Source organism: Dermochelys coriacea, chromosome 7, assembly GCF_009764565.3.
Source record: "Dermochelys coriacea isolate rDerCor1 chromosome 7, rDerCor1.pri.v4, whole genome shotgun sequence".
Classification (NCBI taxonomy): Eukaryota; Metazoa; Chordata; order Testudines; family Dermochelyidae; genus Dermochelys; species Dermochelys coriacea.
In genome coordinates, this window is record NC_050074.1 from 85,696,254 (window position 1) to 85,982,585 (window position 286,332).

General features: G+C 43.2%; 8 protein-coding genes and 1 long non-coding RNA gene across 29 annotated transcripts; 6 read left to right on the forward strand and 3 right to left on the reverse strand.

Annotated features, from left to right (window-relative positions):
* Positions 1–2,055: 2,055 nt before the first annotated feature.
* Positions 2,056–9,635, forward strand: NPFFR1 (neuropeptide FF receptor 1). Its single transcript, XM_038410616.1, is given in 5 exon segments — positions 2,056–2,189; positions 7,415–7,596; positions 7,599–7,667; positions 7,670–7,938; positions 9,585–9,635. Coding segments are annotated over 5 exon segments (705 nt in total).
* Positions 9,636–9,740: 105 nt separating this feature from the next.
* On the forward strand, positions 9,741–32,745 carry PPA1 (inorganic pyrophosphatase 1). Its single transcript, XM_038408444.2, has 11 exons — positions 9,741–10,011; positions 13,602–13,666; positions 18,343–18,396; positions 19,541–19,660; positions 21,081–21,167; positions 21,530–21,656; positions 22,713–22,840; positions 25,084–25,169; positions 26,861–26,930; positions 28,277–28,316; positions 32,363–32,745. The coding sequence occupies exons 1-11, from the start codon at positions 9,948–9,950 to the stop codon at positions 32,392–32,394; spliced, it is 873 nt and encodes a 290-aa protein (XP_038264372.1). The 5' UTR covers positions 9,741–9,947; the 3' UTR covers positions 32,395–32,745.
* LOC122460929 lies at positions 32,327–35,329 on the reverse strand. The gene is made up of 2 exons (XR_006282559.1): positions 34,861–35,329; positions 32,327–33,622 (listed from the first exon to the last, which is right to left on the reverse strand). It is a non-coding gene; the product is annotated as an uncharacterized LOC122460929 (long non-coding RNA).
* A 3,732-nt stretch (positions 35,330–39,061) lies between these two features.
* SAR1A (secretion associated Ras related GTPase 1A) lies at positions 39,062–50,319 on the forward strand. Of its 4 annotated transcripts, none has more exons than XM_038408445.2 (7): positions 39,062–39,174; positions 41,349–41,423; positions 44,908–45,027; positions 46,189–46,254; positions 47,410–47,513; positions 48,147–48,278; positions 49,125–50,319. In XM_038408445.2, exons 2-7 carry the CDS (start codon positions 41,366–41,368, stop codon positions 49,239–49,241), a joined length of 597 nt encoding a protein of 198 aa, XP_038264373.1. In that variant the 5' UTR covers positions 39,062–39,174; positions 41,349–41,365; the 3' UTR covers positions 49,242–50,319. The 4 variants fall into 4 exon arrangements, with proteins under 4 accessions (XP_038264373.1, XP_038264374.1, XP_038264377.1 ...); XM_038408446.2 differs by having other exon boundaries at positions 39,147–39,222; XM_038408449.2 differs by having other exon boundaries at positions 39,162–39,282.
* Positions 50,320–58,517: 8,198 nt separating this feature from the next.
* Positions 58,518–91,689, forward strand: TYSND1 (trypsin like peroxisomal matrix peptidase 1). Its single transcript, XM_038408787.2, has 5 exons — positions 58,518–60,639; positions 62,923–63,053; positions 64,231–64,416; positions 66,941–67,182; positions 90,876–91,689. Exons 1-4 carry the CDS (start codon positions 59,474–59,476, stop codon positions 67,156–67,158), a joined length of 1,701 nt encoding a protein of 566 aa, XP_038264715.1. The 5' UTR covers positions 58,518–59,473; the 3' UTR covers positions 67,159–67,182; positions 90,876–91,689.
* SPOCK2 (SPARC (osteonectin), cwcv and kazal like domains proteoglycan 2) lies at positions 87,783–143,481 on the reverse strand. Of its 2 annotated transcripts, XM_038408789.2 has the most exons (11): positions 143,102–143,473; positions 116,987–116,995; positions 113,654–113,699; positions 108,457–108,571; positions 103,712–103,826; positions 102,496–102,610; positions 101,082–101,201; positions 95,913–96,131; positions 94,847–94,909; positions 94,114–94,251; positions 87,783–92,719 (listed from the first exon to the last, which is right to left on the reverse strand). In XM_038408789.2, exons 1-11 carry the CDS (start codon positions 143,279–143,281, stop codon positions 92,583–92,585), a joined length of 1,257 nt encoding a protein of 418 aa, XP_038264717.1. In that variant the 5' UTR covers positions 143,282–143,473; the 3' UTR covers positions 87,783–92,582. The 2 variants fall into 2 exon arrangements, with proteins under 2 accessions (XP_038264717.1, XP_038264718.1); XM_038408790.2 differs by lacking the exon at positions 116,987–116,995 and having other exon boundaries at positions 143,102–143,481.
* Positions 143,482–147,321: 3,840 nt separating this feature from the next.
* ASCC1 (activating signal cointegrator 1 complex subunit 1) lies at positions 147,322–193,630 on the reverse strand. 11 transcript variants are annotated; one of them, XM_043519420.1, is made up of 12 exons: positions 193,153–193,200; positions 192,418–192,421; positions 190,349–190,351; positions 189,850–189,988; positions 188,570–188,669; positions 187,498–187,595; positions 185,339–185,517; positions 173,875–174,011; positions 171,841–171,960; positions 169,450–169,574; positions 167,680–167,759; positions 147,322–148,341 (listed from the first exon to the last, which is right to left on the reverse strand). In XM_043519420.1, exons 4-12 carry the CDS (start codon positions 189,956–189,958, stop codon positions 148,225–148,227), a joined length of 1,065 nt encoding a protein of 354 aa, XP_043375355.1. In that variant the 5' UTR covers positions 189,959–189,988; positions 190,349–190,351; positions 192,418–192,421; positions 193,153–193,200; the 3' UTR covers positions 147,322–148,224. The 11 variants fall into 11 exon arrangements, with proteins under 11 accessions (XP_043375355.1, XP_038264347.1, XP_038264345.1 ...); XM_038408419.2 differs by lacking the exons at positions 190,349–190,351; positions 192,418–192,421 and adding an exon at positions 191,877–192,003 and having other exon boundaries at positions 189,850–189,985; positions 193,059–193,198; XM_038408417.2 differs by lacking the exons at positions 190,349–190,351; positions 192,418–192,421 and adding an exon at positions 191,877–192,003 and having other exon boundaries at positions 193,059–193,198.
* ANAPC16 (anaphase promoting complex subunit 16) lies at positions 193,228–207,636 on the forward strand. Of its 7 annotated transcripts, none has more exons than XM_038408430.2 (4): positions 193,228–193,354; positions 195,276–195,423; positions 205,258–205,332; positions 206,830–207,636. In XM_038408430.2, exons 2-4 carry the CDS (start codon positions 195,282–195,284, stop codon positions 206,943–206,945), a joined length of 333 nt encoding a protein of 110 aa, XP_038264358.1. In that variant the 5' UTR covers positions 193,228–193,354; positions 195,276–195,281; the 3' UTR covers positions 206,946–207,636. The 7 variants fall into 7 exon arrangements, with proteins under 7 accessions (XP_038264358.1, XP_043375363.1, XP_038264356.1 ...); XM_043519428.1 differs by having other exon boundaries at positions 193,244–193,355; positions 195,270–195,423; XM_038408428.2 differs by lacking the exon at positions 193,228–193,354 and adding an exon at positions 193,584–193,606.
* A 19,515-nt stretch (positions 207,637–227,151) lies between these two features.
* Positions 227,152–230,051, forward strand: DDIT4 (DNA damage inducible transcript 4). The gene is made up of 3 exons (XM_038411763.2): positions 227,152–227,546; positions 227,836–228,080; positions 228,654–230,051. The coding sequence occupies exons 2-3, from the start codon at positions 227,900–227,902 to the stop codon at positions 229,142–229,144; spliced, it is 672 nt and encodes a 223-aa protein (XP_038267691.1). The 5' UTR covers positions 227,152–227,546; positions 227,836–227,899; the 3' UTR covers positions 229,145–230,051.
* The last annotated feature ends 56,281 nt before the right edge of the window (positions 230,052–286,332 follow it).

The window sequence follows — 286,332 nt, forward strand, 5'->3', positions numbered from 1 at the left end:
ACCGCTGCATGGGAGTGTAACTCTAGGGGCGCCACAGCCAGCACTATGGATACTGCTAAGGTAGAAATTTCCTACAACTGTGCAAGTGGGCATGCGCACACCTAAAATGGAATGGACATGAGCAACACATCTCGAAGAACAACAGTTACAAAAGGTAGGTAACCATTTTTTCTACTTTGAAAAGCGATTCTGTAAAAATGCCATTGTGGGGTTCCTTCCTTATTGTGTCTCAGTGATTATCAAATGTGCTCAATTAACAAGTAAAAAGATGTTTTTCTATCTGCCAGTCCTGAAAACTCAATCTGGGTCTGATATTTAGACTGGGTTCTTTCTATCTGAAGAGTAATAACCTTAAGGTTCTTGCTGGCCAAATTAGGTCCTATGCTACTCTAGTATCTTCAGATTATACTCTTATTTACCTCTGTACAACCCTTTTGCCTTGCAAACAAATCTGCTGAGGTTACACAAGATGGAATAGAATCAGATTCACTCCAACTTAGCTGTGTTATATCTGCAATGCTAACAGGAGGAAAAAGCAACACATTTATTTTTGTCATTGAGGTAAGCAGATCTGACTCTGAATACACAAAGGACCCAAAGTGATTCATCAGAAGATGTCATTTTTATACAGCCACTTCTCAGGAGTAAAAAACAAACCTTTAATTTTTGCACTTCTTTGCATATTTTGATACACAAAAAATAACCTTAACATTGCATTTATATAGTTATTTTGTACTTAAAGTGCAAACTTACTCTGGCAAGGGACAACGCAAAAAAATCACCCTTCTTACTCAGCCAATCTGCTCCCTGCATTTATTCAGTCATAGCTGCTGACTTTGGTAACTAAAATTTTATTTTTCTCCTTTTTACTCCTGAGCACCCTGCAGATTCACCACAGGTTTAGGGAACTGGATAATCATGTGAATCATCACCAGAACTGTTAATTAAGTTCTGATTGCAGGCCCTTTATTGTTTATCATGTACAAGCCAAAAAAGTCCAGCTTGGCTTTTATACCCCATGTTCCATTTACAGAGCTGGCAGTTAGAAAAAATATCTTTTTTTATTTGTACACTGAGCACATTTGACTTGGAAATAGTGAGCGAGACTAAGAGAGCCCTACAACACGTCATGTTTCATAGAAGAACCACACTGTAATAAATATTGAGTTAGACTATTAGCTGAGTGCCTGTGCAGATGTTTTACAAAAATGGAAATCTGGTTATTAGTGTTAGAAATATTCAATAAAACTCTAAAAGAGGATGACCAGGGATGATATTTATGTCTGGCTATTCACTAGGTCTTGGAAGAATGTGGTACACTTCAAAGAATATATAATTATGCAGAATGTCATGGACTGGAGTATGGCTTAGTATCATCCTCACCTCATGCTAGCCCACAGTTATCCACACCTTTTTAAAAAGTCACTACATTGCTAAAGGACATGTTAGTGTGATAGCAAACCGGATGTACCGCAAGCCTAGTACCAATTCAGAAATTGATTTGTAATCACATGACCAATGGGTACATCTAGAGGAAATTGCTGAATGCATGCAAAAATCAAGCTAAAACTGGTACATTTACAGGCTTTGGAATATAGGGGATTGCTGAAATTTGGAATATAGGGGAATGCAGGGGATTGCTGAACATCTGTAAAAATGTTAATCGCTGTGAAAACTGCACAGTTCTCTGGCTGCATTTAGTGGCAGCATTGATGGTTTACAGGGTTTCGTCCAGACTTCAGTCAGAAAGACTGCGACCAAAATGCAAGGTAGAAACTGAGGGTTAAATGGGGTATCCTCAGGCTTGTCAATTAGGCACCACCCACATTGTATGGAAGAAAATCTGATTTACTCTTTTTTTTTTCTTTTACAAAAGAAAATTACTCAACTGCCAAGTGCCAGCTCAGTTTAATTTAGATCGGACAGATCACAAATCCTTGAAAGTCATGTTTTATGACAGGCAGTTTATCAGCCTGTTCACAAGGCTTAGGTTTGGCAGTTCTGCACAACCCTAGGTGAATGCAGCTTATTCTGCATAGTGGGTTTCTGGTATGAATGTGTCCCCATGATGCTATCTATGTAATTCCAGGTTGGCCATTTGACAACATCATGTGTAAAATGAGTGGACTGGTGCAGGGGATGTCTGTCTCATCTTCAGTTTTCATTCTGGTGGCCATTGCAGTGGAAAGGTACATGTCCACAGTACTCTCGTTCTAGCCATTTGCCTGCAGAAAACAGAGCAAGGTTTGTGGTCATTTCAGTCCTGTTTCTCTGGGGAGCCCCATCTGGTGGCAGGATACTGCATCTTGATGGTACCTGTTTTCCTCCCTTAGAACATACAGGCTGAGTGCTGTTTGTGTTCCATCAGTTTCTCACCCCATTCTCTTGGGATCCAGTAGATATAATAGAAAATGTGTGTGATGGTGGAGAGAGAAACAAAGTTGAAGAGGAAGACAAAAAGGAAAGAAGAGATTCAGGTCTACCATATATTGGCATAAAGAAAAGGAGTACTTGTGGCACCTTAGAGACTAACAAATTTATTAGAGCATAAGCTTTCGTGAGCTACAGCTCACTTCATCGGATGCATCCGATGAAGTGAGCTGTAGCTCACGAAAGCTTATGCTCTAATAAATTTGTTAGTCTCTAAGGTGCCACAAGTACTCCTTTTCTTTTTGCGAATACAGACTAACACGGCTGCTACTCTGAAACATATATTGGCATGTGAGTCCAAGATGTGTGCAATGGGCAGCCAAGAAGCTAGAAAGGTAACTGTCATGGATCCACAGGATTGGTGCTATGGCTCCAGCTTTGGAAGGAACAGTCTCTGGAAGGACCCGTTCAGTGTGCCAGCCCTCCTAAATGCCTCACTCTTCCTCCAAGGTGAACCACACAGCTTCACTACTTCATTAGGTGGGACCTCTGGTCTTTCAGCACCCCCGCTTCACACTGTGAGCTCCACTCAGCAAGTCCAACAAGGAAAGACCCATGAGGGAGACTTGCACAATCCTTAGGGAGCACCTCCTCCATCAGCATTTGCAGTAATACTCAGCCAGCATTATAAAACGGAATAGTTTATTAGTCAACTGGAAGTCCTTGGAGAAAAGAAAATTACAGCAGAGTCCATCCTGGGCAGCACAGAATCCAAAGTCCTGTCCTTCTGACCTCCATTCGTCCTAGTTCACACGTGTCCTTGACTCCTCCAGCAGCCAACCCTTAATCGCTCTCCTGATACCTCCCCAGTCCTTTGTTCTCCAGCAGGACAAACACTGCTTGGCTTCCTGCAGAGAGATGTGCCATCCATGATCGTTGGTTGCTAGATATCAAAGTCCCAGTGATTGGATTTGCCATTGTCTTCTCAAAACCTCCATTGATATGGAGCCTAAACCCCAGACAGCTGGGAACCATTCATATCTGAGTCTTTGCAGAGAGAAAACCACTCTTTCTATCCCCTAGACAGCACTACAGCACATGGGGAAACTGAGGCACACATAGGATTCCTTTAAAAATGGCAAAAACTCATATTTCATCAGAGTAGCCATGTAAATATAGTGTGGTAACATGTTATGACAGAAGAGGTCCATGCCTACATAATGGTTGTAGTTCATCATAAAAAGTGAACTGCCTTTCTTCTACTATAGGTATGGAATTCAGTTCTCAATGGTATTGGTAGAAAGCATATGGATTGTCCTCCTACTTTCTCTGAAATTGTATAAATAGCTCCCAGTGAGTAACTCAGAGCTCTGTGGGAGAGAGTTTGAGATACAGTTCTGACATAGCTCATTACTCAGACTAACATTTCCCAGTGAGCGGCTGACAAAAGGCATAATAATACTCACCCCTAAAATAAAATGGATTCTCTCATCTGTATTTTTTAAATGCAGCAAAATCTGTGACTCAGCAACTGAAAACTGATGTTGTGACTCAAAAAACATCCTTCTATCTGTGGGCAGATGTTTTATTGTTAGAGCTCAGATGGAGGGCAAATAGCATCCCAACAGAATGTTACCCATTAAAGCAAACCAGCTGTTTAAACATGTTCAAAATTAAGTAAGACAAAATATGTTAATTGCCTTTGATCGTTAAGTGGGTGAGTGGGTGCATGAAAGAGGTTGTGGGAAATGCATAAAAGACGTGATCTATCAATAGCGTTAGTTTAGCTGAAGAGACAAAGAACACTTGCCTGACAAACAGAGCCAGCAAGGAGTTTCAGTTAGATATGTTCAACTCCCTTCCTTTAGAAAATACAAGTGTGGAGGTCATCTAGGTGCTTCCCTGTAGTTACAATTTTTGGCCTCAGCTACACTCCAGTTACAGTTGTTTTAAGATACCCCGTTACAGCACAGCTGTGTCCTGAACTTTTAGCTAACTGTGTTCTAAAGACCATTTATGTTCCCTTAATGTGACTATAAGACTGTTAGGTCTGATCCACACTAACAAAAGCATGCCACATTACAAAACGCTTGTGACCCACAGCTGTGTGGGTAAATGGTTTCCCCAACACAGCTGTGATTGTTTCACAATCCAGGCCTTGGTGTCTGAGATACAGCATTTTTCAGATTGTAACATCGCTTTTTTTGGACAATAGATTACATTGTGTTAATAAACCAAGTCCTTCCTCTTTGTGCCAGTAACCATTGGAAAGGCAATATTTAAAATGCCCCAATACCAGTTGTAGGAAATACTGAGGATGCGTTCCTTGTGCCACAGCTGACTGCTCTCTGCAAATGAATCCATTAGTGGGCATGTCCTGCCTTTAGTGCAGGGGACTGGACCACATGACCTCTTGAGATCCCTTCCAGTCCAGCACTTCTATGATTTTTTGTAGCCTTCCTGTGTCATACAGGGTATAGTATCCTCTGCTGGTCAATGTGTGCAGAGTAGGGGCTCGTCTATGCTAAAAAAAAAATTTGTGCAAACAGTTGTCTGCCATGGGTAAGGGAGTCTGTTATGGCACTTTATTTCACATGTGGGCAGAAAAAACATTTATAATCACTTTTAGGAACCATGTTATCACATTGGCCATTCAGTTGAGGAAAGAATGTGTTATAACATAGATACCCCCAAGCATAGCAGACAAATGAATGCTCACAAGATTATATAATGTTGGTAGGCTGAAAAAATCAGTTTATATTTTTTTTGCCCATCCCTTCTTGTTTTGTTCAATATCTTCATAAATGATCTGGAGGATGGTGTGGATTGCACTCTCAGCAAATTTGCGGATGATACTAAACTGGGAGGAATGGTAGATACGCTGGAGGGGAGGGATAGGATACAGAAGGACCTAGACAAATTGGAAGATTGGGCCAAAAGAAATCTAATGAGGTTCAATAAGGATAAGTGCAGGGTCCTGCACTTAGGATGGAAGAATCCAATGCACCGCTACAGACTAGGGACCGAATGGCTCGGCAGCAGTTCTGCGGAAAAGGACCTAGGGGTGACAGTGGACGAGAAGCTGGATATGAGTCAGCAGTGTGCCCTTGTTGCCAAGAAGGCCAATGGCATTTTGGGATGTATAAGTAGGGGCATAGCGAGCAGATCGAGGGACGTGATCGTTCCCCTCTATTCGACACTGGTGAGGCCTCATCTGGAGTACTGTGTCCAGTTTTGGGCCCCACACTACAAGAAGGATGTGGATAAATTGGAAAGAGTACAGCGAAGGGCAACAAAAATGATTAGGGGTCTAGAGCACATGACTTATGAGGAGAGGCTGAGGGAGCTGGGATTGTTTAGTCTGCAGAAGAGAAGAATGAGGGGGGATTTGATAGCTGCTTTCAACTACCTGAAAGGGGGTTTCAAAGAGGATGGCTCTAGACTGTTCTCAATGGTAGCAGATGACAGAACGAGGAGTAATGGTCTCAAGTTGCAATGGGGGAGGTTTAGATTGGATATTAGGAAAAACTTTTTCACTAAGAGGGTGGTGAAACACTGGAATGCGTTACCTAGGGAGGTGGTAGAATCTCCTTCCTTAGAGGTTTTTAAGGTCAGGCTTGACAAAGCCCTGGCTAGGATGATTTAACTGGGACTTGGTCCTGCTTTGAGCAGGGGGTTGGACTAGATGACCTTCTGGGGTCCCTTCCAACCCTGATATTCTATGATTCTATGATTCTATGATTCTTCATTATTCTGGGTAAGCGAAGACAATGCATCTGCCAACATTCTTATTTAGATAGGCGTGACCTAGATCATCTTTCCTTTTTCCAGCCAGTTTCCTGATTGAGAGATCTATCTTTACAGAACATGGGAAAACCCAAATGCTCATCACTGAGTTTTTTGCTTTTTTCCTCCAAATTGCCATCATCACATTATGTCACATGGTAATGTTAGAATGCACATTGATGTCACCTTGTAGTGTCACCACACTTTGTCAGCTAGGATTCCGAGAACCAAAAATTAGAAGAATCTTCCAGTTCTCCTCTTTTAAGTTGGCACCTATATGAAAAAGCAGACGTAGGAATACCATGAGATCGTCCCTTACAGCAACTGATCGCTACAGCATCTTTCTGCCCAGACCAGTGTGAGTGGAAAATTGACTTGGCAGTGTTCATTATTCACTTTACACAATCATAAATGACTGTGCAATGTGCAAGGTAAGGAAGAATCAGGTCCAGACTGCTTAAAATATTTCAGAAAATCATGCATATAATAGAAAATGTACCGCTGGTTCTAGGCGAGGCACAGGGAACTTCAGCACCTTGTTTAATATTCAGTGTGCTGATTCCTAAAACATCAATGCCCATTTAAAATATTTCATTGCATGATGTTTTAGGCCATGTAAAGGAATAAAACATCAAACTTTTTGTTTAAAAAAATCACTTTTTTTTAACATGAGTCATATTACATCATCTTTGTTTTCGTTACATTCCATAAGCAATTTGCACTTGTAAATGTTAAAGGGAGAGATTGAACCATGAATTGCTGGGGATGGGGGTTCCACTAAAGCAACTTGACTGTAATTTCTTTGTTTTTTTCTTGGGTTTATATTTCTTCCCGGTGACATGTGAATATAGCCCTACTCTTTAATACTCAGTAGAAGTTTATTTGTGGTCCAGGTCAGTACATTCACATACACTATGACATCAGCCTGTGTTGTAGGACCTAATCACTACAGCATCCTTCTGCTAAACTTCTCACTCTTCTGTATTGTGCAATGACTTAGCCCACAATGCAGGTTGATGTCTGATGATGAGAAAAATGACTCATCAAGTAAACTGCATTTTGTACAATTATTGGTTTGAAATCATTTTTGCTCCAGTATGAATGTACCTCTTTACAGGCACAGAAGTCAGGATGGGAGGACTCAAACCTCGATCTTCTGCATGAAAAGTCAGAAAAGGCCTCTATAAATGTCCCTTGGTACATAGAGTAAGCACCTCAGCAGAATTTAAAAGCAATACTCTTTTATTTCCTCTCATAGGTTTCATTGCATTGTTTACCCTTTCAGACAGAAACTAACCCTGAGGAAAGCCCTAATCACCATAGTTATCATTTGGGTCTTGGCTTTGATAATCATGTGCCCCTCTGCAGTCACCTTGACAGTCACCAGGGATCAATATCATTTCATGGTGGATACGTACAATAATTCCTACCCGCTGTACTCCTGTGGAAGGCATGGCCTGACAAGCGCATAAGAAAGATCTACACAACTGTACTCTTTTCTCACATTTACGTGGGCCCCTTACCTTAATTGTGATCATGTACACATGGATCGCTTTCAAACTTTTCAAGTCCTCTGCGCCCATAAGAGGTTCCCAGTCAGAGGAGAATGAGGGGAGGAGGGTCTCCAAGAAGAAAGTCAAGGTTATCAACATGTTGATCAGAGAGGCATTGTTCTTCACTCTCTCCTGGTTGCCCCTGTGGACTTTAATGCTGTTGACAGATTATGGAAACCTAACTGAGTACCAGCTCAACATGATCACAATTTATACCCGCAGCTGTAACGTGGGTAGTGTAGACATACCCCAAGACTTTCACTTTTCTCACTACAAATCTTTTTCTAATGGTTCCCAACCTGTTTGGTTACCTGTAATAGTTTATCAGATTAAGGGTGGGATTTTCAGAAGCATTTAGCATTGGCCTACGGTGGCTCCCATAGAAGTCAATGGTGAAACTTCATTAGGAGCAGAATTAGGCCAATGCTAGCAATTGCCACCTAAGATCTGAGCTGTACTTAACAGCCTTGGCTGCCTCCTATTTAGTTGAGCTATGTGTTCAACCCAGGATGGAGCTTCCAAGACAAGGGTGTATTTGGAAAAGTCACATGACTGGAGTTTAGTGCAGCAGAAGCTCTCCCATTACCTAGATCATGCTCATAGTTTAGAAGCAGGCAGAACATACACCAGCGCCTAGTAGTGCAAATGAAGCATCAAAATAAAAAGTTGCACCTAAGAGAAAACTGTTCCCTGGAATGTACAACTGTATCAATCAATTGCACATGTTTTTTTGCTATCTTTAATACATCAGGTTTCAGAATGGTAGCTGTGTTAGTCTGGATCAGCAATAACAACGAGGAGTACTTGCAGCACCTTAGAGACTAATGAATGTATTTGGGCATAAGCTTTTGTGGGCTAAAACCCACTCCATCAGATGCACGGAGTGGAAAATACAGTATAAAAATATATATACAGAGTACATGAAAAGATGGGGGTTGCCTTATTAATTCTAATGAGATAATTGAATTAGTAAGGCAACCCCACCTTTTCATGTACTCTCTCTCTATATCTTCCTACTGTATTTTCCACTCCATGCATCTGATGAAGTGGGTTTTAGCCCATGAAAGCTTACGCCCAAATAAATTTGTTAGTCTCTAAGATGCCACAAGTACTTCTCGTTGTTTAATATATCAGTATTCACTACCTCTTGCCTCTAGTAACTGTGAATGGAGCCCTCCTGTATCAGAATTGTTATTTGGTGTTTAGTATACACTCTCTCCGTGCTGTACAAAACGGTATTAATGACATTATTGTATCAGTGGCCACGAGTAACAGAAATAAAACACTGCTCTTCTGGCTTTTGTTAACTTGTATTGTGAGAATGCCTGGGCCATAAGGGGCTGCAGGGCCCTGTGCGAATCCTTTGGCCCTGATGTGGAGAGGGCAGAGTTAGAAGAGGGTTGAGCCGGATCCCCTAGAACCCAATTGCGCTGACTTCTGGGGGCAGGGCCGGGCCGCACATCCACGTTAATTAAAGAAAAGGAGTACTTGCGGCACCTTAGAGACTAACAAATTTCGATGAAGTGAGCTGTAGCTCACGAAAGCTTATGCTCAAATAAATTTGTTCGTCTCTAAGGTGCCACAAGTCCTCCTTTTCTTTTTACAGACCAAAAGGCAGCCCTAGACTAGTCAATACGCAGCGGGCTTTGGGATGCAGCGGCACGCGCCACCTGGACCCCGGAGGGGGAAATCACCTTTTCGGGGTGCCAAATATTCCTGCCCCTCCTCCAGAGCGGGGCCTGCCCACAGCGATGAAAGGAGACAGACGCGGCGCTCTCACCGCACCAGCAGGGGGCGCAGGGGGTGCGGGAAAGGCCCAGGGCAGGGACGGAGGGGAGCTGTCGCTACGTTTAGGGGTTTACTCTCGGCCCGCAGCCAGCCTCGGTGACCGCGCCGCCGGGCGGGGAAAGCCACGTGCGTTCTTGACAGCCCGTTCGAGCGAGGCCGAGAAGAGCGCGCAGGCGCACAACGCGTGCGCTAATGGGCCACTATGTCGAAGTAGGCGAGGCGTGAGAATGCGCTTGCGCAGCGTTGGTCTCCGCCCTGAGGCCGCCGGAGGGCCACATGGCCGAGCGCCTGCGCAATACTGTTCCAGCTGGCTGGGCGGGGCGCAAGAGGGGGGGGTGAGGCCCGGCGCCTGCGCAGTGCTGTGCCCGGCAGTGGTAGAGTCCCTGGTGAAGGGGCCGGCGCGGCGCGGCGCGTGTGTGTCAGTTTGTCTCGTTCGCTGCCGGTGGCACCATGGCCAGCTACAGCATGGAGGAGCGCGCCACCCCCAACAGCCTGGAGTACCGGCTCTTCTTCAGTGAGTGCGCGGCGGCCCTCCCGCTCCGCGCGGCGTGCCCGGGCGATGGGGTCCCGCCCCGGGGGACGCCAGGCGGCCCAGCGCCCGGCTTGGGGGCAGCCTCCAGCCTGTGGCCGCCCCCTCACCTCCGGGGGGCTGGGCCCGGCCCCGCTGACCAGATCCCTGCGGGGGTGCCGCGGCAGCCTTGGCACCCCCGCCCCTAGCCGGCCCGGCTGCCGCGCGGGTTAAAGTCTGAGCGTGGCGCGGGTGGGGCCGGCCAAGGTGCCTGCTGCTGCCAGATAATCCTGTAAACGGCTTTTCTCTGCTTCCTGCTCCATCCAGCCCTGTCCCCGGGGGAACGACCTTTAGCCTGGCCGGGCTGTTCAGGGTGGTAACCTGGGGCGCTGGCCTAGGCGGCACCCTGCCCCCAGGGCTCAGCCTGGCACTGGCCGGGTGCAGGGGCTGGTGGGAATGGGGTCACCCATCGTGCAGGGAAGCAACGAAAGCGCTGCTACGTGTCTCGAGCTGCAGCCCTGCCAAAGTCAACTCCCCTGGGGCAAATCTTCCACTCGTATGCTTTTTTTTGTTTTGTTTTGTTTTTTAACATAAAAGGGGTGAAAATGTGGAAGGAGGGAGGTATCGTCCACATTTAAATGGATGGGAGAGCAGAAAGATCATGGGGGAAACTAGCTGCTTGTAGGACCACGTCCTTGAGCCTGTTCATCATGCACCTATGCGCTCTTCAAAATCCTTCTTTGAATCCCACAAGACCTAGTTGTTCCCTCAGTGAAGTGGCGACTTAACTCTTCCTCTTATTCTCGACTAGACGTGTCAGACTGACACCTCTGATAATGCAATCAATTTGCTCTGCCTGCATCTCCCTAAATCTTCTGCCTGATTACAGAGAGAGAAGTAGTTCCCAACTGTACCCACTCCTAACTTGTGATAGCTCTCAAGTAAGAACTTGTGCTGGGGGTGAAGGAGAGAACAAAATTGGCTCTCTGAGTATTGCATCATCTATTTGGCTTCCTTAGTAGCTCGCTTTCCATGGCTAGGAGTAAAAGGGCATGATACTGAACTGGCCACAAATAATAGACCTGCTCCGTTGCACCTCAGCAGAAGAAAATGCTTGACTTAGTACAATGTTCCCAACTCAATTTTCTGAAGGGAGATAGAGATGCCGGCTAGGATTCTTAGGCTAACTTAGCCATTTAAGTGACTTATCTCCTAATGGCTGTTTTAACTGAGATTATGGAACATTTTGTATCCAATACAATCTTTCTAGGAAAGTGATAATTTAGTACTGTATTATTTAGTAGGAAGAGTTAATATCTAATATTGACCTGCTAGGATTTGAAATTTATTCCACAGAGAAAAAGCAGACACTGTCCATTACACTATAAAATCTCTGGGTGATACTAATTGGCAATACACAGATATAAATAACAGAATCTTTCCATGCTTTCCAACTCATGCAATAGGAACATGAGAGAAAATGGGGTGGGGAGTTAAAATAAGTATTGCTCAGTCAACAGGAGAAATAGCTGTTTCACATTGTCTGCATGGGAATGATCAGATTTCCAAAGTCTTGCTTTATTGAGGGGGAACCAAACAACTCTCTTAATCTTGAGCGCAACTAGCAAAGTAACTCACTTATGCTGAAGTAGGTCTGTAGAAAATACCAGAAAACCTACAAACTGAAACTGTTAATTCTCAGATCCCTCAGAGTTCTGTTCTATGCAGGCTGTAACAGCAGCACTCTTGCTGTCGTGGCTTTAAATATCAGCTGCAATTCTAAATCTGAACTGTACCAAAATGTGAAAGAAAGCAGAATGTCTGCACCAGGGTACAGTGAACTTTCCAATCCTGGTCTTCACTACTACTTTATTTTTGTAGTTTTGCGGACCATTTTGTTTCAACTTATCGAACATCAAAGATAATAACAGGTTTCGGAGTAGCAGCCGTGTTAGTCTGTATTCACAAAAAGAAAAGGAGTACTTGTGGCACCTTAGAGACTAACAAATTTATTTGAGCATAAGTTTTTGTGAGCTACAGCTCACTTCATCGGATGCATAGCCACTTTCACTGAGCACTCTGACTGAGCTCTAAATTAGTTACTAGTAGTCCTGGGCAGGATAGTCTTGCAAAGATCCTGCAAGGGTGCTGGGCTTGCTGAGCATAGGATTCTGGCTTCATTAGGACTCGTACTCTGTCCAGTTATCTGCCAGCTGGGGCAGGAAACAGCTTTAGACTCATTCCTGGTAAGCAGGTGTGAGGTGAGGATGTTTTCCCTTCCCCCGCCGCCCTCCCCTGGAAAATGGGTGCAGCAGTGCTAGAAGGGGGTGGAAATGTCTGATGATTGTAACTCATGAATGAGCTTAGCCAACCTTAACTAGCTGGTAGCCTTCAACAAATAGTCCTAAAATATGCTGTGGAAAGGCCCTTTGCATGTGCCATACATATTGAAACCACTTTGATTTACTGGGTGATCTATAGCACTTGGGAGGGGTATAAGTATTGCTTATTAACAAGGCTTCTGTATGTAGTTATTAGGGGATACAGCTCCAAAACAAATTATATCTGGAAGCTAATTAAACCTTGTGGTGGTCTTAAAGTGAATCTAGACCACTTCCTATAAGATCTGGATGTAATTTGCTGCCCTTCTTTCAGCCAGTGTTTGACAATTATCGATATTTTTATAATCTTGACAGTCACCTCCATAGGTGTCCTTTGAGGCTGTCCCGTGCCATTTCCCCCATAGATTCTCCAATGTGTCACATTCTACTTCCATTATTCAAAGGGATCTTTGTCCAACTACTTGACGGTATTATACACCTGTGATAATTCCTCCTTATACACCTAACTCCTCCTTAGAGTTTGAAATAGAATGTTTCTTTTAAACTGCGCTGAGATTAGGGAGATAGAAACAGCAGCATAATCATGCCTTACTTGGAGAAGGTATGTCTTGTTACTTCCTTCATGTATTCACTAACCCTCTATTTAAAAAAAAAAAATCCTTTACAATATTATTTGTGAAAATATTAAGGTGAGCTCTGCAAATAAGTGATGGCTGTTTTTTAATAAGTCTTCTCTTGTGCTGTATTTCTGGAGGAAACATGGGGAGTTTTATAAGACCTATGTTGCGGCAATGGAACTGTAATTAAGTCGACCTATGCTACACAACTCTAGCTATGTGAATAATGTAGTTGGAGTCAGTGTACCTTAGGTCGAGTTACCATGGGGTCTACGCCGCGGGGGGTCCGATGGAAGAAACTCTCCTGTCGACTTACCTTACTCTTCTTGTCAGAGGTAGAGTACAGGGGTTGATTGGAGGATGATCTGCTGTCGATTTGGCGGGTCTTCATTAGACCCGCTAAATCGACCGCCGGTGGATCGATCTGAGAGCGTCAATCCTGGATGTAGTGTAGACCTGCCCGTAGTAACACTACATCTCTGACACTAGTTTCCCTGTTACTATTTCAGGACATGGTCAACATCTTCTAAGCTAGGCATTTGAATAAATACAACTTTATAGCCATAATAGTTAAATTGTTTTCATTAGTGTTAATTAATGCATCTTTATTTACTAGCTTAATATGTTGTTCTTTCAGAAAATGATAAAGGACACTACATTTCACCATTCCATGATATTCCAATATATCCAGTTGCTGGCAAGGTAATGTATATGGCTATATTAAGCAGGTTCTTAGCGGCCCACTATGAGAACTTTCCTATTAGAAATCTCTTCCCTCCAGATACTATTGGTTTCTCCTTTCAGTGCATCTGTGTGGTAAGTAACTGCAACGTAAACTATGACAGTAGTTGGCCGTTGGCCAAACAGTGCAACTGCACTTTCTCTAACTGAGCAAACTGGGTTAGGTGGAATCTTACATCATGCACTTTCTCTGCTGATAAGGAAATTCAGTACAAACTTAGCCATAAAATGAATGGTAAGGTCTTCTGTACTTTGGAACTAGTAAATAACTTCTGATGCCAAGCCATTGAGGGAACTAACTTTATTAACTTAGACGTGAAATAACATTACTTGTCTTATTAACTGGAAATGGTTGGTTTCATGGATGAGAGCTATAAAAAATGTAAACTTTTCTAAGAATGCTAATGCAGAAGAATTGGAAAAGTGATGACTTAGGCCCTAATATCATGAACAGCTCCCCATGAGCAGAATCCTTATGTAAAGCTCCACTGAAATTGTCTGTCTTCATTGCATCGTCCTGAAGTGCTTCTTAGTTCTGGGGCTAAATTCTTAGCTGCATTAGGGCTGCTTTATGTCACTTTCCAAGTGAAGAGCTGTCGTAATTCCAGTTTAACCAGCTCCTGAAGTAACATCCCAGTGTATGGCGAGATCATCAGGTTGCACAGAACTATTCCAGTAGCTCCTATAAAACTATCCTGCTCTGAGAGGAGTGTGGCTGGGGAATCCCTGCATTCTCCATGATCCATGGGTGCCATAACAAGTCCTTAAGGTTGTTGGCAGCTCCTGCAGCTTAAAATGGTGGTTCCAACTTGCTCTCAAGGTCTGGCCCAACTGCACCCTTTTTAAATAGCAGCTCAGGATCTTGGGAATGATATGCTGTGTGGAAGGAATTTTTCACTGTGTGTACTTCTCTCTCCTCCCGCTTCCTCCCCCAGGGTTTTTACCACCTCTTCTGGTACTTTTGTCCAAACATAGTGCTAGTTCAGAATTGGCAAAGCTTGTGCTGTGGTGATGGGAGTAGTGTAAGACTCCCTTCCTTTACATCTGGAGAACTGCTTCCTTTTTTAAAATCTCTAAAGCCCTTGAGCTGCTTTGGTACTTCCACTGACATCCATAGGAGTGCTAAATTTGGGTCAAACTCTGTAGCAGAGTTGAAGGTTTTTCTGGACTCAGCATTTCAAAATGATTTCTGACAAATTGTGAAATAGTATCAAGTTACGCAGTGTCAATATTTGATCAAGATGTTGGCTCCAAATACAAATCTGTGTCACAAGGATGTCTCTTCCCCCTCCCTCTTTTTTTAAAACTCATTTCCCCCCCCCCCCCCCCGTACTATTTCTAATCTCCTATTATGCAAAGTAATTTGTGGAGCTCAATCTTACAAAGAGGACCTATAGATGGGAGCAGGGTTGTCTGTGCTGCCTTAATAACTACTTTTTGTAGAGAGCTGGATGGTCATATGCCATTTTCATTTCCACTTGCTACTAGTATTAAAATGTAGAGTTTGAAAAAATAGATGAATTATCTGTTAAGATGTTGCACACGCTAAAATAAAAAGCTGTAATCTATGCACTAGTCTTTGGCACCCTCTGCATTCCTTCTTCCTTAGTCTAGGAAAGGCAGTTCTCCTGTTATTTCAGTGGACCACAGCATATGCACATCAAAACCTCAAGTTTAATAAAGGGAAGCTGGGAAACTGCCACCCTGTGTGTGAATACAGCAAGTGAAAACTACACAACCTCTCCTTGGACTGTTTTGTTCTGCCCATGGGTTTCCTCTCCATGAAAATTTTCCTCTGATGCATGGTTTGAGGAAGTAGTGCACATTTGCAGGGAAAGGGTTAGCATGACTGCACTCTGAGGGTGGTAAGAGAAGAGGCAAGAGCCCAGAAGATCAGGCAGGTGTACGGTCCACTAGCTAGCTCTTGCTTTTTACAGTAAACCCTCCTGGTAAAAATATATTTTCTGACTTATTAGAATTATACCACTAAAGTAGATACAGACAAACATTTTGGAAGCATTTCATGTATTGACCGGGGTGTTATGGATATAAAGGAAAGATGGGCTGAAACAAAAACTTCTAATTTTCAAGTAGTGTGTGCAAGACCTCGTATGAGCAGAACCAAGATACTTTCAAGACCAACTCCTATGTGGTGTGTAAGTTTATGTATAACTTGGGGAGGGTGTTAAGGGCAACAGTTAGCTGGGTGGTAGGGAGAAGACACTTCCAAGTAAGGCCACTCACAAAGCACCATATGCCAAATGTGGTGGAGAGCAGTGTCTTGTGAAAAAGCAACTTCCAAAAGCACGTTTCTGGAATGTAACTTAGACTAATAAAATACAACAAAAGTTATACTCTCATTCTCCTCAGTCTTTCTTGAACTGGGTAAAAACAAAAATTGGAGCGGAGGGGATGGGAAGGTGTCTGGAGCAGTGCCTATCAGCTTCAGGATTTGGAGTATTACTGGTTAACTGCTAATCTCAGATTGGTAAACAAGCAGCACACTACATCAGTGTCTGGGGTGAGCGTACAAAAGCATTGGAGAGAAACAAGTGCGATTAATATTGTATACAACTAGACAATGCAGTGTTGACTGTTACTTTTCTTTGCATTGCATGGCTATCTCAGGAACTTTCCTGGTTATTCTGCTAGTCCAGTAGCTGTTTTGTTAGGGAGTCCAGCTTAGGGCAAAAGGTTACGTTACTCTGTCTGGAAACTGTCTCTAGCTCTTAATTCTGGTATTTTTAAGATCTTAGAGGATTGTAAAGTATTTTTCAGTCTAAGATTTGAGATGTGCTAAACCTATATGTACATGGGCTCTTGTCCTCCTAGTATTCAAATGTGAAGTCACACTATCTTAATGTATTAATCATGCCTTCTAAACCATGTCAAACTCACCCACTTAATTTCCCAAATATGAACTAGCTTCTACATATACACAAGTTTCCAGAAGTTGCCTTATCTTGAATTTAGCTAATACCCTTCAACCTCCTCTCCCTCCCTTCAAAAGTTGTTTATTTCCATACACTTAAGCACTGATTGAACAATCACACCTTACCTACTCTGTTCTGATCCACTGCATTTTCCACACTAATGGATCTTTCTCTCTCCCTCCTTAGTAGAGCAATGCACAAACACTAATGGAGCTGTGAACCACAGAGAAGAGCCCCTAACACTGAAAGAGTAGATGTAGTAAACTGAAACTGGAGAACATGTAACATTGATTGCAAACCATCAGTCATCCAATTATGGTGAAATGCAGGTGCAAGAGTTATATCTCTGATATAACTGTTCTGAAACACTAATGCTGCTTAACCTGAGGATTAGATGAACCAGTGGTTATTAGCCAGAAGCTGCAGGTACTCAGCACTTTGAGAAAAAATAAGCCAATCTTATTTGTGGGGGAGGCCTTTTTGATAAATAAATAAAAAAAAAATACAAAAAAGCTCTGAGCTCTGGAGGAAGAAATGACTCTAGTATGGGATTTTCAGAAAAAGTACTGTGTTGATCTAACTTTCATCTCTGTGGAAGTTTCGTGCCAAGTCGCACCCATAGTCTCAGTACTAAAAGAGACAGTTCTATACAGTAGAACCTCAGAGTTACAAACAGAATGGTCAACCACACACCTCATTTGGAACCAGAAGTACGTAATCAGGCAGCAAGAAAGACCCTCCCCCGCCTACCCCCCCACAAAAGCAAATACAATACTGTTTAAATTTTTTTTTAAAGGAAAAGTTTAAAAAAAATTTGACAAGGTAAGGAAACTGTTTCTGTGCTTGTTTCATTTAAATTAAGATGGCAAAGTCAGAATTTTCTTCTGCATAAAAAAGTTTCAAAGCTATATTAAGTCAACATTCAGTTGTAAACTTTTGAAAGAATAACCATAACATTTTGTTCAGAGTTATGAACAACGTCCATTTCCAAGGTGTTCATAACTCAGATTCTACTGTCTTCCTGACAATCCTTGCACCTACTCCATTAAATGTGCTGAACTATAGATGGGCCACCTTTACACAGGGAGGGACAATTTTTAGAACATCTTGGAGATCTCTGGTTGTTTTTTTTTAGTCAGGGTGGAGTTTGTATTATGGCAATGTAGAACGCCTATCAGAAGCATTTTTTTCTTAGAACTGTCTCAATTATATTCACCCCGCAAATGAAAAATGAAACCTTTTAGTGTCATGGATCTGCTTATGCTTTCTTTGGCCTCCATTTTGTTTCTCACTAGAAACTCACATGAGATGCTTCTTATATGTTTGTTAAACTTAATTTAAAACTGGTATTTAAGAATCTACTAGAGTCATGAGGTTATGTCGCTGAAAAGATGCGTGTTGCACCAACTGTAAAAAAAAAAAAAAAAAAAAAACCCACTGTCAGAATATAAAATAGCCTTAATACTGGGCTTGCATGGAGGAGTAACTTTCATCTGAATATTGAACACTTTACTGTTGACACTTAACTGACTGAGCAGCCGGATTTTATCAAGATATAACACAATTATCTCACTTGGACACAGCAAAATGTGTTAGAACTTTAAATAACTTGCTGCTTTTGATTAGTTTGTGCTTCCTTTAGAATATGGGGATGTAATTCTCATTTCAGAGAGATTTTGCTGATCTGCTTCTTGCTTGTTTCAGAATGTGTTCAACATGGTTGTGGAAGTACCTCGATGGACAAATGCAAAGATGGAGGTAAGTGGAAGATAAAATCCATAACTGAAGGTCTGGCTGCTTCTAGTTCTTAGGTCTCTGGCACTGCTGAATCTGAGTGGCTGTTTTGAAAGGAAAAAAGTAGTCTAATGTAGTACAACACTTTGCTCTGGAACAAGCAGAAGAAAGCCAAGTTAACAGACCTAAATGTAAAACTTTGGTAACTAGCTTTATTATATATTAATACTAAAGTAAGCAAAATATCATGAAACTTAAAAGCTCTGACCAGTGTTGATATCTCAGTTCAGGTATAACAATTGCAAAGCAATTGGCTGTATAAAAAGAAATTGCAGAGTATGGGCAGTTTTATGAAAACTTATTAAATCAAAGTTCTACTGTAGTTAACTGATAAATGAACTAGAAACAATGTAATAGTAGACCAGGATCACTCCTATGTGAGGTGTAGCCTTCTTCAGTCCAAGATCAAGGTGTTGGTGGAGCTTTAAAACTCTCTTGCTTGAAGCCACAGATGCCTAGTGGAAGAGATTTTCTCCAGGAAAGGGATTAGTTTGACCCGTACTACTTGGGCACTGGAATGGCTGCAGGCTATATAAGCATAATTTAAGAAGGATGGGTTTGGGTATTGGGAGTAATTTTGTATATTTTGGAGGGCTTCCACATTCCAGCTTATCTGAATATCTTCCTTGGGAGTAGCCTTTCCTTTACCTCTGGCCCCTGACTAGTTGGATAACTGAGGGAGAGCCTGTATCCTAATAGCTACAATCTGTAATGTATCTTAATCGCTAAGTAAGGGGCTCATTCCACCTAGGACTGATTTGGATACCATTTTAAGCAACTCTTCCAGAGGCAAAATTTACCCATGATGTCAATAGTATTTATTTTTACTGGAGAACTCAGGCCAAGACTTTCTATGAAAAAGGGGAAAAAAAGCCTCTGGGCATATTTTGGCATTTGCCTGTGTGGCCAGACTTTCAAAGGTACTGAATCTGACAGCTTTTGTTGACTTTGAAGGGAGGTGATGGGTTCTCAGCACCCCTACATAAGCAGTTAGGTTTTCAGATTAGATTCAGATTCCTAATTTTGAACATCGGGGGTCAGGGTAATTAAATGGTGGTTGTTTTAGTTAAGTAAAAAATGTGCAGGTAACTGCATTTGTCTGTTTCAGATTGCAACAAAGGATCCTCTAAACCCAATTAAACAAGATGTGAAGAAAGGACAGCTGCGTTACGTTGCTAATGTATTTCCCCACAAGGGCTATATCTGGAATTACGGTGCTATCCCACAGGTATTACTTTGTACATATATCTTACCTTTTTCTTGCAGTGGAAACTTGATATTAGCCACACAAACACCATTTTGAACATATTTATATGTTTTTAAAAAAATGTGAATGCTACCCATGTTAACAAAACACCAGGCTGAATCTATTCAGACTGAAACTGAAATAGCAAATGCTAATGAGGGGAAATATGTAGTCAGTAGTGACAGTGACAGAAATCTCAAGAAGAAGGTAAGTATGCAAGTCATGTTGTAATCAAGCTAACAAAAATATAAACTTGCAATAAAATACCAATGTAGAATAAAACTGGCTTTATACCAGTAATAAAATGCCAGCTGTTAAGCTACAATGACCCCTACCACCTATCAATTCAGTTGAAAAACAGTCTTCAGAAATTAGTAATAGGTCGATACTCTTCACTGAACAATGATGCTATGTAAGAAGAATGTTTTAGGCATTTGGTAAGTACTCTCTGATAGGAGTGATTCCGTGCCCAGGTGTAAGTTTCAGACCCCTGGTGCTTCATGTAATGGTCTGACTTGGATTTCCCAGACAAATTCTTCTTAAAAGCAGCCTGTCAGGAGACCCTACATTCAGTTGTGCACAGACAGTGGAAAAATCACGGAGAGTCATTAATGTATACATAACTTGAAAATGCTTTCGGATCCTATGGCTAAATATACTAAAATCACCTGAGAAAAGATGCCGTATTAATACTTGCATTCTGCTGGGCTTCACATTTGTATTTTGAACAGTCCTGGCCTTTTCTAGAAATATACTTTCTATCTCGTATAAATAAAAGCTAGGTTTTTAGTTAATGTTGAAGCTAACAAAACACATTGTATGACAACCTGTACAGAATGGATCTCTTCCATACACTTCTCTGAACTTTGTCTATACACCGCCCTTAAATTCAGACAAACTTTCCACCACCAAAGAAATGGATAGGGATGGACAGATTTGGCTACTTGCCTGCCAACATAAAGATGTAAATAATGCTGCTACAAGTTCCGTATTGTAAAAGGGCTATCTTAACACTGATCTTGTTTTGTCTTTTAATTATCCTGCTAACTTTCCGTATCCTCTCCTCTGACTTGGGAGGAAGTCAGGTCAGTTCTGATAACGAGAAGTAGTTGAAAAGAACAGTTGGAGGAAGTGAGCATGCAGCTTATCCTGATCTAGAAATCCCAGATCCATGGACAAAATAAACAGGCTGTGTAAACAAATGTAAAAAGTGAAAACTTCCTAACCAGCAATCAAAACTGACTTTCTTCCTGCTGAAACCCAATGGAGAAACATTCCATCTTAATTAAGCTTCTTCACTAGAAAACTGCTGCCTGCATGAAAAACTCAGAGCCTTCCATTCATGTAAATTTTGAATCTCTGGGGCTCTCTTCTAGTTTAAAAATCTCTTTCTCATATGTAGACATGGGAGAATCCACAACATAAAGATGAAAATACTGGCTACTATGGAGATAATGATCCAATTGATGTGTGTGAAATTGGAAGCAAGGTAATATGCTATCTTACAAAGGGATGTTTATTTTTTTAGAACTGTAATCCGTTAATTAACTGACTTCAGAGACCACCTAACTTCTGGGTCTTTTATTAAGAACTTGGCTTCTCTTAATGCTGCCACAGAGACTTCTGGTGCTGAAATGTAATGAATCTTAATTCCCCATATTCATGTCAAAGTTCAAGCTAATGGCTACCCAGTGGTGTGATTTACATTAGTTTCCAGCCATTCAGTCTTTTGTATTGATCCTCTTACTGAACTTGTTTTGAATGTTACCTTTTTACTGAATTGTAATTTGTCTTATGTTGCACATCCTATAACACATTGGTAGAAATACCTAATACATTTTATTTAATTAGGTATGCTCAACAGGAGAAGTAATTAAAGTGAAAGTTCTGGGCACACTAGCACTGATTGATGAGGGGGAGACGGACTGGAAAGTAATAGCAATCAATATTGAAGACCCTGAAGCAGCCAACTATAACAGTAAGTAGCACAGGAAGAAGGCATTGTTTTTTGCCTTTTATTTACCCAACTGGAGGTTTTGAACAGAATGTTCCTTCATACTGGAAAAATCTGCATTTAAAATCCATAGAGCTAGATTTTAGCCAGCTTCTGCACAGGGCCTTGGCAGAGCAAGGTGAACACAACCCCCTTTTTCACTCCCATCCTGCTTCCTGTGCCAAGGGATCTACATATTCCTAGAAGTGGTGTTGGCCTAAGCAGCAGAAGGGTACACTAGTTCAGCACAATCCTTTAGCACCTCTGCTGGTAGAGATTGCTTGGAAGCTTCCAGTGGGAGCTGGTTACCTTTGTGCAGCCAAAACCCTGAAGGAAGGTGATAGTGGAAATTCCACTGAGGGTGAATTGCGTACACAGCACTTGTAAGGTTTTGCTGGAACAGGCACAAGGCACTATTTGCATCTCTGAGCAACAGCTGGCTTGATCGGGTCCATACAGCTAAATGAGCATGTGATGTCTGACAAAACACCCCTAAGTTCTCCACTCAAGTTTCTCCTGACTAAAGGTCAAAATTCCTTCTGCCCCTTCTCCCCTGAAAATCAGAAAAAAATTCCAGTAAAATAACTTGGGCTAATCTGACCTATTGAAGGTTCAGTAACCTATCTTTGAAAAATAACTCTTCTATGCTTTTGGACAGTTGGATATACTGTGAGGATCAACCAGCCTCAAAACTGACGACTTTTTGCCGTCTCAAATTAACTTGTTTCTTGTCTTTTTGACACAAACTTGGGCAGGGAGGTAAATCTTGTTCTTAGATATCTAAAATCCACCCTCTATCTTAAAAATTGACTTACAGTACATTAGTCAAACTTGTCCCTAACAAATGACTTCTCATGAGAGCTAGGCACACTCTCTTTAGGAAATGTTTCAGGTTTTGTACTGTAGCCAACAATCATAATGCTTATCTTCCTCAGTAGTGCTAGACTCGAAGGTGGTCTGGACAAAAGTATATTATATGTATTGCACAGACTAGTTTAAGACTGCACCTATTTGATGATTTCCCCCCCCCCCTGCTGTTAGATATTGATGATGTCAGAAAGATGAAACCTGGATACCTAGAAGCTACAGTGGACTGGTTTAGAAGGTACAAGGTACCTGATGGGAAGCCAGAAAACCAGTTTGCATTTAATGGAGAATTTAAAGACAAGGTAATGTAACCACCTCTTCATTATTGTAAATCTGTAAAACCAATCTGATTGTCCAAAAAGCACATTACAGTTGAGGAACAATAGTCTGTACATTAAGCATGAGGCACATAGTGCATACTTAAATGTTTTAAAATGTTAGTTTTCAGAGTAGCAGCCATGTTAGTCTGTATTCGCAAAAACAAAAAGGAGTACTTGTGGCACCTTAGAGACTAACAAATTTATTTGAGCATAAGCTTCCGTGAGCTACAGCTCACTTCGTCGGATGCATTCAATGCAATAAATTTGTTAGTCTCTAAGGTGCCACAAGTACTCCTTTTTGTTTTAAATGTTAGTGTGACTGCAAAACTGAAGTTTCACTTGAAAACCTAGGCCACTTGACTAAGCTTTATTTTATCTACTGTAATAGAAATCACTGATTTATTCCTCTTCTAGCTCTCCCCAACCCCATCTTTATTGTGCTTGCTAGCAGAAGCACTAAGGGTTACATCCTCTGGTGCAATGCAGCTATTGAACACCCCCCAGCTGGTGGAAACCACACATAAAATAGGTGTATCCCTCTACAGGAGGATCACTCCAGAACACAGGATCTTCTGGCATAGAATCAGTACAGTAACTCCCATGACTTTGTTAACATGTGGAGCTTAGCCAGAACAAAGGGGGCATGACTGGCACTTCCCTTTATCTCACTGATGTCCCTCTTTTTCCCCCGCCCCCGGTCTTGGCCTGTTAGAGCCTCCTAGCAGGTGACAAAAGCCCACAGGTAGCCCATGAAGACTGGGTGGTGCGCTTGTGTACGCACCCTTCTCCTTCAGATGTGTTGTCCTAATTTGCTGTAACCAAAGAGCTGATTTACCTCTAAGTTACTGTACATGTAATCTGAAATTCTCACTGATTTTCTCAGGGTGTAAGGGTTTTGTTTTGCTGGCATCCCTCTCCTTCCAATTTTTTATAACTAGTGCAACAAGAATTTTTTAAAAAATAATCTCAACCATATTCACTAAGCATTTCACTTGGCTGTGACTATAACCATTACATTACTAGTTTCACTTTCTGGATCATATGCTAGAAAAGGATTCTTGTGTGTATCAGGCTACACATGAGTCTAAAAAGTATTTTGAATTTAAATGTGTAAAGGAAATTAACACAATTTTTGCCTAAAAATTAATTGGAAATGTCTCCTTCCTTTAAATATTCTGAAAATAGTTCCAAAAACTGATCAGTGTCACGGCTACTCTACATATAGCTACTGTTCTTTTTTCCTGTCACACCTATTCTGTTAGGTGTTTCAGTACTTTGTCTCTAAAAGAGTTTGCTTAAACTAGGGAAGGAGGATAGAGCAGGGGTGGCCAACCTGTGGCTCTGGAGCCACATGCGGCTCTTTAGAAGTTAATATGCAGCTCCTTGTACAAACACCGACTCCAGGACTGGAGCTACAGGCACCAACTTTCCAGTGTGCCGGAGGGTTCTCACTGCTCAACCCCTGACTCTGCCACAGGCCCTGTCCGCACCCCCACCCCTGCCATGCCTTCACTCCTTCCCTTCCCACCCCCCCAGCCTCCTGCATGCCATGAAACAGCTGATCGGGAGGTGCGTGGAGGGAGGGGAAGGCGCTGATTGATGGGGCTGCTGGTGGGCAGGAGGCGCTGGGAGCGGGGGCAGAGCTGATGGGGGTCTGCTGATGTATTACTGTGGCTCTTTGGCAATGTACATTGGTAAATTCTGGCACGTTTTCAGGCTCAGGTTGGCCACCCCTGGGATAGAGGTTAGGTCAGGATCAGCCAACACATGTTAGCGAACATCAACCTCTTTCACTAATGTAGACACTCTGTTAGTGAGAGGGGAAAATCGTTTTATGGTAAAGGTACTGGACTGAGATTTAGGAGATCAGAGTTCAGTTCCTCCGTGTGCCACAAACTTATTATGTCTCCTTTGGCATCTTGATTCCATCTTAAAAGAGAAATTTTATAATCCCCCATTTTGTCTGTTAAGGTGTTTGGGGCAAGCACTGTGTCTTACTAGGAATCTGTAGAGTACCTAGCACAAAGGGGGTCTAATCTCACTTAGCAGCTCAAGCTGCTACTATAATACTAATAGTGACAGAGGGCAAAATAATAGTAGAGAGAATTGTTCTTCTAAAATATCTACCCTAAACATTAGGCTCTGTTGGTTCCTATCTAATTGAAAGAATGGGGGATCATTAGAGTATTTGCCAGTAATATGGAATTTATTCTTTTTAATTTTAGGACTTTGCAATTAACATAATCAAAAGCACTCATGAACACTGGACAGCTCTAGTATCTAAAAAAACAGATGGAGGAGAAATCAATTGGTAGGTTACAACTCTTCTGTTATACTGCTTTTTAGTTAAAAATTCTAAGCAAATGGGAATACATAATAGAAGTCTGTGTTAGCGGTTTAAAAAGGGCTCCAAAGGTGATCCCGGCAATTACAGGCCTGTAAGCCTGACTTCAGTACGGGCAAACTGATTGAAACTATAATAAAGAACAATATAGTCAGTCATATAGATGAATATAATTTGTTGAGAAGATTCAACGTGGTTTTAGTAAAGTGAAATCATGCCTCGCCAATCAACTAGAATTTTTTGAGGGGGTCAACAAGCATGTGGGGATCCAGTGGATATAGTGTACTTAGATTTTCAGAAAGCCTTTGACAAGGTCCCTCACCAAAGGCTCTTACGCAAAGTAAGCTGCCATGGGATAAGAGGGAATGTGCTCTTGTGGATTGGTAACTGGTTTAAAAGATAGGTATAAATGGTCAGTTTTCAGACTGGTAAATAGTGGTGTCCCCCAGGGGTCTGTTCTGTGACCAGTCTTAGTCAACATATTCATAAATGATTTGGAAAAAGGGGTAAACAGTGAGGTGGCAAAATTTGCAGATGATACAAAATTACTAAAGATAGTTAAGACCCAGGCAGACTGCAAAGAGCTACAAAAGGATCTCTCAACACTGGGTGATTGGGCAACAAAATGGCAGATGAAATTTAATGTTGATAAATGCAAAGTAATGCACATTGGAAAGCATAATTCCAACTATACATATAAAATGATGGGGTCTAAATTAGCTGTTACCACTCAAAAAAGATCTTGGAGTCATTATGGATAGTTCTTGGAAAACATCCATTCAATGTGCAGCAGCAGACAAAAAGCGAACAGAATGCTGGGAATAATTAAGAAAGGGATGGATAATAGGACAGAAAATATCATGTTGCCTCTATATACGCCCACATCTTGAATACTATGTGCAGAAGTGGTCGCCCCATCTCAAAAAAGATATATTGGAATTGGAAAAGGTTCAGAAAAGGGCAACAAAAATTATTAGGGGTATGGAACAGCTTCCATATGAGGAGAGATTAATAAGACTGGGACTTTTCAGCTTGGAAAAGAGACGGCTAAGGGGAGATATGATTGAGGTCTATAAAATCAAGACTGGTGCAGAGAAAGTAGATAAGGAAGTGTTTACTACTTCTCATAACACAAGAACTAGGGGTCACCAAATGAAATGAATAGCAGATTTAAAACAAACACAAGGAAGTATTTTTTCACACAACACACTGTCAACCTGTGGAACTCCTTGCCAGATGATGTTGTGAAGGCCAAGACCATAACAGGGATCAAAAAAGAAATTCATGGAGGATAAGTTCATCAATGGCTATTAGCCAGGAGGGCAAGAATGGTGTCCCTAGCCTCTGTTTGACAGAAGCCGGGTATGAGCGATGGGATAGATCACTTGATGATTACCTGTTCTGTTCATTCCCTCCGGGGCACCTGGCACTGGTCACTGTCAGGGGACAGGATACTGGGCTAAGTGGACCCTTGGTCTGACCCAGTAGGGCCATTCTTATGTTACTCCAGTATTAGCAACTTATCCTGTAGCTTGTTCAAAAACTGAGCTTTCAGCCTGTGTTTTTTTTAAAACTGGTAACCTTAACACCATTAATGCTGTTGTCTAATACTCTTGGGGAAAGAACTTGGCTCTCACAATTGACCTTTTCTCTTTTAGTGCAAATACAACTGTGTCAGACAGCACTTTTTGTATTAATCAAGAATCTGCTAAAGCTACTGTGGAAGCAGTAAGTACAAATAGATTTGGGTATCTTTATTTTTTTAATAGCACCGGGTGTCCGTGATTATAAAGAAAAGACAAAAGGAGTTTAGGTGGTGCACTTAAAAAAAAAAAAAAAACAACCCACTTTTTTCCCTGTAGGAACAGCTTGTTGTACTGGCTAAAAATCACTCTAGATGGCCAAACTTAGCATGAACTTTTAGTAAGCAGAAGTGCAGGGGTGTACAGAAACTCAAACATTTTTTTCAGTTTCTCTACTTGCCCAGCTCATCTGGGGGTGGAATCTCTTTTGAAACACTGTTTTAATTGGAGCAAAGTACTTGTTTTTGTATCATTAACTCATGTAAATGACTTGAAGTTAAAATGTTTAAAGAACTTTTTGAAAATTAATTAAGACATAACATGAGCTTCAGTTTTTAAAGTATAGGCTACCCTTTGCCCTCAGAATGCATGATATTTGTGACAGAACGAATCCCAAAGTACTCCCTTGTGATTCCTTGAGAATATTTCCTGTCAAATGCATCCTGTCTGACATCTAATGTATACTGCATTAATCAAAACTTCTAAATGGGTGAGGAATTCAAGCACTTCAGAATATTTGGCTATACCGGAAAGTCTGGAGTACCACAATATTAGGCAATTTCTAATAGAAGTGATGCAAAAAAGTGTGAATGGATAGGTAATGAACAAATCCTTTCAATATATTAAAATAATTATCAGAAGCAGAGGCCAGTGTATAAATAGACAAAGATATCAACCTGTTTCACTTACTCTGGTTTCTAAAAGTCTCATGTTACAGCTGTGTCAGAATTACCTGGTAAAATTCTGAGGATAGAACACTTCATTAGGTTGTGGACTGGAATTGTCACTAGCCACAATATATTTTCATCTTATCGCTAGAAAAGCAAATACTGCTTGGGAAATATTAAACCTGGAATCCAAAACTAGATCTAAATGTCCTTTGCTCTTGTTTTTTTGGAATTCAGTATTGGGACATTAAACAGCTATGGCTGCAGAAAAACAATAGAATATTATCTGCTTGCCTTTGTAGAGGTAGATATGCTAAGTGCAGAATGCCACCAAAAAATAGCTGGCTTGATTACTTCCATATTATCTAGAAGCTGTGCTGATTTACAGAATATTGACAATATATAGCTGTGTTCTTCATCACCCATAGTTCTTCAGTATTGGCTGGTATGAATCTCTCTCCATATTTGTATACCCTGGATTTTAAATCTAGTTTAGTAAAGAACGGGCTTTGGGAACACCAAAAAGCATAGTAGTCTCCAGATCTTAACAGTACCTCAATTGATTCCATAGTCATAAGCCATTAATGCACGTCTTATTTATCAGGTACCACCCACTGGAACTCCCAATACAATACCACCTGAAGGTAAGCCTTAACACCTACATCTCATTCCAAAAAGTGTCTTTAAGAAGCGTTAAGAGATATTCTATAGGAAAAATGTACTGCAAATATTTTAAGTATGGTAACATTTTTTAAAAGCATTGGAAATAAACAAAGTTTTTTATTTAGAACTCTAGATTTTGTAAGTAACTTTGTTTAAAAATGTCTGAATAACTTTTCCACTTTTAACTCCTAATTTTGTACATGTAAAAATGCTGCAGCATCAAGCATTCCAACTACTGTTTGAATAGCTTTAGCAAGAAGAGAGGAAGGAATACTGGGATTAGCAGGTTTCTTGAGCTTTAGGAAAAGCAATCCAGAGGACTGAAAGCATAGTGAATGCAGCAGAACACACACCTCTCTACTTTATGCCAAAAAAAGTGAAGGGGGAAAAAGTTTATAGTAGTAGGATAACATATCTATTAATAGTACAATGTATAAGTAAGCTGAAAAAAGAGAGGCTTGATTTCATACCCCCAGGAGCCAGAAGCAAGTAGCAAAAACCAGACAAGTTGCCAGAAAACCAATGCTCTCTCTAGTCAGTTTCTAAAGCATTTGTTACTGTCTGACAGGTTCATTAAAAATGCTTTTGCCTCATTGAATATGCTTGTATCTTTAAACTTGTAATTGGATATTCCTAGTAAGGTTAAATGGGTTCACTGATTAATGATGCCCTTACTGAAGCAGCTGTCACAACTATAAGCATTCTTTGGTCATCCATCCTTTTTTCTATATATGATGCTATAACATGCCTCTAACCTTAAAATCTTGATGCAGTCCTAGAGCAAGTCTGTTACTAAAACTTTTTCAGATTTCCTTACTTCAAGAGTTGTGGGATCATAACTGTGTAATAAAGAGAAATGCCTGAAATGAGCTGCCATCTTGAAGCCCCTCACCCCATAAAGGGATCAGTCGCCACAAAAAATTTTTTGGGGTGATGTTCCCAACTCCATGGCTCAGGATTCATTGAAATCTAAGAGCCCTTTTTGCACCATTGTCTAATCAGTGGGTAATCAAAATGGCTGCCTTGTTGCCAAGGAGAGTCTAGTGTAGTAATTAAGTTCTAAAGTAACAAGTTTGAAGTTTGCTTAAGAAGGGGAAACATAGATTAAACTTCCTTGTTAACTAAGTTTGGAGAGAGTGTTAGCATGATAAATGAAGTGTGTGTGGGAGGGAAGGTGGGGTAACTCCCTTTGATGGACACCCAGCCAGCCAGTTAGCTGTAAAATTCCTCTTGGTAGCTGTTGCTTTACCTGTAAACAGTTAAAAAGTCTCCCAGATAAAGGGGGGGGAAGTGGGTGTCATGGGTTGGATTACAGAAACCCCCTTGGGAGTGCTACCTGATGTGCCTAGACTACCTCCGAGCCTGTTTTCCCTGCTAGCTTGGTACTTCAGAGCCCTGCCTGTTTGTGCCAGGCATGCTAGCCTGCTACAACCACAGACCCTGGTCTGAACCACGTCCCCCACAAGCTACAGGCTTAACTGAAAACAGCTTAAGAAGTGCTCCTGTCTCTTGCACTTACATACCTAACTCCTAATGGGGTCCAAACCCCAAATAAATCCATTTTACCCTGTATAAATCTTACAATAATAAAGCTTATACACAGTAAACTCAAATTGTTCTCCCTCTATAACACAGAGATGCACAGCTGTTTCTCCCCCCCCAGGTATTATTACATATTCTGGGGTAATTAATAAGCAAAAAGTGATTTTATTAAATACAGAAAGTAGGATACAAGTGGTTCCAAGTAATAACAGACAGAACAAAGTGAATTAACAAGCAAAATAAAATAAAACACAAGTCTAAGCCTAATAAGGTAAGAAAGTGATTACAGATGAAATCTCACCCTTAGAGATGTTCCAGTAAGCTGCTTTTACAGACTAGCCTCCTTCTACTCTGGGTCCAGCAATCACTCAGACCCCTGTAATTATTATCCTTTGTTCCAGTTTTTGAGGTATCTTTTGGGGGTGGGGCAGCTACCTCCTGAGCCAGCTGAAGACAAAATGGAGGGGTTTCCCAGGGCTTTATATAGTTTCTCTCGTGTATGGACACCCCTCGCTCCCCCGGTATAGAATCCACTCTACAAGATGGAGTTTTGGAGTCACCTGGGCAAGTTGCATGTCTATGCATGACTTAGTTCTCTATAGGAATGCTCCCAGGAAAGCTCAGATGTGGATTGGCATCTCTCAGTTATTGTCAGCTTAAGTGTTTCTTGATTGGGCACTTAATTATTCTTCTCAAGAAGCTGACCAAATGCATCCCTGAGGCTATTTAAAATCAAACAAGTACACAGCCAATATTTATAACTTCAAATACAAATATGATACACGCATACATATAGGATGAATATATTCAGTAGATCAGGGATTGGCAACTTTTGGCACACGGCCTGCCAGGGAAAGCCACTGGTGGGCCAGGACGGTTTGTTTACCTGCAGCGTCCGCAGGTTCAGCTGATCACAGCTCCCACTGGCCATGGTTCGCTGCTCCAGGCCAATGGGGGCTGTGGGAAGCAGTGGCCAGCACATCCCTCAGCCATGCCACTTCCCGCAGCCCCCATTGGCCTGAAATGGTGAAGTGCGGCCAATGGGAGCTGCGATCGGCCGAACCTGTGGATGCTACAGGTAAACACTGTCCTGGCCCACTAGCGACTTTCCCTGATGGGCTGCATGCCAAAAGTTGCCAATCCCTGCAGTAGATCATAACCTTTGCAGAGATATTTACATAGCGCATGTAGCAAAACATATTCCAGTTATGCCATATTTACATTCATAAGCATATTTCTATAAAGCATTATGGGGTGCAATGTAACAGTGGGCACCTGACCAAAAGAGCCAATGGGAAGGCTAGGACTTTTTAAAATTGGGAAAGTAACTTTCCCTTTGTCCGTTGTTGTCTCTGGGCTGAAGAGATGGGGCAGCAGGAATGCTGTGTAAAGTTTGAATCAGATATTAATCATATCTAGAACTACTTTTAACAACCAAAATATGTAAGTAAATTAGAAATGTTTAGGAAGACGGCAATTAAGTTTTTCTGTTTAGTTCTTAAGGCTTGTGAACTTCTTGTACTAACCCCAGATGCTTTTGTTTGCTTGTAACCTTTAAGCTAACCCCCAAGAAAGCTATTTTGGGTGCTTTAATTTAAGCTTTTCCCAATTTTGAAAAGTTTTATCCTTCCCATTAGCTCTTTTGGTCCGGTGCCCACTTTTTTTTTCTTTTTGCTTTACCTGGGGGACTTTTTAATCCTTTACAGGTAAATCAAGTAAAGAACAGGTACCAGGAGGGATTTTACAGCAGGCTAGCTGGGTGTCCACCAAAGGGAGCCCATCCTCCCCCCCCCTTCCCCCCCCACACTTCATTTATCACAGCTAGTCAGGAACTCTTCTGGAATTTTAAAGTATTTAGTATGCCCTAGATCCTGTGCAGAATGCTTGAACTGCATTATTGTGTAAAAATAATTTCAGTGTAGTAGGAGGGCTGGAGGACTTCAGTCTCTGGGAACAGTTGCTCAACGCTCTTATGTCTCAGATGCTAGGGAATTATGGAACTAAAAAATAAAATCAGCATGGTTGTAGGCTACTGTAATCCCTGACTACAAAATTACTAATTATGTATTGCATCTGAGGTAGAAAAATATTAAAGTACAGGGACTGCAAACATCAGTGTGGCTTAGTTAATTTTAAGTCTGTATTGTTACTGTTCTAATTGCTTCTCTACTTAGCAATACTGATAAAATGCCAAAAAAGAGTCTTGCTCCCATTCTAGTTAATAGCAAAGCTTCCACTGACTGTAGTGGGAGCAGGAGCAGTTCCAAAATCACATTTGACAGTCCAGAGGTTGAGGAAATTAGTAAAGTTTGAAAGAGCTGAGTGGTAAGTAACTCCTAATAGCCACAGGCAGATAACATTGGGTCCACAAACTCTTCTGCAGAAATATTAATGGTCTCTGGGGTCCTGGAGAACTTGAACTAAATGTACAATGATGATTAGGTTTAAACCTTTTTTTTTTCCCCTTTTTCTTTTCTGACTACAGTGGACAAATGGTTCTATTACCAGAAAAACTAAGACCTAAAGGTGGATGTTGAAATGCCTACATTTCTCCTATCAGGAAGCCCTAAGTGGGGGAGGGGAGGGAATGAGAAATACTAGCTTACGGTTCCAGAGGAAAAAATAGTCTTGTCTTATAGATAACTTATTACAACAGGAATTGCATATCTACCAATGATGTGGCATATTCAGGAGGTACCAAAGTCATGTGGAGAACTAAAAGCAATCATTTTGTAAAAGAGCAGCTTCATGTGTCTTAATATGTATCTTTGTACATCACAACAGTAGTTGTTCAACTCAATTGTGTATAGAATACTTGGTGTGTTCACTGTATGTTAGTAAGAAATAAAATTATTTTGCTGAAATTCATTCTGTGGATTCCTGTCTCCTCCTCTTCTCTCCCAGTATTCTGTCTAAACACAAAGCTACTCTGCTGAATCAAATAAGCCTTTAAAAACAAATTTCTTTTATCAAGAGACAAAGGCTGCATATGCTCATCTTTTGCTTCACAGCTCAAGGATTCTATGGAGGAAGGACCATGACACTTAATTTCAGTGATTGTACAAATGTGGTGCCTTGGTTGAAAAATGCATATATCTAAACACTCAGGTTAGCAGTACTCAACTGTCATAGCAGTTCTTAATTACAAACCACTTACTCTTATGCATCAGTGAAACCTTAAAGCACAGAAACCTTTGCTTGAGTATATTAACTTACACAAATGTAATCAACTAAGTGCTGTTGCTGCAAGTAATTACTTCTAAAACTGACTAGTTAGCAGAAAATTCTTACTTCATACTAGGGTGGATACACACTGATTTAAAAAAAAAAACCAATCTGATGTAAATACATTTGGATATTTAAATACAGGTTTCTTTTTTTAAATCTATTTAACATTCTGAAACTGACAATCTGTTAAGGTTTAAACTATTAAAATATTTAAAGATACTTAGCAATACATTTTTGTGGCTAAGCTTTTTTAAAAAGGCCAAACCACTGAACTGGTAGCTAACTACCTGGAACCAGAGTTTGAAGTGCTAAATCAATGTTTGATGGCAGTAGCTTCTGCAGCTGCAGAGAGATTTTCTCTTTAGTTAATTCAACTAGGTCAGCTCAATGACTAGTTTATTGCCCCCTTAACTTTGAAGGAGGAGTTGAAAGTGCAGGAAACCTTGTTCTCCTATTCCTGTCTCTGAATAAAAACTAGTGCGAATGAGATTTACTAATTCTAAAATCTTGAAGAACACTGTGACCAGAAAAAGAAAAGGAGTACTTGTGGCACCTTAGAGACTAACAAATTTATTAGAGCATAAGCTTTCGTGAGCTACAGCTCACTTCATCGGATGCATTTGGTGGAAAAAACAGAGGAGAGATTTATATACACACACACACACACACACAGAGAACATGAAACAATGGGTTTATCATACACACTGTAAGGAGAGTGATCACTTAAGATAAGCCATCACCAACAGCAGGGGGGGGAAGGAGGAAAACCTTTCATGGTGACAAGCAGGTAGGCTAATTCCAGCAGTTAACAAGAATATCAGAGGAACAGTAGGGGGTGGGGTGGGAGGGAGAAATACCATGGGGAAATAGTTTTACTTTGTGTAATGACTCATCCATTCCCAGTCTCTATTCAAGCCTAAGTTAATTGTATCCAGTTTGCAAATTAATTCCAATTCAGCAGTCTCTCGTTGGAGTCTGTTTTTGAAGCTTTTTTGTTGAAGTATAGCCACTCTTAGGTCTGTGATCGAGTGACCAGAGAGATTGAAGTGTTCTCCAACTGGTTTTTGAATGTTATAATTCTTGACGTCTGATTTGTGTCCATTCATTCTTTTACGTAGAGACTGTCCAGTTTGGCCAATGTACATGGCAGAGGGGCATTGCTGGCACATGATGGCATATATCACATTGGTAGATGCGCAGGTGAACGAGCCTCTGATAGTGTGGCTGATGTGATTAGGCCCTATGATGGTATCCCCTGAATAGATATGTGGGCAGAGTTGGCAACGGGCTTTGTTGCAAGGATAGGTTCCTGGGTTAGTGGTTCTGTTGTGTGGTGTGTGGTTGCTGGTGAGTATTTGCTTCAGATTGGGGGGCTGTCTGTAAGCAAGGACTGGTCTGTCTCCCAAGATCTGAGAGAGCGATGGCTCGTCCTTCAGGATAGGTTGTAGATCCTTGATGATGCGTTGGAGAGGTAACCATGAAAGGTTTTCCTCCTTCCCCCCCCCCCGCTGTTGGTGATGGCTTATCTTAAGTGATCACTCTCCTTACAGTGTGTATGATAAACCCATTGTTTCATGTTCTCTGTGTGTGTGTGTATATAAATCTCTCCTCTGTTTTTTCCACCAAATGCATCCGATGAAGTGAGCTGTAGCTCACGAAAGCTTATGCTCTAATAAATTTGTTAGTCTCTAAGGTGCCACAAGTACTCCTTTTTCTTTTTGCGAATACAGACTAACACGGCTGCTACTCTGAAACCTGTGACCAGAAACAATCAGTTCAATTCACTAACTATAAATATTTCCTTTGTTTTTAATCAATTAGTTTAAATGCAAAGCCTATTTTGATTACTTTATGTATCAGCACATTTGAGCATTGTAACTAATAAATGGTTTTAAAATGCTGTTTTATGCATTTAATTGAATGAGTTTTCATCCAAATAAAGTTTCTCAAATCTTATAGTAAAAATGAATCAATCTTTTTCTAAAATAAAAATGTAAATTAAGAATCTGAATAAATTTTAAGCTATGTATCTGCTTAATACATGAATAAGTACACTGTATTCTCCAGGTTAGCAAAAGGAAGTAGCACATTTAGTGTAAAGACTAGATTTAGTTGTAAATCCAATACATTTTAATGGTTACCATTCTTTAAAAAAAAATTATGCAAAAATTAACACATTTAAATCACTTACAATCTGATTTATTTTGATTTAAATCAATCCACCCTGCTTAGATGGTTTTGCTGTTTTTTTCAAAAAGAAAAGGAGTACTTGTGGCACCTTAGAGACTAACATTTATTAGAGCATAAGCTTTCGTGAGCTACAGCTCACTTCGGATTTAAATCTCTCCTCTGTTTTTTCCACCAAATGCATCCGATGAAGTGAGCTGTAGCTCACGAAAGCTTATGCTCTAATAAATTTGTTAGTCTAAGGTGCCACAAGTACTCTTCTTTTTGCGAATACAGACCAACACGGCTGCTACTCTGAAACTTGCTGTTTTTTGTTGCTGACAATTGCTTTTGCTCCAAGCACTACTATAAGCACTGTTCTGAGGGAGTTTGAGCACACACTTCCTCCAACTCCACAAGAGGGTGTTTCAAGATTTTAAACCCAAGGAGATAGTCTCCATTTCCAGGGACTTCTGTTGAGAACAGCACCAGCTCCCATGCACCCTGGGTGTATGTAAAGGGTGACAAACAGGAAGTATTACAGTTAAGGCACTGGACTACAACTTCAGAAATCTGGGTTCAATTCCTTGCTCTACTTGATTCCCCATTTGACCATGGCCAAGTAATGCCTGCTCTGTCCCTCAGTTTTCCATTTTCAAATAGAGAAAATGCTTTAATTTTGCAGAACTATAAAGATACACTTGCTAATGTAAATCCATTATGTGCTGAATGAACAAATACTGTCTGGACAACTGTGCTTTTTATCAGTTAACACAATAAAAAGCTAATGGATGGATACAATCTGAGTCCAAAGAGATTTAAACAATCATAAATAAAGAGTGCCATCTGTGAAGGATTTCTCTAACTGCAGCTTTGAATTTTCAAAATGTCCACAGGACAAGCAAAAAAGTCTTTACATTCCCAAAATAATAGCGCTTCTGCTCTTTGACTACTGTTCTTTAAAGCACTTATTTATGGCTGTTTCTCATGAAGGTGTCTTAAAAAAAACACTAATTTAAGTAATGTGTACCATTTCCAAACTCTTACTTCTAATTGCCTTGCAGAGCAAATGCTATAGTGAGTAACCTGCAGATTCTATTCCATCTTCCATTATCATCATCTGCTACATTGCAACCAGTTACTTTGTGCACAGTATGTTTGTTACCCGATTGAATGAACACGATTCCTTAAAAAGAAAAAGGAGTACTTGTGGCACCTTAGAGACTAACAAATTTATTAGAGATATGTGCCAGCAATGCCCCTCTGCCATGTACATTGGCCAAACTGGACAGTCTCTACGTAAAAGAATGAATGGACACAAATCAGATGTCAAGAATTATAACATTCAAAAACCAGTGGGAGAACACTTCAATCTCTCTGGTCACTCGATCACAGACCTAAGAGTGGCTATCCTTCAACAAAAAAGCTTCAAAAACAGACTCCAACGAGAGACTGCTGAATTGGAATTAATTTGCAAACTGGATACAATTAACTTAGGCTTGAATAGAGACTGGGAATGGATGAGTCATTACACAAAGTAAAACTATTTCCCCTTGTTATTTCTCCCCACCGTTCCTCAGATATTCTTGTTAACTGCTGGAATTAGCCTACCTTGCTTGTCACCATGAAAGGTTTTCCTCCTTTCCCCTCCTCCCCCCCCCCCCCCGCTGCTGGTGATGGCTTATCTTAAGTGATCACTCTCCTTACAGTGTGTATGATAAACCCATTGTTTCATGTTCTCTGGGTGTGTATATAAATCTCCCCTCTGTTTTTTCCACCAAATGCATCCGATGAAGTGAGCTGTAGCTCACGAAAGCTTATGCTCTAATAAATTTGTTAGTCTCTAAGGTGCCACAAGTACCCCTTTTCTTTTTGCAAATACAGACTAACACGGCTGCTACTCTGAAACCTGTCACGATTCCTTAGAATCTGGCTTTCAGGGTGAATATATTCTTGTGAATTAAAAAGCAAATTTCACTGTAGTTGGTAATATGTGCTGTAACACATTCCTCCCAAAACACTTTGTTCACTAGAATGTGCACAGAAAGCACATTTTAGTGAAGTTACATGATACAACAGTTACAGCTAACTCACTTAAAAAACTGAACTAATGTTATCTTGACTATATCCCCCAAGAGCTCAATTTCCATTTAGCTGTGTGCATTGCCTAGAGAACAGGTGGCCGGGGGAGGGATCCTCCAAAGATTACAGTGGACGAGAAGCTGAGTCAGCAGTGTGCCCTTGTTGCCAAGAAGGCAAATGACATATTGAGCTGTATTAGTAGGAGCATTGCCAGCAGATCGAGGGAAGTGATTATTCCCTTCTATTAAGCACTGGTGAGGCCACACCTGGAGTACTATGTCCAGTTTTGGTCCCCCCACTACAGAAGGGATGTGGACAAACTGGAGCGTCCAGCAGAGGGCAAAAATGATTAGGGGGCTGGGGCACATGACTTATGAGGAAAGGCTGAGGGAACTGGGGTTATTTAGTCTGCAAAAGAAAAGAGTGAGAGGGGATTTGATAGCAGCCTTCAACTACCTGAAGCGGGGTTCCAAAGAGGATGGAGCTAGGCTGTTCTCAGTGGTGGCAGATGACAGAACAAGGAGCAATGGTCTCAAGTTGTAGTGGGGGAGGTCTAGGTTGGATATTAGGAAATACTATTTCACTAGGAGGGTGGTGAAGTACTGGAATGGGTTACATAGGGAGGTGGTGGAATCTCCATCCTTAGAGGTTTTTAAGGCTTGACAAAGCCAGGGTTTGGATGATTTAGTTGGGGTTAGTCCTGCTTTGAGCAGGGGGTTGGACTACATTACCTCCTTAGGTCTCTTCCAACCCTAATCTATGATTCTAAGAGGGCAGAAAGGGGAGTATTACCATTTACCTCCCTGCTCTATCAGCCAAACCTCCTGTAGTTCATCAAAGGGAGGTGCGTTCAAGGGCGAAAGCAGAGACGTGCTAGGGCTTGTCCTGCATCCAAGAGCATCTCTACGTAGAGCGAAGCAGGAGGGAATGAGTCTCTAAAGAGGGGTCAAAGAGTGGACAGTGGGCTCTATGGAGGAGCAGCTGTGTGGACTGGAGGCATGGTCAGATGCCACTAACGGGGGGGAGGGGGAAGAGGGTGCTGAGCACCTCAGGGCCGCTTCACAGGTCTCCCACTATTCTGGTCCTTTCACCACCTCCATGCTTCCCCCGCCAGAGCCCAGGCTGCCCATACAAGCTACGTAATGGCTGGGGGGGGGGGAAACGGGACTCGTGGGGTTTGCAAGGCCCCTCGCGTGGAGCCCCGCTCCGTGCGCGTTCCCAAAGCGCCTCTCCTGCAGCCCGCGAAGCGGCCGGGGTGACACCTCCCCGCCGCCCCATCACTCCCTGTCAGACACGGCAAGGAAAGCCCGGCCCGGCCCGGCGGGCACCTGACCCACCTCCTAGCGCCGGACCCGCGCGCTGCTCCGTGGAGACGGCAGGCAGGGCCTGAGGGGCGCGCCGGCCACACGCAAGCTCTGCCCGGCCGGGGCTAAAAGGAGCGGGGCTGGAACCGCTCCTGAGCGCGGCCCCCGCCCCTACCGCTGAGGCACAGAGCGGACGCCTGATTGGCCCCGGCTACACACTCTGTGACGTGGACGGTCGGGGGCCAGATCAGCGCCCGTGCATCCCCGCTGCGCGCCTGCGCCCGACTGGATGCAGCCCGAGCCTCCCGGCGCCGCGGAACTGACAGCCTAGAACGCACACCCAGAGGAAGGGCTCCAAGAGGCGGGGGCGACACTCGATCCCAGAGCCCGAACCGTGACACGTCACCACGCTGTGGCCGCACGCAGCGCGCGCTAGCCAGCGCGGCGGACCCATCCCCCGGAAGCAGCCGGCCCAAGAGGCGCTACGTATTTCCGGCGTGTAGCTGGCGGCTGCCGAGTAAGTGAGTGGGTGGGCGCCGACGCCTGTCGAGGGACCGCAGCCCGGGTCAGCTGCAGGGAGAGGAGCCGCGGGCGGCGGCGGCGGCGGCGGCGGCGGCGGGGGGAGGTGATGCGTGGCGCGGCGTCAGCGGTCCGGGGAGGGGGCGCTGGGCCGCGGTCGGGCCTGGCGGGGGGAGGGGAGCTGAGTGACACGCAGTCGGTTTGGGTGGGAGCCGCTACGCGCTTGGAGGGGGCCCAGCGCGGGTGAGGGAGCTGCTCAGCCGTGGGGGGCGGGGGTCTGGCTCCCTTCTCCGTGCGCTGCGGGCCCTCCTCACTCTCGCCTGGGCCTGTGGGTTTAGGGCAGCGGGGTTTCCGCTCCCGGGGGCTGTCACACGTCGGGCGGACCGAGATAGTCAGTCCAGAGCACGGGGGGCCTTTGAGCCCCGGCTTCAGCCGCAGGCACTTAAGTAGGGCGACCCGATTGTCAGGGAACTGGACGTGGGTGAGTACATGGCCAGGTGCCTTGTGGGAGCTCGGCCCCTGTGGCAGACACCTCACCCCGGCCTAATTACCGTATTCTCACGCTGGATTTCAGCATCCTCCTCGGCGCATGTGTCTGAGAGTTATGCTTAATATGTTAAATTTATTTACCCGAGGATCTCTTCCTCCCTCTGCGATTACTTTTTTTTTGGTCGCTGTAAATGAACCTTTAGCCACAATCGTACTTACGGCAATAGTAAAAAGAAAAGGAGGACTTGTGGCACCTTAGAGACTAAGAAATTTATTAGAGCATAAGTTTTCGTGAGCTACAGCTCACTTCATCGGATGTAGCTCACGAAAGCTTATGCTCTAATAAATTTGTTAGTCTCTAAGGTGCCACAAGTACTCCTTTTCTTTTTGCGAATACAGACTAACATGGCAATAGTAGGTTTCTTTGAAACGTTCCTCATTTGACTTGTACTTAAAAAATCACTGCTGACTTACAAGCACTAAAAGCATAATGACATACGACTAAACAAGACAAGTTGAAAGCATTAATTGTGGCTTGTTGCAGCCAATAAACCTGCAACTCCCCTTGTAATACTTGATCTTTTGCGAAGCTTTGGTTTTATTCAGTTGCATTGTAGTTTTTGAGAAGGAAAACTTTGACTGGGGATTTGACTTGTGTTTCATTTTCATTCTGACTACTACTGAAATGAGAGGGTGAACTCTCTATGTATTCCAGAGTCATCCAACACATAGTTTTACAAAGATTGGTCTAATGGACTTTTGAAACCATTTACATTGTGTATGACCAAAACAGAGACATGCAGTTTATAACTGCACCAGAGAAAGTGTGGTAATGAGCATGATAGTTAATAGAACGGCAGATACATAAGTGTAATTCAGGAAGCAGCTAGAAGTGATCAGTTATTGTTAATGTAGAAGTTAGTGGGATGTTCCATGCAATGGTGCATCCTAAAATGCCCCCAGACTAATTACGTCAGTATTGTTAGTACAGCAACTCCACTGTTACATATAGCTGCTGGTGTGCAAGCAGTTGATAATGCATGCAGTCTTAGAACCTGTTTGTGGAAGAGGACATGTTAACCTAAAATAAGGTTTTTTGAAATGCTGTTTGAAAATTTCCAGAGATCTTTAACATCCACTCAAAATAGGGACCAGGGATCAGACACACTCTTTCAACTCCAGTAATATTTGGGTAACGAATTTGAATTCAGCCTTCTGGTGCAGAGGCAAGTATGCTATCAACTAGGCTTAGCATGCCAGTCAAATAGTGTCAATAGACGGGTCAAATGACCAGTCAAATCATAGCAAGAATACCCTGATGATGGAGGCAGTCTAGCTTTCTGATTGCATCATGGTGTCATTCTTTTTTTTTAAGAACTTGATTTTCCCATTTTTCTGAGATAAAATAACTCAGTTAAGTAACTTGTTTGTTGTAATTAGTCATGAGTATCTATCTAAGGCTAAATCTTTTGGAGTCTATAAAGTCTTACTTTTTTGCTGCTGTTATGGTTCTGATAAATTAATGCTTTAAAAAATTTGATCATTCTTAGCATTATTTGACCAGTCCATTGACCACTTATTTTTGGACCTGTCAAATGCCTATCCCTACTACCAACTGAATCTTGCTGGCATATAGGGATTAAGGTGTTTACCCATAAATGTCTGATGTTTATTTTCTTGCAGGCAACAAATCTTCAACAATGTCTTTCATTTTTGAATGGATTTACAATGGCTTCAGCAGCGTGCTGCAATTTTTAGGTAATATTTCAAGTGTGTATTCACCATCAAACATAAGTTTATTTAACTAAATAGATTTTAAATCATTCTGATTAAACCAGTGCAAATGCTAAACAGACACACAAACAAGTGTAATTGTTGCTTCAATTAGTTTAATTTGGTAATTTACCAACACAAGATACACTCAAACCAACTTAATCCTTGTTAAAAATGGTTTATCTGCATTAAACCTTTTCACTGGTGTTAATTAGATCAATTTAAAATCTAGTTGAAAAAACAGTTTTAAACAGAAAAACAATGAGGAGTGCGGTGGCACCTTAAAGACTAACAGATTTATGTGGGCATAAGCTTTTGTGGGTAAAAAACCCACTTCAGTTTAAACAGATGCACCTTTTCTAGTATAGTTGACACACCCCTACTGAATTTATTAGTTCATTAGGATTTTCTCTCCTGGTATAACAGCAAACAGTACTGGTGAGATGATGGTGGTAAGAGTAGTTCAGTTGTACCTTCATTTATGAAGTACCTAAGTAATAAGAGTAGCTTGGTTCACAGTTGAATTTTAAAAAATGTAAGACCTATAACATTAAACATTCCTTCCCCTTTATTTGGTGAGCCCTGCCTTTTACTGTACCGTGCAGTAAAGTAATCTGATGCAGTTTATAATGAAGATACTCTCCTCTTCCATGATACTTTTGAGACAATTACCTAGTCCTCCTGATTGTATGAGTAGCTCTTTATCTGAGTTTTATGGACAAAATTGTAGGTACCAAGGTTAGTTGACCTGCCCATAGTGTTTCAGGGAAATCTGTGGCCTACTTTGTAAGAGAACCCATGTATAACTCCAGTCCTTCTAGTTTACAAGTTAGACATAGAATCATAGAAATGTAGGGCTTGAAGGGAACTTGAGAGTTCATCTGATCCAGCCTCCTGTGCTGGGGCAGGACCAACAATACCTAGACCATCCCTGAGAGGCATTTGTTTCCCCTGGTCTTAAAAACTTCCAATGACGGAAATTCCACAAACTCCCATGGCAGCCTATTCCATTGCCTAAGTATTAGAAAATTTTTCCTAATATCTAACCTAAATCTTCCTTGTGCAGACTAAGCTGATTACTACTTGTCTTACCTTCAGTGGACATGTATAATAATTGATCACTTTCCTCTGTATAATAACCCTTAATGTATTGGAAGGCTGTTATCAGGTTCACCCCCTTTAGTCTTCTTTTCTCAAAATATCCAGTTTTTTTATCCTCATAGGTCAGTATTTCAAAATATTTTATCATTTTGGTTGCTCTTCTCTGTCCTATCCTGTCATTTTTGTGGAGACTCTCCCATTTGTCTACATTTTTCTTAAAGCGTGGTGCCCAAAACTAGAAATAATACTCCAGTAAAGTCCTCACTGGTGTGGTGGAGTAGGACAATTACCTTGCTGTGTGTAAGACGTATGATACTCCTGTTATACACACCTCAGAATATTAGCCTTTTTTGCCATTTCATCACATTGTTCGCTCGCATTCAATTTGTGAGCCACTAAAACCGCTAGATCCTCTTGTGCACTATTATCACTGAGCCAGTTATTCCCCGTTTTGTATTTGTGTATTTGATTTGTCCTTCCTAAGTGTGGTACTTTGCACTTCTCTTTATTGAATTTCATTTTGTGGATTTCAGATCTATTTTCTAATTTATCAAGGTCATTTTGAATTCTAATCCTCTCCTCCAAAGTGCTTGCAACCCCTCCCAGTTTGCTATTATCCATAAATGTTATAAACATATTCTCTACCCCATTATGTAAGTCATTAATAAAAATGTTGACTAGTACCAGACAGACCCCTGCGACACCCACAGGGTACATCCTCCTAGTTTGATGTTGAACCATTGATAACTACTCTGAGCACATCTCCACAATTGTTTTCAAATTTATTTCCAGTCTTTTCAATTGATTTTCATGCTTTCCCTTGAACTGTATCTTTTCTATTTCCTATTATTTAGCTACTTAACTCTTATTAACAAGGCTTGGAAAATGTATCCAGTACCTGCTGGCCCAAGGACTAAGTCTTCAAATTGCCAGGCCAGCATACTCTAGCAACCCAATCCATGTTTTCTTCTGTCCAGTGTCCTGTTAATTGGATTCTCCCACCAAATACTGGGGCCCACGACATAAGACTATTGCTAGTTGAACTGAGCTCAACTCTATATCTACATACTAGACCCAGTACACCCCAAATTGATGCTGATTGAGTCCAGATAGAACAATGTTATTGCTACTGTCTCCAATAAATTAATAATGCACAACCATCTGGATAAATCAGTTTATGGTGGCCCTGTGCCAGGTGCTTTGCTGAAGTGGGAGGATAGCTCACCACAGACAGAACTACCCTCTGACCCTGACCTCAGCTGGCTCCAAATCAGGGAGCATTGTAGTGGCGGGCCCTTTGTCTACCATTCTAGAAGATGGCTGTTTCATTGGGGGTGCGGAGGCTTCTGTTAGAGTGGCCTTTCTTATGTCTCCACTCCAGCAATTTGCTGGATTGGCAACTGTGCCCATGCACAGAAACTTTCACTGAGGTGGCATGGTAGTATCAATGAGGTCCCACCTCTATGTAGAGACCTCTGCTAGATGGCTGCAGGGAAGCCCCCTTCAGTGGAGGTGGAGATGAATACTCCTGGGGGCTGCCTATTCCTAATGACGGCAACCAGGGCTTTCTGATCACCCCTATCATTGACAGTCGCATCCCCCTTTTCTTCTCTAACACTGGTGGCAATTCTGGGTCAGGGCAGATTTGAAAAGGTCTTATTGCATCTGTTCACATTTGGAAGGCTACCTTCACAAACAAGTTCCAGAAAACTTTTAAAAATAAAATCTTAGATGCTGCAGAAAATGACACTTTCCAGGAAAGATATCCACTTAAAAGTGGATTTTTCAAGCTCTGTTTATATTTACACAATCTAAATAGCATTCTCATTACTTCATTCTGTTTCATATTCTGCTCTTCTTGTCCTAGATGAGCCCATTTACAGTTTTACCTTCTTGTGAGTAAAATCTTAATTCTACTTTTAAATGTCTTGAATGGAAGATTAATTTTTAACCCATTACATCTAAGGATTGGTTTCTTCTGATCTATTTTATAACAGGGCCTAGTTATACATAGACTTGATGTAGCTTCGTTCTCTTCAGTTTTTCATGTATTCCATAGATGTGAAAATGGTTTTCAGGAAAAGCTTGAAGGTCCTTTCAGAAATGAGTTTTTGTTAGGGGGAGCCAAAACTAGTTTAGAAAACAGTGTCCAGTTTCATAATTAACACTTTGCTCTATCCTCCCAAAACCATAGGTTCATTTCCCAGAGTTGTGTTCCCTGTGCTGCGGGTTTGTGGGTACTGTTTTACACTGTTGGTTTTGCAAGGTGTGGATTATGTGATACCACTGCATTATTTAATATCTGTATTAGATCATATTTCTGCATGAGGGCAAATGTAAACTTGTTGAATTTTCTTTTCACTTCCAGGATTGTACAAGAAATCCGGAAAACTGGTGTTTTTGGGCTTGGACAATGCTGGTAAAACCACTCTTCTGCACATGCTCAAAGATGACAGATTGGGTCAACATGTCCCAACGCTACATCCAAGTAAGTTATCCAGTGATCTGATTTTATTGAGTCCATAGTTCATTGGATTTTCCTCATCCAAATCATTTCATGCAACTAGATATTGAGCTGTAATGATGAAAAATGCCTTAATATTAGTTTTCATCTTTAGAGATTGACTTCATTTTTTAAAACTGACCGTGAGGACTTTTGTGTGGTGTCTATCTTTTGAGGTGAAATTAAATTTAACTTGAGTAAGTCTTGTAATGAAACATCAGTAAAACTACATAAAGTGAATGACTTGTATCCACAGTGGCTTTATCCTTTATGAAATAGATCCCTCATACCATTCTGTGTATGGTTGAAACCACCAAACATCAGTTTAACCATAAATTCTTTATTAAGTCCAAAGGCCAAATGGTATTTAATACAGTTGCTCTAAACATGTCTAAAAGCCTAAAAATAAGCAATCACTACACCCAAACAGTTAAAATATATATTTTTAAGTATACTGAGTAATATACTTACAAATAGGTAAAACCTAGGGAAAACAGTGTCATCCTGCTGTGCTCCAGCATGATCAGGTGGGGTCTGACACAGAACCTCAAATTCATAACTTTTTATACTCTTCAGCAAACAAATGATGTCATAGCCAATTTAGCTAACAACTAGTTTGAGACAGTTCACCCTCATTTTTAATTTTAATCCAAATAGGATTTACAACGTCCTTCTTCCTGAGGTCTTTCCTCCTTATCTTTTCTCCTCCATCCTGCTAACAAACACCTTTTTCATTTCACCTAGGCCCACATAGAGGTAACACTGGTATGTGGGGTGGGAAGGTCCATGTTGATTCTTTTTAAGACAGGTTCTTTTTGTCTTATTGAAAACCACCTGCAGTCATCCCTATCAGTCAGAGGCCTTCTTTTTAGGAACTTCTTCTTTCATTAGTTATTCTTTGAACCAGAAATCTTCCCTACTTCATTCCTTTTGGCCTTATAACGCATTGTTTTCAAGGCCTTCCTTCTGCTTGCTAGTCAGGGCCTTTCTTTACAACACATGTATATTTCCTTAAACTTAACCTAACTCTAATTCTTCGATTTTTATATTTATCTTACAGTGGTGTTAATAGGTACAGTAAAATATGGTGGATGTGGTAATGGCTGCAATTCAGCTAACTCAAGACTTTATTCCTCCTTTTTTTAGCATCGGAAGAGCTGACTATTGCTGGAATGACTTTCACAACTTTTGATCTTGGTGGACATGAGCAAGGTAAGAACAGACTTTTTTTCAGAATTGGGGAATGGAAAAGAATATTAAGTGTTACAGTTCATGCTGACACTAATAATTATACAAAACTTTAGCTGCCTTAAGCAAAATATATGGGAGACGACGAACTATGGGCTTTCTTATTTTAACATTTAGAATTAGGTAATATTTATTTATATGTTAAGTTAATCATTCTGATTAACTTAGATTTCATTTACAGTAGCAGATAAATCTTGGTTCATCTCCTTCTGACAGTGTGTACAAAATCTTCCTTTCAGTACGCTTCTGCCCTAAATCTCTCTCACCGTAGAAGGCTTACATATGCATAGAACCACAATGAAGGTTCCTAAAGGTGGTTTGCAAGGGACTCTCTAAATAAAATTGACCTTTCTTTTTTTTTTTTTAGAATGTTAGAGGTTATAATGAAAGCTTTTTCTGATTGTTTTGCCTTAGAAATATCAGGAATGTCAAATCTAGATGTCCTTGTCTTTTGTGAAGGCTGTTCTGTGAAACTTATCTGTATCATGAGCACTTGCGTCTTAATTGAAGGGGATGGGACACTGAATTCTTAAGACTTCTCTTCTCCAAAATGATCATTAGTAATTGAAATCAAATAGGTTTCTAGTATTGTTTATTTTTAAACAACCTGACAAAAATCCCTTCCCCCTTGGTTTCTCAGACTTGCGTCTCAAGTCTGGGGTAGGTCACCATTTTACTAATTCTCCAGGTCAAGCAAGCCCTGGACTTTGAATGTTTAGAAAAACGTTCCAGACATCTTAGACCTCAAAGAAACAAAGCTCACAAACCCATTTTTCTTCTTGCATGTCACCTTTATCCCATGGTCTAAGCAGTCCTCTAAGGCTAATATGATACCATGGTGATGTGCTTGGTATAAGAAACTGAGCAGAACAAATTTTTAGCTTTTGAATACTACAAAAATAAGTTACACTACTGTTGCACAAATAGTGTGAGAAGCCTGCAAAAAGGTCTGGTTACTTTTGCTGGTAAACAAGGTAGAACTGACAGTTAATACAAGTCACTGGCTTCAATCCAACTGCTCATCTGAAGTATTTAAATTTTTAAACCATTCTTGCTGCTTTTCCTGAATGTTCCTCAAAGCGGGGTTTTCACAGGGATGTTTGTTCTTTTCTATTCTAGCTCGCCGGGTTTGGAAGAATTACCTGCCAGCAATTAATGGGATTGTATTTCTGGTGGATTGTGCTGATCATTCACGTCTCATGGAGTCTAAAGTTGAGCTTAATGTATGTTTCCAATTTTGTAGTTTTTTCCATGTAGGAACTATGTCCTGGCTTTACAAATGCAAATTTTCTACCCCTTCAAGTGGAGGATACAATAATATCTTGGCCCCTGAGAGAAATCTTCCAAGCATTATAATCTTCTTCCCTTCCCTTCCCTTCCCTTCCAAAAAAAGTTGACTTGGTTAAAGCCCTTTGCATTTAAAGAAGAAAAAAAAAAACCCACAAAAAAAACCCGCATTCTAAAAAAAAGCATGTTTGAGATGGAGAATTAAACTATTACGGCCATACTTAACTATTGTAGAGTCACAGGAACAACTTATACTTTTACTACGTATACTAACACCAATTTAAAAATTGGCTGAAACTTTGCATGCTCTCATAGGCTTAATTTGTATTTTAAAAGTCTTCCGATCATTTTAAATTGTAAGTGTACTTTACACAATTGCTGTCTTCAATAAACTCTTGTTATGAGATTTATACTTACTTCTGAGGAATTTTTTCCTCTTCAAAGTGCCATAACATCAAAAGATCATTTTAAATTGTTGCCAGTTCTGATTTGAAACAAAGAAATAAAAGGTCACTACAGATAATGAATTTTTATAGTGCATCTTGTTAACACTTACGTTTTGCCTGTAGGCACTAATGACAGATGAAACAATATCCAATGTGCCAATCCTTATCTTGGGTAACAAAATTGACAGACCAGAGGCCATCAGCGAGGAGAAACTGCGGGAGATTTTTGGGCTTTATGGACAGACCACAGGAAAGGTAAGAAGAAGAGTTTGAGCCTTTGGCTATTAATAAGGTCATAGGGAACTGAATGAAGAACAAAATATTTTTTTATAAATGATTTTATGTGTTACCAAAAATGCACGTCAGGATTTGTTAACCAGGTCATTCTGTCCAAACATTATTTGAAAAATATTAATACTGGAGTGTTAATGGGAACTGTCTGGATATTTAAGACTTAGTACAGGCATGGTATGTCTGAAAGAGATTGCAGTAGTTTTTGTTTGGAAGCTTTTTGTAGTGTTCACTTAACTCTTCCACCCCACCTTAGGCATCCTTGCTTTTTTGCTTTTCTAGAAATGACTGCGCTTTCTTTCACAGCTGTGTTAAAAAGATGATTAAATAAATACTAAAATGTATAGTGGAAAATGCAAGAATACACTTTGAGTGCACTATAGAGCTTTTGCATGCTATGCATCTTATATTTCAATTTTAAAATTCATTAATTTGTACAACTGCTATATCAAAATAGTTGCACCAGATGTTCTCACTTAAAAACAGACTTGGAGTTGTTTGCTTCCAATGTCCTATTGCTCAACTGCCTGTCTAAGTCTGTTGTTCACTGTAGTCTGGCTGTTGGGTCTGTAGGAGCAGCAGTTGAGATGCAGTTAAGGACAACTAACTTTAAAAGGCTATATAAAGAAGACTATAAAATACAACTAAAGAGATCTCTGGTAAGTGAAATTTCAGTAGGAAAATCTTGCTAGCCCAGCATTTGACTCCTGGGTTACCATTTTGTAAGGATAAAGAAACTGCTCCTCCTTGCACCTACATACTCGGTGCTTGTTGCAATTCTGACTTCTTCCTATTTTGTTGATTCTCCAGGGAAATGTGTCACTGAAGGACCTGAACACACGCCCCATGGAAGTGTTCATGTGCAGCGTGTTGAAGAGACAAGGCTATGGCGAAGGCTTTCGTTGGCTATCACAGTACATTGACTGATGTTTGGACAGACATAGAGTTTTACTTCTCTGGACTGATCCTGTTCACAGCTTCCTTATGGACTTTTCTATTAGAATGTGGAAGGCTCTCCTGCCACATATTGGCGTTGATCAAGAGACTCCTGGTTTTCAACTATCCTGTTGCACAGTGGTGACACAACTCTTTTCCACATGGCTGGGAGATAACTCAGTTCTGCACACTGGTGCAAGTTGTCCCTTTCAGTTGCCATTGTTTCCCACAGAACCCATGGCTTTCAGTTACAATGGGGCTGGTGTGATCTGGAATTCACAACTCTGCACGCTGTACTGCAACACCTGAAAAAGAGAATACGTCTCACCACTGTGGCTAATTGTCTTAAAGAAAGCAATTATATTTTTTAAAAAAAGTGTTAATGTAAGCAGTGTCCCTTCTAACTTTTTGGTTTAACATTTATCTTGTTTGGTCCAGAGTCTGTTAGGGGTTTTTTTAAATCTATTTAATGGTATTTAGATATTTCCCAAATTAATGAACCAAGTATCATGATATTAAAGTCCTAAATAAACATAGATTTGGGCTTAAATGTTCTATAGGATGGTTGTGCTGTGTCACATTGGGTGATCATGAAGAGGGTGCTGTTGGGACTGACTTGTGCAATGAAGCTTCTTTAACTTACAGGGATTTTAGTTGAAAAAAGGACACACACACAAGCACATCTGTTCTGTGGCTGCCTCATGCTTAGGTGTTTGAATGCAGTTTCCAGCCTCAGCCTCCTAAAGTGGCGATGCTATGAAAGGGACAGTGTAGCTGTCTTGTTCAGTTTGCCATCAGCAGTCTTTCTGCTGTGGTGGATTAGGTTTATTGGGTTCTCACTCTAGAATGTAGGATGTTCTTTGTTTCAGGGTTCCACTGTATTATAACAGTAAAAATCATGACATTGTTTTGTTGTTGTAGCATGAGTGTTCAGCATTTGCATCTGATAAGGTTGTTCATGTAGACTGCACCAGCTTCTTTTTTTACTTAACAGACTTTGTCTGAAGTTTCATTACTGTCTAGAGCTCCTCCTTTTCAGTTAAATAAAATAAAGACATATCTTCCTCCACAAGGGGTGGTGATACTTAGTTGAAACTTATTCAAGCTTTCATAACTGGAAAGTATCCTTCATTATTAGGGGGAAATGAAGAATCTTATTGTGACACTAGGCAATGTAATGCCTGAGAACAGCTTGTGCGTACTTGCCTGCCACAATCTCTTGCACACACCCAATAGGTCATGGAAAAATTGTATATGAATAGGAAGTAAAATAAATCTTAGCTCTTAAACCCTGTTTCTTCTTGTCCCATTGACATTATTCTGATTAATCCCCACATTAGATAGTGTTATACTCCTGTAAAGTGGAGAATAGATTCATCTCTAAGATGGCCTAACACTTAATTCCCTATACCAACATCTGTTATTCCTAATGAGGGAAAGAGGAACTTTGGGGATAAATTATTGAACTAGTACTCAGTCTTTCTTTTTGCCAGCTGATTGCCTTTCCCACAAGTTTTTAAGGTCAGGCTTGACAAAACCCTGGCTGGGATAATTTAGTTGAGGATTGGTCCTGCTTTGAGCAGGGGGTTGGACTAGATGACTGAGGTCCCTTCCACACTGATATTCTATGAAGTGGTAGTGAACGTTAAGATAAACAGTTTATACTTATGCTGAGTTTGTCAGTTTGAACCAGCTTCATCAACAATTCACTGGAGTGTCGGAAGCCATATATTTTTCTACGGTAAGTGTTGGAATCTCCTGCGTAAACGTCACTGTGGAGTACTCAACAGTAGCATGGGATTCTGCCATATGTCAGGTATGAATTTAGTTTTATAACCAGAAAAGGGCTAACTGTGCTGCAAAAATGGTACATATGTTCTTCTGATGCTGGCATAGAAACATACAACCCTTATATTTCAATAAGTGAGTGTTTTTGGTTTTAAGTTGAGCTGAGCCTTCTATGGGCAAAGATTCAAGGAATAGCAGATTTGCTGAAGAGGAGGGGAACTGATAGAAGGCTGACTCATCCTAGGGTATAGAGGACCTATCTGCCTGCCTTTAGACTATAGGATGATTAACATTCTAATTTGCTGTGATGTGTCCCCATTGGACTGGATATCGGTCACAGAAATGAGGTCTCTATGGGGTGTGCATATCACTTCAAACCTGTTAAAAGGGTTTGAATGAAGTGTCTTTCAATTTTGTTCAGATACTAATATCAAGGTGAGTGTTCATTAATTTGGTGTGAAGGCACTGTCATGAACCTGGCCTTCAATACAATGGTTCCACTAACCACCTGCTCATGAAAGCTTATGCTCAAATAAATTTGTTAGTCTCTAAGGTGCCACAAGTCCTCCTTTTCTTTTTGCAGATACAGACTAACATGGCTGCTACTCTGATACCTGAAGACTGCTGATTTTGTTGCTCAGTCAAAAACACTGCAGTGTTACCATTAGAATCTAGGGTTAACTTATAATTGGCTCATGAATAAGAATGGTTGGTTTGGGTCTAGCTCCTACTGATCAATGTAAGACTGGCAACTCTGATTATCTGTAACTGTGGGGCAGTTCTATTCTTAGTGTTTAGAAACTATTTAGAAAGTTAGCACCCTAACATAGCAAAGCCTTCTGTGAAAGTGGTGTGCTCACCACTGGAGAAAGGGAACAGTAAATAACACTCCTCTGTTCTGTGCACCTGTAGACAAATATTGTTCCCGGAAATATACTGCTGTAAAGTTTAATATATTTCAGAAATTTGGGTACCAATAGTGTTACTGTATCTAGATAATTCTTCAGTCTGTTTTTAGCAAAGCACTCTATTCCTGGAAAAAGTGAAATCATGCATATTTTTGCAAAGGAAGTTCATCTGTATCCAAAGCATTTTATTAGTTTTTTTTTTTTTTAATTTAAAAAAGTGCAGACTGGATGAATGGGTTCTGGCATTCTTTACATAAATGGTGAGGAAGACTGCATGTGGGATTATAAAACTGTTTGTGGGAATGTGGAGAATGAAAAATTGAAGACTTTGATGAACAGATCTGAAAGTCGCATTAGGAAATGGGAAGCCTAGTGCACAAGGCTGTTGCCAGTCCAAAGGTGAGAAAATCAGATGTGAATATCTAGACTCAAATCATTAAAGGATGTCAAATGTAAATAACGCTTTGCAGAAGGCAAATGAGGATTTTGGAGCTTACATTTTAACTCAAGACAAATTAGGTAATAGTTCAAACCTGCCTGGGAAAAGTGCTATTTGAGGTCAGTTATAATGGCTTTGTAAAGATCTTGTAGGAGAAGATGCATTCTCCACTGGAAGGATGCTTGAAGTGTGGCCATGGTTCGAAAAGGCACAAAGATGAGTGAGAGACAAAGGACCTCTTAAGAATGAAGTTGAGAAAGCGAAATGAAAACAAGATTGGGGAGAGGGTGGGTTGGAAAAAGCATAGGCCGGTGAAGTGATTCAAAGGTACATTGTACCTAGTGCAGAACAATTGCATAAATGGTCATGATTGGACTAACGGAAACACTTTGTGTGAGAATTATGGTGCAATACCAGATCTGTGTTGGTAGCTTATACAGTACCTGTCTGTATTGTACATGACCGTGGTATTAGTCCGTCACTCTCACGAGCAGTAAAATTCACCAGCTTTCTGGTCTTAAATATATTTAATAAAAGAATTCCCTGACTTAGTGGGACTTCACCAATGTAAAATGAAAGCAAGGTAAATAAGTGAATCAGATATGGAAAATATCTACTACTGCTCCTACTCCATCTTGCTAATACAGGTTGTTCAGTATTTATTTGGTCATCCACTTTTAAATGGGCCAGGCAGTGTGGCTTCTGCTTCCTTTGAGATTAATTGCAAGAGAGGTTTTCTTGACTTTATTTCTCCTGTTTCTGTTCCTCTTAAATTCTTTTCCTGAGAGGTTTACATCCCTCAAATGTATGTAGATTTATGTAAATACATTTGAATGTATTTTTTGTAAACAACAAACTCTATATATCTAGCTGAGCCTTCCATAGGCAGAATTTATGGTCTGGCCAATTATTGGTGAAGAGGAGGAAAATGAACTGGTTCTCACTTTTTACTGCTCTCTATCTTCTGGGTAGAGTACTCTGTGCATTCCTTCTAACTTGCTATCTGCCCTTAGAACTTTCAGTCTTGGTGTCTTCCACGTTTTTCCTCCCACTGAAGCATTAAAATATTCCAGATTTTTTATTAATTCCTGATCAAGTAATATGTTACAACTAAAGTTGTTCTCAAGGCATTTTAAAATGAAATAAACAGAAAATGCAGTTATCTAGTGACACATTCAAGAGATTTGGGTCTGATTTGTTCCCATCGATGTCAGGTTGCAAGCTTCCTAGCTAAGTAAGAGCTCTGTTACACTGTGGCTTCTCAAGGGAGGCTTCACAAAGTAGTGAATACAAAAGGAAGCTTGCAGATTGTTTGTACTAGGAAAAACTGGCAGCGTAGTAAGAACTTTGCCTCCATGTTTTGTACTGGATTGAAAATGTCTAGGTGGTCTTGCTCTGGAGATAGCAATAACAGTATACTTTAGTCTGTGCTGAGACTTTTAACAGTTTCACAGCTCAAGATCTTAGAAAAGGCTTCCCTACTACAAGTGTCATGTACTAACACTTCCGTAACATGTATTTTAACTTTTAGAAGAGGTAGCAGTGGATGAGAATCCCACAATAATATGATAACAAAAAGCAAGCTCTTCTGAGTTCGTGGGAATTTAATACTGAGGGCCTGTTTGTGCAATTTTTATCCGCATCACTAGTGAAAACCCCTAGCCTACACACACTGCATTGGTATAAAATTACTTGCTCTGGTGCAGATTACCTGGTTTGAAGGCTAGGCAAGTCATACTGGTTCTGTGTTTACACAGTCTTACACTGGTGTAGCTGCATGCGCACACACAAAAATCCAGTGCAGGGAAGCCTTTGTAATGGCAAACAATGTGAATGCATTAAATACATTCTCAACAGCAAGCATCTTAAAACCTTTTAAAATGCTGTAGTCTGGTATCTTTTTAGACTAGTGCTCTAATTTTAGCCCTTGAAATACTTCTCTAGTTATTCTTAGCATACTTCATATAGTATGTTCAGTGGGTTTCACACATCAAGGTAGAAGCAGAGCTCTGTATTGCAGGGGTTTGCACACTGGGCATCAGGACCCCTCAGGGGGTCGCAAGCTGTCAGCCTCCCCCCCGCCTGCTTTGCATCCAGCATTTATAATGGTGTTAAATATATTAAGTGTTTTTAAGTTAAAGAGGGGGTCAAACTCAGAGGCTTGCTATCTGAAAGGGGTCACCAGTACAAAAGTTTGCGAACCACTGCTTTATTGGAATAGAAGGGGATAGAAAAATGGGAAATAATATTACCTCCTGAAAGAGTCTGACCAATAAGTATTTATTCAATGCTCCTTCATGATTTTAGCAATATCAGCACTCTTCAGTAACTGAGACTGCGTTTATTTTTCCCTCCATCAATAATCATTGTTCAGCTACTGCTTGCTGTAGTTTTGCTGTAGGTCAGGGGCTTGTTACCTCTGGAGGAGGGACCCAACCGCTCATCAGTTTAATCTTCTGGTTACTAAGATGTTTAGTAATTTTTTCAAGATTGTGTGAGGAGGCGGATGGAATTGGGTGTACCTACTGAGTTCTGGGGGGCCTCTCCCCCAGCCTAAGGTTGGGGGCAACTAGTGACAAACTGGAGTAAGAGATAAGGATCAAAGGTTCAAAATAAGAGATCCAAAAAGGGACACCAGTAGAGAATCTCGGACAACACCCAGTGCTCCTCAAAGGTGCCTATGGAGCTAGTGGAGGCAGCCTAAAGGAACTCTGCCCAGACATGTGAACTAAGAGAGAAGCAGAAATGGGTCCCATAGTCACAGAGCACCTTGCTGTCCAGCATCCTCCTCCTGGTGGAATAGATGGCCACCTTGAGCGGTGCCAGCAGGAGGCTGGCAAGGAGATCTCATGAAGTCCCGGATGACTGGAAAAAGGCTAATGTAGTGCCCATCTTTAAAAAAGGGAAGAAGGAGGATCCTGGGAACTACAGGCCGGTCAGCCTCACCTCAGTCCCTGGAAAAATCATGGAGCAGGTCCTCAAAGAATCAATCCTGAAGCACTTAGAGGAGAGGAAAGTGATCAGGAACAGTCAGCATGGATTCACCAAGGGAAGGTCATGCCTGACTAATCTAATCGCCTTTTATGATGAGATTACTGGTTCTGTGGATGAAGGGAAAGCAGTGGATGTATTGTTTCTTGACTTTAGCAAAGCTTTTGACACGGTCTCCCACAGCATTCTTGTCAGCAAGTTAAGGAAGTATGGGCTGGATGAATGCACTATAAGGTGGGTAGAAAGCTGGCTAGATTGTCGGGCTCAACGGGTAGTGATCAATGGCTCCATGTCTAGTTGGCAGCCGGTGTCAAGTGGAGTGCCCCAGGGGTCGGTCCTGGGGCCCGTTTTGTTCAATATCTTCATAAATGATCTGGAGGATGGTGTGGATTGCACTCTCAGCAAATTTGCGGATGATACTAAACTGGGAGGAGTGGTAGATACGCTGGAGGGGAGGGATAGGATACAGAAGGACCTAGACAAATTGGAGGATTGGGCCAAAAGAAATCTAATGAGGTTCAATAAGGATAAATGCAGGGTCCTGCACTTAGGATGGAAGAATCCAATGCACCGCTACAGACTAGGGACCGAATGGCTCGGCAGCAGTTCTGCGGAAAAGGACCTAGGGGTGACAGTGGACGAGAAGCTGGATATGAGTCAGCAGTGTGCCCTTGTTGCCAAGAAGGCCAATGGCATTTTGGGTTGTATAAGTAGGGGCATAGCGAGCAGATCGAGGGACGTGATCGTTCCCCTCTATTCGACACTGGTGAGGCCTCATCTGGAGTACTGTGTCCAGTTTTGGGCCCCACACTACAGGAAGGATGTGGATAAATTGGAAAGAGTACAACGAAGGGCAACGAAAATGATTAGGGGTCTAGAGCACATGACTTATGAGGAGAGGCTGAGGGAGCTGGGATTGTTTAGTCTGCAGAAGAGAAGAATGAGGGGGGATTTGATAGCTGCTTTCAACTACCTGAAAGGGGGTTTCAAAGAGGATGGCTCTAGACTGTTCTCAATGGTAGCAGATGACAGAACGAGGAGTAATGGTCTCAAGTTGCAATGGGGGAGGTTTAGATTGGATATTAGGAAAAACTTTTTCACTAAGAGGGTGGTGAAACACTGGAATGCGTTACCTAGGGAGGTGGTAGAATCTCCTTCCTTAGAGGTTTTTAAGGTCAGGCTTGACAAAGCCCTAGCTGGGATGATTTAACTGGGACTTGGTCCTGCTTTGAGCAGGGGGTTGGACTAGATGACCTTCTGGGGTCCCTTCCAACCCTGATATTCTATGATTCTATGACTTTGTGGAGCCATGAAGGGGGTATGCATGAGGGAAAGTGCAGCAAGAACCTAATGAGAAGGTTCTGGAAAAAACAGAAAACGGGCTGCAACCTGGTTTACTCAAGGTAGATATGCATCATCTATGTCTCCCTCATGCTGGAGAAGGGACAGGTGACAAGGAGGGGGGTGAACTGTGCTAAGCAAGTACACACCTGTAGTCATGGCTCCATGAAGGAGCTGCCAACTAATATCCCTCGCAGGCCCTGAGACCAGGGTGGAATACTGTTGGATCATATTAAAGAAGTTTTGTATTAAAATCACAAATGAGTTTGATTCCCCATAGTTTAAATTCCAAGGTATTACTAATTAAGAGAAAAGGAGTACTTGTGGCACCTTAGAGACTAACATTTATTTGAGCATAAGCTTCATCGGATGCATCCGATGAAGTGAGTTGTAGCTCACGAAAGCTTATGCTCAAATAAATTTGTTGGTCTCTAAGGTGCCACAAGTACTCCTTTTCTTTTTGCGAATACAGACTAACACAGCTGCTACTCTGAAACTAATTAAGAGGTCTCTTGATTTTTGGTACTGTTTCTCTCCCTCTCTGTGTGAAACTTGCAAGCTGCTAATTGTGTTAGTACATCCTAAGACAGAGTCTGTTCTCAAAGCAATATTTTGTAACAACAGAAACAGCACACAGAGACTCCCCGCCCTTTTGTTGTATTTATCTCACTTTGTTAACAATTGTGATTAAAATAGAGAAAGAGGATGGGTGTGGATAATAACTGAATGATCAGGGAGGTGCCAGCCTAAGAATCCAGTGTAGATTGGCCAAAGAAGGCATCAAGTGGAAACAACCAGAGGACCCCGGGATGCCAGACTGGAATCTATCCAACAGCCTCAAGGATGGGAGAATAGAAGAACAAGATAACATCTGGCAGCACAGAGTGGTCAGGAATGTGCCATCTGCTGATTGATTCAGCAACAGCATGATGAAACAATTCCCATAGACTGGCATAGAATAAATTCCTATAAAAATGGGCTCTAGAAACCGAGAACTTTGGGGTCTGATTCTGCAAACCAACTTCCAGGAGCGTCAGAGGTGCACCTGACAAGGCCCTGCTCCCTCCTCATGTCCAGGCCACCTGGGCCAGTCATTTGGCATGAGCAACTCTAAGGCTTGTAACTATGACAACAACCTTGCAGAACCTGTGTGTGTGAATAAATATGAAATTGAATGGAATGTTATAGCTATAACTAACTACTTACTATGATTCTTTCTGTATTCACAGTAAATATGGCATTTTGCCTTTTCTCCTTTAATAAGATCCTGCTGGTTTTTATTTTATTGGTATAACAATACTCACTGGCCCCCTCAATATAACATACAAAACATTGACTACTTAAAGATCACAAAGTATCAGTCTGCTGACCTATGCAGTTAACTTCTTTTCCTTAAGTGTTTGCAGGATCAGGGTCTTTATCGTTTCTGCATGCGTTAGGTGACAGTCACTCCATGTGCTACACCTTCCACAGAAGGAAATATTTTGAGCAGCTTTTAAAAAGGGAAACGCTACCCTCAGGAATGCCTCTCAAGCAAAAACAAGGCAAGAACCTATAAAAACAAAAAGTGAGAAAAGTAAAGCTGACAAAAGGAACATGCAGTACGGGATTAGACTGCGGAACTCAATGCCACAGGATGTTATCGAGGTCAGAATCTTGCCAAGATTTTGGCATGGATGGGATGCGGACCGCAGGAACGGCCAGAGAGTCAAGAGGCCTGAGGCAGTATTTTATTGGACCGACTTCTGTGGATGGAAGACACACGCTTTCCACCTTCAAATGCTGTGAACGCAAAAGCTTGTCCCTGGCCCGCTGCACGGCAGGGGGAGCCAGGCCCCGAACCGCACCCCGCACTATCACGCGGTGTCTCGCCCCGCCCTGGCAACTCGCCCCCTCCAGCTGCCCGCGGCCTGAGGTCCGCACCGTGCGGCGCCGCCCCGCGCCAGGCTGAAGCCGGGATGGCGGCCGCTGGAGGCGGAGCACGGTGCCACGCGGGGACAGGCGCGGCCCTGAGCCGCCGGCGCGGGGCTGTGCCGGCTCCCAGCAGGCAGCGCGCCGCCAGGCGTGGGCTCCCGCGGACACCCGCCGCACGCAGAGCCCGCAATGAGCCCGTCCGGGCCCAGCGCCTCGTTAGAACCTGGGCAGCCACCCGCCGCCAAGGCGCCTGCGTCACGCCGACCAATCCCCGCTCGCTGGCGGACGGGGCGGCCAATGAAACGAACCCCTTGGGGCTCACGCGAGTAGAGGGCGGAGCTAATGAGGCTAGCTCGTGCCGCGGGCGGGCGTTCAGTGCTGGCTGCTGAGGCCGCGCGCATGGCGGGCGGCGGACGCTAACACCCCTTCCCCCCGCCCGGGAGGTGACTAGCCAGGGCGGCAGCTGCAGCGCTCCTGGCTCTCGTGCGCACGCATCGCAGCCAATCTGCGCTGCGGGAGCCCGGCGGGAGGCCCGGACAGTCCGTGCGCCTGGGGCTCTGGTGTCTGCCCCCGCTGTGGCGCGTCTCGTTCCTCTGCCCACGCAGGCCGGGCTGTCGCTTCCGTGGGGCCCCCGCGCCGCCTCTCCGGCGCTTCCCTCTCCGCTCGCTGCGGCTGCTCTTGCTGTCTGGCGCCCTCCCCAGCGCCCTGTCCTACTCACTCGCTACCCGCGCCTCTGCTGGGGTGGCTGCTGCTCCTTCCCTCTCTGGCGCGGGGGGGAGGGGGGGTGTCTAGTCCTTGCAGGCAAGGACCTTGCTGTGTCCAGGCCTGCGAGTGAGGAGGAGATGATGCTGCTGTCTGCGGAGAGGGCTTGCTGTGTCATTAGTGCTTCCAGTGCATGTGGGAATTCCGTGGGGACCCCAGCCCAGGGATCCTGGAGCTGCAGTGGGGTCCTCTTGAGCCAGAGTCCAGGGATTGTGCTCTGCCATGGAGCCATTTTCTCTCCTTTCCTCTTGGAGGAGGTGATAGCAGCAGAGCAAGGCAACTGGTCCCACTGCAGCGTCCTGCTGGCGAACAGCTTCTCCCCAGATATTCAGATCCAGGTTCTCTGGCCTGCAGAAAATAGAAGCAGAGGGAATGGTAAGAGTGTGTTGGGCAAAGATTTGAGGGCCTGCAGCCCAGCTCTGGGGTTCAATCCCCTTGCAAACCAACAGGGCTCCCCTGGCACCCTCAGGCAGCATGAGGCCAAGCTCCTTATGATGGTGCCCTGCCCAGAGTTCCAGGACACCTTCTCCAGAGTCTTCACCCGTGCTGAGCAGTGGCATTTCTGTAGGAGCGAAGATGAGCAGGAGCATGGGGCACTCTTGGATGATTTGCGCTATCTGCATTGGTTTGCCTTGCTGGAAATTCCAGACTTCAACTCACCTGGTATAGCTCAAGTGAGCTGTGTGCTGGCCGAGTCACTGAGGAAAGGTGACACACTGTTTGCCTGTGGCTCCCCTTTTGGTTCATTTTGCCCAGACATTTTCATTAACACCCTTAGTAGAGGGATAGTGAGTAACCTAGCTGGAGAAGGCAATGTCCTTATTCTGACTGATGCTCGTTGTTTGCCTGGCACCGAAGGAGGAGGGGTTTTTGTGTTCTCTGAAGATGGTTTTAATCTAGTTGGAATAATTGTGGCTCCACTTTGTTGGAAGGCCAATGAATGGATTGGATTGACGTTGGTTTGTTCAATTTGCCATATCCTGGAAAATGTCAAGAGTGTCTTGGCTGGGTCTGGAAGTTGTATGAAAACCTGGTGGCCTCATGTGCAGTTGGTTACTAAGCCTGTTGGGAAGATGGCAGTCAGTCCTGGCCCCGCACAGCATCTCTTGTCTGCAGTGGTGTTGGTGGAGTGTGGTCAAGTCTGGGGATCTGGAGTGCTAGTCAGTTCAAGGCTAGTGTTGACCTGTCGACATGTGGTGAATGAAGCCTCGAGTGTCTGGGTAAGGGTACAGCACAGTCCTGAAAAGTAAGTCTTGATTCTTGTTTTTCTTTGTTTAATAGTCAGTAAGTAGGACAATGCAATCCACGTGGCAATGCAATAATCTGCAAAGTCCCATACACTGTAGCCTATAGCCTCTTCCTTAAATGACCGCTTTGAAGTTTCTAATAAAACTCTTCTGCATCTCCTAACAAACACTGCCATCCAAATATTTGATCAACCTGTCAGTTCTGGATAATAGGTGTGAAATGGCCAGTGTGTTCCATATCAAACACTAACTGACCCAACCCCGCTTGTACCCAGCATTGATTTGCAATTCCATTCATGGCCCTTTCTGAACCAATACAATATGGGACAGGGTCAATGTACAGCCAGCCTTCAAACCTGGGGCCAACGAGAGGATCCCACATGTGGCTGTGCCAAAGAGAGACAGTATCATTCATCACTGACTACTGCCCTTTGACCACATGTGATGGTCGTCTGAGACCTCTGCACTTTGCTGATGAGGCTGCTGCAAATTAGCTTGGCAACCTCTGCATTTGATAAAGTATCAAACACTTGTATCACTATTCTCTGCATCTCTTTTATACATTCTTCCAGAGGTCAAATGTATTCTATGAATTAAACTTGCTGTCTGTCTGTCCCTGGTGTCTATCAATATGGTTCTCATCTGATCACATATTTCAGCCTAATGTGTGAGGGGATACTATATTCAGAAGTACACTTGGCTTTACGCTTAAAGAATTATGTTGTATAGGAAGCAGTGCAAATCACAAATTTCAGAGAAGCGTGCAAGACAAAACTTGCACATTATGCTATGAACTAACCAAGCAAGCCATGTATCAACCTGGATAAATTTCAGTATTCTGTAAACAACTTATTGTTGCCAAAGCTCTTTAACTAAAGGCACTTTTGATTAAGAGGAAGTTATCATTTATGTTATGAAGTGCACTTTGGGATTGCAGCAGTGGGAAGAGTCAAAATTGAAGGCTTACTGGCTTAATACCTTATTCATGGCCCCCAGGCAGAGTGCTACTGAAAAAGTGAGCATCTCTAGAATCTGATGCAGATACAAAACTTGTATCTGCATCTGATCTGTGGACCACGTTTGCGGATATCTGCAGATTTGCAGGGCTCTAAGCAGATCCTGTCCCTCTCTAGTACCTCCAACAACCAATTTGGGATTAGCATGGATTGTCTGTAGGGGGAACCACCTACATGTGCAACTGGAGGGTTGGAGGGGAATCAAACTCAGATGTAGGGAAGAACGAGGCTGCAATCCTCAAAACTACAAGAGAGGTTCTGCAAACCCCCTGTGGTAGAGAAGGTGAGTTATTTAGAATGTCTGTACAAAAGTGACTCTCCTGATAGGTTTGCATGCAACTTTTCAGACTTCGTTCTGAATCAAGCTCCTGTTGTAGTCAGTATGTCAGTAATAGTGATCGCTGCTTTGACTATTAACAGGTGTCTGGGAGTCAGTCCAAGATCAGCGGCTCACTCTAAAGAGTTTCCATTCTCTGATTAGGTCCTTATCTCATGGTCATACCTGTAGCAGATGGCGTTCTTAAAATCCCTTTTTTGTGTCTTATTTTTCTAATCCAAGAAAGCAGACTCTCTGCTTGTCTGACTCTTAAATTGAATTTTATGTCTTATCCCATTGAGTGATGCGTTCCTTCCCCTGCTTCCTGTTCTAAATGTTTTTTCGTGCATCTGGGGTGCAGCCTCAGGTAGGTGACATTCCAGGGTGCTGGATCTAAGGATGCTTTGTCAGGTGGTTTAAAACAATCCCTTCCCTGTTGCCTTCAAAAGAGCTTTACTATTTTCAGTGCAACCTAATGCCATTGCATCCCACCTGATGACCAGTGCAAGGGATACTGGGGACTGCCTCAGCACATCTAAAGAGGAGCTGAGGCAGGAGCAGTAAAAGAATCTGGAGCTCAGCTCAGAACTGAGGGCACTGGGCAGGAGACAGTCGGGCTCTGCAGTACTGGGACAAGTAGGGGACCAAGTGGATTGCTGAGGTGGTGGGATGTGTCACATATGGGGCATTGAACCTGCTTGGACCAGCTTTGTTTTACCTGCACCATATTGGCATATGATGATTTCTTGGGATTGTGTGACACCGATAGGTGTTGAAGAGTTAAATCCTGCTTTCTTGGGAGTGAACTTTGCCACAAAATGGATGAAGTCAGCTAACTTGGAGGCCTGAACCTGATGTACAACTTCTTATTAGATTTGGAGTCTGTATTCCTTTCTAAAACTATCGTTTTCAGACTTGTACTGAAAAACTCTGTTTGTATTTGCTCCTAGGGTCTGTGTCCTTAAAGGGAAAGCGGTGTTTACTACAAATGATGATTCTCCCTATGACATAGCGGTCGTAGAACTAGAAGAAAGCTTATTCTGTTTTGCAAAACCTGTTTTAGCAACTAAGTTTGGTGCAGGTAACTATTCTTCTATTTACTGTCCTGCTTGTAGCTTCACTGGTCATGGGTTGGATGTCTGACTGTTAACTTGATAAACTCCAAGGGCCTGAATCCTCAGCTGGAGAAGTGAAAGCTCAAAGAGCTGTGAGATTGATTGTCTGGTTACGCTTACCTTTAGAACAGGGGTTCGCACGATCAAGACTTGCAGTTGTACCCAAGGCCAAGACTTATACTACAGTACTAAGGGAAGTACTGCACTTGACACCTTCATTCAATGGTAGGAGGAGGTGATGCTTGCCATCTTGCAGGGTAAGATATTTAACAAATGTCCCTTATTTGGCTGTTCAAGCGACAGATCGAAAGACTGGGGTTATGTTTCAAAGTTAGTGGCCTGGCCAGCATTCCCTCCAAGTAAAACACTTCCCAGTGTCCAAAACTGAGTGCTTTCACTAAACTTAGTGTGCTGCATCCTCACATGCAGCCATTATGTTACTGGGTTCAAACCCTGTAAAGTGCAAAGCAGAGGAAGGGAACACAGACAGATGTGACATGTTTGATCTTCACTAAAAATTTGGTAAGGTACCTTATCAAATGTTTGCATCCATTTTTAGCTTGGATATGTATGCTGTCACATGTCCTTCAGTCAGTTTTCAGGTCAGTAAACAATAGAAGTTGGAGTGGACATGTCTTACAGTTTAGTGTAGGGATCAGTTTTACATCTTCAGGGCAGTGAAAATTTTCATGTCTTGCCAACAGCATTGTGATGCGCTGTATACTACTGGAAGCAATCGATAGTATAAACTGAAAACAAACACAAACAGGAGAATAATAAAATGGGATCTAGGACCGTTACAAATCTGGACAGAAAATAAGAACTACAGATGTCCTTACTGTGGCTGGTGGGGGAGATTTTTCAAAGGTACAAATGGCAGTTAAGAACCTAATTGCCGTTTGTGCTCTGGAAAATTTTCACTAGTGACTCTTCAAGTGTTGCTGATACCTCATTAGATAACAAACCTTCTCCTTCCAGATCATATTCTGCATTCTCTTTTTCCTGACTTCTTCCATTACAGGCAACATTTGTCTAAGAGCTCCTCCACTCCCGCTGCTTATTTACTACATGAATTCACCCTTTTATTTATCTCCCCTCCCCTGAACCACCTGATTCTTGCTGCTGTTTGTCTCCTCTATGCAGGAGAAGAAGTGAGTGTTGTTGGCTTTGGTGTGTTTGGCCAGAGCTGTGGCCCATCAGTGACATCAGGAATCTTGTCAGCTGTGATCACTGTGGATGACAAGCCAGTGATGCTTCAGACAACCTGTGCGATTCATGGTGGCTCAAGTGGGGGGGCCCTCTTCTCTACAAACAGCAGAAAGCTCCTTGGTAAATAATATGCTTTCTCCGTTTATCTCCCTTCCCCTCACCCCACCCCACCCCAAATGAGGAGAATGGCCAGTCATATAATGAATCATCACAGCTGGGTGCTGTTAGATGCTTTCTCTGTTCCCCTGTCCTCCCCATTCAGGAGAGAGTTTTTTCTTTTACAAAGATTATATACATTGTTAAATGGCCACCATCACACAAAAGGAAGGATGAGGGGATGATACTAGAAGCTTCTGTAATACTTTCCATTTTTGGATTTTGGAATGTGTCACAAAAATTAACCCTCAATGCACATTTAGTGTGAGATTTTCCTTCTTACCAATGGGAAGACTGAGATACAGATTGTCATGTAGGTCACACATTCACTCAACAGAAATATGTTGAAAACATAGTTGAAATCCTGTGTCTGATAAGACACCACCAAAAATCTTTTTCCTGGTTATCTCTTTGTGCATATCTGAAATTATACAGTTCAATACACTTGGTAGCTTTTAATGAAAGAGCTTGCACAGACATTTTCAGAGTAGCTGGGGGCAGGAGGCTGTCCGAGGCTGGAATAGCTACTAAAGTTCCAAGCCAGGACTGGTGAATGCTAGCAGAGTTATGCTGGAAGAACTGCATGGATCCTGCCTGCACTAAGCTGGACTACATAACCATTCCTCTCATTCTCCACATCCTGAGGTTGCAATCTAGCAAAGCACATGCTTAACTATAAGCATTTGAATACTTCTGTTGCGCAGGATTACTTACATCAAGTACTGAAGTGCTTTGCTGGAACGGGGTCTAAAATTGCCAGTCAGTCTACCCACAAGAGGGGGAGGGGGGAAATGTATAGTTTTTTTATATATAAAATTTAATCAGTGTGGAGTTCTTCAGAAAGGGTCTTGCAGGGCTGTCTGACATACTGATGGCATGTGTTGGCCAATGGGATGGAGCTAGGAGATCCTTCCCTGTATACTGTTAGAACCAGTGATGAGCTGCCAAAATCTTAACAACCGGTTCCCTCCTCACCTCACGAGGGAGTCGTGGCCTGCCCCCGCCCCTGGGGACTCGTGCCCCCTCCAACCCCCTTCGTTCCTTGATGCCCCTGGAACCCCTGCCCCATTCACACCCTCCTTGTCCCCTGACTGCCCCCAGAACCGGGCAGGAGGGTCTTGTGGGCCACTGTAGTGGGTGCCCACCCTGCCCCTAAGAGCCAGAAAGACCTGCTGGGGGCGAGGTGAAGAGTCCTGGCAGTGCTTACCTGGGGCAGGTCCCTCTTGCTCCTAGGGGCGGGGTAATGTAGCTGGGGGGGGAGCAGAGGGAGTGGCCGCTCCCCCCACTGATCACATCAAAAGTGGCACCTTAGGCACTGACTCCGTGGGTGCTCTGGGGCTGGAGCACCCTTGGGGAAAATTTGGTGGGTGCAGAGCACCCACCAGCAGCTCCACACCTGGCCTCAGCTCACCTCCACTGCACCTCCGCCTCTTCCCCTCCTCATGCTCCCTCTCCCCAGCTCACCTCCGCTCTGCCTCCTTGGGCCTGAGCGCGAAGCCACCGCCTGCTTCTCAGCCCTCCCAGGCTTCCTGTGTGAACAGCTGATTTGCGGGAAACTGGGAGGGGAGGAGAAGCAGAGCGAGGCAGAGTCAGAGTGGAGGTGAGCTGGGGCTGGGCGGGGAGAAGCCGGTGGGTGCTGTGCACCCACCAAATTTTCCCCATGGGTTCTCCAGCCCCGAAGCACCCAAGGAGTCGGTGCCTAAGGTGCCACTTTTGTCTGGTTGTTAAATTTAGAAGCCCTTTTAGAACCGGTTGTCCCACGAGGGACAACTGGTTCTAAAAGGGCTTCTAAATTTAACAACTGGTTCCAGCGAACTGGCTTCAGCTCACCACTGGTTACAACCACAAAAGTCAATAGCAAATTGTTGCTTCTGTGAGATACCTGATTCTTTAGTGTGACTATTTTATCAATAGAAAATGCGCATTATGTCAAGAGCATGGTTCAGTACGTGTATCCTTTTTGTGTTAGCAATTCCCTCTTTGAAGCTAGAAAACATAATACTGTTTTCCCTGTCAGTTATGTCCTCTTCAGAATAGCAAGCTTCTCTTATGGGGACACTTCTCTAAAAACTGGGCTCTATCCCCAGTTCTGATACTGATTTAAAATGTGTAGCATTTACACTAAGGAATTTAAATATCTGTGTCGCTGTTTCCCCATCTGAAAAAACAAAGTTAAAATACCTACCCACCTTTGAAAGTTCTTTCAGATGGTGCAGCTATTTAAATGCTAAGCATTATTATTAATCCTTCTTTGTATTTTGGAATTTGAAATCTTACTCTGGCCTTTCCTTTTTTTGCACTGATGAGCCAGATTTGGGGAATAATGTTGTCTGTTCTTGATACAAAGTAGCAAAGGACACATTATGCTTCTGTCTAGGTCCTGCAATCTATCCATTGTATGGAAGCATGTTTTTAATTCTTAACTTCTTAAGCTACCAGAAAGTTTACAAACTCTGCTTTGTCTCCTTTTATTCTTCCCCACATACAGGGATTGTTGCTAGCAACACAAAGGACAACAGTGTAGGAGCTACATACCCTCACCTGAACTACAGTGTTCCCATCACAGTTCTACAGCCAGCAGTCTTGGAGTACAGCCGTACTGGAGACCTGCATGGTTTCCAGGAGCTGAACAGGGCCAACGACAAAATCAGACTAGTGTGGCGACTCCAAAAAAAGACCACAGAGGTATCGCACAGCAAGTTATGAGGCTGGCCATCTCAGAGAAGAAAGGTAAAGCTCTCCTGTGAGCAGGATGTTCTAGGGGCATAGGGGGAGGGGGACTCCACACAATTCAATGTTACATTATCTGTAGCTATGTCGAATTTGTCATAAATTGTCCACAGTCTATATGAAGGTATGGTGTCTCTGGGGCTGACCAGCTCTCCTAAAATCAGTGATGTTAACATTGGTTCTGGCTGAACTGAGTGAAAGAAAAGATGATGAGCAGCTGTTATACTGGGCAGAGCCAATCGGAGTAGAACTATATAGAAATGAACTGTAATGATTCCATGGGTCCCTGACCAGGCTGCAGACTCTGCATTAGGTGAGTTCCCTGGATAATGGCATGCTCCTCTCCATCATTCCTGGAAGTGCTGTCCCCTGGAGTGCAGTTCCCTTCAGCTGCAGATACTGACTGGCTATTCTTCATTATTTGGAGGTGCTGATGAGACAAGAATAACTAATACGTATGGCCAGGCAATCACTAAAGGGTGGTGTGACTTTCTGGAAGTACTTAATGTCAGCAGGAAGGAGACGAATTGCTCATAATGCTGATGGTGCAAAGGACATAACTAGGAGTCGGGGTTTTTTTTGGTGTTTGTGTTGGTTTTGTTTTGTTTTTTTTTTTCCCCCATAACAAAATCGAAGCTGTGGGATTGTATTGTGTGAGATGTCTAAAGTCCTATCTGGATGTAGCACTAACACAGCTGGGAATAATCCTGTAGTGGCAGAGGATCATCTGATGAGACTCTTCCATGTTTAATGTCTCCTTCAGGAAAGGAGATTAAAGCATAGCTGTGGGTGTGAGAATTTGTAGTTCAGAGAACCTATGTGTATTAGAGGCCCATAGATGTTCTAAGGATTAGCTAATCCTACACCAGCTCTTATTGTTCAGCTCCTTCAGTGGTTTGGCAAAGAGTTATTTGGGGGTAGAGACGTTTTCTCTGTCCAAGTCCAGTTTTAACTGCAGACTATGGAGTACCGGAAGGGAAATCAAGACTATTGCCCGGAAGAAAAGGCAAAACATCAAGTCTAAATGTGAATGCATTTACGTTACACATTTCTACCATCTTCGTTTTCTCTTTTGCTACTTAATCTTTACCAACAGTTTATTTTTATGTTCAGACAAGAATTTTCAGTTTCTGGAAGCGTTCTTCAGTTATGCCATGACTTCCTATTACTGAAACTGACCTTACAAGTGGTGGTGTACCCCAAGGTGGACCAAAGCTACACATTTTGGGAGTGTCTGCATCTGGAGTTTTTAATCTGGTGGGGACAGCTACTGGCATAAGACTCCTTCTCCAGATACAGCACTGAGTCTTCCCGGTGGAAGGATGCAGAAGGAGAGTGTATGTTATAGAACACAGCTTTATTAATAGGGAGAGACTTCATGCTATTTGATCAAGTTTGCCTACTATGTAATACACAAAAAGGCCTGAACTAAACATGACTCCAAACACATTGGAAACTCCAGTTTGGAGGCTCACTTCTGCTATCCAAGCTCTTATTTCTAAGAAGAGCTAAATAATCTTACCCAGAGATTAAATGCCTCCTATGTCCACTGGGTGCCACTCATACTCCAGCACCTGCAGTGAGGACAAGACTTCTATTAGCAGCTTATCCTGATGCCAATATTACTCATGTTTCAGAGTAGCAGCCGTGTTAGTCTATTACTTATGTATCTTTTTATTTGTTTGTTGCAAGTGGGGGTGCCCGCACTCGCATTAGAAATCCTTCTTGGGGTTGCACTGATACAACTGTCTGACTTGTGCATGACAGCAGGACCCTATTTCCTGATTAAATACAAAAGAATGTGAACTTGTCCACTAGTGATCTATTAGAAACTGAGCAAATTCATCAAATATGATGACTTAGAGGAGAGAGCTTCCAGCTGGTCTGGTGAAGTGAAGTAGCAAAGCGTGCTCTTATCACCAACCCTCTCTTCAAAGGCACTGGAGTAAAACTGTTGAAGACTGTTGAGACTTTGAGATGGGCCTGAGGTTCTTAGTTTGAATCTGGTTACAAAGTTCATGACTGTTCAGATCCAGGGTTTATGCTTCTAATTAAAGCAGTGTGCACACTCATGGGAGGGAATGCGTTGACATGTCTGATAGGCTGGAAAGTCTGCACTGCAGAACTGTTGTCTCTAGTCATTGCTGTGTCTGAAGTATATTAGCGGGGTTCAGTTATTGGCTTATGATTGAGGCAGAACCTTTTCCAGTTGGGGATTGTTACTGTCATTGGATAGTATCTCTGATCTCATCTGATTTCCCCACCCCCTTCCCCTTCCAAACTCACCCTCCACTAGGCAGGTAGCAAGGGCTGTGCATACAACAAAGTTGTTTGGAAACAGATAGCTGCTTGTTAACTCATGATGAAATAAAGCTGGATCATGCCAGCTGTTCCCACTGACTTGATGTACTACACAGTGGTGCTCACTCTGCAGTTGATTGTCTATGCAACTCTAACTTTGGTTGCACAGATATAAAAGAGTAGACTTTAGCCTAAGATGGTAATGAATATATAGCTTGTTGTAGGATCCTTCCTCTGCTCTTCCAGATTGAGTATTGTAGATCCTCTGCCTGAAGGGAAAGACCCAGCTTCCTGTGATATCATTCATTGCTGGCACTCCACTCCACTCTGGATTATCTGCTTGTGGGGATGTAGACAAATGGGGGTAAAAGCAATACTGAATCTATTGCTGTGATGCAGTTGGAGTGAGTTGGCTGTTTTTGTGGCTAGGTCCTATGATAAGTTTGTGTGCTGCCCATTTATCTCTCTGCCTCCTGGAGTCACCTTGAGAAACATCCACTTGGGGCTTGAATAGCCCTTAAGAAATGAAGACCTTAGTGTACAGCTGCTTTTTTTGGCAGTTCACAAATCTGGTTTTTCTGTCACTTGAGCAATAAATATTTCTGACGTCAGCTCATTCTTACTCTGTCATGCAGAAGAGGAATGCGTTTGTTGAAACAACAAATGTTCCTGGAGGAAAAGGGAATGTTCCTCAGCAGCATAGATGGCCTAGCCCTAGACAGTCCTTTAAATCTTGCACAAGCAGAGAAGGGTGGATGCTCTCCAACCACAATACTGGAGAGAGCTTTGCATGCCTGAAAATAAAATCTGGACATTGCTCGCAATGCTCTTTTGATTTAATGAGCATTAACTTGCATTCATTCAGCAATCTCTGGTTGTACAGTGGTTTTTGGCTGGGACAATTATCATACGGTTACTGTACAGTTTTATGTAACCATGTCCCTGACTTAATTGCTTGGACAAATAGGTAGCTAATAGAATCATAGGACTGGAAGGGACATGAAGAGGTCTTCTAGTTCAGTCTCCTACACCCAAGGCAGGACTAATACAATTCCTGACACGTGTTTGTCTAGCCTACTCTTAAAAAATCTCCAATGATGGAGATTCCACAACATCCCTGGGTAAACCAGCGCTTAACTATTCTGACAGCTAAGAAGTTTTTAAGCACATTGCTTCTTGTGCTAAACTCAGAGGTTAAAGAGAACAATTTTTGTCCCTCCTCCTTGGAACAACCCTTTATTTACTTTGAAAACCATTATATTCTCTCCCCCCCCCCCCCGTTTTCTCCAGACTAAACAAACCAAATTTTTTTGTATTCCCTCATAGGTTTTCTAGACCTTTAATCTTTTTTTGTTGCTCTCCTCTGGACTTTTTCCCATTTGTCCACCTCTTTCCTGAAATGTGGTGCCCAGAATTGGACGCAATACTCCAGTTGAGGCCTAATAGCACAGAGTAGAGTGGAAGAATTACTTCTCATGTCTTGCTTGCAACACTCCTGATGATGCATCCCAGAATTATTTTTTGCAGTAGTGTTACGCTTCACACACATTTAGCTTGTGTTCCACTATGGCCCCCAGATCTTTCTGCAGTACTTCTTCGTAGGCAGTCATTTCCCATTTTGTATATGTGCAACTGATTATTCCTTCTTAAGTGGAGTATTTTGCATTTGTCCTTCTTGCATTTCATCCTGTTTTCTTCAGATCGTTTGTCCAGATCATTTTGAATTTTAATCCTATCCTCCAAAGCGCTTGCAACCCCTCCCAGTTTGGTATCGTCCACAGCCTTTATAAGTGTACTCTCTCTATGCCATTATCTAAATCATTGATGAAGATATTGAATAGAGCTGTACTCAAAACTGCTCCCTGAGGGACCCCACTTGATATGCCCTTTCTGCTTGATTGTGAACCACTGATAACTACTTTCAACCAGTTTTGCACCCACATTATAGTAGCTCCAAATTATTGTATTTCCCTACTTTATTTATGAGAAGGACACATGAGACAGTATCAAAAGCCTTACTAAAATCAAGGTAATAGTACATTCAAATTTATCTAGTCATTTGTGGTAATTGTGGGCCACTGCATGCCTCAAGCAAGAGATTCAACTGGGTTCCTATTGCTTCTTTGCACTGGATTTAATTTGTGTTCCTTGAGCCTATGGGAGCAGAGGCCTGGAATGGCAGATGCTTGGTTTTAGATTGATCAACTCTGGCACTTCTGGGTTCCAGAGGAGTTCTGCCCAGTCCCCTTCAGGCAGAATGATTGGTGGGGAGAGGGGGACTCAGGGAGGCTATTTGAGTATGAGGGTGTTTTGTGGCAGGAGGGGGAGGATGTTGGGCCATGGCTATTTCTGAGAAACAGAACTAGACAGTGGAAGACTCGTATCCTTGAAATCTGAAAAAGATTTGTAAAGTTTGTGGTGGCATCTTACACTGTAAAGTGTTTTTCCTCTCAGAAGCTGTAAAATAAAATTCTTTTCTAATCAATTTTTCTGTCTTGTATTTACCAAGCAATCTATAAACCTTCTCTTCCTTCACCCTGGATCCCTCTGCTCCCCAAAATCTTGAACTAAATACAGCTTCTTTTGCCTACTTCAATAGTGCAAAGCTTTTTCCTTAGTACTGCACAATTACTAAAATGTATAATAAGGCACTGAGTTGCTTCCAATCACAGTATAGTTTTAAGGTCTTATAGTTTGTTGCTTGTGTCTCTTTTTAAAGAGAGTATCTTATAGAGAGGAAGTCTTCTCTAGCCCCATCTCTCCCTTCCCCAAGAAGGGTAATTGGTTTTTGCATTCATATGGGTATGCATACATAGTCACCAATACCATTTGCTGCCTTTAATTCAGAGAAGAATCTAAATAGAAGCCAAAATTATTTTTTAACTAGGTTTCCTTTCAATAAGTGGAGATAGTAATGACAGGTGCACCCCTTTCAGCATGATTTATGAATTCAGTAGCTGATAATGTTACTCTTTGTCTTTTATAATCCTAGAAACTAACACCATCACTGTCTTGGTCCTGTACACTTGACTTTTTTTTTCCTCATACCTTTTGAATTTATACTTTTCAGTATCTGTCTCCTAGAAGGCGTCCACCTTCATGCAAGTAGGGGAGCTCTGGATTTTGTGAATCATTCCCAATCCCCTACTACTCAATTCCAATAACACTCCTTCTCCAGCCTGAAGAGGTCCACGTAGCCTATCACTTCTATCCAATAACATTTCCAGTGTGACCTTTGTGAAGCCAACAGACATATCGGAATACCTCAGATCCACACACTGAGGTGCAGGGAGGAACAGCTGGGCTGTGGCACTGTAGTGTTTCAAGCTTTCTGGTTCATGTAGCTCTTTTCATGCTGTTTGTTCTGGCTCTACCACACAAGCTGCATCCCTAGCATTCCATTCACTTGTGGGTTGGTGCTAAAGATGGTACCTAAATGGCTGGGCAAACACATCCCTGACCGAGAGCTCTGAAAAACCTCTCCCAGCCTTTACCTGGCTCTGCCCCCTTTGTACAATCTTTGCCAGTGGGACCCTATGCATGTGGCAGTGGCTATAGAGTTTGTAAACGCATATCTGCTCCAGGTGCAGGAGAACTTTTTGTTTAACTGAACTATGGTGAAGGCTTATCTTCTGTAGGGCAGATGGAACAGCCCTGACCTTCTCCCATGTTAGCTTTGCACCAGTCTCTGTGCTGACTGCATAGCAGCTACTTATGATTTACACAAGTGTAGCTAAGAATAAGGTCCATATGCTAATAAGTCCTGACATAACAGCCACTAGAGGGCAGCATATTACCCACATGCAGGGACATCATGGTTGGATTGCATCAACTTTACTGCAGCTCTGTTGGCACCAAGTGATTGCAAAGCAGCTATGATGCAAGGTTCGGGTAGGAAACCTATGGCACGCGTGCCAAAGGCGGCACGTGAGCTGATTTTCAGTGGCACTCATGCTGCCTGGGTCCTGGCCACCAATCCAGAGGGCTCTGCATTTTAATTTAATTTTAAATGAAGCTTCTTAAACATTTTAAAACCTTTATTTACTTTACATACAATAATAGTTTAGTTATATATTATAGACTTATAGAAAGAGACCTTCTAAAAACATTAAAATGTATTACTGTCACGCAAAACCTTAAAGTAGAGTGAATAAATGAAGACTTGGCACACCACTTCTGAAAGGTTGCTGACCCCTGGTGTAAGGAATCTCCCTGGCAGGTGCAGAGCTAGCATCCCTGGTGAATGATGGCCCTTGGACTGCTCTAACCTTCAATAGGTGCCAAAAAAACATGCCCTTGCTAGGCTGAGGTTTGGTACAGGATGAAATGCACACCCCCCCTCCTCTGATGCATACACATGTTGCACATTACGCTGTCCATATGCAGAGTTTGATATGACATGGTCTAAGCACTACTGACTTTAAGGTGCCTCTTGAAAGTGAATTGGCATGCTGATGGGCAAGCATCCGATCATAAAGTGCTGGCTGGAAGCGCAGGACTTGCATGGGTACAGAGACAGGGAGAATGACAATTTCCTGCAATATCCTGGATGAACCTTATTGAAATAAGTTATACCCTATTGAATTAGGTTTAATACCTTTTGCAGGCCATTGTATTCCGCATGAACTTGTGTATGTGTTGTTGTGGAATTGTGTGCATCTTCTCCATCAGGAGGGGGATGCTACTGTATTTTCTGTGTTACCAGCCCTTTGAAGCCACCTCTTGGAGAGGCTCATGTAGTCTACTTCACGCTGGATTTCCCAGGGACTAATGGACAAAGAAAAAAAATTTTTTTTTTTTAAACTGCCTCAGTGCCTTCTTCCTGATCCAGCAAGTGGACAGGATCAGTGAGCCACAGAGGGCTCCAATCCTTTGGGAACAGTTGGCAGGACTGGACCTACTGAAGACCCATAAGACTGGGTGCTTGTTCTGAGCTAAAGCTGCGATGAACTTGTAACTACAAGGAATCCCCTTGGGTGAGGATTCGAGGGAGTGTTTCTGCCAGAATCCAGGTAGGGTTTGGGGTGAACTCTCATAAGCTTATTCGCATGCATGTAGGTTGTTCTGTTGTTTTTAGTGTGTCTTTTCTCTGTAGTGCTTTTACTTTAAGAATACAGTAGGCTTTCATGGAAAGTGCTGTGTGGTATCTTGTAACTGTACCTGTTAATCGTCTCTGAAGAGAAATCAAGCCCATGTGCTTGGGCAGCCTGTCTCTGCTGGAAATAACACAGTGAAGGCAGGGAACTGGGCAGCCTGGAAATGCCCTGGTGAGAAGGGAGTGGCTGTGAAGGTGGAAGCTTGAGGGTGGTGCTCTTGCTGGCCCACTGAGGGGAACAAAGGTGCAGCTGCCCTGAACTGTAATAGCCTTTTTTTCCCCAAAGAGCTTAGTGCAGGAGTTCATCTATTGGATCAATCTTGGTGCAGTCCTTCAGAGCAGCAAGGGCAAGGTCTGCAAGAAAGGATCCACCGCTATCAGCCTACAGGAGAAGCTGTGTGATGGCTTTGCCAGCATGCAAGTGGCTGGGCACTGCACTGGTAAGAGAATTGTAACTAAAGACACTCCAGTAAGTGAGAGAGAGGAGTTAAAAACCAATCGTGTTGCCTTTTTCTATTCCTTTGCTCTCTCAGGTGCCCCTATGTTAATAATAGCACTTCTCAGCCCAGTGTTGTGCAAAGCCCTGTTCTAACAGACTAGTGTGTAAAGGGATGCAGTGGCTTGCCTGAGTTCTCACAGCAAGGCCAGGGCAGAGCCAGAACTCGGGTCTCCTTGCTCTGTTCATTATACTGCTTCCCTGTAGAGAAAAAGGGTCTGGGATTGGCCTTGAGGGCACCACTGGAGTGGCAGAGGGCATCTGACCAGGCCTAAGTGAGCTGGTACTGACAGAGATAAAAGGCTATATTTTTACAAACCCACATCAGCTTCCTCCTTGCATCTCTTTTGTTGCTGAAAATGCAAACAATTCATTAGTTCCTCTCAGTAGGGCTCTGTCAGGGCCAAAGGAAGCTGCACTCTGGCCGGTGTGACATGAACTCTGCCGAAGGAGAAACACTTAGCTAAATTCAACGCAACACAAGTTTGGGAAATCTCCATAATTACAGGAGAAGCCACGTAACATTTCCTCTGTTAATTATTTTGCAAGCCCTTGTTCTCCAAAGAAGATGAATAGCTTCACTCCTGGCAAAGAAACATCGGCACTTCATGCAGAACTTTGAACACTCTTTTGTTAAGAGACAATGACATTTTCTTAGTCTCTTTCCTTAGTTTTTAATTGCTAAGAATATTTGCATGAAAATAGGCTCTTTGTTTCTTGAATCCATCTGCTCCTGCTGTTTGTTCCCCACCTGAAATCGGAATCCATTCTTGTTGCATCACAAGCAATTTCTCCTACAGCTATTAGTAAAGCCAGGAGGAGGAATTAGAATAACTTCAGGAACAGATTAAGTATCAGTGCTACTGAATTTATTAATAAGCATTAATAAGCCACTTATGTAAACACAGGTCTATGTAAACGTGTTTGCTTCAGTTTTGGTCAAATTAGCGCATGTGCACACACCCACCCCTTGTATCATATACATAGTTTCATAAATACATTTTGGTGCACACATAACTGGTCATTATTTATTACTCAGTGTTCTAGTTGGACATGCTCTTTACAGACACCCAGGTAGCTGTGGTCCTTGCTCTGAAGTGCAATCATGGGGGCAGATGCGAACAAAGGAAGAGGCACATAAAATGGAGCAGGTGCAATCCTAATTGACCATGAGCCCTGTGTGTTTTAAGGAGTTACTGGAAGGATGAGACGAGGGCGATGAGTGTCAGAGGAAGAGTGGAAGTAAAGGCATAATGCTGGAGTGGAAGGAAGCATTCAGGAGAGGAGGGCATAGGATATATGCAGTAGGTGAAGATGAGGATTGATGAGAAGGCAGGTGGGAGCTTTAAACCAATGCAGTAAAGCCTTCCTCTACATTGCCTTGCATTGTGTGTGTGTGATTGTTTTCACCTGTGCACAGTGGGCATAAAATATGCAATCAGCCTGGTAGCGTTTTCACCCTGATGAGGGGTGGGACTGCATGGCGGGGCGAGCTAGTGGAGAATCAAGGTCATGAATATGAGGCTGAAGAGGTGAGGACACCACTGAAGGAGGCAAAGAGAAGCAGCTGATTTTTAGCTGTGGCATTTTGGGTAGACTGGAGATCAGAGAGGCAAGGGGGCCATGCACCAACCATCTCCACCCATAGAGATGGCCCCATGTTTCTGTTCAGAGAGCAGCATAAGAGCACACAGTGCTTTACAAACTCCTAGATGGACAAGGTTCCTATGCTTATTTACTCTAGGCCCAGATCCGCTAAAGGTACGTAGGTATCTAAACCCCATACTTTGGCTCGTCTGCAATCTGCAAAACTCCTGCTGATCCCTGTAGGTATTTAAACTCAGTCGGCACTTAAATTTTCAGGTAAAAGTTCCCCGGGTACCATGTTCCTGCCCTGGGCATGCACACTGCTGCCTGCTGCTTGATATCTGGATGCCTCTCTCCTTCATAAGTGGCAGAACAATTCACAAGCTGGAGGAAAATAGACATTCTGCCATGTGCATGCAGGGCCTGATGTGGTAGGAGTACTCAGAGGCTGCCTATCAGATCAGTCCCATTCAAACTCGAACCTGAGGAGGTGCTGGTGCTCAGCACTGCGTAACTCTTATTGTAATGGTTTTAGATCACTCATCTGGGATGTGGGAGACCCAGGTTAAATTCCCACCTCTCAGGAGAGTGCTCTAACAGCTGAGCTAATGGGATATTCTGATGTGAGGTTCTCTCCTGTTGAATCTGTTCCACTGTGAGTCAATAGTGATAGAATGTGATTGGAGCAAGGGGACTGGATGCAGGGTCCTCCCGCATGAGTGCTCTAACCACTGGACTACATCCATCTCTTTGGCTCAGTGACTTCCACTGTGGTGAAATATTTAAATAGTCATTGGGCCAGAGAGAGAGAGAGAGAGAGACTGAGAATGACTCTATACCCAGAGGTTAGGGTACCCTCTGAGGAGGTGGGAGACCCTGGGTCCAGTCCCCCTGTTCAAACGTTTTCACTGCTCAGAGTTGGATCCCACCCTTAGTGCCTCATTTTCCAGAGGTACTGAACACCTGCCGTATCCATTGAGCTCAGCTGGAACTACAGGCACTCAGCACTCCTGCAAATCTCCCTAGTCTAAATTGGATGTTTATGCTATACAGGACAGTGGTGTAGGTGAAGGAACCACTAGTAGGAGCACTCGAAAGGCGTACAAAAGTAGTGGTTTCTAGGGAGGGGTTGGATGACGAGGGCTTGTGCTGCTCTCTGCTTGAGCATGCTAGGAGTTTGGGAATAAAGAGGTTTATCCTTATCTCTGTCCCTACATAGCAGCACAGTGTATCTTAGCATCACATTTGGGAATCTTGTTTTCTCTTTTTAAAGAAACAGTCAAGATGTTCAAGGCCTAAGTTTGGCTTTCACTTAGCCATGAGCCACCAGTCTCTTAAAATCAGATGAGTATTTTTATTTCTAAAAAGTTAGAAGTTTTAGGGCTTATTCTTCATGGGGAAATAATCCAGAATAGCTATTGTGAAATAACTATTCCATTCTAGATCCACATGTAGCCACTCTTATTCTGCACTGAGTGCCTTTGAGGGGGTTTGCTTAAAAGTTTGAAGATAAACCATATAATCGCTCTACAGTGCCCCTTTAAATAAAATAAATGAGCAGTAATAATACTGCAAGTTCATGGCATTTAGCTCGTCTGCACCACTTTTCATTTCCAGCATTTTATATGAAACCCCTCAAACAGTACGGCCTCCTTTTTGAACTCACTGAGACCTGGAGATGGCATAAGGTTAGGCACCTGTGCCAAACTCACCCAGTAACCTTGGTTATGAGTTTAATAGCGTGAATCTGACATTCTTTATACTGGTTTGTGATGCTGGGAGCATGAAAGTAAATATCTAAGGTTTGAATATATAAAGGTCCAGCACGGACTAAGTGCTAATAAGTGAGACCTACCCATGTAAGCAAAGTATAAAGAGCATCAATTACTGTTGTTGCTGCCTAGGGACAGAGCTAGAAGGACTGATTAGTTCATTTCAGGAATGGGAAGCTCAGCTTAGTATTTGACCACTGCACTGAAATAAGAATGAGTTGCCAGGGAAACGAGCTGAACCTACCACTCTGAACAATCTGCAGTGACTGCATGAAATCACACCATGCCACTCAGAAAAATGAACAGTAGATTGTTATATGGGTCTGTGTGCAGTGTTAAGTTTGCGTTGCATTTCCACAGAGCTGTTTTCGGCCATTCTAGCCTGTCAGAACCAGTTTCCTGCTCCGGTCTCACCCCAAGGATCTGACACAGACTTTCCCTCTTGTTGCTATAAAATCCTGTATCCCTTCTCCTTGCACCTTCCCTGATTTATTTACTTGATGGGATTCACTGCGCTGCCAACTTTGCTTTGTGTTTTTCTTATATTCATGAGTTGTATTGCAGCTGTCGTATCCTTCTGCAGCAGGAGGAAGGAGATGGAATTAGATTCAGAACAGAGAGAGACTGTCAATAGTCTGTGCTTGTCAGGAGACTGTTTTAATTTTGAGTTAGTTTTTCTGCTCATTAGTGTGACTGTTATTTTACTTGATATTTGTATGGCCTCTTGTGATGGGCATCTAACCATCCTACAGCAAAACCCCTTGTGAAAGTGAAAGGCTGATAATATCAGCTCAAGTAGGTGTTGTGCAAGCTTGTATAGGAATTGCTAGACTGGCTCAGACTTAAGGTCCACATAGTCCAGTATCCTGTTTTTAATGGCAGCTAGTACCAGATGTTGAAGAGGGAGGTATAAGAAACCCTGTAATAGGTAGATGTGGACTAATCTGCCCCACATGAAAGTCTCATCCTAACACCTAATATTGTTTTCAGCCCTGAAGCGTAAGGTTTTATATTGCTTCCAAAACTCTCTTGTTAGCATCATTATAACTAGATGTTCCTGTTATCCATCTAAGCATCCACTTCCTTTTTGAATTTTGCTAAATTCTTAGTTTCAATGTCACTCTGTGGCACTAAATTCCACAGTCTAATTACATACAGGTGGAAAAAAATATTTCTTTTTATGAGTTTTGAATTTTCAGCCTTTTCAATTTCAGTGATTGTCCCCTTGGGCTTGTGTTGAGACTTTTTCCCATCTGTGCCAATGCATTTCTGTCATGGCCGGCTTGGACCTCTCCTGAGCAGAAGCTGCCAATTGTGTGTGATTTATGAAGGGCAGAAATGAAGAGTGGGATGCGAATCAAAACTGGATATTTTTTTTCAGTGGTGCCCAAATGTAGGATTTTTCTCCTGGGTCTCCGGTACTGAAACGCTAATATATTAAGTACGTAATACTTCACCATATGGGTCAATGGGACTTGTGCCATTGATTTAAATGGGAGTGGGAATAGGCCCTAAATCAGTGAATTTGAATGTTACTACCCAGTGGCAACAGCTCTGATGCAAAATGCACAAGTGTGATCCCAAATCACCATCCATGTGCTCAAGACAAATGTCTCAGTGCCAGGGACTGCCAACCCAGATGATCATATTTCATTTTTTGTGTTGTTTTTCAGTAGCTATAGGAAACTAGCCAGAAAAGTTCCAGTAAATCAGCTGCTAAGTCAGTAACAGGGACTGGGAAATAGGACCTGAGTCTCAGCTGTTACTGAGAAGAGCTATGTCTAGCTTCTCTGGCTTTCTCTTGACTGGTTTGGTGTGAGGCTGTCAAGCAGCACTGGAGAGCTTGGGTTCATGTCAGCTGGATAGACACAGTAGAATCTGACAGGCTGTCAGTGCTCCAGGGACAGAGAAGCTGTTACTAGCTAACTGTCCTATCTTGCTGCTGGTTTTCTGTTTTCTAGGGAGCATATTTATTAGTCTGTATGCAGCTGCAAGCTGGCAGGACATGGCTGCACTCTCACTAGCACATCATGCACCGATTACCACAAGCCTGGCTGATCTCATGTGGCATCATCCAGGTGCTGGCCGTATGACACCACACTATATTAGTGTGTCTAATTATACAGTACTTTTTAGGAGAGTTCTCCCTATGATTGTAAAACCACAGTATGTTTTTGTAGCTAACGATCCTTTTGGCAATGGAATAGCCTGAGAAAGCAGAATTGTTCCTCCCAGGCGGGCACGGCAATGCTTTTTGAGTGTGAGATTTTTGAAAAAAGGAAGTGCGGAGAGGTGGGATTTGTTGTCTTTATTTCATGCAGGCTGACGACTGCTGCCACAGGTAGGGTTGCGTCTTGCTAAAACAGGTTCATTTGTTTAGCTGCACTTTAAAGGGAATTTCTCCAAATAAGCTTCAATGTGTCTGTGTAAAAATGCCCTAACTTACCCTCCTGACACTTACTGGGAGCAAGGCTGGGAGAGGAACAAGCTCTTCCACTCAGAGGCTGCAACGCCTTGACTACACAAGGCTGCAGATGGGGAAAGAAGAGGTACTCACTTATTTAAAGGCATTTATTAACTTACAGGAATATGCCCTATACTCAAGATGGAGTGAGGCCTGACTGCTCAAAATGGGAGGCATTTGCATTACTTTGGCACATAAGAATTACTGTACCAGATCAGACCAGTAGTCCATCTAGCCAAGTGGCCAATTTTTTACAATGGCCAGCACCCGTGCTTCAGAGGAAGGTGGAATTCCCCATAGTAGAATTACCCACTGTCACGTTCTGGAGTGCAATCCAGACCAGTGAAAAGTTACGTCACCTCTTACCCGTAACTCTGAAATGCCTTAAAAGCTTTGCTACATTAGCTCTTTACCTGGACCACTCACAGTTAGCAACAAGCATGTACCGTCTATATATTGAGCAGCCCTGGGCCAATGCTTTGAATGTTGAAGCCTGCCTGCAATACCGCTCATCTCCACCAGCCTTGGCTAACAACTGGTAAGGTGACTCTAAACTCTCCACAGCCCTGAATTTCTCCCAAAATGTGAGTTCTGAAATGTCCAGCCCTGTCCTGGAACAATCAAAAGAACGTTAAGTGTCGTTGCTCCTTTAAAGAGACAAAAGTGCATTGCACCTTATTAAGTGGGGTAAATACACCCTTCCCTTCAAATGTAACTGAGTTTGTTTATAGTAAAAATTAAAACAAATGTATTAACAATAGGACATAGCTTAAGTGATGCCCTGTAAAAGGAATGTAAGCAGAGATAGTTACACACAAATAGAAGTGAAAAAGCACATCTAAAAATCTAAAACTTAACCTAGCAAGGTACAGGCTTTGTTCAAGATGGTTTCTCTCACCAATCATTCTTCTTCCCAGCCATGGCTGATTTTCCTTCAGTCAGAACCTTCCACAAAAGTACAATGGCTTCCCTTGTTTTCCAATGTGAAAGATGTTTCTCCTTGCCTAAGCAGGTTTCTTGCTTCTATTCAGTTCCCAGAGACTTCAATGCATCTGCTCCCCGCTTTGGTTGAAGAAACCATCTTTCTCAGCTTGCAAGAGCTCTGGCCCCTTATGTCTGTCTAGTGATGAATGCCGAACGTAATTCCAGCATATATCCATAACTCTTAATACACATCATATACATATCATGCAAGAATATTAATGATTGGTGAGTTATAGTTTCCAATGATAATTACATGCCGCCTATTAGATACAGATTGTGATATCAGTGAATTGGGGTACACCAAACTCGTCAGGCCAGCTGAAACGCATTATCTGATTACTAGTGAGCCCCTTGCTCTCTGGCACTGGGATGATCTTAGGGTCATACCTGGCCAAAGGGGAAATAACAAAGTACAAGTAAACCTTGTAGGTTAGTGAATGTTTTTGATTGGCTGCGCCTCTCTCAGCCTCTGTTTGCCACTCTTAAAACCATTGCAAAGGGTTCTCCATTGCTCTTGGACCCACAGTACAGTAACTCCTCACTTAACGTCGTCCCAGGTAACATTGGTTCGTTGTTACGTTGCTGAGCTATTAGAGAACATACTCATTTAAAGTTGCACAATGTTTGCTTATAATGTTGTTTGGCTGTAGAGACTTGGAACCAGCGTGGGCTGGCAGCTCCCCATCAGCTCTCCGCCCTGCTCCTGAGCACCTCCTCCCCACCGGCACCCCCGCAGATCAGCAACTCTCTCCCCTCCCTCCCTGTGCCTCCTGCCTGCAGCAATCAGCTCCCCTCCCATACCTGTTGTGTGCTGTTCAGGAGGCTGTGGGGGGGAGAGGGGAGGAGCAAGGATGTGGTGTGCTCGGGGGTGGGGAGGGAGTAGAGCAGGGGTGGGAAGTGGTGGGTGGGGGTGGGCCTGGGGCAGAGCACCCCCTGGCACTTTGGAAAGAACAGCAAGAGGAGCTGCCAGACAATCCACCCTCTGACTCCACCACCTCAACCAAGTTTCACAATCATCCTTGCTGAATACAGTATTACATTGTTTGTTTAAAATTGTTTAAAACTGATACCGTATATGTATATAATGTCTTTTGTCGGGTGAAAAAATTTCCCTGGAACCTGATCTCCCCCCCCCCCCCCAGCTTTACATTAATTCTTATGGGGAAAGTGGATTTGATTAACGTTGTTTAGCTTAGTCACTTTTTTAAGAATTCAAATTAAGTGAGGAGTTACTGTACCAACATTTTTGAAATTCTTCTCTTATTAGAAAGGATTGTGACAATTCTGTCCAGTGTAGATTCTTGCATACCATCACCATCGTATCTGCGTACCTTCTAGGGGTGCATTAAGCAATGCTGCCATGCACTAAACTTAGTAGCCCCCTTTTTTCCCCTAAACCTTATTATGTGGATCAAAGAGAGGTTAAGCTCGCTGCAAAAGGACTGAAGAAGTAGCATTTCTGTGGTACAACCAAGTAGGGTAAGGGAGCGAGAGCTCCTTTTGGTCCAGAATGCAGAGCTAAGCCTAGCCAAAAACTGGTAGACCTCACCGTCTCAGGTAAGACGTGTCTAGCGTCAGCCTATGGATGAAGGCTTAAACTGAGTCCAGATGAATTAAAACTAGCGTGCCTTAAAATTGCTTACTTTTGGGCTGGGCCTTTCAGAACAGGGGACTCAGTTCAGCTGATCCACTTGGCTTGATTTTGTCTTAATCTACCAATGCTCTTAGAATGCCTGTGACAGTAAATCCCAGCGTGGCTGGGCTTTCTGCTGTGGGGTATGTGGATTATAATGACTGCTTTGCTAGTGCCTTCCTCCTCATGCGTGCCTTTACTCTCTGTCAGGGCCAATCCATGAAGCATAGCCTTTCTCGTCGCTCTTACCCATGTTGGAGTAAGTTGTGTTCTCACTTACATCCATGCAGAAAGCAGGGGGGCAGCAGGGATTTAACAGCTCAGAATTTGACACACTGTGTTGTGCTCAGTTACACACAGTGTTTGGGCTCTTTGTACTGGTTTTATAAAGCTAGCACCTGGCTTTCAACAGGGTAGGTCATGACCAGACTAAAAATTAGCCAACCAGGACTCTTTCCAGGGAATCAGCGCTGTTCTGTATTGTACAAAAGCCTTTGAGCTGTGAACTGAACACAACAGCAGCTCAACAATACCAAAGCAGGTGACTGGACAACAGTTCCCACCTGCTGGGCGTGGATAGTGTTAAGCTTTTTTATGTCTATTGATACTCCATTGGAAAGAATTGTTAGACGCACTAGTCCACAGCGTCAGCTGAATCATTTGGATGTGTCGCAGATCTGACAGCTGTGCATGGTACTCAGAACAGGCCACAACGTACGGGAACCATTGGCAGCCCCTTTGGAGAAACTGAAGCAACTGTAATGAGAGAGGGTATCACAGAAGTAGGAGTGGGCATTAGTTCCCTACTTTAGTCATCCAACCTGACTACTGGTGCATGCAGAACAGGATGGGCTGCTCAGCCTAATAATTGCCTTATGCTTGCAGAAGGACAGGTTTATGAGTAAAGCATAGGCGTAGGAATGAAGACATCTGCGTTCTAGTCACCGCTCTGCTCCAGTTAAACTGGTGTGGCGTATGCCAAGTCACTTAACCTTCCTGTGCCTCTATGCCCCACCTCCCATGAAATAGGAACACTGATATTTCGTGCTGTGAAACTGTGTTCATTATAGCTTGTGAAACATTTTGCACTGCCAGGCCTGGAAAGTTAGCTGAGGCTCTAGCCAGTGCAATGGTGATTTCTATACAGAGATGTCATGGATTACTCTTCACTTCACAGCACAATACTCTGGAAACCACAGCTCAGGTCCAGTAATGGACGCTTTGGTTTCTACAGTGCCTTTTATATTGCAGGTATCCCACAGGGCAGGGATAATAACTATACCTAAACTGACTAGCCTTAATGGGCTCAGCAAAAGCTCACCCATGGCTGTGGATTGTCTCCACACATCCCTCCCCAGACACGCTTATTTAAAATTAAAGTGTGTTAGGGGGGAGAGTGCAATTGGATCTATATCAGCTCCCTGGACAGCCATCAGGGCCTGCTATTTAACAACTCAGCCGAAGAACAGTGCTGCATCGCTACTGGGCTCTCTTACACTCAGCCGGGACTTGCTGTAAGGAAGGCTGTGCTGGGTACAGGGTGAGGCAATAGAAGAAGGTGAAGGCATGTATGCCAAATAGTGTATGAGTTGCAGCCTCGTGGTAGTTGCTTTTTTTGTTTTACTTTCCTCTCTTTTGACCTCAGCCTCTGGTGCATGTTAAACTAATGTTCAGGATGTTACAGGGTCTATGTAACTCACGCTCCCTCTTATTACATGTAAGTGAATGTAAATCTCAGTAAGTGATGGGCATGCTACAGTTTACATTTTCTTATATTCACCTTTTGAATTTGGGTCACAGAGTGCAGTCTGAACCACACTCCCATCACATGCACATATTCCCTATGGTGCCAGACAACATGGGAATGTAATTTTTTGTGTCAGGGCCAGATCCTCCGCTGCTATAAATGGGCACAGATTCATTGACTTCAACAGTGCTAGCCCCAGCTAAGGATATGACCCTGTGTATGCCATGTTGTATTTTTACAGTGAAAGTGTTTTTTATATGTCAGCTTTACTGACCTACCACCTACTCACATTTACATACATGCTAGATACTAACTACTAGGCTAAATTCTGAGAGTCCAGTGACTTCAGGGGAATTACACCAGAGATAAATTCAGCCTAGTTAACAAAAGAGAAATTATTTTTTTCCTCTAAACTAACTGGCAGTTTAAGTTTTGTTGCACAAAGTTCAATAACTAGAAAAAACGAGGAGTACGTGTAGCACCTTAGAGACTAACATTTATTTGAGCATAAGCTTATGCTCAAATAAATTTGTTCATCTCTAAGGTGCCACAGAGTCTCCTCGTTCTTTTTGCTGATACAGACTAACACGGTGACCACTCTGAATCCAATAACTAGGTTATTTGTCTGCAAAGCTAGTTTAAGATCATGTAATTCCAAGGAATGGCCAAGTACAGCTTGTCTCACCCAAGTAAATAAAGCACTTACACAAGAATGCTCCATCTTACCACGTTGCACAAATGGTCTCTTCCTGTCTTCTTTTCCAAAGTTAACGTGCCAATATATGGGTGCAGTGGCCTTGCCTAGTGCATCTCTCCTGAAAGACAATGGACCCTGACGGGTTTTGATGTCTTCAGGGATGAGGCTGCAGAGAGCTTGAGCAAGGGATCGCAGAAGCCCCTGTAGCATTGGGCTCTGGGGAGGACTGCATCCGCTGTAGCACGTATGAGCCTTGTGTTGTCATGGGCTCCAGAACGATGAACGGCCACTGCCTGTTGGGGCAGGCTGCTGCCCAAAGTCTTTTCTCTGCTGCACTGTGCAGCTGTGCCTTTTGAAACGTTCACTTGCCCTGTGGCTTTGTACAGGGAGAGTTTTGAGCCCTAACCATAAGGGGACTTTGTACAATAGTTTGCATTGCCTCTTGTAATGGGGTGGTGGTCTTTTTTTTTTTTTTTTTTTTAAGTGGTGTCTGTACCTAGTTCAGCACGGCCACCTGACCAGGTTGATGTTTTAGGGTACACGATGATGTGCCCTGTGTGGCCCAGGTTAAGGAGTATAAATGAAGCCAGTGTTCATTCCATAACACTCCCTCTCAGCAGACGCCTTTTTGTCTCCCTTTTAGAAGCATATGGTGTATGGACAGAGGCCCTTTAGGGGCATGCAGCTTTCAGAAGATGCTTACCCTGTCTCTTGCCTGTGTGGGCCACATAGTTCACAGCTAAAGGGGAAAGAGAGTGAATAATCCCCATGATTGCAAAACAGTTTCAAGATGGCGCAAGAGCCAAGTCTTTGACAATGTATTACGCTGACAAGGTGTTACGCTAGATTTCTGTTGCACGCTGAAGGCTGAACTTGCAACTGAACTGGATAAATGGCTATTAAGCCTTAATGCAATCACTGGGTGAACAGGGACAAGACATTAGACCTGCTCATGGAAACTGGCTATGAGGAATGGTATGTCACTCAGTTGCTAGACAGTGTGATTGGGGGAGGAGGGGGTTGGAGAGAGGGAAGCATCAATCTGTAGTAGAGCTACTTTTTGAAAAATGGGCCAGTTTTTCCACTTATTGACAGCACAGCCATGAAACTGGAATGCAGAATATCAGAGGCAAGTTTCTCAGACATGCCAGCGCAGGTGTTTTATAGTATCTCAATAAACTAGCCTGTCCGTGTCAGTGTCTGGAAACAAGCCTAGAATGCATATTGAAGTTCAGAACATACAGGAAAGGAGGAAAAAATCCTCTCTATGTCTCCTCGGACCAACACCACCGTGAGTGGGACATTCTAGCTTCTTGCCGTGAAGCTTCCCCTGTGAGGTTCTCTAACGCTCCATCTATGCCATGTTCTTCAGGGTCTCCCCTTGGAGGTGATAGGAAAGCAACACAGAGGGCAGGGTAGGTGAAGGATTGGGATAACTTCTGCAAATTGGGGTAAGATGCTGATGAGAGAGAGCCCTAATGTAGCCATTTTTTAACCTGAAGGGTCCTTTCCCTTCTTTTTGGAAGCTCTACAGGATTGTCCCTAATTTTGTAGCATCTGCTTTCAGGACTTTGCACTCTGGCCAACACTTTCTTGGCTAAGAGGCATTGTCCCAATGCTTGCAAGAGCGGTCTGGCAACAGCCTGGCCAGGTGCGACTTAAGACGCTTCCCTTCCCTTCCCTCCCCTCCCCTGGAGCTCAGCATGCTACCTGTGCAGCAGATGGATAACTTGAATCTCCCCTGCTGGGTGTCAGCTGCCATTTTGAATTCACACTCCAGCCCAAGTCTTTTAAAATAGAGAAGATGACAGCACTGCAGGGGGAAAAAGGAGTGTTTATAAATTTTTATTAATTTTTTTAAAAATAACATATTTCATTTCTTGGTGTGTGTACTTGTTTCCTTAGGTTAAGTATTAGGCAGAGACAGACAATGTGAAACAGCTTTCCCTGGCGGCCTTGTGAAGCAGGACAGGAGTGTAGCAGCTGGGAAAAGGGAGGCCCTAAAGAACTGAAATGTTCGGTGCGCTAGTGCCCATCAAATGCACACATACATTCTAACACTTGGTTTGGATTAACATCTAAAATTACTGAGAGATACAATTTTAGCACTTAAGTATACAAACTGAAATCCAAGCACTTGAACACGATTCTTAACTCTAAGTTCAAAGTTATTGCACATAAGACATTTTAAAATGTTTCAGGCTACACGCTGTTGCTCCTCTCTGAACTTTGTTAGTCAGTTTCTTTCATTAAGCATATAATTAAAAAAAAAATGAACATGTTTTGAACACCTTCAAAATACTTATCTATTAGTGGTTTTAATATACATAGCTCTTGATCACCAGTGAGCTAATCGCCGGTTCGGAGGAGAAGAGAGAAAGAGGTGGATAAAAGGTTTAAAGCCATGGTGCTATATTTTGTAGAGCCAGGGTAGTTCCATAGTAAAAGAGAAGTGTATGGGAAAGAGCCACAGGAAGCTTGAATGCAAAAACACAGAGAATGATCAGCCACACTTGAAAAGCCTACAGCTGAGACAGTGCCCTCTATGTGCCTTAGGATTCCATCTGCCCACTTTGCATGTTCCCGGATCCCACTTTTCACCTTGACCAGAAGGCTAACACTCCTTTCCATGTCCAGCTGCCGCATTCCTACTTTTCCAGGGGAAGGGGGTGTGTGCTGCTGTGCAATGCATGGCCCTTCCTCTTTTGCTCAGAGTCTGAGCCTTGTGCTTCCAGTGCCCTCCTAGCTCCTGCCATCTCTGGGGCTGAGAACCAGGAATGGAAGCTAGGTCTTCTGCACAGCAGTGAAGATCACTAGCCCCTGGGTCAGAAGGCCAGTCATAGATATTGCAATGGCTTAGTTCATTCTTAAAAAACAAAACTTTTAACAAAACAAGTGTAGCTAGACATTTCCTCTCCTACCTCCCCTCCTGCCAATGACACATTGTGCTAGCACAACTGCTTACTATGTGGGCAGGTGTGATGGCCAAGCTGCTTGCTAAGGAGATGGTGGTGATATCGCAGCTGATTCCTATGGGAATGGTGGTGGTGTCAATTAAACAAACAAGAATCCCAACACACAGGTGTCATATTTACAACCAGGAAAAATTAGAGTAGGGAGGGTATTCCTGTTGTTAAAATACCGTGTGTGTGTGTTGGCAGAGGTAGAGCTCTGGAAAGCAAAAGGCTGCAAATGATTTGTGTGTTTGTTCCTTTGTTTATATTTTGGCTTCTGCAGCTAAAGGAGGAGCTGACCTCTGCAGCAATATAGGCCTTGTTAGCAGAGGCAAACACCTCCAGTGGAGTTTTTCACTGCTAAACTGAATCCTAGCACAATCAGTGCAGCCTTGAGCCTGGTTGAGACTGAAGGACTCCAATGCCTTAACAACTAGCCCAAAACTCAGCGGCAAGCCCCACTGTCTCAGGGGAAGAAGGGGGCTCTACATAGCTAGAGTGCTTTGGGATTAGAAAATTGCTTCTTTGATTCAAAAACATATTTACAGGTTATTAAACGTGCACAACTGGAAGCAACTCCAGTACCAGAGACAAGCAGGCATGAAGCAAACAAAAGAGACTGGAACTGCCCCAAAAGGCAATGACAACAGGTGGGATGTAAAAATGAACTTTTAGGAATGAAAAGTCAAGTGTGTGTTATAGTTTGTGAGGTGATGCTGATGGGGGAAAAAATCCGATATGAAACACAAACTCTTAAGAAAAACAGAACATTTCAAGTAGCGTACTGACTGAGAAGGTCATCCCCTTCGGGAGTGGCACATTCAACTACAGTGTCCCCTCATCAGTCCTGGTCAATTATTCTTTCCTCAGAAGATCAGGAGAAATAGCTGAATAAAGGGAGATAAGCTTTGTGGGTGTATTTATTAGAGAGAGATTGGGCGGAAAGGAATGTAAAGCGTTCCACACTGCAAGGTGCGTTTATTATCACAGTTGGCTACATAACAGTGTTCTCTAATGGGGTATCATTGCAAGCATATTATTTGGGTTTACTCGGATTGTAGCACATTGAGCTTCCTTTTAGACTTAATGTCACATAAGATCTGGAATGCCCAATGTAAGCCAAGCTGGCTATCACTATTTTACCACACACCCACACTCTCTCTCTCTGTACTGGGACATGTTTACACTGCGCACACATGCACAGACTTTCAAGTCACACACCCATACGCCGACAGGGCCACACTTGTAATATTAGCATCTGATTGCTGAGGGCCATTCCATCAAACTGAAATTAACATAGCTTGGTCAAATCCAGCTTCCAGTTAAGTCACTGGCAAATCTTACATTGACGTAATGGGAATAGGATCAAGCCCCTTCTTTGGTGTGTGCGCGCGTGCGCGCACGCACTCACTGTGAGTGTCTCCATCAAAAAAAGCAAATCAACCTTCTTAAGCCAAGAGCCGACACCCAGTTTACGATTATGGAGGCTGCAGTGAAGATAGGGGGTGGGTGACTGTTCCGCAAGTGGGGAGATGTCTTTTCTTTCACTGAAGGAATGTCATTTTCACATCTATCTTCATCTTCTGTTGCACTGTCCCCATGCTGCTCACCAAGTTGCTTCCTATGCCCCACTAACCTAGTCTTCCTGCCTTTAAATACGAGTTCTTGGGGAGCTGGTTCTTCTGTAGTAAAACCCAAAGCATTGACTTTTCTAGCTCATCAGAGCTTCTCAAGCATCCAGTGACTAACAGAACATTCAAAAGTACCTCAGCCCAACCCCGACAGACACATAAACTGAACAGAAGGAAACGGTAGGTGCTTTCCAGAGACAGCAATGACAAAAAACACTGGTACATGCATTGTTCATATTCAATAAATGCCTTGTCTCCTGGAGGGGTAGGAAAGTGCTCTACATCTTACAAAGAAACTGACCTTTCAGACTTTGTTTCTCCTTTTCTGACAGGGTGAAGGTGACAGAATATTCCCACGAACAGGGAAAGATGTGACCTGGAGCTATGTTGCCACTAGTCCCTCATCTCATCTTCTGTTACATGGAGGCTTTCTGGGACTGATAATGGAAATTGTGGCTGGAATTACACAATGGTTTCAAGAAGCTGAATGGGCAGCCTTATAGCCAGTTCTACTGGTCTGAGCAGCTCCCAGCTTTGCAAAGAGTAGAACACTGTAAGGAGTATTCTGAAACCCAGAAGACATCTTGCTTATGCACACACAAAATTCTAGTCAATGGACAAAACAAAGCTGCAGTCTGTGTGATCACCCATTGTCATTGAACCTTCCTCTTCCCCTCCCCCAAATCCTTAATAAATGGACAGACACCACCAATACATTTCAACTGGCCCCATTCATGGGTATCATATAGCGACAGCTTTTGGGCACTACCAATCTGAGTCAGGTTCCAGCCAAGCTTTTGGGTTTTCATAGGACAGCATTGCCTATCTGATCCTGTTAGTTCATGGCTTGTCCCGCCTGTGCCAGCTGCAAGATTCGCTTTCTCCCAAGACCATCGATGGCTCTTAGCCAAGATGGTCAGGGACACCCCGCCCCATGCTCTGAGTATCCCTAAACCTCTGACTGCCAGAAGCTGGCCCTGGACAACAGCGGATGGATGGGAAGGAAGTGGGTACAGAACAGGTTTTCTTGGGCTCTTATTGTAATGAGTCTGTCAATGCAGTTTGTTTTTTCATCATGCAAGGTCAAAAAGATTATTAAAATCATTGATCAAAACTTTGCCCCATGATTAAAATGGTCTGCAAAACTAAGTGCCTGATCCCCTTTTCTGTCCCACTAGAAGATGCAGAATTAATTCATGATCAATCTGTTTGGCAAAAAACTTCAATACCGCTTTTGGGTTTAATGCAGCTGAGCCAGCCACAGGTGCCTAAACAGTCACTGACCTACCACGAGAGTGTTGCTTTCAACAGCAAGATGCAATATCCTTATAGGTTAATTTCCCCCAAGAAACAGGAATCTCAAACAGGCCCAAGGACACTTCTGTCTCACCCACACAGGGTACAGCCCTGCATTTGGACCATGGCCGTACAATTCTTCACCTAAACTTTAGGCAAGTGAAGGACTGCACACTAGTACAGCCTGTCATTCATGGCAGTGCATGTGCTACAATGCAGACTGGGAAATGCTCCTGTGATTTTCTGAGGTGGTTGCAGTGTGCAACTGCTAAAGTCAGTGGTGAGCTAGCTCAGATTCATATACCAAGGTGTTAATTACTGGTGGGTTTTTTTACTCAGTGGTTAACATGGCTGTGAATATGCATGTGGGTATTGGTATGTGTGAGCATGTGCACACTGATGGGGGAGGGGGTGTGCCCATGAGCTGAAATATTTATCAATACAGACCTAAAAGTGGAACAAAAATCCCCAACTGAACCAACACTGCAGACTGCTTTTTACTTTTGCTTTGCTACAGTGGTGCTTTCAGCTATATTGGGAGAATGCAGGGTGTCCCAGGGGCATTGTAAATAGCACTCCAAGCATCCACACACACATACATGCGCGCACACACTTTTTCTACTATAGTAAGTTACATTCAACTGTGTTTCCTGATCATCTCATTAAGCTGCTCATTTCTTCGAGTTTGACTGCTGTCTCGCCTTGCTGCCAGCATCCCGACCAAATTGTGCTCTTCTCCGCTTCTACCATATGTAGCCTCCGTCGTCTGCCTCTCCCTCCTCTTCTTCAGCCTCTTCTCCAGCTTCCTCAGTGTCTTTCTCTTCCTCATCCTCCCATCCAACGCCACTCCCAAAATCCCCCGAGAACCCAACTATGTCATCTACAACAAGATGACAGCGCAAGTTAGGGAAATCACTTAGTTGGAAGCCCAGCGTACCTCACAACACTGCTGTAGGCTGAGAGAAGGAGCCAGCTAGATTAAAACTAGCTTGGAGATGTCTACTCAAGTTGCCTGCAATGACAGTGTAGACATACCCACAGAGGAGGGTGCGCAAACTCAGTCCTGCCCAGTTCTAACAATGCAACCGTTCTTCCCCAGCAGTGGCCCTTCTATCCCAGCCCCAGGCCTTGACACAGTTCTCCCAGTGTACCTCTGTCCTTACAAGCAACATCCCTGCTATCCCAATCTGAGGTTCTCCTCAAGCACCATCTTATGGTCAGGGCAAACTGTGCTGAAGTGGGTAATGGTTTTACAATGTAAATGAACATCCATTAGAGACTAGGACAGGGGTGGGCAAACTTTTTGGCCTGAGGGCCACATCGGGGTTCCAAAACTGTACAGAGGGCTGGGTAGGGAAGGCTGTGCCTTTCCAAACAGCCTAGACCCCACCCCTTATCTGCCCCTTCCCACTTCCTGCCCCGACTGCCCCCCTCAGAATCCCCCACCCTATCCAACCCCACGGCTCCCTGTCCCATGACTGCCCCGACCCCTATCCACACCCCCACCCCCTGACAGGCTCCCTGGGACTCCCACGCCTATCCAACCCCCCTTGTTCCCTGTCCCCTGACCAGCCCCCCCCGAACCTCCGTCCCATCCAACCATCCCCCTGCTCCCTGCCCCTTATCCAAGTCTCCCACCCCCTTACCATGCCACTCAGAGCAGCAGGACTGGCAGCCATGCTGCCCGTCTGGAGCCAGCTATGCTGCTGCACTGCTCGGCAGGAGCTCACAGACCCACCGCCCAAAGCGCTGGTAGCATGGCGAGCTGAGGCTGCAGGAGAGGGGGGGACAGCAAGGGAGGGGCCAGGGGCTCGCCTCCCTGGCCAGGAACTCAAGGGCCGGGCAGGATGGTCCCGCGGGCCGGATGTGGCCCCGGGCCGTAGGTTGCCCACCTCTGGACTAGGATTAGGTTTGTTTTCATTTGCTATGACCTAATCTCACATCTATTGGACTCAATGCAGGAATCATTGGAGGAGGCCCCATGGCCTGTGTTATGCAGGCCAGGCTAGGTGATCACAATGGGCCTTTGTGGCCTTAAAGATCTATGAATCCGAATCCAAATTTCCTGAGTCCTTAACATGCAGGGAAAGGCTTTGGTGACCCTTTGGGTGCAGGCTTTGGAGGCGTGCTTGCTTTACATGCCTCCCGTGATAGTCACTTGCCGCTTCCTGAATCAACAGCACATCCAGAGCTGCTCCTCTGTGATGCAATGCTCATTCATTGCCAAGTCAGGAGGACATGAATACTTCCCTCTCCTCCCTCCGGTATCCTTACCACAGTCCGGGTTTCCACGTATCCTTGTTCCTGTCAGCTCCAGGCCAAGCTGGTCAACACACCAGCACTCCCCACTGCTCTGGTCACACTGCATCTTCCTGTAGTACCCATCCTCATCACAGCTTGGAATGAAAACACCTGGGGGAAAATGATAAGAGTCTCCAAAACTGGGTCCAGTGTGAGAACAGGAAACGTACAGTATAACAGCTACTGCTGCATTTGAAACATGGAGATGCAATCAGCTGTTCTAAAAACAGTTGCTGAACAAACATCTCAGAAATCCAGCAACCTGCAGTGGATGCTGCCTCACAAGAAAGTGAAATACCAGGAGCATGCACGAAGGGGCAGGTCACACAGTGCATTTTTCAGAAGTTCAGGGGACGAGCTCACGAAGTAAGAATGTCACAGCTGCATACATCTTGTAACAAGGTCTCAGATGAGTCCAGCACTAACTCAGAGTAACACCTCATGCATCACAGTGAGAAATATCATACTGGTATTCTGAGGTGGGTCACAGCTCAACTATAGGGAGGTGAAGGGGCAGAGGCAGATATCAACTCTGCTCAGAAGGAATGTGAAGGGGGAGAGAACTTCACAACCATGATTAACCCAAGATTGTTAGCAACGTCAAGCCCAGAGGCCAGAAGCTGTGCCAGGACTAGATCCTGCTACAAGGGGAGAAAAGTCCATCCCATCCATCGTTACTGAGAAGTTCACATGGCTCATGACTCACCAGGTTTCTTTTTTGCTGCTTCTTGGATCTGGATCCTCTCCAGCTCCACAAGACAGGGGGGCTCTGTAATACCCAAAGCAAACACCTCTTAGAGCTAAGTGGGCATCTCAGCATCCATGCCTGTTTCTATTTAGGGAGGACTCCTCCTTCAGAGGTGGCCAGGGGATTGGTGGTGAACGGGGTGGGGGGGTGAGGATGGCCTTAAATTGGTCAGAAGAACCAGGTTTGCTCAATCTCTGTCCTCATCCAACCCCACTCCTCCCAGCTTCCTTTATATGCTGATCAGGGAGCCTTCCCACCCCGCCCGGGTAGTGGAAACTAGAGCCATGGACACAGTCAGGTTCTTAGTTAACTTCCTCTTGGTCTCACTCCCTGTTAGAATGACACAGTCTGAAACAGTGGCTCTTCTCTCAAGATCTTCCCATTCATCATCAGTGCCTCAACCAGTTCATTGTATAATGCAGGGTTGTCCTCATAGGGACTTCAATGGAAATGTTAGGTGGGGTGACTGTTTTCTAAGTGCATTCTGCTCTTTACTGCACTTTATATTTATTTATAGCAGTATATATTACTGTAGCCCCTCGTCTGGCATCTGGCTGCCTCGCTGCTTTTTGACCAGAAAGTGGTCAAAAGACAAATGCTAGAGCAATGGCTACCGTCACTGCCTGGGAATCACTGCATCCTGAAATTCAGTTAATAGCCTGTCTGAACAGATGTGTCTTACACTAGGCCCTGAACGTGACCAAAGCCTGGCTCTGGTGAACTGTCAGAGGAAGTGAGGAAGACAGTAAGAAAAGTAAGAGCCTTTTCTGAAAATACTCTAGAGATTTCTGTCCTGGGACCTGACAGCAGAGGCACCCCAGGTGACCTTATCTGCTGCAATGGGACACAATAGGAGGAGGTTTCTGTAATCTGATTTCTTAAGAAAACCAAACCAGCTGGGGCTTAATAGAAGCGGGCAGACATTTAGTGAGGTTACTGACTATTCGATAGCCATATAGAATTGCTGACTGAGGAGCCCATGCAAAACGGCGCTCTCTCTAAAGGAAATCTGGTGACGACGCACTTTCTCTCCAGAAGCAGAAGCACCATTCGGCGGTGGAGACGTGGCCATCCTTATAGGTGTCACAGGAGTTGAAGAAGGGCCGGATGCAAATCTCATACTTGTCTAGGTTGATCGCTGCAAGCTCTGTCTGGTCCAAGAAAAGGTCATTGTTTGTGTCTAGCTTGGAAAACATCCAGCCAATGGAATCCTTGCAACTGGCCACCAGGCTCTTGTCAAGTACTGTGAGCAAATCGAGAGAGTGCAGGAGAAAGACAGGGTACAGCAGAGAGAGAGAGGAATGAGTCAAATCAAAAGTGCCTTTATCCCCTCACCCACACCACCACCATACACACAGGTACTGTCAGATGGCAGTGTCTCCTGGAAGGGTGGGTTGTTAGCAATGGTCAAACTCACCGGCTGAATTGTGTGCATAACCATGGGATTCAGGACAGAAAATAAAAGGGAGAAAAATTAAGACTGTGGACTGTCCTGGGATAGTGGGTTTCCTTGTCAAAAAGTCTGCAAAATCATTTAGGCGTTATCAGCTGAAGTGCTTCTACTGCTTCTCACCCAAGAACAGCACCCCTTGCTGTGTCCTTTCTGTGTCAGAATGAATGGCGAGCTGGCATGAGGTGCCAGACTGGGGCAAATAGGCTGCTACGCACCCTATATTTTCAGAGGCCAGGCCAATTTTGTCATGAATGCTTTCTTTTGGGGGCTGGTGAAATGCCCTGACATTGTGACAGTGCCCTGACATGAGGCCATAATGCTGATGTGGCCTAAGGAACCATGACATTGGGATGGAATGGATCTCTGCTGCAGGACAAATTTATACAGGGTGAAGGAGGTCAGGAAGAACTACAGGGAGGATCACAGGGCATAAAAGTTTAGCAGTGGAGAGTCTGAACGCTTCACCTGATGAGTCCTGCCCTGTTGTGAACTGTAATCCCTGCCAGCTACACACAGATCTGCACAGCACAGAGGATTGTTAGGCTGAGTCTCTGGGCAACACTCTTCAAACCCCACTTCCCTTTCCCTATTCACAGAGGGTACAAAGCAGTTGCCAGTTTGGCTCTGGATGGACTTCCTAGCAGCTGGAGAAAACAAACATAGCCCATGGCTCCGATTATCAGAGCTGAGGGAGGAAAGCTCACGGGGGGGGGACGGGGGGTTGCAGAAAAGCGTCTGCCTCAAACCCAACTCCTACTGCTGATTTCATCAAACAAATTCCCCCCAGGGAGCAATCAGCTCAGAGATTTTTGTTCACTGACATTTAAACTAACCAGATTCCTCCTGACTGAGCTCACTTCATACTCCACATGTGCTTCGGGACAACCAGATCCCACTATGGGGATGGGGGGGACTCTGGTTTAATACGCACACTGAAGTGTTTGCCTTACTTGTGCTCACAGCAATTGACAGAGCTCATTGGCCATGCAAAGACCTTTCTCATGATTCTGCCTGACCAGTGCGTATTTAACACAACAGCTACAACCCCAACCAGCCAGGTTTCTGCACGACCAACCTTTATTCAATCCTAAAAGTTACACAGTGGACACTTTCAGCCACTCAGAAAAGCTCTGTATGCATTAAAAACCATCATCTTTTTACCTGCATAGTAGGCCCTCAGATTGGCCATAACCTACCATTGGGATAGTCTCGAAGCCAACCAGAATGTACCAGGTTAATAATGGCACATGCAGTAAGATTTACTCCACTGCACCAAAATCCATCAGATAAAATGGTCTGATTACCACGCATCACTGGAATCATAAAGACATTTCAACAGAACATTGTCACAGGAGATTTATATCATCATTTCATTCACTGCCAAGATGTGGCTGCCTCCAGAGTGGAATATGGGAGCTGTTGAGCAAAGCACAGCAGTACTACACAACCCAGTTCAGCCTAGGATTTCAGTTTCCCACTGTAACTAAAGGGAGTTCAGGTCGGCAGAATGAAATTGTCCAGGCTGGAATCTGACTGGGACTCCTGCACTGACATGGCCCTATTCTTACAAAAAGGATCTTTAATAACCACATGTGGTCAGGAACCTGCTTTGAGATCTTAAAAACAGCCGCACAAGGAACCAGATGTCCAACTAACCCCAGGCTAGGACATTGGTCCTGCACTGACTCAAAAGGAAGGATATCAGCTCCACTTGCTGTAGCACCTATATGTTCTATGGAGTTTTCCCTGCCAAATTTCTGTCCTGATCCAACCCTGCTTACAGCGGTAGGTCTTGTAAGGTCACAGCACAAGGTTGTCCAACAACAAGGTATGGGTCCTATCCAAAAATGCACTAGCTTCATCTTGGTATTTATATAACACATTGTCCTTATCCTGGGACAACGTTCCCTCCCCCTGAGATTATGAGCCGGATTCTCTGCCACCAAGTTCACTATGTGGTGAAAAGTGAATGTAAAACAGCTGGAGATTCCCCCGGATGTGTGTAGGGGGACTCTCCACCAGAATAAAGCTAGGGCAGTAAGCTCCACCGTGTCTCTTGCACTGGAAACCTCTGTCCCAGTGTAAGGGGAAAGAGAAGTGTGTCAGGTAGGGAAGGGGAGTAGAGGAGTTAGGATCCATTTTGTCTAGTTCTCCATAGGTGGAAGGTCCCTGAGGGATCCTACCCTCTGCAGGTTTAACTAATGCTGGTGCCAAGCAACTGAAAATTAGAGAGCTGCAATTGGCTTCCTGATAGACCCTCTCTCCACTGTACCTAAGCAGAGCATGGGCACAGTGGAGAATCAAGCTACACACACACACACACACCCCCTCTATGCATCTTGCACTGGAACTCATTCACCCAACCCTCCCTGATGGATACTGCAATCTCCCATCTTAGCGTGGCACATCTGTGGCCTCTGGGCTATCAGCTACAAGGCTGATGTCAGGGAAAGCAGCCCTGTGACTGCACCTTACTGTGCCTTGTTTCCCCACGTGCCCCCAGGACACTGACATCTACCACAAGCCCTGCCTGCCGCCTCTGTCACGGAGGCCCCTCACCAAAATGCACGTGACATCAATAGGTCTAATCTGGGCTCGGCTGATCTAGATTAAGAGGATAGGTTGTGAAAAAGGTACCCAGTATGTCAAATACGTCTCATGCTGAGGGACTTATGTGGCATGTCAGACAGCTGCCCTAAATGGAACGATCCACTAGAAACTCAGAACACTGTTGTCGGTGAATGCGTCTTGCAGCACAGGACTCCCACAGCCCACCCGAAAGCCTTTTAGATATGTCAGCCAGCACACATGGGCCAGGCCTGCCCCAGAACTCATCCTCCTCTCAGTGGCAGGCCAGTGGTAATTTTGCTCTTCCAGTCCAATAATCTGTGCTCCCTTTGGGGAGGAGACACCACATCATTTGCATTAGACCTGATTTAGGAATAGAGAAATGGAGATCCAAAACCCAAGTATTGGCCCAGCTCCTCAGCTGATGTAAATTGAAATAGCTCTGTTGAAGCCAATGGTACTACACTGATTTACACCAGCTAGGAATCTGGCCCCATGTCACCACTGGCAGCATCAGAGAATTCAACCACTGTGGCTGTAGCCCTGATGCAGCTCCACTGTTGTCAGCACTGGCATAGACAAATTGCTGGCAGACACAGACATCGAAGCACTGGGCCACGTAGATGTGTTAAAAGCAAGGTTAGACCATGGGATGCTTCAAACACTGGGGGCCACCTGGAGTCCCATTGTCACTAGCACTCCCGCTGTCACTATAACCAGGAGAGCTGGACTGGTGGAAGCAACGGTGGCAGATTTGGGGCAAAAAAGCCTAGTGCATGCATACCATGGAGTGACTGGGTTTTTGCCCCAAAGCAGGATGGTTAATGTCCCTTATATACTTTTATCCTGGCTAATCACAGAATCATAGAATATCAGGGTTGGAAGGGACCTCAGGAGGTCATCTAGTCCAACCCCCTGCTCAAAGCAGGACCAATCCCCAACTAAATCATCCCATGCAGGGCTTTGTCAAACCTGACCTTAAAAACCTCTACGGAAGGAGATTCCACAACCTCCCTAGGTAACCCATTCCAGTGCTTCACCACCCTTCTAGTTAAAAAGGTTTTCCTAATACCTAACCTAAACCTCCCTCACTGCAACTTAAGACCATTACTCCTTGTTCTGTCTGTAATGAAACCATGGAGGAAATTCTGATTACATAGCTCAATGTCTATTCTTTATTTGAGCCCTACTAAGTTCTTCTCTTCAAAATACATTGTGGCAGCGAGTTCCACAGATTAATTAGGTGTTGTGTAAAAAAGGATGTATTTTTATCAGTTTTAAATTTGCTGCCTTTTCATTTAATTGAAGGCCTCCTTGTTCTTGAATTATGAGAAAGGTCAAAAAGTGGAGGGGAATGGGTCTAGTCTGAGAGTGGGGTTCAACTCCCAGTTCTGTCACAGACTTTCTGTGTGACCATGGGCAAGTCATTTAGCCTTTCTGTGCCTCAATCGCCATCTGTAAAACAGGGTTAATAGCACTCACCTAGTTCATAAAGATGTTGCGAGGAGAAATATATCACAGACTGAGGTGCTCAGATAACGCATAAATGGGGGCCATATACGTAGCTAAACTCATGAATAAATAGTAGCACCTGATTCACCTTCTTTATACCATATTTACTGTTTATTATTATATACCTCTAACAACAGCCTCTTGATTTGCCTTCTCTAAAGGAAATCATCCCAATCTACGTATTTCCCTCCCCTTTATGGGGAGGAAAGTCTAATTATTTATATGGCCTTTCGCTGGACCTTCCTTTTTCTGCTGTGTTCTTTTTGAGATAGGGTGATACTGTATTAAAGATATGTCTGTGTCACCATTAAACTAGTGACAACAACAAGAGGCAAGAAGCAGGTGTCTGGAAGCTTAGCAGTTATATGGTAGGATAGTGGCTATCCATATTGGATAAGGGGCAACGGTTCAAGTGCAGTGCCCCAATATGAGAAATCCTAGACCATATTAATCATGGTCTGCATTTCAGCCCACTCTGCCACAGAGGCAGGAAGAATGGAACTAATGGACACTGAAGTTAGCAAACTGAAATGCATGCACCAGACCTGATTGCACTGAGCACAGTCTCCATCACTCTGCAGACCTTTGTTCCCGTTTCATCACAACCAGCATGAGGGAGGGGATTAGTGTGTCCACATGACAGATCTGCAGTTTCCGTACCATTCACTGGATTGGCCCCTAGGTTTCCAGAACTGTTCTGCTTGGAGTTCTCATGTAGGAGCTGGAACCAGTCCCGCAGACGGTCCCCCAGGTCTGCTAAGTCCTGCCCGGTACAAGTCTCTGAAAATTAAATGGCAAACTATTAAACAAACATCCCAGCTGCCAGCAAGGGCTGGGAGGATGGAAATGGATGCCATTATTGGATAGCTAGGGTAATTACCTAGCTTGGGGCACAAACATGGCTTTGGGAGCATGGAAACAGAGGTACCCACCATTTCTGGGGATGGTGATAGAGAAGGCCTGTTGTCATAGTCTCAAGGATGGAGAGAAGTAAAAGGAGAAAGATGGGTAGGCAGTCCCAAAAGGTCTCCCCTAATGAATGCACTCCTCCAGCTAGTGACCCCCACAACAACCAGCACTCTCCCAATCTTCGCTGGCACCACCACCCTCACACCTTCTGGGCTGGGCCCTCAGCCTGCCCTTAGATGACTTCTCTCTCTCTCTCGGCTCCTTTTCTCCACAGCTGTTCTATGCTTAGTTGTGCCAAGATCTTCTGCCATATAAGAGATCACTCTGACACAAGGTTAATGAACAAACTCTAGCTCTATTGGGGCTGCTTACAACTTGGCTTCTTTGACCTCCTGGCTTCTCAGACAGGTCCCCAGAAGGTGTCTCTTCCAAACAGTTTCCTCCAGGAAACAGTATGCTGCCTGAACGTGTCTGCTGGCACTTCCATATTGTTACAACATCATCCATCTCATTGGACTCCTGTCCGTACTGTCCCTCATGCGCTCATCTTTTCCTCCTCTCTCATTCTCTCTTGCAATCCCTTTGATTTCCATTCTTTTCTCTTTCCTGCTTTGTGCCTTCACCTTTTTCTCTCCCTTCTGTGTCTGTTAGACTCCCTCTCTCTACTACAGGTTCTGCCTTTAGAGCCAAGACAGCTCCCACTGTAGTCAAAGGAAGTTTTGCCATTCATTGGAGCTGACCTTCCATTTGCCTTCTCCTCTCTTATCACTATTGATTATTTATTTAGCGTCCAAGGTACTGACATGCAGAAGTAATATGGTACACAAAGCCCAGTGGCTGAGGGGTCTTAGTGGCTCCTGAACTGCCTTCTGCTTTGCAGAATTGTCCCTGGAAAACATTTCAAATTATGCCATCTACACACTGACTCTAGCAGAAGCAGCTAGGCTCCACTTCTCCAGCAGCAGGAGATGGGTGCTCTCATGTATTTTGTTTGGGAGATGGAGGGCAAGGAACTATCTCACTGACCTAGTCCATGAGCCCAAGACCAGCTGTGCTGGCACATTATTCTTTGTGTCCTGTCCTCCCCATCCCACGACATGCACTTTGCTTATTTATTTTATATCCATGGGGAATAAAACAAAATAGATAGAAGCCTCTCTCTTACCTTGTTTGACATCTGTGGTTGAGGTGGGGCCATGCTCGGTCGGGCAGGGGCACTGGCCCTCACACTTCACTGCCAGCTGCTTGCTGGTCAGGCAGGCTTGCTGCTCCAGTTTACACTGAGAGGAGCAGGAAGAGTCAGTGTAATAAGCATGATCCCGCTCTGAGTACTCTGCAGCTCACACCACCCAAACCATGTTTGATTCTTGGATGGCAAAGGAAATTCCAATCGATCCCCTGGTAACAAACATGATCCCACCTGAGTGCAAAGCCCCACCAGGTTTCAAGTGTGAGAGCAGGGAGCCGACCCACCACCTCCAGAATATGCATAATTAAGAAGGGGCCCTACAGAAATGTGGTTTTCTGAGTTTCATGTTTCCACGCTCCCTAGGGCTTGTTCCAAAAAGCATGGCCATTAACAGTCAGTCCATTCCACTGATCTTGCGTCGACTTTTGTGTAACCTTTTCAAGCAAGCCCAAGTCCAGGAGCAGAAGAGGTCTCTGCAGGGACCACCTTCTACCCAATCAGCAATATCGTCTATACAAAACCATACAGGCCAGAGCATTCCAATCAACCTTGCTTTCTGTTATTTCATCCCCACTCTAACTAGCAGGCTCTTGGTACTGAGCTCCCTGAGTAGGGTGGGTTTCTTGCAGCCCTGCTAAATCAGGGTGCAGGCTATACCCACTTAAAAATCTGTGAGGAAGCGCATGCACTTTTCTGGCAGCTCTGAAAGCTGAGAATAAAGGCTTAACTGCTCCCATCTTCTAGTTACCAGATCTACAGGCAACAAAATGAGGTCAGCACAGCTTTCCCAAATGAGCTGTGATTCACTACTGGGCCATGCTGCCCTGTAAAGCTTTGGTGTACTGTATACAATGCACAGTATATCCACTGCTGATGTTACCACCACACCACCATGCAGAATCCAGCACCGAGTGATCCCATGTCCCCCGCAGGAGCTCACGTCACCCTGCCTGGTACTCCCCTCATGGACAACTGAGCCAAACTCCTCAGTCGTTCCTGTGCCTCAGCACCACATCCGGGGAGCGTGGCTAGGGAACTGTCACAGATATAGTTGTGAACACCAATGCAGACCTGAGCTGCACTACTATAGCTGGCTCTTCACTGGAAGCCATGAAGCACAGCAGCTCCCCACAGCCAACCCTTTGACACTCACGCTCCTTATCAGTATATGAGCCTTTTCCACCCCACTCACCACAGAGCTGTACGTGTGTCCATCAGTGCCGCAGACAGATGCGAGCTGGGTCATGTAACATGGTTTGCAAAAGCTTTCTTTGTTTCCATGGTGTTTCAGCGCAGGCTGCTTGATTCTATCCATGGGGGGCAGGGAGAGAGAGAGACACACACAGAGAGATGGATAGGTGCTAGGTAGGTTCACCCACACCCCCTCGCTTCCTAACAGAACTTGCTCAAGGCTTCTGCTCTTTGGTTCCCCAAAGAAATCCGTTATTCTTATTGTTCTGTGGTCAATTGTTCTCACTTTGCAGGCCTGCAGGAGGCTCTTCACCCGCCTGTCAAACTGGGGAGAGAGGAGGGAGGAAGTGTGGGGGAGAAGTGATCTTTGGAGCAACAGATTTAGAACTGAAATCCAAGTGATACTGGAATTGATTGTCTTACCTGGGTCTCAAGACTGCAAGGGAAGGCAGGTGGGAGGTGGCTCTCCAGTCCCAAGGGAACAATTGGTACAAGAGCAGAGAGAACAAGGCAATTCTTAAAGGCCACAGAAAAACAAATGGGGGAGACACCAACATTATAGGGTGCGATGGCAATGGGCTCAGGCAGGGTCAGTCTGCCTGAGGGGCCTGGTGGAAATCACGGTCCCATTAATGTAGTTCTGACTGCTGGAACTGGAACAAACCACACCCCAAGGTACATGTGAGGCAGGGCTTTCTCCATTGAGAGCCACTGGGATAACTAGGCCCACAACTTTACCTAATTGGAAGCTCAATTGTAAAAAGTGAGTGCAAGTTCATAAATTGTCACAGTGACCAGTTATATAAAATTGTTGAAAAGATGTAAGAAGGAGCTGGAAAGACTGCATTAATTTAAACAGGAAAAGATTTACTGATACCACTTAAGGGCTGTGTTAAGATTATCACTGGTAAATAAGGAGAAGACGACCAGAAATCAGTGAACTAAAATTGGGGTAAGAAATTAGGCCTATTGGTGGACAAAATAATGAGGATGGACTATGCCACCCACCACTCCCCGTTTGGGGTCCTCAGAGAGAGACATGGTGGGGGGAGGTGTCAAACTGGCTACCATGATGCTGGATGACTGAAAGAAGAGAGAAGGGGAAGGAATGAGTTTCACCATCATGGCTGCCAGCTTCACTGTCTCCTGGGACCCCAGACCTTCTTCATCCTAATCCTGAAAATTGTCCTGACTAGAGGAACCCAGATGACATTGCCACTTCCACTGGCTTAAGCTAAACTCCAACCACCACCTGGGATGTGAGACTTTGTCACTCTCTACCCATGTGTGTTCTTTTCCTTCCCCACCATATTTCTTGTCTTCCCTATTCCTCTCCTTTTTTCTTCTGTCTATAAGAGTCTAATTTAGATGTCCAAGGGGGAACATTTTGCAACACTGCTGTCAACCTGTGACCAGAAACAGGCAGCTAAATGTAATGCCCTGAACGGTCAGATGCTGGTACAAATTTGCTAAGTCTCAGACTGGCTGATAAGACCATGTACTGGGCTTGTTTCTGCAGCAGAGACGTTGCAAGCAAGAGTCAACACCAGTGACAGAAACTGCATCCTTGCTATTCTTTTCTCACCTTTTTTGTGCGTGTTTGGTTTGGTTTGTCTTGCAGGAAACAGAATCAGACTGTAACAATAACAGAAACAACAGCTCCAGACCACCTTAACTAACTTCTCTTTTCCCCAAAAAGGACAGTTATTACCATCTTTCATACTATCTCAAAGACTGTCAAACAAGGTTTTTCCTTCTAAATATCTCTTCAGCTACAGAGAAAGGGAACAAGGAATGTTGCTAAAATGAAAGCCTTGATGTCTACATTCCAAAGGTTGTAACTGTTTCTCCTTCTTTTTTGTGTCTTTAATAAAGGGCTAACAGAATTTTTAATGGTTTGTTTGCCATGGAACCAATCAGGCTGAGGTCTTTGTGTACCAAACCCTGAACCTTGTTTAAAACTGTTTAATGTTGGGCAGTGACTGGGTTATGTTAACACCTTTGGGCCCATATATTCCAATTCAATTAATACAATAGGGCATGTGACTCTGGGAACTCTCTTGATCCCTGCTTGCCAGCCTATGCCTGAAGCTTTATTCCAGGCAAGGGCCAACAACTTTTTTTTTTCCTATTTAGTTTGGAGGAGTAGGTTTCTATTCCACTTCATTTGCTTTGCTGGCTATGGGGATCTTCCAGACATAGCACAAACATGCCAGGCTATGTCTACACATATTGCAGAGTACAGACACTGCATACCCCCTAGCACAGACATAAATAGCAGTGTAAATGGTAAGGCACTGCTTAGTGAGTAGAGTAAAAACACACAAAAACCATAAGGTACGTATCCTACGTGGCTCACAACATGCACAAGCGGTGCTCCTGTCTACACTGCTATGTTTAACAGCGTAGTGTCTCAATGACAGAGCCTTTCCCCACCACCGTGAGAAGCTCCAGCCGTGGGGAAAGGCTCTGGTAGGGGGAGGCATCAGGGAAAGACTCTGGCAGATCCCTGCTGCCAGAGCCTTTCTCCTCTGCCTCCCTCCTGCCAGAGCCTTTCACTGAGGCATGTAGCTCATATCACAGTGTGATCACAGCCTGCTTTTCGCTGTGGCATGTAGCCCTACATCAGGGGTCTCAAACTCAATGTACCTCAGGGCCAGTGCCAGTCCTCAAATCCTCCCAGCGGGCCAATTATGTTACTGAAGATGGTGTTCAGAAAAGAAAACGTTTATATTGTATTCTTTATTTCAAATTTCTTAGAAATAATAAAACTGTCATACAACTTTATACAATTCTTCGCCTGCCAGAGAGTTTTTAGTGTTTGCCAAACACCTGGCAATGTTTCAGTTCTGTCAGATTGTTGATGTTTGGCCTCAGTGACTGAGCAGTTGAAACCTTGAGGATTGCAGCGAGGTGTGCATCAGATATTTGTGTATCATCGGTATTTTGACTCATTTATATTCATTGTGGAAAAAAGTGATGCTGCCTCCATGGCTGACTCTGCCCGGCAACTAATGATGCTGCCTCCAAGACTGACTATGCCCGGCGACTAGTGATGGTATCTCCATCCCTCTCCCTCAGCCAATGGGAGCTGCGGGGGGGGGGGGGGCGGCTTCTGAAGCAGACATTGCCAGCAGCGTGTCTGCATGCGTCTCTCCTCCGCGGGCCACAGTGGGGAGGTTCTCGGTCCGCAGATGGCCCATTGGCTGGGACTTTGAGACCCCTGCCCTACATGCTGCGGCCAGTGTAGACAAGGCCTTTGAGTGCTGTTGGTAACTATTTCTGTTATGGCGCTCAGGGCCCTTCAGGCAAGCATTCATTGTTCTTAAGATCAAATCCTGGGGGAAGGGGAGATCACCTCTGAAGACACTAAGTGCCAAGATCACCTTTAATTATAACCTCCAGTCTGTGAAGCTGCCCAAACCAATCCATGGCATTGAAGAAAACAGGAGGGGTTCAGAGCAAATTACCTCCAAGTTCCATCGTCCTAGAAAGGGGGATGGCTGGTTCACCTATGTTCCCACACCCTAATAGCCTGCCTAGGTCCCTCCAACTGGCATTGATGTTTTGTCCCTTCTACTCCATGTTCCCATCCCTAGAGAGGGTTCTGTCTTTACCACCCAGAGCCCAAAACTGCAACAAGAACAGCATACCCAGAATACACTGCCAGCTGTAAAAGACTCAGCCAGGAACTTTAGAGTATGGGATACAGGGAGGTTCAGAAAAAAAATGATCCTCAGTCTTTGCTGTCCAATAAAGCCCAGTGCTCTTTAAGCATTCCTGCTCTGTCCCTGGTACTGCTACTTGAGGTAAGACTCTACCTGGCCTCAAGTGGATAGAAAAATCCAGGCCAAGTTTCACCTCTGTTGATTAAGAAAGTCTTTGCTAATGCCAGATTGTGCAGGCTCCCCGGGTCTGCCTGTCACACAGGAATAAAGATGAAAAGAATGTGACTTGGATTTCTGTGTCCACTAGGAGCTGACAATGTGGATTACAACAGCATCCAACCACCTGTCCATCAGTCCCATTTAAGGCCTGGCTTAGCAATAATGTGGCCTATCGGCATTTAGCACTGTTAAAAACACTGTCATGGTCAAGTGGGCCAAACTACTTTCTCTTTCCCTCTCAGTCAGTTTGCAAAATATCTTTGTTATAGAGTTACGGTTATTTGTTTTTTTTAAAAAGCTTTGATCCTGTTTTCTTACAAAACAAACAAAACAGATCAAAAAACATTCCCAGCTGCTCTGCATTTTACAGTCAACCCCAGAATAATAAAACAGTGTGTGTTGGTGCAGCAGAGTAAAAAAAACCACTGGTAAGAATTAGAAAACAAGAAAAAGTTCTCCCATAGGAGTCAAGAAGATTATTATAAAGAGCAGCGAATTCAAGAACTGATTTTAAATTAATGGATTAATACCATTTACAGCATCTGTCCAAGTCTGATCCAGCCAAAAATGATCACTAGAGTACATCTCTCTGCATGACCTATTAATTATGACCTTACCCCTTTATAGCATTGTTTGCCAAGTGAGATTGTTCATGTCACTATTTTTCCACAGCATAGGAATTGGCACAATATGCAAGCATATCACCTCTCCTAATGGACATTTCTGGAATCAGTGTATTAAAAGGAGAGACGGTGGGGGAGGTGGGGAGGAGAATGCCTCTGTATTCTCCAGTGCAATAAATCCTGACAGAGACAATCCCATTTCAGAAATCTTGTACAGACCCAAGACCCTCTCTTACCTGTGCTCTAACTTTTTGCGGCTAATACACATAGCCCTCTGGTAGCCCTGGGCAATGCAAACTTTGTGCCGGCTACACTTCACTTTCTGGCAGGGGTCCTTGGTTGTGTCCAAAGCTGAAGACAGAAAAAGAAAGTGAATAGCTAGTATCCCAAACAGCCCTTATCTCACTTACCAGCTCCGCTACGGTTACTATCCACCCTGAATGAGGCAGGAGAGTCTCAATGAGGACTGCCTCAACGTAGCTCTTGTGTCTTAATATTCATTTTAGGAGGGCACACAACACAAGAGATGAACATCTGTAATAGTCAGTTTAAATCTGGTACTTGCCATGGCTTAGAATATGGACATTATATGTTGCTGACTATTGGCAGTGGGAAAGGACTAGAGTACAGTGAAAAACACCATGAACATTTCTCAAAAAGTTCAGCCATTTTTTTCCCATCAGAATGTGGACTTTTTCTACCAGCTCTATACCTGGTCAAAAAGCAGAATGAAATTTTTGCAAAATAATGTGTCCAGTTTTATGCACTGAAATTTCAATGAAACCTTTTGTTGCAAAATCAAAATTTGTAAAATTTCAACCCAGTCTACACAGGATTTTGTGTTAAACAGATTTTATGGGATTCTGTAAAAAGCCAGTTTCCCCAGAACACAGAATGTTCTAGAGCATAGGGTTGTTCTGCATTCCTTTTTCTAAAGGGTAGCTCCTGCAACACTGTATTATCTGACAACAAGATGTTCTGCAGTTTAAGAAAAGTGTATTCAAGTGGTTTGAGCATAGGACTGGGAGCCACGAACGTCCATGTTTTAAACCTAGCAGACTCTCCAATTGATCCTTGTTAAGTCATTTCACATTTACTTTAGTGTCCTCCTTCAAATCCATCTTTAAAACTCTCCTTTGTTATGATGACAAAAACCTTGACAATAGTTAGGCAGCTGTTCTCAGACCTCTGCCTATCATGCTGACCAATACGGTCTCATTGTTTTCTTGCATTCCCCCACCTGTCTGTCTCTCTGTATCCATCTGTTCTTTCTTGTCTTGTACTTGGATTGTAAATACTTTGTGGCAGGGACCCTCTTTTTGTTCTGTGTTTGTACAGTGCCTAGGGTGAGTTAACATTTAGAAGGTGCTAAGTATAACTAACAACATAGAGAGATAGTGTCAACAAAAGGGCATGTATTTATTTGCTCACATTCTGAACTGTGAAAAATATTAGCTCGCTGGGGTCCTATCTATAGAATAGCAAGAAGTCAGCTTGTCAAGAACAGATATTAGTTACTGATGAGCTGCTTTATTGTTGGGACAGCACTCCGAGGGATTCAGCTTGAGTTACTGCAGCCCCATACTCAGGCAGATTAAAGACCAGGAGCCCGACCTTTCCAAATCAGGACGTGATGGATAACACAATAAAAGCTAACTAAGCACAAAACTACAAATTCGTTAATGTCTGTTACAGACCAAATAAATCGAGTAGGAACAGGATGACCAGCTCCTTATGCACCTAACTATAATGTGTAGGAAAAAGAGCTGCATGATTTCAACTGAGTGACATATGCTGGAGATCTTTTGCTGACAGTACCAAAATATCCTTGGTATTTTTAAAATATTACAGATGACAATTTCCCAATTCAAAAAGTGTTGCATCTAACACAGGGGAATTCTATATTAGATCTCATCTTCACAGATAAAGAGGACCTGATCACAGAACTAAAATTAATGGTAGCTTAGATACAAGTGATCACGACTTGATCACATTTATAATGTGCAAATAGAATAATGTCCAGACCAGAATTATATATACTTAGTGCTTTAAGGGGGCCAATTTTACAAAGCTGAAAATGATTATGCACCAAATCAGCCATGGGAAAGAATTTAATCAGACAATGTGAACGATCATTGGGAATTGTTTAAGGATACTTTACTAGATGCCCAAAAATCCACTATCAAGGAAGAAGGCCACATTGGTTCAAAAACCAACTTGGTTTAGAGGGGAAGAGAAGGCAGATATAACAAATGGAAGAAAGAGGAATTTGGTAGCAATAAATATAAATCAAAAGCTAGGATTTGTAGAACACTGATAAGGAAAGCAAAAGGACACAAAGAGAAATCTATGGCCAGCAGAGTTAAGGAGAATAAGGAGTTTATTTAAGCATACTAGGAACAAAAATGTTTTTAACAGTGGTCTATTACTAGATGGAAATGGTAGAATTATCCATAATAATGCAGAAAAGGCAGAAGTGTTCAATAAATATTACTGTTCTGTATTTGGGAAAAAACAGATGACTCAGTCATATCAGATGATGATAACTCCCTTTCTATTCCACTAGCATCTTAGGAGAATGTTAAATAGCAGCTACTAAAACTTAGACATTTTTAAATCAGCGGGTCCAGATAACTTGCATTCAAGAGTTTTAAAAGAGCTGGCTGAGGAGCTCACTGGATCATTAATGTTGATTTTCAATAAGGTTTGTAACACTGGGGAATTCCAGAAGACTGGAAGAAAGCTAAAGTTGTGTCAATATTTAAAAAAGGGTAAATGGGATGACCTGGGTAATTATAGACCTGTCAGTCTAACATCAATCCTGGGCAAGATAATGGAGTGGCTGATAGGGGACACAATTAGTAAAGAATTGAGGAAGGGTAATATAATTAATGCCCTTAACCTGGGTGTATGGAAAATAGATCCTGTCAAACTAACTAGATATCTTTTTTTGATTAGATTACAAGTTTTGTTGATAAAGATAATAGTGTTGATATAATATACTTGGACTTCTGTAAGGCATTTGACTTGATACTGCACAACATTTTGATTTTAGTTTTTTTAATCATATAAAATTAACACATTAAATAGATTAAAAGCTGGCTAACTGATAGGTATTAAAATGTAACTGTAAACAGAGAATCATCATCAAAGGGGGTTGTTTTTAGTGCAGTCCTCCCCCACCACCCCACCCCCCCAGATCTGTTCTTAGACCTATGCTATTTTACATTTTTATCAATGACCTAGGACATAACATCATCACTGATAAAGTTTGCAGATGACACAAAAATTGGGGGAGTGGTAAACAATGAAGAGGGTAGTTAACTGACAGAGCGATTGGAATTTCTTGGTAAACTGGGTGCAAATAATGTGTGTTTTAATACAGCTAAATGTAAATGTATACATCTAGCATCAAAGAACGTAGGCCATACTTACAGGATGGGGGACTCTAACTTGGGAAGCAGTGACTCTTAAAAAGACTGGGGGTTGTAGTGGATAATCAGCTCAACATGTGCTTTCAGTGTGACCCTGTGGCAAAAGGTACTAATGCGATCCTTGGATGCATAGACATCCAAACTGAGTAGGAGTAGAGAGGTTATTTTACCTCTGTATTTGGCACTCGTGCTAGCGCTGCTGGAATATTATATCTAGTTCTGGTGCCCCCAATTCCAGAAGGATGTTGATAAACTGGAGAGGGTTCAAAGAAGAGCCATGAGAATGATTAAAGGATTAGAACATGTGTCTTACAGTGACAGACTCTGGGAGCTCTATTTATTTTAACAAAGAGAAGGGTAAGGGGTGACTTGATGACAGTCTATAAGTACCTACATGGAGAACAAATATTTGATCATGGGCTCTTCAATCTAGCAGAGAAAGGAGTAACACAATCCAATGGCTGGAAGTTGAAGCTAGACAAATTCAGACTAGAAATAAGGTGTATATTTTTAACAGTGATGGTAATTAACCATTGGAACAATTTACCAAGGGTCATGGTGGATTCTCCATCACTTGCAATTTTTAAATCAACAATGCATGTTTTTCTAAAAGCTCTAGGAGTTCTTTTGGGGAAGTTCTGTGGCCTGTGTTATACAGGAAGTACGACTAGAGGATCACAGCAGTGGCCTTGGAATTTATGCATCTATAAATGAGGTAGAACTAATTTCTGCCATGCTTCTTCTGTCTCTCCAGTTTGGGGGCCAATTCAAGCACTGCAAAGAAACAAGCGTAAGATTTTTTTTAATGTGTCACATGCTCGGTCTCAGATGTTGTCCAACCCTCTGTGAAGACAATCTCCCACTGCCTAGAGAACTTCCTCATGGACAGATGACCAGCTGCAGCAGGCAGCACTGGCTGCTAGCTAGAGCTCCTATCAAACTGCTTCTGACACCAGCGGATGCCTTGTGTTTTACAGCCCTGGCTGAAGGGAAATCCAGCATTAGGCATAGCAACAGGGCAACAGTACACCTCAAGCAGGATGGGACAGTATCCTGAGCCAATGCAGGGATCATGCCCAAATGAGAATAACGTTCAGGAGTGCAGTAAAACCGTGCAGAGGGGTGGGGGACAGGAGGATCAACACTCAAAGAATATCATCTTTTATTTAAAGGGAAGTGGATGCCTCATAGCAAATCCTGAAATACAACCTATTCTGATTCAGTTTAGCCTACTTGTCATATTTCCGGAGTGGGTTTCTTCATTCATTTGTATGATTAGTGCTAGCTTCATAAAGATAGGTTCATTGTTTCTTCAAGTACATTCCCCCTGAAGCTGAAACAAGAATCATCCATGACTTCAAAACCCTAGCCTGTTTCCAGAGCAATTCATTGTGGAGTCAAAATAAGGATCCTGACTTCAGCTGGAGAATCAGCAACAGGAGCAGATGAAAACAAAATAACAACGCCTAGCATTTATATATTGTCTTTACAAAAGTTGCCAAGGGGGATCATTTAACTCTACACTGAAGTATAGTAAACACAGGCTGGATTACAGCTGCAGCAGCATCCCTACCCAAATCTTCAGCATCTAAGTGAAGAATACTGTACCATGCTGAATCTGCAGGGAAAATGCAGGCGGAATTTACTCAAGCTAGAATTTAGCCACGACACGGACTCTTACTAAAGTGGAATGAGATCTTTAATGACCACAGTGGTCAAGACCTCAGTTAAAATCTCTTCCAACAGAGGGCACCTCCATTGTACCTTCACTGGCTGGTGGGGCTCAGCGGGAAGAGCGACACCCACTGAATCGGCAGCCCCACTTGCTGGGTTTCCTTGGGGGTACAAAGATTCTGTTTCCACATAAGAATCAAGTAATTGGTGCAGATCACGTCTCAGAAAGGGCTTCAGTTCAGAGCCACAGGACTTTCTATTAGGACCTTTCCCGGAAAAGTCAGCAGCTCTTTAAAAAGTGAGCACAACCAAGAAATAAAATTACCTTCATCAACTGGTTGATTATCTTCCCAGCTCTTGATATAGTCATCCTAGTGAAGAAAGAGAGAACAGCTTAGTCAACAGCACATGCCAAATATCAAAATCCAAATGCTCAGAACTACGAGCCTGATCAATGTTTAAGGTAACACTGGCCTGGGGATGTAACAATAATGCCTTCCTCATGTCTGGGACTCTAGCAGAGGGCTACACATGTGGTTACAAAGGCAATGCAAAGATTCATATTGTGTTTGTTTATTCTCTGTGTTCTGCATTGCTGGTGAGGGGAATTTGGTCCTCTTGGAAACAGTAAGGCCTAGTTCTCTCTCTCTCTCACACACACACACATACAGCTCTGCTAACATTCCTGACCTGTAACACACAAACCTTGTGTGCCTCACACACACACACAGAGCTCTGTAGATCCACTGCTCAAGAGTGAGATTTTCATACATTCCAGTATCGAGCCTGCTCACACAACTGCGCAGATGGACAATGCAGAGGGATTGCAGGATGTGCATGTTTGTGCGCTCACACCAAAGTCCAGCTGCTAAATCTAATTCCAGGATTGTATTTGCCTTGGTCCTTGGTGTGTTCATTTAATGTCAAACCCCACAAATAGGAAAACTGAAGAACATAAATTCTTGCCTCATTGCAGAGAGGTGCAAATCTTGCTCCAGCACATGGGAGGCAGAGGCAGTCTGATGCCCTAACCTCAAACTGGGGTTAACAGTCTCTAAGGCACCTGTGAAGACTTGCAGAGTATCTGCATTTTCCCAATTCACCTGGTGCATTTACACAAACATATTCAACAGGGGGAGTCTACAGTTTAGAATGTCAGGGACTTACTGCCCTAACCTCCTTTGTGCAGGGACCTCCATACACTCATAGTAGTACATTGCTTGCTGCCCCAGCATCACTGCATTTTAAGGGGCCATCAGGTCATGGCTTGGAAGTGGCAGGAAAAGTTATGTCAGATGAAGCACCGCTGTTAGAATGTCAGCATGCTGCTTGGCTAGATTCTATCCCGTTTCTTAAGGTGCTGAATGAGTTACAATTCTTGGGAAGAAAAAACACACATCCTTTGTCTCTGACTCCCTCATCTTGAAAAGTGATTGATCATTTGTGATGGCTCAGCACTGAGGTCCCTCACTGCTTCTCCACGCTTCCCAGCCCATCCATGACAGCAGCCTCTGTCCACACCAAGCAAAAGTGCAGTAGAATCTTTCCACAGATTTCCAGGGAAAAGCAACACTACTATATTAAGGCAAGGAAATGGAGAATAAAGGATAAAAGTCAGATGTGCAATAAAAATAAGAAAATTAAAGGAATAATACCAGACCCAATGGGTCTAAAGTTCATGTTTTGTGGGGGGTGAAGCTGAGGTGCAGAGATTAAGCGACTTGCCTAGTGTCACACAGCAAGTCAGAAGATCTGGGAATAGAACCCAGGAGTCCTGACCAGGGGCACTGCCTGGGTCTCAAGAGGGAGGGTGGGAATGGGCCTTAGCAGATTTGATCCTGAGCCTCAAAGTTAAATTGCTGGGCAGGATGGATGCTTTTCTGTGCCAACCCCCTAATCAGCACCAGTGCCCTCTGGTGGCCTGACTTGGCCCTTCACTCTGGCCGGACACCCGGGACTGAGCCAGCCTGGCCCTGCCTTGCACCGCCTCAGGCATTACTAGGAAGTTCCGGCAGAGTTCAGGCTCCTAGTGGGGCCTGCACAGTAAAAAAGGCCTGGCAGTGGCAACACTTTGCCCAGGCCATCACCACCTCTCCCGGGACCACCACCCCTAGAGCCAGCTCCTTGGTATCCCCCTCCCACACAGACAGTGTGCAGGGAGCCCTGGAGAGGCAGTGCCATTCCTGACTGCTGGCAGCGGTTCCAGCCCAAACTCCTGCACCGCTGCTGTTCTCTGTGGGCAGGGGGGCAAAGACCTGCTGGCTCAGTACTGCACTGCCTCTGAGGCCCCAGCAGTACTACCAGCTGGGGGACAACATTTTACCTCACGTGTCGGGCAAAGCCTTCCCAGTCCTCTCTCTACCCCCACCTTCTGGTGCCCCTCGCCCTGACTTGCAGTCCCCTGCTCTAGCCACACGTCCTCCCCATGCTGTGCAACGGTTAAATCTCAATCCTTCCCTTGTGTCTTGAGAGTCTCCAGATTTGAAAAGTTACCAACAGTTAACAGCCCCATCACAATCACTGGAGCTGTTCTCCTTTAACGGGGGTAGTCAATAGGTGGACCGTGGGCCAAATCCAGACCCCCGGATGCTTTTGAACAGACTGCAAACATCTTTTTATTTATTTATTATCATTATTGTTATTATTTTCTCTGGAATCTGGACCTTGGCTATACCTTGATAAGAAATAATCGATTACCCCAGCCTTTAATATGTTATATGTACAGAATCAAATGCAGAGAATACAAAAACACAAGGGAAGGGAGGGGTTTAACAGTAAATGAATCCAGGCCCTGGAAGAGAATACTGATGTGCATCTCATTTGTAATGTCAGCACTAGAATGGGTTTCTCCTTGCAGGTCTCTTACCTTTGCCATCCATGAACAAACATTCTTGAAAGACTCTCTGTAGTTCCCTGATGGCCTATGTTAATTTACAGTAGATCATACACTCTACACCCTTTGAACAACTGTGTTGTTGACTGTCCCTTCCAGTAAGGAAATTCAGCCTCTGGTACTAGGAGTTCACTACCCTGTAGAATGCTCTTCCTTGAGAGGTCCGTCTTGAACAGTCTGGGCTTATTTAGACTATTAACTCTTTGAGGCAGGAACAGAGTCTTCCTAGACTTTTATACAGTGCTGAGCACTCTATATGCTTAATATTTAACAACAATCCTCTCTGATAGGCGCTGTTTCAATTCCATCAGTAGTGCCCTCTATCTTGTGGTGATGATTACATATACAGTTTCTCAGGATGAAATTCACCCCTGCGCAGAGGGCCAGCAGCAGGCTTGTGCATCATTTCATTCCCACTTAAGTGGCCCTCTGCATGGGGGCCAATATGAATATGCGCATATATATAGGCACTCACTCACATATACCCAGGCAACCACATACATAGAGCCTTGTGCAGATACAAAATTTGGATCCACATCCATCCATGATCCACAAAAATGGTCCACAGATATCCGCAGATCTGCAGGGCTCTACACAGACACATACTCATCCTGGCAATACTTCATGCAACTGTTCAAATCAACTCAAAATATTCTCCTGATAAATTAAAACTAGAGGGAGGGAGCTGGGGTGGAGAACACAGGGAACATGACACAGATGCCCTGTAAAGATTAAATGAAACCAGATTCAAAAATCGATACTAACCTCCACCTCCTGGGAATTCAGCCCACAGCAGAAGAGGAGGTGAAAAAACAAAAGGAGAGAGAGAGAGAAGAGAACACACATGAAATATACCAACACTGCCAGAGCTCAAGCTGCAAGAAAGGACTGAGTTTATGATCACACAGACAGTATTTCTTTGTTTAAATTCCCTGAAATGTCATAATTCATTTCCTCCAAGTGATGTTTTATAAAGACTCCCCCAATGCATCTTTTCTTGCTTTCCTACTTTGCATTTATTAAATCGTACTTCTGTCACAATGGCAACAATGGAATTTGATTGCAAGGAACAAAAATTAAGGCAAAGGCTGATAATTCAGGGCTTTGTGCAAGCTGCAGCACTGCTCCCAACACTTCACAGTTAGCCCTAGGACAAAAATAGTGATGTTTCAGCAGATGGATATAATGTTTCATATAGCAGAGTTCACAGTAATATAAGTGCCTTTCTATTGTTCTGCAGTCTCTCTGCAATAAAATAATGTTAAACAAAAAAACGATGGCATATTTGCAGACAATGAAATCCTGACTGCTCTCCTGTTTTGCCAACTCCCTTCTCATACACGCAGGAAGGGACATTTTAGAATATAGGGGAGGGGGATGGTATCATTAGGAGGCTTGCCAGTGACAAGTATTCTATTGCAAGAGACTTCTTTACTGATTTAAGCCAAATTACTGCTGTCACAGGATGATACTTGGCTCCTGGTAAAATGGATGTCCCTGCCCCTTTGGTCACAGCTGTTTTCTTTAGCGCACCATCCACAGCTCCAATGTTAATCTTCCATTCTGACATCCAAGAACCCTGGGGGCTGATATCAGCCATACCACATGTCATATCAGCAGCTGCAGCTCAGCTCAGGAGAAGAGCTGGCTCCTATGTAGGCTTCACATTTATCCCAAATGGGAAGAAAGCCAAGAGAAGTCCTATATTTCTACAAAATGGACTTGGGGGATGCCACCCTCTCGTAGAGCCTCCAAGCATGGGGCTGATTCTAGAGAAGCTCTTGCTAGTGCACTTGGACAGGGCTGAGCAAAGTAAGTCTGTGATAAGACATGACGTCCTACACAACTCCAGCCTTTGAAAGTCACAGATTGGTAACAACATATTCTCTAGATGCAACTATCTGTCAGCAATTTGTAAGGGAGAGATTAGGTATAGGTCTTTAGCTCAGCCCGTCTCTGGGACACCTACATCCCTAGTGAACCATGAACCCACCATACAGGACTTCCTGAGCTGCCTTCATGTTGTATGATGCAGTTGGGTCCTATAAGGATACTGCACCTGTCAGGAGCATGCTGTCACCTGGGGCTTCTCATTACTGCTTCAAAGCCCAGATGCAGGGATTCTGCCAGGCAAACATCTATCCCTGCCAACCCACAGTCATCTACACAGTCTCCAAGTGTTTCACTGCCCCATACATAGTGCTCCCTTAAATGACTAGCTGTCCGGTAGAGTCAGCCCTGATATTTCCTCTGCCCCTTGGCCGCTTGCAGAGACTAACATATTACAATAGAATCATAGAATATCAGGGATGGAAGGGACCTCAGGAGGTCATCTAGTCCAACCCCCTGCTCAAAGAGGACCAATCCCCAATTTTTGCCCCAGATCCCTAAATGGCCCCCTTAAGGATTGAACTCACCACCCTGGGTTTAGCAGGCCAATGCTCAAACCACTGACCTATGCCTCCCCTCCCTTGAAGTCAGACCTGGCAGAACCCAGTATCAAATTCAGGAGCTACACAAGTCAACTCCATGCAGTGCAAGGCCATCAAATACCTGCACTACATACCTTTAAAAAACTGTTTAAAAAAATTCCTCATTCCCTCCAGCCATTCTGCTAGTAGAATATTTGCATCTTAACACTGGCTTCATTTTCTCTCTCATGAGACTACTAGAGTGACCTCTGTGTCTCTAATAAACACACACACATTCACACACACACACGTACGTTGCTATACTTGAACATGCACAAACAGAGATGCAGACACTATCTGTCCCAGTTTCCTTTTCCTTGTCTTGCTAAAAAGACCCAGGCTGTTTGTTCTGATAGCTCAGACAATGCACAGTTTCTCAGTACAGAACCCCAACCTTTCTGGATAATAGAACTACTTTCTGAAAGGTTCAAAACTGAGCAAACAAAAAAGGACCCCTTTAAGGGAGATCAGCATGGGCAGTGGGGTCCCAGGTTGGGTCCTAAATCCATAAGGTTTTTAATAGTACTATATTTGTCTAGTGAGAATAGCAGCAGGCATACAATTATAGGACACCTCCTAACAGGAAACCTGCCCCTTTGTTCAGTTTCTAAAAGAACCATCCATCTCTACACTTTCCTGCTTGGGGGACTCTCTTCCAAGCCTGCAAGCACCTCTTTAATGACTCTTCTTCTTCCTTTCCCAGTGTTTTTTATCTCCCTCACCAAGCCTCAAACCACTTCCTCCTCCTCCTCCTCCTGATGCTGGCACGTTTCCACACAGCTGGAATCTTGGACTAAGAGAGCTGGATTGATGCAGCCATGCTGCGATAGGCTCAAAGGCACTGTATGTCCTATCTGCCAACGGCAGTCTTTGTGGGGATGGCAATACAGAGCAGAGGCAGGACAAAACCAATGTCTTTTCTACTGAACACACTAAGGACTTCCAACCCTTTCCACTTCGAGCATGTTCAATGACCCCAATCCGCTGAGCACACAAAGCATAACAAACAATGCCCCTCTCACCAAAGGAAACGGCACATCATCAGACGTGGCACACTGCCACCCTGCAGGAGCTCTGTCAAGTGAGCAAATGGACTTCTTTGAGAAGCCGGTGGCTTGCTGCATTGTGGAGCCAGCTGCCCTCTCAGGGTCACTCGCTGAGGTGGGACTGGAAATGGCTCTCGGAAAGGCTGAATCAGCAGGACCCTTTTTGGAAAGAGTGCGTCTCTGAGCCAGTATCGAGCAGTGCCTGGCACTGACAAAGGAAGGCAAAAGGATGCAATCAAGGGCAGGCTGAGCGCCATTTGCAGCACAGCGATGGCTGCAGTGTTGCCAGGATGATATGCTGCAGAGGCCAGCTTCGTGGCTGCTGTGACAGTGCAGCATGTTATCATGGGGGAGACATGGGATAAGCCCTCTCAAAGCACCCTCTGTATCACCACCAACTGTGGGAAGACACCACAGATGTAAGCTGAGCAGGGCAAGGGCCCAGAAAGAATCCAACTACTGCATGCAGCCTGACACAAACACTTTCCTATATTGGGGGAGGGAGCTTCACCGTCCTCTGAAGCATCAGGCATTGGTTTCTGCTAGAGAAAGGGGATGGGCCAGTAGTCTAAGCGGGTCTGTGTGCACATGTGTAATAAATTAATCAATGGTGGTTCATTAATACCCCAAGCACACCTTCTTGTAATTGTTCTGTACCACACTTATTAGTAAATTGTCAGAAAGAGAAAATGGACAACTCGTGATCTAATAGCAGAGAAGGGAAAAGAGCCCTCACCCAGGTAGATGGGGTGAGCTGGAGAAAGGGAAGGGAGCACTCACTGTCAGCTGGATGGGATGGGGAAGGAATGCTCACTTTCTAATGCCTGAACAGGGAAGGAAGGGAGAGTCCACACTTTCCTGAATTATCCCTGAGGCTGGCACTGTCAGGGGGACAAGAACTTTTCCCTGTGAACATTAAACAACAAACAACAAGTGTCCAGTGCATCACACAGCTCCCAGTACTTAAACCCATTTTTCACAGGTGTAATTTCACACATGGATTTCAGTGGAGTCAGTCCCAATTTATTCCAACATACAAGAGAAGAATCTGGGCTCTTGACCACTTTCCTCTCCTCTCCCTCCACCCGTATAGCCTCCACCTTCTTTGTCCCTCCATACAATCCGGACAGTGTTGGTGCCAGTGTCGTCTTCTCCTCTGCAGCTCCAGATGTTGGGAGTGGCCTCCTGCAATTCTATCTGTCCTTGACTCTCCTTCTTCATCTGGATGTGAAATCCTGCATCTAATGTCTCTCTCTCCTACCTCAGAATTTCTGTCTCCTTTTGCTATTGGCAATTACACCTCTCTGCAGTTTTGTTATTTAACTCTGCAGACAGCTTTAGGAAGCATTTTGCATGGAAGATGCTATACACAATAAAGCAGTAACGTACTATGTGCATGTTGGAAAGTCCCCAAAACCAAGTCTCTTTCAAATGCCATCACTAAGCTCATGCTGCAGGGGATTTAATCAGTCCCTACCTAGTTCTTGTGGAGGTTTATTTTCAGACTGTACAAGATTATTTAAATAAAATCTGTGAGCCAGCACTTTTGTTTGTGTCACATTCTATGGTTGGGAATGGGAGGGAGGGAGAAGGATTGTTGACAGTGTAGGTCACTTGAGACAGCAGCTCCCTCAGGAGCTGAAAACACAGAAAAGAGACTGTGCCTGATCTTGCTATGGAAGGGAAGTCTGGAACCAGAACAAAGGCCTTGGAGAGGATGCTGGGAATGCTCACTGCCTCCTCCAGTTCAGAAGCCTCACATTCAGGACCTCAGAAGAGTTAAAAAAAAATATTTCTCCACATGGTAAAGTGAAAAAGAAACCCCCTTGATTTGTTAGTACATAGCAAACATCAAATGCTTCTAATGCTCCCCTATTGTAAACAAAAAGAGTTTGAGAAAACAATGTCCCATTTCAGAGAATGGGGAGCAAAATACTCTATCACAATAAGAGCTAGAGGAGAAGAAAGGAAAGAAAAACAGGAAAGTAGAGAAGATAAATGGTGAATGGGAGATCAGAAGAGAGGAGAGAAATAAGCAGAATAAGCTATTCCCTCACTGGGTGTGGACTCTCTCTTGCCAATGGATCTATCACATCCTAAGTCATGCCCAGGGCAACGCAGATATTGTTCCAGATGTATCAGCAATGACATCACATCCAGCTGTGCACATTTGGCACACCGCAGCTGCCATTTATGTATGCTAGCTTCCAGAGGCAGACAGACTTTGTAGGGGCACAGGCCAATTATCTACAAGTGTTAGACACAGAAAGATGGAAAGGAGACAGAAATCCACTCATTACCCCTCACTGCCCCATTATTTATCCTCACTCCATGAGTCGCAGATTGAGGGGTATCCCTTCAGTAGCTGTTTTACTGGACATTTTCTTGGTGACACTGGTCAGAGTAGAAACAATAGTCACCCATCCAACCTGGGATCACTAATGAACTACAAGAGCCTGCTGAGCCTTTGAGAACATGGGGCAAGTAGCCATTCGCTTCCTCTACTTGAATTTCCCTTTACGGGGATGTCAGAGAGTGAGCTCAGACAAGAAGCTCTGACCTTGAGTTTCTTGAGAGTGGAAGGTAACGGCCACAGCACAGACACTGTTGGGGGACCCCTTTTCTTAGGAGTGCAGCAGGCTTTTTTTTTTTTTGGACAATCCCTACACCCCCTCGGGACAGAAAGGCTGACTAATGCCACTACATTGTCCAGCTAGGCACCTCCTGAAGAGGCACAGCATGGGGACAGAATGGGAAGAGATTCTGGAAGGGGAGTTTGAAGTCATTTTTCCCAGCTCAGAAAGGTGCAAGGTGGGCAGCAAAAAGAGGGAATGTTTTCCAGCAGATACCAATAGATGTGGTTAATTGAAACAGCCCATATACTCCCCAGGGATGTACTGTAGCATGCAGACCAGGTGACAGAGTGAGCCAGTGCTGCAGTATCACACTGAAGCAGCTATTTGCTTGCATCCATTCCATTTTGTATTATTGATCTGAGATCAGCTCTACCCCTGCTACTTCTCCCAGCAGCCGAGCTGTTTAGTGCCATTGGTAAAGTGCATTCAGTAGTTCAGAGCTCTGTGTGCATTTATCAGACCACAAGCCATCTTGTGCGGTGATGGATTCTGAATAGCATGATTCCACTTCCTAAGGAGATTCCTGCATTTGCTTTCAAATGGTCTTAAAAGTTCTGCCACTTTGGTGCTAAAACATGCGTTTATTATACACTGAGTAGAGTCCTCTTAACAACCAAACATGGCGCCACCACAGGAGGGAGCCAAGATCGATAATGGCATAGAGAGCCTTTCACCACCCAGTCACTGGTTCAAATCCACTCCAAGTCAGTAGTGACCAGCTGCCAGACTGTGTCCTTTGTGAAAAGACCATGTGGTTCCAGTGCAGTTCCTGATTCACAGTCCTCCATGTCTTAAAGTGGTAGCCTGAGCAGAGAGATGGAAACTGAACTATTCTCTCACGCTCAGCAGTGGTGCCTGCCGCTCAGGGCTGAGGCACATTAGCAAGGCAGCACGTGGAAGGTTGCTCTGCTGCTCTCCCTGTTCCATGGAGGAACAGAAGATTTCAGTCGCCTATGGCTGTCAAGCCAGCACCTTTCACCAGCATGTCTGTTCAACAGAGCCATGCTGGTTACAACACAGGGAAGGGACAGGGACCTGGGGCTTCCTTCCAGTCCCCGGTCTGCTGGATATTCCTTGACTGGGTGCAACGGAAATCACAGTGGGTTCTGCCACACACGCCTCACCAGATCAAATCGCAGTTTCCATTATTACCTTTTTAAATTAAGTAAATGCCATCTTCTTGGGTTTCTTTGCATTTCATAAGACACTTAACGGCAGCTTCCAAGAACAACGAAGACTGACAGTTAGAGAAGAGACACAGAAAAGAGGCTCCTTAGTACCGCATTTTTAATCCTGGAAAGATTTTTTTTTTTTTTTTTTTTTAGCAATTACTCAGACAGTAATTTAGCAATTACTCAGACAGTGATATCTATAGATGCAAAGGAGACTGGCTTGCTGGCCCATATTGATTGGTCTAGGTGTGGACAAGTATATTGTTTCCTCAGCCCTCTTCTGCTTTATCTACTCCCTTTTCAGCGGCTCTGACTATCAGGGGCACTACTTGGGGCTTCCAGGGGCCAGGGGTGGAGTGGGCTGCATCTAACTAAACAGCAATTCTGCAGCCAACAAAGAAGGGGGGCGGGGTGGGCCTTACCAGATCTGCCATGAAGTTGAATTGCTGGGTGGGGTTGGTGCTTTTCTGTGCCAACCCCCTGGTGGCCAGGCTGGGTCCTTCACTTCAGCCAGATGCCTGAGATTGAGCCTGCCTTGCCCATGAATTACTAGGAAGTGGTGGCGGAGTTTGGGCACCTGAGCAGGGCCTGCACAGCCTGTGCCATTTAAAAGGCCTAAGAGTGGCAATGCTGTTGCCAGGCTACCACCACCTCTCGCCAGAACCAGCACCCCCAGAGCCACTTCCTTGGTATCCCCCACTCATACACTGCCAGCTCCTCAGCACCCTCCTCCCCTGCAGGCAGCATGTGGGGAGCCCAGGAGAGGCAGCACTACCCCTGCCAGCCAGCAGCAGTTGCAGCCCCAGCTCCTCTTGCTGCTGCCATTCTCTATGGACACGGGGAGAAGACCCGCTGGCTTGGCACTAAGCTGTCTTTGAGGCTGCTGCAGCAGCACTACCAGACGAGGGACAAAATTTTACCAAATGTCTTGGGAGCTGGGGGGAGTGGGCAGGGGGCTTTGCCCCTTTCTGTTTCCATGTTGTGGCACTCCTGCTACTGCATTTCTGCTCTTCCTCTCACTAACATTGCAGCCCCTCATCCAGGACAATTACCCCTTGATGTAGCCCAATATAGACAGACAAGGACACCATGCCACATTATCGGCCTCCCTGGAGCATCATAGATACTAAGGTCAGAAGGGACCATTCTGATTATCTAGTCTGACGTCCTGCACAACGCAGGCCACAGAATCTCACCCACCCACTCCTATGAAAAACCTCACCTATGTCTGAGCTATTGAAGTCCTCAAATCGTGGCTTAAAGACTTCAAGGAGCAGAGAAGCCTCCCTCAAGTCACGCATGCTACAGAGGAAGGCGAAAAACCTCCAGGGCCTCTCCAATCTGCCCTGGAGGAAAATTCCTTCCCGACCCCAAATATGGCGATCAGCTAAACCCTGTGCTTATGGGCAAGACTCACCAGCCAGATACTACAGAAAATTCTTTCCTGGGTAACTCAGATCCCATCCATCTAATATCCCATCTCAGGGGATTAGTCCTATTTACCCTGAATATTTAAAAGATCAATTACTTACCAAAATCCCATTATCCCATCATACCATCTCCTCCATAAACTTATCGAGTAGAATCTTAAAACCAGATAGATCTTTTTCCCCCACTGCTTCCCTTGGAAGGCTATTCCAAAACTTCACTCCTCTGATGGTTAGAAACCTTCGTCTAATTTCAAGTCTAAACTTCCTGGTGGCCAGTTTATACCCATTTGTTCTTGTGTCCACATTGGTGCCGAGCTTAAATAATTCCTCTCCCTCTCCTGTATTTATCCCTCTGATATATTTATAGAGAGCAATCATATCTCCCCTCAACCTTCTTTTGGTTAGGCTAAACAAGCCAAGCTCCTTAAGTCTCCTTTCATAAGACAAGTTTTCCATTCCTCAGATCATCCTAGTAGCCCTTCTCTGTACCTGCTCCAGTTTGATTTCATCCTTTTCAGTAGCCTCCGGTTACATAACATTCTCAAGGGAGTGGGGGAGGCAGGCAATCCCAGGACTGCCAGAACTCACACATAGTTGCTGCTGCTACAGGCTTCCTTGCTGTCAAAATTCCCAAGATTGGTATGTTGCTGGCAGTTCAACCTTTTCCCCCATTGCAGCTCGCAAGCCAAAGTTGTGCCAGTGTAGATCACACCGAAATACACGCACTGTCGGTACCAAGCTCTCACGTACTACACCTGACATTTCTACAGCACCTTTCATCCCAAAGGACCTTGAAGTGCTTCACAGACTCCATACAAAGAGATCACTTTACCCACCACTTAAATGCAGCCTCCACTCAGGTGGAAATTTGTCAGGCAGACTGCATCAGCAGCAATGCACAAGTGTTTATGGTTTTGGCTGCTTCTCGTCTTATATCAGGAGATTGGAGGAGCAGTGTGAAAAGGAAATAACAAAACCCCATTCAGTCTAGGCACTCTGCCCTACTGAGGGAGTACCCTAAGAACAGGTTAGTGGAACCTACATTATAAAACCACCATTCCTCTTTTTGAAAGGAAGGTTGGGCTCTTTTTTTAAAAAAAAATCCCTTGTTTATTTGCAGTTCTAAGGAGGTGAAAAGCAATTATGCAACAGAGCAGGAACCTCAACCCCATCCTGTCGGGATAAACGGTCTAGATCTAGAATGCAACATTTATATTTAAGATGAAATCAAAGGTTTATTTATTGTGGTGCTGACTAGGACTGCAGAGAAATCAGCTGCTGCATTGTGCTGGTAAAGAATATCTCTGTATTGATAGACTGCTGTTCAGTCACAAGGAGAGACATGCCTTTGATGTACTCATTTATCAGGTTATCAACTCAAAACAAACATTTCAACATTCAACTATTGCTGGCGTCCACGAGATTAAGGAAAGGAAAATATCGCAGGGGAGACGAAGAAGGGTAGCTACAAAGCAAAATGTCATGGAGTTTGCTCAACTCCCTTCCCTCTCACCTTTGCAAGGGGAAAACTGCCCAGTTGTTGCTCTCAATTGTCAGCTAATTGCTGGACACTCAGAAATGCAATGAGAAATGTTTCACAAATAATTACGTAACTTACACAGATGAAGAGCCTATAAAGTCCAACCTGGTCTACAAAGTCTACACTTGGTCTGACAGGATGGGAGTCTTGGGGTACCCAAAAAGTCTTCAGTGGTGCTTAGCACTACAGTAAGTGATGGATTCTGCCACCTGGCTGCAGCAGGATGTGCACACACATCCCATATATCTCCTTTGCAGGTGTGCTTCCAGATGGACAGAGGGAGGCTGGCAGAGGAGGTGACTAAAAGATCTAGGGTGCTGTGTTATACCGGACACTCACTATCTCTACACTGGAACAGTTAGCTTGGAAATCAGCTCAGCTGCTGGTTAGTCAGAAGGAAAATAGAGTTTGGCAGCCAATTGCTATCAATTAGTTATTAATCCACAAGCCTCTCAGAAGCAACCTAAAACTGGGTGCACAGTTGCATACCATAGTGCTCGCTCATGCTGAGATCATAAGACTCCTGCACATCCTTTACTTTTCCCTCCTCCTCACTAAATATATTATTTTAAAATAACAGGTACAGAAGCTCCCCAGCAAAAAAAATAATGGAGCAGTTTGTAGACTGGATGGTTCAAGGATCAGTAATGAGAAACAGAGCCTTTCTCCTCTAGCTCAGCTGAATTTCCAATCATGACTAGATCAGTAATGACTGAAAGTCATTAACAATAGAGGTCTGTTAGTGGCCTATTTAAAACTAGCTGGTAGCTCTCTCCAATTTCTGATGGACAACCATAGTCATTAGACAGATGAGGTCACAACTAGTATCCCTGGGGCAGCCTTAACACAGATGCTATGGACTCAGTGGGCCTGAAGGCTGAAGTACTGTCTCACTTTACAAGCAATCTCTCTAACACAGGTCTGAAGCATACTAGGAAGAGAGAGGTGTAGGGGGAGCCTGCACTCGAACTGCCCCCTGCATTATCCACTGTATGGATGAACAGGCCAGGGCTCCCCAACATTTTCAGGCAACTGTCCCAATGTATGTTTTGGACTGGTATCAGGCAATCACTGCTGGTGCCTCTCACCACTTGTGCACACTATAACCCTTCCTGAATGTTTGGCTGCTCCAAACCACAGACTCATGGTGACAAGACAGGGGTTTGTACCAATCCATTATAGTACATGACTCAATGGGTAGGAGCCAGCAGCAATAACTCAGATCCCAGCAGAAGTTCATCACAGAAGTAGGGAGCATGGGGTACCATTCACAAAAGCCTGAATTACCAGCTCTGCTGGTACACACGCGACAGAGCATTCAGGTCACCACGGATATCAATCCAGCACCTTCAAACTAGCACCAGGGTCACTTTAACGCTGCCTCCCCCGCCACACACACACAGGGAACAAGCTATTGATTCTGTTGGTTGGCTGATCATCAGCATATGCTTTAAAATGAGAAGCAGATAAGCACAGGACAAAGTAGAGACTTTAATTTATTTCATTACAGTAGCTCAAAGGCTCTGCACTGCATTAGATAATGATGCTGACATATCATGCAGTCTCAGCAAGGCACTTATTAGTTCTGTTTTTCTTTTAAAATCAGGTTTGTTCGGTCTTACTCCAAGGTTCCACACTTCTCTAATCAGTACAACAGGGTATCTGCAACCTCTCTGAATGGAAAGAGTCAACACAGCAGTGTCTTGCTGGGGAAAAGCAGATCTTCTTTTTCTGTGCTTTCCTGCGCTCAATTACTACATGGCTGAGAAAGTGCTTGCTCATTCTGGCCCCCTGAAAGAACTATGGGTTAGGAGCCCTGGCAACACAAAGATGGAGCAAGATCTAAACCTCCAAAGAATCATGAAACAACATTAACAGTAACAAAAGAGGACAGTAATGGACATTAACACACAGCGTGGCATAGGAGGGGCTCCAAGCATCCAGAGGAGAAACCATTTTAAGTATTATTCATGCTGGCTTTTCAGGGAAAGATCTTTTAGAAGTTCTGTCAAGCTCTGTGTAAGAGGAAAGCCAACAGTTTATTAATTCTGACACACAGAGTGCCCTGAAACAGCACTCTCCACTTGAGTGAAAGGAGTATTTGGAAAGAGTGTGGGAAGGGGGAAAGAGAGAGAGAGTAAAGGAAAAGAGTAAATAAAGAAAAAGAAGAGGCACGAAAGAGGAAGAGAGAAAAAGAAATTAAGTGACAGAAAAAAAAGAAAGAAGAGTGATGAATAATACAAAGGACATGCTGGACAGAGAGAAGAGTAAAAAACGAAAGGCAATAAAAAACAAACACATAACCCCCAAATATCCTGGAAGCCAAGTGCAAAGAAAGTGCAAAACCCAGGGCAGCACTGACTCACTGCATTAGCTTTCATTGGCCAGATGCAGTTCAGTGAAAGCAATTAATGTTGCTTGGTATGTGCTCCGAGCCCATGTACTTGCTTGAGTGAGGTCACTCTGCTCTACATATCCATTACAGCAGCACTCAAGCACATCAGAGGAAACATGAAAAGACAGTGACTTTGAGAAGCAAGGTGCACTGCATATCTCAGTGAGCCCTAGACAGATACTGAAAACTTCCTCATCCCCCATTCATATGAATGAGGGGAGGCAAAAGAAAGGGAAACAGAAAAGATGAGCAGAAGTCTCAACCCAGCCACAGTGGTTGATAATCACTGTAACATACAACAAATGTCAGTGCACTGCCTAAAATAGGAGCTGTCTTCCCAAATGGAGAAGAGACGACAGCAATGGCTTTTAAAAAGAGATTCTCAGCAGCGCAGTGGGCTGCGTTGACAAGTCACGTGACTCCCGTTTCCTCTGGTGAAATACATTCACATTGGCAACAGTGGGCCCAATTTTCAGAGGTGCTGAGCAGCTGCAGTTCTCAGGAAGTAGCTGGTCCCTTGCATTTCTGGTCAGAAATAATTCTATAATACAAACCATGGTGACGAATGGATGGGATGGAGGGATGGCCAGATCTGTTTTTCTCATCCCTTTCAAGTTATTAACATGGACGTTTGCATGAAAACTGTCTGTTTCTAATATCACTGCAACCCTCACACAACAGCTCCCCTTAAGTCGCTCTGTGCCTCAGTTTACCCATCTTCCCTTATGTGCAGGAAGTTCTTAGGAGAGCTGTGCAGGAAATAGATTGTCTGTTCCATGAAAATTTAGAGATTTTGAAAAAGGTTTTATTCTGAACCAGAACAAAAACGACTCTAGACATTTTTATGGGAGGGAAAGGAAAGAAAATTTCCATTTTGTGAGACTCAAAATCGAATTTCTCTGCTTGCAGGCTCGTAGTCTGGACAGCAGGCGACCTGGCTCCCCAGCTGGCCAGCTTCCCAGGTTCCTGCTAGGGAGGCAGCTAGACAGGCTGGATGTTGGCATCCTGACAGCCCAACAGGTGGACTGCCAGGGATCCAGGGATCTTGAGAGCTGGCCTGCTGCACAGCCTGGTAGCCTAGAGAGCCCACTAGCTGGGCAGGCTCCCCACCCAGCCTGCCTGTCAGACATCCCACAGAGCAAGGCACTTGCCTAGTGGGCAGGCAGAGAACTGTGCAGCACAGGGAGCCTATCTGCCAGTCACTGGTTGGTGGGATGGCAGGAAACCAGGCAGGCAGGGAGATTTCATGAAAAGTTGACAAAACCATCAAGTTCCCTCGGAACATTTTGATTCCGTGGAATCAGCATTTTCGGATGGAAAATTGTTCCGTTCGAAAATTCTCGACCAGTTCTAGTTATTAGTAGAGCCCTGCAAATCTGCGGATATCCCCATCCACATGTGGATATCTGCAGACCACGTTTGCGGATTGTGGATCAGATGTGAATACAAATTTTGTATCCGCACAGGGTTCTAGTTATAGGTTTTATCATCATCTGTGAAGTGCTTTGTGAGCCTTGGATGAAAGATGCCATAACAGTGCAGAATATTATTTCTACAGTTTTGGTTTAGTACTTGTATAAGTTACTGTACTTGGTTCCCCTGCCCAGGTATGCAAGGCAGTCTGTACTTAACTGTACATTGTAGTTCAGAGAAACGGAAGCACATGAGCTTCTATTGCTACATATGGATCAGTTAGATCTATTACCTTTCCTATATTAACATACTACAAATTTAAGTTAAAAAACAACCTAATGCCCTTGTTTCCATGTCTTAAAAATACAAAGGGACTGAGAATGGATTTACTTCATCTCTTTGTGTCTCAGCTGTCCATATGTAAAATAGGGGCAAGAATATTCCCTTTCTCCCACTTTTTGTCTATTTTGTCTTTTTAGATTCAAACTCTTTGGAACAGGAATGACCTTGTATCTGTATGTACAGTGCCTGGCACAATTCCAAGCGTGGAAGGGACCTCTAGGTTCTACTGTAACACAAATAAATAACAAGAAATAAGAACTATTTATATGCAGAATGTTTATAATTTTGCCTGGGGGAGGGCACCTGCTTTTACTAGCCTAACATTGTGATGCTTTTTCACAGCCCTGGGCAACATCATGGTACAATGTCCCAAACTTGGGGATGTCCCATGAGCTGCACAAGACGACAGAAGAATGGAGCGAACCTGAACCCAACACAAGCAATATCTTGTGCAAAGGCAGATTCAGGACAGAAGTTACCAATTCTCTACTAGCCAGCACGCTAAATGAGTTACCAATAATCCCTTCATTTTTTCTTAATTAAGAGGTATTTTTAAAGACAATTCACTGATGGTTTAGTCTTTGTGGCTTCAAACTGTTGCTATGGAAATGAGTTAAGATGTCTCAAACAGAGAATTACGGCTTCTCTGTAATTATTAACAAAAAGAGGGAGTAGATGGAGGAACTAATGAGTCTGTCGTGAGCAAACCTTAATACCCAGTAATTAAAAAAAAAAAACTAGCTGAAAAGCTAAGGAACCAATAAACAGTTATAATTTGTGGGCTTTGTGTCTTAGTCCCCCATCTGTAAAATAGGGCTAACATTCCTTTGTCTGCCGTATCTAGTCTGTAAGCTTGTTAATGGAGGTGTGTCTGTACAGTGCCTAGCACAATGGGGCCCTGATCTTGGCTAAGACCTATAGATGTCATAATAAAAATTAATAAAATAATCACCACCACCAACAGAACTGATAGTGAGAGCCTGACCAGTCTCTAGAAGTTATCAATGGGCTCACTGCTGAATATATGGCTGGGCCCAGTGCTGTCTGAGTTACAGGTGTGCTGCTCCCATTCTCTCCCTTCCCTGGAATGGGAGACCAGTTCTACGTGTGCTGCGGACGTATCTAACTCAGTCTCTGAATGGAGGGAGCACCTCACATTGGCCAAGGCAACTTTGCACTAACTAGTTTAGTCAGTGATACCGACAGACTCAAGTAGAGTCCTGGATAGTCCTTGGTGAAAAATATGGCAGCTGTGACGCAAGATCGCCAGAGCCAGAGGGCCATAAAGCAGGGGAAAATAGGAGGTCAGAGAAGACACATTCCTTGTGGTGGGAGGGGTGTACATAAGGTAGTAATCTCAAATAGAATTCCCCAAACCAGGGGCCATTCCCAGGGGAAAGGAGTACAGTGAACACCACTGGGTACACCAGACACCACTGAATTACACCAGCCACAGGTTCTTATTAGAAACCCAGTCACATTAGCAGTATTTCCAAGCCATTCTGTGTTTCGCTACACAGAGGACTCGTTGTAGCTACAATTTACTAGGAAAGCACTTAAACCTCAGTGGAATGAATCCTGGTAAAAATATCTCCTTGAACTCTGGATCGCAGTGAAGTTCGAGGCAGGAGGGGCTAGAATGAGAGGTGGCAATGCTATGTATTAGTACGGCACCTTCGCAGCCAAACACTCCTTCTGCTCTGGTAGCTACCCCATTAGTAAAGCATCTGCTAATCCACCCCTTTCATACCCTCCGCATTGCTAAATCTGCAGGGGCCCAGTCGATTTTGGCTTGGAAATGAGCATGGGTACATGCCTGAAGGCTGCAAACAAAGGTTAATGATGACAAATGGCAATATATCAAGCTGTGGGAGGAATAGAGGGATGCCACAGGGGTCAGAGTTAGGTCTAATGATCTGGGAGAGGGGCGTGACAGAACGTTCATTACATGTGTAGGCAACACTAAACTGGGAGGGGTTGAGAACAACACGGAGGACAGAGAACAGATTATTGCGGCTTCTTGGCCAAGATCAAGTATAACGTCACATATATGGACTGTTCGGGGATGGACTCAATGATCTAATAGGTCTCAGGAGTCTTTGACAGCTATTACCTAATAGTTCATATCTCATGGATCTAAGCCCATGAACCATCCAATCTCTCAAATGTATCCTCATTAACATAAAGCTCAAGAGGCTATCTTTCTCACAGATAAATTCCAGCTCAGTGTCTGTATGGGATCCCCTTGCCCTCTCCATCACACCTAATTTTATACTCTTCCAGAAGCCCCCGAGAATCTGAACAGTAGAGTCAATGATGTATGAAATCCCTAAAATACCCCATGGGCACACTCCCCCCAATGTCCCTCCCAGCACATATAAGCCGTACAGATCCCAACGTACAAACAAAACACCCCAACACGCAGTGAACACACGAACACTGAAGCACATAATTCTTCAGGTGGATGCAGAAGGCGTAAGGTATTAACTCTGCATGCTACATCACGTAGTTGGGGAATCCTGCTCCACAATCCCAACAGGGATAGAGCTTGTGCATGGCAGTGACCTGTTTTGTCCCCACAGAGTTGGGACTGGAATTTACTGCATTCTCTTGCTCCCAGCATACCCCATCCTCTCTAACCCAGAGTCTCTGCAATGTCTACCTGTTCCTCAATAACTTGTAAAAGAAGGGACCATGACAATATGACACCATCAAGAGAGGAAGCTTTAAATGGAGGATGGCAAACCCAGAGTTAAAGGGGTGAGCTCCTCCCTCTAACTAGGTTTTCACTTTGGGAAGGAGAGTGCAGGAGAGTCCTCAATCAGTTAGTGCCAGTGAGATTCCCCCTGTGCAAACAGAATGGAGGAACAGAGGAAGACATAGCCCATGTGAGGCCAAAGGGCTTTAACTAAAAAAAAACCCCACAACCAAGCAAAAGCCTGGTTATTGACCAGGTCAAACCCGTCTTAGATCTTGTTTTGCTCACAAGAGGTGACCAGTTAACATCCAAATATGATATGGGTACAGATCGCTTTGGTCTCCTTGAACTTGACCATAGAATAGAATGTAACTTCTGCCTTTGCTGTTCTACTAGCCAGATTTGGAAACTAAGGTCTTTCTAGAGGGCAGTGTGTAGGGAGACTGGTGCCTCCCATCCCGTGCCTAATGGGGACACCAACAGGACTGGCAGTGCTGTCCTCAAGTAATGAAAAATAGTAGAATCTCTTTAAATATGTGATAGTTGATCAATCACAGTGTTTGGGATGGTCTCTGGATCTGCTATAGCATACACTAGTGTCACCTAACACACATAACTGGACACGTCTCTCCACAGCTCTGAGCTGAGGGACTCTGATCCTCCCTCTTTCTTGTTGCCCTTTCTTAACACAAAGCTCTCCACATGACTGACAGGCCTTTTGGGTTTGTTTCAGCAAATTATTAAATATTTAGTTACTTCTTAACTAGGGCACAGAATATGACTGGGAAACAATGATGTTGCTCTAGAGCAGAGTAAGGACACCGGGAGGAAAATGAAGAGAAAGGAAAAAAGAAAAATAACCTTTTCACTTCCCCAGAAAAATTTCACATTTTAGGCAGGAATGTGCTGATGAGGTGACTGACACCATCAGTGGGGTATTTGTTTGCTTTTGTAAATTACATAAAATGTTGCCTTATCAGTGTAATTGGCTTCAGTCCGAGCCCAAATGTCTACACTGCAATTTTATAGCCCCACAGTCTGACCCCCAAGAGCCCAAATCAGCTGCTACAGGCCAGCCAAGGGGGTTTATTGCAGTGTAGGCATACCCTGCCAGTTCTGATGGTATTTATTTATTACACCTTTCCCTGGGAACTAGACATAGGCCACCAGTTCATTTCACACAGCCTCCTAAACAGCTATCAACTGGTAACTTTCAGTCACTACGGACCTGGTGTGGATATTGGCCAGTGACCTAGATGGGAAGGGTTCTATATTTCACTGATATCTTGGGTACATCTACACGGGGGTTGGGGAGAAATAATTACATCTTGAGCAGACATACCCATGCTAGCTCTGAGCAAGATAGCATGCTAAAAACAGCACTGTAACCGTGGTGGCATGGGTGGTAAGACAGGCTACCCACTCCAAGTATGATACTGTCCGAGATCTTAGGTATGTACTCAAAACAGCTACCCCATTGCAGCTACACTGCTATTCCAGGTGAGATGTGTGGCTTAATACATTACTCTTTGTATCATGTAACAAATACCATAAAAACATACCAGATGCATAATGTAGCCAAGACAAAGCTGCTGTAGAAATCTTCATCTGCTGCTGAGCTGACTTTCTAAGATTGCTAGCTGTGCACCCTGTATGCAGCATTAATGTTATTATAGCGTGTTCATTATTAAGACTATCAGGATAATACATTGTATAATAAGTTATAAGAACTGGGCCATTTAGTCATTGAACATTTTGACGGGTTAAAAAACGGTCACGATAGATTGTGCCATTACCCTCCTACGAAGGTACAAGTGCAAACACAAAGAGCTATAGTCTGTGCCTGAGGTCTCCATTGACAACTGACAGCTTTCCCTCTGCTGGCTAACTTCATAATTTCACCAAAACTCCCTCAGGAAAAGTCAGTTGTCTTTCCCATTGTCTCCCACTGGGGACATGGTTTTATGGCCTGACAGGGGGCTCACTTGAGCTCCCTTTTATGTGCTGACATTTTTATACATACAAATTGTGAGTTGGCACAGCTCCTCCGGCTCCAACAGCACTGAGCAGGTTTACATGATATCAGCTGAGGATCTGGCCCAAAGACTTCCCTAGACAGTTTTCTATATAAAAGTCCATCTCATATACACTATAATTATAATAAAAGCAACATAACTAATGTTAATAGGATACTGTGACTGCAATGTCAGAAAATCCCACAAATTAAGGTTTCTCCTGTAAAATTATCCCAGACTGTGGATGGGATGATGTTGCAAGAGAGACCTTAACTTTTAGAATTTTCTGACTCTTAGAGGCTTAATTTTGAAAGTGTTAGGATGTTTTGCATTTAATATAACTTTCTTTTTAGTACTGGGGAGAGGCAAACCATGGCTGTTTAGCTTATTTTACAAGTTCCACAGGCTGCAACAGTGGAGACTTCAAAGCACAGTTATCTGGCTTGAGCAATTTACAGTCTCTGCAGACCTCACGTTTTTAATCGAGATTCACTGCAGTGGTTACAATATTCTGACATCCACTCAGAGAATCACAGAATCATAGACTTTAAGGTCAGAAGGGATCATCATGATCATCTAGTCTGACCTCCTGCACAACGCAGGCCACAGAATTTCACCCACCCACTCCTGTAACAAACCCCTAACCTATGTCTAAGCTACTGAAGTTCTCAGATCGTGGTTTAAAGACTTCAAGGTGCAGAGAACCTCCAGCAAATGACCTGTGCCCCATGCTGCAGAGGAAGACGAAAAACCCCCAGGGCCTCTGCCAATCTGCCGTGGAGGAAAATTCCTTCCCGACTCCAAATACGGCAATCAGCCAAACCCTGAGCATGTGTGCAAGACTCATCAGCCAAACATCCAGGAAAGAATTCTCTGTAGTAATTCAGATCCCACCCCATCTAACATCCCTTCACAGGCCATTGGGCATATCTACCACTAATAGTAGATATGTAGATAGTTGAAGATCAATTAATTGCCAAAATTAGGCTATCCCATCATATCATCCGTTCCATAAACTTATCAAGCTTAGTTTTGAAGCCAGATATGTCTTTTGCCCCCACTGCTTCCCTTGGAAGGCTGTTCCAGAACTTCACTCCTCTGATGGTTAGAAACCTTCATCTAATTTCAAGGCCAAACTTCCTGATGGCCAGTTTATATCCATTTGTTCTTGTGTCCACATTGGTACTGAGCTTAAATAATTCTTCTCCCTCCGTGGTATTTATCCCTCTGATATATTTATATTTATTCAATATACTTACACGCCCAGGTTTAAAGGGGAAGGGAAGTTAGATCATAAGCAGAGCTATACGTCTATGCTGGCCTTTGTGCTTACACACAAGTCTCTGTCCCTCTGTGTGCAGGCAGGAGTGTGACTTTCCAAGCTTAACTAAGGCAGACATAACTGATATGACCAATATAACATTAAGATGAGGTTAAAGAAGATTTTAATGAATGGGTGGAGTGTCTGTATGGACATTTAATTGCCAGGACTAAGGAGTCCACAGTCCTTTACACCGACATCCTGTCACAAGAGATAATAGGCTGGGAGTGCCTGGTAGAACTTCTGGGGCTCAGCCCCGGCATCATTGCAAAACTGCACTCGGGGTCACAGTTCAACAGTGATATGGGCATCACTTGGGTTTTAAATTCCAATAGGAACAAACACCATGAAATAGAGTTTTAGAATCAGAAAACCATGGCACAGTGATTTTTTTCTTCTCTAGCTGATATTTCCATGCAGAGAAAACGTGTCCTGGTGCAGTGAAAATCAACACTGGTGAAGTATTCTCCCTCTTTAAAATCCAGAAGTAGAAGAGAAATGAACAATGGTAAAGCAATGAGAATGCTGATCTTGGGCAGTGGAATGGAATTTATCTTGGTCTGACAAAGCAGTATTTTTATCTCAATCAATAGCTTTCATTCTCGTGTCATGATTAGTAATACTGCAGCATTTGGCAGCTCCATGCAGGTGTGGCTTTCTGATGATGCATAGCCTCCGAGAACCAGATCTGCACAGCCACCCCAGAGAGAGAGAGACTGCACAATAACAAATACAGCAAAACAATTTCCCAAACAACTGCAAGAACAATTGAGTTGTTCTAGCCATGCTGCAGGGAAAACAAGAGAAAGGATTTTTCACTGCCAGATAATTGTGTTTCCTTTCATTCTATATCTCATCTCCACTTTAGTTTGCATCCTACACTAGAGGACAAGAGCACAGTATACCAGCTAACTTAATTAGAATTTCTCTGCCATTTAAATAGCTAATTGTGATTCATTGGGTACAGTATTTCTCAGAAGAAATAAATTCCAAAGGGCTTTCTTATTAATCCAGGCTACCTCTCAGGATTATTGAAAATTGTTTCAGAGCTTCATTTAGGCCTTGGGCATAGCACAGTGTGATTTCAACTGCTGCCTAAGCAACTTTAAAAAGCAAAAATAGACATGTATGCACAGACACACAAAAACAAACACCTGTCCTCCAAGTATGCAGACACACATATTTAATACATAGGCATCTACTCCTGCACAGCCATGTTTGCCAGTGCATACAAATGTCACCAGTTTAGCTTGCTTTCCCTATACACGTAAAAGCCCAAAAATATTATGCTGGTGACAGGAGACTGCAACCACTGCTCTCAAAATGCGTCCTCCTCCTCCCCAACAACCCTAAATTAGCCCTACTGCCCAGACTCTTGTTGGACAAATTAATATATTTTGCAAAGAAAAGGATGCTAAGGATGTGCTCAGACTTCATCTCAGTGTATCCAAGCCCTAATGCAGCAAGGGCTGTGAAGTGACTCCAGACTGCCCTTCTGATTTCCCTTGAGGACCCCAAAGATATCAAATTGAATTGGGCACCTCTTCCCACATGCTACTTTCTCTGACAATACATGATAGATTATACTTCTGTCAACCAGATTCTGTAAATATATAAAACCTTACACAAGTTAACGAGTTATTGCAAGTGGGATTTACCAGTCCTGCATTGGACAGTATTCATATCAGGTCTCCACTGGGAAGCATTTAACAGGGAAACACCCCTTTCCTTTTATCCTCTCCCTTTATCTATTAAACTAATTGGTTTATTTAAGAGGGAGTTACAACTCACCCCCAGCAGCTCTCTTAGAGTTCTGAGTCATACATATTCATGATCACATACAGGGCTGCAGCTTGAAAGGGATGCTCTATGCACTGCTCTGCTGGCTTTTCTCATGGGCGCAGAGCAGTGCTTAATTTGCGCCAGGTCTTGCCAGGCTGAGCCCTGAAATCTCTAGCATTGTCAGTCCATAGCCCAGCACCTCTGGGCTTGCCGCATCAGTTATGAAAGTTAAAAAATTGATTGAGCCCCAGCACCTCTTTCATTACCAATTAAGGACTCGCTCAGAGTCCTCTTTTTGGTAAGGAGAATTTCTGGATTAATTTAGGTGCTCATGTTTAAATGAAAGACTAACAGCACTTATAGATCCAAACACAGCAAGGGCAAACACTGTTCAAGCTTCCTTTGCACACCTCTGATCTGCAATCGCTCAGCTGTTGCAGTCCTGTATGTCTCCTGAATACAGCCTCACCACCGCAGTGAGTTATGACATCCTGTATTGTAGCTTTGTGATATAGATAAACATCCATAGGGTACTAGGATAATTCACCCCGCCTGCTTTTACTTGTAACCTCTCTGGGATTTGAATCAAGATATCAAGAGGGGAAGGCTAGTCCATTAACTCATAAATTATTCCACAAACATCCACACAAGTAATAGTGCAATTTTCTTCTAAATCTCTGTTATTTAACAGCTAATTCAGCCATCAGGGATCTTTTGCTACCTTTCACCTTTGGAGACCTTGGTTCAAATACAGATCAGGTCACAAGTAAAATGACTATGGTGGTCACTCTAGTCTTAAATGGACATTTCTTTGTCAAGCATTTCAGGATATCTGAGCCTCTCAGGGAAGCAAGTATTGCAGATCAGAACGGAGGTGCGTTGGCTGCACCATGTGAGGGAAGCCTTCACATATCCGCAGCATGCCCAGCTTTAATGTCTGGCCAGGGCTATTAGTTCCTCATTTTCTTAAGCATTAAATGCATCAAGAATATTAGCCTGTCAACATAAACCCACTAAAATGGGAGACCCAGTAAATCTACAAGCCTTCAATAAGATACACAGAGCAGTATTCATCAGCAGACAGAATCACATATAACTAGTCGGTTACTTCTATCCATGAATTTTATCAATTTTCTAATTTGGTGATTATGAAAGTGAGGGGCCGATATCTTTATCGGACACAGCATGTGAGATGTGTGAGAGAGCTTCACCCACATAACTCTGCCAATTCACCAGAATCCTAATTTGCCAGGCCCCTGGCTATTCCAGTCCCAGGTCTTCACATAGCTCTGTCAAAGCACCCCAATCCTAACTTGTAACACACTCCTCTGCTCTAGTCTTGAGCAGAAATGGACAAGTATCCCATACCATATATTGGTTTTAAACATGAACATCATCCACTGGCATTTAAAAGGAGATCCACAATGTTCATTTCAGTGATAATCTATACCTGATTTATTTCACTCTTACAGAGTACTACAAGCTGAATCCCTTAGGCAGTAAGGTTATTCTCAAATCAGTAACTACTGCATGAATATAATCATTAAGAGGCAGTAAAAACTCCAACTTATCTGGGACAGCAGCAAAATAAAATTGAAGTTTGGGAATAAATACAGCTGCTTATTAATTATTATTATTATTGACTACATTTAATTGTGAAGGTTACTAGGTTAGCAGTGTCCTGAACTGAATGTGTTAGCAAGATGCAATTACATTAGTTGCAATGCTAGCATCCTCACACAAGCCTGACAAAAACCTCAACTGAGACCCACGGGACCACCTGTTTTTCTCCTTCCACAGCCAGATGAAAACTCTGATGAACACTTCAAAGAGCTGTCATACCCAGTTTTTCTGCCTTGCAGAGATGACTTGAGACCACCAAATTCATTACACTCAACAGGACATTTTGCAGTATAGGGCTTGAACAACCATCAGGAAAAGTATTCAGATATTGAGTCACCTGCCATCACTAAAAAAATAATTTTAGTGAACACATTTGTTTAGTATTTATTTCTGGATCAAGTCATTACCAAACCTCTATTAGCATTAGCCATGGGTTTAGCCAATTTCCCCTCTGTTCCTGTCCACAAGATCATAGAAATTAGGGCTGGAAAAGATCTGTTCAGTCTTCTAGTCTGCCCATAACCTTCCTGAGAAGGCCATCAATGAAAGCAGGATTGTATCTAGTTGTTCAATTCTACTGATAGCAGATGTTATTTAATATGTTCAGCATATAAGCATTTATTTAATTAGAAGATTGTATTGTGTTATATTTTGGACAAACTGGACTTTCAGAGCCAATAGTTTGTAATTATACATAAGGTATGTAATAGACAAATTCATAATGGAAACCTTAACATATAGACTTGGCTCAGTCTTTATGTCAAAGATGTAATAGCCAATTTGACTGGTTACATTTATGAAACATATACTCTTATCATATGTATGAAACACTATAAATCACCATTCCTAACGGTTAACTGAGAGCATATATAGGTACACATACCCCAAAACGTCTAATATGTGTTATTTATTCAAAGGTTAAACAGCAAATATGCATAATCTTTTGCAAATATGGTATGTCTGGGCTAAATCAATAATCTGAAAGAAATGAGGAACTCCATCCTTTAGTGTCTCTGATACTAAATGTTTCAGAAGATGTGAGAAATGACATTTGAGAGCAAAGAAAAAGCTAAACAGGTGCCAAGAGAGCAAAAATCAACCCTTTTCTAACTTGTATTGCTTAATCAAATTGCTTTTCCTCCTGATGTAATAGCCACTAGGTGAAACTATAGCTTTTCCCACCCCCACAGCTATAGATCTGCCATCCTTACAACCTCTGAGCTTTTTAAACACAGAAAAAGATGTCATGTCTCTATTGAAAAATACTCATGCATTTTCCCTGGTGATTTACAGGTGCTCCTAAACAGAGTGCTGCATAAACACAAGTGAAAGGAAGTCCCTGATTCTGCCTCCTCCTCCTCCTCCTCCTCCTAACTAAGCACTGGCAAAGGTATGTAGGGGGCTCCCTCTTTTGTGACCCCAGAAAGGACTTTTAGAACAATTAACATTTACACTGCAATCCAGTTCAGACCTCAGAGAAGAAGCGATGATCCTTTCTTCTTAGTTAACCTTGATCAACATTTGCAAAAAGTAAGATAAAATAAAATAAAATAGTTTATAAGGAAAACAAAGAAAGAAACACACCCTCCTTTGTGCTGACAAATATATTTATGAGCAGCTAGTGGTTTAACAAGCCAGGGTTCATACATCACCCAGCTTAGAATAAAGAAAGCATCAGATGTATATTTAAACAAATCCCTAAAACAGCGAGTTATTAAAGTTTAATGCATTTCCCTTCCAAGGTAACCCTGCCCCTATGCTGTCTCCTCTGGAAACTTCCTTCTAACACATTTTTATGTCTGTGATCAGGTTTTCAGTTCCCTGCAGCCTCCACCCTGCAGAGAAATCTACACCTGTCCTCCTAAAAATGAAAAATGCATGCGGGGTAGTCCAAGCTATTATTTCCCCTCCTACCCCAATCTATCGCTTAGCACCTTTTATTTAAAGAAAAACAGCAGGATAGAAAAAGCAATTTCCCATGTTTGGCTTTGTTTTGACACCTGGGTTTTGCTGCTTTCTTTGCTCGCATCATTATTCCCATTCGGCTCCCTCCTACTTCTTTCTCTCTGCTCTTGCTTTTTTAATTATTTTGTCTGTCATTTTGCTGTCTGATCCCGCCATCCGAAAACCATTACTGTGGATCCAATAATATAATAAGAAGGAAGCAGCAGAATGTGGAGCCGCTAGGATCAGACAGCTCGGGTGTAATTATGGAGAGGCAGTAACTGAGCAGGGGGACACATGTCAATAAAAACGCCACCGTTTGTCTGCAGTATTTTCCACCTCACACATTCGCACTTGTTCAGCTCATCTTAACCACAGGTCTAGGCACCGTGAAGGTGCTTATTAACAACAGCCAGCAGGAGCCACATATAACCTTGCCAAACGCACCGTTGCAAACTCATTAGCGCACTTGGGAACGGCTTTGTTTTCACCGAACGATGCAGCGAGCTGCCCTCGCTGCAAAGCTGCTCCGTGCAACAAATGCCTCCCCTTCCCTCTAATTAAAGGCCAACGCTTGCAAAGGGAGTTACCACGCTCATCCCAGCTCGCCGTATCCCCGTGCAATCTAATGCAATCAGGTGCTGCTACTGCCTAGCCTGTGCACGCACTGTTCCGGCTTCCATCTCCCCGATGCCTGCTGGTTTCTAGCTAATGCAAAATTAAACGGGTTTGCAAATGAAATCATTTAATTTTTCTACCGGCAAATTGCGCTTAGTACTTGCTCACTTAGTACTTGCTCACCTCCCTGGGTTTTCGAAGCCTGCCCTGTTGTATTTAAATCTCTTCCCCTTCTTCTCCCCCCCCCCATAATAATAACCAGGGAAGCCCCATATATTTTACAGATCCATTTAGAGTCGAGATTGCAGTGCTCTCAGCAGCAGCTCTTTCGCACAGGTTTCCCTGCAGCACCCCCTTTTTTGGTTTTCAGCGGCTTTCCCTCCCCTCCTCTAGGGCGGAACCTCATGCTGTACGGGTTTAGGCTGCAGACTCACGTCTCGAAAGCGGTTCCAGTGTTTGATCTTGCCGCTGTATTGAGAAATGGAAGACAGCCATTGCTCGTCCTCCATAAAATTGCCTGGATGGTCTCCGTCTTTCCCCCCTTTGCTGTCCCCTTCCGCCACGGCGACAGCCAGCAGCAACAGTGGCACCAGACAACAGCCTGGGGCTCTCATCTCTGAGCTTGGTCTTTTTTTTCCCCTCCACCTCTTGCCAAGCAATTATTTGTCTTCTGCCCTCGCTGGGCTCCCGGTTTTAGGGAGAGCTGGAGGGTGGCTCCTCAGTGGAATGTGACCTGATTATGAGATGCCCTCCTCGAAGCCCAGCTGGGATGACAGAGTCTGCGCCAAAAGAGGCTGGCTCCGTCAGCGGAGCAGCCGCATCACACTTGACATCACACCTGTTAAACAGGAACCCACCCAGAAACGACGGGATCGGGCTTCAAAGCGGCTCTCCGGAGCCGAGGCTCACGGCAGGGCAGCGCGGTCACGGGCCCCGCGCACAAGGGAGGAGGCGGCAGGGCAGCGCCAGCCCCGGGGAAGCGCCTCCAGCTCCCGCTAGCCCAGCGAGCCGTGCTCCGAGCCTGGCCCGTAACCCCAGGCGGGGGCCCTGGGAAGAGCTGCGTGGTGCTGACAGCCAAACCAGCCTCTGGCCGCGTCCCGTCCCCCCGGGCAAGCCGAGCTGTTGCAAGGATTTCCGCGGGGCGGGGCGGGGCGGCGCTGCCCCTCTCCTGCCCCGGAGCCGCCGGCACGTCCCTCGCGGCGGTGCCTGGATCGGGCTGTAGGGAAAGGGCCTGCGGCAGAGCCCGGCCTCTGAGGCTGCAAGAGGCGAGCCCGGCTCTCTGCCCCCGGGCCGGGACAGCGACGGGGCTCGCCGCTTCCTGGGCAGGGCGGGGGCGGCCTTCGGAACGTGCAAAGGGGCTGCCGAGCAGGAACGCGAACAGCGGGGCGGGGCAGGGGTTTTACAAGCAAACTTTTGAAAGGGGATGAAGCTCTGGAGGGGAGGGTGGGGGTTGTGCTGTTTCTAAAGGACACGGTGCCGGGGCTTTTAAAAACTGATTATGCGCATCAGTGACTTTCAGCCCTTTTCAGTGGCAGACCCCTAAACATTTTAAAGGGAGGTGCTGTCCTCTTTGGAAATCTTTAGAGGCCAGGGACCACCACTGATCTATATCAATTCTCATTTCTGACACAACGCCCCCTTAAATAGTTCAGCCTGCTTAGGCACTATGGGGGTCGAAGTAGGGCCCAGATCCTGCAATCAGCTCTATGGCAGCAGCCCCTCACCCTCAGCTGCAGCCCAGAGCCCCACTGAAGGCAGCAGGGGTTTGCTGAAGTTCACCCACCCAAACCTCACTGGAGAACTAGGGTCTGACGGACTGTGAAAGGCAGCGTCAAATGCACCAAGAAATCAAGGGCTAAAAGAGAAAAAATGTTTTTAGTAACTTTCATTTATAGTAATGGTAGGTGTTATTTGTCACAAGAGTAGCTACATGTTCAGACAAATGTGATTTTCAAGAGGACACCATCCCTTTAAAGGGTTATGCTCTTGGAATGTCTGCTAGGAATTGATCCCCCCCCCCCCCCAGAGGAATAATAGATGTTTACATCAACTGTAAAGCAAATAGGAGCCAAAAATTCTGGAGGCACAAAACATGTTGATCACACAGGACCAGATTCAGATTTCAAACAAATTCTTAGCTTTCAGTCTAGAAATTAACAATACTAAAGACAATTTGCAGAAGGGAGAACAGACTAAACATTCTTTTAACTCTCCATTCAATGTAAATCGAAACAGAATTAAAGGACCTATACAAACACAACCATTAATGGACCTTCTACAGTTGTGGTCACTCATTTGATACAGTATTTATGCACAAAGGATATCCTGCCACTCTTGCTCATGGAAAGTAGTACCTTACTATACACTAGTCCCACTGATTTCAATGGGATTACTCATGGAACAAGAATTACACTCAACATTAGTCAGGATGGCAGGTTCTGGTCCAACATAGTCAAAACCCAGCTATATTAATTGCTCCTGGGGGAATTCTGCACCACTGCGCATGAACAAAATTCACGTCCCCTGCAGATTTCTTTGCTTCCCTGCAGAAAAAAATGACTGACAGAGAAGCAAAGGGAAGCTGCAAGAGCAGTCATGCACCACTCCTTAGCTACGCAGGTACATCGTTTCAGGCACCCAGAGGAGAGGTAAATCACTGTAGGGCTGGGGACACCCCAGCCAGTGGCTCCTACCCTGAGCTGGGATCAGCTGCTAGTCCTGGCTGGGTTGGAGGCAGGAGAGAATGGGATTTCCTGTTCCCCTGCAAGGGGTGTCTGGGGCTGTGTCAGACCCACCTCCCAAACCTCCCCCAGCTGCAGGAAGCTTCCTCCCACTTCCTGTCCGCATCACTCCTCAACTGTGGGGAGAGCTGCTCCCCCATCTGCCCAACCCCCATGTATCCGGACTTCCCATACCCAGACTCCCCCACCAAGCCTCACACAGAACCACCTTAGCCCTCCATACCCAAACCCCACCCCATTGAACCTCAACTCCTGCATCTGGAGCTCCCTGCACTCAAACCCCCACCCTGTTGAGCCCCATACCCCTGAACCATCCTGAGCCCCCACATCCCAGTGACCCTCAACAAGTGGCACCCAGACCCCAACCCCACCAAGCCACACTCCCTGAGTGCCCAGACTCCTCTGCTGGCACCCTCACACCCAGACCCCTCCACTGAGCCCCAACCAGTCACTTGGAAGCCCCCGCAGAGTCCCATTGCCCCTGCACCTGGAACTCCCCCCAACAAGCCTTTGTGCATTCAGTGGGGGGGTTTGATGTGGGGGGATCTGAACTGCCTGCACCCAGATTGTTCCACACCTGGATTCTCCCCCCCCCCACAATAAGCCCCTCCATACTTGGATCCTGCCTGGTTGAGCCTGCCTGCCTGCCCTGCACATGGTGTGCCTGGCACAAAGGTAGGGGGCCTTAGGGTATTTCTAGGGCAGGCCTAGGCCTTGTGCTATGTCAGAGTCGGGTGCAGCGTCACCACTGAATCCATGTCCCATGGGTGGGGAGTGGGAGGCTGAAGGGTTATCTCTCACCTTCGCGCAGCCAGTGGTCTGTGCTCCCCACTGCCATGCTGGAGCCTCTGCATTTATGTATTGACAAATAAAACTTGCATAATTTTAAAATATTGTGCTCAGAATTTAATTTTTTGGCACAGAATGCCCTCAGGAGTAATTAATGATGACCTCAATGAGGAAAAACAGCAAGAAAAAAATCAATATTAAACAAAGGGCAAAACTAGTTGGAAAGAAAATTTTATAGCTAAGCTTCTACGAGGGAATTGCATATAAAGAGGAATAAAAATAGTACTCAGTGTCCTTTAGAGCTTGAATATTTAGTTTGACGTGTATTGCTAAGTGCATACACAGCTTCTTGGTTACAGATGTTAAAAATAAAACATGCTAAGAAGCTTTTATATGTACATCTTTCTACCGCAAAAAGAAAATCTAGTCTGTACTTTTGGGTGGAAGACTAACAGCCTGATCCTGAGATCTTCTTCTTGAGAGGTGCTGAAAGCTGAAATCAACAGGAGTGGAGAGCTCTTAGCATCTCACAGGTCCCAAATGTGTGTATACATGCTTTACTAGCTAAGCAGCATTAAGGGTGGTTTTCGAAAAGGCTCTTCCCACCAGAGAATAATGCAATGGCATTGGGCAGCATGGGAAGAGAGCTGGATGGAAAAAAAATTATTAAAATAGAGTACAGGATAGCTTCAGACTAATGCATGAATACTAAAATTGATTTTCTGAACGAAAGGAATGTTTTTGACACAAGATGAAGAAACCAGGATCATCCATTTTTAAACTTTCCTAGTGGGGGGGGGGCGGGGAGGAGAAAAAAGGACTCTATTGCCACTATTACTGAATTCGGAAAGATGATCCCCAGCTAACATGAAATAAAACCTTTACAACAGATCAGCATTGTTTAAGCAAACTGTCTTACGATGCTGTCTCAAAGTATCGCCAACTGTAATAATTTTGCTCCTTTATCAGAAAACCATTTACAATAAACAGATTTTTGACGGCCTGAGGAATGACTGCTTAAAACAGTTCTCACTGCGTTTATTGCAAACGGTTTATTAATACAAGTGCAAAAAGTTTAAAAATAATTTAATGATATCTTTATTAATGCAACAGGAGTTAAAAACTTTTTGAAAGGAATTTATTTGGTTATTAACATCACGAATGTTACAGAAACACTGTCAAACTGTTTGGGCCTCAAGTATTGACTTGCCTTAACATTGTTATCTTACAGTCTGGGGAGCTCTTCTGGATTTTAAACATTTATTTTGAGAGTTACAGTTGCTCATTTAAAAACAAAATTCTCAAGATTTGGTGCGACACCCAGAAAGCCAGGCGTGCACCCTCTGCGGGTCTACCACAAGCAGTTTAGTGACAAAATATAAACAGGAACATGCAACATTCCTGTTCATATAAGACCTGATCCAAAGACCACTGATTTCAATATGAGTCTTTCCACTGACTTCATTTTGTTTACTTCACTAGTTAAAAGCCCAGTGAAGACAGGTTTTCTGCTCCATTACAAAGAAGGCTGAGGAGGGAGAGTGGGAGAGAGAAATATTTGTTAGAGAGAAAAAAAACTGAAGAGAAATGCATGTTATTATTGTAAACTTGTAAGATGGTACCAAACATCTGATAAAAACAAGAAAAGTGCATATAAAAGGTTAGCTGACAATGACCCTTTATCCTAAAGATGCCATGCCAGCTAGCTTCCAAGTGGAAGAAACCTGTAAACTATAAGTGTTAAGGGAAATGAAAAAGCTGTGTGATGTGGAGGTAGGAGACCAGAGCTTTTTGAGAGGATAGGGAGATGGGATATTTGTAGGAAGGACTGCAAGAGAATTCCACCAAGAAAATGCAATGTTGCAGATTGTGCATGGTTCTTTGAAGACATAACATGGCATCCCAGTCTTTGTAGAATCCTTAGAAGAGATCTCTGTTCATATTTGAGGCTCCAAATTAATGTAACCCCTTTACAATTCAGCAATTCTGGAGCACTGCAGATCTGTTGGAGCAGTTGAGTTGTTATTTCAGGAGAAAGTGAGCTGCCCAGATGTAGCGTAGTAACCCGAGCTGTCTGTGGAGAACCTCTGAGAAAGATGGACTGAATTCAGCTGCAGTTCTCCAAAGTAGAAGTTCTCAAAGATCTGAAAGAGAGGAGTTAGAACCCATAAGGAATGTCCAAATGAAACAAATTGAGGCATGTTTTCAGACCTGCCTGTAAAAATCAACCTTGGAAAGTCTCTTCTGACATTTAACTCTACTTTTGTATTTGTTTTGCATTTTTTTTTAATAGAAAGTGAGATTAGCCTTTGTTGAGGATGCCAGATAAAGTTTAGGAAACTGAACTCCTGTAGTACAAACAGCACAATAGCAGTACAAGTTTTCACCACCCGACCTCATCCATTTGTCTCAGCCATGAACTAGAGGGACCACACCACTAGATATGAGAAATTAATTCAGTCTCCAGGCCTATTCCAATCCTGAGTGGAGATCACCAACAAGGGGGCCAGTCTGGGCTAACTACAATTGGTTTTGCAATGTCCATAGGAAACTGGATTGAGACTAGATCATTCACGAGTCAAACAGTCCTAGAAGGCAATGTTTGTGGCCAGTCTGGTCCAAATTCAGATTTGTACACAAGGTGGAAGGCTCTTTATCCTAACATTAAACCCCAAATCACTGAGTCCCTCTTTATTCAAAGACTTTCAAGAGCAAAGGGGAAAAAAAAGCCAACACAGTTCATGAGGGAGCCACTCCAGTAATTAATGCCATTTATGAGTCACACACAAAAGTGACATCAGAATTCATTATAGGAAAGTTCAGGCAATACTGCTTGGAAATGCATCATGTTGAAGTGCTTTTCCCATTCCATTAAGATGCGGGAAATTACTCTACCTTAAAATACCAGTGATGCCTTAGGAAAGCTTTCCAATAAAAATCCTACTTTCAAACTCAGTTTAATGTTCCAATGCTGAGGGTCATCAAGGGCCTGAACGGTATGGTCTTCCTACCCGGGGGAACTTACACACCCTCATTCCGTCTGTCCCTTATTGAATTTTATCTGTCCCTGTAAACACTGGCTCAAGACAGCCATACACAGCTCTTCCTGCCATTATGGAACATGCAAACATTAATGGCTAGGAAACACTCTGTTCATTAAAGCCTGCCCTTCTAGGGCCAATGATGCATTGATTTTTCCATATGTAATCATCTTAAACCCAAGATCTAATGCATCTACGAGGATGCACTTTCCCCTTTCCAAAATGCATGCAGGTCTCCCCAGCACTGATTTATACAATTTACTTCTATTACTGGCTTTGACAAATTGATCTGACATTGCAAATACCCCTTTCTGTAAAAAACAAAAAAAACCACTACTGGAAATGCTCATGAGACAAGTCTTGATTTTATTTTAAAGTGAATTTAGCTCTAGTGAAAGCTGCTCGATTAATAGCTTTGGAGATGGAAATTCCCTATTTATCCACAGGAGAACTAGTGAAAGCTCCCCCCCAATGCTGCACCAGCAGAGTGCTCCAGCTATGGCCTGGATGCACCAACTCCAGCAGTAGAAGATAGTTGAGACATCATGGCTAATACATCCCTCCGCACAAAAATACCAGTTTGTCTGGACATTCGTCCACTAGGAACTGGACTAAGACTAGCAATTTATTCATAGTCACCAAACTATTACATAATAACTTTTTGCTTACTCTCACTACTAGCATGGGATAGATTCAAAACAGTGACCAACATGACAAAGGCTGTGTCCCCCATTACCAATCAGCCAGTTCATGGTGATCTTCATAACATTTGCCCATGACCTATTTTTTTTTAAATTAGTAACTATTAAAACATTTTACCTCCATTTATTAATTCTGTTCTCTTCTTTTAGAATCTAGTATACATCTAATTAGAACCCACTGCCAATTTACTTCTAACAGGGCTTTAGTGGTGGAATTACCAAATTCATCATTCATAATCCTATTGGGTTAGAGAAACTGGCTGTAAGTCACCAAAAGGTAATTACAAGAATGCACTTGGCATTGACAGAAACCAGCTGCCCTACTGATGGGGATCTCTCAGATTTATTTCCTGGTAGGAGGCTCTCCCACAGTACTGGTCACTGCATTCTTGTAAACATGAGTAAGGAAGGGGGCAGATTTTGCTTCTAACTAAGGCAGAAATTCAAGTCAGTATAAGGAGATGGACTTTAGGATTGTCACCCATTTCTTCATACCGAGGTACTTTTTTTTTTTTCTAATGAGTTCTGCCCTCCCCTCACTGCCCAATCCATTTGCATGGAAGAGAGCCGCTTTTCCAAGCAAAAAGAAAAGGAGTACTTGTGGCACCTTAGAGACTAACAAATTTATTAGAGCATAAGCTTTCGTGAGCTACAGCTCACTTCACGAAAGCTTATGCTCTAATAAATTTGTTAGTCTCTAAAGGTGCCACAAGTACTCCTTTTCTTTTTGCGAATACAGACTAACACGGCTGCTACTCTGAAACCTTTTCCAAGCAGTGCATTAGTCAAGTTTACTCCATTATCTAGGAGGATCACTCCTGCAATGCTTCTAGCCCCCCCGAGAACTGGAATGAGAGGTCACTCCCAAACCCCAAATTTCCCAAGTGCTAAGTACTCTTCCTGTCTAGATCCTTGGGCAAGCTCAATTTCAGCTCTTTCACCTATTTATCCACCTCAGTGGAGGAATCTGCTGAGGTCTATTACTCGAATTCAGGAGAAACGCTTTTCCTTTTCATAATTTTTGTCATCTCCTCCTCTTGTGCTGTGTGGAGTTTTGAGGACTGGGTGGATATAGCTCAGCTAGCAGGAATGTAATTGAAATGCAGCTGTAGCTCTAACGGAGCCCACACCATTTAAAATAAGATATTTGAATAAAGTATCTAAAACAGTAGGAGGCATGAAAGATGAGAAATGACTAAGGAAGCCCAAACCCCATTCTATACAATTATAAAGATTAAGTATCAGAGTAGCAGCCGTGTTAGTCTGTATTTGCAAAAAGGAAAAGGAGTACTTGTGGCACCGTAGAGACTAACAAATTTATTTGAGCATAAGCTTTTGTGAGCTACAGCTTGAGTTTATGCTCAAATAAATTTGTTAATCTTTTGGCACCTTAGAGACTAAGTACGTTCCCAGAAGCTTCTGAAGTTCACATTAGAGCACAAAGGACTACAGTGTCTCATTGACAAGCATTAGTTAAGGTAAAATGATTTCCTCTTTCTCTCTCTCTTTTTTTTTTTTTTGCTTTGATTGCTCTGAAGAATAAATTTTCATTACATCTCCAGACCAGACTCAGTGTCAACTCACCTGAAATCTACCAACCCTAAGAAAATTTTAAAACTCTCAATTCTGTCAGGATGTTCATACAGTTTATTCCCCGCCCACTGATCCTTATAACCCTCTTCTTTTGAAAAAGGGATCACAAATCTGCTTCCACAACAAAAATGATCGCCCCATCATTGCTTACACAACAGAGATTGCTGTAAGGTTCTTGTGAATCCAGACATGCTGGCATTTTAAGTGATTTGTAAAGAGAAAACTGAAGCATTTATTTTTGTGGGAAACATAATATACTCAGAATTCCATGAACTTTGCAAATAAATAATAAAGTTACATGTTGGGGCGGTCCAGTCCCAACAGCAACTCACTGAAAACAATCCATACACAAAACATTTTATAATAGCAATCCTTTCAAAATAATTACTTCTGCAATCTTTCAATATAGCAGTTTGGTTTTGTTTCCAAGTCTCAGAATAATAAGTGGCAGCATTAATTAAAAAAAATTTCTTGAGTAGCATCAGTCATTTTGTCAGTAAGATCAGAGGCTTTCCATTCATACGATGCAAGAGGTGAAGAGCTTCTCCTCCCTTGGCTTTTTTTTAAAGAAGAGACAGGTGCATGGTGGGTGTGTTTTCCCCAGGGATAACACAGCTGAAACTCCTGAGTTTTAGGCCATGTCTACACTAGAGACCTTTCAGTGACACAGCTGTACTGATGCAATTGCACCACTGTAAGATCTCCTGTGTAGCTGCTTTATGCTGCAAGGAGAGAGCTCTCCATTGACAATTAAACCACTCAACAAGCGGTGGTAGCTCTGTTGGCTGGAGAGCATCTCCCATCTACCTAGTGCTGTCCACACTGGTGCTTCTGTCAGTGAAACTTATGTCACTCAAGGGGGTGCTTTTTCACACCCGTGAGCAACATAAGTTATACCAACAAAAGTGTTAGTGTAGACAGCCTTAGTAATAAAGCTGTACATTCTCAAAGTAAACATGCTGCAAGGACAACCATAACCATTTTTCCTGCCTTATTTCTAGACTTCTACACTTTTACTGACACTTCCTCACTCCCTCAGGGTCCCAATGACAAAAGCCATCAGAGTCCACAAGTACTAATCCTGTGTAGCATTGCCACCTGTCTAGCCACACTGCACTGCTGCCAGAGATTACGATTGACTGGTTGGCAACCACTGTTAGAAGTTTAAAAATAAACTATTCCTGTCCAGAGGTTCATTCCCCGCTACTATGCACAGATTACACTGCAGGGTGCCCCAGGAGTGCTGGCAGTCATTTTATAACAAAGATGGAACACTGAAGTATTTGTTTTGGTAACCCCCCCCCCCCACACACACACACACACACACACACACACACAAATGTAAGCAAAAATGTTATGACAAACTTCAGTCCAAACCTCAACAGTATCTTTTTTAAAGAGGCTGTAAGTTGAAGCAGGCTATCAAAAATAGATGAATTTTTTTCTGCATTTTTAAAAACACACAATTACTTATTGCAAAAATACAATCAAATGAGTAACATTTCAAGAAGTACAACTGTGCCCACATTACTTTTCAGCGCCTTATCTTATGCATTTGTAAAGTACTCATCACCATACTACTTATGTCCTGTGGTTTCCTCTCTAAACAACCTTCCCAGAATAAGTTGGTACTTCTGTTTTCAAGCCTTGGAACAGCAGTGGTAAATCACAGAGCTAAACCACAAAGACAGCAGCAAAGCACTTCAGCTCCATTTATTCAGAGAGGGAATAAAAGCATCAGTTTGTGCTGGCAAATCATCTACCATAGGTGCAACAAATATGAGAAATATTAATGGACTTGTCTGAAGAGGCAATGGGCGGCAGAAGAACAAAAGGCAAGAGGAGCGAAGGAAGCAATGATATTTAAAACTTCCTTCATGTAATCTTTTAAGATTGCATTTTCAGCTGCTTGGCCTGGATTTTGCTGCTATTGTCAGGATTACTGATAAATCTAAAAGCTTTGCTTTGCCTCAAGTGGCATGGCCAAAATCAGTGTGTCCAAGTAGTTCTCCTGAGAGTCTCAATACTCAAAATGCCAAAGGAACAACTCACTGCAATGCCTTGCAACTAAAAACTACCATCGAAGAGCTGCATCATCACTGGATAAAATCCACACACGATAGGCTGCAGGGAGATCAGTCTGCTGCAAACTCCAGCCACATAAGTACTGCCTTAGGGTAGGGCTATTGTAGATTAACCGTACAAAACTGTCCCTGGTGAATCAGCACTGCAGTGTAGCGGAGGCATATAAGGTCACTAGCCTGTGACTGATTACCCTAAAAAATTAGCTTCCTTTTTCATGGATATGATAGGCTCAAGTGTTTCAACCTGAAGCAAGTACCTAGAAGAAAAATATGAACTCTCTCCTTTGGGAAGCAGAGGAGTAAGGGGTAGTGGCTAGTACATATAAAAAAAATAATAATCATCAAATGCTTACCTGGTAGATGGTAGGATAATACAGCAATCTCTTTTCTCTCCAGTATGCAGATGCTGCACATTTGTTATGATTGCTTGGTGAAATACATGTATACAATGTATTAGGATGACTTTGCTCTATCCCTGCTGGTGTGCAACTCTTACAAAAATGAAATTCTGAAATGCAGCAGGCAGTTAGCAAACCAGCACTTTGCACACACAAGGCACAGTGCTGGGAATCAGTGGACAGAAATGTCAGGTAACGGAGACGTGCAGAGACTGCTCATGCTAGGATATCAAATTCAAGCTCAAAAGGAGGGTTTACAGACAGAAAGGGTCAGCTGCTTTGCATACTGTGACAGCAGCCACCAACTTCCCCAACCACATCCGCTACTTGGCTGGTCCTGATCAGAAGCTGCATTCAAGAATATGAAAGAATAATTGAAAATCAAAGTAGAATTAAAAAGACAAGTTCCAAGGTACTAACAGGTGTGATGCTGGCAAGCAGCAGAATAGACAGACCTTCACCTGCATGGTAATCTGCTTGCCTGATTATGAACACATATAACTAGCCAAGCAGAATTCTGTGGTGGAAGTTCACCATCCCCAAGAGCATTGGGGGTTGTGTGTGTGCCGGGGGGGGGGGGGGGGGAAGAGGTTGTTAGCAATCCCAGATTTCACCAAATCATCTGGCTGGTCAGTGCAAAGGGTTCGGTCCCATATTAATTTTCAGAGAAGCTGGAACAACAGAAATTCTGTTCGGAACTGTATACTCACCATACCTCTCTCTGCGGACACCTCAAGCAGTGCCAGATTAGTGAGGTACAGGAGCCCAGTGATAGCAGCCTTTAAAACTAGAAAAAAATCTAAGCTTAGATGAAATAAAATCTCTCCTATTTCTGAAAAATAGCAGGTTAGGGAGGCACTTCCCTAAAAAAAAGGAAAAAAAAAAAAAGAAACACACACATTATCCAGCCCACTAAATTGAAGAGAAGATCCAGTGGCATTTCTTAAAACGAATACAACCCCTCTAAAATCTGAACTAACAGCATAAAGCAACCTATTCATTAATTTTTAATCCACCCACAGCTGTTTCAAAGTCCACTCCAGGACCTAGGTCTACACAAAAGGATGGATGGTTTCCTAGAAGAAAAAGGATGCTCCGCAAGTTAATCAAAGTAGAGCGATCAGAAGGCACTTTCTGGGGGTCTTTGGGCAAATCAGAGTCTCTCCATACTTCAGACCATCAGTCTGCCAAATGAAGATCATGCTACTTATCTGTCTCACAGGATATAACTGTATAAGTTAGCTAATGTTTGTATAGTATTTTTATAGCTTGTGACGGAATATGCTAGAGAAGAGCAAAGTATCATCTTTATTCATCACTCTGAAGAATTTGGCTAAACCAGAAGTCTAATACCAATATAGACTAGAGAGGATAGGGCACTTAACTCAGTATGTCTCCCCACCAACCAAAGGATAAAATTCAGCAAAGGTAGTACGGATACATTCTTCCCCTTGACACAACTGATACTGATACCAAGAAAGAGCGGAAGGACTAGTAGATCAAAGTGACTGATGGCAAAATCACTCCGGACAAAAATGATTTATAAAAGTGGAGGTCAATTTTAGAGTCCATGAATGTGTGCAACAGACAGCTCTAAATACAGTACAGCTTTGCAAAGCACCTGGCTTGCACTTTGCCATCTGTCCCCATACATCTCTCAAGTGTTTTATGTAAACACCCTGCTATTCCAGTTCTGGACCCTCATTGAGCTGTCTAATGCACCTCAATCCTAATTTGCATCACTCACCTTTTCCACTTGGAATACCCAAAACAGATTTGCCAACGCTTCTTAGTTCTGTGTTGTGCCCTGCTGTTCCTAGCAAAGGTTTGTCTAGAGAAGAATTTGCCAACAGTAATTAATTTTGGGCAAATGCCCCTTAAAGACTATGCTGAGGGAAAGCCGAACTCATTTCATTTGTGACCAAAACTAAATTTCAACACCTCTAGAATAGATGTGGCCAAACCGTGGCTCGTGAGCCGCATGTGGCTCTTTTACAGTTAAGTGCAGCTTGCTGAGCCCACCATGTACCCCTCCACTCTCCAGCTACCAAAATGGGGGGGGGGACAGAGCTTGGGGCTTCTGCCCTGTGGCAGGGTGGTGGGACTAGGGGATTCTTCCCTGCAGGGAGCGGAGCGGGAGTGGGGGGGTGTCTAAGAGCTTTAGCCCCATGCCCCAGTAGCACTGCTCTGCAGGGCAGGTTCTGGATGTCTTGAGGCTCTTGAACTTCTCAAGATTACTGTACACAGCTCGGAGGGTCAGTAAGTTTGGCCACTCCTGCTCTAGAAGTTAAAAATTCTCTATTAGCACATGAAAGAAAAGATACAAACTTGCAATCAAACATACAACCTGGCAACATGTCAAATTCTCGGAAGTTTGTTCAATTAACAGCTTTCTATTTTCACATTCAAAATATGTTTTCTGAAGCATTTCAGAGCCAAAAATGATTTTACTCTGGTTATTATTCACTCCGGGCTCTGTTACCCCCATGATTATCCGAAAGAGGTTTAATGATGTTTGGAAGCTTTCCAGAAATAATGTAGAAGGACTGCAGAAAGATCAGGCAGACAGGTGCTGATCCAGAGAGGCAGCTCCTTATAATGCACACCACCTTCTGTCAAAACTCGAAAGCTGCTCCCTTTTAATGGCTTTTAAGGTATTCTAGTCAGATGATGAACAAAACCTTTAATTATTGCACAGGTGTTTTATGATTAAGATACGCTCCAGAGGAGTTCCACAGCAAGCATAGAAAAAAAAAATTACTGGGAGTGGAAGAGAGGGAAGCATTTTACCTTCACAAGCACACAGCCCACACCAGGGATTCAAAAATCAGAAAGACAAAGAACAAACATGTCAGATAGATATTTGGATCATTGGTTTTGTTCTGCAAGCACACATATCTGGCTCTACCCCACTGATGTACAGTGTGACCCTTATGCTCTTGATAAGGTGATGAACAACCCTTAAATGTTATTTCTTGCATCCTAGATTTCTGAAGGGGCTGTAGAAGATACGCATGTACATATTTTATCACAGATACAATGAAGCAATATGGACTTCTGTGTGGTAGAATGTCTAGCATAGGGGTTCTCAAACTGGGGTAAGGACTCCTCAGGGGATCATGAGGTTATTATACAGGGGGTCATGAGCTGTCAGCCTCCACCCCAAACCCTGCTTTGCCTCCAGCATTTATAATGGTGTTAAATATATAAAAAAGTGGTTTTAATTTATGGGGGGGGGGGGGAAAATCACACTCAGAGGCTTGCTATGTGAAAGGGGTCACCAGCACAAAAGTTTGAGAACCACTGGTCTAGCATCATAAAAATTCAAATGATCCATTCTCCATTTTCTCAATTAATATACAATGCAAAATACAAATACCATAGTTTACCAAAAATTCATCATTCATTTTTCTCTCAATTCTATTAACTGGCTTTCCAACAAAGCAAATAAACATCAAATTATTACAATTGAGCTTTTAAAAAAGTCTCAGTGTAAACCACAGTGCAAAACAAAACTACTTATATATTTTCTTCAATAAAAGGAAACAAAATTAAAATTAACCTCTTAAGTCAGCTATGCTTTGGCTTTTAAAGCACTAAACATGTAATCAGTTCTTACTGGAAAGTTATCATTACTTATTAAGAATGGGGGGGTTGAATTTGTGGACTGCATGTGATTTTTTTTTGTAAGTTTTCTTTTAATGAATCAAAGTAAAGCACATACAAAAACAAAAATAAATATTTGCTATAAAAATAAGAAAGCACTATATAACATTGGGTGTTTTGCATAAATTTCATGCAACAATCCCAAAATATTTAAACATACTGAAGGTACAGATAATATAGTTGCCAACATTTTAAACGCAGGTGCAAAGCCAATACTTAGATACATGAATGAATGAGTTTTCAAAAACGTTCAGCACCAACAGCACCCACTGAAGTCTATGGGAGCTGCAGCATGCTCCGCACTTTTGAAAAACAAGCCATTTATTTAGGTGTCTAAATACAGCTTTAAGATTGAGATTTTTTTCAAAGCTATGCAGAGGATCTGCCACTTAATTAACACTTAAATTAATGCCACCTCCCTTCCCGCCCCAGTTTGAGGAGGATGTAGTTGTAGTACTCCAGGATTTTAGTGATCCCCAGCTTCCATGCAGGAGATTTAGGGCTGTCACAGGGGCTGATATAGCTTAAAGCAGTCAGCATAGAACCATTTCCAGAATTGGGAGCCTGTAAACAACTCTTTTGCTGCTTCCACCACAACCATTACTAGAACAGCTGAGGACTGAGCTGGTTCACAGAGAGGCCAAAGATTACTGACAGCAATTTAGGACCTTCTTCTTACCATTGCCATCTTACTTTTTTTTAAAAAACAAACAAAAAAAACCTCCTTCAGGCTCTATTTATCTCCCAGTTATATTTTGGTATCTGGTAGATGTGAAAAATTCACAGGTTGGTTGGAAATATAACAGATGGTTCCTTCTCCTCAACTGCTGTTCTATGAAATCACAGTTCATTGTGAAATTGTGGGACGACTACATCAACAATGAGCATGTGATACATAAGCTAAGGGCAATGGGAAGGTAGTCAGGGAGACATACTCCATCATGACAGTTAAATGAATCTGGTAGGTACTTGCTGTAGTTTCTTAAGGCAAGACTTTTTAGGGCTAGCTGACAAGCTCTCTCAGTGGAGGCCTTTCCCTTGGGAATTCACTCTCCTTCACAGCACAAATTTTGCAATGTTCAGGGCACGATGCAAGATATTTGTTTTAGCTTCTAATTCTCTCTCTTCTCCGTCAGTTTATAAAATAAATGCACTTCAGCTATATAAATAAGGCCTAGCTGCTATGGTGAAAAGCATTTTGCAAACCAACAAATAAATACAAGTATGTCTCAGAATTAACTGAATTACTAGCTGTCTTTGAAAACACCAAACTTTTGCACATTTACAGGTTGCTAACTTTCTAAAGTCTACTATACAAAAAACTGGTGGATACAGGGTTGAACATGTCTTTGGAAAAAGTTTTCCAACTCCTGAATTAACTTATTTCCAAAGCGTGGCCCACCTATGACCAACAGAGGTCACCTGCAGCCCACCTCTCCTCCTAATCAAGAGCAACTGTGCAACATCCTTGTGGCCCCATGCAGTACATACTACAGGAAATGCTTATATGCAGCTACGCTGACTAATTTCCAACGGCTTCCATAATTGTTTATGCTTATTTTTGCAATGAAGAGGCTGGATGCCCGTAGAAGCAACTGGAAACAAGGAGTAGCAGCCACCAGCATATGATCAGCCAGCTCTACTCAGACCATGAGTGGTCCACAGAGTACAGCTTAGGAACCACTGAGTTAATTCAGACAGACTCAGGAAATTATAATACAAATGGACCCAGCTGCCTTTTGGATAAACCACCTCCCTTCCCTAATCTACTTGTTCTTTCTCATGTACTTTAACACTATGTCTCTGTATTTTATTAAGGAACCATTTTAATTCAACTCTTGACAGTTACTGGTGAAAACCATCTCCTGAACACCAAAGAGGTGAAGTTGGTGATTGCTGTCTACAGCAGAATAGTGATTTCAGGGAAACTAAGAGATGGGACGTCCACTGGAGTAACAGGAGGAAATGGGCAAGGAGAAGAAGAAACAAGAAGGAGAGCTAATGAATTCCTAGAGTTTGATTTTCAGAATTGCGGCACACTCTCAACTCCAACTAATGTCAACAGAAGTAGAGGGTTCTCAGCAACTCTGAAAGTCAGGTACCTGGTCTACTGACACATGGTCATCAAATCACATAGCAAAGCTAAAAGAAGACCACTCAGGGTAGGTAGTACAACCTTCATCCGTTGTAGTTTCCCCTCACGTGACTTGTCTCCGCTTTTCTGAATACTTCCAGTGACGACTTCTTTGGTCTACTTTAATGACTGAGAACTCTAACAAATGAAATTTTTTCTCAATGCCTAGTATGAATTTTCATTTTCCACTCCTTGTTTTGCCATACTCAGATGATGTGTACAAGCCTCTTTCTTCACGGATGTTATTTCAATGAAAGTATTTATACAGTGACCTCCATTTAATCTCTTTTCCCAGACAGTACAAAAGTTGATCTTCAGTCTCATCTTCAAAACTGTCCTCCAATCATAGTGTCATTCTAATTGCCCTTTTCAAATCTAGGATAGCATTTCAGTATCCTTTAAATAATGCAAGGATCAGAACTGAATGCAATATTCTGTATTCCGCAAAGTGGCATTACCATCTTTGAAATTTTGCTTTTGATTCTTCTGTAAACATACTTGAGAAAGCACTAGCTTCCCCCCCCATACAATAATGCTGCATTACAGGTTTCTGTTCAGTTTCTCTCTTATCCTGTCTTTTTCTGATTCAAAACTTTCTAAATAGTTCTATCTCATTTTATACTGGTTACCATTTTTCCCCAAATGTATTACTTTGGATTTATTTATAGTGTATCACTTTGTTGACTGCAATGAAAAATCTCTAATCTTTTCTGACTGTTCTGCAGTTTTGATGACTCCTTATGTATATTTCCTATCCCTTTGATTTTGTATTGTCTGTAAATTTAACTTGAAACAGAGTCTATTTCCTCAAGATCATTAATAAAACAGCTAAACAGTATAGGTCCGAACATTGAGTGCTGTGGAACACTATGAAAAACATTCCCTATCTGGAGATGGTACTATTAATGATTATTCTATTCACAGTCAGTCAGGGAGCTGTTAATCCGTGTTATTGTATTTTTATGTAGGCAGTTATTTTTCTATCTCATAATAAGTTGTTTTTATTTTTTAAAATGTGGTACTATATTCAATGCCTTAATGAAATCCAAATACTGATTATGTCCACTGCACATTCTTGGCCTCCAACATAAAATTATAACAGAGAATACAATCACATTCATTTGGCAAGATCTGTTTTTCATTAGTTCTTGTTTATCACTCAATAAACATCTTTTTTTCCCCCATCAAGTGTAGGCAGATGCAGTCCCTTAACATACTATTTAATCAGCTGTATAACAGCAGAACTTACAGGCCGCAACTGAGATCAGGGCCTCACCACACTTGGCACTGTATATACAATAAGAGAAAGTCCTTGCCCAGAAGACCTTACAATTAGGGCTGTCGATTAGTCGCAGTTAACTCAAAAAAAGTAACTGCGATTAAAAAAAATAATTGCAATTAATCAGACTGTAAACAGTAGAATGCGAACTGAAATGTATTAAAATATTTGTGGACGTTTTTCTACATTTTCAAATATATCAATTTCTATTATAACAGATTACAAAGTGTACAGTGCTCACTATATTTTTTATTACAAATATTTGCACTGTAAAAACGATGAGAAATAGTATTTTTCAATTCACTTATATGAGTATTGTAGTGCAATCTCTACGGTGAAAGTGTAATTTACAAATGTCGGGTTTTTTTTTTAAACTACACTCAAAAACAAAACAATGTAAAACAAACTTTAGACACTCAGTCCTACTTCTTGTTCAGCCAATCACTAAGAGAAACAAGTTTGTTTACATTTACAGGAGATAATGCTGCCTGCTTCTTATTTACAATGTCACCTGAAAGTGAGAACAGGCGTTCGCATGGCACTTTTGTAGCCAGCGTTGCAAGGTATTTTTGTGTCAGATACGCTAAACATTTGTATGCCCCTTCATGCTTTGGCCACCATTCCAGAGGACATGCTTCCATGCTGATGATGCCCGTTAAAAAAAAATAATTTGTTAATTAAGTTTGTGACTGAACTCCTTGGGGGAGAACAGTATGTCTCCTTCTCTGTTTTACCCGCATTCTGCCATATATTTCATGTTATAGCAGTGTTGGCTGATGACCCAGCACATGTTCGTTTTAAGAACTTTCACAGCAGATTTGAAAAATGCAAAGAAGGTACCAATGTGAGATTTCTAAAAACAGCTACAGCACTCGACCCAAGGTTTAAGAATCTGAAGTGTCTTCCAAAATCTGCGAGGGTCAAGGTGTGGATCATGCTTTCAGAAGTCTTAAAAGAGCAACACTCACATGCAGAAACTACAGAACCCAAACCACCAAAAAAGAAAATCAATCTTCTGCTGGTGGCATCTGATTCAGATGATGAAAATGAACATGGGTCGGACCGCTCTGCTTTGGATCGTTATCAAGCAGAACTCATCGTTAGCATAGATGCATGTCCTCTGGAATGGTGTTGAAGCATGAAGGGACATATGAATCTTGAGCACATCTGGCACAAAAATACCTTGCAACACTGGCTACAACAGTGCCATGCGAACGCCTGTTCTCACTTTCAGGTGACATTGTAAACAAGAAGCGGGGAGTATTATCTCCTGCAAATTGAAACCAAAAGTTGTTTGTCTAAGCGATTGGCTGACGTAGGACTGAGTGCACTTGTAGGCTATAAATTTTTAGATTGTTTTATTTTTGAATGCAGTTATTTTTTGTACATAATTCTACATTTGTAAGTTCAATTTTATCATGAAAGGATTGCATTACAGTATTTGTATTAGGTGAATTGAAAAATACTATTTCTTTTGTTTTTTAAAGTGCAAATATTTGTAATAAAAATATAAAGTGAGCACCGTATACTTTGTATTCTGTGTTATTGAAATAAATATATTTGAAAATGTAGAAAACATCCAAAAATATTTAAATAAATTGTATTCTATTATTAACCGCCCAATTAATCATAATTCATTTTTTTTAATCGCTTGACAGTCCTACTTACAATCCATGACTATGACTCCTGGGCACTTTGGTAATACAAATAATAAACAGAGAAGACAATCAGTGTGAGAAAAGGGAGGATTATTACACTCTTTACAGATACTAAATCTCTCATTTCCTGACTTGCCCAACGTCACATAGGAAGTCTGTGGCAGAAACTGAACCTATTCCTGTTGAATCCCAGCTGGTGCCCCAACCACAAGGCTAACCTTCTCTATCATAACTTCAAATATGTTACCCATGACAGAGATTAACTATTAAACTAACTGGTTAGTAGTTCCATTATCTTTTTATTTTCTTTTACTCTTTTTGGAGATTAATTTTTCTGATGAGATTCAGTTGATTTTTCATAGCTGCATCCCAACTGTCCCTTTGATTTTTTGCCTATGTACCTATTAATATGCAACAGAAATATAATGTATGTGTCAAGGTTAACCTATTTACTTACCCAAAGTTAGTTTCCATCTTCTTTAAAGATAACTACAATTACTCCTTTATTACCACTACCCCAACCAACAAAACAAAAAACCACTCAATTCTCATCCAACAAGAATCCAGATGTTTTTCCATCCTATCTTGGACCTTCTTTATTTCAGATGTACTAGCAAATTATACCCATTATATATTTGCATGTTTGATCTTCTTAAACTACGTGATGGTCTGCTTTCTGACCAGATTTATGCCAACACGGTCTTTGCATGTTTACTGACTTTGAACAATTTCAGCACTTTGGTGCTTGGACCTTGTATGTGTTGCTTGCTGAACACAGCTGGCCAAAAATTCCATTTTATTTTTATTTAGAATTTAGTATTTATCTCAGCATCATTCTCCCAATCAAAAAGGGCTCAACTTAACTCCTTCCAGAGCTGTCAACCACAAGGAGCTGCTGAAGGTTCTATGAGGTAATGCATATGAAGCCATCTACTACCTTTAAGAGTAACAGACTGAACAAGAATAAAGCCTGGGTATCTAGCATGTCAGTACGGGGCATTAAACACTAGGCTATTGGGCAGACCAATGTTTTTCAAACTGGGCTCTTGGCATCAATTAGAGTGGGGAGCCTTTTTCATTAAAATGTTTTTCAAAATGGAAGTAACTATTTTCCAAATGCCACTCATTCTAAGAGATCTATTCTCTGTTTAGGGTAGGATGGTACTGACACTGCTAATCCTTATTAATGCTAATAAGAATGATATGTTTAACTCTCCAAAAACTGGTGGGAAAACAATGTTTTAAATTATTACTATCATGACATGCCCAGGGTACAATCTAGACTGACGAACAGCTGCGTCACCTCAACTCTTTAACGTGGTGTGCCCTTTACACTGCTTTGCGGCTGTCATCACCACTCCTGGTCTGTTCACACACAGCTTCCAGCATGTACGTCACTCCCAGCTATCTTGTAGGAGTGCTGCAGCCAGACACTCTTTAACTACACTGCAGTGCGACACCAGCACATTCCCACTCTTAGATTTCCCCCCAGAAATGTGCGTCTTGTACTGCTCAGCTTTCTCCTGGACAATAAAAATTCATCATTTTGTTAATAGAAACGATATGCACAAATACTGTATCCCAAGTGGATTTTCCCAAACACTTCAATTCAAGCACACTGGATTGATAAAAAAAACAAACAAAACAAGTTTGTAGTAACTACAAAGAGACAGATTTTAAGTGAACATGCGTAACGAGGCGTAAAAGTCAGAATTGGTTACAAGGAAAATAAAAGTAAAATGCAACTAATGCCTAACAAAACGAGTGTAAATTCCAAGCAGTTTCTCTCACCACATGTTTTGGTAGTTCTACTGACTGAACTACATTCTGTCAGGATCCCTTCCCTACTCCAATGCTGCTTCCTTTGTCTTCAGGTGTCATGAATGCCGTGGGCAGAGAGAAAGGGAGGGACCTTTTGGGTTGTCTCCCCTTTCTTTTTATAGCCCTCTCCCTCCTTTGAGAAGCTTCTCCAGCTGGGAGCAGTGTGCCAGGCAGTCTCCCTGGACAGGAGCCCTATGCTGTTTCTTTGCTAAGGTCTGGTCTACACTATAGACCTTTATCGGTATAACTACATCGCTCAGGGGTTTGAAAAATCCACACCTTTGAGCAATGTGGTTATACTGATCTAACCTCCTCCCTGTGTAGACAGCACTATGTCAGCAGGAGAACATCTTGGGGAGGTGGTTTTACCATGTTGATGGGGGAACTCTCTCCTGTCAGCTTAGAGCATCTACGTAAGAGTATGCAGCAATACAGCTGCATCGGTGCAGCTGCGCCGATACAGCTTTTAAGTGTAGAAGTGCCCTAAGATGTAGATTTTTTGCCCGTATCCCCTTTCCTGCCAATAAATAGCCACTTAACAGGTGATGGCCCATTTGACCTTGTTTACACCTGGCTGAGGTGTCAGCTTGCCCTCTGTCTCTAAGGAACTGGTTTGGACACTCCCTAGACTTGAAACAAGTCTTAGTAACACCATACAGTGGAATCTTATAACTTTATATATGCTGCCACACATTTTATCAGGACACTACTGACCAGCAAATTCTGAGTTTTCAAAAGACACCTTACAAGGCATACTTTGTACAAAGATTATTACAATAGTGTGCCGGGGTGAATACAGGGGTACAGACCGTCAAATATTTCCTCAGGAAGTAAGATTAAATACACTAGCTAGAGCTAGGTAAGTTCTTTGCAAGCACACACACCAACCTTGACTTGCATTACCCCTGCCATTCATGTCCTAAGTCTCCATATGACTGTGACAATGAACCACAATCCAGAGCTGCAGTATCCCTTGATACTCCAGTCTTTGGCTTCTACCAAACAAAGTCTGTCATTTATGATGAACAGTGCCGTGGTATTGTTTGCACAATGAGAACTAGGATGGGTAGAATAAAACTCAGTTTTACACTGTGATGATTTAGCTCATGTCTATAGTATTATTTCCCCACTCTGCTTACTAACTTCCTTTATGAAAACAATGCTATCAAAACCAAATAATTTCAGAGAATGCTTGAGGATCAAGTTTAGGGTGTATGGAAACGAGAAAGTTTGTAAAGCACACTGCACTTAGACAACAGAATAGCCCTGGAATACCAGCATGAGTAGTGGCAGTATATTAATCATCAGCCTATCATTCAGATCCTATTTCAGACATTAATGAAGCCACTTTGCAAAAGGGCAACCTCCTGAGGAGAAGAGTGTAAATAATGTATATGAAATGAGGGAAGGGGGGATGTGGCAAGAAAATCAGCACATCCCTGCAAGGTCGAGTTGGAATGCATCACTAGATCGATGGCTGGTTCTGGCATGGCTCTACTATTGAAAAGCCTCCAGCCCACAATGAGTAATATAATGAATTAGTGCCAACAGAAGTTGCTACGGGCATGTGGCTGACAGAAGGGAAATATTAAGTGACCAGGTTCAGGAATGTGATGGGGGTAGAGGAGAATGACAACACTTCTTACAACAAGACTTGCTTTGAAGTAGTTATCAACAGTCTTTTCATGCTCCAACAGCCAGTAGCTCTTTTGGCTAAAACAGTACAAATCAATTAGGAGTTTTAAAAAGACACTGTCTCATATTTCAGAGTGCAGCAGAATGAGAAATAGACATTTGTGGTAGATCGGATGCGTTTCCCTGCTTTTACATACCATAAATCACTGCAGCAGACAGTCCCTAAGACACAGTGGTGCAGCAATCTATAAATTGTGGAGCCAGCAGAGGGAGCATCTTTTATTTCTTAAAAAGCACTGAGGTTTTTTGGATAAAACGTAAAGAAAAAATGATAGTTTGATTCTCTCTCTCATTAAAATCTGAGGACAAATGTAATGGTTATGTAATGAAGGACTGGGAATAGTGGTTTGAGCTAGGCATAATGTGGCCTCATACCTTGGAAGCTTCCTCCTTGGACGTGTCAGTACACCGCACTTCTGACATGCAGTAGCCTCTGTTTTCAGATCCAGCTTTAGGATTTTGGGAGCCCATCACAATCTTAGATCACATTAAGAGCAGTGCAATGGTTGTGTCCTTATTGCCTCAATGTACGCCACTTCAACATAGGGCAACGCTGAGTCATGATGCAATATTCACAACAACATTTTGGGACGGATAGTAGCTTTACTTCATTTACTGTCCCTTTTTCCGCAGCCATCTGGGATGAAGATACATGAGAGGACAACTCCCCTCCTGGTCTGTAAGCCACCACTCGTTAAACCAACAATTTAACACCAACATCTATGAAATTATACACTGATCCTACAAAACAAAAACACTGCTATGATTTCCCAGTAGCTCTTCCTCCTCGTATGCCCGCAAGTCCTTTGATGTGTCTTGATTCCTACCTAAAACCTAAGGCCTCAGCATCGTCCCACTGTTGCAGGTTTCATTGGATAAAACCTGCATTGTCTGGTATGCCAGTCCTGGACACACTCAGATTACTGCCAATGCTCTCAATCCTGATTTAAGACCTCTCCCAGCTATTCCAATCTTGGATGTTTATTTTTTTTAAGCAAAAAATCATGATAAAAATGTATGATGTGACAACTGGTTTAATTGATGGGACTATTAACTAGTGACTACAACAAGAGCAAAGTCATTTTTTATTCTGACCTATGGAAAAATTGGTTGCAAGTCTCCAGGGGTAAACACTGTTACTGTAAACCACAACACAGATGCCTATTAAGTATCTTTTCCACATGCATCCTTCTTTGTTCTAAAATCTCACTGGCCTTAAGAAGGCATGTATAAATACCACAATACTTCCAATTATTAGTTATCTAGATTTGTTTATTTTTAAAACAGATTTTTCCCCTGGAGATCAAGGGCACAACACACACACACACATACATTTTTAAGTGAAGTTTCACCTTATTTTGGATATACTGTACCACAACCCAGCTAAGTCACAATGACCATTTAGCACCGACCTTCAGTATATTTCGGCCATCAAATGTCTCCCGTTCCTTCAAAGATGATTTGCCTGTAGCTGCATTATTTTTCTCTTCAACTGTGAAAAAGTCACAAGCGAGAACTTCAGATGGGATGATACTTTTCACTATCTTTTCCCCCCTAAAGTCTATGTATTCAGTTAATAAAACATTTAGTACACTAGTCTCACTGCATTTTTATGTGAGCAAAACTTGCCGTTTAATTTTGAAAGGCAACACCCCAAATCACAAATATTGTTGTGAGGGTTTTGTATGGCTGACAGCACAATGTAATAGAATCAGTCACGCAAAGCAGATTCCAATTTCTCTGGCCTGTCAGAAATTCAGCAATGACAAACTCATGCATCTCCTGGGATACCATAAAGTACCTTACTGAGTATATGATCATAATGCAAAGTACATTCTTGACAGCATCTAGAAAATCTGGATTAGTCTCTGAGAAATTTCCCTGCACTTTTTACATATTTTTTTTAAATATATCACACACACAATACACTCTCTCTTGCGCGCGCACACACACACCTATACATATAAAAACAACACACACAAAACAAAACATTAAGGTTGTAGTCACGTCCAGAAAAGTCAGGAACTACAACCTTGTGTGTATGCACAATAATACAGTCTTTAAGTATGTGATCACATGCTATTTTTTCCATAAGACCTCTCTGCCTCATTCAGTGAAAGGATAGTTATTCAATATTTCTTTTTATCCACAACATTCAATGTATGGTCCCAGGTCTCACCTAAGAGACCATCCAAACCCTGCTGCACTGAATACAAAATTATTCATTTCCTCACAGGCATTTGATTCATAGATTTCAAGGTCAGAAGGGACCATTGTGATCATCTAGTCTGACCTCCCATTTACCACAGGTATTGGAACTTCCCCAAAACAATTCCTAGAATATATCTTTTAGAAAAACATCCAGTCTTGATTTAAAAATTGTCAGTGATGGATAATCCACCATGACGCTTGCTAAATGGTTGAGAGTAATTAACCATTGAACTGTCAAAAGTGTATACCTTATTTCCAGTCTGAATTTGTCTAGCATTTCTATGATGCTTCTACCACAGTATCTGAGTACTTCACAAACATTAATTAATCATCAAAACACCTGTCTGAGAACAGGTGGTATTACTATCCTCATTTTACAGCTGGTGAACTCAGGCACAGGAAGATTAAGGCCAAAACTGTCAAAAAAAAAATTCCACTAATTTTCAATGCCCAATTGACAACCCTATGGTCTGATTTTACTACATAGCATCTTCCATATGCAAGCCATCTTACAGAGCTTTATAAAATAAAGAGTTAGCTAAGAAATACGTTACAGCCTGCCAGTGCAGACACTGTTTTGGCAGAAATAGCAGACATTAGGCACTCAGCAATAGCTCTTATTCAGCCTTGGACAGCAGAACCTCATTTAACAAGAAAGGGAATACTGATGAAAACAACAGAACTATTTTCAAAAGTCATATGAAATCTTTAACTTCTCCCCTAGAGATGATTATATAGGGCCATGGTTTAACTTCTCATCGAAGGTCAACACCTCTAATAATGCAGCACACCTGCTATTAATGCACTTGAATGCAATGGTGAGTGTAGAACTTGAACCAATTATCTTTTGGCCCAGAGCCAATGAATGCTATGAAGTGAACCACAGCAATATCTAGACACACAATACCAGGGAACACAGCACTTCTTGTTCAGTAGTTCAGATTTTCCAGAAGGGTTCTAAAGATACTCACCATTTGGGTCTTTCCTGAAGAGAGTGTTCATGATGGTAGCATGGAGTTTCACCCTATCCCACTCCTTCATCATCAGCCCAGAGGTAACAAACTGCTCCATGAGTCTATCAGCTATTAGCTGTAATCTAGGAAGGTTGGGGGGGGGGGGGGGAGAGAGAGAGAGAGAGAGAAGGGGAAGGAGAAATAGGACATTACAAAGCCAAGAGGGGGAAAAAAAAAAAGCTTTTTTGTCCACTTTTACTCTCTTGTCCAGAAGAGGGTAGCGTATATATAAAATGAAGTCAATATGCAAAGAAGAAAAACTGAGTGAAACTCTATTGGAAAGATAACAGACTAATCATAATCATGCCATGCAAGACTGCGACCTTGTTTTTGTGTTTACTCAGTTGCTTTTGTATTTAGAGACAGGATGGTTTTTTGTTAATGTCTGAGGGGACAGGGAAAAAAAAATAGAGCTCACGCAAATAAGGAAACAAATATAAAAAAGTTCTGGCTGTTTGCAAAGGCTCCTGGGTAATAACTTCTGTTACAAATATTTCAATAAAAGAGGACATTAGCATAATAGGACATTTGATGTGGTAGATTATATTGGAACTTGAAGGATGTATTTTTCTAAGTATCTGCAGATTTTTCATACTGTTCTCCCTTCACAACATAAGTAATGCCTCATCACACTACAGGCAGTGAGCGTTCCATACAATCCAAAGTTCCTATCCATTAAAATAAGATATAAGCATACTAAATGGAACGGATTTTTTTACAGCCTGGTCACCATCCATGTCCATGAATACAATTCACTCAATAGTTTCCCATTCCACCACAAGATGCCACAACCTGGGTCTCTCAATTCAAATCAGGAAGATGGACATAGAGCAGTGTTAGGACCAACTCCAAATATCACTTGATGAGCCCTCAGAAGTTAACTATACAGCCTACTTACTGGCTTTGTGATGCCTCTTATAGGCTTCCACAGGTCATATGATAATTTCAACATTCTCAAACCGATTGTCATGGGCTTTAGTCACTTACTTTCTGGCTTTACATCAGTGATTTTTAAAATTAGCAATGACAAAGATTAAATGAATATCATTACAGACGATACTAAAACAAATTAACAGGGAATAGCTCAAGTAAAACTGGTGCTTTATTATGTTATAAAGTTAATCAAGGAAATATAATTCATTCTAATTTGTTATAACGCAAGTTTTTGCCATGTGGGAAACATCAGAGCATGCTCTCTCTTAGGCTGAGCCAGTATATATGCAGAAGGGCTCTCCAGTATCTAATACCACTAGGGTTATGCAAGCTAAGATAGGGAAATCAAATCTGCTTTATAGCATAAGCTGATCAAGAACATGCAAAGATCAGTCAGGAACTCCTCTCTTGACATTGCCACGCACAACATAGTACAGTTAGCTAGATGCCTTACGTGAATGGGAGGAAATAGCAAGGTAAACTTTCCTCTATGGTTCACTTACTGACTATTGTGAGAAGCAACATACCAAACTTGGACCAAGGTTCTGATTTGGCATAGGAAACCATGTGGATACCCTTATCCTCATTAAATCTCTTCCAGCACTAGCCTTGTAGCTGATACACAGTACTCTGTGCTGCCACATATTTCTCATTTCTCTGGGCAAAAAGTAGTACCACTGAATCAGCATTACCAGCTCTTAGTGGAGAAGGAGGCGCTTGGCATTATTCAACAGCAGTCTCTCTAATCAGAGCAAAATTGAGGGATTTGGATAGTTCTTAGAGGTTACCAACTGGCCAACAAAGCATCCTTTGAAGTTTCAGGATGAAAAAAGGAAGTGTGGGCAATTTTCAGGGAATCTTCCATAAAAATAAAGGTCTTCCCTTCCTTTTCTCTCCGCAGAACAGACTTCAAATCTGAAGGGGGCGGGGTGTATGTGAAAGCCTAGTGACACTGTAAAAGACCAGCTTGTTCCTTTCCTTCAGGGCTAGCTGCCTGGCTTCCTCCATAACAGCTAATTTCTCCTGATAAGTTAGGTTTCCTGTCATCTCCTCCCAGTGCCATCCCATGAGCATCATCTCCGCCCTGCTTGTCATAGTTTCCCTTACCCAGCACGGGGAAGCATGAGCTCAGCCTTGCTTGACTCCATTATTCAACTATTAAGAGTGCTAAAAACAAATGACATCTGTCTGCAACACTACCAACAATCAATCTAAAGACCAAACACATCACAGCTTTAGCTCCACGGGAATAGAAAGTACCACCACCTCATCTTCTGGATTGCTAGTGTGATTCTCTCCAGCACTGCCCATCAGCTCAGAGAATAATAAGTTTGCTTTTGTTGTATTATTTCTGCCTCCTCAGGTACTGTCTGCATACCCCTGTGGAGCAAAAGAGGGAAAGCACAGAGAACTCACTTGTCTGATCCATCCTTCATGTGAACTTTTGCGTAAAGAACATCAATCATGGCAGGGTCATCATTCATGTATTCTATCCCTGCCACCTCCACGGTCAGGGATTTGCCTCCAACAGTTTTGCTAAAAAAAAAAAAAAAGTTCCAAGATATTTAAAAAAAAAAAGCGCATCCATTTTGAATACAAAAGTAGGTGAATTCATGTTTTACTGTTTATGCTACATTTACCCTCATTCAAGTTTACTAGCAGCTCCCACAACTACTACAGAAGTCAAGCAACAACGCTTGTAAAAATGCTAGCCAGAGTCAAATCACTAATACAATTACAGACCAAATCACTAATACAGTTTCCCTCATCATTATGCTGAGAGGAACGCAGCAGTTCCAAGAACATAACATCCAATTTCCATTCCAGAACCTAGCCAGTGCTGGTGAGCAGCCAGTTTCTTTCACAGCTGTGCCTGCTATATCCAGAATGAAAGCCTTGCCCTCTGACTCTGCAGGCCCCATGCATGGACTTCCTCTCTCATGACGACAATTCAGCATGGCTCAGTTGGCAAGCACTCACTTCTGGGACAGAAAGTCATGAACTAAAGCATCAAAAGGTCTTGGATTTATATCCCATTATATTCGGTCCAGTAATAAAATGGTAGGTGCTTTGTTACTAAACCTGCAGTCATTTCAAGGATGCCCTGAACTATGGTCTCTTCCATGTTTATCCTGAAGTATTTTGGAGAGAGTAGGAGTTAACAGGGCCCTGACCAACATTCTCTAACAAGCCAGGCTCTAGCGTGTTCCTGGCTATGTGTAGATTATTGCTCAGCGTAGAATGGTGGTTCCATTTGCTTGCATGCTAACAGACATATACACAGAGGAAAAGTTTACAAAGCATTGAGAATGCTCAGAACACATGAAAATGCCATTGGAGAGCTGAAATGGAGACCTATACTGTACCCTGGATATCTGATGTTATAATTAAAAGAGATCAACAAACAGATAAACCCATACTCTATCATCAACCCACAAAGAGAACTCTAAGTTGGGGAAGTTTTGCATATGGACTGATAGTAGAAAGAAAAAGCTTCTTGTTTTAAGAAAATAAAATATCTCAGACTGTCTAATATTTCTGGGTTGTAGTCAGATTATCTCAATACAATACCCATTAGACCAGTGGTCCCCAACCTTTCTTGTCGGAATAATATATTGCTATTCCCAGAAGACTGTGGTGGGTGCCGGACACCCCGCTGCCGAAATGCCACCACAAAAAGCAGCAGCGGGAAAAAGCGTCACTGCCAAAATGCCGCCGAGAAACGACAACGCTTCTCAGCAGCATTTCGGTGGCCGGGTGTCCAGCAGGCACACAAAAATGCCCTGGTGGGCGCCATGGCAGCTACAGGCACCAGGCTGAGGACTCCTGCATTAGACCAAGCTTTCAGCTAGTTCTAAACCTCCAATAGTATGGCTTTATCCTGGAAATGATGACAGTCTTAGTGCCATAGCAGCTTGAGCTAATATTTCAGACTGATTACTTATACAGTTCATCCTGTCTTTAAGGTTTTCTGCACAGGGCTACTTGCCTTAAGAAATGCATTTCAGGGGTATATTAGCATCTGTTCTTAGGCAGAAGGGAGGCAACTTGCCGAGACTGTTGCAGACAAAAAGTGTTAAGACAATGGAGTTCTTCCTGCTCTTGTGGCCAGCAGAGGAAAAAATAATCTGAGTTCATAGTAAAATAACGGGGACTGCTGGGATATAAAGAAATAACTACTGAAGGTTTCTGGCAAACAGAGAAAGTCCTCAGTTATTGAGACAAAATACAATTATGTCCTTGTCTTTCTTCTGGGTGGTTTTGTTTGAAATGTTTCAGTAGTTTACAAATTTTTAAACAATGATTCAAAACTGCTGAATTACACCAAACTGGTGAACCACTTTCTCCAGCATTAGTTACCCGTGTTCTAAATCAAGTTTGGTTCTCCAAATATCTGCATTCAGTGACCATGCCCCTCCCCCTGCCCCATCATGCCTTTATTTCACTTACTTAATAAAGTCCTCTTTACTTCTCTGCAGGAGTTCACATGCCTTCTGGATCTCCTGCTCATTCAGGAGCACTAGCGTCCCAATAGTAAGATGGAGCTTTGCTGGGTTCTGGAATAGACTACTATTGACTCCATAGTCCTATTGAAAAGGTAACAAAAAAGATTTAGTGGGCAACTATATGACAGATTATTTTAGAATTATTTCTACTTGGGTCACAATTTCTAGCACCAAAAGTTAAAAAGCCCATCCGATAGCCCCAAAAGAGCACGAAATAATACTTACCACACTGCTGAAAAGGAAAATATATTTCCCTGGCTCAAAATAAAGTTCATTATCTGAGATGAAGCCTTTAAAGTTTCTACACAAGATTCAAAGCTACATTTCAAAACTCCTCTTTAAAATGTTTAAATGGTATCCTGTCAAGATGTACACAGCTGTGCCTAGTGGTCAGAGCAGGAGTCAGGAACCAGGAGCTGGAGCCCAGGGTCAGAGGCTAGCTGTCAGAGCCAGAGCGCAGGGTCTGAGTCAGGTTGCTTGTAGTGAGGCGAGGCAAGGCAGGAGCAGGGCTGCGTCCAAGGTAGGAGTAGGACTGGGAACAGGGTGGGAGCAAGGTTGGGAATAAGCAAGCACAGGAGTTATCGCAGCCAGGGCTGTCGCTACTCATACGCAAAGTACGCAGCTGCATAGGGCCAAATTTCCTGGTGCCCTACGCAGCTGCATGCTGCTCCAGGCCTGCCTCTTCCCACACCTGTTCTGCCCCAGCCCCACCCACACCTTCCCCAAAGCCCTGCCCCTGCTCCACCCCCTTCCCGCCCCCGCTCCACAGAGGGCTGCAGCAGGGCCAGAGCTGCAGTCACTGGCGGCAGGAAGTGCAGCGATCCAGACCCAGCCACGCCACCTGTGAGTGCTGAGGGACAGCTCCCCCCGTCCCCCAGCCAACCCCCCACCCACGGATGCCTGGGGCCAGCCCTTCTCCCCTGATAGAGGACTGCCCCCCCCACGGGGGGGGGGCTGCGTAGGGCCCCAGAACGGCTAGGGATGGCCCTGATCGCAGCCATGGGCGTACGCTTTGAGAAACCCACGTCCTACTGCTGCTGGTGATCTTAAGAGTAGATCTGCAAATCCCTCAGCCAATCAGGCAGCTCAGTCAATCAGGTGGCTGAAATCGGGCCCAGCTTTGCTGATGAAGCTTCTTGGGGTTAAAGCAGCAGGTAAGCAGGCTAGCAGCGGGTCCTTACTCCTGACATAGGATTTAAAGCCTCACATTTCACCCAGCACTTTTCATACCTAACTGCAACATCCACACAGGTTTTTTATACTTATAGGCTAGGCCAGTCCAGTAACCTGTGAGATCCCATGATCCCATGCAGGAGCTTGCTCTCAGTCATAAGTTGGCAAAGCCTGGTAGCACTTTGGAGGCAGCACTCTCAGGTCCCGGGGGGGGAGGGGGGAAACACTTTGTGCCTCTGTTAATTAATTCACTGCTGAATTAATACCAAAATCCTGACACAGTGGTGTCAAAACCATCTGCATATTTCAATCCAATGCAGTAGCTTTTCAACAAAAGGAAATTATCTTGAGAAGCAATCTCAAAAGCACAAGTAAGGACGGATTTCCTGTTTGAGAGTACACTTGGTTTCAATTCTCTAGCTTTTCTGTATTCTGCATGGCACCAAAATGAAACTGAAAAAGGCTCTATGCTCCCTCTGCTTTAAGACATATTTAGGATGCAGTGCAAGAGCTTTGTTTCTTTGGTTTTTAACTCAGGTCTGTAGCCAGAGGATATTTAGCCCATCAGTGGATGGAGTAGGAGACAGAATCTGGAGGTAGACTTGATTTATTCCAGTTGTTGGCAACAATTCATTTTAATTTCTGTAATGCATACAGATGATGATGAACAGAATACAAATTAACACAATAAATAGGTAGCTTGCAAGAGAGAAGAACTACCCTAATCTTATGAAGCAGATGGTGAAGGGTGAAAAGATAATGCAAACTGTGCTGTCTAACCTACTATTGGAGCTGTCCCTTCTGCAGCTTTCAAACACCAGTTTAAGATATCTGAATATGGATTGATAAGTGCAGAGCCAGTGGTTGCACATCACCTGGGTATGCCATGTCTTCTGTACTGGAAAGAAGGAGGACCCCAATAAACAGCCCAAGATTCACAGTATCTTCCCTGCGTAGTCCCAAAGATCTCAGGCCTACCCCAGAAATCCTTGTTGCACCCTTCCTGTGTTGCAGAACCACAGATCCTAAATCTTCCATGAAAAGATGCTGTATCTGAGCTGAGTCTTCTCAAAAAACAAAAGTTTTAAAATCTGCCTCCAAATGTCATGGGACTGAGTGGCCGGAAGCTGTATACTTAGATGCAGATAGGTTTTAACCCTCTTGTTCAAATCCCCAGCTTATGATTTATCATTAGCAATCACTACCATACCACTGTACTTCATTGATTTTTCTTTTAAAACTGCACTCAGTAATGGCATCAATCAGGTCTCTGTACTGGTCTACCAGCAGAGACAATTAACAAGAAACCAAAGCCCAGTACACATTCAGTACAAGGATTAAAGAAAGTCAAATGGACATCAAGGGAGAAAGAACCCACAAGATATGGGCCAAATCAATATTCACCACTATGGACATCATCCAAATATCCAAGAAAACTTCATAGCTCAAATGCCCACTATGTATATATAGAAGAGAGTGTGGAATAGTGTTCAGAACAAGGGACAGGGATCCAGGAGCCCTGAGTTCTATTTCCAACACTCATAATTAATCGAACTGGACAACTCATTTAATTTGAGTGCCCGTTTCTCCACCTGCAAAATGAATATAGCAGCTCCCTATGTCACAGGCATGGGATAAAGTGAGAGGCAAGCAAAAGGGAGTGCAGATCCCTCTCTTCCTCTTAGCCTGGTTTTGGGTAAATTCTGTACTATAGAGCTTTCCTCCTCTTGCCCAGTTTAAGTCTGTTTCATGAAGTGTAGACTCACTAGGCATGGGAATCTGAAATCAGAAGAGCTAGTGCCTGGCTGAGGTTCTTGAGCAGCAGGTGGAGCTACATCAGCATCTGATAATGCAAGAAAAGGTATCCTAGCTAAGAACAACAAGGAGTCCTTGTGGCACCTTACAGACTAACAAATGTATCTGGGCATAAGCTTTTCCGGGCTAAAACCCACTTCATCAGATGCATGGAGTGCATCTAGCCATCACCTACAACCCCCAACTAAAACCTCTCCATTGCATCATCAAGGATCTACAACCTATCCTGAAGGACAATCCCTCACTCTCACAGACCTTGGGAGACAGGCCAGTCCTCGCTTACAGACAGCCCCCCAACCTGAATCAACTACTCACCAGCAACTACTCACCACACAACAAAATCACTAACCCAGGAACCAATTCCTGCAACAACCCTGTCCCTTGAATAGATATGCGGACATCATCATAGGACCTAACCACATCAGCCACACCATCAGGGGCTCGTTCACCTTCACATCTACCAATGTGATATGCGCCATCATGTGCCACCAATGCCCCTCTGCCATGTACATTGGCCAAACAGGACAGTCTCTATGCAAAAGAATAAATGGACACAAATCAGACATCAAGAATTATAACATTCAAAAACCCGTAGAACACTTCAAATCTCCCTGGACACTCAATAGCAGACTTAAAGGTGGCAATTCTTCAATAAAAAAAAGTCAAAAACAGACTCCAAGGAGAAACTGCAGAACTGGAATTAATTTGCAAATTGGACACCATCAAATTAGGCCTGAATAAAGACTGGGAGTGGATGGGGCCCTACAAAAACCTATTTCCCTCTGCTGATACTCTCACCTTCTTGTCATCTGTTTGAAATGGGCCACCTTGATTGCATTGGCCTCATTAGCACTACAAAAGCAATTTTCCCTCCCTTGGTATTCACCCCTTCTTGTCAACTTGTTAAGAATAGGCCATTTCCACCTTAACTGAATTAGCTCATTAGCACTGACCCCCCAACACTCCCATCTTTTCATATGCTGTGTATTTATACTGCCTACTGTATTTTCCACTCCATGCATCTGATGAAGTGGGTTTCAGCCCACGAAAGCTTATGCCCAAATACATTTGTTAGTCTCTGGTGCCATAAGGATTCCTCGTTGTTTTTGCTGATACACACCAACACGGCTACCACTCTGAAACCTAGCTAAGAATGAATCTCTTATTTGCCTTCTCTCCTTTAAAGGAGTATCTGTTCCAAGCTTCCCATATCCCATTAGGAAGAGAGAATAGTGGACACCTCTTCTTTGCCTTCTCTGCCCTACAGAGGGAGCAGGAAAAGGGAGAAAACCACCACTGCTGCTTCTCCTTCCTAAAAGAGGAAGAAGGGAAGGAAGAAATACCAGTTTCCTGCCAGCTACCTCTCCCTTCCAGGGGAAGGCACGTTATGTATAAAATCTATCTTGCAAAGGTTATCTTCTAAAACACAGGAATTTTCTTAGGGTGTCACATTTTGTTTTACATCAATATGGAGACTTCATCCTGGTAGAAACTGAAGTTAAGAGCATTAGGGATATGGCCTGTATGCATCTCCACACAATGCAGACACAAGAGCATTATTTTTGTTTAGGTGACTATGTACTGCCTGGGAATATGAACCCCTTTTAGATACATTTCTTCTTATACACAAGGTGTTATAAAACCACTTCACTCAACATCAATACCTCTGATGACAAGGGGAAAAAAAAAGGGTGAATATTCCCTCCTATTGTGATCTACTTTGACTATTGCTCACATGAGGCATAATAAAATTTGTTAAATGATTCAAGACCCTTGCACATAAGGTGCTAAGTAAGTGCAAAGTGGTAGCTGTTAACCTTTGATATATGCCTACTGTTCCTTAAAATGTACTGGCAGCCAAATAAAAATATAAAATGATTTTAAAATAAAGAAATCACTGCCTCTCTAAAAAAAAATCCACTGCTCATGAACTTGGAATCCTGAAAGACATACTGTAGTTTCCATTTAAAATATTCCCTTTAAGTAACATCTACATAACATCACTAAGATTTTGGCATATTCCTGCCTTCCAAACACTGCCCTCTACTGGATGGAAAGCCATTGTCAGACCTGTCAAAGAGTGTTCTCCCTCATGTTAGCAGCTCCAGTGTAGAGGAAGCATAAGCAGCCCTAAAGAAGGGAAGGGGAACAGATTGCAGGGTTGTAATTTTCCCCAACCTGTGGAGGAAAGAAACTTTTTTCTGAAAAAAGTAGTAAACCAATATTTGAAGGTTTTATTAAATGAAACAAAAACACACTGAATGCTAACTAACTTTATACACATATTTATTCCCCAAAGAGTAACATATGTTGTCCATACTGAAAAGCTATTGCAATTCTATATATGGAACAATAATTGTGTTCCGAACCTAGGCCTACCACTTTTTTGCATCTATATTTAAATACACACACATGCACATACACCCCATGCTCAATTGATGCAGAGCTGGCTGAAAAGGAAAGCAGGTCTTCCATAAAAATTGATACAATTCTAAATTCAACTGTTCTACCTTCCATGACTGTCATATTTTTGTTGTATCACAACTCATTCACAAATATATATTTAGCGTAGAAGGGAAATGACTAACCATTTCTACTTCCAGAGAGTGAGGAGGACAAATAACCACCCCATGGTAACTTTTAGGATCCAAATTCTTCCCCATTAAATATTTGACTCCTTCCCGAATGTTGAGGCTGTCTGTTCTATATATCATCATTTTGACAATGCCAGACAAAATTTTCTTTGAAGCACTCGCTTTTTCCTCCCAGAGCCCAAGCACTTTGTGTCTGCAGTACTCCCAACCCATTAGATCAGGGATTGAGAGACCAAGTTCCAGAATAAAATCCTTTTTGGCAAGGTGCATGAATAAACTATTCGATACTGAGCTTCCTCCTTCCTGGTTTTATCTTTTCTGCTACCCAAGGATCTAATACATAGGTGGGCAAACCACGGCTCGCGGGACAGTCCTGCCCAGCCCTTGAGCTCCTGGCCGGAGAGGCTAGTCCCCAGCCCCTCCCCTGCTGTCCCCCCTGCCCTGCAGCCATGCTGCCGCATGGGCAGCAAGGCTGTAAGCTCCTGCCGCTCTAAGCAACATGGTAAGGGGTGGTGGCGGCACATGCATGGCAGTGAAAAGATTGGTTAGTGGGTCCCTGGGGGCAGTCAGGGGACAGGGAGCAGTTGGATGGGGCGGAGGTTGGATAGGGCATGGGAATTCTGGGGGGCCTATCAGGGAAGGGAGGTTTGGAGCAGGGTGTCCTTGGATGGGGCGGTGAGGATTGGATGGGTCAGGGGCCAGGCTGTTTGGGGGGCACAGCCTTCCTTACTTGACACTCCATACAGTTTCACACCCCAATGTGACCCTTGGGCCAAAAAGTTTGCCCACTCCTGATCTAATATTTACATGGAGAGTTTATGAGCATTTTTATTTCTTACCCCCCAATTATATGCCTCTCCAATCCTGATGTATGCACCTACAAGGAATGAGCAGGGTAATTCATAATTAGAATCATACAATATTAGAATTGGGAAGGGACCTCAGGAGGTAATCTCGTCCAACCCCCTGCTCAAAGCAGGACCAATCCCCAATTTTTGCCCCAGATCCCAAAATGGCCCCCTCAAGGATTGAACTCACAACCCTGGGTTTAGCAGGCCAATGCTCAACCACTGAGCTATCCCTCCCCCACACACAACCTAAGGGAATCACAGATACACTAGAAACTGGAGTGGAGGGTGAAAAGCATCACACACACACACACACACACACACACACACACACACACTTTTCACTCTAGGATACCTTCCTTTCATCCCAGGTAATGATCTACATTCAATATTTATAAACTGTGAAACACCAAAGTAATTGTATTTTCCCTTCCACATTACAGCTGCAGCCCGCTATACATAAAGGCGGCACTTGCAGAGATTGCCAAGAAAAATCTTGTATAGTTCTTTCAATGTTGCTCCATAACCAGCCATTAAAGGATGATGGAGACTGCAATACATACTTCCTCTTCCACCCCCAGGATCAGCTATAAACATTTCAGTCCTCCCCTCCCCTCGATTGTCCATGATGCAAGCCTCTCAAGATCACCCAGAAACTTGTCTCCCATACCACAACAGTACCATCCCCCTAGTCAGAGGCAGATGACATACATGGAAATATTGGCCCTAGTATTCTATTTTGCCACTTCATTGTCTGGCTGCCTAACCAATATAACTGGCTTTGATAATGCTTAAGATTTTTGACATTTTAATGCAACTGTGAACTTACAAAGCCTTGTGAAGCCAAAAAAGTAATACAAAGTATATATGGACACGCAAGACTACATCATTACAAAATATGGATGAATAGTTGTCATGGTAACAGTTTTAGAGAGCAAAGAATCCTGCACAAATGCTCAACACCAGAAGAAATGCTAACTTACACACCTGGACTTTTCCCTATTTACTATCATTAGTAAGCTTCTTTTGAGTACTGTAGCCATTAACTACTCTGCACTGTTTTGAATCTGCAGCAGGAACAAAGATACACAGTTTCTATACCTGAAATCTATTCAAATTTCTCTAAGCATCCTGAGAAATCCCCTATTATTTTGGACAGCTCTATTAGCTCTCTTATGGCACTGTGAAGCACAGTTTTGAATTACTGGTTTTCATTACTGATGAGCTTTCTAGCAGATCCGGCTGTGCGATACAGTGCCATTACTGGTTGTGGAATGATTGAAAGACATATGGAGTTGCAATATACTGTGTATCCATGATCATTCATGATAATGCTCAAAGGAAGAAGGGTGAAAAGTTAAGCACCACACTCCCCAAATCTCACATACATAAAAACACAAATATTTGCCACTGACTAAATTCAATATAGAAAAGTTAAAAATAATAAAAATTGAGTATCTGAATCCTGATGGAGTGGCAAAAAAATATTTCTAGATCCAAGGCCAAAATGTCAAGGAAGCTATTTACCAGAGTCTGAAGGGGCAATGCTGAGAGAAAAATCTGTATTTCTGTTCACTGATTGAACAGAAGCAACATTAGCCGAGAAAGAAACGGTGAAAAGGAGGAGGAATAAAAGGAGAGGGAACGTATTTAAAGCATTTTATAACCTATAACAAAACATTCAGAGGTATTGAAAAGTGATACTGCAAACCAATTTTTTTAGTTTAAAGAGTATAAAGTAGTTTATCACCAAATTTTTGGCATACTTAAAATGATCAAGACAGACATGTCCTAAGAATTGTACAGTATACATTAAATTTATCCAACTACATTCACTACGGAAGTAAAGATAGACAACAATCCCCACCATTTTAGGAAGGCCATAAAAATGCGTAATTTCTACCTGTTGATTATGCAGTTAATGAACATATCTCACTGATAAGTTTTATACATTCTCAGCGACATCATCCATACTACTGATGAGGGCTTTTAATTCTGGGTGCCTGGTCTGAATGCAACCCGAGTCCCTAGTGACCAAAAGCCATAACTAATTGACAGATGATGAAATAAGTTATGTATTTATATTATCACGGTGTTTAAGAGCCCTAATTCTGGACCATGACTGCACTGTGCGAGGTACCATTCAAACAGAACAAAAAGATGGTGCCTACCCCAAAGAGCATACAATCTAAGCACAGGACAAGAGACAACAGATCAGAGAGTATAAGCAAACAATGAGAAAACATTGGTCAGTGTGACAGCCAGTGGTCTCAGCATACCAGCAACCTAACTGTTGTGAAGATTTTTGTAGGCAGCACAGCAAAGGAGAGTTTTAAAGACGGATTTGAATGAGGAATGCCTCCCAAGCATATGAGGCAACATGAGAGAAAGCATAAAGTGCTAGTTTGAAAATTTAACTAGTGGGCAATGCAAGCTGGTGTCATGGGCCACTCAGAGGTGAGAACTAAAATTTCATTAGCAAATGAGCAATGATAAGTAGAGGTTTCAGAGTAGCAGCCGTGTTAGTATGTATTCGCAAAAAGAAAAGGAGTACTTGTGGCACCTTAGAGACTAACATTTATTTGAGCATAAGCTTTCGTGAGCTACAGCTCACTTCATCGGATGCATTTGGTGGAAAATACAGTGGGGAAATTTATATACACACAGGTGTGTATATAAATTTCCCCACTGTATTTTCCACCAAATGCATCCGATGAAGTGAGCTGTAGCTCACAAAAGCTTATGCTCAAATAAATTTGTTAGTCTCTAATGATAAGTAGAGTTGGAGTAGGCCTTGAAAGGCCTTGAAAGCAAAGACAAGTGGCTTATGTGTTTGATGTAATAGAGAACAGGGAGCCACGGCTAAGAAAATGATCTTTGCAGCAGCATTCTGAATGGAAGAGGGGCAAGGACAGAGAAAAGGATGTTCCAGTAACTGAGATGATGTGTGGATGAAAAGTATGAATTTTAGAGATGTTACACAGGAAAAAATGGTAAGATTCAGACATATCCTGGATGTTAGAACAGAGGTCGGAGTTGAAAATGATATCCAGGTCACACGGACCCAAGTGACAGGAAGGAAGTTGGTGTTGTCAACAATGATCATTAAAGGAAGGGGTCAGGGAAGATTAAGAGCTCTGTTTTAGCTAATTGAACTTGAGCTAATGGCTAGACATTCACGAAAAGATGTCAGAGAGACAGGCAGAGATTTTAGATTGGACAGAAAGAGACAAGTCTGGATAAGAGAGATAGATATGTAAGTCATCAGCATAGATACAGTAGCTGAACTTGTGTTTGTAGATGAGATAACCCAGAGATAAGATGTAAAGGAAAAGGAACAATGATCCTCCAAAGGCCACACGAAGGAGCAAATAGCAATGAAGAAGAAGAACCAAGTGAGGACAGTCACAGAAGCCAAGGAGGATAAGATTTCAAGAAGAAGAATATGGTTGACTGTGTAAAAGATGGTTGACAGGTCAAGGAGGAGGAGAATAGAGTACTGCTTCTGAGCTTTGGCTATGAAGAGGCGAAGATTTTGATGAAAACAGTTCCAGTGATTTGCAAGAGGTGGAAGGCAGCCTGGAGAGGATTTTGAAAGGAACTGGAGAAGAGGAACTCCAGACAGCATTAACAGTGATGTTGGTATGTATGGTGCTTATTCCACAAAACTCATATCAAGAGCTCTACTTAGAATGTGCTATGACATGAAGGACCACCTCTTTCCATAACAGTTTTGTTCCATTGGAAAAATGGAACTGTAAACCAACAGAGGAAGCCAGGCCAAGATCATGGTACTCTCTGCTAGATAAAATGAGTACTAATCTTGCTGCACAGAGATGAATGCAAAACCTAACTCTCTGTCTAGGTTTCCTTCAATGGCATTCTTACACCAACACTCCTGATCTTCTATATTCAGTTTTAAAAAACTAAGCCTGCCTCTTGCTCACTGCAAAAGAGTTATTGTTCTTATTCTTCAGAAGTGCTCAGGTACTATGATGATGAGCACCAGTATCAGACCCTAGATAAATGAAATAATTATCACATGAACACAATCTAGCACTCTCATTGTCAGCCTCATCAAAGAGGCCAATGAATGAATGGGCATGAAAACTGAATTAGCCCCTCCCCCCTAAAAGGTGGACCTCCCAGTTTAGTGTTGAAATACATCAGCAGATGGCAATTTAACACTGCTTTCTCTTCTGAACCTGTTCTGAGAAGACTCCATGGCTATCAAGTTGCAAGCTTTCACCAGCACTAAACTCCCTAACAAATTAATCATTCTTTAAAAAATAAAACAAACAAACAAAAATACAGAGCATTCACTGAATTCTGTTCTCAATTCTGTTCCTAATTATTTCCTGCTGCTATCAGTTTAAGATTTGAAAACAAACAAGAGGTAATAACAGCACAGTCTTGGGGGACGAAAGAAAATGTTGCTAAGTTATTAAGTTTGCATCGTGTCAAATGCTACTGAGTCATTTCTGGCTAAGTTAAGGTAATGATTCCCACATTTGTTCAATGTCAGGGGCCAAAGGGATAGTGAAAAAAGCAGCAGCAAACTTATTAAAAACCCTTGTCACATGCTGGATATTTATAGCAGAAACCACATAAATGCAGCCAAAGGTTATGTACACTAATTCATGGTTTTCAAATTTTAAAAACCAAACTTTTGAATCGCAGTTTCCTCCAGATCTGTGGAAAATATTTCACTGTCCATTTATTACAAAAATAATTCCATATTCCAAAAGCCTCCATTAGAGTGCTCTCAACATCTTCAGTAGAACTAGTGTTCAATGTCTACTTTTAAGGCCTCATAATTTATTACTGTACTTACGCATTCCACAATCACAAGTGACAATTTCTCCCTTAACACCATATATGTTAATTTGCCTTTAACAATATCAATAAAATAAGATAGCATCTTGGGGAAGAGCATCCATTTTTACATCAGTTACTTCCAAGTATCATTGTTCCCTACCTTGGAGCATTTCTCCAATACTTCCTCCTTGAACTGTAGAAATTTTTCCTGAATCGCAGGCTGGTTGAGAGCAAAGGACAGGAAGTGTGTGAATGGCTGCTTCTTGCGGAAACTCTCAGCAAGAACATCAATCCGTGTTCGGGCTGAAATGACACCACTACGCTGCTGTCCAGTAATCACTAAAAGCAAGCAAAGTAACACTAATTGTAACTATATGAAATCCACACAAGATTGGTAACATTTTGCTATGATGTCCACAAGAGCTAAGAACTAATTAAAATGATACTGATTTTCCACTGTACTTATTAATGCATTTAACAATCTATATTGTAGAATATTGACAAGTTAAGTAAGGATATGAATTAAGTTCTAAAAGACTCAGGACAGAAGACAATCAAACAGAATTCCAATAATAATTTAATTCACTATAGCCAATATTATGAAGCATTTATATTGCAGCAGCACCGAGAGGCCTCAAGTAGTTTGGGGCGCACTGTGCCAGACACTGTAAAAAAAAAAAAAAGAAAAAAGTCACTACTCCAAAGAGCGTACAAGCTAAACAAAATAAACTTAGATCCTACTGGATAGTTATTTATCTACAGTACTATTAGCCTTGTTTATCTGCATCACTATTTCCCTTTAATTTCTTATTTGATATATAGCAGTATTAAATGACACAGAAATGTCTGGAGCTGCAATACTCTTTTTTAATTACCTGGCAGCACTGTATCTTCATATCCTCATTCTAGGTCTTAAAGGAGGAAAGGAAGAAATACAAGATATCCTAAACCCCTTAAACATAGCCAGAGAAGTCTTGCTAGACTCTTAATTTTACTTCAATGCCTTACATTTTTGCTTCTCTATAAAATTAGGAAGATGTCATTCAAAAGATTGCTTCTCCTTCTCCTCAGCAGCCTAAAGAAAGGTAGTCCCTAAAGCGTTTACAGGGCTGTGATGCCAAACGAAGTGATAAAATTCTCTTAGTTCAGTTGCTCTTGAAATGTCTACATAACTGTCTCAACTCTTCAGGTAGGCAACCCCTTACTTAAAGTCAAACATTTGCATGACCCCCTTACATTTGCTACAAAAGAAAGAGTAAAAGATGTATCCATAACAACAATGGCAATCATATACCATTTGTGTGTGCTTTGAGAGGCTGAAAGACAATATGTGACCTTGAAAGAAAAGGGCTTGTGGAGACTGAGGATTGCTTTAAATTAATTTTTCAAGGCATCACAATCCTCCTAAATTTCCTTTCATGACCCCCCAGAAGGTCACAACCCACTGATTGAGAAACACTGGTCTAGAGGTTCACTTCTGAAAGGTATTGACAGGCAGGAAATTTTAAATACTATGAAAGACCTTTTTTTTTTTTTTTTTTATAAACATTTATGTATATATTTACTGGGACATGTGGCATTAATATTATCCTAATGCCCATAACATGCTGCAGTGTGTGTCTGCTTCAGACATTCCATTCCTTTTGTAGAAGCCACAAAGTGCAGCATATTATGGACATTATGATGTTCTTTGTTATTATAAAACTAAGTGTAACAGGAGCATACATTATAAACCCACTCATTTTCATTGTGAAGTTCTAGTAACAAGAACAAAAGATCTAACAGTTTTATTAGAATACCTCTATTTTTTTTTTTAAAAGACAGCTTTATAACGACCTATGCATTTAAAGAAAGTTTATTATACGTGTACATACACATTGAGAGAAGATGCTTTGCTATGTATGTACAACTCCCTGAATAATTATTTTTATAGTAACAGCCATATTAATGGGAACTTACACCCTAAATCCTGCAGAAACTTACACATACGCTTAACTTTGGACTACTGCTAGGTTTGACTTCAATGGAACTACCCAAAGGCTTAAAGTAATAAATATGCTTGTGTTAGCAGGATTAGGGGCTTAAATAATACTTTTCATCTACAGATATTAAAGCACTTTACAAAAATGAGTAAAACAGAGAAAATAAGGTAAAAAGAAAAGTTAAGTGACTTGCACAAGATCACAGAGTCAGTGATGTGTCAGAGCTGAGAACAGAAGAGCCGTCTCCTGATTCCCTGTCCAGCGTACAACACACACACATACCAAAGGGGGAGTAGAAAAGAGAGCATTCATTCATCTTGTGCACATTAAAGCTTACCGATTTGTCCTTCCATTCCAGGCTTGGGAATGCTGATGGAAGTTCGAGTCTCTGTTTCCAGTCTCTTCCTGGTTTCTCCTTTTTTTCCAATTATATACCTATAGACATACAAATGCTATAATGTCATGCACAAAATGTCACTATTTTCTTTTTCTAGACAAGGTTTGGTTGCTTTATTCTTTTCTTTCTTTGGGATAGAAGGGGGTGGATTCCCCTGAAACTACCATATCATTCAACCACCAAAGAGAACACGGAGCAGAAACCTACAAAACGTGGAGCAAAGGAACACAATTCAGCTCAGTCATTTTAACCACCCATACATACTGAAATAAAAAATTGTGTATGTAATTGTAATATAACCATTCCTAAAAAATTGGCAAATATTACTAGACAAAACTGTCATGTCAGCTAGATACTTCCAAGCGTATGTCTATACTTCTTGCTGGGGGTGCAGTTCCCAGGTTGAGGAGGCATTCCTGCACTAACTCTGAGCAAGCTAGTGTACTAAAAATGGAGTGTAGCCACAGCAGCGTGAATCCCTCCTACTGTTCACACTATTTCTGCCTACACTCCATTTTCAGCGTGCTAGCTCTAATCGAACTAGCATGGGTACATCTCCTCCAGCTGTCAATCACACCTCCAGTTCAAAGTATGGACATATCTTTAGTGAACATTATATTATTTCACTTCAAAATATTCAATTAGCAAAACATTGCAATCTTGAGTGTGCCTTCTCACAAAGCGTTCACAGCTTCCCCTGGCCTGGCTGCTTACCTCAGTCTCTCCCCACATTCTTCCATCTTCCTGGCTTGCTTTCATGTCTTGAAGAGCAGATGCTCAAAAAACTGCTACCAGCAAGAAAGCACAAGATGCAGTTGCCACCATGGTGAGAGCCAAGTGCCAAATGTGAAACAGATACATTGGAAATGGATTCACACCCTTTCCCCCACACAAATACAGAGCTCTCCACAAAACAGAGAGATCTAGAATCTACAGCTGCCTCTGAGAATTCAACCTCCCTGACAGATTCTTCTGTAAAAGAGGATTAAAATAAAACAACACGTAGGCTCACTTGTATAGCAAGCTGGGAACCTCCACTGCACACTGGAAACCTCTCTCAGTCTCTTCCACCAAGAAGGCATCACAAGGCTCATCTGTAGGATCCCCAGGGCCTACAAAGTAAAAAAATCAAACTGTTCTATAAAGGTTGACAGTGTTTTATGTGATGCAACATTCTCACCAGCTTTCTTCTCCCAAGGTTAAATAAAAGAACAAGGTGGCTCCTTCTGTCAGAGCCAACTGGTTTTTATTTCATCTTACTACCTGCTCAGAAAAACATCATGACACTACTTTTAAATCTTCCATTCTTGGAGGGTTAAAAAAGTAGCAGTTTCAGCCCGCTACAGAATAGTTTTTTTCTTGGCTGCAATTTGCAAAATAGCCCAATAGGATTTTTTTTAAAGAACTGTTCTGCCTGTTGAGCGGTAGCCTACTGGCTTAAGCATCAGAGGATATAAAGACACATTCTCACCATGGACCACTTAAGTCATGTTTGTTTTTCAACCAAACCTAGTTAGCTCAATGTGAGCAAGGGTGGGTTTGGGTGGCAAGAAGCATATTAGAGTTTGCCCAGTTCTTTCAATATTTTCTACTTGAAACAAACGGTGGATGTTTACCAGATATTCTTGGGCTTTTCTATATTTACAAGGACCCACACAAACATTACCTAATATGGTACACACACAGGTGAGTACACCAAGATAGAAAAAGTTAACCATGTAAATAGGTGATACCTTTCAAAATCCACATTAGATGGCCAGAAGACAACACCCATTTAAGGGCCAATATTGAAAGGTCCTGAGCACTTCCAAGGAGGTGCTAAATGACCTCAATTTCTATTAACTCTGAGATTAAATTCACTGTGGAAAATACCAAGGACAATGCATGAATAGGGAAAAAATATTCTCTACAAAGTCTTAACATTTTTACTGATCATTTTAAATTTAAAAAAAATCTTTTAACAGATAACATTGTTTTGCTGAATTATTCAGTCAACAAATTAACTGATAGCCAGCAATCCACGTCAACTTCACAATCACTTAAGCCAACATTTTGTAACCAGAATTTACTCTGCTCTTCAGCCAGGACTGCTATAGAACAATGCAAAGTATTTCTTCACTCAAAAGACTATTCCCAGTCCTGCAATAAGAGCAGACCCCTGTGCCCACATGGAGCTCCTCACAGGCTCAGAGCCTGAGTTTGCTAACTCCCTGTGAGTCTTGAATGCCGATTCCCCACTTTGCAATATATTATATTTAATACCAGATTGGGCCCCTGCATATTAGGTTTTACCTGCATAGAAATCATCCTCTTCTTCATTTGGATAGGACTGTTGTTGAATAATATTTTTCCTATAAATGCGCCCTCCAATCCTTATAAGTGTTGGACGCAGAACTTCCATTGTGCTCTTCCTGCCAATGATGGCGTCCTACTGAAATAAAAATAATTCTGCTGACATCTCCCTAGAAATTGTAAATTCCCTGGTTTCCTATATGTACTTTCTAAGAGGTTATCATGGAGGCATCAGTAGAGACTCTGTAGTTAAGGCTGAGTTTTACACTTAAAACAAGGGATTCATCCTTTTTGTTACATATGAATAATACAGCAACAAAGTTTCTTCTCCAATATTACAGCACTTAGTCCAGGGGTGGTCAACTTGTGGCCCCGGAGCCACATGCGGCTCCTCAGAAGTTAATATGCGGCTCTTTGTACAGGCACCAACTTTCCAATGTGCTGGGGAGCGCTCACTGATCAACCCCTGGCTCTGCCACAGACCCTGCCCCCACTCCACCCCCTCTCACCCTCTCCCCAGCCATGCCCTCGCTCCTCCTCCCCAAAGCCTCCCGCACCCCACGAAACAGCTGATCAGGAGGGGAGGGGCGGGGAGGCGCTGATCAGAGGGGCTGCTGGTGGACAGGAGGCACTAGGAGCCAGGGGGGAGCTAATGGGGGGCTGCTGATGTATTACTGTGGTTCTTTGGCAATGTATACTGGTAAATTCTGGCTCCTTCTCATGCTCAGGTTGGCAACCTCTGACTTTAGTCTTTCAGTAAGAAATTAATTATCTGAGAATTTACAAGTAGCCTTAATTAGAAACTGAGAAATTTAAACAAACTAAGAAATATAAGTGTAAGAGATTTAGCTCCCAGAACCAGCCTTTTTTGGGAGGGGGGGGCGGGGAAGGGAGAGGCTTAATGATCAATCACCAACTCTTTGAAATTCCCGTGTTATAATTAAAAACTCTCAGAAAGTTGTGCATATACTACACATTTTAAATTTTTTTTAGGATTAGCAGTCAATTTTCCCACATCATTTTTCATAATTGAAATTTTCTCCTGCAGAGGCTGAAAAATACACTGGTTACTACAGAGAATTCAACACAGAACTGCCTTTTTTTCAAAAACCACTGCCATTTCCTGTTGTTCTCAAAAGGAGCAAAGCCACAGAAGTGTCTCTCTCTTGCTGCTAACAATGGGCCTGTCTCTGCCTCCTCACACCACAGGAAGCCTCCACCTTCCTTGATGGCCTCTGTGGCTTCAGGATGATTGAGAGCAATGGGAGATGATGGTCATTTTAAAAGAGGACAATTCTTCCTGACAGATAAACATTGGTTTTATTTTAAAACAGAAAAACAACAAAAATGACCTTTAATCCTAAATATCTTTTCAAAAGCAACCCATTGCGCCAGATCTACTCAACAGATAGGCCAGGAGATAGGGGGAGACTAAGTTCTATGTGTGTGAGAGCAAGAGGGAGAGGGAGTTTCGGAGGGCATGAGGAAGAAAGTGCTGTGTATATTTTCAGCTGTTTTGCACTACACTGGCAAAACAAAGCAGCTGCAAACCCAGGTTAATTACGCAAAATATTTTTAGCTGTTCTGTGCTGCTCCAGAGTGAGATAAAGCAGCCACTGTGTACCTATATCTGGTAAAAGTTCAAAATTTAAAAAAAGTGTGTGTGTGAAACTGCACATCTTCAAATCATTAGAAATATTACATGGTAACATACTCTTTGAGTATCTTGCTTAGAATCCATATAGAAAATTTTTAATTAAAAAAAAAAAAAAAAAAAAGAGGAAATTCCCTGACAAAAACCTATATTAAAACAGAGTTAAGATTGAAATACAAATCAGAAATTTTGGGAAAGCTATATTTTAGGTATATTGTAATTATCCAAAAGCCAGCCATTATACACGTAGGAAATTCAGTTAAACTTAAAAATAAACCTAAATATACTAAGGTATATAAACAAACAGTTGAGGCACCCAAACTTTAACTTTGGCCTGTCACCATCTTCAAACTCCCATATAATTAGAACTTACCGAAAACTTGTGTATAGTATAGGCAAAGACTGAATTTTAAGGGTTAATGTTCATTCCCGCTTCCCATTACTCTTCATAACCGAGAGTTTCTCCTTTGTCAGAAACCTTACTCTGCATTATGATGACACTATGAAGGGAAAAAACCTGTCTGTTAAAAAAATATATATATATCCCTTTAATCTAATCTAGGTCCACAAATATTTTGTTGGCAGTCTCATAACCTATAATGCTTTCTTTAAAGCTCCGGGGTTCTAGAGATAATTATGTAAGAATCTCAGCTTTTATCTAAATAAAAAAGTAAGTTCCTTCCTAGCTCTTGTGGTTGTAGGATGAAAGCTTGAAAATGCTAACCAAGGGCACCCTAAAAAGAAAAGGAGGACTTGTGGCACCTTAGAGACTAACAAAATTATTTGAGCATAAGCTTTCGCGAGCTACAGCTCACTTCATCGGATGCAGCTCACAAAAGCTTATGCTCTAATAAATTTGTTAGTCTCTAAGGTGCCACAAGTCCTCCTTTTCTTTTTTGTGAATACAGACTAACAGGGCTGTTACTCTGCAACCTGTCAAGGGCACCCTAAAAGCCCAAAAACCAGAAGACAAAAAAAGAACAAAGCATTTTTGTTTACTCTGATGCGTGGGTTTGTTTGTTTTTCAGCCTCATGACTTTAAAGCCAAATTTGTTATTTTTGAGTGGAGTTGTGATTTTTTTGCGTTAGTGCTCACAGAGCCTGATGCAGGGCTGAGGCCTAGATCACACACCACAAAGAAGCAGGAGCAAAACAAGGAGGTGGCGGGGACCCAGCAGAGAAACCCCGGCGGGCTGCGGGCTCAGTCACACGGTTACAGAGGAAGACCCGGATCCCGCAAGGTGCGGCGCGGGGCATGACGGGTGCGACGCCACAGCAGTGCGTGGCTAACCCCTCGGACACGAGTCTGTTGCCTGGGAGTCACTGGCCCAAGGCCACCCCCCGCGTCAGACCCGTGAGGCCCGAGGCCCGCACACGCTGACAAGCGCGCGGGCGAGCCCCGCACGCAGCTACGCGGGGCCCGAGCAGGAGCTTTGCGTTCGTTGGTTTTGCGGAGAGAAGCGGGGAAGCCAAGCGCCCCTCCCGCCTGTTGCTTTTGAAGCCTCATCGTGACACTCCAGCCGGTGGCCCTGCAGCCGCTGCACGCCGCACTCACCTAGCTCGGCAGGGGCTGCAGGGCCCCGGGGGAGGCGCAGCGGCCCTGCCCGTGGGGCTGAAGGGCGGGCGGGTCCCCGGCACTTAACGGAGACAGCTGCGATCCCGGGGCCGGCCTTGTCCTACCCCGCCCCGCCCAGGCTCACCCTCAAAGCCCCACCAGCCGCTCCGGGCCCCGCCCCGCCGAGGCCCGCAGGGGGCGGGGCCGTGCGTGCTCGCGCCCGCCCGGCACGTAGCGCGAGCACGCACTTCCTCAGGCCGCGTTCGCCGGGCCACACCAAGGCGGCCGGGCACCAGGTGAGGCAGCGGGGTGAGGGCGGCCGGAGCGAGGGGGCGATCTGCGCCCGGTCCTCACCACCTCGCTCACCGGGGCGCCGTGGGGTAGGGAGGGGCTAAGTGGTAGTTTTAGCGGGAGAGCGCTGCCCCACCCGACAGCAGCTAGCGGCTGCTCAGCGCATGCGTTGTGGTGCTCGAGCCGTCCTTGCGCGTGCGCAGTAGCCATTTAGAAACTGCCGCCGCCGCCGCCGATATTCTTCCGGTATGGGCGGGGTGAGTTCAGCCGGGGCATCTCCCCCTCTCAGAAGCTCTTTGTGCCATATGGGCTCTTTGGGCCCAGAGCCTCAAAATATTTACTCGTCTAGCTTCCTAAATGGCTTAAATACCTTTTGAGGACCTTGGCTTAGATCCATGTAACCATGAACAGTTTCTCTTTGCAGCCAGCTTTGTGTTCAAAACATGGGACTGCTGATGAATCAGCATCTATTCCCAAAAAGCTGAGCTAAAATGCAACTTCAAATTGGTATGCAGAGTGGATCAACATATTGCTCCTAGCTTGAGCTTGACATCCAGCTTTCCTGGGTTTCAGGAGGGAAGTTCTGAATTGGGAAGTGAGTGAAGGTGATAGGGAATGAGGATGGTATAGGTCCTATAAGGATAATGGGCCAGACCAGCAAGGAGTCAGTAGCCTTAGGGAAAGAGAGAGAAGACAGTTATAACCCAACAGTGTTCATCTTGGGTTCTGTAGCTGGTTTATAGTTCCCATAGTGTAGACATCACCAAAGAAAAATTTAGAGGGTAGATGAGAAATTATAGCGGGTAATAAAAACAAAAGACACTTCAGTGCCTAAATGGAAAGGGATAAAGGTCAAATACCCTATCAAAATATATTTAAGCAGTTCTGTTATGCTGAAAGAATAAGGAAGGTGAGTGTTAAAGGCAGGGTGGGAGGTGTATGTGTGAGGAGTTAAAGTGATCAGGTGGCAGACTGCTAAATGGCCAAAAGAATTCCCAACCATTATTATTGTCAAATGCAATTTAAAAACACAGAGATAAAACACAAAAAGCACATTGAGGAGCAAAGTGCAGCAGAGGAGTCAAGACCCTTTTAAAGACCATAGCATTTCTTCACACAGGGAGTGATGTGAGGAGGGTACAGTCTTGTGGCTCTCTAGATTTTATAGCAGAATGTTTTGTGGGTTTTTTGCACAACTGGTGAGTGAGACTTTCTCTTCATGTTTGTGGGTGGTGGAAAAAAGTATCTTCAGAAGGTGAATCGAGTTTAATGCTCAGTACTGAATTAGAAAAGGAGTACTTGTGGCACCTTAGAGACTAATAAATTTATTTGAGCATAAGCTTTCGTGAGCTACATGAAGTGAGCTGTAGTACTCCTTTTCTTTTTGCAGATACAGACTAACAGGGCTGCTACTCTGAAATCTGTACTGAATTAGTTATGCATACTCTGATCCTACTCATATTTCCATTTTGCCAAGGCATTTGAGCATAATTTTCTTTTATTTTTGTGTGCCACCAAGTGGTAAAATTGTGAACTGCATTTTATACTAAAATACATGCAAGAAATCTGCTGTAGTTTGAACATAGCCACATTATGGCCCTCAAATATCAGTTCTTCCAAGGGTGCAGAGCTCCACTTCATGCAGTTACTTGTTTTATAATGCCATGGTCTAGAACCTTAGCCACTGAACTTGCTCCCTGTGGACCTTACTTGTGATCTATAACGCCCTGCAATCAGACAACCAATGATGCCAAGTATTGTGGTGGATTTGAGATGTGGAAGACTAAGATAGGAATCACCAAACAAATTTTCACCTATGAATGTGAGTTAATTTGAACCCAGGTCTCTGTAGGCAAAAAGATGTATTGAATTAGCAAAAATTAAGTTAGAGAAGGAAAAGGTAACCTTTTCTCTGTTGCCTTAAAGGGAGCAATGGCAGCCTCCTCTTCATCCTCTTCAGCTGGCGGAGTCAGTGGAAGCTCTGTAACTGGATCTGGGTTCAGTGTTTCGGAACTTGCCCCACCACGGAAAGCCCTCTTTACGTACCCCAAAGGAGCTGGAGAAATGTTAGAAGGTGATTGCTCTGTTTCACATTTTGCTGTCAGTAAACAATTGATGATACAGTTTACAGAATATATAATAAGTTAGGATCCTTAATGTCATTTTAGGCACAAAGTAGCCAAAGGATCTAATTGTAAAGGGAAGGAGATCTGAGTAGGCAGATGCTAGGTTTATCTCTTCTTTCAGTATATCCTTGCCACCATGTTCTTTCCTTCATTCCTACAATTATGATAAATTATCTACCCCTATTTATCTCAAGCTTTAAGATGGTGTAGGATTGTTTTTTCCGTCATATGTTCAAAAAAAATTATTTAAACAGTCTGATATTTTAGACCCATAAAAACAAAAATCTCAGACTTCACAGGAAGCAAGGCAGCAGTTGGGACAGGAAAGACAGCATCTGATAAAGTGAGTGCATGACTGTGTCAGCTTCTTTTTGCTACCTACTTCTTTGGTTTCATAACTGAAAATTACTATAGAGATGACTGATGGGGTTATATTATTCTTTGGCAAATCCTTTTCTATTTAGGTTCATAGGGTCGGATTCGTGGCCGTGCCAGTGCAGAAACAGAAGGCAAGGCAGCTTGTGCCTCCACTACTCGGGGACCAAGATGGCATGTTTAGGCCACAGCATAGACTAGGGTAGCACTGAGGATAACTTGCACTCCTACTTCAGTGGGCCACTGCAATTGTGATGGTTGCTTCCACCATCCTGTGCCTCCCTGGGCCCATGCAGGGGAAAGGGTACTTTCAGAGGTGGTACAAAGCTGGCAGAGCCATGCACAGACATGGCATACAGGCCCTCTGTGATGGTAGGGGCATATGCGTGCCACATGGGCATTTTGCATCAGCTTACCTTGTGCAACAGGGCTGTAGCACAAAGATGGATCTGGCCTATGGGACTCTTTTCAGATTGAATTTGCCCATTATTCAGCATCCCTGCTGTTACTCCATTGAAGTCAGTGGAGTTAGAGCAGGGATGAACTTGGCCTTACATGTTTCATTTGAGTATCTGAAATGCCATTGCATTTGTCTAAAATCTAATCATAAATTAGATCTAATCTCCAATTAGATATGAGTGTGTGCTCTTATGATATATGCAGGTTAGAAAACTGCTTCCATTTTGCTAGTATTGGTCAGTTGACTGGTCAAATATTTTAAGGCACTAATTTATTAGAGCAATAACAAAAGTAAGATTTGTATGCTTTCCTATAGGCCTAGCCTTAGATAAATACATATGCCTAATTACAAAAAAGTTACTTACCTGAGTTATTTTAACTCGGAAAAATGCAAAACACAGTAAAAGTTCTTAAAAAATGAATAATTACTATTACCTTTTTCGCAATGTTATGTTAACATTTAAATACGAACATTATTCAAGACTGAACAGTTACAAAATAAAAGAAAAATGAAATTAAGCAGAAATAAACATATAGCAACTATAAAAGAAAAAAATCATTTTAAAATGCACTTATGCTAGGGAGGCAGCAGGCCAACTCTTCAAGCAGCTTAATGGCTATCAATCTATTCTTTTTGTGTTGGGTGAGGCAGTTCAATGACTGTGAATCTTCCTTTCCCTCCCCACTCCCTTATGAGTTAATTTCTGCATGTTTGTCTAGTCAGTTTAGATTGTAAGCTCTTTGGGGCAGGGACTGTGTCTTTTAACCTGTTTAATGTCCTTTGTAAGCTGCTATGTAAATTAATGGCCTAGTATACAAATTAAAATCAACATTGTATGTTTATCTTTAAGATTTGAGCCAACCAGGATGCTCAGCTTTCAGTTAGTTCACCTTCTTCCCCAACAGTGATGAAAACATTTAAGTAGACTTGCTAACAGATGGCACCAAAATATAGGCCACCCCCTATATCAGATCATCCTTGCTGGAATATTTTACAATATTTGACAATGGTGAATAATTTGTGATGTGCTCAGATGAAACGAAGTTTATGTTCATTGTGTTTTAATATATAAAACTGCTCAATTGACCAGCCCTCCACTTGCCCTGTTGTTTTTTCTATTTGCCTTCTGCCTTTTTCCCCTTACTTTTTAGCTGTAGAATGGAGGAGTGCCAGGGCAGGCAAAAGGGTCCTTCAGTTGATTATGGGAAACACAACCTGCCTATGATTGAAACTCATAGCTTTTAATTCTGTAGCTCTGGGGGGTTTGTATAGCACAGTGTATTATGTTCATTAGAATACATGGGTCTCCTCCTGCTCCCATTTAAGTCAATGCCCTATATTTGTACAGCAGCACTAATATTGTCAGTTATGGCACTGACGTGATCTGCTCTTTCAGTGTAGTTTGGAGGAGCAGTCGTTGGGTGATCTAAAGCATCAGCATCACCTAAACTCTGTGGAACTACAGGTTAAAATCCAAAAATTCAACTCTGGCTTTTGTTCTCTGGGGTAAATAAACAGATTCCATGCAGTTTACTTGAGGGAGAAGAGGGTCTTTGAGATCTGTCTGCTCTTATTGCACACCATGTAAGAATAGGGGCCATGACTGTGTAAGACCAGGTGTTTGCCTCAATATCATGGCCAGAATTTCTCCTCCCTTTGCTGTTGTACAGTGAGCTGTGTGTCAGTTACAATCCTCTACCTTGGAAGTGACTGCATTTTAGTGGAGCTGTATGTATAATTGTGAATGAAAGGCACTAGATAAATGTAAATCATCACCTAATACTACTTAGGTTAGTTTATGTGCTAGGTACTGATAGCACTGTAGTTAATTACATATTATGCCATATCACTAATTAAGATTTTTTGACATTAGTCTGTATGCCAGACTTGAAATAATTCTGACTAAAGACTTGTTCACAGAACTTAATGAGCCCTCAAAACAAATTAAAATTATGAAATACTTCAAGTTACTGACTTGATGGGTGACTCTGCTTCAGAAGGTTCAGCTAGGAGAACAGAATTTTTAGTATGTAGGCTTAAAGGGCCTAAGTAGGCTGGTAATAACAGTGTTTCATTTGCAAGAAATGGTGGATCTGTATTAAATGTATTAAAATAAAACATAATGAACATTAATATCCTTTTATTTGAGCACATCACTAATACAGTAGAGGGTATTTTAATTGCAAAGGAGGCTTGGAAGATGAGCCAGTATGACAATGGTATTCTGATAATGATAAACAGTAGATCAGCCTCTGATTCATCCCTTTTAAATAGAACTGGATCCTGGGATGGGATTTTCCAGGACTGGTGGCAAGGTCCTCAAAAAGCCCCAACCTTTGACATTTTCTCCCCTTGTTTAGTATGGGAGCCTTTTAGGATGTGAGATAAGGTACATTTATTTGATTTAGCTTTCAGTTGATCTGTTCCTGATAACATGGTGACTAATCTATTTTGAGTGGCAGCAGCAGTTTAATGCTATCCTTATTACAGGATGCTTCATTTAATTTAGGCTTTTAATTTTGTAGATAACATCCCACACCGTTCTTCAAATGGATGCAGTTGTTAGTGTGGTGGCTGCATAATGTGGTGGCCTTTTTTTTTTTTTTTTTTCAAAGAAAGCAGTTAAAATATTCATAAACGTCACCCAATTGTACATATTTTTCAGGTAGTTTTAGAATTTTTTAAAATAATGTACCCTTGGATTCTCTAAGGGATTTTTGGATTTACCAGTAGTACTACCAAGAGCAGATTTAAATAATGTTGTTTGTCATACGTTATTGACAATATTGCAAACTCCCTTATTTCTAAGATGCTTGTAAGATACATGAGTAATTTTAACCTGCATGGAGTTATGATTATTCTTGTGGAAATTCCAAGGTATAGAGGGAAGTTAATATATTTGATTGTTTGTTTAAACTCTGAGTGAGCCAGGGATTGCCAGAAGATTAGCTAACTTCTACTTAGCTTGCTTCCAGTTTAATATTTGCTTAAAATCAATTGAAAAAGGAGTGATGTTATGTTTATGGATTTATAGCATTTCTGTAAGTACAGTCTAGTTGCTTAAGTGATAGGCTCTGTACAAATGATTAAAAATAAATAAAAGATGTAATGCAAAATAATCACATTCTGCCATATCAGATAAATCAGGTGAAGTCTAAGGATTGTATATACATTCGCCTATGTTCAGTTTCTATTCAGTGTATAGGAAATTCTCTTTCCTTGAGCCCTATTGTTCAGCCTTTATTCAGGCAAAGTTCCTAATGGTGACAGTGGGCAAGGCTTAAAAACTCCACTCATCTTCTGTTGACCAGAGTGAAAGATACTGTCAGAGCTGGCCTTTGGGGTGGGCGGCCAGGGCAGCCGCCCAGGGTGGCCCGCCAAAGAGGACGCCATGTGCTGGCTCGGCACTCCACTTGTGCGCTGCGGACAAGCAGCCATCGCGCTGGTTTCTCTCCACCCAGCACAGCATTCCCACCCCACTCCTCTCGGCTGGCAGGCCTAGAACTACCTTCTCCCTGCCCCCTCCCTCCTCTCAGCCAGCTGGCCGCTAGCTGAGGGCTAGGGATGGGGGCAGAGAAGACCCCTCAGCCGCTGGGGCTCTACTCCCCCCCCCATCCCGAGGCTTGTACCACTTGGTGGAGCGAGCGAGGGGGGAGGGAGGCTCGGTGGCAGACCCGGGGGTTTCTGACTGCCATGTGCCGTGGACTGCTGGGGTCCCCCATGGCACAGCCCCCGCCTCCTCCCTAGGCTCTCGGACCCCTGCCAGGCCTGAGACAGCGCTGGTGGGAGGGTGCTGCGCATGGAGCTCCTGCCCCATGCCCCAGCCCCACGCCCACTATTATTCAGATGCGGAGGCTGGGAAACCTGAGGGTCCTGGACCCTGCTGGGCAGGAAGTAGCACCGGCACCCGATGGATGGACACCCCGACCAGTGGTTGCCCCTTGCTCCAGATAAGCCCCCTCAGCCCAGGCCCCACAGAACAACTGGAGTCCCTTCACCCCATCCCCCCCACTGGCGCCCCTGGGGGAGACCCAGCACCATCTGACCCATCCCCCTACCAGCGCCCGTGGGGGAGACTGGACCTCCACCAGTTACCCCTGACCCATCCCCCCACCAGTGCTCCTGGGATAGGGAGAGATGTGGGTCTGGTCCAGTTCAGGAGGCTCAGCCTGGAGAGGGATGTCTTTTGCAAGCACAGCTGGTCCTGATCCAAGTCTCTGTGCTTCCAACTTGGGGAAAAGACTAGCAAAACTAGTATGAATAAAGACACTAAAATGTATTTTAAAAAAATTTCATATTTTTTATTTTTAAAATGTTTTAAATAGTTTTTAAATGTGCCCCAATTTCATATAAAAATTTAATTCAAGCCCTGGTTGTTCATATGAGAAATGTGAAGGATGAGATAGTGTGATGGTTCCCTTTTAGTGGGAGCAGCACATGGCTAGTGTTTTGGCCAGTTTTGGCTTTCGTTAGCTGTTTTTACCCACACACACACACACACACACACTCACACACACACACAGTCTCCCTTATACAGTCCCCCCAACACACACCCCAGGGGTCCCTTCCTGCATCCAGATCACTTTCCTCACCTGTGCTGTGCTGTGAGGCATCAGGAGCTGCTGCTCTCGGGCCCTCTCCTTAGGCAGCCCAGGTGGGGAAAATGACCTGGATGCAGGGAGCTCTGATGTTGCTCCTCGCTCACTCCCTCCCTCACAGCCCCTTGGGGATGTGTGGGGCAGAGGAGCAGCAATGCCAGATGCTTTCGTGCATCCAGGTCAGTTTCCCCACTTGGGTGCAGGAGGGGGATGCAGGGGTTGGGAATGAAGGGGGTGCAGGGATTAGGGGCACAGGATGGGGAGCAGGGAGGGAGAAGATCCTGGGGAACCCATGGGGGCCAGGGGCACCAAAATGCAAATTCGCCCAAGGTGCCATTTTCCCTAAAGCCAGCCCTGGATACTGTACTACCACTAACCCCGCAATTTAAAAGAATAAGATAGTGTATTCATCTGACTTTCTATTAATAAACTTAGCACATGTCTTCAGTGTCCATTTCTTCATTTCTTTGTCTTGTTTCACCATATTGTATTTTCTCTCTCTCCCCCCCATATTGTTGGTCTTCTCTCCAAGCTCTCTCTCTATTCTTATTCCATCAATCTTTCTGGCCTGCTTCACTTATGTCCACTCACTTCTATTCAATCACACGCAAAGCTAGAAAAGACACCTAGTAAACAGGACTAAACCACTAGCCAAAGCTTGGTATGAAAGATGAGGGGCCCTACTGTCTAGGGACAAGGACCAGGTAAGAAGCCAACTTCTCTCCACTACTGTGCTGCTCATATAGTGGAGGATCCTGGGACTTCTACAATGGTGCTGCCCCTGCAATTTGGTTAAAGCTTTAGTATCATCCAGTAGCTTGTAGGTGTCTAATAAATTGGATCCTCTCCTTTTCCCCCCTCCACCTCTGGTTGCTGGAAGGGAGGAGCATTTTATTTCTGTTCCACCCGAGTGACCTGCATACTATGAAGGTGGATGGACCTTTACCAGCCTATTCTTCCCTGACCTCCTGACTGCTGCCGTGGGGAGCTACACTACTGTATGCCAGTGTTCTCAATGACCGGTCGGTCCATGGACTAGCACCGGTCCCTGAGATCTAGCTGACATGGTTTAGGAAGGCAGCAACCCGGTCCCTGGTATCAAAAAGGTTGAGAAACACGGCTCTATGCCACCTCGAGGTTGGTTTTTTAGTTCTTTCTCACTGCGTTGCTCTGTCGTCTGTCTCTGCTGTTGCCCAGTTTCTCAAGCAACAGCAAAGTGAAAATGAACTGCCAATCTGTTTTACTGCTGCTCACTGGGTTCTGAATAGCTGCAGTGAGGCCGAAAAGACTTAGTTTTCATCCTGCTGCAGCTTGACAAAGCTTCATCAGTGGCAGAGGCACTTGAGTCATCTGCAGACAAGACATCTGGCTTTCTGCTGTCCCTGGGCAAGTGGATTTTTCAGGCCGTTGGAGAGGGAGTTTTGCATGAAAAGGGAAGGGGGAAAATAGGATATCTGAATATTAAGTGACATGCAAAATTGAAGACTATTATTAAGCTTTATTAGAGGTTTTGCTAGAAATCTGCATATGGCAACTGCTGACTCTCCTCCTTGTGGGATGAAATAAAGAAATAAAATGAGGGTCACACTCGGAATTATGTATTTGATAGGTATGATGCCTTTGAAAGCATCTCCTGTCATGTTCACACAACTAAATAAGTTAGTTAAAGTAGAATTTGTCTGGTGATGTAGACAACCGCTCATCAATATTTAAGAACCAGGGTAAAATGCTTTTTCCTAACATGTCTTTATTATTAGTTCCCATTGTCAGAAGAGACTCTTCTAGAATTATTACATACTTATTAGGTTGAGGATTAAGTTCAACCTGGCTTTTCCATCTGGTAACATATAGGTCACTTCCTGTTTGGAGCATCTCCATCCTTTTTAAGAGGAATCAGATTTAACATTAGTTTATTGTGAAGAGTTTGCTAAATGTGATATGGAAAGTTCCAGCCTGTTCATGTCCTCGAGACTCTAGACTTAAGAGAACTCAATACAGACAATTCTGTGATAATACAGGCTTTATAGATTGCAATAAGGTTTCTGCTATTTGTGGTGTCACATTCTGGGATTTCTTCAGTGACCCGTGAAGTAGGCCCGGGGGGGGGGGGGGGGGGAAATAATTGCAAAAGGTCAATGAAAGCTGATTTCTGAGCTGAATGCCTCCCGCAGCCTGGCTAGTAGGGATATTTCAGAATGGAAATCTGTACTTAACTTGTCAGATTTAGTTAGCAGCTCATTTTTAAAACTGGTACTGAAGTACTACATTACAAGCAATAAGACATGACAAGATGTGAAGGACGTTGTTAATAAATTGATATATTTTAATGATTGGCCATCGTCGTTGATGCACAAAAACATAGCCTGACAGAAGAAAGATGTCTTTTCTTTGGAGGACTCTGTCCTTTTGGTTTTAAAGTTCATTTAGCAAAGAATGTGTATAAATGTCTTAACTGTATTATTTATCCTAATAGCCACACATATTAGCGATCAGTATATATGAGAGCTTCTCTCTTTGTGCGGATGGAGAGCTGGAGTGATCCATAGAATTGTAACTCCTTTTCCCTTAGTTTTTTAGAATGACATTTTGCACACACAAAGTGGAATTATTTTAAATGGGTTGCATATAGAATAATAAATGCTGGAAGTATCACTTAACCTTACAGTGGATTACAATTTCATGGTTATCTATTGTTCCACATATTCAGTAATCTGTCTGTGGCACCAGATGTACTCTTTTCTTCAGAACTTGAAGATAATTAGATTTTATCATCCTCAAGGAAGTGACTATGTATTATAGCCCTTTCAGTTGATGAACAAAATATTTTAAAGTGGTGGAAACTGGAAGCCCTGCCTACAGGTGTAGAATCAGTTAATGGAAGAATAAACCATAATGTTGATAGAGCAAGGCTTACATACAAATGAGGCAATAACTATTGTTTTCCCTGAGAAGACCTTTTATATAAGGCAATAATGCACAGTCAGGATTGAGATAAGGTGGTACTAAAGAGCTTGACACTCTTATGAGTAGTTGTGTACTCTAAATTCTAGTTGACAGCAGTGAGGCTCTGTACTTTGCAGGATCAGGCCCAGTTTTTTTCCTCCAGTGTAGGTATCCCTTTTCTGATTTATTGAGTCTATATTTGTATTTAGCAAAGACAATATGGTCTAGATGTAATGGATAGGCTGATGGACCATGGCTTGCTTTAAGGTTTGTATTTTTAAAAATATATGTATTTTTTTTTAAGTACAGATTGCGTCAAGTACTACGTCTCTCTAGAGCCTGGTCTCCTTTCATTGTACTTTCTATATGACAAAGTGCACATGACTGGCTGAGATGTGGCACACTGTAGTGCTAATATGAATTATCAGCTAAAAAGGGAGACAGCGGCCTCTTCCCTTTTTGTTCAGGCAGAGATTGTGAATTGAGACACCTTCTAAAAACCATTTGTGCTAAACGTTTATTTTTATATTGCGCTGCACTGCCCTCAGCTGAGGAGTAATTCACAATTATGAACACAAATCAGTCACCGTATAACTTTCCAAAAAGCCATTCACAGCTGAGTTTCTACAGTGTCTTCAATTATGATTTTCCTACCGTCTTTCAGGACGCTGTCTGGCACTGACACAGTATTTAGTCCTGTAATTGCATTGCAGAACACTCAAATCTTAATTGAAATCACAGCGCTTCTGTTACACTTTCAATAAACCAATGTAATTTAGTTTTAAGGATGAAATTTTATGTCATTGTGTATTTGGACAGGTGAATTGTCATTTGTCATACAAAGGCTACTCAACTGATTTTTAGCTATATTTTCAGAAATATAGGGAAAACTTGAGCTTTATGGAGCACCCTTCAAACAATATCTCAAAAGACTTCCTAAAGATGAGTTAGATCTTAAGAGCCATTACTGTGTGGGCAAATACAACAACTTTTATGAACTCAACAATAGTTCTGACTGTAGATTATTCACGTTTGTTTTATTAAGGAAAAGATTGTTGGCACAGAGACCAAGATTTTCTTTTAATCAAAATGCCATAGCATCTTTCACATCCATCTTGACAGCAACCATGAGAAGCAGGCAAAAGGGGTACCAAGATACCAAACAGTGCAGCAGCACACCCACTCTGTGCTCCATTTCCGTGTAAGCACTCGGTATAAGTCAAACCCCTGGTGTGGGACTTCAACCCACGGCTTCCTGACCCAGAGCGCTGCACATTAGACACTTTGTCCTATTCTGGTAAAGTAGGTGAGCAGAGAAAATCACATTCTAAACATAAAAATGATAGAAAGTTTCTCAGTCATAAAACTCTTGGGAAAGACTAAATCACTCTCTCTTCTGTTTACAGATGGCTCAGAAAGATTCCTTTGTGAATCCGTTTTCAGCTATCAGGTTGCCTCTACATTAAAGCAAGTGAAACATGGTAAGCACTCTAGTGTTGTACGTTTTGTGTGTGTGTGTGTGTGTGTGTGTGTGTGTGTATAAGTTTACTGTGGAAGCTGCAGGAGGATCTAGCAAAGGCCAGCAACATACTGTGCCGTGAACCACAAAAAGCAGAATGGCTATTTAAATTAACTTCCTGAATTAGCACTAAGTGAGGCTATTGTTAGGTCCTCTTTCAAAAGTGGTGCAAATATTGAATTAAATTCACACACTGTGGGGGTGGGAGCAGATAAGCATTTCTAACCTCATTTTTCCATTGCTCTATGCTGTACGGTATACACAAGGGGTGAGGTCTGAACAGAGAGCAGAAACCTTACAAATTGGCTACAATACAGACTCACTTTCTGGCCTTAAGCATGTCTACCCTGCAGTTAAACACCTGTGGCTGGCTTGTGTCAGCTGAATCAGGTTTTCAGGGCTTGGGCTGAGGGGCTGTAAAATTGTGGTGTAAATGTTTTTAGGCTTGGGCTGGAGCCCAAGCTCCTGGACCCCCTGAGGAGGGAGGTCCCAGGCTCCAGCCATAGCATTTACACTGCAACGGCTTTCCCCATACCAGGCCCCCCTGATTTCTCCCCCCTGCCAGAGGTTTTGTGTGTTCCTTATTCCCCATCCCCATGTCAGGGACTTTGTGTGTACCTCCATACTCCCCATTATTATTGGTGTGGGAGATAAGTCATTCACGATGTCAACATGGTAAAGTCTATTGGGAGCATGAGCAGAGATGAGAGGGGATACTATTATGCTGGAGGCTATTAATGGGTGCCATCTAGCAATTGTTTGCTCTGTTAAAGAGGTACTTGAATCTGTGGCTGTACTAATCAGATGTCAGGGTCTCCAGGTATCCCCTAATTTCTCCCCTTTAAGTTTTTCAGTTTTCCCCCAGATCAGTAGGGTTCTGGCCATTGATGCCTAGAACATTCTCTGGAAATGATGGGCTGCAACATTCAAACGTTATGGTGTGTGTGTGTGTGTGTGTGTGTGTGTATATATATATATATATATATATATATACACACACACACACACACACACACACCCAGAGAAATACCACTGAGTTGCATTTAAGGCCTCCAGTTATTTATGCTAAAGAAAATAGCCCCACATTGTTTTCGGCTTCTTACACTAATAAGTTTGTGTTTCCCTCTTGCAGTTTTTGATCCACCTTAGTGCCTCAGTATGTTCAGAAAGTTGCAGATACATCTCCTGTCCCACGCTTGGCACACTTTTTTAGTCCTTTAAGAAGATTAATGAAGTCTGTTCTCTTGTATGATCTGATGAAGTCTTTGCTTCTATTGGAAAAATATCAATACATGTTTTTTTTAAATGTTCAGACTAGTCTGACACAGTGGAGCAAAACTGTTTTCCAGTGCCTAGATTATTAGGGAAGGACATCCCTGCTGCAAAAGATAATACAACTAATTAAAAGATTTAAGTGAAATGCTGTTGCAAACAATGTTTATCTTTGGACTTCTTGTAGATCAACAAGTTGCTCGGATGGAAAAACTAGCTGGTTTAGTAGAAGAACTGGAAGCAGATGAGTGGAGGTACAAGCCAATAGAGCAGCTGCTGGGGTTCACTCCATCCTCGGGCTGAAAGCTTTGGGATCACTGGTGTTAAAAGACAACACAAATATACAACAATCAGGATTGATTTTTAAATACGCTGCCATTTATCAGTGTGTTCCCAGCTGCCTCATGTTTTTTTAAATCCACATCAGGTAGCTCTGTAATAGTATCCAGTGAAGTTGCAACCACAAAATTGTAAATCCTTTCAGTCGTCTTCAGTGTAGACATTTGGTAATAATTCACCAGGGCCTGATTTCTGTAACTTATGAAATACAAGAAGTTTTAAAGACTTGGAGAATAACCTATTTTAAAAAACCCAGTCATTTCTACTCACAATGGAGTGTACATGGCTGCACTGGCCAGGTAATATCAATTATTCAGGACCTGCATACCTTTGCTGTATTGAGTCCAAATCCTGGAGGGCAAAAGCACAAGGCACTGAATGGAAAGAAGGTTCTTTTTGAAGAAGAATGTGATGATAAACTGTGCGGGGTCAACTGAAGAGGAAAATATTAACTGATTTCTATATTTAGATCTCCTTGTTTTTGCTGAGTCTTTTCTCTCTGCTGGCATGTTTTTTTTTTGACTGTACACAGAATATTATGAGAAGGGAACTGCTGTTTAATGCAGAGGCAGTGACTCAAGACACCAAAAACTGCTCTCACCTTACCATAATGTATAAAACTATTCTATGGCCAATAAATTTCAAGAGTTTGAAATCTGTTTTTTTAACTTTTCTAAGGCTTGGGGACGTGAAGAAACAAAATCAATTGTTTTGTGGACAAGATGGGCTGTTGTGGAGCAAAAGACCCATCTCCATAGTTATAATGGCAATATATCTCCAAACTTAAGTCCAATTAAAAAGAAAATCTCCCAAAAGAAACCAAATCCTCCGTCTTACTCTGGCCATTCCTTTAAAATATCTCAAAAATGCAAAGCAATATTACTAGGTTATAAAATTCCATCTCCTATTCAAAGAATCCATTTCTAATATAGTGTAACAGTAGTATACACTACAATATTACATTCTACACAGTATAGTTAACACACAATTTCTACATACTCAGAAAACCTACATCATGTCATATGCTGATACATTTCATATCAAACAGATTATGAATATCATATCTAAGTACTTATATTTCCCCCAGAAAAATGTATCTCATGTATCTGAATAGCTCACAACATCCCTGGAAAGAAGGATAGTAATATCTGTCACAGTTCAAGGCAACTACACCTGTATCCTCCTCTATGGGACAGCAAGGGAACCCATACTCAAGCTTCCAGCTCCCCTGGCCATCACCTCTCGAGTGGAGAGACACATCTCACTCCCTTCTGACCCAGGTACTTCCAGGCTACACATTCCCCTGCTTATATTGTGATTGCAGCGAGAGACTCCGTCAAAGCAGGCCTGCTTGCTTTCTCTTCAGAGACTGATAGAGTAATTGTTAACAAGTTATGTTACCATACAGTAGTTCCTATACAAGCCCATTTTATTCTTAAAAACAAAAGCATAGCACTACAGAGTAAACATATTAAAACAATAAAAAAACCTACACGCATGCTAGTAAGCTTGAGAGATCCCTTCAACATGGGCTCTAGTAGGTGAGTCCCTCAAACCCCTCGCAAAGGGGTCACAAGTTCATAGCAACCTCACCTCTGAACTAGCACCTAGCCTTATGTGCCATAGTAGGTTAAGTCCTTCCAACTCTTCCCTAAGGACTGGGGTCTTCCGTGGACCAGCAGTCCTGTCTGTCTGCTGGAAGAGGAAGAAGGTCCTGAGCTTGTTTAAAACCAGGCTATTTGTCCAAAAATCCTTTCTCTGTCTGTTGGTCCGTGGAGAATCCAGTTTAAACTAGTCTATGTGAGCCTCTCCAGGAAGGTGGCTTCAAAGGGCTAGTAACCAGAGGAATATTAATATACCCCAAGTTACATACAATCGCTCAATAATGCAAACAACTGCAATTTAATTTGGTTCCCAAAGGCATTGATCTTAATTCAGTAATGATTATCTTAATTCCATAAGGTTTGTCCAGGATATTGCAGAGTAGTTTTATATCCCCTCACAGTATCCTCTCCATTTTACAGATGGGGAACTGAGGCTCAGAGAAATTAAGCCTCAGCTCCACATGGGAAGCCTGTGGCAGATCAGAGAGCTGAACCCAGGTGTCCCAAGTCACTAATCACTGGATCATTTTTCCTCAGCACATCACACCACCAGAACTTACAAAACTCTGACATAAGTGTATGGTAACCTGAGTCTATTGCTTTTGAAATACGTATTACACTTTGATGCAGCACTATAAAAATTATCCTGTTCACCTACCAACATTTCAATTACAGAACAAAAATGAGTGCAAACTTGGTAGTGACAGATGAAGTATTAAATTGTGCCATCAAATCTCTGGCTGCAACCTAATGCTGATTGGATTCAATCCCTAATCATAAACCTACAAGCTCCCAGCACCAACTCCTTTGTCTATCTAATTACTACCTATCCAACACATACATTACCTGTTTCAAAGATGTTTGTTTTGTTTGCAATTTAATTTTAAGTTAGTAGTTGGCTCTTAAATGAGGGTATATAATCTAATATTTGGTCGAGAGCTCAAAGCACTTTAACAACATTCATTATTAAGCCTCACAACAAACCTATAAGGTAACTGTTATACCTGTTTTACAGATAAGTAAGATGAGGCACAAAGGGGTTATGGCCAACATTTTCAGAAATGGTCACTCAGCGCTTCCTTTGTGGGTGGCAAACTGGAGATACCTTGTCCCTGATCATCAAATATGTTGAATGCCAGTAGCTCCTATTGACTCCAGTAAGAGTTGTGGGGGGTTCTGCCTTTCTAAAAAGCAGGTCCCAGGCATTTCAAGTTGAGCACCCAAAATCTGTGGTTGCTTTTAAAAACTTTAGCCTAAATGACTAGCCCAGAGTTGCACAGCAACTCAACATCACTTGAAATCCTGAATCTCAGTTGCCTGTTATAACCATACGACTTCGTCCCACTCTTTCTATAAGGAAGAGATGGTTTGTTTGTTTTTTAAATCATATGCAAGTGGTATTCAAACCAATGCTGACAGTCTTGTTACTGCAACCAGCAAAACAAGGAAACAAATAAAGCTCTGTGTTGTATGTGGGTTGTTTGTATGTGTGTATACCAAAATAGACATCTTTCTGTGCTATTGAGAGGAAGTGAAAAGTTCACGTTGTACTGTATTACAAATGCAACATGTTTTTTCTTCCAGTGAACACTTTATATAAAACAGCAAATACTGTAGGCTTCTTGAAAATAAAAATTTGGAAATAGAAAATAGTATTTATCTACTCTAAATGCAGCTTATTCTTTATAGATTTAAACCCTGCAAGTTGCTTTTTTGTGGGGTATGGTTCTACAGGGCACTTGCCTTTGTGGAATCTAATGCAGGCGGATATAGAAGTGGCAGCTGTGGATATAATTAACTTTCTCATTAATCAGACTAGCTCATTTAGACTGATTTACCTCTGTCCCACACAAACTTGGAGTTCTCTCACATTTATCATTGAAAAAAAGGCCATCACACATACTGAATCAGGAAACTGGTCAAAAAAATTAATCCCCATAGCACAGTGATCACTTTTGTGCTATTTTACATCTTGTGTGAACTATGGAACAAAACATTATAAAGGGGTGGGCAAAAGGCTTTGAAGTGCAATAAAAAGTTTGCAGGGGGAGAAAAAACTTCAAATGTCCTTGTTCAGAGATGTTCTTGGGGTTTCCTGTGGATGCTACAAGAACATTTTGTATTGACTCAGGCAAGCTAAATATTTCTGTACTCCTTTTTCACCTAGGTCCTAGTGCTGCTGCCGGACTCCAAAACTAAATGATTGAACCCCAGATCCATAGCCACACACCAAAAGAAGAATGAAAAAATGCAGGGTCTGAGAAGTTCTTATATAAATTCAAGAAAATATTCTAACAAATATTCTCAATCAAATCTCAAATTAGGATGATATGTGCCAGTGTGGAATGTCTGCACTTTTCTCTGTCTTGCTGCCCCACTCCATCTGCACATACACTCAAACTAACATGATTTCTGAAATGCTGGCAGTAGACCACTATGCTGATTTACAGCATATAATCATGTATTTTCCTGGTGGTTGGCCCCAGTGAAGAGACGAGACAGCATATTTCAGACAGCCAACTGTATTACTCCTTCAGCTCAAGTGTCAGAGGCTTGTGTTTGTGTTGCTGAGGGTACCAGGGTTAGTCCCTGCTGATAACCCTGCAGGAACCTGCCCCATGATTTAATACTGCAGCATTCTAGAAATAGGAAATGTTATAAATGTCACCTTGCTCTTAATACTTGGAGCAGGTAGAGAAGGAAAGGCTCTGTCTGTGTGATAAATACAACCAGATCTGGGAGGGACCTGATTATAGTATGGTCATTCCCCCAACACAGTAAAAGTACAGTTGTTATGTAAAGCAGGTGGCCCCTAATCATATCCATGAAGTGTGCTAATGCCTTAGATAGTCCTCTACGCTAATGAGCAGAACCATGCTAGTCCTCCAACATGATTGGATTTGTAGTGTAGATGAGGCTTTAGACATTCAGTATGGAAGGAGGAAGAGAAGCAACAAAGAACAGGAGGTGGGGGGGGAAGGAGGGAAATAGAGGACTGTGAATACTGTGGTGGTGGGGAAATATACAACAAGAAGGGGAAGAGTACAACAGAATCTATGGGGAAGAGAGAAAAGCATAAAAATTAGAGTAGGAACAGTGCCAACACAGAAGGAAGGGGGAAGGCAAGACAATACAGATAAGCCTACTTCTCAAAGAGGCAGATACTTTCATCTCTAATAAAAGGGGAACAAACCCACTCAAATGAATCTGGGGGCAAAAAATCATAGATGAATAGACAAATAAGTGTTTTATTTCATGGGTGGCCTGCCCAGGAGATCTCCTGACAGAGTTCTGCACTTCCACCCAGCAAACCCATATTCTTGCTCCTAAAACAGGGAAGAGAGGGGGGGAGAACTCCAAAGACAGCTTTGTGGTGAAGACGAGATTGTGCTATACACTGAGTGACTTCAGGCAATTCCTTTTAGCCTGATCAAAAAGCAGCATTAGTGATCTCCAAAGGGAGACCCCGCCATTTGTTTGGAAGGATGGTTGCTACAATCCAGGGCCTTAGCAATGGGAATTGGTTTGAAAGGGCAGGAGAAGATGTGTTCCTTAGGACTCTAAGCAAGAACAAGGAGGACATTCCACGGAAGTAAGAGCCTGACCTTATCTAGTATAGTACTAATGAAGGGCATTATAATTATCTCAGTCACTGAAACAGAACTAGGGAGGAGACAGAGACAGGTAGGTGCTGGACTACAAGTTAGACAACTTTCAGTGAAATCCCTGTTAACTGATAAGAGTCATGCCACAATCTACAGAGGGATCTATACAGATTGCAAAATTCTGCAAATAATAACTTAAGCAATGTCCAAGGGGAATATAGAGAGAGAGATGTCCAGATCTCTGATTATTTTTACATCAGACCAATTTTACAAAGCTCTCTTTTTGCAATAGCTTGAGGCGTCCACTGTTAACTGTGGACAATTACCCCATGACTACAGAAAAGCTATATGAACCACAATCTAACTGTCACTAGGGGAGAAGTGGAGAAAAATCAGTGCAGCAAGTATCATCCCTGTCCAGACTTTCAACACATGCTCTTTAACCCCTTTCCTAAGTCACAACGATCTTAGTGCACTAACATTTGTAACAGGTAACTTGCCAGAAGACAGGTAAATTCCAGAAGACAGCGTGTCTTCACCTTCAAGATGTGACCTTTGTGGTCAAAAGTTTACATCCTGAATTTTTTTCCCTATAATCATAAATTATTGCTATATTTCTCTTTACTATTTCAGCATCAACAGAGTGAAAGATTCAGTACAGAAATGATGCATGTAGGAAAATAACTGGGTCTTGTTGCTTTATTTCACCCACTTTGCTGACACTAGTTTATGCTCCAAACACAAGAGGGTCAAATAAACAAAAGAGTCCAGTTCCAACAAGCATGGTAAAAGGCATATTCTTGCTCCTCTGATGGGAGCATGGAAGCCAGCGCTGCAGTCTCTGAACAAAGTCTGGGGTATAGACAGCAGTGGCGGCAGCAGCAGCTCTATAAACTCCCTCTCAGCTGCAGTCCCATCAAGGGCTGAACCTCCTGGCTGCTTAAAGGCTCAATTATGTTTCTATTTAAGTCAGTGGGAGTTTTTCTGTTGACTTCAATGGGAGCAGGATCAAGCCCCTCATTTGTTCATTACTTGCAGCCGCTCTGGAACTAGTTGTATTAAAGTAAGAAGATTCCACTGTGAGGAAGAACTTCTGCTGCACACACTGCCTGCTGGCTAGGGTAACAGCAGGATCTCATAGACTTTAAGGCCATAAGGGACCATCGTGATCATCTAGTCTGACCGGCACATCGCAGGCCACAGAACCTCACCAACCTACACCAGTAAAAGATCCATAACCTCTGGCTGAGTTTCTTAAGTCCTCAAAACTCAATTGAAAGATTTCAAGTTACAGATAATCCACCATTTACACTAGTTCAAATGAGCACGTGACATGCCCCATGCTGCAGAGGAAGGTAAAAATCACTCGGGCTCTGCCAATCTGACTTGGGGAGGAAATTCCTTCCCAACCCCAAATATGGCAATCAGATCAGCAGCTCCCAAACTGTGGGTTGTGACCTCAAAAGGGGTAGTGCCATCAGCGGATGGGTTCGCAGCAATCCCTACTGCGCAGAGCATGTCATTCTATTTGGCACAGCATGGCCTCGCATGTATGATGTGCTCGAGATCACGATGCATGGAAGACACCAAATGTCATCCTGCACACAGCATGACCTCACACGCAATATACATGCGAGCTCACACTGTGCGAAGGATGATGCCTTTTGTAGAACAAAATGGTATCCTCCATGAGGCATTATCTCACATGTATGGTGTCTGCGAGGTCATGCTGTGTGGAGGATGCCATTTTACTCTTCAAAATGGTGCCCTCCATGTTGTCTGGGGTCCTGGCAGGAAACACTTTATTAAAATGGGGTTGTGCCAGCAGAAAGTTTGGGAACCCCTGAGTTAAATCCCAAGCCTGTCAGTGAAACTCACCGGCCAGACACCTGGGAAAGAATTCACTGTAGTAACTCACAGCCCTCCCCATCTAGTGTCCCATCTCTGGCTGCTGGAGATATTTGCTACTAGCAGTCACAGATGGGCCACATGCCAATCTTATCATACCACCTCTCCATAAATTTATCAAGCTCAAGTCTTGAAACCAGTTAGGTTTTTTACCCCCCACTGCTCCCCTTGGAAGGCTGTTCCAGAACTTCACTCCTCTGATGGTTAGAAACCTTAATGCTCATCAGCTATAAACTGATCTGGTGAGTCCCAAACTTCCCCATTACTCAAGCATTATATGTGTTAGTCTCCAGGATCTTGCTGTACACAGGGCCAGATTAAGATAATTTGGATCTCTCTTGACCTCCCCCTCCCCACCCCAGATAAGCAACTGAAATACTTCAGAACCAGGGGCAGATGGGACTAATAACCATCTGTGCGTTTCTGGACACAGAGAAGCTACAGACAGAGAGGCTTGTGAAGTCTTGGTTCTCAGAATATGACAGGGTCATGCACAAGGGCTTTATGTGGACAGCCAATCTGTGAATAATTATCCTCTTTTTGGAATGAAACCACTACAAGAGGGATCAGGGAATCTTCCCTGGCCTATTTTTTTAAAAGATAAAATCCAGTTCAAAATGGTGAGTTTAGCATTAACTCTTCAGCTGTCTGAGGAAGCACCAGTCAAACAAACTAGCATTCAACGTATTTGTTGACCAAATCCTTCTCTGTTACACTCAGGCAGCTCTTCTGGTTTACAGGCAGCTGTTTGGGTGTAACAACTAATGGAAGAATCTGGCCCAAGAAGGTTTTCTAAAGGAGAGAGGCCTGAAATGCCACACACAGAGATTGGGGCACACATCAAGCCCAAGTGCAAGAATCTGAGCAGCTCCATCATAAAAATATACGTCTTAAAGGGACCTCAAGAGGTCAACTAGTCCAGCCCCTTGCGCTGAAGCAGGACCAAGTACACCTAGACCATCCCTGACGGATGTTTGTCTCATCTGTTCTTAAAAATCTCTGAGGGGAATTCCACAAGCTCCCTTGGAAGCCTATTCCAGTGCTTAACTATCCTTATATTAGATTTTTCCCCCCTAATTTCTAATCTAAATCTCCCTTGCTGCATCTTAAGCCCATTACTTCTTGTCCCGCCTTCAGTGGTCATGGAGAACAACTGATCATCATCCTCTTTATAACAGCCATTAACATATTTGAAGACTGTTATCAAGTCCCCCCCAGTCTTCTTTTGTCAAGACTAAACATGAACAGTATTTTTTTTTAACCTTTCCTCATAGGCATAGGTCATTTGTTGTTCTCCTTTGTACTCTCTCCATTTTGTCCATATCTTTCTTAAAGTGTGGCACCCAGAACTTATGCAGTGCTCCAGCAGAGGCCTCACCAGTGCTTAGTAAAGTGGACAATTACCTCCTGTTAATACACCCCAGAATATTAGCCTTTTTTTCCAACTGCATCACATTGTTGAGTCATTCAGTTTGTGATCCACTATAAACCCACATCCTTTTCAGCACCACTACTGTCTAGCCAGTTATTCCACATTTTGTAGATGGGGATTTGATTTTTTCCTCCGTGAGTGAAGTACTGTGCTCTTGTTTTTATTTAATTTCATCTTTCTGATTTCAGACCAATTTTCCAATTTGTCAAGGTCATTTTAAATTCTAATTCTGTCTTCCCAAATGCTTGCCATGTTTCTCTGCTTGGTGTCATCTGCAAATTTTATAAGAATACTCTTCACTCCATGATCCAAGTCATTAGTGAAAAATCATGACTAGTATTGGACCCAGGACTGACCCCTGTGGGACGCCACTAGATACATCCCCCAGTTTGACAGCAAACCATTAATAACTACTCTCTGAGTACGATCTTTCAACTAGTGTTGCACACACCTTATAGCAATTTTATCCAGACCACCTTTCCCGACTTTTTTTTTTGAGAATGTGATGTGAGACTGTGTCAAAAGCCTTACTAAAATCAAGATACATTATGTCTACTGCTCCCTCACCACCACTCAGTAGGCCAGTAACCCTGTCAAAGAAGGAAATTAGATTGGTTTGGCATGATTTGTTCATGACAAATCCATGTTGCCTATTACTTACCACTCTATTATCCTCTAGGTCAGAGGTTCCCAAACTAGGGGCACCGATTGTGCAGGGAAAGCCCCTGGCGGGCCGGGCCAGTTTGTTTACCTGCCGCATCCGCAGGTTCAGCCGATCGCAGCTCCCACAATCGCAGCTCCAAGTGACAGCTGCGATCGGCCGAACCTGCAGTCGTGGCAGGTAAACAAACCAGCCTGGCCCGCCAGGGGCTTTCCCTGAACAAGCGGCGCCCCTAGTTTGGGAACCACTGCTCTAGGTTCTCATACACTGATTACTTAATACTGTAATCTGTTCCAGTAACTTGGTATCCAAGTTAGGCTGACTGGTGTATAATTCCCCAGTTCCTGTTTGTTCTCCTTTTTAAACATAGGTTTCAGAGTAGCAGCCATGTTAGTCTGTATTTGCAAAAAGAAAAGGAGTACTTGTGGCACCTTAGAGACTAATAAATTTATTTGAGCATAAGCTTTCATGAACTACAGCTCACTTCATCAGATGCATTCAGTGGGAAATACAGTGGGGAGATTTATATACATAGAGAACATGAAACAATGGGTGTTACCATAAACACTGTAATGAGAGGTTTCAGAGTAGCAGCCGTGTTAGTCTGTATTCGCAAAATGAAAAGGAGTACTTGTGGCACCTTAGAGACTAACAAATTTATTTGAGCATAAGCTTTCATGAGCTACAGCTCACTTCATCGGATGCATTCAGCACTGGGGAAGGCCAGCAGCTCGGCCTGACTCTGGCGGGGGGGGGGGGGGGGGAAGAGGCATCAGAGCTAGGGGGCAGGTGGCTCGGCCCAGAGCTCGGGGAGGCCAGCAGTTCGGCCCTGCCTGACGCTCGGGGAGGCTGGCAACTCGGTCTGACTCTGGGGGGAGTCCAATGGCTCGGCCTGGCGCTTGTGGGGGCAATGGGTCGGGGGGGGTGAGACTGGCAGCAGTGGCTCGGCTCGATGTGGCTGCGGCTGGCGGTCTTGCCTCCCCAAAACTGGGGTTCACCCATTGTCCATGGCCATTACTATTCTTCTATTTTAAAACTTTCATCATTGTTGCTCTTCTCTGGACTCTCTCTCCACATTGTCCATATCTTACATCTGTTCTACTATTCTTCCTGTCTTTCCTTCATATCTATATAGTTTGGTGTTGCACCTTTAATACTGTCTCTCTGAGAAACAGCCAGCCTCCTGAACTCCTCTATCCATTAGATTTTCTTCTCATGGGACCTTACCTAACAGCTCTCTGAGTTTAAATCTAGTCTCCTTATTCTGCTGCTCTCAATCCTTCCTTTCCTCAGACTCATGACATCTATCATTTCATGAATACTTTTACCCAAATTGCCTTCCACCTTCAGATTCGCAACCAATACTCCATTAGTCAAAATCAAATCTATCAACAATTTCTCACTGCAGATCAAAGGTTATACAGAGCTCCACAATCTACTTTAATAGGACTGCATCTTGGTACCAGAAGTGTGTGAAGCTTAATTTGTGGGTGGAGTTTTGGAGACTTTCTGACTTCAGAATTGTCACATCTTTTCTGAAAGATGGCACATCCATCAGCATAGTGATCCCAACCCTGCTGCCATGAGACCAAACTCAGTGCACGGTTGAAAATAAAATGCAGCCACTTACCAAAACTACACCTATTTAGCCACAACAACAGAATAGCTTAGCACCAATTAAGACACAAACACAGCAAAGAAATGCTCTTACCTTTCTCTATCAGGATAACTTTGGGTACTTTGCTAGCTGGCTGGCTTTCAGGTATTAGTATTGATGGAGACTGGCTGGGCAGGGTGTCTCCCTTCAGGCTCACTGCTGGCAAACTGCCCCTGTGTTGTCCTGCCCCTTATTTTTATTTCCCTATGAATCCCCTTAATTTGGGGGGTGGATATTTTGAAAATTTCCCCTCAGAACCAGTTCAAGGCTTGAAATCTGAAAGCATGTTAAAAATGTATGTAGCAATGATGTCCATAAAAGTACAAACATATCCAACAGTGACAGACCTGAGTGACTGCAATAGGGATATGTCAAAGAAAGGACAGGAAGCTCAACACTGTCTTGGGCATCTCTTGCTTTTTCTCCTGTGTCCCTTTTTCTTTATTCTTGTCTCTGATTTTCTACTTCCCTCTGTAGTTCCACTCTCCCCCAACCCTTTTAGTCCCTCTTTGTCTCTTATTTTTAAAATTACACTTGTCTCTTGCCTCAAACTCCTTTGTTCACCAGTTCCAATCTCTGTACACCATCCCCTCTTCTTTATGTAGGTTGTACATTGCTCCACACAAGTCTTGACTAGCTACAAGTCTTCAAAGCATCTAGCATACCATCCGTGCACTATATAAATACAGTGATAACCATCTCTCCTTTCCCCTCTGTTGTCTGACTCCCCTTTATTCACTTCATTTTTCAACATATCTGTTTGCATGTTCCTATGTCTCACTGGCACTCCCTTCCTTGTTGCTTCTCTTATCATATTCCACTCATGCACCCCACCCCCATCAACCTGTGCTGGCCCTCTCCAACAGTCTGTTTCCCCTGCACCATCATCTCTCTTCAGCGTAGAGTACTGCCTCCACATTTCTTGTCATGTTCAGGGCTCTCCTCCCTCCAGCTCCTCCTTAACCACACCTAACCCTGGTAGTTGGTCTTGCTTTCTTCCTTTCCCCATCATGGCAGCTGGGCTCCTCTCTTTCCCCAGCCTCCCCTCCTCTGTGTACTGGCCTGGTGGTACTCAACAGGATCCTAATATTCAAAGCTATTCACAGTTTGAGCTGCACCTTTGGGCTCCTTCCCTCATCTGCTGCATGCACAACCTGAGGCTGTTCCCTGGGGTCTTTGTGCTCCCCCCTGCAGGAGCCATATGGCTGCCAGTAGGGGACAGGTCTTTGCATTCACTGGCAGGATGTATCTTAGGGTGTTTCCCATATCTGAATGATGCGATACTCCCTGGTGGCCTTGCAGCCCTGCACCAGCGATGTACTCCATAACGATTGTAGCTGGGGCTCTGTTCCTGCTCCTTTCCCCAGCTCCATACACTCTGTAGGCGGGCTACATCCTACATCCCACCCCTTCCATTCATGAGCAGCTTGGAAGCAACCACAGCAACTGATTGCAGGAAAAGAGACCCTAGGAAAGTATTTTATGTATTTCTAGATGTCTTAATGCAACTTAATAGCTGGGAAAGAGTCGACACCAGGTGACCAGCCAACTCTCCACAAACCCCAGCAAGTGCTACCCAGACTACTAAAGTCTGGAAAGTTGGCAGGGGATGGGAATATTTACTAACTAGCTCTCCTGTAGCGCCCACAGCCCTGTACAAGGGAGGCCGGTTTCCCCATTTGTAGAGAGGGAAACCTAAGCACAGCGGCTCCCCGGGCTCCTCCTATGTGCCCACTCCTAGGCCCTAGCTTCCCCCACACGGGGCATGCTGCATTCCCAGCTCCCCCCGACTGACTGCTCCGAGCACCACCTGCTTCCAAAGTTACACCCGGGGCCTGGTGCTCCCCGCTTCGTCTCTTAACTCCTACCGCTGGCCGGGGAGCGCATTTCAGCGGAAGGTGCCCGCCCTGCGCCGCCCACTCCTGCAGCAGCTGAGCTCCCCGAGGCGCTTGTTATTGTCTCCGCCTCCTGTCGGTGCCCGATGAACCGCCAGCAACCCCCTTCCCCGGCTGCTCAGCGGCAGGCTTGCAAAATCGCTGAGCTCAGCACGTCTGCGTTGGGGGGGCCTGGGCGTATGGACCGTCCCCTATGTAAATCCCCCAGCCAGCTGCCCTCCCTCCCAAGGAATACGCCTTGGATGGCACGTTCCAGCTCAAGAGTGCGCTTAACCCTTTGCAGGGACAAAGCGCCTGCCTTGGACTGCATGCAGCACTTCTCAGTCTGGGCACGTTTAATGCCCAGTTCTGCCTCCGATTCCACTAGCTCGCATAAAACATAAAATAAGGCTAAAGAGACAAACGGAAGCAAACAAGAATCCCACCCTCACTGTGGAAATGAGCACCAAACTGGGACGGACGCTAATCAGCTCAGTTGACCTTTGCTCGTAAAAGAAAATACCCATAAATAACCCATTCCTTATAACTGGCTTTAAATGCAACGTGAGGTATGAAAACCACTATCAACTAAGATAAATTAGGTGCAACGGTTAAATCTATATCAGACGGGTACGTGAGCTTAAGCCCTCTTTACATATCTGCTATAAACTTTTCATAATGTACTACTTTAATCACACTGTGCTCCTGGCGTCCTTGAAAACAGCCCTTCATTTGCAACGGATCTCCCCCCCTTTTTTTTGTACAAATCGATGTAAACTCATGAATCTCATCTTTGGGATGGGATAGGTTGGTGGAGGGACATACAGAAACTAGATCCAGCAGGCAGCAGCCAGTCCAGAACGTCTGTGCAAACAACTCAGTGTATATTGGGGTTGGTTAGGGCTCTTTTTAAACTCTTTTATCCAGTTCCAGTATTGTGAAAAACAGTACGAGCTTAGCAAAAGATTCATGTTATTAATAGTGAAAAGCAAATGGAAAAATACAGCTTCGTGTTTATTTCTCTTTCACATAATTGGTTCGACATCTAATGCTCTAAATTCGGATAGCTTACAGAAATAGCCGCAAAAGAGTTTAACAAGTGCAATCTAAATTAGGAAAATAAAACTAGTAAAACGAAGTATATTTATTATACCCACAGAGAGGCTGTGATTATGTAGTAACTTGTAAGTACTGTTATTTTATTTAAGAAATGGAAAAGTACACTAGTTTAAAATTTTTACCATAACTTCATTTCTATATATGTATTTGACACAGTCATGTCTTTCAATAAGTGGGCTATATTTAAAATGTTCAATCCTACAGGTGAGGAATCCAGAATGTACAGGGCTAAATTCTGTTCTCAGTTACAATGGTTGCACCTGTATCCTGAGAAGAGCTTTTGGCTCATAGTTCTCACCTGGAACCAAAGACTTTGGCTGCACTATACCCAACAGGAACTTTACTCAAGCATATTAATTTGCACAGTACTTTGAAGATGGAAAGAACTATGTAAATGTTAAGTATTATTGGCATTTTTTTCAGACACATTAGATGTGGTCTTTTAAGGAACTTTGCATCATCAAAGTCTTATTTAAATCAATGGGATTTGAGGGCAATCAGCAAAACTAAAGGATTGAGGCCAATGAGAGCAAAGAAACTTCACAGCAAATTACATCCCTAAGGGCTTCTTCTCTATGCAAGGCATTATCATTACAAATAAAAATTTACACCCAATACAACTTCAGATTTTTTTAACCCAATGTTTCCCTGATATTTTTCTTAGAAACTTCCTTTCCTTAATTGCTTCTAATTATTCTTGGTTGTAATTAATAATTATACAAATAGCTCATGTAAAACTCTAATACTACTCTTCCCTCTTTGGAGTTTTGACCCTTTAGATAGAGTACTTGTAGACTATTAGCACATCTCCCTTTTGTCATTAGCTAGCCATGCTACACAATCAGTTGTTTTAACAAATAGGGAAACAGATGCAGAAATTTATCCAGCATGCTGACAGTCACCCAGAAAGTCATTGGCACAGCTCCAGAAGTAACACTAAGGTCTCTTGACTCTCAGTTCCCTGCCCTATCCAATGGGCTACTCAGTTTCCCAGTACACTATATACATAATTTAGTAATACTTTTGGCTTCCATGTATATGAGCTGATCTTCCAGAACTAGTAGATCTATACTGTGTTTCAGACCCTGTCCACATTCCCACCCCCCTAAAATGTCTCACTGTTTCTGTCTCTAGTTCAGCTTCATGAGTAACTACTATGTCATTTAAATATGCTCTTAGCAGAGTTAAATTGCATGCTGGCTAACATACCAGCAGCTACCCTACATTGATATTCCAATCATTGCTTTCACCTGCACAAATGAATCAATGATAGCAATGGCGGAAAATTTTAGGCAAAACTCTTCTAGCAATGACACCCTCACCTGTCTGCCCTCAATTTATTCCACTAACAACTAGCACCAAATTTCCTTGCATGTTGCATATACTATCCTCAGCCGTAAGGAACGTGCACTGGCATCTACAACACTGAACTGGTGCCAGACTGACTGCAGACAAAATGACCTGTTTTTAGTAGATGGAATTGAGGTCAGTGGCAGTGAACTAATTGTTCTTCAAATTGAGGTCAAATGAGCTATGAAGTTCCCCAAATAATCTGCAGCAAGCAAAAATTGCTTCAGGAAACACTGGCAAAATAACAGTTTGAGCTTAATCCATATTCCTAAACCATCGATCTTGGAGGTCTTAGTCTAGTCTCTATTGTATCCTGCATGTATACTCCACTCTGCTTACTGTGGCACTATTATCAGTCTCTGCTCAGGAAGGGCAGTACCCAAGATAGCTCATTAAACAAATTAAGAATTTGGTCAATGTCAATGACAAACCTGTAATCAGTATCACAGTAAGACAAACATATCAGAGATCTTCATTTTGCCATTTCTCCCAGATATTTAACATTTATCAGGTTCTAATCTTTAAAAGTTCATAGTAATAGTGATCTACACATACATAACACGATTTGCAGGGAAATCTCAAAAGAGTTTTATAAACATTAAATAATCCTCACATGACCAGTTTAGAGATAGGGAAACATCACCATCCCCGCTTTGCAGATTAGTTAATTGAAGCAAAAAGAGATTAATTTGATCTTTTCAAGTGTCACACAGTGAGGCCTTGTCCACACTTAAAAGGTTTTGGGGTATACCAGCGGAGCAATACTGGCAACATCTACTGCCTCATCTCCCGTGGAGACACAGTTTATACCAGCTAATGATTGCTTTTGCCAGCATAGCTTAAAGCACTTCCCTGAATTATGGACAAGTCCTCATCATCCCCTGCTCTAAACTCTAGACAACATTCCCTCTTGGTGCAGTAAAGTGTCAAATATTTAAAAAGCTACTCCTTTTTTTATATATATACAAAGCTTAATTTTTATTTTGGACAATCATCTTTTATATAATAAAAGACCAAGTCATTTTTCAGAAATGCAGTATAACCATGCAGTGTACACTATAACCATCACAGTTAATACTCTAACCATCCACTACAACTATGACCCTGTGCTCCGAGGCCCATATTTGATATACAATCCTGAGTAATACAAAAGAAAGAGAAAATGAATCAGCAGTCAGGATCAGGGCCCTACTGCACTAGATACTGGTACAGGCGAATATTTGCTTCAAAGATTTTTGGAAAAGTCACTGAAATAAGGATTAGATACAAGAGTTGCAGGCCCATGCTTGTGCAACTAAAAAAATGAATGAACTGATTTTACTCAGTCTTAAAATAATAAATTCAGCTCTGGACTGGGACAAAGCATGTAAAATTTCAGCCAAAATGGTGATTTTTTTTAGAGTTGTGAGAACAATTGGAAACACCAGGTGACTCATATGGAATTCCCAATGTGGCGACTACTAAGCAAATGCTCTTATTATACATTACACATGTATGTTTTGTGTTAACGCACATATTACAAGGAAGCCTGATTAAAGATACAATTATCAATGAATGAATGAATATGGTTTAAGTCTGAAAATGTGACTGCTAAATGTATTCTGTTTGCAATCTCTGCACCTGCAGTGACCAATTTCGGACTAGGTTAGGTCAATTGCACCACACAGAGCTGTTACACTCACAGGCAGCCACAGAGAGTGGGAATAGCATGTTAACATACTGTAGAATGGCTGATACCTTGTTTTATGGTATCCAATAAAGATACTGAAAAATGTCTATAGAAGAGGTATTCTCAAACATTTTAATATCATGGATTACATCTGAATCAAGAGACTGTTTCATGGACCCACTTCCTCTCCCATTTGCTATCTGATGAACTACCTCCCATCCCATTCACAATCATACAATGTCCCTGTAGCAAATGATAGCAATTGCTTCCATTGAAAAATAATATTAGGAAAGTATTTAATGGAAGCAGTTGCTTGTAGTTGCTGCAGGAATGTTATGTGGTTACAAATAGGAGGAGAAGTAAACCAGAGTGAATTAGAGGAAGGTGTCTATATTTAATGCTGTGTTGGTTGTCTTGCAATTTTCACATACTTTAATATGTATTCACAAATTTTAATACATAGAAATTATAATTTATTAATTTATCAATAATAATATGCTTCCCCACAACCCCAAAATGTGTTCTGCAATGCTATTTCCATTAGTTCAGTCCATAATCCCTGCTCTCCTTCATAGTCAACATCTTCAGCAATGCTAAGTTGTTCTATAGCTATAGTCCATAGCTAACCAGACAGAAAATAGCAAGGGCTATGACTCAAATGTTGTAACCAGGACTAGCATTAATATATAGATTTACAGACAAATATAGACTGAACAGGCAGTTACCTAAGCCAGAAAAAAAGCGGTAAGGGCAGCAAAATGCATATGTGTGTAAGTAAAATCAGTATTCATGAAAGGTGCTGGATCAAGGATCATTACAAGTACTCAAGACGGAAGTCCTCAGTTTACCCAAACCACTGATTTGTAGTTCCCATTCAGTCCTTTGATTGTTGGGCCTGACAAGTATGCCCATGGTTATAGTGTATGTTGACCTCAAGGAACTGCACAGGAACCACCAACTCAATTAATTGAGGCTACCAGACAGCTATCCAGGAGAAATGACTTTCAGCCTCTAGCAGCCTGCTATAGATTTGCTGAGCTATGTGGAGAGGCAGCAAAATGTTTAATAACTGTCTACTGTCTGAATGAGGGCAGGTCAAGACCAACAGTTATCTCCAGTTAGTGTCTCATCTCATAGTAGCAGCTATGGACCTATGGAAAAAGGCATTCTACTAATCAATTTAGAACGAAGGCATCTGTAATGAGCACACTGCACAAACCCCTCTACATTTGAATTTGGCTCTAGTGCTAGCAACACCGATTCTATATGCCACAGTGCAGACACTTCCTACAGCAATGGAAGGGTTTCTTCCTTCACTGTAGGTAATCCACCTCCTTAAGCAGCAGTAGCTAGGGTGAAAGAAGAAACCTAAGGCTTAGGTCAACATAGCTACAGCGCTCATGGGAGCGTGCCACTCAAAATGTTGTGTAAATCAGGCCTATAATGGGGAGACCTTGTGTGTAATTGTTTCTATTTACTTATGGAAATTATTTTACTGTTTTTCAATTTTGTTTTTCCTTGGTTTGTGGCTTTTTATTACTATTAATTAGGTGGTTTGTTCGTCAATTTAGGTGGAAATGTTTATTTTTTTCTCCATTTTGTTTCAGCTCCCTCACCTCCTTCTTATTTCAGGGAGTTTATTTTCTTATTTTCAGAAATATTTTCAACAATCTCTCTATTGAATATGCTGGCATGGACTCATCTCTGTGGTGTTGAGATGCAGGACAGCAGAGGGGAGTGTGGCTCTTAGGCCAGAAAAGGTAGCTATCTAACTACATACACACTAGTACATTAATCCAAGATTTAAAGCTAATAATAACTAAAAGTATAATCAAAGAGCTCACAGGCTGTAATACACTTAGGTTTTAATCTGTGAAACTGAAGAAATCATGTTTTCTTGCAGATTTAGACTGCGTCAAGCTTTAAGCCCTCATTTTAAAGAGTATATGGTTGCTTGTTCCTGTTGTAGACTTGCTAGTTTCTCTCTGATGAAACGATCTGCTTTATTACAGTTGCTGGGGATTTTTTCTCTCCAACTCGTTCCTCATGATGCAATTCTCCCAATTATTTACACAAAGCAGCCACAGAATTCAGGACGGACGCTAGGACCCCGCGGATGGGCTGCAGCTAGCGTCGAATTGTTTACCTAGAGTTAGCTTTATACGTGCAGAATTCACCGTGTCCCCTGAATTCCCATAAGGAGAATTGCAACAAACAAATGAACTCATCGACTCGAATGATCAATAGCATGATCAGGTATTCAACCCCTTCCACCATTCCCTCTCCCCCACCCCCATGAAAAAATCAGTTGACGTAAAGGAGGTGCAATAAACTAGTTTCTCAATAGGCTTTAAGGACTAAAAGTTAGGAAAACCATGCAGGAATGTCCTGACCTTGATTGTGCACGAAATAATCCAAGGCTGGAATGTGTAAACTCAATGTACAGTTGGAAAGGCACACGTTTATAGTGTGTTAGGGATGGGAAAAAATCTTTAGGATTTCTGAAAATAAACTCCTACTTCGCTTCTCTATAAGATTACATCAAAAACAGTTGATGAAAATTACGGTAGCATCTTTCGTGTTCAGATGAGTAATGGATTTTTATACATACCAATCCGAATTCATCGTATTCTTAAAAACGAACCCCAGTACCGAAACATCTACCACCAAGGAGATTTTTATTCTTAACTTTGGAGTGGGTTGCACTGATTTTATATGAAGCAATCACTTGTCTTTGTTACAGCACCTAACAACCGATAATCGAAGGTTTCCTTCGCGTTACAAATGGCTAACTATGAACACAGATCCCCTGTTTCTCCCAAACTGCCCGAAGAGTGTCCGTCTGAACACGTCTTCCTTTGGAAAAATTATCGAGCAACACAGACACAGCATGATAATGGGGGATGGGACGTGGGGGGGGGAGGGGGCACAATTAAGATGAATAAGAAGTTGGCTAAAATAAGCAACCGCTATTCTTCCTATCACCACCCTCACCCTTTCAATCGCTACGGGCAAAAGGCACCCACTTGCGCTGGGTCCGAGAGTTAAGCGGGGGCTCAGATCCCCCAGCCCCATACAACGTTACTTTGTGTAGCCCCGTCTACAGCAGCTAGTTTACAGCAGAAACGAGAGGCTTGCGCTTTCCGCAGTGAACGAGCCTTTCGGGTGCACGGGCTCGCTCCGTGACATTCCCCAGCCCAACCGAGCCCTGAGACTCTCTAATAAACACCCCCCCCCCCTTCCCTCCCGCTCGAGCACGTCACTCCGCATCCCCCAGGCCTCTCCGCCTGCAGCTCAGACTCCGTCCACAATGGGGGGCGGAGCCCAGGCTGCTGTAACCGGGCAGGAGAGAACGCTGCGAACGTGCGCCTGCCTGCCATTGGCCGAGCCCGGCACACACTCCCGGCTCGCGACTGGTGGCTGCGGCAGCGGAGGCCGGGTCGGGGTTTCTGGCCGAGCAGGGAGGGGGCGGCCGCTCCGGAGCTGTCTATTTAAAGGGCTCAACGAGCCGGGTGAGGGGGGACACCAGCGCCGAGAAAGGGGAGCTCAGTGCGTGCGTGGGCGGGCGGGCTGGCTATTGCACTGCACTCCCCTGGCCCTTACCAGCAGCCTCCAATCATCCCCGGGAGCCTTCGACTACCTCTTCCACCGCCTCCGGCTGCTCCCAGCCCGGACCCCGCGGCCCTGTAAGTATCGCGCTGGGATTGTCTTTCGTGTCGCTGCCTGTCCGGGACACAGCGCGCCGCTCCCTTTCAGGCTCCCTGCGGGTTGTTTCGCTAGATGAGCCTCGGTGTAACCCGCCCCCCCAGTGGAGCCCCCCTCCGCCATCGGTGTAACCCGCCCCCCCAGTGGAGCCCCCCTCCGCCATCGGTGTAACCCGCCCCCCAGTGGAGCCCCCCTCCGCCATCGGTGTAAACCCCCCGCCCGGGCCGTGCGTTACTGACCGCCTCTTTCTGTGCTGGCCCTGGATTGCAGCACCCGTCTTTTGTGCTGATCTCCGCGTCCCCACTTCCACTCCGGAGGGTGACCATCAGCAGCGATGCCGGGCGTGTGGGACAGCTTCTCTTCCTCGCTGCCTCCCATTCCAGAGCAGAGAGAGAACCAGCCCTCACCCATCTTCTCTCGGGGAAAGAGCTGGCAGCAGGAAGCTCCCGATCGCTGTGTCAGAGCGGAGAGCTCCGATTGTGAATCCCTGGACAGCAGCTTGAGCTGTGAAGGAGGTATGTCCTGTAGATTTTAGGACTGAAAGGTCATGTCCTTGAGCGTTTTGAGTTAAATTATAATGAACAATTTAGGATGGCGTTGTCCAAACTTAAGAAGGGCCCACACTTCCTAAAAAATAAAATCAAAAGTTTTTTTTCCTAAACTATGTGTCCAGTAAATATACTTTAAAACACAATTAAAATAGCAAAATGAATGTATACTGTACTTGTAATTCAGTAAAGCTAAAATACACAATGGGAGAGGTTTAAGCTTAATAAAAACATTGTCCCATAAAACTCTACCAGCCCTTCTCTCCCTATCCCACAATACTGTTCTTTATAACCTAGTACTGTACATTATTCTCTCTCAGAAAAACTGCTTCAATTCATAAATTGATCAGTTTTCTTTCCCTTAACATTTGGTCCTTTGTAGCAACTTTTACTAGGGAAAAAGAACAGGAGGATTTGTGGCACCTTAGAGACTAACACATTTATTTGAGCATAAGCTTTCGTGAGCTACAGCTCATTTCACAAAAACCAGCTTAATAAACTGGCCAATACTGACCTGCCTTCTTTGATTTTCATTCACAGATGCAGAGTACCTGGATGAAGTTTCTCTGCCAGACTTTGACTTGTTAAATGACCCTGAAGACGAACTCCTATGTAACAATCTCATGAAACTAATCCAAGTCAGTCTGAACAAAGCCAACATCAATTCCAAGCGCTGCTCCAGACTTGTGATGCCAAGCCAGCTTGTCACTCAAGTCAGCAAAGAGCTGCTTCACCTGGCTTATAGTGAGCCCTGTGGCCTGAGAGGTGCCCTTATTGACCTGTGTGTTGAACAAGGGAAGGGGTGTCACAGTGTGGGGCAGATTGCAGTGGATCCGAATCTTGTGCCTACTTTCCAGCTGACCCTTGTGTTAAGATTGGACTCCCGGCTCTGGCCTAAAATCCAGGGACTTCTTAGCTCTGGGACTTCTTTCACTCCAGGCTTCAGTCAGTCGCTGAAGCTGAGCACTGGATTCAGAGTCATTAAAAAGAAGCTTTACAGCTCTGAGCAGTTGCTAATAGAGGAGTGCTGAAGACGCCACATAGAGGAATAACCAATCATTACTCTAAACTGGCGTAAAGCACCAGGAGAAACTGGCGTGACAACTTACTTAAGTGCTTTGAAAAAGTGAACATAAGCTGGTTAAAATCTGGCAACTCTTTAGAGCCTCGGTTAGTTTGGAGCATGACTGTGCAATTGTAGAAGGAAATAGCCCAAACATAGAGGGACAGCAAGGAGGAAGCTTGCTGGAAAACAAAACTAAACCCTGCTTCCCTCACTCTGAGTGGGCATAGATAGCAAGTGAGTGCTAGCTTTAACCTTTCAGTGATTGTAGGACAACTTTTTATTGTACTGACTTCTTCAATTAGTGTTGTGACAGTGCTGATGCCAGATGCAGCAGCAGGGCTGCTTTGGGGGTAGACAGTCTCCCTATTCCTGGCTGGTTTTTTTTTTTTTTAATAACAAAATACATTGTAATCAATGTTTTGTTTTGTTTTTTGCAGGGGGAGGGTGGTGCATGTGTATGAGTGAATGGTGGTTAAACTTAGGTCTAATGGGACCAAGTATATGTATTTGGATCAAAGATGATGCTCCACTACTGACATTAGGGCAGCTATATATAGACTCCAAGGGAATGCAGAAGCAGGAGTTGTTGGGTTGTTGTCATCACTTCATATTTTTGATGCTTGAAGAAAACGCTGCTGGGAGCTGCCTACAGCACTCCAATACTGCATGCCAGAGGGGGAGGTATGACGTGATACTTGGATGAGGGCAGGCACCCTCACAAACAACCTATATGATATGCCATGGAGTGCTTCCGTTGATTACAGTTTACATTAATACACTTGATGTTCAAGTGCAAGCCTTTCTATGCAATTGTATTGTTTTTTGGGTGTGTTTTTTACTTTTCTAATAAAACCTTTCTAATTAAAATGAGACAAGCTGTCAGTTTCTCCTGTTTAACATATCTGAGCAATAAAATTTTAAAGGTAGTGGACACTTCCCCTCACTTTGTAGGTTTAGAGTATCTTGCATCAACCATGGTGAGGGCTGTGTCCTGCTTTATACACACAGTAGTACCCTAATCCATTACCAGCAGCAATAGCACTGATTTTTCAGCAGTGCTACTAAGCATGAGTAAAGGTGGCAGAATCTGCTTCTTAACGTAGCTCAGACACCCATGTGTCTGGCATTTTTGGGAGACATTTCTCTTTTCCTTCTGCCTGCCAGGATTCTTGAACTATGTGGTCTCAGAACTATGTGCCTCACGTTCTTCAACCATTTGAAATAGTAAAGTATAGTATTAACGAGACGTACAATCATGTCAATTCATTTCTAATTGCAGGACATTTAAAATTGATAGAGGTAAATCACTCTAGTGAGCAAGCACAATAACTAAAAGCTAGTCCTAGAGCACCCACATGAGATCGCACCCTAGAAGATCGGTGCCTGCCACTTTAGGGAAAAGCTTATGACAGTATTAATGCTCTTAGAGCAGTGGCATAAGCTTGAAATCAGAGCATCATGTTCTTATCAGTAACAAAGGGATAAAAAGCTATTAAAAAAATCCTGCTTCTGCCTGAGGCAATATACCCTCTCCCCTTTTCTTGGCAGTTCTTAGCCATCCTAAATATTTTCATTTTGGAAATATCCTTCACCCATAAAGATACAGTGGTAGGGAAGACTTGTTTTTTATGTGTTTAAGTGTACCTGTACATATGGCATGTATGTATGGACCCACTATGGATTAATTTGTCTCCTGGTATGTCTAAACTCACTGAAATGAATAGGATTACACCAGGGATGAATTTGTCCCAAGATCACTTCTCCAAGGAGCTTAAACTCTACATTAAAAGATAACACCACCAATCCTGAGAAAGGAGGAGGGGACACATTTCTTGAAACAGGAGTGAGGATGAAGAAAGCTGATAGTTCCTGTTGTCTAGTTTCATATATTTCTGGTTAAGTTTATATGACTGGGTCTTTTCTGTCCCTCTTATGAGGATTACTTCAGCTCCTAGAGAGATTATGAAAGGAATCTCTGTCTATTGGGAGCACCACAGCTGACTGATGTCCTCTGTTTCTAACAAAATATTCTAGTTGAAGTCCAGGGTATTACCTAGTGAGGGAACTGAGAAATAACACACAAGATTGTATTTGTTTTTTTGTCAGCTAGCCCAAATTTCACATCATGTTAGTGTCTGTGTGCTGTAGCATGGGATAGAACAGAGATAGGCAACCTATGGCATGTGTGCCAAAGGCGGCATGCAAGCTGATTTTCAGTGGCACTCACACTGCCTGGGTCCTGGCCACTGGTCTGGGGGGTTCTGCATTTTAATTTAATTTTAAATGAAGCTTCATAAACATTTTAAAAACCTTATTTACTTTACATACAACAATAGTTTAGTTATATATTAAAGACTTATAGAAAGAGACCTACTAAAAACGTTTAAATGTATTACTGGCACGCAAAACCTTAAATTAGAGTGAATAAATGAAGACTCGGCACACCACTTCTAACAGAAGAACAGGAGTACTTGTGGCACCTTAGAGACTAACAAATTTATTAGAGCATAACCTTTCACTTCTGAAAGGTTGCTGACTCCTGGGATAGAAGTTTCAGTCTCTATTTTAGTCCCCAGCATTGGGGAGGCAATGTGCTTTCCCCTTGGGGGAACACATTTCTCTCAAATGCACCTTCTGAGCAACACTGAGGGCTCAAGGGGCTGTGTCCATCCCTCCTTAAAGATCATCATGACAGGAAGCCTTGGAAAGAGGGTGGTGCAATGAAAGATTCCTCAGGATCCTATTTCCCCATTAAAATACAATAGTCACAATACAGAAAGGGGCATTAACTGAACAAAATTCTACCCTAACTTACACCCAGTAAGTAGCATTGGGTATAAATCAGGATATAATGTGGCCTATAATCTTTAATAGGTTACGATTACTTTCAAGAGTAGCTGTAGCAAATAGCCATCACATTTGGCAACCTGATTGTCAGAAATAGATGCCATTTTTTCCTTAGCAATGTAAACTGCGCATATGTGGCTCAGATATCGTCAGTCTGGAGATAAGGATTTGGATTAGTTGATTTGTACTTTACATCTGGCTGGTTCTTGAAATGGGAGGTGAAGAGTTCAAATGGGCCACAGCCAATGGACTGTAAGCAGAAGAAAGGATGCCAGAATAGCCACTAAGAGAAAAGACAGAATCATAGAAAGACAAGTTAGGTCATTCTAATCTTTATCCCCTCCCCCAGTGCAGGATTGTTGCTCACAATACATTGTCCAGTGCTTTGTCCTTTGATCCAAAGGAGTAAGGCCAATTACATAAGCCTACAATTATAACTCAAAAATCTTGCACCAGTGCATACATTAAGTTGCTTGACAAGTTAAGAGCTAAGCAAGATGGACCAGGTACGGGATGAAGAGGATAGAACTGGTTAAAAAAAATCCATTTATGTTTTTTCAATGGAAATTGGCTTTTTCAATTAAAGGGGAGTTTTCACAAAAAAGTCTGTTTTTGACCAAAAAATTGGATTTTCATTAAAAAAATTGGGGCATACTCCCTGTGTAAATTACTACTCAGTGTGAGTAAGGGTGGCCAAGTCAAACTCAAAAGCAATATCAGAATGAGGAAATTTAACATTGCTTTTAAAGGTTTTCAAACAGTTGTCATCCCACCCCGACATTTTACTAGCTTGGCCCCTCCCCTTTGATAAATTTTTAGGCATTAGAGAGGTCTCTCAAATGTCTAAGGAGCTTCTGTCATTTTTCCAGAAGCAAAATATCCACACTCTGGGATTCTGAAGACACAAACTTCTAAATGGGTTCATAGCACACAAAATACTAAACTGAGGAAAACAAATCAGGTGGCTCTTGGCTGCAGTGAGCAAGAACAGAGTGTTAGGTTATCAAAAGCCAAGCAGGTCTTGGCAGGAACCCAGGAGTCCGTGCCATGCAATCTGAAATGGACATTTCTCACTATGCAGAAGAAAGAGGATACAGGCAGTCCAAGCCAAACATCTCATTTCTGTGTCACCAGCTGCTGACTCCTAGAACAGCCAGTGGATTAGCAGCCAAATCGTAGGGGCCCAGCCACTAGTTCATTATTCAGGATCTACAGCAGCAGGACCTCCCAATGTTGCATGAAACCACGTCAGATTTCATGAAATAGTAGGCCAGAAATGAGGCCATGACTACACTAAGGGTATGTCTATACTACCTGACGGATCGGTGGGCAGTGATCGATCCAGCGGGAGTCGATTTATCGTGTCTAGTCAGGACGTGATAAATTGACCCCCGAGTGCTCTCCCGTTGACTCCAGTACTCCCCCAGGGTGAGAGACGCAGGCGGAGTCAACAGGGGAGTGTCAGCGGTTGACTCACCACAGTGAAGACACCGTAGTGAGTAGATCTAAGTATGTCGACTTCAGGTACATTATTCACATAACTGAAGTTGCATAACTTAAATCAATCCCTCCCTCCCCCCTCCCCGCCAGTGTAGATCAAACCTAAGGTAGCTTTCCTGGTATAGGAACAGGGGTATACTATATCAGCAAAGCACTCCTTGTGTGGACGCAACTTTACTGGCAAAGATGCCGTCTGTACCAACATAGTAAAACCACCCCTGAAGAAAACAAGCTATTAAACAAAACATGCTGGTAAAAACATAGCTTTGCCAGTATACGTCAGGGACTTCGGCTGGTACAGCTATGTTGGTCAGGGATCACACCTTTTCTCACCCTGACTGACCTAGCTATGCTGGCAGAAATCGGTAGTGTAGAGGTGGCTTGAAAAAAGGATATGATTTGCCAAACTGTGTTAAAAAGATTGATCCCTATTGACTTCAGTGGGAGGTTTGCTAGAATAAAGAGTAGAGGATTGGGTTCTGACTGAAAATAAGGTTGTACCACTGTACGGGGCAATCTTAGCAAACCAGTAATCACGATTGCCTGAATCACGATTGCTTATTGCTAACAATAGCCAAGCCAGCAGGCCATACCGAATCACTATTGCTTATTGCTAAAAGTAGCCAAGTCAGCAGGCCGTAAATTGGCCATGCAGCGGCCCTAGCTTAACCAAGGCAGGAGGGGAGGGGGTTTGGGTTGCCACGGAAAGGGCAGCTTGACCCCACGTCCTTCCTGCTAAGAATGTTGAAATTGCTGATATATGTATTTTAGAAAAACAAGAAATTTATGTCTATATGTGCCCTCGGGAATGTGTCTGGCAGGGCATCACAGTATGCACACTGAAAAAAACACATCTGGTTAAACTGATGATCAGAAGGAAACCTCTTGCTTGACTTTTAAAAACTGCTTGTTTAGCAAGTTTTCTTTAAGTGTTACGTCATTGTATTACTAATGTATAAATAAGGGGGAAAAGTTTGAGGTAATGAACTCTTTGGGAAGGTTTCTTCAGAGACACTCCCTCTGGACGCATCTTGGGGTCCCCACCAGCAGACAGAAGTTTGGCCTACAGAAGCCTGTTGCTGTCCTACTTGAGAGCCACTCTCAGCTTCAGTAATTATTGAGGGTTGGGGATGTTTTACTAACCTGTTGCGGACATGTGTAAGTGCTTGAGACTAAGTAAAGTTTAGCTTTAAGTGAAAGCACTCTTGTGTTGTCCTGTTTGTGCCAGCCATCTATTGGCCGTATCTCTCTTGATTTATTTCCTGACACCACCTCGCACAGAGTAAAAGTTACCAAGAGCTTTGGGTTGAAAGAACTGTGGGTAACACCACTATACTGGTATAATAAAGTGATACAACCCCCCGGTGTGGTTGCTATTATATCCATATAAATGTGCTTATACTAGTATAGCTCACTCCTATATGGGAAGGAGAGTAAGTTCTATCAGTATAACTGCATCCACACTAGAAGTTGCACCAGCATATCTATGGATGTTAAAAAACAAATAAAATAGAATAAAAAAATCACCCCCCCCAACCAACATAGTTACCAGTACAAAACCTGTGTGTAGACCATGCCTAAGGGGAAAATACCCTGTAAATATGGGGAAAGGGCCACTAGAACATACAATACATTTTTACTGTCTTCTTGCAAAGGATTTTTAATTCTGTCTGGAGTATGGAGGATTTATCTCTATTTTCTTACATGTCCTTTCCAAAACATCTGAGCCTCCTCCTCACGATTTCTGTAGTGCTATACCCAGGGTCTCTGATCCCTGTTGCTAAGACAGGACATGTCATATTTAAATCCAATGTCCATGGCATATAGAAGAGATTCCCCTTTGCCAAAAAGCATACAGGTAAATGTAGCTAATAATGGAACAGGCATATTGAACTGCTATAGTTTCTGTGCACCCAAGTAGAATATTAAGAAATACTCAGGGAAATCCTTTTAAACAAATACCAATTAACCCTTTGCCAGTTTCCAAACACAAACATCTATTGTTCCATGAACTGGAGCAGTTCATGGCGGGAATCAGCATATTACATCCATCTACCAAATAAACTTTCAGTTTACCAAAAAGTAAATAGAACGTTTATCTTAAACCCACAAAATACCTTAGAGGGACACCAACATCTTGAAATCTAGTCATTCAATTTTTAAAACGGGATTATAATAGTTTCAGGTCCTAAACCTGCCCAAGTTCTCCTGCTAACGTTTGTGGTTTTATAATCACATTTTTCAAATGTTTCTCTCTACCCCAGTGCTATGTGAATGACCCCCCTCACACAACAGAGGAAAATGACTATACAAGAAAGCTCACTGTACACAAAGTTCTGTCAAATGCACAAAGGAAACAAACTAAAAAAAAAAGATCACACCCACCCACCCACCAACTTCTTTCAGAAATAATCACCTTAGGTGTTATTTGTGACAATAGTAGGTCCAACATTCTCAGACAAAAGTATGATTTTTAAAGTAGTCTTTTAAAAGAAGAAGTCATTTTGTCTCAGTGAATAGCACTCTTAGCCCTGGCTGATGGGTTCAAAATGGACTTGACCTTATATTCAATTCTCATTTTTAGATATTTAACGCCTTGGAACAAGGGCTGGACCTTGTATTGTGTCTTATCCATTGCAGAATACACAGCTGGCATGTGGAGCCAGATTTTCAGAAAGAGCTCGCAAGATCTATATATCAAGCGTTCAGCATCTACAACCCTTCTGAAAATTCTGGCCACAGTAAATAATAACGATAGTAATTCTGACACTGCAGAATTTGGGAAAGGATGCTATACTGGTAGGCTTGGCCTGCACTGGTTCCACCAACATTAGCAATGCTGCGACCCCAAGCATGAATTGGTGTCCAGCTCCCACCTGAATTTTAAGCACTGTGTCAACCTTTGAGGTGCTTTTCTATCGATAAGCCACTGAGCTGAGATTCCCTTTGTAACTGCTAGAAAGGGTGGGAGGAGGAGAGAGATAAGTGCCCCACTTTCTCCTTTTTCCTTCCAAACAGCAGCTGTAGGAATATAGCATAATTTACACATCCCAATCTGAACACTCCCCTTAGTCTTCTGCTCAGTTGTAGCAATTGTGCAGGTGACAGATTGTGTGCAGCACTGGATAAGAAAGACAACAGCCTCTGGTGAAACAAGAGAGAGGGACTTCTGCTAGTGGGGTGGGTAGGGCAGTGGTGGCTAGTGCTGTGTCTACCCACTATGCCCAGGGGAAAGAGGACATGTTGCCTTTTCCCCCTTTCGATAAAGAAATTGAAAGTGCTACCTCACAACTTCTCTATAGTCTTCTCCCTCAAAAATGTAGCATCCAAGGCTATATGTGAGCTCATAGTTATTGCTGCATATGTCTGCATAGCTCTTGCACTACTAATATCTAACTCCCTAAAGCTCTTTGTGATACCTTCATGAAAAGTTGCTGCCTAAAACTAAATTCTAATCCTCTGTGTGAAGCTACTGTAGAGATTTAACAGTGTTCACTCTGTTCTTTCATTGATTCTTAGATTTTTACGGCTAAAAGAGATCGTTATGATCATATAATCTAACCTGCATAAAATAAACCATAGATCTCACCCAGTGATTCCTGCATCAAGCCCAACTTGTGACTGAATGATAATATTTCCTTTAGAAAGACATCCAATCTTGATTTGACAGGAGATTATTATATATATATCAGGGATTGTATATGGCAATTATTGCTAGATTCTTATCAGGCATAGAAAATGAAAGAACTATTAAATACTGTAAATAGATGCATAAAAAACCTTCAGAGAGACCTAGCCTGTCAGTTATGTAATGACTGATGACAACATGAAAATGCATAAGAACATATGTGATTGTCTCGGGCCTTGATTCATGATTAGTAATCCATTGCATGATCTGATGATTTATGTAGATGTGTTAAAATTGACCAACCTGGTTGATATTGACAGTGTATCTGGAAAACAGATATGATTAAAATCAAGATTAATTAGACAACCTGTCTGTATGTCTACGATGGGACTGTGTATTGTGAGCTAAACAAGGCTCTGCCTAAACTCTAGTCGAAACTGCATACTACAGGCCTGTGGTTTTACAGTTTTTCCTTTCATTGTTTCACCATAGTCTAGCCAAGTCTATAATGCAACTATTTACCAATAAAAATGTCTGTCTCTGTGCTAATCACTGCACTACAGCAGGGGCTGATACAAAGATGCCTGAATGCCAAGAACAGGTACAATATCACCACAAGTGGTTTTTTCCTCTTTCCTTTTGAGGCTCTCTTTCAGATCAGTGAGGATTGAGGATGGAATGTTTTGCCTCAGTTTTGATTTTTCTGTCTAAAGGCACTTAAAGTATTTCCACTTTGTGTGTATTTGTGGAAGGGAAGATATTCTTGGTGGTAAAGAACAAAGGAGAAACAGTGCGGAAAGTGGATGGGTCATTAGTAGAATAATTTTTAAATAGAGGGCTTCTGTAAAATGTTTTAAGATATGTTTGCTGAATGCAGTTCTCAAGCCAATTTCTTCTTTATGATCTTTGCCATTAGGTATGTTTACCCAGCACTCTGGAGCAAACCTCCCAGCTGGGTGGACAGACTCAGGCTAGTGGAGCGCACGCTCGCGCTTTAAAAATAGTTGAACAGGCAAATGCTTTGAAGTTGCAGCTCAGCCTCTGAAGCCTAGGGAGGGATGCCCCAAAGAAATCATTCATCTTTGTTCACTAAAGGAGTCTTCAGCTTTAAGGAAACTTAATTGTGTGCACTAAATATATGGTGCATGGTTGTGTTGAGGAGGAAATCCTTTTGGGACGGTATCACCCCTCCAACCCTCCAAGTTTTTCAATTAATCTGCCTTCTCTTTTTATGGGAACGACATGCAGCTGCCCCGTGAGCAGCAGCGCTAGTGCAATCTCCTCCAGCTCTGTGACACAGGCAGGGAGATAAATGGCTAGCACCAGCTGCTAGTGAACCTGAACCAAGAACTTTGAATACAAAATATGAATATCTGTATGTGTGCGCATGCCCTCGGAGGAAAGCAGTTACTTGCTTACTTATAGGAGCATTCTGTTCTGTTCAGGTAGAGTGAGCAAGCCTCCCATGGGTATTAACTGTCCCCAGCACACAGGTTCCTTCATTGTAAACAAGCGAATGAAATGCCTTTTGGGTGGAGTGTAGCTCATCATTCTTAAAGATGATTCTCCCTCTCAGACAATTAAAGACTTTTTTTAATTAACTGATTTTTCTTTCTCCAGGGGTTGTATTTATTTGCCTCCTTTTTATTGTTTTGCACACCACAATGTATTCTGTTTAGGTGAGAGTGCCTGTTCTACAGTGAACAATTGTGCTACAGCTCATTCATTACTAACGCATAGATCAAGCAAGTTCTTTGCTTGAGTCTACATTAGTCATTATTTGATATACCTGTGTCATATAGTTGCTTCCTCCTCCTCTTTTCAAACTAAACAAACAATCCTAGTATCTCAGGAACGGGTGTGGTCTAGTAAGGAACCATAAACTCCTGAGTTGCAATTCTGGTTTTAACACAGACTCCCTCTTTGGTCTTGGGCAGATCACTTAACTTCCCTTTCTCAGTTTCACTGTCTGTAAAATGGGATAAACCTCCATATCTCAATAGCTGTTGTGAGGATTAATTCATTAATATTTGCACAGCACTTTGAAGCTGAAAAGTGCTATATGAGTGTTATTACTAACTACAGAGTATGCAATTCTTTTCTCCTGTGCCTCTAATCAGTTTATTGTCCTTTCTGGACTCTTAATTCTGTGTTCTTTTAGATATGTGATCAAAAACTAAAAGCAGGACTCAAAATGATGATGATGATGAGTGTCAATATAATTTTCTATCCATTGCCAAATACACTGGTATAAAGTTAAATCACAAAGTGCCACAGAAAGGAGAAGAACAGTGTACTGTATTTGATATTCAACTGCCTATAAACCTCACAGACAATTCTGGCACCTTAGGATCAGTAACATGAAATGGCAATCCAGTCATTATCCCTATGCAGGGCAACCCTGAGTGAAGGTGGCATAGGAGCCACTACAACTGCCCTTCACCAATGGACGAAGCCCCTCAGCTGGCAGCATCTTCCCAGGCCAACTGAAAGAATTTAAGGCTGCTTTGTGATATCAGAACACTACAAAGTAGTCTGAACTGACCAAAGGATCTTTTCCCTCCCCTCACAGTGCTTGGTTATAAACAGAACATAAGAATGGCCATACTGGGTCAGAACAAAGTTCCCTCAAGCCCAGTATCCTGTCTTCTGACAGTGACCAATACCAGGTGCCCCAGAGGGAATGAACAGAACAGGAAACCATCAAGTGATCCACTTCTTGTTGCCCATTCCCAGCTTCTGGCAAACAGAAGCTAGGGACATCAAACCTGCCCATCCTCGCTAATAGCCATTTATGGACCTATCCTCCATGAATTTATCTAGTTCTTTTTTGAACCCTGTTATAGTCTTGGCCTTCACAACATCCTCTGACAAGGAGTTCCACAGATTGACTGTGCATTGTGTGAAGAAATTATTATTAACTCAAGAAAAAATTCTCAGAGTTATTCATACACAAAGGGATGTAGTTTTATTGAAGAATGGACCCTCTTCTAACACTGATCTCCTACTCCACCAAACCATGGGAAGGAGACATATTGTCAACTGATCTCTCAGACTGACTATGATTCCCAAATAAGTGTTCAGAAAGCAATTATGAGATTTTGTATGTATTACAACTTTATGGCAGATGCTGCTATACATGAAGATTTAGAAGAATGTGAAAAAAGAAAGGTGTTGACTTAAACCACAGACTCCAGGACATTCAGAGATAAACCATCCCTACTTACTTAGGTATTGTACTACACGTGATCTATAGACGAATTCTCTGCTTTAAGATTCTTGCAGCGCCCAAAAGCTCCAGTCCATCAGTGACTAACAGACTATCATTTCAGTTTAAAAAATACAAAAAACAGAGAAATGAAGCCAAATTATTTCTTTAAAGTTAGGTGAAGGGAAAAAATAGCAACTTTGATTACATCTGTGTAAAAAGTAATAAAAAAGCCAGATTTCCCAGTATCAGCAAGACACATTTAAACAGTGGAGTTATAAACTCCTAAAAAAATCAATCAATCAATCAATCAATCAATCAATCAATCAATCAATCAATCAATCAATCAATCAATCAATCAATCAATCAAATAAAAGGTTAGAAAAGTGTAAATATGGGCAGACTCTCTAAATGGTACGCTGCTGCTAAATGAAGCCATTAATCTCACTCAGCCACAGTATATGTATAGCAACAAAAGTATGAATTCTGTACCACCTTAGCAACCACTGTGCTATACCAGTATATCTGATACTTAGCTATAAAGCAGCATAAATTCCCTTACTCATAGGCCCCTACACATCCCTTCTGAAAGTACTGTACAGCTCAATCAAAAAACTCTCTTCAAGCAGCTACTAAGATATATTGATTTGTAAGAATAGACATTAGTTGACTAATTCTAGGAAAACAACACTTTGTCCAAAAAGCCCATTGGGATTTGGGAATTTTATTTTTAGGGAGGAGCATAGGTGACTCTTTAACAAATCCACATGGTTGGAAAAGAACAGAAAGGGCCATGTGTATGTTACAGGGACATTTTCTCCCCTGAATAGCCCTAGAATCAATGAAATAGTTTCATTGTCTATAACAGCCTCTTCCCCAGCAAATCCTTTACTCACAACTCCACCTCTGATTTTCTAAATGACAGCAGTGATGAGTGTAGGTTCTGGATGACTGACTTCTGGATTCTTTTTTTTAACATCCATTTAAAACACTATAAAACACTAAGATATATACACTGGGTCTTAAAAGCTATATATTTTATATCCTTTAACTGTTCCAAGGAACATTAACCTGTGTCTTGTTATCCTGTCAACAGCATTTTGTCTTCTGTCAACAATTCTTTTCACAGTCAGATAAAATACCTTGTATCTGGATAGTGATAAGGATAAGCTTAGTCTTTCTCTTCTTTTCCATCATGTTAAATTTCTCCCCCTCCCCGCCCAGCCTATTCCCTTGGCTTAACAATCTTCAAAGCTTTGTAAAACTTCCAAACCCTGTATACATTAAGGGTTGAAACTGTGCTGGCATCTTTCTAGAAAACAATGTTTAAATTAAACTAGAGATGGGATTAAGCCAGGATGCCCAGATCAGGATCTTGACCCAAACTGCCCCAGAGATCTAGAATTTTGGTTCTGCCCTTTATGTAGATTGGATAATTATAGGAAAATTCTTAAAGAATGTTTGGATCAGGCCCACCTCTAGTTTTGATACAGCTCCTACTAAACGAGTTCTAACAGAGGTTCCCTGGCCAGTATAAGTGATGTCCAATCATTCTAGCTTTTTATAGCATGGTTTACCATGTAAGATGATCTATAGCATGGTTTGTCTCTGGCAAACTATATTACTACATTTCTAATGAGAACTCTAGAGAGTACACCAGAGAGGTGCTAACCCAGTGTCCATAATCAGCATACATAGGACCTAACTTGCCTCTGTGCCCATGAGGTATAAAACATCTAGTCACAAAGGCCTACATTTTTGAAGAGACAAGGTGGGTGAGGTAATATCTTTTATTGGACCAACTTCTATTGGTGAAAGAGACAAGCTTTTGAGCCACACAGAACTCTTCTTCAGGTCTGGGAAATGAGAGTTCCTTTCCCAGATCTGAAGAAAAGCTCTTTGTAAGGTCGAAAGCTTATCTCTTTCCCCCACAGAATCATGTCTCTAATATCCCGGGACCACCATGGCTACAACAACACTGAAAACAACTGACTTTTAAAATATTTCGGCATTGCTGTGCTTACTGTGGCAATGCCTAATTGACATAGGAACCTATGCTTCATTTTCAAAAAAAGGGACTAAGTCTCTAAGAAGAGCAGAGCAATGAATAAATACTTTAAAAAATCTGGGCCAAAGGGACTAACCCGTAACCTGGCAGAAAATTCTGGGGGCCATGTACTCATGCATTCTTAAGATTCTCATTGTATGTCAGAATTATTGATGGGGCATCCCTTTGGGCTGTTTTTTAACCCCATTTGAACAACACTACAAAACTTTTAATTCATCTTCATGTGGGTCTCAAACTGGTTCAGCTGAAATGGTGATAAGGTTAAATTATGCAAGTACCAAGAGGACATAGAGAAGGTTGGAAGCATCAGAAACCTTGACCAAACAAGGTTCAAATGGTGAATTCTTTGCTGCATCCTTTTATTTCACCTTATAAAAGAGTCTGTCTGAGGTTGTATTGTACAAAGCCATCTAATCTAAAATCCCATGCACATGACAAACCACGTCCACTTTGGAGCACATAAGCACTCTGATGTGCCAGCCAAAGTGGGGAGAATAAGAAAGAGATGAGTGTTCCTTAATGGGATTGTTGTGCATGTGTAACCCACACACCTCCTGGGTGTGGTGTTCTGTCCCAACTAGTGGCACTGAGACCACTTAGAGAGCAAGAAAGAGAGAGAGATTGAGTCTGCTCTACAGCCTTAGCTATCAGCCAGTTGGCTTTTAGCTCATGTGGTAGAATCAGCAGCTCAGGTGAGATTTGGGAGATGGTTATTGATTTCTCAGGGATGGCAAAAGGGAAAGGAACCTTTAGGGCTTCACCAGAAGATGGGAATGCATGGGGAGGGAGATACAGGATAGGGGAAAAAACCCAACTTCCTCAAATCCTGGAGAGAGAGAGAGATGAGAAGAAGCCTGGAGCCCTCGACCCCAATGAAGAGCATGGGGAGATGCTCCTGGCCCCCATGGAGAGAATGTGTGGAAGCTCCCTAAAGACATCCGAACAGGGCAGATGTCTGGTGCACCTCCTTGAAGATGTCATGGTGGGACAGGAATTAGAGGACAGCAAACCTCTCCACAGAAGACAACTGCAGGCTAGAGTTGGGGGCAGCCTGTCGCAGTGGAAAGTTGTTTGGGAAGAAATGGGGCCTCCATGAATTGCGGCTTGAGTTGCGGCTGCATAACTAAAACCTTGATATATTTAGGCACCCAGAACCCTGGCTTCTTCTCAGCCTTGTCCAAAGATGATGTTTGGAAACGTAGGCACTGTGCAGCTGTGTTCTCACTGTAGCTCTTTCCTTCAGAATTCTCCCCTGAATACAGTTCTCATTGGAACCAATGCCAGGACTGTTGCAGGGGAGAGAGGGAATACAAAAAGTAATCAAACATGAGACATAGGGCCCAATCCTACTCCCAATTTAGTCAATAGCAAAACCGTCCTTCCTGTCTAACCCAGATCTTATCAACATAAACCAGGCCCAGCTGCAATTCAGCAAGTGTTGAAATGGTTCTCAATAGCACTTGAGTAATCTTGAGACAACTGGCAGGTTGGGGACCTGCTCATCTAGCTCTGATTATGGAGACAAACAAACAGATGTGTCCCACTGCTTCTCTCCTCTGGGGGTCATAGTAGTGCACAGAGCCACTAAGCAAGCCACTGCTATGTTCCCAAACACACCCACATGTCCCCCTCGCCCAGGTGGTGAGCTGTGGAAAGCTGTTATGACACATGGGGAACTCCTTAGTGCCAGCCCCCAAAACCACAGACTTGAAGATTTAAACCTGCTTTTGGCCTTTCTGCAGGCGCATAAAGATCTGACCTTGCAGGATCCTTCCTTAGGATGTTTGGTTACAGAAGAAGGGATGTAATCGGAATTCAATGTCAGTTCTGCCAGCCTGAAACATGCAGCAAGCATATTTAATACAACAGCTTTTTACAGAATTGTTGAGGCTTCATAGAGAACTCTCTCTCTCTCTCTCTCACTCACACACACACACAAAATATTCCAGCACACACACACACACAAAATATTCCAGCTTCTACGTCAGACTGACAATCTCTCTCCTTCCCTGTTGCTAGGACATTTATCTAGAAGCAGGGGGCCAGACTCACCCCTTACACTGCAGCATCCTGGCATCAGAGAGTCCTTTTAAAAAGGATATCACAGAGACACAAGCTGCACATATACCATCCTTGGCCACCCAGTTCTGACCCCAAAAATGAGTGAGGTCAGCCCAGGAGGGGGTGAGACCAGGCAGACTGGCTCAGAGTGACCCTCCACTGATAGCACGCTTACAGAAGCATGCGTGCAATTCAAAGCTGCTTCCCTCTGATTGAACCCTTTGGAGAAGTAGGCTGTGGTACCAATGCACCCCTCCCTATAGTGTGAATGATTCCTAGGGCACGACTGCACTCGGGCACAAGGTAGTGTAATTTGCATTCCCCTGTATCTACTGGGGCGAATCTAGCCCAAGCTCACTGTTCTTTAGGCACTTATCTGCTCCTGCAGCATGTTCTCCACCTGATGTTTGGTCACTGAGAAATCTGATATTATTTATTTGTATTGTAATAGCACCCAGAGGCTCCAACCTGGATCAGGGCCCCATTGGTATTGGGTACTGAACAAAACAAACAAACTAACAAAAAGCTCCTGACCAAAGAGCTTTCAGTCTGAAGTGGATGCTATGGAAGTGATTCCAATGGGACAGACAGGAATCTGGCTTCCAGGGAGGATAAACACAAGGAGCAAATTAATGCTTTTGAAACAATCCTATTTATAACAAAATGTCCCTTTCCTATTAAAAACAGGGGAGAAAAATTCAGGGAGTGTATGGAGACAGAATGGTGTTACAGCTTTTCTGGGAAGAGTCAGAGGCTCTTTAATTGAAAAGGTTTTATTTAGCTCTATGCTGGGACAACAAGAAGCCACAAACAGGGTTGTTCTTGTGCTGCAGTGGGCCTGAGATAATTACATGGAAGCACATGACTGGCTTAGTGGTAACAACAGGCACTTGACAATGCTGACATGAGGATCAGGCTAAACAGAACACTAGAGAGAGAGGCCAGGATCTTCTCTTTAGAAAGGCTTGGCTGGGTTGGAGGATTCTACACAGGGCTGAATGTGTTTGCTGTTTTGCTCTAAAACATTAGACATGACCCTCCCTGATAGAGGGTGGTGGTGAAGGGGGTTCAAGACAAGAGGAGCAACAAGCCAGCAGTCAGAAACTGGTATTTTCTAGAGACACTTAAGAATTTAGGAGCCAGACTTTTGTGCAAGTATCTTTCCATGAGTATTTGAGTAGGCTTTTTTGTTTGGATTCCATTCCAAGTGGGTTTCAGTAGCCTGTTAACAAGAGAATTATTGGTACAGCCAGGATTGAAAAAAGCCTGCTATTCCATTATTTCCCAGGTAAGATTGCTCATAAAGTCAGAAGCTTTCAGGGTCTCTGCTTTTGAGGAATTCAACCTGGACTGGAATTCAGTCCATCTCTATTCTGTTCCAACATATCAACTAACTCTTCTGTCCCACTCTCACACAAATTCCTCCAAGGAACATTTCATCCACCGAGCATGCCCTTCTAGCTGACTTCTGATTTTTAAGGGCTAAGAATCATTACTTTACTGCTAAACTAAATCAGATAAAAACCAAACACAAACAACCCCACCTCCCCACCCCCCACCCTCCGAGTTACTGACTTTGTACTCTCTGCCCTGCCAAAACCAAAGACACAGCATCTTTGGTAAACATCAACACACATTTCTCTCTATGTACACTCTTCTCTCAGCTCCCCTCTTCACACATGCACATTTTCTTCACGCACCCATCAGACTTTGGCTCCCCTTGAAAACATTTTCAGCACCAGTGAGCATTTCTGCCAGACAGTTATTGTTTAAAAACAAAAACAAAAGAAACCTATGTCAGAAAGGGAACAGCTCAGGTCTTTTGATCAATTTTAAAAAACAAAATAAAATCTTAAAACTTCTCATTTCTGTCCCTTTGATGCTTAAAAGTGATCCAGAATAATTCCCTCACTCCTAAGCTGGTAGGGGCTAGAATACTTCATGTGTATGATGTGTGCAGGGAAAACAACAGGAAAAGAAACACTTTCTGTCGTTCTGTCTAGCAACCCACTGTAGCCAACACAAGGAGTGGTGCTGACAGCTTTAAAAGGAACAGTGTCCATCCATCCTTTTCTGGATGGATAATTGCTATGAGACTCGGGGAAGTTAAAGAGGGAGGAGGAAGGGGAGAAAGGGGCAAGTCCTCAGAGTTTGCAGGAATTTTCCCTGAGGGAGAAACATACTATCCCAAACATTGGGGTTCTTGGTCCTTTAAGAAGTTACATTTTTAATTACTGCCATTTAAAAACAAACAAACAAACAAACAAACAGTTGATCATGTTATTGGAGAGTTACAAAACAAACAGACAACCTGCTCAGTCCAGTGCTCTGCTGCAGCCTGAACAAATGGAATGACAAAGGAAGGTCCCGTCACTGTTGAACAAGTTCTGGAGAGGACCAGCCAATTTTCATTCACTCACTCACTCACTCTACACACACACACCTCATTTTAAAATATGATCTCAGCTAGCAGTTTTTCCCCTGGTGGGAACAGGGCAGAGTTTCACTAACATGGTTTATGAAATCCAGTCTCAAGACTAAACTGTAAACTGATCATATGACCTTATATTGACAATGACTTTCAAAGCTATTTTAGTTAAATTCTGTCCTGTCCACGCTGCTGGCAAATCTGTGCCAGCTGGAACGCTTAAAACACCTGGTTATTAAAAACTATTCTCTGGTACTATTATCCATCTAAGCACCAATCACCACTCAGGGCTGCAACCATCTTGTTTTACGTTTGGAAGATGCCTGGCAATTTTTGGGTACTACTGCAATGATTAAAGGACACCATTATCATCATTAGTCTTTTTTCTTTTTTTGGTAGAGTAGAGAAAACAAGGATGTGGGGCGGAGAGAACTGGCAATATTACTAAGACCAGAAAATGACCAGTGATACAGACAGGCAGCTGGGGTAAGGAACGGAATGAATGAATGACGATGACTGCTTCCTAGATACTCAGGAGTAGAAGGGTCCTGGGAAAATACTGATCTGAGAGACATTGGCTTGAACAGGTTATGGCATATGATTTTTTAAATGACTAGATGTAACTAGAAGAATATACAATCTCTAGTCAAGTATTTCTGTTTAACCTTGTTTATTTGCACTGGTGTCCCATTTTATTATTTACACTTCTTGAAGTGTGGGCACCATCAAGAAGCCCAACATACTATTTGTGGTATTTCCTATACACGGAATAGGAATACTGTAAATATCTTGGGATCTTTAACAACTCTGGATGGTAAATGTGCATTTATTTCTATATGGTGCTCATTGGAGACGTCTGTCGAATAAATACTGTTTTCCCTTTTGACACCAATGTTGCCCCTCTGTTGAGTGCCAACAAGTGCCAGGGCCTTGCAGGTTGGCTCCCCAGGGGAGAAGAGCTCACTGACATGGGTTTATTTTAAGTGAAATTTGCTTTATTTATACCAGTCCTGAAAGGAAATGGTCAAACAGCACACAGGGGAATCCCTTCTTCTAGGAATCTCAGCCCAATGCAAACGTCTGTTTTCCAGGAAGCAATTTTGTCTCAAGAATTGACTCTAACCAGAGTAAAAGGCAGAGAGCAAACTCCCCCTGTCCCCAAGCTGCCTCTGTGCAAAACCTTATATAACCCCAAGTCAGTGTTTCTTTTCAAGAATCAAAATGTGCTCACATGCTAAGAACTTGGGCAATTACGTTTGATAGCACCATGTGGTAACAGCTGTCATAACATCTCTAACATTGTAACTCAGAGTGACTGAGTGTGCTCACTGTGCTACACCTATGAAGTGGCACTACGAGAACTAGTCCAAGAAAATTTTCTACAAACTTGCAAAAATCCGCAGAAAAGGAGCCCTGGTAGTGGGCCTCATAAGACCCGTTGGAGCAGTGCTCTCTTCCGCTGGACCATACAATGCACACCAATGTAAGAGACCATTTTCATTCCATTTTCAAACATGTTCACTAATTTGGTGTGTCTCAATTTTTAGGTGACCAGATTGAGACACCTCATGATTTTTATAGGTACAAGGGGACAAAGTTAAGATTGCATGGGTAGTATAAATGAATTGCAGTTATAGAGGTAAGGAATTGGCTGGATCCCTTAACTGATCATTTTCAGCCTCTGTAGTGATTTTTGTTTTGTCTTTGAATATTTAGAAGTTTCAGGAAACAGAATTTTTTGGGGGGAGAAAGACGTTAGGCACACAACCCTTTTTAAACAAAAATATTTTATTAGAGAATATTATAATGACATATAACATTGCAACAAAAACCATGTAGCTAATCAAAAATATTTATCATCTTATTTAAATGATCTGCTATTGCATCATTTTATAGAAAACTCACACAATCACAAATGCTGCATTGCAAGTCAAACAAGTTTTGGCGATTGGCACCATAAACACCAGCTTCATGTTAATTTTTAAAGGATGTTAACTATTATATGAATAATTAAAGGCAATCTGATCAAATATTGAACTCCTAGCATAGTCAACACTTGCAGCTCTGTTCCTTTCCAAAGTCCCTTTGAATTGGGACATTAGGACATAGCAAGTATGACCAACTGGTAAAGCTGGATATCATTTCTGCTATGACGGTAAGCCTTGAAATGGTTAACAATGCTAGTACTTAAATGCTAATGGTAATAACTGGATCTCAGAGTTAAGCTGAATGGAGGAAATTCCCACTGCTCTTGCTGCTGTTGATTCAGTCTCTCTGGATATTCAGAAGGAGGAAAAGTCTTCAGTTACATTGAAAAGATTAGTTTAGTCACAATAAAGGCTAAATTTCTCTCTTGTTTTAAATGGAAGCTTAGGTGCTGAAAAAAATCCCAGTATAATTTATGGAAAAAAAATAGGAAGATTCTAATGTATTGGAACTTTTGGGTTTGTTACACCCACAGATAACTACAGACTTTATTCCTCATTGTCAAACTGCCGGAACCAATATTTTATAAGAGAAAAAGAAACTTTTGGGCATTTAGACTAAGATATAGACACAGAATGATATGGACTTTGCAAAAAGGCATAAAAGAGAAAAAAATAGGTCCATCAAGTGATGCTACAGAACCTGTAATATGGTTATGGGGGCCAAATAAGTACCTAAGACAGAGAGGGGCTAAAACAAGATGTATTTATTTATTGAAGCGGCAAGATAGAGCTTTGTTTGGCTTAGTAAGTATTAAGCTCAATTCCCTCACATCAAATTTTTTTCCATTTTAGAAAGCTGTAGTCTGCCAGAAAAAAGACATTACAATACACTGTATTTTACTGGTACAACGCCCAAAGAATTAATTAAGCACACTGATAGAAACAAGTATGACTACTGTTTAATTGGGATAAAAGTAGCATGAATTCTGTTCAATGGGGCACATTATGTTCGTGTCTAGCGAATGAGAGATGACGTTTTGAGCTCCAAAATGAAGAAGAAAGCTATCAAAGATGAAAAGCAGCGAGTATCGTTTTCATTCTGTATTTGGATTTAGTATAAATATTAGGCCTTCCCCTCATCCAAGTGATTTCTTCAGTTAAAAGGCTGGTTTTGCTTTGAATAGTTATTATGTAAAAATAGATTAGCAACATCTTACTCACCGGATCTTCTCCCTCTGCGTATTCAGTGTCATGTCTGCAGACTTTAGTGACAAAAAAAAAAATCTACTACTTTTATCCCTTTTTTTATTATAGCATCAACCCAGTTTTGGGAGTCATTTTTCCCTCATGCATTGTCAACTGCACTTTTAACATGGCACCAGCTTTGCAAAAGTGCTCAGCACCCAATGTGATGTTTATGGTCAGATTTTCACAAAAGCAACGCTCTTAACATGTTGAGCATTTCTGAAAATCAGGCCATTTATTTTGGGTCCCTGAATGGGGGACAAGCTGTTCTGAAAGCATGGCCCCAGATGGCAATTGCAAGGCCAACGAGAATGCACAAGCATAACATTTAGAATAGACTCTTCATTACTGGTAATAATCTATCAAGCAGAAAGAACCCAGCTTTATTTCACATTCCAGTTTGAGTGTGTAGGGCTGGCAGGTAAACCACGCTCCTGACCCCACCCCTATCTTTTTAGTTGTTAACAGAGTGTATTTTGCATGGAATCAGTGACACTCAAACATAGAACCCCATGATGCTATTTATCCCAGTCTCTTTTCTCTAGGTGTCCCAATTAAGCAAATTTTACTGTATCCCACAGTGTAGCATGTTGTGGCTTGTGTCTTGGTCTTTTGTTTTCCACAGACAGCTACTTGTTAGAACACAGCCAAATGAAATCTAAAGAGTGTCTCCTCAGAGTGGACTGAAGTTTAAAATCATCATACATTTATTAACACGGCTACGGCACTGCAGCATCTCCACTGTGATTTACTCCGCTTCTAGATACGGCCAGTGTATCTTAGTAAAGAGTAAAACTAAAGTCAGCAAATGTATGTAATTAATGTGATGAAGAAAAGAGAGGCTTTGGGGCTATTAATATGAATTACTTTCATATTACCCTGAGCAGAAAGGTTATTGATCCATATAAATAAGTTCATGCAATAATGTGCTAATGGAGAAAGGTCACCTTGAAAATGCTGGTATCCTGTCCCTCATTAACTTGAAACTTACTGAAAGTTTGGCACTGATGATTTGGTTTGAATTAGTCGCTGGCCAGAATAAATAGCATCCAGACTTTTGAAAGAATATTAGGTAAGTGTTGACAGCATGTCCATTGCTATTTAAGCCACAAATAATTAATTATCTGGACTAAGGAGATTACAATGTAAGGGCCAAATTCTCCCATTGTACTATGACCCTTTTACAACACAGCTGCTGACATAAAGGGGCCATAAATCTGGTGGAACTGGCCATTGGGGAAATGCCTTCTCTTAGACAGAGTCCCCCTTGGTGCAAAGCTGGCCTAATGACTCTGTGACTTGCCACTGCAAGGGGCATGGCCAGAACGCAATTGTGCTCTGGCTATTCCTGAAATCAATGGAATGTTACTGATTTAGAACAGTTGATGAGCTGATCCACATGGGATCTTTGTTTTGTTTTAACATGTGAATAGAATAAGTTAGCATTTTCCAATGTATAAGCTGCATGAATTTTGTAAAATGAAATTGCTTTGGTATTGGATTACAGATCTTCAGCAAAACCTTTGAGATTGCCTGCATTGCACCTTGTGAAACAGAAAACTTAAAAAAAAAAAAGGAGTACTTGTGGCACCTTAGAGACTAACCAATTTATTTGAGCATAAGCTTTCATGAGCTACAGCTCACTTCATCGGATGCATTCCACAGGTACGCCTTTTCTTTTTGCGAATACAGACTAACACAGCTGCTACTCAGAAAACTTTAAGATTATTTTGTTCTGAACTACTACAACTTCAGTAATCAAGAGTGCAGGAGACATTGCACACTGAACTGACTTGTCACAGAAGGAGATGCAGAAGCATTGTGGGACTGTAATGGAAAGTCCTATTGCAACTGTGGATCTATGCCACCAGTGCTTACAGCATAAACTAGTGCTGCACCGGCCCAGTGCACAATATATGTCAAGTAGTCTTGTGTCTGGCATTATACATGTTACAGACATGGCAGGGGCTTAGAATGCCAAAATCCTCCAGGCAGGAGTTAAAAGGAGAAAGATGATCTTAGAAAGAAGGTAGACAATTGAAGAGATGGAGAATTAGAGGAATGATGAGCATTGCAGAAGTCTGGTTTAGATTCAGAAAAGCTTTAAATCAGGTTGGATAAGCAATCTTTTAAGGCACACACACCATGTTGGTACTGTACCTCTCCAACTGGGGATTAATGTATCTAAGTAACAAAAGTCTGAAATGAGCCAAGTTGCAATGGTGCAATTCACTAGCATATAAAAGCAAAACTTTAGACTCTCTCACTTGCTGCTGTCGTGCAAGGCCTTGTGTGACATTGTGGGGAATATCTATATAGCGTTTATGAATTCTGGTTAATTTTAGTAAAGTGCTATATCACTGAATGCCTCTGTGTGTAGTGAGTCAGCCATGAGATAACAGGTTCTTGAAATGTACCACCCAGCCTGTCTGGAAGAAGCGACAGAATAAACAAAAGAAGTCGTTGAACTGTGCTATGGCCAAACAATAGGTATTCTAAAGAAGGTGCCGGAGGTGGAAAACAAATTCAGCCAGCTGCAGGGAAAGAGAAATGGAAAGTGGGAAGTCCCCAAACAGGAGAACAAAGGGACGGAGGATGTGTCAGAGAGGAGGTTTTAAAAAATTAAGGTTTGTGACAAGAATTGGGAACAGAGATGCATGCTTTCATACCAGAGGGACCTTTTCAGACTGTGGCACCAGTCAAGGTCAAAAGAAACTGGATATAGGAAAAAGAGAGAGTCTGCAATTTGTAGAAGTCATGTGCAGTGTGGGGAACAGATCCTGTACATACTCTGACCAAAACCCAATGAACACTCAAGAGTGGTAAGGAAACAGGCCGGGAAATGCATACAGGTGTTTTATTTTTTGTCTAGATCTAGAATTGTGTTAGAAACCTTTGCAAAGTCTATGTGTTATGTGATTCAGGTATACATGTCCCTGGAGAAATAGACTGTAACCAGAGTACCCAAAAGGTGGAGGGCTATGAAAAGGTATGTTTAAGTTGCTGACCCCCAGACTCCCCAGTAACAGTACTGGGGGCCTATGGCAGCTGGGCCACCAGGTCCCACTTTGTGAGGGAGTAACAGACAAAGTCTGTGCCCAGGAAGTGTGCCAGAGACTGCTGGAGCCTACTCAGACTGAGGGAATCCTAAGAGCAGAGATGACCCATGCCTGCCAATAGTGTGGGGAGGGGAGAGAGTAAAGGCAGCCGGCTTCAGAGTGTTACTGAGCATGCTCAGTCTGTGAGCGCATGCTGAGTACAAGCCAAGCAACAAAGGGGGGCGGAGGAGAGGTGGCACATGCATCAGGTCTGCTTAAGACCACATGGGCCCATTGTGGTAGGACCCAAACACAGCAGCCTGGTGAACATCCAAATGGGGGAACTTGACCAGGACCATGAAAAGCTTGTCAATGCTGAGCTTATCTACACAGATTTTTTTTAAAAAATCCCTATCATTGTGCTACCTCCGCTGCAGATGGAATGGAAGCAGTGGCACAAAAATCTTATGTAGACAATGCGCCACTGCCTTTTTTACCACCATGCCATCTAGATTTTCTCTAAGTAGGGTTAGACATGGTGGCAAAAAAATTCGGGTACCCTGTCTACACTAGAATTCACGAGTGGCAGGTTTGTATAATTTTTTGGGGTTCCCAGAATGGGTTCAAGTCCCACCTCCTCCCCCCACACCTGCCTAAGACTCTGGGAGGGAGTTTGGATTCAGGAAAGGGTTTGGGGTGCAGGCTCTGGGAGGAAGTTTGGGTGCAGGAGGGGTACGGGCTCTGGGACAGAGTTTGGGTGCTGAGTGCGGACTCTGGACTGGGACAGGGGGTTGGGGTGCTGGAGGGGGTGCGGGGTGTGGGGTTGGTACCGGGATGAGGAGTTTGGGGTGCAGCAGGCAGGCTGCCCCAGGGCTGGGGCGCAGGGCCAGAGAGGAAGACTCCCCCAGCCCTCTCCTCACCAGCAGAAGTGAGCTCCGAGGGGGGGGGGTCCCCCCAGGCTGCTGCTCAGGAGGTCCAGCCAGGAAAAGTCCCCACCCCAGAGTCAATTCAGAGTCACCTGCTGGGGGTGTGTGTGGGTGTGTGTGCCATGCACCTCCTCCACTCCTCCCTCCGCAGGTGCAGCAGCCACCTCAGCCTGCCCCCCGGCGCTGCTCCCTTGTAGCCAGCAGCTGCAAGCAAGAGAGCACAGCGTGGAGCTTCAAGGGCCAGCCGCTTGCTGCCCAGGGCAGGCAGGATGCTCGGGGGAGGCACGCAGGGACAGCAAGCAGGGCCAGGGGACACTCCAGGGGAGGCATGTGGGGGCGGCAGTCTGGGCCGGGGAGAGACCCGGCCCCGAACATTGGTGGAGCTGGGTCCCCTGGGCCCTGAATTTGCTGAAGTCTGGGCATCATGGGCTCGTACAACTCGCCGCCCCTGCTAGAATTCCCATCATTCCTACCACCGTTGGAGCAGCATGTGGTAGAACAATAGGACAGTTTAAGGAAAAGTTCATTGTAGACACATCCTGAGAAGTTTTAGGGAATTCTCCCACTATTGGGCTAATACCAGTGCAGCTTTGGCAATGGCAGTGTTGGCATAGACCAGCCACTAGTGCTTTGTCTCAAGAGTTTCAGGGATACACAGTATATAGCAGGGGTGGGCAAACTAGGACTCGTGGGCCACATCTGGCCCGTCAGACCTTTGAATCCGGCCCTCAGCTCCCGCTGGAGAGTGGGTTTGGGGGCTTGCCGGCATGACCCCCCCTTGGGCTCCTACGTAGTACGCAGAGGCACGGCTAGGCGGCTCTGCGCACTGTCCTGTCCGCAAGCACTACCCCTGCAGCTCCCATTGGCTGCAGTTTCTGGCCAATGGGAGCTGCAGGGGTAGTGCCTGCGGACGGGGCAGCGCACAGAGGCGCCTGGCCACGCCTCCACATAGGAGCCAGAGAGGGGACATGCTTCCGGGAGCTGCTTGAGGTAAATGCTGCCCAGAGCCTGTGCCACCCGGAGGCCCCCCCGTGCCCCAATCCCCTGTCACAGCCCTGATCCCCCTCCCAACCCCTTGGTCCCAGCCTGGAGCCCCCTCCTGCACCCCAAACTGCTTATCCCCAGCCCCACTCCAGAGCCTGCACCCCCAGCCAGAGCCCTCACCCCCCCACACACCCTAACTCCCTGCCCCAGCCCAGAGCCCCTTTCCACACCTTGAACTTCTAATTTCTGGCCCCTCCCCAGAGCCCACAACCCCAGCTGGAGCTCGCACCCCTACCCCGAATTTCATGAGCATTCATGGCTCATCATACAATTTCCATACCCAATGCCCTCAGGCCAAAAAGTTTGCCCATCCCTGTTATATAGGAAAGTCACAAGATAAAGCTGCATTGTATTTGCACAATTAACTTCAAGTGGAGAAAGATAAAATAAAAGCAACTGAAAATTTCAGCGAATGATTTCCTCCCAATTAGGAGTTTCCTGGTTTACCAGCATTTAGTAGTCAGGTCGCCACATCTGATTTTAAGTGAACACATGAGAAGTGGAATGTGAGACCAAAGACACCCTAAGATTTTAAGGGCAAATATGACTTCTCTGTTGTTGCTTTGCAGTCACATACAGGGGTGAGCTAGTCACTGATTATTTCTAGCAGAGGTAGGTTAGAAATCCTGGATCTATGCACCACTGGTCTTTGAAGTGTGGATCCAGATTTGAATTTGGTGGCTTGGTCCAACCGCAAGGGCAGCTTTTTTCTAATAATTTTAATTTGGTTTTCTGTTAATTGGGTATGATAGCCTTTAACATTTATCTTTACAATAGTTATAGGTTTCAGAGTAGCAGCCGTGTTAGTCTGAATCCGCAAAAAGAAAAGGAGGACTTGTGGCACCTTAGAGACTAACAAATTTAATTGAGCATAAGCTTTCGTGAGCTACAGCTCACTTCATCGGATGCATTCAGTGGAAAATACAGTGGGGAGATTTATATACACAGAGAACATGAAACAATGGGTGTTACCATACACATTGTAAGGAGAGTGATCACTTAAGATGGGCTATTACCAGCAGGAGAGCAGGGGACGAGGGGGGGGAAGAAAACCATTTGTACTGATAATCACGAAGCTCATGAAAGCTTATGCTCAAATAAATTTGTTAGTCTTTAAGGTGCCATAAGTTCTCCTTTTCTTTTTACAATAGTTATAGTCCATCATTTTCTTGGACTATTTAATGTATTATTTATTAGCCAACCCAACTTTTTAGAACAAAACAAAAAACACACACAACTCTTATAAATTGCGGGGGCAGACACAAAAGAGGCAGCTGGAACATTGAAAGGGTATTTTGTACAATCAAGGCAGCAGCAACCTGGCAGTTTTTATGATGAGCCAGAAAGGGAGGGAGGTTCAGGGAATTTAGGGCAGCTGTGAAGTCAGACTCGCAGTCTAGCAAAACAGGATGCTGTGAGCAAGGGGTGAGACAACATAAGGGAAGCCTCGCTCTGGACTCGCACTGATTGGCTTTTCTACTCCTCACCTGAGGCCTGATGTATGAGCCACACACAGTGCAATTCAGTGCAATCTTCATGCAGTGCAGGCTGCCTCTTTCATAGCCCTCATTGCAGCAGACGCATACATTAACAACTGCCAATTCTGCCAGTAGCCCATCTCCAGGCAGGAAACACGCGACTCATCCCACGGCTGCTGTACTTACAAACTGAATGCTTTGTGGTTTCCTTATAAGACATTCATCTCGCAGCTGCAGCTTATGTTAGTTCTCCACAAAGGTCCTGTAACTCATGTTAGTTCTCTATTGAATGCTGTAAAATGAAAGAGGCTCCTTCCTTGGGAGAGCCAAAGGTCACGATGTGGTAATTTTAGAAATGGGAGACTAGGCAATGTGGACTGACTGGCTCAGGGAATTTGGAGTTGCCAAGGTTTTAAACTTATTTCAAGAGATCACTCTCAGATTGTGAAGGAGAGTTGGGGCTCCTTTGGGGCTGTGTGTTATTCTGGGTTATGAGATTAGCATATCCCCCCAGCTCTGCCTCTTTCCACCTTTCTCACAGTAAAGAAGCAACAGTTCCTTTTTTAAAATCACTATGGACTTGATTTCAGCCTGCAGATAGTCCCTCTAAAATCTCAGACAGGCAGGCTGTGGGGTCCTCCCTGGTAGCTTGTTTTGTCTATCAGCTTTGGTATCTAAACTGGGTATAGCAGTCAAACATAGCTGCTTTCTTCAGCCTTCCTGGGATCGCTCTCAGTTATAAGTGCAGAGGGGAAGAGAATAGGTCTGTCTCCTGGGTCTTCTCCCCAACAGTAGTCACTCCATATTCCACCTGCCAGCCTGACCCTTAGCAGTCATGGCAGCCTGTAGGGGCAGGGAAGCCGTTTGATGTGAGGTGACTCTTCTGGCCTTGCATTTCCTCATCATTTTTGCCCAGTGCCCACCCAAGCCCTGTACGTCTGCCAATCTACTCCTTCTCAGGAGTCTGGGACATTAGTAGGGACTGCAAGTTTCTGGGATAGGTCTCTAGAACTAGTAACTGTTCTGGCCAAACCAGGAAAGTACTAATCGGAGACTGATAAAGGCACAGGAGACATTCTCCTCAAGGTTTCCACCTCAAATCCTGCCAGTATCAGAAATGATTGGGCTATCTGGTGGTCAATGGGAGAGCAGTCTGTGAGACAACAATTCCAAACAGGCTGGTGTCACATCACAAAAGCACAACCAGTGGCACTAGTGAGCCCACTTGCTGGGTGTCCCAATAAAGAGGGAAAGTACTGAATGGCCTTAGAAAATAAAATCTTCCCTTATCCTTAGATATAGTCTGCCCACTGCCCCAACGTCCAGGTGGTCAGAGTTGAGGAACATCAGGAGGACAGCATGGGAGGGGCGGGGGAAGCCTGATCTGTGGTGCCACTTTTACCTCTTCTTACCTCTACAGAGATAGAGAGCTTCTATTTCATAGATTCATAGATACTAAGGTCAGAAGGGACCATTCTGATCATCTAGTCCGACCTCCTGCACAGCGCAGGCCACAGAATCTCACCCACCCACTCCTATGAAAAACCTCACCCATGTCTGAGCTATTGAAGTCCTTAAATCATGGTTCAAAGACTTCAAGGAGCAGAGAAGCCTCCCTCAAGTCAACCATGCCCCATGCTCCAGAGGAAGGCAAAAAACCTCCAGGGCCTCTCCAATCTGCCTTGGAGGAAATTCCTTCCCGACCCCAAATATGGCAATCAGGTAAACCCTGAGCATATGGGCAAGATTCACCAGCCAGATACCCAGGAAAGAATTTTCTGTAGTAACTCAGATCCCATCCATCTAATATCCCATCTCAGGGGATTTGGCCTATTTACCCTGAATATTTAAAGATCAATTACTTACCAAAATCCCATTATCCCATCATACCATCTCCTCCATAAACTTATCGAGTAGAATCTTAAAACCAGATAGATCTTTTGCCCCCACTGCTTCCCTTGGAAGGTTATTCCAAAACTTCACTCCTCTGATGGTTAAAAACCTTCGTCTGATTTCAAATCTAAACTTCCTGGTGGCCAGTTTATACCCATTTGTTCTTGTGTCCACATTGGTGCTGAGCTGAAATAATTCCTCTCCCTCTCCTATATTTATCCCTCTGATATATTTATAGAGAGCAATCATATCTCCCCTCAACCTTCTTTTAGTTAGGCTAAACAAGCCAAGCTCCTTAAGTCTCCTTTCATAAGACAAGTTTTCCATTCCTCGGATCATCCTAGTAGCCCTTCTCTGTACCTGCTCCAGTTTGAATTCATCCTTTTTAAACATGGGAGACCAGAACTGCACACAGTATTCTAGGTGAGGTCTCACCAGTGCCTTGTATAACGGTACTAAAACCTCCTTATCCCTACTGGAAATGCCTCTCCTGATGCATCCCAAAACCGCATTAGCTTTTTTCACAGCCATATCACATTGGCAGCTCATAGTCATCCTATGATCAACCAATACTCCAAGGTCCTTCTCCTCTTCCGTTACTTCTAATTGATGCATCCCCAACTTATAACTAAAATTCTTGTTATTAATCCCTAAATGCATAACCTTACACTTCTCACTATTAAATTTCATCCTATTACTATTACTCCAGTTTACAAGGTAATCCATATCCTCCTGTATAATATCCCGATCCTTCTCCGAATTGGCAATACCTCCCAACTTTGTATCATCTGCAAACTTTATTAGCACACTCCCACTTTTAGAAGGGCAACAAAGGTCTGACAAGATTATGACTGTCAACAGATGGCTTAGGCAGTGGTGCTATAAGGAGGGCTTTGGGATGAATGGCCACTGGGAGGCATTCACGGACAGAGGTCAGTTCTCTCGGGATGGACTTCATCTGAGTAGGGAAGGAAATAGACTTCTAGGATCGAGGCTGTTGATCCAACATCTGTCACCAGCCCATTTTAAAAGAAGGGGGATTCTTCAGGTACAATATACCAGAGCTTTCAGGTGTTAACAGTCCATGGATCATTTTACCGTTTAACTCCCACCGTTTGGATAGAGACAGCCTGAAATTAGCTGTGTGCACATTTATACCACATGCTTGGAGCAGGAGCCTTCTGTGGTAGGTATAATTTACTGCTGTAGAAAGAGCTCAAATAGCAGACAGAACAAGTTACAGAAGAAAATGGGATTCCAAAAGAGAAAATACATAAATAATCCACTTGCAAAGTCACCTCAAAGGGGAGGGGAGAGGAAGGTACACATTTTTCTTCAAAATCCCTGGGTGGTTCTGTAAAGACCCAATCCTGCTCTCACTGAACTCACTTGTGAAATTCCCATTGCCTTCAGTGAGAGCAGGAGGGCTAGATCAAATATACACTCAGCTAGGTTAGAGCAAATGCTACCCTCTCTCAGACTTTCCTGAAAGTATCTGCAATGTTGGAACCCTGGCTGGGCTGAGTGGGGGAGCCGGGAGAGGGAGATTTTACAATGGATGCATTTATTTATTCTGGATTTGCCTGACAAATGTGAGCTGTACGTCACTGAGCAACTGTTACAAAAAGCCAATGATGCATTCCGTTTTCTAGACACCCTCCAGACAGCTCAGTGCTGAGTCATCTGTGAATGTGCTTGCAGATGACAGGAACCCGTGATGTAACTTTAGTCACAGATTTTATCATAACCTACATCTTTAAAACCTCCCCTCTGAGCAGCAGTTTGTGGGACTGTGGAGCACACAGTTTGTCACATGCACAATGGGTCTGGGAACTGACACAGACGCAGCAGAGCTCAGACCTGCTGAATCCTGCCAGAGCTAGTTCAGCAGTTATTTGACACCTTTCAAAAACAGTTGCTTATTTAGCCCGGTTGACAGCTGGTTTACAAGTGCTCATCTCATTGGCCTCTAGGATATTAATTAGAGTTTATCTGGTCTGCTAGACAAATTATGCATTTTCAATGGGGATTTACAGTTTTAAAAAGTAGGGAGAATCCTACCCACAGGTTGTCAGTTTCCATGGACAACCTAATAGAGGGACAATTGCCAATAGACACCTAGAAAACTGGAAATAATATTAAATGGAAAAAAAGAGCGTTTCAAAATGGGGTCACTGGTTCCAATCTAGCAGAGGTTGATAGTCACTGAAAGTGGTTACCACCTGATAGCTGCTTGGTGGTTAATAGGAGGTGAGAGGATGACTGTCCAGTTTTTATCATTTAAGACTCACAGACATACCTGGTACTTGTCTTTACAGACACCCGAGACTGAACCACTCGTCACCTATAGAGATAGCCCCGCCAGTTCTGAGTTGAATCACATTGGTGGAACATCGTTGACTTGGATACCTATTCTATGGCTAAAGGACTTCAGCCTCCAGGGTGGTTGATCCGGTACCTTTCACCGACACTAAAGTCATCTTAATGAAAAACAATCACAAGTGCTCTGAGCCCCGGGATGTGGCTGCATCAGAAGAAAACATGGTTAGCTGGGAGTCAGACTGTGCGCCACACTAAAACAGCGTATTTTTAGGCAAGACATTGGCCACTCCGTAGCAAGAAGAAAACAAACAATCACTACAAGGATATTAGTGAATACTACACTACAAGGATATTAGTCATTGAAATTCTGAACAGGTGATCACGGAATAAGTTAATTCACTTGTGCCCTTTCATAGCTACTCCCCAGGAAGGCTCTCCAAGATCCCAGCCAGCGAACAATCCAGGGGTTAACAGTAGAGGTTACCGCTTTGAATCTAGCCTGGCATACGGGTAGTTTTTTTGGCATTCTAGTGTCAGGGAGGCACCAAGCACAATGAGACTGTTCTGTCTGCTGAAGGCTATTAGGGTATCAAAGCCTAAGTTTCCCTTAAATCTTGGAGTGTATTATACCTGTGCAGTCTGTTCGGGGTTGGTGATGTTGCTGTTCATATGTCTCAGAATCTGAGAGACTAAGCCCTGGTCTACACTAGGCATTGAGGTCGAATTTAGCAGCGTTAAATCGATGTAACCCTGCACCCGTCCACATGACGAAGCCCTTTTTTTCAACTTAAAGGGCTCTTAAAATCCATTTCCTTACTCCACCCCCGACAAGGGGATTAGCGCTGAAATCGGTTTTGCTGGGTCGAATTTGGGGTACTGTGGATGCAATTAGATGGTATTGGCCTCCGGGAGCTATCCCAGAGTGCTCCATTGTGACCGCTCTGGACAGCACTCTTAACTCAGAGGCACTGACCAGGTAGACAGGAAAAGGCCCGCAAACTTTTGAATTTCAATTTCCTGTTTGGCCAATGTGGCAAGCTGCAGATGACCATGAAGAGCTCATCAGCAGAAGTGACCATGCAGAGCTCATCAGCAGAGGTGACCATGATGGAGTCCCAGAATCGCAAAAGAGCTCCAGCATGGACTAAACGGGAGGTACGGGATCTGATTGCTGTATGTGGAGAGGAATCCGTGCTATCAGAACTAGGTTCCAGTTTTCGAAATGCCAAAACATTTGTGAAAATCTCCCAGGGCATGAAGGACAGAGGCCATAACAGGGACCTGAAGCAGTGCCACGTGAAACTTAAGGAGCTGAGGCAAGCCTACCAGAAAACCAGAAAGGTGAACGGCTGCTCCGGGTCAGAGCCCCAAACATGACGCTTCTATGATGAGCTGCATGCCATTTTAGGGGGTTCAGCCATCACTACCCCAGCCGTGTTGTTTGACTCCTTCAATGGAGATGGAGGCAACATGGAAGTAGGTTTTGGGGACGAGGAAGACGATGATGAGGAGGTTGTAGATAGCTCACAGCAAACAAGTGGAGAAACCAGTTTTCCTGACAGCCAGGAAATGTTTCTCACCCTGGACCTGGAGCCAGTACCTTCCGAACCTACCCCAGGCTGCCTCCCGGACCCACCAGGCGGAGAAGGGACCTCTGGTGAGTGTACTGTACAAGATTTAAAATACTATACAAGATTTAAAAGCCAGCATGTTTAATGATTAATTTGCCCTGGCATTTGTGGCTCTCCTGGATATACTCCCAAAGCCCTTGCAAAAGGTTTCTGGGGAGGCAGCCTTATTCCATCCACCATGGTAGGACACTTTACCACTCCAGGCCAGTAGGACGTACTCGGGAATTATTGTAGAACAAAGCATTGCAGTGTATGTTTGCTGGCATTCAAACAACATCCGTTCTTTATCTCTCTGTATTATCCTTAGGAGAGTGATATCATTCATGGTCACCTGGTTGAAATAGGGTGCTTTTCTTAAGGGGACATTCAGAGGTGCCTGTTCCTGCTGGGCTGTTTGCCTATGGCTGAACAGAAATGTTCCCCACTGTTAGCCACGCGGTGGGGGAGGCAAAATGCGACCTTGTAATGAAAGCACATGTGCTATGTATGTGAAAGAGTGTACCCATTGTTCTATAAAATACGTCTTTTCAAATACCACTGTCCCTTTTTTTTCTCCACCAGCTGCATGTGTTTCAAGGATCACAGGATCTTCTCCTTCCCAGAGGCTAGCGAAGATTAGAAGGCGAAAAAAAACGCACTCGCGATGAAATGTTCTCTGAGCTCATGCTGTCCTCCCACACTGACAGAGCACAGACGAATGCATGGAGGCAGACAATGTCAGAGTGCAGGAAAGCACAAAATGACCGGGAGGAGAGGTGGCGGGCTGAAGAGAGTAAGTGGCAGGCTGAAGCTGAAAGGTGGCGGCAGCGTGATGAGAGGAGGCAGGATTCAATGCTGAGGCTGCTGGAGGATCAAACTAATATGCTCCAGTGTATGGTTGAGCTGCAGGAAAGGCAGCAGGAACACAGACCGCCGCTACAGCCCCTGTGTAATCAACTGCCCTCCTCCCCAAGTTCCATAGCCTCCTCACCCAGACGCCCAAGAACGCGGTGGAGGGGGCCTCTGGCCACCTAGCCACTCCACCCCAGAGGATTGCCCAAGTAACAGAAGGCTGGCATTCAGTAAGTTTTAAACTTTTAAAGTGCTGTGTGGCCTTGTCCTTCCCTCCTCCACCACCCCTCCTGGGCTACCTTGGTAATTATCCCCCTATTTGTGTGATGAATTAATAAAGAATGCATGAATGTGAAGCAACAATGACTTTATTGCTTCTGCAAGCGGTGATCGAAGGGAGGTGGGGAGGGTGGTTAGCTTACAGGGAAGTAGAGTGAACCAAGGGGCGAGGGGTTTCATCAAGGAGAAACAAACAGAACTTTCACACCGTTGCCTGGCCAGTCATGAAACTGGTTTTCAAAGCTTCTCTGATGCGCACTGCACCCTCCTGTGTTCTTCTAACCGCCCTGGTGTCTGGCTGTGCGTAACCAGCAGCCAGGCGATTTGCCTCAACCTCCCACCCGCCATAAATGTCTCCCCCTTACTCTCACAGATATTGTGTAGCGCACAGCAAGCAGTAATAACAGTCGGAATATTGGTTTCGCTGAGGTCTAACCGAGTCAGTAAACTGCGCCAGCGCACTTTTAAATGTCCAAATGCACATTCTACCACCATTCTGCACTTGCTCAGCCTGTAGTTGAACAGCTCCTGACTATTCTCCAGGCTGCCTACGTATGGCTTCATGAGCCATAGCATTAAGGGGTAGGCTGGGTCCCCAAGGATAACTATAAGCATTTCAACATCCCCAACGGTTATTTTCTGATCTGGGAAGAAAGTCCCTTCCTGCAGCTTTTGAAACAGACCAGAGTTCCTGAAGATGCAAGCATCATGTACCTTTCCCGGCCATCCCACGTTGATGTTGGTGAAACGTCCCTTGTGATCCACCAGTGTTTACAGCACTATTGAAAAGTACCCCTTGCGGTTTATGTACTCGCTATCTTGGTGCTCCAGTGCCAAGATAGGGATATGGGTTCCATCTATGGCCCCACCACAGTTAGGGAATCCCATTGCAGCAAAGCCATCCACTATGACTTGCACATTTTCCAGGGTCACTACCCTTGATATCAGCAGATCTTTGATTGCGTTGGCTACTTGCATCACAGCAGCCCCACAGTAAATTTTCCCACTCCAAATTGATTCCCGACTGACCGGTAGCTGTCTGGCTTTGCAAGCTTCCACAGGGCTATTGCCACTCGCTTCTCAACTGTGAGGGCTGCTCTCATCTTGGTATTCTTGCACCTCAGGGCAGAGGAAAGCAAGTCACAAAGTTCCATGAAAGTGCCCTTACGCATGCGAAAGTTTCTCAGCCACTGGGAATCGTCCCAGACTGGAAACCCTATGCGGTCCCACCAGTCTGTACTTGTTTCCTTAGTCCAGAATCGGCGTGCCACCGCATGAACCTGCCCCATTAGCACCATGATGCCCACATTGGCAGGGCCCGTGCTTTGAGAGAAGTCTGTGTCCATGTCCTCATCACTCTCATCACTGCGCTGACGTCGCCTACTCTCCCACTTTCGCTTTGCCAGGTTCTGGTGCTGCATATACTGCTGGATAATGTGTGTGGTATTTAATGTGCTCCTAATTGCCAAAGTGATCTGAGCGGGCTCCATGCTTGCTGTGGTATGGCATTTACACAGAAAAAAGGCGCGGAACGATTGTCTGCTCTTGACCTGACAGAGGGAGGGGCGACTGATGACATGGCTTACAGGGAATTAAAATCAACAAAGGGGGTGGCTTTGCGAGAAACTGAATGGCCGCCTCAAGGATAGAACTCAAAACTGGGTTTAGCAGGCTGTTGATTTCACAGAGGGAGGGAGGGAGGGAGGGAGGGAGGAGAAAATGAATACAAAACAAATCTGGTCTATTTCTTGTTTTGAGCCACTTCATCTATCTTTATATATCATGTTGGCAGCAGACTGTGCAGTACGACCGCTAGCCATCGTCACCTCTTGGGTGCTCGGCAGAAGACGGTGCAGTATGACTACTGGCCATCGTCTTCTGCTAGCTGCAGATTAAAAGACAGTGCACTGCCTGTAGGACTCAATTGCCATGAGACAAAACAAGGGAAATGACCTGGCTGAGTCACTCCCATGTTTGCCCAGGCGCCCGGTTAAAAGAGCACCCAGGACTACATCGACGACGGCTACCAGTCATACTGCACTGCCTGCTGCCAAAAAGCAATAAACTTCTGCTGTGTAGCAATGCAGAACCATGTCCGCCAGCACCCAGGAGACATACGATGACGGTTAGCTGAGCGGGCTCCATGCTTGCCATGGTATGGCATCTGCACAGGTAATTCAAGAAAAAAGGTGCAAAACAATTGTCTGCCCTTGCTTTTACGGAGGGGGGAGGGAAGGGGGCCTGACGATATGTACCGAGAACCACCCGCGACAATGTTTTAGCCCCATCAGGCACTGGGATTTCTACCCAGAATTCAAATGGGTGGTGGAGATTGTGGGAACTGTGGGATAGCTACCCACAGTGCAAAGCTCCGGAAGTCGACTGTTGCCTCGGTACTGTGGACACAGTCCGCCGACTACATGCACTTAGAGCATTTGTGTGGGGACACACACACTCAACAGTATAAAAACGCTTTCTACAAAACCGACTTCTATAAATTCGACCTAATTTCGTAGTGTAGACATACCCTAACTAGGGACAGCAATGGAGTAAACCAAGGCTGTGTCTCTGCTGCTGTACCCTTCTCTCCATTCAGAGTGTACTGAACTAGCAGAGCTTTTTAGAAACAGTGGAAAAATGACACCTGTATTGCTAAAAATATAACAACTGTCCTCTGAACAGGGGGTGGCTGGTATGCCCCATATGTGTGAAGTCACCTGGTAAGAGCTGATCTATGGCCATGTGGCTGTGTGGTCTCTACTTCCGAGTAACTGAGCACATCACAACCTTGTGAGACTGATCTCCAGCGACTTCCTCCTGCAACTTGAGAAATCATGCCTAATCAGGGGAGTCCCCTATTGCATATCATCTCATTGTGACTATGCCATTAGTCTAATAGAGGTAGACCAGCAGATAGATTGGTCTCAAATGCTACTAGTACAGTGATTGTTGTCCCTCATTCCTGTTTTTCCTGGCCCCTCTTCCAGAACATTTTACCATCGCCTCTGAGCGGCACTTGTCTAAGCCCTTCTTGCTTGGGCAGTATGTGTAAATAGACTGAAAACACATTCATGCAATGCATTTACACTGCGAGAGAAAGATTCAACGTTCCTTGGATTGGTGAAGACATCATTCCAACAGAATTCTAGATTTGACTGTTTTGCTTTAAAACTAGATCTCAAATTTTCAATCTTGACAGCTGCCCTCTGTCCCAGAGGTGGCTACATTTCAGTGATGCTGTACATACATCTGTAAAGTGCTTTAGGTCCTTCAGAATGAAGGGTTTAGTAAACTATATTCAGTAGCTTGTGTGGGATGTGATAATGTCTGAAGTTTTATCACATAAGGACTCTAGCTCCTGGGCCCGTAGGGCTGCAAAGGTGGAGTGCTCAGATCCTTGGAGAAGGAAGCACCTTGCCTCAGTCCATGGCAATTCCACTGGCCAAGTAAGGAGCAGCATTGATGGGTTCTGGATGCCCAGCCCTCTCCCTGGAGGGATGGGGCAGGAAGAAAGGTGAAAGAGCTGAGAAGGGCTTGAAAGACCCATGATGGAAAACCGGAAGCCAGTGGCCTCAGACACTGAGACATCCCCTGCCCCCTCACACACCTGACTACATGGGGAGAGTGAGGAAGGGGAGGAGGGAAGAGAGAGGTCTTGCCTGACCTTAAAGAGAGCCAGGAGGAGGAGTGTGACCAGGCCAGAGGGTGGGGGAAAGTGGGGAGCAAGTCAGTCCCCCAAGTTTAGGAGATGAGGGACAGGTGAAATGCAACCTACCCCAACCTCAACGTGAGTGAGAGCCCCTTCGTTTGGTCCATGACTTGTTGCAATTTTTCAGAATATTCCAATTGAAGTAAGGTTTCTTTGCTCTACTCTCCCTCCCCTCTCGCCCTTGCTCCATAGGTAAACCATGGGTCATGAGGGCACTCAGCAGGCTTCATTTATGGATGAGCTATGTTAGCTCTAGAGAAGAGTGAGGAGCGTGGCATGCAGCCACAGAGTGGGGGTGAAAGAGGGCAGAGCAGGTGTCCTCCACCATGCACGCTCTCCATATTTGCCCAGACTCAAATAAATTGCTTCTGTGTCATCATTCCCCTTTATGCACTGTGTCAAATAATTAAATCTTGAGTTTCTGCTGCTTTATTTGTAACTTTGAGAAAACTGCTCAGATGGTGACCTGTCTTATGTTATTAATATAAAAAGTACTTCACCATTTGTACATTTGCTATGTCACATCAGGCTAGGATCATCTCTTACACATTCAGAAAGATCATACTGGGTCACTCCTGGAATGGGAGATGTTCAGGAAACATCTAGGTACTTCAGCACATGCGCTGGTGATTCATAAGGTGGCACTTTTCCCTCTGAGTCAGTGCTGGAGTAATGTCTCAACCTGCTGCTAAGGGCACCATCTTTGAGATGGGTCAGAGGTCACATAAGCACTTCCCATCATTAAAGATCCTATTTTTTCCAATTGGCACCAGTGGGGTGTTGACTCCAGATAGCTAGCTAATTACTTCTAACTGCCTAAATTCTTCCTGTAGGTGGTTCTTCATTTCCTGTGTGAAGTGCTGATATAGAGTGTTGCTGTGGCTCACCCCAGAAGTGGCAGCATTTCAGAGATGGGTGATGAGCCATCTGTATCTGTGGCATACATACACAATACTCTGAGATTAAAGGCCCCAGATAAATATAAGATGTTTGCATGAAATATAACCTGACCTAAAATACTGCACACAAGAGTAGTTTAGAACCAAAGAAATGTAGGACCAGAAGGGACCTTGATAGGTCCCTTGCACTGAGGCAGGACTAAGTATTATCTAGACCATTCTTGACAGGTGTTTGTCTAACCTGCTCTTAAAATCCTCCAATGACAGAAATTTCCCACTCTCCCTAGGTAATTTGTTCCAGTGCTTAACCACCCTGACATTAGGAAGTTTTTCATAATGTCTAACCTCAATCTCCCTTGCAATTTAAGCCCATTATTTCATGTCCTGTCCTCAGTGGTTAAAGAGAACAATTTATCACTCTCCTCTTTATAACAACCTTTTATATACAGTGCTGGATTTCCAATTAGGCACAGTAAACATGTGCTTAGGGGTGCTGCATTCTCTAAAACTCTCTAAAACTATGTGCAACATGAAGATCAGCTGTAGGCGGGGTGGTGGGGAGGGGAGGATGGAAGATGCTATGCCTAGGGGCACAGAAGGTGTAAATCTGGCCCTGTTTATATACTTGAAGACTGCTATCATGGCACCTCTCAGTCTCTTCTTCAGACTAAACCAACCCAATTTTTTCAATCATTCCTTGTAGGTCATGTTTTCTAGACCTTTAATAACTTTTGTTGCTCTCCTCTGGCCTTTCTCCAATTTGTCTGCATCTTTTCTGAAGTGCGATGCCCAGAACTGGACACAATTCTCCAGCTGAGGCCTTATTAGTGCTGAGTGAAGTAGAATTACTTCTTGTGTCTGGCTTACAACACTCTGCTAATAAATCCCAGAGTGAAGTTACCGCTGCAAAAAAAGCTATTATATTGTTGACCCATATTTAGTTTGTGATCCACTATAACCCCCAGATTATTTTCTGCAGTACTCCTACCTAGGCAGTCATCTCCCCCCATCCGCAAGGCTTGTTACCTTGTCAAAGTAGGATATTAGGTTGGTCACACAAACAAGAGCTTAGGAAGACATGGGGAATTTATTTCCTCTCTGTTGTACATGAGTCATGCCTGTGATTGTGATAGGAGACCCTATAATTTGGAATGGTTTTCAGACACTTCGTTGCCAAGAACCAGACCCCCAAAAATGCATCAACTCATCTCAAAGGTATGGAGAGCATGAGTTCTTCCTGCCTGCTAAGCAGAATGGATTTGATCAGCATGCTCTACCATATTTGTTAATAAAGGCTTTCAAGTTTAAGGGTTTGGCTACATGGTTCCTTAGTGCATGGCAAGTCGGGGTATAAATCTACAGCGCGCTGACCTGCAACACACTAACTCAGCATGTGGACCCTGCTGCCGCACACTAAAAGTTCTATACTGTGAAGCAGCTGAACAAGAGCAGGAGCAAGCAAAGGTGGAATAGGAGATCATCACTGACTGAAGGAATCAGCGCCCTCAGAGGAGCACAAACTCAGCCAGGTTATTAAGGAATGGTGACGTGCATTCAGCCAAATCCAGGGAGATGCTGGCAGCATAAGCAGGGGGTGGGGAACAGCAGGTTGCCAACTCTGGTTGGATGGATTCCTGGAGGTTTAATCAGATGACAATCTTGAAAATCAAAGATTAATCTTTAATTCCTGGGGATTCCAGGACAATCCTAGAGGGTTGGGCAACCCTATTTTTAGAGCCGTGTGGATAAAAAATTTGTATCTGCATCTGAGCCGTAATCTGCAAACATGGTCTGTGGCTATCCGCAGATATGTGGGGCTCTACCTATTTTCCCCTCATACTCCTCCTTCACTTACTTCTTGAAATCCTATTCAACAAACAAAACAATTGAACACTTAGCCCTCATTAGAGACGGCATCAAACACCTCCAAGATTCGCATGGTGGGTTTGAATTCTGTCTATGTTTTCTAATTTTGACCCATTGTACTTGACTATTAACTAGTTGATCCACACAAAACCCCTGCTAGGGGGAGTGATTAAGAAAACTGAAGGCATCAACCTTTGTGAATTCTATAGGATCAGCCTGGAGGAAACATGGAGATACACAGCTTTGTTTTGTTATCCTATTCTGACTAGGTGATTGTCAACGGCACCTTTCTGGTGCACCCTCCCACACCCGGTGTATCCTAGAAAACTTGCATGGGAAAACAAATGACGATGAGACAAAGAGTGTGGGGCTCCTGGTTCATTAGCCCTGCAGAGGCCCCACGGCTCCAACTGGAATTTGTATCCGCAGTTCTAATGCAATTTAAAACCAGTGTTCTCATCCCAGAGCCTGCCCAGCTGGGTTCACAAAGCACAGAGGCGGCATGACGCATTGTGGCATCTCCTGCTGCACTCTGATGTCTTTATTTCTTTACTTGCCTCTTTTTGTGGAGCGGAGTGTAGGGGTGGAGCTGTTCCCAAAGCTTTCTGAGAAAGAAAGAACTAATGTGTCCCTGCTGCCAAGACACAAGACAAGAACAACAAGTGCTCATTGCTCTGAACAGTAGCTTAGCAATATTGTACAATGAGGTACCTATAGCAGGCAAACATTCACAGCAATTATAACCAAACACATACACAGAAGGAGGAGGTGGAAAAGAGATGCATAATCCTCTTTGTCAGGGTTGAAAACAACACCTCCCTGGCTGCTGCTTTTAGTTCAGGAGTTGGTCAAATTGCCCAACTGAAGGCTGTTTCCTGCATTGGCATCTTGCCAGGTGCCCTAGGGCAGCATGTTTGTCTTTAATAGGGAGAGGCATGATCTGCTAGAATGGTAATTCCCAGCATTCCTGCAGCGAGGTGCAGCGCACTGATACTACAACTCTCAGCTTGTAGTTTTCTATCTTGATCAGAGTTGCCAGAGTACGGTGCTCCAATGGCCAACCTAGGTGAGTCCCATGGGACTTGACTGTCTTCTCACTAGCCCCATGAAGTGTCAGCAGATAACAGAGCTATGGCAGTGTGAGGAGAAGCAGGCCTACTGGCTCTGTGAATGTCATGACCATACTGGAGATGAGGCCATGGGCCATTGCACTGAACAGCAGAGACTGCCCTTAAGTCTCAAACATTATTAATAGTACAACTCCTGTTTTGAGCCAACACAGTCCTATGAACTTTAAAGGAGGGAGCAAAAATGGTGGGCTTAGGGCCAAAATACAGAACTCAGACTCCTACCTCCAAGCCTACCAGTCTGTAATGGCCGCCTCCTTTCCCTCCCCTTCTGATGGTAATAGCTCATCTTAAGTGATCACTCTCCTTACAGTAAAAAGAAAAGGAGTACTTGTGGCACCTTAGAGACTAACAAATTTATTAGAGCATAAGCTTTCGTGAGCTACAGCTCAGTTCATCTCACGAAAGCTTATGCTCTAATAAATTTGTTAGTCTCTAAGGTGCCACAAGTACTCCTTTTCTTTTTGCGAATACAGACTAACACGGCTGCTACTCTGAAACCTCTCCTTACAGTGTGTATGATAAAACCCATTATTTCATGTTCTCTGTGTGTGTATATAAATCTCCCCACTGTATTTTCCACCGAATGCATCCGATGAAGTGAGCTGTAGCTCACGAAAGCTTATGCTCAAATAAATTTGTTAGTCTCTAAGGTGCCACAAGTCCTCCTTTTCTTTTTGCGAATACAGACTAACATGGCTGCTACTCTGAAACCACTTAATCTGTGTCTCAGTTTCCCATCTGCAAAATGGACCATACCACTGCTCAGGCTGCTGAGAGAAAATAATTAGTGTTTAAAGAGTGCTTTAAATTCCTTGTAATTCTTTATCCCCTGCATCCAAAATGTTTTTATGAAGACAAATTTTGGCTGCTTTAACTGTCAAAGGAATCGTCTTTCCTTCCCTCCCTGAATTGGAAGCATGAAACAAACAGTTCGCTCTGAATTATGTCAGCCATATTTACAGATCCTTCTTAGAATTAAGATAATATTGAGGTCATGTAACATGATCCTAGCTCCAGGAAAAGAGAGCGATGGGCTTTGGTTGGATTGCTGTTTGTTGGCAATAGTTCTTAGTGCCTCTTGGCAATAAGAGAGCTGGGCTTGTGTGTAAATTCCTGATTCTGAGCAAGAGAAAGGCAACTGTCAGAGGTGACTGAGCCAGGGTATGGGTGCTATGCAACAAAAACATATTCCAAAGTTGCCAGTGCCATGTTTCTCATGGTCTATATTAGGCAGTTGCATCCATCTGACTTTCTGACCAGATGTCCATAGGTTGGGTTTTTTTTAAACTGTGGCTACCTGTGGCTTTGAGGACAGCTGCTTCCTGCAGCTTACTGACATCAAAAGTCACCCTCTCAGGAACACATCAGGAGCGTCAGAGGCAGGGTCACCATGGGAGTCAAACAAGCAATGGAAATACATTGGACGGATGGATTCAAAACTCGGGCAGCTCCCTTTGTTCCAAGGATTCAGAACAACTATTGGAGTCAGCAGGGTGAGCTGCCAAGGGTTTGTTCTGTTTAAAGGAAACACCAGTGTAGTACAAGATATTCTGCTCACTGCATCTACAGTGCAAGGAAAATTGAGTCATTACAGCTGTTTTATAAATGGGTCTTAATTAATCCTTGTTATAGTTATATTTAACAATCCTGAAGGAAGATGCTATCTGACTCCCTAATAGTGGAAAATAGGACTCCAGGAATTCAGTTTCCACCTTTAAAGCAATCCACAATTTCTATATGACCTTATCATGCAGCTTTGCAAGTCTGTTATTTCCAATGCATTTAAATGGGAACTGCAGTCAATCAGTAAAATGGCTGCTCTTAGACTCCAGTACCATTCGTAGTGCTGGAGGGAGTGAACTAGTAACAAGTATCCCTAAAACTTGCTTGGAATAGTATTTTGGCACTTCCATTCTTTAAGGTATTGGATGCATTTTCCTTAGAATGTGGGTGGGTAGGGAGGATGCCTGCAAGAATTGGTCAGTGAACCTGTTCGGTAGGTACATGGTTTGGGCACTGGCACCCACTCTTCCAGTTGTTAGTATTAGTCCTTGGACAGTGAAAACATGCACCACGCAAATGGTAAATCTCTCTCTTGTTTTCCCAGTACTCCCACCTGCAGTTAGACTCCTGAGTCTTAGCAGGCAACCTGGAGCCTATGTACTATCAGAAATTGCAGCCCCTGCTATGGCACATGCAGGACTAGGTCAGACAGCTCCTTATGTCCAGGTGGGAGATTCCTCTGCCCTATTATGGCCAGTGTTTACAATTCAGTTGCTAAAACAAGTGTCCCCTCCCTCCAAAATATTGATTTGAACTGAGGGGGCTTAAGGTTTCCGTGTGAGCCAACAGGGCTCTTGCATTTAATCCCCCGTCATGAAGTTCCTTCTTGACCTACTGGGGCTCCATCCTGGCATAATTCCACTGGTCACTGTACTGCAAGTCAGGAGACTGAAATCTGATAGCAGCTTTTCAGAACCCATTTCAGGAAGCAAACAGAGCTGTGTATGCATGTGTAGGGAGGGACTTTAAGGAACAGGAAAGGAGAGTTGAAAGCTGGACTAGATGGAAGACTGGCAATGGTGAATAGCCTGCAAGACAATAGAGAGCTGCTCTTACCAATAAGAGTACAAAGCTAGCAGCAGACCCTTTTCACCTATTAATTATTTGTATGAGGGTAGCAACCAGAGGTCCCAATCGGGATGAGCTGAGGGCACTTATATAGGGACTGTAGGAACATGTTAAAATGTAAGGAGCCCAAAGGCTCAGGTAATTTTCAATTGCCTTTGTGTTCCTCTATTCCTTAGCTCAACACGGAACTGGGCAATTCCTCCTGGAGGTGAGGCTGTTACATTGAAGCCAAGTGAAAAAGAGTTGAGAGTTGATTTAGAGCAGTGGTTTGCAAACTTTTTGAACTGAGCCTCCCCACTCCCCTTTGAATTACAATTTTTGATTGTGCTCTTCCCCAACCCAGAAAAAAAACAGACACATGCAAAAGTATGCTTGTTAGCCTACTCATAAACCTAACAGAGACCTTAACACAACCTTAATTACATTACCTACACCTTTAAGTTTCAAATACACAGATACTTACCAAGGCTTTCTCAGCAACGGGCTGCTTCTACCTTGCAGCCAGGGTGCACTGCTAGGGCAGAGCCATTTGCTCCTCCCTCCTCAGGTTTTAAGGGTGGGGGAAGGCGCACGCGACAGTCTCTGAAGGCGCAGCCAGTGCTGGGGCTGCTGGGAGTGGAAATCAGCAAAGCCATGGTGAATGTTGACATTGACCCAGAGGCTGGTTGGCCCACTGAGGTCAGTCATGGGGTGTGGGGTTGGCCTAGGCCCTGCTGTGTGGAGCTGGCATAAGCCACCTGGCCTTGCTGCTTGCCCCCCAGAACTTCCCTCCATGACCCACTATGGGGGCATGTCCCCCAGTTTGAAAACCTCCGATTTCGAGAGAATGGATGAAAAAGCACAAATGTGTTAAACTATTTGAAGTTTAAGGACAGGGTGGGAATTTTAGCCATCAAACATGACATTCCTTTAAAAGCCAGACTATCAATATAATTTTTAAAGATTGTTTATACAGCATCAGATGGTAGCAAAATAAGCCAGGCTTAAGTGGAACCCAGATTCTCCCTTCCACCTAGGAATTAAAATCACACCAATGAAGAGTAAAAAGACCATTTCTCAAGGACAAATACTGAGCGATTTTCTAAAACCTAAAAGGAACAAAACCCCACACAATAAAGTGTGGAGGCCCAACAAGTGCTCAGAATTCAGCAACCCTAGGCTTTCTTGGGAGAATTGGTATTCCTGCTGCTGTAGCTTAGGGCTGCGTGGAGATCTGGAAAGAAGTGAGTTATAGTGGGGTTTGATGAAGATGACCACAGGATTTCTGAGAGGACACTTGGCTCCTGTCTCATACAGAAAGGCTTGGAGTGGGTGAGGGGCGGTAGGAAGTAAAGAATGACAAAGCCCAGAACAGAACTAAGAGCTCTGCAGCAGCTGGCAAAAATCAGAGTCAGCACATTCTGCATCTACAGTGGGAAAGGCAAAAGGCAGCTCGATTCCTCGCACAGGGTCCTAGCGGGAGCAGGGTTTACACCTGCTCAGTGCTTCAATCAGTCTTTCATTCCCTTGCCTGAGGCCTGGTCTACACCCAGATTTAGTACCAGTGTAATTATTTCCATTTAAAAAAATAAAGACAAGAAAGGAAAAGAAAAAAGACACTTCCCTCCCCCCCTTCCAAATGAATTATGCCAGTAAAATACCTTGTGTAGATGCAGTTATATTGGTATAAAAGATGCCTTATTCCAACATATTTTGTTCCTTTCCCATACAGGAATAAGCTATAACAGTAGAAGCACCCTTATACCAATATAAAACTGCCCACAGTAGGAATGTACCAGTATACCTACACTGGGATCATTAAAGCAGTACACTGATGTCTTTAGACCAGGGGTCGGCAACCTTTCAGAAGTGAAAAGAAAAGGAGTACTTGTGGCACCTTAGAGACTAACAAATTTATTAGAGCATAAGCTTTCGTGAGCTACAGCTCACTTCATCGGATGCATGTAAATGCATCCGATGAAGTGAGCTGTAGCTCACGAAAGCTTATGCTCTAATAAATTTGTTAGTCTCTAAGGTGCCACAAGTACTCCTTTTCTTTTTGCGAATACAGACTAACACGGCTGCTACTCTGAAACCTTTCAGAAGTGGTGTGCCAAGTTTTTAGAAGGTCTCTCTCTATAAGTCTGGTATTATATAACTAAACTATTGTTGTATGTAAAGTTAATAAGGGTTTTAAAATGTTTAAGAAGCTTCATTTAAAATTAAATTAAAATGCAGATCTTATCAGTTTAGTGTGATCCTTGCCCTTGCTTTTCCTTGCTGAGTTTTCCAACGTCTGGCACGTTTTTGGATACTTTAAGCTGCACACAGGCTTCTGAGTGATCAGTTGTTAACCGGCTCCAAGAGGGACAGAGGACAGATTTCATGTGTGAAAATACCTGTTCACACAGGTATGTGGATCCAAATGCTGAAAGCATTGCAAATGCAATTTTTTTCAAACAGTTAAATTTCACTGGCAGGGACGTCCAGAAGGTCAGAATAGAGGCGCCATGATCTCTCTCTGTAGCTTCAAGTGCACTCCGCAGATCTACAAACCTTGATGCCCACAATTCTGAGCTTTTTAACTGAATGAGCTGCATTTCAAAATCTTCAACACCCATCCACTGAAATACAGACACATCCAAGTTGCTTTCGTTGACATTTTCAGGTTTAATTAGAAAAAAAAGCATTGGGCAAAATCACTGGAAATCTTGAAATATGTCAGAAAATTCTGATTCCAGTTTTTGCATGTACATTCCAATCTCATCAACACTGACAGTGCAACGTGTCCATAGCTCTTTTATGTGTTGGAGGTAGTGGAAAGTAGAAGTTCGACTATCTGAGAAAAAACTGCTACTTTTACAACAAATGTCTTCCAGACTTTATAAAGATCCAGAACCGTTTGCCCTGTACCCTGGAGACAAAGGTTGAGTTTGTTTAGGTGAGCGATGATGTCAGTTAGAAACATGAGCTTACACAGCCATTTGTCATCATCCTGTTCAGGGTAGTTTTGTCCTTTTTCTGACAAAAAGGCCTTGATTGCATCAAAACAGTTTACAAAGTGCACCAAAACCTTACCATGACTTAGCCACCGAAGGTTGCTGTGAAGTGGGATGTCATTATAAGCACTGTCCATCTCTTCTAGCAGTGCTTGAAACTATCTGTGAGTCAAAGCAGATGGAGAAACAAGGAAATTCACAATTCGCGCCACTGTATCCATCACATTATTAAGCTCTGAATTAGAAATTTTAGCACACAGGTTTTCTTGATGGATGATACAGTGAAATTTGACTGTCGGGCAGCCAATCTGATTTTCAAGTAACTTTACAAATCTCTTCTGTTTTCCAAGATGCAGGAGCACCATCTGTTGTCACACAAAATATTTTTCTGATGTCAACTCCTCATTCTTCAAAATGGTTTACAAAACTTTCCACTATATCTTCCCCCTTTGTTGTGCCATGCAGGGGTTTTAGGCAACAAAGTTCCTCTTGGATTTCATCGGAAGCACAATATCTTGCAACAACTGCCAAATGTGGAACGTTGTTATATCCATGCTCTCATCAACTGCAATGCTAAACACTGCTGTGTCTTTTAATGCAGTCGTCTGCTTTTCGTTAATGTTTTCTGCCATTTTGCTTATGCGTCTCTCAGCTGTTCTGGCAGAGACAGGCAGTTCTTTTATTCTAGATATGATTGTATCTTTATTTGGCAAATCATTGAACAAAACCTCCGAACTGCTGAGAAAAACTTCTTTTATATATTCCCCATCTGTAAACGGCTTTTCGTTTTTTGCAATGCACTGTACAATCTTGTAACTTCCTTCTGTAGCTTGATTTTTACTTACACTTAAGCATTTAAAAACACTGCTTTGCTTCTCATATCCTGCTCCTGCCTTTTTGATTGATTCAGTCTTGTCTGCTTCATCAAGAAAGATTTTCTCGTGCTTCATTTCAAAATGTCATCGAACGCTTGATGTGTGACAAACAACACTTTCACAACAGAGAGCACAAACAGCATGGTTCTTCTTTTGAATAAATCCAAATGTGTCTGTCCAAGAAGGTTGAAATGAATGGACATCTAACTTTGCTTTCTTAGGAGCTGACATTTTGTCAAATGTACCCCTCAACTCACAGTGGAAAAAAAAATGGTGACAGAGGGCATGCACAAGGTCAAACACAATACGCTGTTCCATGTGGTCTGATATAAGCAGCAAACCAGGACTTAAAATAGCCCTGTGGCCTGGAACAATTTTTAAGGTGGGGGTGCTGAGCCCTCTCTTGCCTCTGTCTGTACCCCTCACTGCCCCAGGCTGGGGCCAGTGGGCCACAGCTGGGAGCAGCTGCAGAGTGCCAGGCCAAGGCCAGGATCAGAGCCCCGGGCCAGCGGCTGGGACCCCAGACCGGCAGCAGACTGAGCGGCTCAGCCCTCTGCTGGCCTGGGGTTCCGTCCAGCTGGAACCCCAGGCCGGCAGCAGAGTGCCACTGACAATCAGCTCGCATGCCGCCTTTGGCATGCGTCCATAGATTGTTGACCCCTGGTTTAGACCAACCCTCACTCTGGGCTAGATGGTGCATCCCTTATGTGAGTAGTCCCTGGGGGACTTCTCATGTGAACAGATGTCCAGCAACATGAGTAAGGGCTGCACGTGCTAGCTCTTTGTGTGCAGCTTGGCTGGGTCTCACACGCAGACAGGGGCCTGGTCTATACTAGAAAGTTAGAAGTTTAGTAATTAGTAGTCGGCTTAACTAAATCACTCAGGGTGTGAAAAATCCACACTGCTGAGCAGCGGAGTTGAGCTGGTCTAAGGGCTTGGCTTCACTTGTATGTTATACCGCAATAAAGCTGCCCAGAGCGCTCTACCTCACTCCCCGTCCACACTGGCAAGGCATGTAGAGCGCTCTGACCCCCCGGCTAGAGCACTGCTGGTACTCCACCTTCCCGAGAGGGATACGGTTTGCTGCGTATTGGGTGAGATGCATCAGTGTGAACGAGGAGTTAGGTTACAGCGCTCTGATTGACCCCCGAAGCGTCCCATAATCCCCTTCAGTCAAGTGGCCTCTCTTCTCATTGTTGTAAAATCGGCAGGAATGCAGAAGTGCCCTTTCAAAGCTCCGTTTCAGACAGCCAGCTGCTTATCTGGTCCGAGAAAAAACAAACAGTTACTGTTTGCTTTGAGTGAGTGAGAGGGGGGTGGGGGTGTCTGAACTTACAAGATGGCACCTGACACACTCTCAGCATCCCAGAAACCCCACTCTCTCTCCCCCCCACATACACACAACACACTCCACCCCACCTACTCCCCATTTGAAAAGTATGTTGCAGCCACTTGAACGCTGGGATAGCTGCCCATAATGGACCGCTCCCAATGCAGCTGCAAGTGCCGCAAATGTGGCCACACCACTGCGCTGTCAGTTGTCAGCGTGGACAGATTGCAGCACTTTCCCTACTGCGCTGTACGAAGGCTGGTTTAACCCAAAGCGCTCTACAACTGCAAGTGTAGCCATTCCCTTAGTCCCTCTGTAGACAGTGCTAGGTTGCCAGAAGAATTCTGCCCTTGACCTAGCTACTGCATCTGCGAGAAGGGGATTACCTACGCAGCATGTCTACACTTGAAGCATGATAGCAGTGCAGCTGTAGCATTTCAAGTGTAGACAAACCCTAAGTATAGATGTACAACAGAGAGCAGAAGGCTGTAGGGCTGAGTCTGTGCTGCATCTTTCAAGAGGAGGGACAGGATCAGAGGACAAAGGAGGTTTTATGACCCCTTTGCCTTTCTTGGGCTTTGGGCTGATCCAGGGGTTGTGGCATCCCCCCACTGTAACCTGGGTCTGCTGCAGCTGCCAGCAGCTTTACCTAGCCTGCAGCCCAGAATTGCTAAGCATAGAACACTCCAGCCACTTTCTGAGCATACCCCTAATCTGGAGCAGAGAAGTGATAGGGTATTCCCCTGGGACCACTCCAGCTCCTTTCCACTAGAACAGTGTAAAAGAGCTTCAACAAGGACCAAAATCAGGCCCCAATTTTTTTTTTTTTTTTTTTTTAAGAATCAGGGGTTTATTGGTGAAATATAAACTAATAGCAACGGGGTAGTCAGTGAAAAAAAAGAAATGCAGAAGGATGAAGTCCAGGTGCGGATGAAACGGATGTCATTGCATTGGAAAGGCAGTTTTCCAAAGACTGTCTCAGATTTGATCTCAGACTACACTATCATGACTGTTTTAATAGTCTCCTGCAAAGGAGATGTAACAGCAAACCAATGTATAGGTATAGCAAACAAATTGTCTGTTAGAATTGTATTCATTTAAAAGGATAAACAATTGCTGGAACTGAGCTTTTAAATAGTGCCTCAGTATACACTGTCTACCCATTCCTCAGATGGTAAATTGTAATTATAGTAGAGCATAGCAGCAAGCTATTAAGTACAGGCAAGAGAGAAATCAATTTCCCTCGGCAGTAGATTGTTCATCAGTAAATGATGAGAAGAACGCTGTTGAAAACATTTCTAATATTGCCAGCTTGATCACGGTATTTGTTAAAACAATTTTGTTTTATTGTTTTGTTTTAACTAGAGATGATTTGGAATTTCTCAGACAAGGCTTTTAAGCTAGGGCCATTTTAATGAGGGAAATTTTAAAATATTGCATTGAACCACATAGCCAAATCTTCCATGATAGCTAGGGTGGCCATATTTCCCCAAAAGGAAAACGGGACACCATGTGGGGCTACCCCAAGGCGGCGGCCCTGAGCCGCTTGTCTGAGCCTCCCTCCTCACCCCCTACATGGGGCTGTCCCAAGCTGCTCACCCGAGCCCTGCCCCCTCCTCCCCCGGGTGGAACTGATGTCGCTGTTCTCTTGAGCCCTGCCTGCCCTCCGCCAGAGCCCTGCCTCCCCTGCTGTGCGGGGCTGGCATCACCACTCCCCTTGGTCATTTGTCCCATTTGCTGTTGCCAACTGATCAAATTGGCAAGAGCAAATGGGACAAATGCCCACTTTTGCCTTAAAAGTTGGGACAGTTGTGATAGGGCTTAAAACAGGGACTGTCCTGGCCAAAATGGGACATATGGTCACCCTAATTGATAGAAGGGGAAATTCTTTAATTGATTTAAAAGGTATCCAAAATGAGAGCATCTCTTGCAAATGTGTGAGGAGTGGCAGGTTTCACTCCAAGAGAGAACTTTGACCAGCCTCAGACAGAGTGAGTGACAGTGTTAGCTGTGACCGGAAGCACCAGCTTTTTAGCTGTCTCAGGGCCATCTACACCTTTTAGGAAACATGATGCATCGTGGCTTTGACTGGTCTCCTTCCTACTCATCACCGATGGGATTGCATTCATCAGCAGAGCTCTGAACACAGTTTGTTAAGCTGCCCTCCCTGCTCCTGAGTGAATATGTTTTACGTCACCTCAGTGAAGGGGTGTAGTGTGGACATCACTGATTCCTTTGTGTCCTTCCCCTAGTTGTGCCTGTGTGGTCTCCCATGCAGCCCTCAGGCCTGGAAGTCCCTTCCTTACCCACCCTGCCAAGCACCCCTCCAAGTCCCTTCCCCAAATCCACTACCTTTGAAAGGCCTAAAACTTCTTAGTTTGCTCTGCACAGATTGAAGAGTCAACAAGTTACACTGTAGAACATGGAGATTGTAGAACTCACACGGTTGGTCACCTTCCCTGCTCTATCTTTTTTCATTTTTTTGGTTCTTCTCCCATCCCTTATCTGCTACAACCTCAGCAGGCAAATAAGTTGTTTGGAGCAGGAATTTTGTCTTGTATACATGTCTGAAGTGCCTAGCTCATTGCTGGCACTATACAAATAAGGAATAATAATCATAGGTCATTCATGAACACGGAGTATTGAAGTTTGCTTAGCAAAAGCAAGCACGCACGCCTAGTCCTCTTCCACATACACATTTAGACTCCAGAGTCCACTCCCCACAAAACTATATCAGTTTTACCATAGGTCATATTTGGATTGAACTTCTTAATTGTTTAGAAGACAAACAAAAGCGAGCCCACAAGAAGAGTAAGTAGACAAACCTAGCTTCAAATGATCCAAATGCAGTTTTTTTAAGGGTTCTTAGGTCTAGCCTGGAGGGTCATTCTTGAAATGCCACTCTTTGAGCATCTCTGGATTTTTTCTTCTACTATTCCAGAACAATACACTTCTATGGTTTCCAGGCACACTTGTAGGCAAGAGTTAACATGAAACAGGAACAGGCAAGGGTAAAGAAGCAGTAAGATATGGCACTTGTAAGTGTGCTCTATTCATTTTAAAAGGCGCTAACCCTTCTTATTTGTGCACATATGTTTTAAGCTCTCTTGACTAGGTACCTATAATCTCATATGTTCATAGAGCACCAAGCATATTTATAGGTCTGTCATAGGCAAATGACTTACCTCTCACTGTCAGATGTGACCACTGCCTCACTTTCTCCTGTCTCCATGGGGTAGTTTGCCCTCTTGCTATGTATAAATTAGACCTCCTGCCAGACTAAAGAGTCCACATAAAACAGGAAGACAGTCCTTTACCTTCCCCAGCCCCAATTCTGTCTCAGATCCATACGATCTTCTTGGCTTGGTTGCAAGGGTCTAAAGTTATTTACCTTACCTAGACCACAATCCCATCTCTAGGGCCAGCATGATCTTTTCCCTTTGCTTGCATGGGTTCACACCACAAAGTCCTTCTTGCTGTCAGAGATATCACCAGCCCATTCCGAGTTACAGGAGACAGCCTTGTTCTTCCTCTACCATAAGTTCAAAACCTGGGGCTCTAGACTATGAAGCAGCTATATACTCCAAATAAAAACCATCACTGCTTCCCTTCCCCCACATTGCTCTCACATCTCTAGTCTCCTGCCTTCTATCAGTTTCCCTCCTAGGCCGTTCTCCACACTTATTCTTAGTCCCTGCTCACTTCCACTCCAACGAGGCCCACCAGCAGTCACTAATCTCTCCTTTTCATGATGGAAGGATGCTTATTTATATCCTGCTTCCCCCTTCCCAGCAGCCTTCTCTTCCCATTGATGCCTGGGAGCTATGAACTCCTGAATGTCTTGCTACTTGAACAGGGTTATACTGAACCATAAGAAACACTATTATCATGAGCATTGGGGCCTATCAATTTTACCTCAGGCTACCACAGGGGCTAGTCCTTAAGGTTCCTTATCTGCTTTTGCTACACAGAGGAACAAGTTAACTGCAGGTACTTTGCCACTGGAAGGAGCTGAGCGAATAAAACCTGAAGCCTACATCACCGAGGAAGTCTGAAGATCCAGGCTCATTGCATGTACTTCAATATAACCAACTCTCCTGATTTGACTGAGAGTCTTATGATAGTGGGTGTTTTGTTAAAAGCCTTAGTTCCTGGAGGCATGATATTTCATGAGAATGTCAGCTTTCATTTAAAAAAAGAGGAATTTTCTTCATTGGTTCGTAGAAGAACTTAAAATGGGATTGGAGTGTAACCAAAGGCAAAGATAAAGGACCTACAAGACACTGATTTTTTTTTTCATTTTTTAAAAAGTCTCATGATTTTGGTGGCTTGACTCAACTTTTGGACATTTGGGATTGGTAACACTAGTGTCTTCAGGGCTGAATTGCACTACTGAAGCTTCCTAGCTACAATAGCTGATCAGTGAGACAGTACCCAATATAGGCCAAATGCTACAGTGGACCACTGAACCAGCAAGAAAACTATCTATGCCATGTGAACAAAAAGTTGGACAACAGTTGGAAGAATAGTAACTGTTGGAAAAACCTTGGGATGTATCTGCCACCGCCGTGCCAGGTGACAGTGCTGTGAAAGAAGTTCAGCATAGATCCATGACCCCCTGAAGTCTATTAATCATAGAGCTAGAGTTCTATAAGGCCATCCAAGAACAGTGGTCCAACGGATGGTTAAACAGTTGTTCAGATGGGTAGGAGCACTGAAGAGAAAAAGTAATGCCAGAGAAGGCAGCAGGCAAATGTGTATGTATGGCCCCATTACTGTAGTACCTGACTGTCCCACCCATCTAACATATTTGTCCTCACAACACCCCTGTGAGGCAGGGAAGTGCTATTTTTCTTGTGGGGATCCACAGCAGAGAGATGAAGTGAACTGCCTGAGGTCACTCCTGAGGCCTGCAGAGAGCAAGGAACTGAACCCCTGTCTCCAAAGTCCTAGGCTGATGCCCTAACCATTAGACCATTCTTGCTCTCACCCACACCCCTCTAAGCCTAGAGTAACACCATTGATTTAACATGCATCTGAAGAAGTGGGGTTTTCACCCACAAAAGCTTATGCCTAAATAAATCTGTTAGTCTTTAAGGTGCCACCGGACTCCTTGTTGTTACCATTGATTTAGGAAATACTATTTCACTAGGAGGGTGGTGAAGCACTGGAATGGTTTACCTAGGGAGGTGGTGTAATCTCCATCCTGAGAGACTTTTAAGGCCCGGATTGACAATGCCTTGGCTGGGATGATTTAGTTGGTGTTGGTCCTGCTTTGAGCAGGAGATTGGACTAGATGACCTCCTTAGGTCTCTTCCAACCCTAATATTCTATGATTCTATGATTCCCAATGTAACTGAGCAGAATTCTTGTCTCAGGGAAACCTAAGACAAAGCATGAGACAGGTCAAATGAGGGCATCCCTTATGGACAAAGAAAAGGGGTGGGAAAAAGGCCACAGACTTTCATATTCAAACAAAAAGCCCTGAACACACAAACCTGACTTCAGGTGAGCCAGATAAGGTTATCAGTGGATTAAGCCCTCAAACAAATAAAAAACAAAGGGCAAACAAAGTGATTTCACATTCTGTCAAGGCATCTAGGGCACATTACGGACCCCATCATAGGAAAAAGGGGGTGGGAAAAGATACCATAGCACCATTGTCTGGCTATAGAAGCTCAAGAAAAGCCCTGCAATAAACTGACTGCTCCTGGAAGTTATACCAGGCCTCATAGGGAAGAAATAGACTGATTCAGACACATTCACAGGGCACATTCAGCCCCAGGTAAGAAAGCTTAATGCCATTGTAGTCAATAGAATTACACAAAGACTGAGCCATCTTATGGAACTAATTTGAGTTGTTTATTCTATAACTAAATTTCTTCTGCTGATTATTTTTTTTTATTATTCATTACTACTAGTGACAGGAGAATGGCCAGAAGTCTTTTTGTTGGGTGTGCATTTTAGTGTTATCTGCCTTGGGCATGGATCATATCAAATCAGCATATGACAAGCCTTAATGAGCTTGCAGGGCTTCTAATTGGTGGGAGGCAAGAAGTTCAGCAATGAGATCCATAAAAAGGCATGGAAAATAGGAAGACTCTTGAGCCAGGTTTGGATCATTTCACTGAACCCTTAATCCCAGCAATCCCCAGTTCCTCGCCTCCCACTACTCCTTCTGCTGTCTCTTTGCTACAGTTTACAGCAAGCTCACACCACCAGGAGGAAGTGCGTCTTATTCACAGCTAACTAATTTCCCCTCATAACAAAGGCAGGTCAAGAGCCTCTGCTTCTCCACCCTTCCAGGTCCAATCAGACACAATTCACAGGGCGAATGCCTTCCTTGACCTGGGTCTCACACATTGTAGTGCGTTAAGTAATAATGCAAGTCACTAGATTACTGCCATTTATTCATCCCCCCACTATACTGCAGAGAGGACAGATTAAAATTAGTTTCTGCACGTGTGCATGCATGCACACACTTTAGTTAGGTGTTAACATTGCATAAAACTTTTCATTTGAAATATAAAATGAAGTAAACTACAAAAATGCGTGTTAACACTCATCAGGCACAGAACTCAGGATGTTAATACACCCAATCAGCAGCCTTTAGAGCCGGTGTAATCAATAGGCAGACCATGAGTCAAATCCAGACTGCCACACGCTTTTGAAGGGACTGAAAAATCTTTTTATTTATGTATCATTATTGTATTATTTTCTCCAGGGTCCGGACCTTGACTGAGAAATTTAGACGTTGACAAAAACCAATTGATTACCCATGGTTTAGACTTTAGAGGCAGCTTTAAAGGAAAACTGTTGAGTACTCTTATCTCTGCATCACATTACAAGGAATGTAATAAATCACTGACCATACCTTGAAAAAGTGTCAAATATAATTTTTAAGACAGAGCTGTCATTTTGCCATCCTGGGAACAGGAAATGCAGCCAGGGAATTGATTGCATGAAAGGAGGCAGCTTTCAAAATTGTTAGTTTCCTCTACATCTTTTGGTCAATTTAACAAAAGGCAAATCTCAAGCCCCCTTTTTTATATTCTGTAGCTTTCTCCTGTTTTTCAACCACCATTCACTGTAGCTAACTACAGCACTGGCACCAGGCCTTAGGCATACCAGGAAATATACATTCCTCCCAGCCTTGCAGCACTTGCATTTATATCTTTGTTAATGTTTTGAAAGATAGGATAAACAAACAGCACATGAAGTTCTCAAAGAACACTAAATTGGGAGGGGTGATTAACACCAAGAGTACAGAGAAACAACTGGAGGGATTAGATATACAGGCAAAAATAGAGAGAGTCAGCCTAGAAAAATGCAAACACACATCAGTGTAATAATTATTGAAGACAATACACAATAGAAGGG

Excerpts from the sequence above, each read along its gene's own strand:
- SAR1A (XM_038408445.2), top strand. The coding sequence starts at position 41,366 with ATGTCTTTCATTTTTGAATGGATTTACAATGGCTTCAGCAGCGTGCTG. Across the intron at positions 41,424-44,907 it reads CAGCGTGCTGCAATTTTTAG|GATTGTACAAGAAATCCGGA; the intron begins GTAATATTTCAA and ends TTTCACTTCCAG. Across the intron at positions 48,279-49,124 it reads ATGGACAGACCACAGGAAAG|GGAAATGTGTCACTGAAGGA; the intron begins GTAAGAAGAAGA and ends TTGATTCTCCAG.
- PPA1 (XM_038408444.2), top strand. The coding sequence starts at position 9,948 with ATGGCCAGCTACAGCATGGAGGAGCGCGCCACCCCCAACAGCCTGGAG. Across the intron at positions 10,012-13,601 it reads GGAGTACCGGCTCTTCTTCA|AAAATGATAAAGGACACTAC; the intron begins GTGAGTGCGCGG and ends TTGTTCTTTCAG. Across the intron at positions 13,667-18,342 it reads TATATCCAGTTGCTGGCAAG|AATGTGTTCAACATGGTTGT; the intron begins GTAATGTATATG and ends TGCTTGTTTCAG.
- DDIT4 (XM_038411763.2), top strand. The coding sequence starts at position 227,900 with ATGCCGGGCGTGTGGGACAGCTTCTCTTCCTCGCTGCCTCCCATTCCA. Across the intron at positions 228,081-228,653 it reads CAGCTTGAGCTGTGAAGGAG|ATGCAGAGTACCTGGATGAA; the intron begins GTATGTCCTGTA and ends TTTCATTCACAG.
- SPOCK2 (XM_038408789.2), bottom strand. The coding sequence starts at position 143,281 with ATGAGAGCCCCAGGCTGTTGTCTGGTGCCACTGTTGCTGCTGGCTGTC. Across the intron at positions 101,202-102,495 it reads AACCACAGATGTCAAACAAG|AGACTTGTACCGGGCAGGAC; the intron begins GTAAGAGAGAGG and ends TTTAATTTTCAG. Across the intron at positions 94,252-94,846 it reads AGCAGCAAAAAAGAAACCTG|GTGTTTTCATTCCAAGCTGT; the intron begins GTGAGTCATGAG and ends ATTTTCCCCCAG.
- ASCC1 (XM_043519422.1), bottom strand. The coding sequence starts at position 189,958 with ATGGAAGTTCTGCGTCCAACACTTATAAGGATTGGAGGGCGCATTTAT. Across the intron at positions 188,670-189,849 it reads AGAGGATGATTTCTATGCAG|GCCCTGGGGATCCTACAGAT; the intron begins GTAAAACCTAAT and ends TTTACTTTGTAG. Across the intron at positions 148,342-167,679 it reads ATGGCCGAAATATACTGAAG|ATCTTTGAGAACTTCTACTT; the intron begins GTCGGTGCTAAA and ends CCTCTCTTTCAG.
- ANAPC16 (XM_038408428.2), top strand. Across the intron at positions 195,424-205,257 it reads AGCTGGAGAAATGTTAGAAG|ATGGCTCAGAAAGATTCCTT; the intron begins GTGATTGCTCTG and ends TTCTGTTTACAG. Across the intron at positions 205,333-206,829 it reads ATTAAAGCAAGTGAAACATG|ATCAACAAGTTGCTCGGATG; the intron begins GTAAGCACTCTA and ends GACTTCTTGTAG.
- TYSND1 (XM_038408787.2), top strand. The coding sequence starts at position 59,474 with ATGATGCTGCTGTCTGCGGAGAGGGCTTGCTGTGTCATTAGTGCTTCC. Across the intron at positions 60,640-62,922 it reads GTACAGCACAGTCCTGAAAA|GGTCTGTGTCCTTAAAGGGA; the intron begins GTAAGTCTTGAT and ends ATTTGCTCCTAG. Across the intron at positions 63,054-64,230 it reads AGCAACTAAGTTTGGTGCAG|GAGAAGAAGTGAGTGTTGTT; the intron begins GTAACTATTCTT and ends TCCTCTATGCAG.